This window comes from Molossus molossus, unplaced genomic scaffold (assembly GCF_014108415.1).
Source record: "Molossus molossus isolate mMolMol1 unplaced genomic scaffold, mMolMol1.p scaffold_m16_p_17, whole genome shotgun sequence".
Lineage (NCBI taxonomy): Eukaryota > Metazoa > Chordata > Mammalia > Chiroptera > Molossidae > Molossus > Molossus molossus.
The window spans coordinates 50172856-50428673 of record NW_023425352.1 but is presented as its reverse complement, the minus strand read 5'-3'; the positions used below and the strand labels follow the sequence as shown (position 1 = coordinate 50428673).

At 42.6% G+C, this 255818-nt stretch overlaps 4 protein-coding genes, 1 non-coding gene and 3 pseudogenes across 7 annotated transcripts; 4 read left to right on the top strand and 4 right to left on the bottom strand.

Moving 5' to 3' along the window:
* The first annotated feature begins 55913 nt into the window (after nt 1-55913).
* Nucleotides 55914-56048, top strand: LOC118632822. Its single transcript, XR_004960083.1, has one exon. It is a non-coding gene; the product is annotated as a small nucleolar RNA SNORA33 (small nucleolar RNA).
* Nucleotides 56049-57285: 1237 nt separating this feature from the next.
* LOC118632596 (kinesin family binding protein) lies at nt 57286-92692 on the bottom strand. The gene is made up of 7 exons (XM_036265834.1): nt 92223-92692; nt 83609-83707; nt 80238-80317; nt 79292-79475; nt 75312-75396; nt 62615-62730; nt 57286-58626 (listed from the first exon to the last, which is right to left on the bottom strand). The coding sequence occupies exons 1-7, from the start codon at nt 92646-92648 to the stop codon at nt 57751-57753; spliced, it is 1866 nt and encodes a 621-aa protein (XP_036121727.1). The 5' UTR covers nt 92649-92692; the 3' UTR covers nt 57286-57750.
* LOC118632597 lies at nt 88236-88952 on the top strand (annotated as a pseudogene).
* Nucleotides 92693-97336: 4644 nt separating the features above from the next.
* On the top strand, nt 97337-98205 carry LOC118632080 (annotated as a pseudogene).
* Nucleotides 98206-102226: 4021 nt separating this feature from the next.
* DDX21 (DExD-box helicase 21) lies at nt 102227-127623 on the bottom strand. Its single transcript, XM_036265652.1, has 15 exons — nt 127479-127623; nt 125120-125572; nt 123438-123513; nt 122585-122763; nt 119945-120062; nt 118892-119077; nt 117627-117772; nt 116790-116939; nt 116242-116403; nt 114124-114243; nt 113016-113089; nt 110420-110579; nt 109132-109266; nt 105268-105312; nt 102227-103807 (listed from the first exon to the last, which is right to left on the bottom strand). The coding sequence occupies exons 1-15, from the start codon at nt 127563-127565 to the stop codon at nt 103538-103540; spliced, it is 2361 nt and encodes a 786-aa protein (XP_036121545.1). The 5' UTR covers nt 127566-127623; the 3' UTR covers nt 102227-103537.
* Nucleotides 127624-138517: 10894 nt separating this feature from the next.
* Nucleotides 138518-172047, bottom strand: DDX50 (DExD-box helicase 50). Of its 3 annotated transcripts, XM_036265649.1 has the most exons (16): nt 171870-171964; nt 168224-168335; nt 167565-167858; nt 163389-163464; nt 162859-163037; nt 161101-161218; nt 160797-160982; nt 160188-160333; nt 156580-156729; nt 147578-147739; nt 146754-146873; nt 145921-145994; nt 145541-145700; nt 142578-142712; nt 140840-140884; nt 138563-139017 (listed from the first exon to the last, which is right to left on the bottom strand). In XM_036265649.1, exons 3-16 carry the CDS (start codon nt 167748-167750, stop codon nt 138739-138741), a joined length of 2016 nt encoding a protein of 671 aa, XP_036121542.1. In that variant the 5' UTR covers nt 167751-167858; nt 168224-168335; nt 171870-171964; the 3' UTR covers nt 138563-138738. The 3 variants fall into 3 exon arrangements, with proteins under 3 accessions (XP_036121541.1, XP_036121542.1, XP_036121543.1); XM_036265648.1 differs by lacking the exon at nt 168224-168335 and having other exon boundaries at nt 138518-139017; nt 171870-172047; XM_036265650.1 differs by lacking the exons at nt 167565-167858; nt 168224-168335; nt 171870-171964 and adding an exon at nt 165703-165774.
* Nucleotides 172048-187589: 15542 nt separating this feature from the next.
* STOX1 (storkhead box 1) lies at nt 187590-253261 on the bottom strand. The gene is made up of 4 exons (XM_036265654.1): nt 252952-253261; nt 197751-197903; nt 192594-194958; nt 187590-187766 (listed from the first exon to the last, which is right to left on the bottom strand). The coding sequence occupies exons 1-4, from the start codon at nt 253259-253261 to the stop codon at nt 187619-187621; spliced, it is 2976 nt and encodes a 991-aa protein (XP_036121547.1). The 3' UTR covers nt 187590-187618.
* On the top strand, nt 190541-191949 carry LOC118632654 (annotated as a pseudogene).
* Nucleotides 253262-255818: the final 2557 nt, after the last annotated feature.

Sequence of the window (255818 nt, the reverse complement as noted above, 5' to 3'; positions counted from 1 at the left end):
ACACCAGGTACAGGCTCCACATTGAAGTCACACGATAAACAGTCTATCACATGTTCTTGCCCTTGGAGCACATGCTCTTTTCTTACTTCCATCCAAGAGTCAACACGCTCCCTTTCAAGTCTGTCCCTGCCGCTCCCACTTGTCATTTCATCTTCGCGCTGGCCTGGCCTTTGACAGGAGGGAGGAGTTTCCCTTCTCTTGGCTTCGGCTTCCTGCTGATTCCTTTACCATTTCCTGCTAAGGACAGGCCTCAGAATCTAATCGCTGAGTGGCCGCCGTGCAAATCCACAAGTGTGTGCAGCAGACACACCTCTGAGTGCCGTCACCAACCCCATGCTCCCAAGCCCGGAGGATTTCCCACCACGGGAGACTGGTTTCAGCTTGAAATAACAGCCCTCATCTTTGGTCCCCTTTAATCCTACTCCCCAGTTTAAAACCCTGGCACCAGGACGATAATCCCTGTCAATAGCTTCAATTAATTCCCTGCCAAATGTCAGAGCTGATTAGAGCTTGTCCTTTAAATTGGTAATTTGGGGGTTTTTTCTATTTGAGTACTTCACTTTTTTTCTTCTTTGGGTTGTGGTGAATTTTTTTGGTTTTTAATTTTACAGCATTTGTAAGCATTTGCTCTTCTACCAGTACACCGACAACCAACAATTTCTGTTTTCAAATAGCCTTCCTCCAGTTTCACTCCCTTGGAGCTGTGGAGGAGCCGGGCACAGGGCCTGGGACCCGGGTCGGAGCTTGCCTCCCTCGCTGCCGCTGAGAGGCGCTGGGCCGACTGCGCTCACACTCCCATCGCCCAGTTTCCATAATTTCAAGACAAACTCTATTCCAGACTTCACCTTCATTTACCAGGAACCCCAGTGCACTTACCTTACTTCACACTCCGTTAATTTGCCTGTAAATGGGTGACTTTATTTCTTCACAATCACCCTGCAACAAGACACCAGTCAGTTCCTTGTATAAGAGAGAAACTTACCCCCTCCACCTGCAAGCAACGTCAGCATCACTTTTCACTAGTTATGGGATTCAGCCTGCAGACCAGAGAGTCCTGGGTTCAGTTCCTGCTAAGGGCATGTACCTCGGTTGCGGTTTGTCCCCGGCCCTGGTTGGGGTCGTGTGGGTGGCAACCAGTAAATGTGTCTCTCTCACATCAATGTTTCTCTTTCTCTCCCCCCCCCCTAAAAATAAATAAATAAATAAATAAACAAATAAATAAATAAATAAATAAATAAATAAAATCAATAAAGGGAAAAATTTTTTTTAATTAAAAAAAAGCCCTGGTTGGTTTGGCTTAGTGGTTGGAGCATCAGCCTGTGGACCAGAGACCGGGTTTGGTTCCCACTAGGGGCACATACCAAAAAAATAAATCGATGAGAGAGAAAATCGATTGGCTGCCTCCTGCATGCCCCCACTGGGGATTTGGCCCACAACCTGGGCATGTGCCCTGACCGGGAATCGAACTGGCAACCTGGGTCAATGCTCAACCACTGAGCCACATTGGCTGGGCAAGGGTATCTTTATCTTATTTGTAGTCCATAAAGATAAGGAAATACCTCCTAACTATAAAAGGGACCTTCCAGGGAATTTTTTTTTCTTTCCCCAAAAAGTGACTCCTTTATTCATGGGACTCGTCACTCATCTCCTGTGAGTTTCCCATTCTTTCAAATCTACTTTCATTCCCACTTCCTCCCCTTTAGTGAGTGGGGAGATGTGGCCAAGACAGAAGAGCATCTTTGACTCTTCTGACTCAGGAGAGCAGCTACCATTGTCTTGTCAGTGTCCTCAGAGTCTCGGTGGATGTGTGCCCGCAGGATCCGTGCCACGGGACAGGACACAGGCTCACGCGCAGCCCCAGCTCAGCCAGGGGCTCCTTCCCTGCCTCTTCCCTTCTTACAATTGTAGCCACATATCCAATTTCCCAAGGCAGGCTCCCCCTTGCTGAAGGTCTCCATGGCCCTAGTCCAGAAGCCCCCCAGCTGTTGCCAAGTACATAAAAATTTGGGAATGTCGGTGTTTGAATTTTGGACTAGGAATGGGGGAGAAGAGCTCCTGCCCCATAGTTTGAATCTACAATTTCACAAGAGGAGAAAGTAGGGGCAAGGGGTCTATAGGAAATCTCTGTATGTTTTGCTTAATTTTGCTATAAACCTAAAGCTACCCTACAAAGTAAATTATTTTTTAAAAGACATAAAGAATTATCAAATGCTACCTTAAGTCTAGTAGAATATGACATTCCAATTCCAAAATTATAGGACTTAAAAAAAAAAAAGTTGCAATGGAAGAGCCACAGACTGAATATTATTGATACAAATAACTGGGAACAGGGGGATGTGTTATTTCTCTTGGGAATATTTTCACAGGGATCAAAAATACTGGAAACAAATCTCTTGCGGGAAATTTTAGACATGAGAGAATAGGAGTGAACATGTGGGTTAGGGGGGATCAAACCCTTTAAAAATAAATCAAGAAAGAAAGTCCTTATTTGACTTAAGTTTTATTTTCCCCAAGACATACTATCTATCAATACTATTCTAAATTAGTTTTTATTTCTTTAGCAAGTTATATTTAAATTAAATTTTTTTTCAATTACAGTTTATATTTACTATTATTTTGTATTAGTTTCAGGTGTACAGCATAGTGTTTAGACAATCATATGCTTTACAAAATGTTCTCCCTGATATTTCCAGTAACTATATGTAATCATATATAGTTATTACAGTACTATTGACTATATATCCTATGCTGTATATATTTCTAACTTAAAAATTAATAATGCTTACTATTAAAAAAATGGCAAGGGAATGCAAATCATAAATGTAATAGAAGATTTTTATCAAAAATACATTTAAAAATTCTACAACATAATAAAAAATAAATTTAAAAAATGGCAAAAAGACAAATCCTTTATCACCTTCCATCCAGAGATTACCACGGCCACATCCTGCCTTTGGTGATTCAAAGTGGCACATACAGTTCACCAGCACTCTGGGTTCCCTCTAATCTCCTCTTGTTGCTTTTATTTTATACCTCACCCTGTGGCTCTGCCTGGCCCCACGGATGTCCTCAGAACTAACGTGGCTGTTGAATCCAGCCAATTCTGTAATGCAGCCATCAATTCACCGCCTCTGCAGATAAGCAAACTATCCAAGTTCCCAAACTCAGTGACAATATTTCTTTAAAAGAATTTTTAATTTATTGATTGATTGATTTTAGAGGAGAGGAAGGGAGAGCGAGAGAGAGAGAGAGAAACATCGATGAGAGAGAACATCCATTGGCTGCTTTCTGCATGTCTCCCACTGGGGATTGGGCCCACAACCTGGGCATGTGCCCTGACTGGGAATCAAACTGGTGATCTCTTGGTGCATGGGTAGATGCTCAACCACTGAGCCACAATGGCTGGGCTCAGTGACAATATTTCACAAGCTTCACAACCCAAGCTCATTCCTACTCCCAAGAACATATACTGCAATTCCACTCATATATTTGCAATTATATTTAAGGTTATGGTCACTAAAGAAGAGAAAAGTTCTTGTTCCTTAATTTTTAACCACAGAACATTAACCAGATTTCAACGGCTCATTTATTTCAATCCTCCAAGGCTGATCACGTTTACGAATTAAATTACTACACTTTAGTTGGTTCTTATTTTTGGCCCGACTCTAGGCTCTAGTTTTTAGTCTTGGTCACAAACATAAAAAATGAACAGAATTGGTTAGTAAAATGTTATTTAGAAGCTTAACCATTTGGTCACAATTATTACATTGAGATAGTAAAAAATTTTCTCATGGGGAATCTTAACTTTGTTGTTGTTAATACTCACCCAAGGATATTTTCCATTGATTTTTAGATAGAGTGGAAGGAAGGGAGGGGGAGAAAGAGACACATCGATTGGCTGCCTCCTGCACACAACCCTGACCAGGAATCAAACCTGAAACCCAGGTACGAGCCCTTGCCCAGAAATTAAACCCGCAACCCTTCGATCTGTGGGCCGACACTTTAACTGCTGAGCCAAACCATCCAGAGTGGGGAATCTTTGCTTTTAACCCCACCCTGACACCCCAAAGAATGAAAGAATCTGCCTATCCTCTATCCAAAACAATAGTGTCTACTGCTGGAATCAGTTGCTCTTCTGACTTGGATAATATGGTCTACATTTGATGACCTTTTTTTGATGATATCCCCAAATGGACTAAACTTCTAGATTAGTTTAGTATGTTTCTGTACATTCCCCCAAGGCAATGAATGAATGAATTCTGTATTGAACTTTTATTTTGTTGCATGTGCTAGTCTTATCTTCACATCTAGGTCATTCTGGAGGTATGCTTTTTAAAAAAACTCATCTTTATTGTTGAATGTATTACAGATGTTTCTCCCTTTTTTCCCCATTGACCCCCTCCTCCCCATTCCCGCCCCCTCCTGCCTTCCCCACACTATTGTCAGTGTCCATTGGTTATGCATATATGCATAGAAGTTCTTTGGTTTATCTCCTCCCACCCTCCCTCCTCCTTTCCCTTTGAGGTCTATCAGTCTAACAACCAATTTGTACTTCTTTATTCCTTCATCTTTTTCACCACCCTCTCCGCCCCCACCCATCTGGCATGCAACAAAAAATTCTCTGTATCTATGAGTCTGTTTCTGTTCTGCTTGCTCCTTTTTTATGGATTCAATGTTGATAGATATGTATTAATTGCCATTTCATTGTTCATATTTTTGTTCTTCTTCGCCTTCAAGAAGACTCTTCAACATTTCATATAATAGTGGTTTGGTGGTGATGAATTCCTTTAGCTTTTTCTTGTCTGGGAAACTCTTGATATGGCCATCGATTCTAAATGACAGCTTTGCAGGGTAGAGCAATCTTGATTGTAGAGATATAGTTTTGATTGGTATAGAATATAGGGGCTCAAATAATTGTTGGTTGCCAGAAGGTTAACAGTGGTCTTTTCTAGTCAGTAGGATGACAAATGTTTCTTCCATCCTTTCCAGATTATGCCAAATTTATAGAACAAAATTACATATATTAATAATCAAGAAAAAAAAACTAAAAAATACTGTGATTGTTGACAAAAATGTAACTTCAAAAAATATTAATGGAGAGCATCCTTTGGATCACTTCCCTTTGGGCAAAATGAGACGTAAGAAATTGGATCAGAGATCAGCACTCAGGAACTGTCTGATAAAAGTCATTTTTCTCAAGGCAATGTAGCTGGGAATACTATAGATCGGAAAAAAGTAGTAGTCAGGAAGACAGCAGGGGAAGAACATTTGTGGGTTAAGTAGATACTCCAATCTTATCACATGTGAAATAAGAGAAGAACTTCTTTTCACATCTTAGAGTATCCATGAGGTAATAATACTAGTGGCACATGGGTGTAAAAGAAGTCCCTTCCACTCTTCCCAAGAACTTGGAAATAGGGAAATGAGACCCCCTTCAAACAAATTGGAGGAAAGGTGTGAAAATTCACCCTAAAACAACAGAATGAGAAGAGGGAGCGATAAAGTGAGACACTCCTGTCCTCAAAATCAAGCCAGCCTTCTCTAAGGAACATTCTGCTTTAAAGACCAAACTGAAGTCTCCCTGAATAGGATCAAGGGCATCTCCCCAGAAGGACAGGGGTGGCCTCTCCTTCTTCTGGGCTGCTGGGGATCGATGAGCGGGACTAGCCTGAACATTCCTGCTTTAAGGGACTCCTCGTGTAGTTTTTAGATCTGGATTTTTTCGCCCAGGAACATGCGGACCTACGGTGCCCAGAATGCCGGTGTCTGCTCTCAGACTCATAGCTGCTGCCTTGAGTTAAGGAAGCTCCTGAGTGACTAGTGCTGAAAGGGCTCATCAACGGCTGGGACCATGTAGAATCAGCTCAGCAGGGCTTTCCTATCACTACTGGATTTTTTTTTTTTTTTTTTTAATCCTCATCCAAGGATATATTTACTGATTTTTTTTTTTCTTTTGAGAGAGGGGAAGGGAGAGGGAGAGGGAGAGAGAGAATTGATTGGTTGCCTCCCATCCATGCCCCAACCGGAGATCGAACCCATAACCCAGGTATGTGCCCTGACTGGGAATCGAACCTATGATGTTTCAGTGTATGGGATGATGCTCCAACCAACTGAGCCGCACCAGCCAGGTCTCACTACTGGCTTTTAAACAACATGACTTCACAGAGATTCCAAATAGAACCCAAAAAGGCATTCTGCTTCCCATCCTAATCTTTATCTCAACTGCCTTAGTCACAGTGGATACTCAATGACGTTATTACCCCAACATTTGCATCTTAATAGAGGATGATAATAATTAATAAACTGATTTCAGAATTTAATCTTCAAGACAAGCAGAGGTGGAGGATGAGGTTAGTAGGGAGGGAGGAAAAGACCGTTAGGGGCAAGCAAGCATTTACTCAATAGATCTCAGTTCAAAACCACACACTTGAACTTGAAGGGCTTGCATCAAGATGCTCCTTGTTCCGTCTGACCAGAAGACCCCATCTCAGAGCCTCTCTCATTATCATATAGTGACTGGGAGAGGGTCAGGACCCAGCCTGACCAGCCCACACAAGCTGAGACCCATCCTCCTGTCCTTTATAACTGCTGTTGCTCTTGAAATGCCATGAGTCTGGATTTAACGTTGCTCTACATATCATATACACATTGGATTTCAAAGATATAGAAGGGGAAAAAGAATGTCAAATCTCATGAACAACTTTTATATTGAATATGTTGAAGTGATAATATTTTATATATTTTGGGTCAAAACATATTATTAAAATTAATTTTACCTGTTTCATTTTACTTTCTAAATGTGGCTACTAGAAAATGTAGCTTACACCCATGGTCTGCTTTATGTTTCTACTGGGCAGTGTTGGCTTAGAAAATAATGGCTCCAATAAGATTGAGAAAAGCCTTGATTAGAATGAAGAGAGAAGCATGACTCGACGGTGTGGAAAGTGTGCTTGCACTGAAAGTTTCCTCTCAACAAGCAGCCCACGAGGAAAAACATTCGTCGTACATTGGTTGGGAAAAACCCATGTCAGCAAAGGCGAAGGCAAACACTGTGGACTGTTTTCCTGGGACATGGGTACCGTTCTAAAGGCTTCCTGTGTATTAATTCATTTTATTGTCACAACTGCCCTGTGAACTTTCACCCATTCTACAGATGAGGAAATGGAGGCACAGAGAGGTCAACGTGCAAGTGGGATTTGATGTTTTGGTAATCTGAATTTCGACTCTGACCTTTGCCAGTTCTGTGACCTGTCACATGAGCCTTCCTTTCTGGATAAACTTTCCTGGGTGTTTTTTCCACTGTTGTTAGTCCTGTTTCCCCAACAAGCCCATCCGACCTCCCTCCTGGCACTAGAAAAACCAAACACCCTGCCTGTAGAGAAAGCCCTTCCCTAGCATCACAGGACCCTGACCTCTGGGGTTTGAGCAAAACCAAGTGTCTAGCAATATGGTGCTTTCAAACCTCTCCGTTTAGCAACTCAGTGGGCTGTGAGAACACAGTTTTGTATTTCTGGCCCCAACAGCCTAAAGGCTTGGAGACTTTGCCAGGTTTTTTTGGTCAAAGGCTGTTTTTTTCTTCACCTTTTGCATAACACTTCCCAAACGTTCCTGACTGACGGTTGGCTGGCGAACGGACGACGTTCTGCAGCTCAGCTAAGGAAGAGGTGCGGGAGCAGGGGAGAGGCCCGGAGCGGCTCCCACGGGGGGAGACGTTAGGTGCTGCTGAGAGGAAGCCTTTGCCTCTCTCACCCACTTTTTCCTCCGGACCCGAGGCCATGCTCTTGCCTTTCTTTTCCTAGGAAACCACAGAAGTCAGGCTGCTTTACTTTTGATTTTTAAAAGTCTCAATAATAATAACAGATAAGTTATTCACCCTGGAAAGATACTTCCATTGCCATCTTATTTGTAACATTATTGTTATTAGCATTACATCCGTCATCACTACAACGTTACTACAAAGTGCACTCGGGTCTTGCAGGCAGGAGTCCAGAGGGCGGCCAGATGCCGGCTATCTTCTTTCACAGACGTGACCGCTGAGGCCCAAAGTAGCTTACTCAAGGCCTTATCTTAATTGTGAAAGAGCCTGGATCAGAGCTGATTTCTGTTAGCCCGGAGGTTTGGGCAGAGCTTGGTCTCCAGGATTGGGTCAATTACCCTACGGGGCGGCCACACAGTGCAATTAGCATGGGCATGCAAGCCCTCCCGCCCCTCCCGTCGGCCCCCTCAGGACTCCTTATCCGCAGCCCCTTCCTGATGTTTGTGTTGGATCTTGTTCCTTGGAGGCTTTAACTATTCCTGCCGCCTGAAACACTATTCCCAGATACTCAGATGGCTAAATCCCTCATCTATTTCAAGTCTTGACTCAAATCTGACCTTCTTAAGGAGGCCATGATCCCCATTCAATACTGCAGTCTACCCCGACACACCCTGTACCCCAGCCCCTTTTCTTTCCTTTTCCTTTCAGCTGTCTGCTCCCCCTTCCCCCCCAGACTGTAAGCTAGTTCCCTGTGGACCCAAGTGTGCAGAGGGATCCCTGGTGGTAGTAGATGCTCAGTAAATATAGGGGAATGAAAATGATTCAAAGCTGTTTCAGTGCTCACCAGCTCAGATTGTAAGAACCCCAGGGCGAGGATTACATCCCTACCATAGGTCCACACAGTGCCCAGAACATAGGCAGGCCCTGGGGTTCAAAGTCAGCTCTGATCTGCATAAAACATCAGGGGAGGAGTTCTTAGGGATAACTTGTTTTCCCTATTTCTTTACACTGTTATCTCATTTCTAAATGTTCTGGAATATGCAAATAAATTAAGCTAAAATAAAATTCTGAGTGGAGCAGAGGAGCCCAGCGTGGCTTGCTTTGGACCCTGTGTGTACTCGAGGTGTGACATTGTCCGGAGCATAACCAGTATGAGGAGAGGGCCTGGAAAACTGAACACTTTTCTCAGGCTGAGACAGGAAATCGGCCTGGTGGAAACGAGCCAAGCCCCTCTTGTTTCAGAGAACAGGCTCAGAGAGATTTGGGGAAATCATGAGACTCTTTCCAAGCATGTGAAAGAATGTGCTGATCGGCAGGGATCCATCGCGACAGGTGACAGAGCAGGAGAAAGTCTGCCTAGTTCTGAGTGCAGCAGACTTCGGTGAGATTTGGAAAGAATGAGATGAGCAACCAGCAGAATATCGCCAGGGGAAATTCGAGATGTCCAACTCTGGAGTAAAATACCTTTTGAGTTAAAAAAACACAAATGCATAAGCTCTGACGGTCACAGGATAAAGATTATGCTCCTTTTCCCAGTTCTTATGGATTCTAAACATAAGGGTCATACAGTGGTAAGAACATAAAGTGGCTGGGAGCTGAGACTCAGACTAAGGCTGCTTGGGTTCAAACCTGCCACTTCCTAGTTGTGGTGTCAGGCAAGTCATTTAACCACTTGTGCCTCAGTTTTTCTATCTTGCAAATGGGTGATAACCACACCAACCTTCTAGGAACACACAGACTCAGACAAGCACATCTGTGTGAAGACCTGGCCCATGGCAATAAAGAACAAAGCCAGGCACCGAGTCGGTACCTGGTAAGTAAGCACTCTTACGGTTCAGGTGTGGTCAAGTTAGAAGTCTTTAAAGGTATGGGTCATTTCCAAGAGGTGGAGAGCTGGAATAGGGACCAAAGGATAATCCTAGTTGAGACAGAAACTACAAGGAGACACAATAGATCTGGGAACTGGGAAGATGATAGTGAAGAGGGGACAATTGGAAAGTGAGAAAGAAAAATAAGCAGGAGCAAAACCTCCCTGAGAAATCTTAAACCCACTTTGTTTGACCTTGAGGGAGGAGGGGCCTGCTCTGTGCCAGGCAGGGTGTGGGTGAGAGGTTCACCAACCATCCCCAGCCCACAGGGAGAGTGGAGGGTCAGGCTCTCCGTACAGGGGAGGGAGCCAGGACGAACCCAGGTCTCTGTCCATCTCCAATCACTAGGCCAGGTGTAATTATAACAATCACCGCACTTTTCACACATTTACACGTTTAATCACTCACAGGCCACTGAGGGCTGTACTGCTGAGGAAGCTGGGGACAGAGCTGGATCAGCTGAGGCTGAGCTCCAGGGGTTCAGAACAAGGGGGAGCTTTCCAGTCCAAGGAGGGCTTCTCTCGGGAGAGTCCAGACTCAGGCCTGCCAATCCTGTCACCACGCAGCTGCCAGAGTCCGCTTGTAACAACAAAGACCCTCCAAAGGCAGAGTCATGAAGCCAAGCACAGTTTCTCTCTATTTAAGGCCCGTAATCCTGGCCTCAAAATCTTGGGAGGACCTCCTCTGATAGGATCCATCGGCAGCATCTTCTACTCTGCAGTGTGTATGTGAAGCAGAGATAGGGGAAACTTCACAATGGGTGTGTGAGTCAAGACCCCACTGAGGCCTTGGAGACACCTGACCTCTTGCTTCAGTCCCCCAAAGAAGATAATCGTTACCTCGGGGTAACCACAAAGGGTGAGGTGGTTAGGCTCCCGTCTGACGGCCCTTTGTAGGCAGGGGGAGACAGGAAGGAGGGCCTCTCCCTGCCTGGGCCCATTGTCCTCTGGATGTCCTACTGTCTGTCCCAACCCCTTCCCCACCCTGGCTCGCCTCCAGACCATCCTGGTGCAATGACGCCATCATGGGGGCTCCATGAGGGCAGGGACTGGGTCTGATCACCAGAGTAGCCGTGTGTGCCTGGCACACAGCAGGCTCTAGTACAGTTCTGTGGACCAGACACGGCTGGATCCAACACCTACCGTAGACAGCATGGGGTCAAGAGCACAACGGAGCCGAGCTGCCGGTGTTCGCATCCCTGCTCTGACTCCGCTGGTCCTCGGGGAGCTTCTATCCTTTCTGTACGGCAGTTTCTGCGCTTGTTAAAATGTGTAGAGTAGGGATATATCTACCTCCGGAGTTGTCGAGAAGATGGGAAGAGAATAGCAGGTGAGAGGGCTTAGTGCACAGCTTGGGAAACAGTCGGTAAGAAGCTGACCATTCACTGTGCTGTGTTCCATTCTTGCAGGGTCTTGCTGGTTGAGGGACCAACCGGCTGGATATATGAATTAACATTAGTAGTCCAGGTATACACTCTAGAAAAGACAGAAGTGCTCTGAGCCTCTCTTGCTAAGGACACATTATGACCAGCTCCCAGATACAATATCTCCCAGCTTCTTGCCATGGTTAATCTCCCCCAGAGCTGAGCCACCTGTGGTCCAGAGAGGCTCCCTTTCCAGATCTGTGCCTGAGCAGGAGCCTTCAACACCCTACTCTTGCCCTGACCAGGTAGGTCAGTTGGTTAGAGCTTCATCCCAATATGCTAAGATTGTGAGTTCGATCCCTGTTCAGGGCACATACAAGAATCAACCAATAAATGCATAAATAAGTGGAACAACAAATTGATGTTTCACTTTCTCTCCCTTCCTCTCTCTCTCTCAAATAAATTAAAACACACACACACACACACACTACCCTTAAGGAGGAACTTGCAGTGGTATTTCAGACACAGGGTATTAGTAAGGGAATATTTGGAGGCAGGATCTTTACCAGTTAGCAAATGCCAAACCAAACCCAAACAGCCCACTTGCTGCTTGTCCACAAGCCAAGTCCTTCCATATGCTGACATAAAGGCCCTGGTGAGGCTGGCAGAGTGGTGGACCTATGCACCAGGACCCCAGGAAGGGAAAGATGGCAGCAAATTCCCCTCCTCCCAGTTCCAAAGAGGCCCCCAGTTGGAGCAAGAAGGAGATGGACCTGCACCTGTTTTCTTGAGCTGTGAAAAATAATTCAGTGTTCACTGACTCAACGATGCCTGTGGCGCTCCAGCCAGGGCCTATGCTAAGAGCACCAGGGACCCAGGGGGAAACCAGGCAACCTTGGGCCTCATAAAGACAAAGGTCTTATCCGGCTGGTGTGGTTCAGTGGTTGAGCATTGACCCATGCACCAAGAGGTCGCCGGTTCAATTCCAGGTCAGGGTACATGCCCACAACCTGGGTGGGAGGCATGCAGGAGGCAACCAATCAGAACATCGGTGTTTCTATCTCTCTCTTCTTCTACCTTCCTCTCTCTCTAAAATCAATAAAGAGGGGGAAAAAAATTTTTTTTAACATAAAGGTCCCATTGGCCCTTAGGTTCCAAAGGACACCAGCAAACCATTTCAGTAAAATGAAAGGGCACCTTGGAAGTCATACAAAGTGAATCAGACTAAAAACCCCCAGCAAAAGGGACAGAAGTCTGAGGGGCCTCAAAAAATTCTACATTTTCAAAATGACTGAAGTAAAGTGTTTGAGGAAGACTCAAATCCCAAGCCTCAGTCACCAGCAGAGCTGAAACTACCTCCATGCAAAGTTGTATTTCTAAATGGCAACTCTTCTGATTTCATTGTCAACTGAGGGAAAACCCCTTGAAGAATGTACTCCCTAACCCTACTGAGCAGCCAGGAAATCCCAGACTCCCTTCCTGCGTGGGCGTCGGCTCAGGCCCGCGGCCAGCAGGGCAGTTACTGCAGGGCTGGCCTCCCTGGGCCTCTCCTCTCAGGGGCAGAAAGGAGCCAGGAGGGAAACCATGGCTTGGATTTCCTCACTAACTACATGTTCCCACTGCTTCCTTAGAAATACAAGAACGCACATTCACTCATTCTACTCCACCAAGACTGTCTCTCCCATAAACCCCATTCTCTCGTAAAAACCCCTACCCCGGCCCGGCCAGTGGGGCTCAGTGGTTGAGCGTCGACCCATGCACCGAGAGGTCGCCGGTTTGATTCCTGGTCAAGGCACATGCCCAGTTTGTGGGCCTGATCCCTAGTGGGGGGCATGCAGGGGGTGGCCAGTTGATGTTCTGGCTCATCGATGTTTCTATCCCTCTCCTTCCTCTCTCTCTCTAAAAATCAATAAAGGAAAAAAGTTTTGAAAAACAAAACAAGCCCTGGCCGGTTTGGCTCAGCGGTTAGAGCATCGGCCTGTGGTCCAGAGAGACCCGGGTTCGGTTCCCGCTAAGGGCATGTACCTCGGTTGCAGTTTGTCCCCGGCCCTGGTTGGTCGTGCGGGTGGCAGCCACTCAATGTGTCCCTTTCACGTTGATGTTTCTCTCTCTCTCTCTTCCTCTCTCTCCCTCCCACTCTATCTGTACAAAAGATGGAAAAATGTCCTCGGGTGAGGATAAAAAAAAACAAACCCAGAAAAACAAAACAAAACCCTACCCCAGCTGCCAGAAACGGATGTAGAAGAAAAACCAAAGGTACACAGCTCAGCTGGAAAGTCCAGGTCTCAGGCAGCCTAGGGCAAGTTGACGAGTTTGTGGGTTCTCCCTCTTCCTCTTGACTCTGAGGCCCCACAGGACCAGCTGTGTGCCCAGCAGTATGGGAAGAGGGATGGTTACTGATCAGATTTACCCTTCTGGAAGCTTCCATACAGAAGCTTTTTTATTTATCTTTATTGTTGAAAGTATTACAGATGTCTCCTTGTTTCCCCCCACTGGCTGCCCCCCACCGGCCTTCACCGCACTATTGTCTGTGTCCATGAGTTGTGCGTATATGCATATAAATTCTCTGGTTAAACTCTTCCCACCTCCCCCTTTCCCTCTGAGGTTTGTCAGTTTGTTCCATGCTTCTGTGTCACTGGATCTATTTTGTTCATCAGTTTATTTTGTTCGTCAGTTTATTTTGTTTACTAGAGTCCACATGTAAGTGAGAGCATGTGATACTTATCTTTCTCTAACTGGCTTATTTCACTTAGCATAATACTCTACAGGTTCCTTCATGCTTTCTCAAAGGATAAGTGATCTTTCTTTTTTATAGCTGCATAGTATTCCATTGTGTAAATGTACCATAGCTTTTTTATCCATTCAAGAGACATATGAAAAACGCTCAAAGTCACTAATCACACAGCAGAATTCTTTATTGTTTTCCTCTCCAGGGTTGGCTTTTCTTGGGGACTTGGCAGAGCATTTACCATATAGGACCATGCTATCTTGTGAAGAGCAATATACTTGCCCCTACAAAGCCTTGAGCTCTGTGGGCAGGCGCAGATCTCACAGTGACAACTTGATCAGTAACCTGGAATCAGTGAATCAGGAGCCCTCTCTGGAAGCTTCATCCCCTTCCTGTCTTTATTAGATAGAGGATCCAGGACAAGTGACACCCGGATTCAGTCGGGTCCTGGTGATGGGATGACAGCAGGGCCCTCTCCGCCAGTGGAGGGCTACATACGAAGTACACCAGGCTCTTTGGTCTGAATTTCTCTGACTTTAAAACATTTCAGAGAATAAAATCTCCCACTAGACACAGCTCAAGGGAGAAGGATTCCCAATGGTAGGTACACAGTAGGTGCTGAATAAATGCATGTCCATTTTCTTGGCAAACCTCAGGGGTGGGGATGAGGAGAATCTGCAGAGATTCTGAAAACCACAGCCAGAAACAGCCTATCAGAGAAGAAGCCCAGAAACATTAGCACCTGGTTCTTAAACTTGGCTGAATATTAGGGAACTAGAGCTTTAAGAACCCCTGATGTTGGTGGAATGGGTGATTCGAGCAGTCAATGGCCATGGCAGAACCTAGGAGATGAGTATTTGGCTGTTCACTGTAGAATTCTTTGAATTTTGCTGTACATTTGAACATTTTCATAATGCAGTGTTAGAAAGAAAATCCTGATGCCTGTCCCACCCACAGATGGGTTTAATTGGTACAGCCTGTGCAAAAAGAGTTGAAAGAGCCTTGGCCTGATAGCTCAGCTGATTAGAGCTTCGTCCAGATACACTAAGGGTGTGGGTTTGATCCCCGGTCAGGGCACATACAAGAATCAACCAATGAATAAACAAATAAGTGAAACAACAAATCAATCTTTCTCTCTCTCTCTCTCCCCTTCTGTCTTCTCTTTCTCCCCTCCTCTCTCTCTCTCTCTCTCTCTCTCTCTCTCTCAAATGAATAAATAAAAACTTAAAAAGAAAAAGAATTGAAAGAGCTCCAAAGTGATTTTACCATCCAGCCAAGGTTGAATCTCCTCACTCTGATGTGAGCCAAGTGTGTGGTCCAGAACAGCAAAATCAGCATCACCTGGGAACTTATTCGAAATGTGAATTCTGGGGCTCCGACCCAGATCTACAGAGTCAGAAATTCTGAGAGTAGACCCAACAATTGGTATTTAACAAACAAATACCTTCTGCTGCATGCTAGCTCAAGTTAGTGGTCTCCAAACTTAGCTAAGGAATTTTTTTTTTCTTTATTGATTTGAGAGTGAGAGGAAGGTAGAGAGAGAGAGATAGAAGCATCGATGAGAGAGAACATCAATTGGCTGCCTCCTGCATGTCCCCACTGGGGATCAGGCCTACAACCTGGGCATGTGCCCTGACTGGGAATCAAACCGGTGACCTCTTGGTGCATGGGTCAATGCTCAACTACTGAGCCACACCGGCCAGACATGGCTAAGGAATTGGGTGGGGTGGGGGTGAGGGAATAAACAAGATTCCAGAATCAGCCTCAGACCTTCTGAATTAGGCCCTAGGAGTCTGAATTATTTTTGTAAGTTCTTCAGTGATTCTGATATTAATCAAGATTTGGGTCCAGCCCTTCCTCATGCCAGTCTGGAGCTGAACCCAGGAAAAGAGCCCTGTCTTATTCAGGAGCAACCAAGGGCATGCACAGCCCTCAGAGAATCCAGCGGGACATGGGACACCAAGTACCAGGGGAAGGAGCTAACAGGGCAGTGGGGATCAGGGTACCCATCTCACAGATGAGAAACGCAAGGCCCTAAATGAAGCATCTTGCCCTAAGCCAGGCAGAGAAAGAGCCAGCTCCTTCTCCAAAGACCCGGCCCTTTAACTTCTAAGTGGCGAAGTTAAGATCGGACTCCAAGACAAGTGCTCTTTCCCAGTATTGGTTGTGGGATAACGCAGGAAGGTCCCCGGAACCGTGCCCAGCACTAGGAGGTGCTCAGTAAGGATTTCAGGAATGAATGAAGCACTTAAGAGGCAACTGCACTAGTTCAGACATAAAATAATGGTGGCTTGTGAAAGGATGGTGGCAGAGGAGACGGAGGCAAAGGGCAGGGAGAATTCTGGCATGTTAGGCAGAGCAAGTCTAGAGCTGGCTGTCCCCAGTCTCAAACCTGCGTGTCTCCTCCCTCCTTCTTGTCTTTCTATTTAGCATCAACACCTGAACTAGATCAGGGACCCCCCCCAAAAAAAAAACATTCATTTTTGAGACTATGCCCAGACCCCAAGTTCCCTACAAAATGTAAATAGCCCTGGTAGGGTGGCTCAGTTGGTTGGAGCATCGTCTCATACACCAAAGGGTTGTGGGCTCACTTCCTGGTCAGGGCACATACCTAGGTTGTGTTCACTTCCTGGTCAGGGCACATACCTAGGTTGTGGGTTCACTTCCTGGTCAGGGCACACACCTAGGTTGTGGGTTCACTTCCTGGTCAGGGCACATACCTAGGTTGCAGGTTCAATCCCCAGTTAGGTACATTCGGGAGGCAACTGATGTTTCACTCTCACATCATTGTTTCTCTTGCTCTCCCTTCCTCTCTCCAGAAGATCAATAAAAAAGCATATCCTCCAGTGAAGATTAAAAATAAAAAATAAATATAAATAAGTAGCCAATGTAAATTTATGCAGAACTTAGTATATTATTTTCACTTTCATTCTGTTGTTTGTTTGTTTTTTGAGATATCATTCACATACCATAATATCCACCCTTTTATTTTACTTTTATTTTTTTGCTATGAGGGGGAGGGAGATGAAGAAAGGGGTAGAGGGGGAGAGGGAGGAGTGGGAGAGGGAGGGAGGAAGGGAAGGAGAGGGAGAGGAGGGAGAGAGAGAGAGCAATATTCACCCTTTTAAAGCATACATTTCAGTGGGTATTTTTAGTGCATTCATAATCATCACCACTAGTATCTAATTCCAGAATATCTGGGTCACTCCAAAAAGAAACCTTGTACCCATTAGTAGTCACCCCAAGATACCTCACAATGGCACGTGAATTATTTCGATTGAAAATCACTTGAGCAGGAGCAGGAGCAGGAGCAGGAGGAGCTCTGCTTCTACTGGTCCAAGTGCAGGAAATGCATCTCCCTGTGAGAGGTGTCCGCCTGCTCCTGGGGCCAAGGGCAACTTTATCATAGAGGCATGAAACCCAGAGTCAAAAACGCCCGTATAAACAAACCTCGCCGCTCCTTTACAAATGTGCCACCCAAGCCCAAACTTTGCTTAGATTCCTTGCTAATGAGTACTAATTTTCTTTGGTCTGTCAACTTCTCACAAATTTATTGTTTGTCTAAAAAGAATTCAAAGGTGCCTCATTTGATCACTTCTTTGAGCCTGATTTTATGATCTGATTGTTATACTGTGATTCTCCTGTGTGCACATATTAAATCGATTTTTTTTTTCTAACATAGTCTAGTGTCAATTTTATTATTTTATAATTAGTCCAGCCATAAGAACTAAAGAAGGGTAGAGCGGGTAATTCTCCCTCTCCACACAACACCCCATCTCTCCCTCCACCCAGCCTTGGCAACCACTAATCTACTTTCTGCCTCCTTAGATTTGTCTGTTCTGGACATTTCATGTAAATGGAATCATACCATATGTGGTCTTTTGTGACTGACTTCTTTACTTAGCATAATGTTTTTCAGGCTTACTTGTGTTGAACATGTTATCACTACCTCGTTCCTTTTTGTGCCCAATGATATTTCATCATATGGATATACCTCACTTTGTTTATCCATTCATCAGCTGATGGGCATTTGGGTTGTTTTCACTTTTTGGCTATCATAGTACAGCTGCTATGGACATCCACGGACAAGTCTTTGTGTGAACATATATACTGCATTTTCAGCTCTCTTGGGTATACACCCAGGAGCATTGCTAAGTCACACAGTAATTGTATGTTGAAATTTGTGAGGAATTGCCAGAGTGTTTTCTAAAGTTTCGCCTCTGTTATCATCCTCATTTTGCTGATGAGGAAACCGAGGAGAGGAGGAAGTGAGGAGATTTGCTCACATTCGCCAGCTACTGAATGGCTGACCACGGAACGGACGGGGCTTGCTCACGAAAAGGAACCTCTGCTTCCCTCCAATGCAGTTTCCGTTTCTCAAACCTCCGAGTGACTTCTGTGTGCCAGTCACAAGTCTAGGTGCTAGAATCACCCTCGAGATTAGGATAGACATCCTCCTTGCCCTCTCGGATGGACACAGACTGTAAGCAAATGATCACAACTTTGATGAGGGTAATGGTTGTCTACAAGAGGACATGTGTAATTTACCTTGTCCTTTGTGTGGTAAGAGTGGACTGGGAGCCAGCCTGCCCAGGTTCAAATCCCTGCTCCCCATGTACTAGCCGGGGGGTCAACTGGGCAAGCTCCCTACCCCCCTGTGTCCTCGGTCCTCATATGGAAAACAGGCAGAGCAGCAGGACCTACCCTGAGGGACATAAGGTGGGTTCAGTGCATCAAAACCTGTAAAGCACTTAAAACCTGGCACAGGTGAAGCCCAAGTAAATACTAGCTGCTGAGTGCCGTTGCACTGCGTATGCCTTACCCACCTCCGGGGTGTACGCTGGTCCCGCCAACGTGCAGTTTCCACCGCGTTTCCCCACCGCCGGCCGGGCACACGGCTCTGGCCAGAGTTCACCAAACAGCACTCCGGTCCAGCCTCTGCCGCTCAGCTCTCGGTCTGACGCTCCAGTTAGAACCCCTGAATGCCAGGCTCCACTTTGTACAGAGAAGGAAATGCTTTTCATCTATTCACCTTTCTTCTTAACTAGATTGTGAGCTCCTTGAAGCCAGACTCTCTTTGTTACAGCGAAAAATAATAATAATAATAATTCGGTGACAAAAAACACATGGAGACAAAGTCATAGAGTAGGTGATAGGGTCGCAGGAGCACAGGCTCTGGAACCAGACAGACCTGGGTCTGAAGCCCCGCTCTGCCACCTGCAGCCACCTGACCTGGCAGGTGGCTGAGACCCTCCAAGCCGCCTTTCTCATCTGTGCAGTGGGGGCGGGGGCAGCGGCTCTGGGAGCCATGGCGGGGCACAGCTCGGTGCCTTGCTGGTGCAGGCAGACACGGAGAGGTGCTTGCCACCAGCTCCCCAGCAGTGCTACCGAGCAGCTGGGGTCCTGCTGGGCAGCACACCCGGCAGAGGCAGCCAAGCACAGGAAGTACACAAGGTCAAAAGGAAAACGAGCTCTCGGAGATGTCCTTTGATCACTATCATGTACATTGGGTCAAATGGAACAGAATTTGCTGTTTGGGCTTTTTCCTCTCCTAACCTCATAGATGCTTCCTTTGCTATTTTTATTAAATACAAACAGGAACCGAAAGTATTCACTTAGCTGTAGATCCAGTGAGTTGTTAAGAAGTGCAGAGATTGCATAATTCCCAAACTGCCATGCCTCGTCATTGGCCCACTAGCCCGAGAAATACTGTAGCTCCTAAACTACACTCTGTCCCTCAGCAGTTTCCTGGGTTGGCTTTAATATTAACTTAAGAGTTAGGACAGAGGGTATTAAAAAATTCCTCCCACTCAGTGATGCCCTGCAAAGGTGATCACACATTGGTAGTGCATGTCCCATATTCAATCTTCAGAAGTTTGAGGAATAACAACATGTTTGCCTTTGGCTTCATGAAGGATGCGCTTCCCATTTGTATCAAAAGCAGTCACAGCCCTGGCTCGGCTGGATCATTATGGGTTCAATTCCTGGTCACATACCTAGGATGCGGGTTTGAGTCCTCAAACTTTTTGTTTTTCTTGTTTTTTATCCTCACCCGAGGACATTTTTTTTTTTTTTTTGATATTTTGTTCAGAGAGAGAGAGAGAGAAACATTGACTCAAAAGGGACACATCGAGTGGCTGCCACCCACAAGACCTAATCAGGGCTGGGGACAAACTGCAACCGAGGCACGTGCCCTTAGCGGGAGCCGAACCTGGGTCTCTCCAGACCGCAGGCCAATGCTCTAACTGCTGAGTCAAACTGACCAGGGCTCAAACTTTTGAAGATTGAATATGAGACATGCATTACCAATGTGTGATCAACTTTGCAGGGCATAACTGAGTAAGAGGAATTTTTTAATACCCTCTGTTCATCTCAGATTGCAGAGCATACAAGAGGCAGCCAATTGATATTTCTCTATCACATTAATGTCTCTCTCTCTCTCTCTCTCCTCTCTCAATCTCTCCCTTCCTCTCTCTCTAAAAAAAAAAAAAAAAAAAAATCAGCCCTGGCCAGTTTGGCTCAGCGGTTAGAGCATCGGCCTGCAGTCCAGAGAGACCCGGGTTTGGTTCCTGCTAAGGGCATGTACCTCGGTTGCAGTTTGTCCCCGGCCCTGGTTGGGTCGTGCGGGTGGCAATCACTCGATGTGTCCCTTTCAAGTCGATGTTTCTCTCTCTCTCTCTCCCTCCCACTCAATCTGAACAAAAAATGGAAAAATGTCCTCGGATGAGGATAAAAAAAAAAAAATCAGTGAACATATCCTCAGGTGAGGATATATATATATATACCCTGGCCGGTTTGGCTAGAATGTTGGCCCGCGGACCAAAGAGTCACAGGTTCAATCCCAGTCAAGGGCGCATACCTCGGTAGGGGTTCGTCCCAGCCCTGGTCGAGGTCGTGCCAGAGGCAGCCAATCGATGTGTCTCTATTTCAATGTTTCTGTCCCCCCCCCCCCCACTGTATCTGAAGATATTTGAAAAAATGTCCCTGGGTGAGGATTTAAAAAAAAAAAAAAAAAGCAGTTACAGAATTTTTCTATTGCAACGAGCAAGAATCCAAAAATTGTGTGTGTGTATATATATATGGTGGCTTTTCCATGTGTGTGTGTTGCAGTTCTGAGAAGCAGCAGCTATGTGAGGAGGTTGTTGACCCTGCCAAGTCTCAGCATGGTAGCTAAGCTTACTGGGGTGCCACAAAGAGGCCATAGCAGCCCGTACTTCCTGTTCATTTTATATTCAGAGGCACTTATAAACTAGGACAATTTTGCACAAAAGGAGTCCCCAAATATAATTCTAAATTCAGAAAAATCTCACTCACTTTGGCAGGGGTGGAGCTGAAATTTATCCTTATTTAGGGTGAGTGAATTGTGCCAACAAGGTCAAGGGTGGAGTGTGGGGCTTTAATGATTTAAGAAAGTATAAGAAACAAACTCTGCTAAGACCCCAGTTTAGACAAGGGACATGCTAATTATAAACCATTTTTAGCTAGATTCCCTTTTTCAAGTATTCTGTAAGACACACTCTTAATCAATTAGTCTGTATTGTGCCCCAAATTTGTCAAACTTGATCGTGAAATCAAACACAGATTGAAGGCGTACAGCATAGGCAATATAGTCAATAATATTATAACTCTGTGTGGTACCAGGTGGGTGCTTGAAATATCGCGGGACCACTTGGTAAAGTATATGATTATCTAACCACTATGCTTTACCTGAAGCGAATACAAAATTCGAATGTAAACTGTAATTGACAAGTAAAATAAAAAAAATAGGTGGGAGGCAGGAAAAAGAAGTTGGGTTTCCTTTGGTGGTGGCTAAATTTGGGCGATGCAGAAGAAGAGGAGAAGAAGGAAGCGAGAAAACAGAAGAGGAATGAACTGGCCCATGCTGAACTAATATTAAACAGACACCGATCTGACCCTGGAGAGTGAAAGCTGGGGACAGAACTCCCATCCATGCCCTCCTACAGACACCACAGAGCCCTGCCCACAACAAGTTCCCCAGGGCTTTGCCCAGATTCTTTGTAACAACGAAGTTTCTGAATCGATAACCAGGACACACAACTGAAGGGAAATAGCGTATCTGAAATGAACACTGACTCAGAAAACCCAGGCCTCTGGGCATAGCTCTCTTGAACCCCAACCTCAGATACCTGCAGCCTGAACACCCTTAAGCCCTTTGGGGGGACCGGAGCACTAGAAGCACACTCTCCGCCCTTTTCTCCTTGTTTTCAGGTGGAGGCAGTTGGGAAAGTGTGGGTGCTCCTCTATTGACTTCCAGTAGGTTCCTTTAGTCACTGATGGCCCCTCCATCATTGCCAAGAGGTATCTGGGGAAAGAAGTCTGTCTGTCCTGAGCTGCTCAATTCATGCTGAAAAGATACTATTTCCAGGCAGCCCAGGCACGGAAGCCTTTGACCCACTTCCCTTTCAGATTTCAGCAGGTGGACACTGGGGGTTCACCATGGTTTGGTTCTTATTAAAATCCTGAAACCTTTCTCCACTTGAGGAGAGGGTCTTGGATACAGAAGAAGCTGGGAGACTTTTGTCACTTCCCCAGGTTATGCCTCAGGGAGAAAGCCTAGTGGTCTTTTGCAGGGGAATCAAGAATTCGGAGGGAGGGGGAGAACTGGGGAGGACTAGAGGCCTCTGCCACCTTTGGTACACGTGGTATTCTGTATTTCTACCGGTTAGTTTCCCCAGTCTAGTGTGGAGCCAGAAGTGTGGCCTACCCTCCAACCCACTTCCTCCTCTCCAGGGGAGATGCTGACAGCAGACTAAGCCAACAGGGACCTGTGGTCCTGGCCCTGCTTCCAGCTGTGCAGTGGGTCATGGGGAATTCATTCCACGTCTCTAGCTTTATTTCTTTGTCCTCCAGATACGGGGTTTCCACTCTTTGGGTGAGGGCCTCTGAAATGGGGTACAGTATTTATTTTTTCTTTATTGATTTTAGAGAGAGAGGAAGGGAGAGAGAGAGAGAAACATCGATGAGAGAGAGCATTGATCGGCCGCCTCCTGCATGCCCCGCACTGGGATCAGGCCCACAACCTGGGCATGTGCCCTGACCAGGAATCGAACCAGCGACCCCTTAGTGCATGGGCTGATGCTCAGCCACTGAGCCACATTGGCCCGGCAGGGTACAGTATTTAAATGATACAGGTGCAGTCTTTTGGGCAGAAGAGTTTGTGGCTTTCACCAGGGGCTGAGAGTCCCCGACCCCATGAGGATAAAGATCACGATGGAGAGCCCTGTTCTCAGACTGGGCAGCATGGCGCTGTCTCCTGGGCTTGTCATTTGACAGGGTTTTATGCAGGCTCTCACCTCAGTGACCTCCTACTTGCAGCTTAGACATCACCAGAGCTCCCCAATCCCCCTCCAGGACCTCTGCCACCCATGACCATGATTCTTTCTGTTTAACAAAGTTTTGTTTTGGCTGCTGAGCCAAAAGCTAAGTTCCCCATGGTGGTACTGTCACCTCTCTCTAACGCGTCACCAGGCACATGCCTTTCACAGGGCACATGTCCACGGGGGTGAGGGGGGACCCCGAGGACCCTGTTGTAAGCTGGGAAGCTAACACTCTAGCCTCTTCTCCATCCAAGACCTTCCTCCCCAAGCAGAGAAAAGGGTCAGGATCTCAACGAGAACCAAACCATGGTGATCCAGAATGTTCGCCCTCTGACAGGAAAGTAGGCCAAAGGCTTTTGCATCCAGGCTGCCTGGAAATGGTGTCTTCTCAGCATGAGCCAAGCAGCCCAGGAAGTGGCCCGGGCTCTTCCCCAGCTCTTTCCTGCACCTCTGCTTCTCGGCTCCTCTAAACGGCCACCGTGGGCACTGAGCAGCCTGACAGCCGGGAATGGGTGTGCGAGTGTGGCAGCAGCATTTGTAACGAACCCACTTGTTTCTGATTTGCTTCTTTTTTCAATCCTCACCCGAGGACATTTTTACATTTATCTTCAGACAGAGTGGGAGGGGGAAAGAGAGAAAGAGAGAGAGAGCGCGAGAAACATTGATGTGAGAGAGACACTGGTTGCCGCCTGCCTGACCCCAACCTGGGCGGGGAACGAACTGCAACCAAGGTACATGCCCTTGGCTGGAATCGAACCCGGGATTCCCTAGTCCACAGGCCAACGCTTTAACCACTGAGCAAACCTGCCAGGGCGGATTTGTTTTACATACCTACACTCGCCCTCAGCTCCGAGCCTTTATACTGTTTTAATCTCTTGCTACTCTGAGTTCTTTGTTCAGATTCCCTCACCAGGCTGTGAGTTCCCCAAGGGCAGCGCTGTGTCTGGCCCAGGCTCCAGTGTCCCTGTCTCTGCTCCACTGAAAAGGGCTGTGAAGCCCGGCTGGAGTGGCTCAGTGGTTGAGCATCAGCCCACGCACCAAGAGTCACCGGTTCGATTCCCGGTCAGGGCCCATGCCCACGTTGTGGGCCCGATCCCCAGTGGGGGGCATGCAGGAGGCGGCCAATCGATGTTCCTCTCATCGATGTTCCTATCTCTCTCTCCCTTTTCCTCTAAAATCAATAAATAAAAAAACATTTTTTTAAAAAAAGGAAAGAAAAGGGCAGTGAAGGAGCACAGCAGGAATGCACAGCGCCCCTCCCTGGGCCTGGGACACTAATGGGTGAGAGCCTGCATAAACCCTCCCTTCGCGGCAGGCAGAGTGGGGAGAAGGCAGCACCGAGCAGTGGTCCAGAGGCTTGGGGACTGCCCCCTCCTCCAGTCCAGGCTCTTGTTCGCTCACTCTCTGGGCTTCCCCCTCCCCAGGGGGCTGACACCAGCAGGAGGGCCTCCCCCAAGGCTGCCCCGGGGGATGATGGGACACTTTTGCCAAGAGATGGGAAATGGCCCTGACCGGTTTGGCTTAGCAGTTAGAGCGGTGACCCGTGGACCTGAACGTCCCGGGTTCGGTTCCGCTAAGGGCCCGTACCTAGGCTGCAGTTTATCTCTGGCCTTGGTTGGGTCGTGTGGATGGCAACCACTCGATGTGTCTCCCTCACATCGATGCTTCTCTCTCTCTCTTCCTCCCTCTCTCCCTCCCGCTGTATCTGAAGATAAATGCAAAAAAGATGTCCTCGGGTGAGGATAAAAAAAAAGAGAGAGAGATGGGAAATGGAGTGAGTGAACCCGGGCACCCAACCTAAAGGGGAGGTCAGAAGCCCTCGCCATGAATGATGTTACCTTTGCCCAAAGGCCACACAGAGCAAGAGAGCAAACCTCCTCTGAACATCTTCACTGGGTCAGGAACCCTTTGGCCATCTGGGGAAGCTTACAGATCCCTTCTCAGAATACTCTTTCAAAATACATACAGGAGCCCTGGCCAGTGTGGCTCGAATGAGCATCATCCCCGGCACCAAAGGGTCACCAGTTCAATTCCTGGTCAGGGCACATGCCCAGGTTGAGAGCTCAATGCAGGAGGCAGCCAATCGATGTTTCTCTTTCTCTTTTTCTCCCTCTCCAACCCCCCTCTCTAAAATCAATAAAAAACATTTAGAAAAAAATAAAATAAAAATAAAGTACATATAAGATACATAGAATTTCAATGGAAATAATCATATTTAATACCAGTAATAAAAATAGTTTAAAAAGTTTAACAGTGATATATGTACATCTTTGTGAACGCATTAAATAACAAAATCTAGCCCGGCTGGTGTGGCTCGGTGGTTGAGCATCGACCCACGCACCATGAGGTCACTGGTTCGAATCCCAGTCAGGGCACATGCCCAGGTTTTGGGCTTGACCCCCAGTGGGCAGCATGCAGGAGGCAGCCAATCGATGTCGATGCTTCTCTCATCCATGTTTCTCTCTCTCCCTCTCCCTTCCTCTGTCTAAAAAAATCAATAAAAACATTTTTAAAAATTTTAATAAATAAATAACAAAATCTAGAAGCAAATCTAATACCTTAATTTTGAGGTAAGGTTGAACTTAAATGATATTACAAGGTATGCCACAACAATCATAAAATTATATGAAAATGTCTGTGATTTCTGTGGATGACAAAGTCATCAGCACTACTATAGATTGATACCCACATTCATAATGAAAGAAAATGCTCAGTTTCAGTTGGAGGCTAGTAAAAATTAAGGTGGAATTTATTCCCACTCAAGTTCACAGACTCCTTTGAATTCTATTTGTGGGGCTGCAGGGTTAAGAATCCTTAACCTGGATTCTTCCACAGTCATGGGACAATGGCAGGACTTCTAGGACAGTGGTTCTGAAACTGGCTATACACAAGAACCCCCTGGTGAGGTGACACCGGGCCCACGCCTGACTGCCTGAAGGGCCCTGGCACCCAGTGTCTTTTTAAAGCTCCCAGGGACTGTAGAGTCTACCATGCAGACAGAGTGAAGGGCCAGCAGCTAGAGGAGCAGAATCAAGGGGGTAAGCCCCACTGTGTTAGAGGGCCGGGCACAAGAGCAAGCCTGAACTCTGCTCCTGAGACCGGAACCTGGGCATCACTACCCACTCGTCAAGCCTTCATCTACTTGGAGCTGGTCCCAGGTCGGGCCTTGTGCTAGGCACAAGGGTGGCCATTCTCCACCCACACTCCTTCTGGCCTTAGACTGGTGATGCACTTTCTTGGGTTGGACCCTCCAACAAGCTGTTACACTCTGCATGGTTGTACCTACTCTCTCTTCTGAGCCCCACACCATGGTCCATCCACAGCCTCTCCTGACCCACCCCACCCACAGGCGACTGCCTTGAAGAACTCCAGAAACTTCACTTACACTGTGCTCAATGAAAATGGTGGCCCCTGGAGTTGTGCAAGGAGGGGAGCCGCCCATCCCCAGGTAGAATGCAAACTCCCTGAAGGCAGCTCTGCATCCAGCTCTGCTCTGCTGCCTCTCTGCTGCTAGCGCCCACTCCGGCACACTCCGGGAGTACTCTAAAGAATTCCTTTCTGCCCTGGCCAGTTTGGCTCAGCGGTTAGAGCGTCAGCCCACGGTCCAGAGAGACCCGGGTTCGGTTCCTGCTAAGGGCATGTACTTCGGTTGCAGTTTGTCCCCGGCCCTGGTTGGGTCGTGTGGGTGGCAGCCACTCGATGTGTACCTTTCATGTCAATGTTTCTCTCTCTCTCTCCCCCTCCCACTCTATCTGAACAACAACAAAAAAAAGAATTCCTTTCTGCTCTCTGCATCACAGTTCCCTTATAGAGGCAGTGAAGGGGAGTAATCACTCTGGACTCTTCCATTTAAGAGTCTTCTTCACAACCTGTTCACTTGTTTAACCATTTCCATCTACAATATCTGAGTATCTACTATGTGCTAGGCACTGTTCTAGGTGCTTGAGCTGTATCAGTGAAGAAAAGGTACAAATCTCTGCCCTCATGGAGCTTACAATGAGGCAGGATGGGGCTGGCGTGGGGGAGACAGTGATACATCTCTTAGTGAAATCACACCGTGAGCAGGGGAAATGCATGGAGTAGAGACGTGGGGGGTTGGAAGTGAGAGGCACTCTTTTTAAGTAATGTGGTCAGGGCGCTCATCCGAGAAGGTGACATCTGGGTGAAGACCTGAAGGAGGGGAAGGAGTGAGCCAGGTGACGAGCTCCGCCGTGCAGGAGCTGGGGCACTTGGCTCCTTCCAGAAGGATCTAGCCTCAGGCCTGTCCCTGGGGAAAACCAGGAAGAAATGGAGGAAGGGGTTTTAGGAACTTGGACTTCAAAAGCAAGTAGCACAGAAACAAAAATTCAGCTCTTATTGTCTGGAAAGGACAATATGACAATGGCACTGGACTGCTCTTGTGAGAGCCAGGGAACAGCCTCCACCCAGCCGAACAATGGGGGAAGTGGGGCTGGAGGAAGTGAAACTCATGAACCAGAAGCCTTAGAAAGCCCTCCCCACCCAGGCCCAGCAGCTCTGGACGGAGGGCTGGATGCCCAGCCCCCAGCCCAGGCCTTCTCACTGCTCCATCCTGGCCCTGGCACCTTTGGTGGGCCGCCCGTGTCACCTGCCCTCTCGCTGTGTTCCTTAAACTCATCAAACACAGCCCTGTTTCAAGGGCTTTGCATTTGCTCTTGTCTCTGCCCTAGATCTCTGATATTTCTGCCACTCACTGTCACCTCATTCCTGTTCTCAAATGAAGACTCTGGGTGGTCTTCCCTGCCCATCCTATACTATAAAAATAGCCCACCAACTGTACCACCCTGGTCCTGTCTATCCCCTACCCTGACATCATATATATATCAATGTATGGGTGTGTCTTCCAGCAGCAGAAAGTGAGCTCCTTGAGGGTGAATTCAGTGTCATGCTCTTCGCTGCCTCCCGGAGTCTAGATACATACTAAGCATTCTGCTCCGCCCTTTCTTGGGTCAGGAGATGCTGAGGGAACTACCCAAGTGCTAACCAGATTCTCTGGAAGTACTTTTCTCACAAGATACTATATACTGGGTTGAAAAGTGTCCCCCAAAATTCATGTCCACTGGAACTGCAGAATGTGACCGTGCTTGAAAACAAGGTCTTTGCCGATGTAATCAGGTTACAATGAGGCCATCCTGGAGTAGGATGGGCCCTACTCCAGTTGTCCTTACAAGAAGAATGTGGACACAGAAGGAAGATGTGAGACAGAAGGAAAAGGCCATGTGGCCGTGGTGGCAGAGATCGGAGTGAGACAGCCACAAGCACGGGAAGGGAAAGGACACTCTCCTGCAGCCTTCAGAGGGATCATGGCCCAGCTGACACCGAATTTCTGACTTCTAGTCTCCAGAACTATGAGCACAAACATTTCTGCTTGAAGCCAGCCTGTTCGTGGACCCCGCTGGGGCAGCCCGAGGAGAGGGACGCCCAGTGTCATCTGGACCTCCCGTCTGGTAAGAGGCTGAAGACAGATAACTCCGTTTACTGGGTGCCATCCATGGTGCACCCCAGAAGCAGCTGACAGGGGTCTGCCCTCAGGAGCTAGTCGGGAAGGCACGGTTTACAGCTTGTTCTTGCTCTGATTTCCTTGCCCATTCTCGAAACTGCGTCTTCCAGAAAGAGGAAGTGATGGACCTGCAGTGAAGCAAGCTGACGCGAAGGCAAACCCGGCCGAGGGGAAGGAGCACCGAGTCCCTGCCAGCAGGATGTCATCACGGAGCAGCGCTGACCCATGCAGACGTTGTGCCAGTCACGTCTGTCATTTCAAATGTCCTCGTTACATTTTTTAAAAAGTAAAAAAAAAAATAGGTGAAATTAATTTTAAGAAAATATTTTATTTAACCCCAAATATCCAAGTTGCCTTTTAATATCTAATCAATATAAAAAAATCAGAGATATTTTTAGTCTTCTTTCATACTGAGTCTTCAAAATCCAGATGTGCGCAGCACATCTCCGTCCAGACCTGCCACATTCCCGGCTCCGCGGCCGCAGGGGGCTGGACGATGCCGCCCGGACACGCAGTCCTCAGGCGGCCCGACAGACCTGCTGTGCCCACCTGGGCCCGCGGGCCTCAAGGCCTCATCGGCGAGCTCTGGGAAGTCCATGAATTTCCCTGAGACTGTTGGTCAAAATTCAAGCCCATGTGCATTTTCCTTAGGAGAGGGTTGATGGTTTTGCTAGAGTTTCAAAGGCATCTGGGCCCTTTCAAAGGCCCCTGTGGTGCTTGCAGACTTACAGGCTGAGCAGGCCCATCTCCTTTCCTTGCAGTCCAGGGTCTGTGGACAGAGAAGACAGTACTTCATTCAAGGGAACATGTTGACTCGTGACAGGTTTGGACTGAAGGCCCGGTGCAGGACTCTGTTGGTTCCTCCCACGGCCCCAGCGGAGATTCTTGGTGTGACGTCAGCGGCGGGGAGGGTGTGGGAATGGGAACCGAAGTCAGCAAGCAACAGTTTCCACAGCGTCTTGCGCCCACATGTGTGACACAGTCTTCTGCACTCATCTTTGTTTTCACACAGGTTTCTCCGGAAAAGGACAACTTCCTCTTTTTTTTTGCTTTTGCCCTTTCTTTCTCATCAAGAGCCCAGCATCTATGAGTCTCACCCTGCCACTCAGAGGGAGGCTCCAGTAGAAACCCCTCACCCCTCACCCAGGGCAGATCTACAATGAAGGCCCTTGTATAATGAGAGTCCCCAAATCTGGCTGGTCATCAGAATCACCTGGTGAGGGTGGGGGGCGGTGCTGAGCCTCAGACCCATTACACCTGCATCTCTGGGGAAAGGGCCCAGGACTCCTCTACTGAAAGGTGATTCCATTTGTGTTTGCCTTTCGAATTATTTCTTTTTCCTAACGCATAAGAAATGACAGAGTGAGACCTGGGCTTTGCCATCCCCTGAATTTTGAAGCTGGCTTCCTGTCTACTTTCTAGCTCTGTGGCTTTGGGCAATTTTTGTTTTAACCTCTGAGTCTCCATTTTCTGACCTGCAGAATGGAGATAGCGTGAGATTAAGTCACCCACAGCTCTAATGGCTGTGCCAGGCCCTCACCTCTGCCCCGTCAACTCCCAGCCTCCCCCATCTAACTGGGAAGTTTCTTTCAAGAATGTGGTCTAGTGGCTTGAAGAAGAACCACATGTTTCAGACACCAGCATGTTTAGAGAAGACGTTTCCCCAAGTTGCACCCAAGATGCCAACATAAAAATAACCATAGTTATTTTCCCCCAAAGGATGGAAAAAGAATATTCCTGAAACCAGTTTCAAAGTCTAGAAAGATCCTAAGAAATACTACAGATTTCCCACCAAGTCAGTGGCTGGAATCCTACAATTTCCTTCAACAGAAATGTTAATGTTGACTCACCAGGGACAAACCGCAACTGAGGTACATGCCCTTGACAGGAATCGAACCCGGGACTCTTTGGTCCGCGGGCCGATGCTCTAACCATTGAGAAAACCTGCCAGGGTGAGATGATATAGTTTGAAAGTCCATGAACTCCCAAGTAAGAAACTGTTTCAGAAAGTCCCATATTGAATTACTCTCAAAGATCCCCTGAGAAGGTTGCCATGAGGAACAGCATGGGTTTCCCTGTCCCGAGTGCTGGGTGCATGATGGGGGAGCAGGGAGCAGCATCAGCAGCCTTGGCCTCCCAGAACACCCTGGCATCCATTTACCTCACTCCACCTCGGCCAGACTCCTCCTGGTGCCCGAACACCACTGAGTCCTCCTCATCTCATGCTTCAAGTCTCACCTCCTCCAAGAAATTTCCAGGACCCCAAGTTTGCAGACTCCTTCTTCTGAGTTCCCAAAGTTTTGGTTACCTGCACACCCTCCCTGACTGCTTTACTGGAAGCTAGAAGCCTGGGCAGTACCTAGTGCCGACACCTTGCACGAAAGAAGTATCAATGAAGTCTTACTGATTGCTGGATTTGATAAGCCCTCCAAGGGGTGGAAGTGGAAATTCAAATTAATTTAGGGCCTAGTCTAAATGATCTCAGTCTAAGAACTGGGCCTGCGTGACTCATGTTTAGGTCAAGTCCCACTGAACCTGAGATTGCATAAAAGAGGAAACAAGAGTTGCTACAAAACATTCTAACCACAGTGTGCACATATCTTGTTTGTTATCTGCAGTGACGATTTTGGTTCCAGACACATAGACCTATTACAAGATTAGTTTTCTAGCCCAGGAACTAGGTCTTCGTTATTAGATCAGCTGGAGACAGTGAGGGATGGGCCTCTACTCAGGGTTAGGACCTTTGTCACTCTCAGAAAAACTTTTTCATAAGTAGACTTTCCTTCAGCAAAAAGAATCACAAAGTCAAGGAGGAAGCACGTTGAGAAGGAAAAAAAAATACTGCCCAGGGTGTGTTTTTCCTGAGTCACTAGCTTATTTTATTTCATGGACACAGTGTTGAACTGTGTAACTAATCTAGTTCCCCTTTTCTCATGGGTTGCCAGGAAACTCAGAGTCAACCCTGTGACCCACCAAAGTGAGGATGTCAATTTCTATATTAGTCTCTTCACCTGGATCCATTTTATGTTCATATCCTCACTTTTTCTCTACTTTCATCATCAACCTGCTGAAATTTGTCTTAAGTTCTATTTAGAATAAGGAAGTGGGAAAGAGAAGGGGGAACATGGTTCTTGCCCTTGAGGAATCACAAATAAATAAGGAGATAAGTAACAATAATGAAAATAATATTATGAAAGTTAACATGTATTTAGCTCTTGCGTGAGGCAGTATGATATATATCATCTCACTAAATTCTCCCAACAGGCTCATTAAGTAAGTACAGAACTGGTTTTTCCCAAAATTAGTATTATATATATATATTTTTTTTGTTGTTGTTGTTGTTGTTCAGATAGAACGGGAGGAAGAGAGAGAGAGAGAAACATCGAAGTGAAAGGGACACATCTAGTGGCTGCCACCCGCACGACCCAACCAGGGCTGGGGACAAACTGCAACCGAAGTACATGCCCTTAGCAGGAACCGAACCCGGGCCTCTCTGGACTATAGGCCTACACTCTAACCACTGAGCCAAACTGGCCAGGGCACCAAAATTAGTATTATAGATAGAGAAAGGGAAGCTGAGAGAGGTCGTCATACGGCCAAGATTACACAGCTGCTGAATAGTGTCAACATGAGAAAATTCAAACCTAAAGAGAATTTTTGTGAGTGACAACAACTGCTGGGAAATAAAATCTCGATAGATTGAGAAAATGCTCCAGAGAATGGCAGTTTTACATGTTATTTTACACATTACAATCAAAAGAGAAGATGTCGGTGGGTTACTGGACATAAATTCATTGGTGAAAGATTAGGGAGGCAGGAGAAAGCAAAGAGAGGAAATGCCTATGGACTGAATAAGAAGTAAAATGATAGCTCCGTCCAGTGTGGTTCAGTTGGTTGGACATCATCTGATGCACCAAAGGGTCACCGGTCAGATTCTTGGTCAGGGCACATGCCCAGGTTGCAGGTTTAGTCCCCGGTCAAATTGTGTGTGGGAGGCAACCAATAGATGTCTCTCTCACATCAGTGTTTCTCCCGCCACACGCACACTTTTTTAAAAAAGTAAAATGATAGACACTTGCTTCTTTTACTTAGGTGGGTGCAGGATAGTTAACAGGCAACAATGAACTCAATAACAGTAACAATGAGAGAATTTGTGGTCTCCACCCCAATGCATTGGTTGTGCCCTGAAGGGTCTGGAAAAAGGATCCTTAGCTGACATTTCAAAGAGATGTTACCTTAGATGCAAAAAGACAATAGATAGGCTCAATTAAGGTGAAAATTGACCTTTGTCAAGGAAGATACCAGCTTAGGACATCACTACCCACCATACACTGCTTTTGGTTAAGTTTTAATTTCAGACCATCCTATGTGGCTACTTTAGGTCTCTTGAGTTTGTAAGGCTGTCACGCGGGCCTCCCAAGCTTGCCAGGTTTAGTAGGTGGCCCCTTTTCATCCACAATAGTATGGTTGGGACCCAAGCCCAAGTGTGGGCGATGCCAAAGCTTGAGCTCATAGGCACGTTATCTACAGAATCAAATGTTAGGGACAAAAAGTGAAGGTGCGTAAGTGGGTTTCATAGAGTCTGTGGAGTTAAATGTAACGTCAGGCCAGTCTGCTTAAAAAATGCCAATGTCTTTGACTCAAACAGAATATTATTACTTGGTTCATAGTATCTTGGTTGTAATAATCAATAACTAAGAAAGTAAAGAACATGAGGGTCCCAACACTACTGCTCCTAACTTCCACTCAAACCCAGGCTTCGGGGAGGACAAGGGGACTGTACGCCCCCTGAGTGTAAGGACTGTGGCTCATTGTTGACACTGTGCAGATGAAGACAGCTATACCCAAACCCACAGCACTAATACTGTATTCTGATCACATACATGACACACATTCAGATCCCACAGGTTTCTGTAGAGGCACCCACATTTTCCCTTATGATATTGCTCACAGAAATGGTGCACAGTTTTTTTAATTTCAATGAAAAGAAAAAACAATAGTAAGTTGGCCACTTTATATACAGAAATAACAAATTAAAAACAGGTCTGCTTCCAGAATAAGTAGAAGATCTGGGGGCCTTAGTAAGCAGTTCATACTTAGATGGCTAGGACATGATTTCTGCCAGTGCTGGTGTAGAATTGGTAATAATACCATTACCATAACCTGGTTATCATTTAACAGGAAAGGAGCAAAGGGAAGACCAGATAACACAGGCATGCCATTTACACAGATTTGCCAGAAAGCTGCAGGTAACACTCTCCAGGTCTATTTGCCGCAGATCGATTGGGAAGGGCCTGGAAAATGACAGTTTAGACTCATGCCCAGTAAGGTCTGAGTGATGTGGGAAGGTGCTTGCCTGTCAGTCACACCTGGGAACAAGTCACTGGCCACTGCAGGAGCGCGAAATCTGAGATACTTAACCCCCGAAGGAGGAATTTCCCTCTCTTGGCTCTCTGGCACACTGGGCTCCAGCTCTCCTGTTGCAGGGGCAGTGGTCCCCTACATTCACCCACGTGGCCAACAGCCATGTGGACTCCACACAATGGACTGATGGGCTGAATCTAGCCCAAGGCCTGATGCTCTGCCGAACTTAACTCCACCATGAAATGGTGGACACTGGCCCTACTTCCAGCTTTGCTGAATTCCCAGCTACCCCTCTTCCAGGACTGCACAAAGGGAACTGGGACTTTAAAACCCAAGGCATGTTTCTGGCCAGTGTGGCTCAGTGGTTGAGCATTGACCCATCACCAAGAGGTCGCCATTTTGGTTCCTGGTCAGGACGTATGCCCTGGTTGTGGGGCCAAATCCCTAGTGGGGGCATGCAGGAGGCAGCCAATCGATGTTCTCTCTTGTCGATGTTTCTATCTCTCTCTCCCTCTCACTTTCTCTCTCTCTAAAATCAATAAAGAGAAAATAAAAACAAATAAAAAACATCCCCAAGGAATGTAACTTTACACAAATAAAATTCACTCATTTTCCCATGCAAGTCTTAGAAAATTCATTTTCTCAAGATATAGCAAGAGCCCTGCTCCCAATAGTCTAAGAGAACTGCATTTCTCTGGTAACACACTCATATTGTGGAAGGTAATCTACTTCATTCAAAGTCTAATTTAAATATTAATCTTATCTGCAATGAACTGATTATTTGTGTCCTCCCAAAATTCATATGTTAAAACCCTAATTCTGTTACCACTGTAATTAGATAGTTATTAATAATAGAAAAGGAGCAAAGGGGCAGGCCAGACATTATAAGCATGGTCATTTGGGCAACTTCACCAGGAACCTGCAACTTCACACTCCCTAGGGAACCAGGGGCCCATTCCCTGCAAATCACTGGGGGAAGGGGTCCAACAAAGGGGGAGATGGACACATGCACAGTCAAGTCAGGGTGATGTAGGGAAGATGCCTGTCAGTCAAACCTGGAAACAGAAATCACTGGTCATAGAAGGTGAGGCCACTGCCACCCCATGAAAATTTGTAAATACATAATCCCCCAAACAAAGGAGCTTGTGCTCTTGCCTTTGCTGCTCTTAGCTCTTGGCTCTCTGGTTCTCTTGTTCGCCCATGTTCCCTCCATAGCCATGTGGCCATGCAGACCCCACAAGCAATGGACTGATGGGCTGCAAAGAGAAAAAAGAAAGGAAGAAAGGTGCCCTGGCCGGTTTGGCTCAGCAGTTAGAGTGTTGGCCTGAGGTCCACAGAGACCCGGGTTCAGTTCCCGCTAAGGGCATGTACCTCGGTTGCAGTTTGTCCCTGGCCCTGGTTGGGTTGTGCATGCAGGTGGCAGCCACTTGATGTGTCCCTTTTACATCGATGTTTTTTTCTCTCTCTCTCTTCCTCCTACTCTATCTGAACAAAAAAATGGGAAAATGTCCTCAGGTAAGGATTAAAAAAAAGGAAGGAAGGAAGGCAGACTTTGTTGAAATCATATGGACCTTAAAAATGTCTATTCCAGGTTTTGTAGAAAAATTATGGGGATGCTTGGCTGGTGTGGCTGTTGGTTGAGTGTCAGGGCACATGCCGGGGTTGTGGGCTCAATCCCCAGTAGGGGGCGTGCAGGAGGCAGCCAATTGACGCTTGTCTCTCATTAATGTTTCTATCTCTCTCTTTCTCTCCCTTCCTCTCTATCTAAAAAAAAAGATATCAATTAAAAAATATTTTTTTAAATCTTCACCCGAGGATATTTTACATTTATCTTCAGACAGAGTGGGAGGGAGACAGAGAGAGCCAGAAACATCGATGTGAGAGAGACATATCGATTGGCTGCCACACGCATGACCCCAACCAGGGCCGGGAATGAACTGCAATCAAGGTGTGTGCCTTTGGCGGCAAACAAACCCGTGATGCCTTGGACCGCAGGCCGACGCTCTAACCGCTGAGCCAAACCAGTCAGGGCAAAAAAAAAAACATTTTTAAAAGAAAAATTATGGGAACACATAGCTGCTGCCTCCAAGACAATGGCCTGAATGACATCCTGGGAAAGGAACACACTGGGCCAAGGGGAAGGTGAAGAGGGAGGGTCCCCATCCTGTGTGCTCCCTGCACATCCGGGCAGGACTGTTGACGGAGCGGAGACGTTGGAGTCCGTCCTGCAACTCCTCTCTATTCTTCTGAGGCAGTTAAGGACTAGAGTGCCAATGACCTTCTATTATACATTCCAACTTCCAAGAATCCCATGAAAACATACCTTCCCTCCCTCCCACAGCATGAAACGAGACGACTCAGGCGCAAAGTAACCTGTGTAAGTGGGTAAGTGAAGTAACACCTAAAGGACCTGAGTACAGCCAAGACCCCTCTGACCACTGTTTGTCCAGATCTTAAACCTATGTCCCAATTTAAAAAGTGGGTGTCTTTCAGTGCCCTGGGTGATCCCCCAGATCTGTCTCTTGCTTCAACAGTGTGTGGATAGGACAGACCCAGAGACAACCCTTTTTCCATCCTCTGACCACCCTCCAACATCTTTCAGTCATCACCTTCGGAACCACCTCAGCCATCCTCAGCCTCCGAGACCAGCCAGCACCGGTTTTTGTTTGTTTTGTTTTTCCTTTTATTGATTTTAGAGAGAGAGGAAGTGAGAGGGAGAGAGAGATAGAAACATCGATCAGAGAGAACATCAATTGGTTGCCTCCTGGGCATATGTCCCGAACAGGAATCGAACCGGTGACCTTTTGGTGCATGGGTCAATGCTCAACCACTGAGCCACACCAGCTGGACACCAGCACCATTTTTTACCTTAACTCCTTATTGCCAAACAACCATGAGCTCTCAAATTCATCAGAATTACTCCACCAAGGTGGAGGCTGCCGTCAACCACCTGGCCAACCCACATCTTCAGGCCTCTCTGGGCTTCTATTTCCATGGCAACGAGGTAGCACTGGAGGGCGTGGGCCACTTCTCCCGAGAATTGGGAAAGAAGAAGCTGGAGGGCGCTGAGCATCTCTTAAAGATGCAAAACCAGCACGATGGCCACATTCTCTTCCAAGACGTTCTGAAGCTGTCCCAAGATGAGTGGGGCAAAACTCAGGACGCCATGGAAGCCGCCAAGGCCTTGGAGAGGAACCTGAACCAGATTCTCATCTCTGTGACTCTTCCTGGAGAACCACTTCCTGGAGAACCACTTCCTGGAGAACCACTTCCTGGAGAACCACTTCCTGGAGAACCACTTCCTGGAGAACCACGTCCTGGGTGAGCAGGTGAAACTCATCAAGAAGATGGGCGACCACCTGACTTACCTCCGCAGGCTGGCCAGCCCCCAGGCTGGGCTGGGGTGTAGCTCTTCAAAAGGCTCACCTTCAAGTACAAGTAGGAGCCTTTGGAGCCCAGAGGCCTTTGAGGGCCCCTCTGCATTCCCCTGGTGCCTGGCTGTTGCCTGAGCCTCTCCCCGAAACCACTAGCCATTTTTTTAAACTACCCTGGAGCCCTCTCCCATGCACTGGACCGAATGGAAACAATAGAGCTTTTTGCAGCAAGCGTAATAAGTAAATAAATAAATAAACAGTGGGTGTCCCAAACAGCTTCAGGAAGGACCCCCCTATTCATCTCAGAGCAGTTGGCCCCAGAGCCATTCCTCCCCACAGCCCGGGAAGTCCTTCCCTCCCCTCATTCACTTCCACTTCCACTCCTGAGCAGTGCATTTCCCCCAGCGCATTCGACCACACCACAGACCTTACCTCGCCCGGCCTGTCCTCAGACCCGGGGCTCCGCAGCACTGTCCCCGCCCTCACGGAGCTGGCATTCTTGGCCTTTACACCTTCCATTTCCTCCTGTGAGTCTGCCGCTCACAAACCGCGCCTCCAGCTGGGACCTGACTCCAGGGCTCCAGCCCAGATGCTCCATCTGGGTGGCCCGTCATCAACTCAGATACACAGGACTCATTGACTTCTTACCAGCCTCCTGCACTTGACCCATTCCTGCCCGTGACTCCATTCCTGCCCGTGACTTCAGCCAGAAGTTCAGTGACAATAGAAATGGGAGACATCTACTGAATGCTGAATATGTTCCAGGCACATTGTTATCTAATTTAACCCTCACCACAAAGCTATGAGGTGAGCACCTTAGATGAGAAAAGGGAAGCTCAGAAAGGTTAATTACTTTGCCCAAGGTCACAGAGCTAGAAAGTTGCATAACCAGAACTCAAATTCAGGTCTATTTCCAATGCGCAGCAGGTTTTTTTCTGTTTGTCCAAAAACCCTTGGGGGTCTCTGAGACCTTTTCAGGGGTCTATGAGGTCAAAACTATTTTCACAATAAGATGTTATTTGCGCCTCTCCCCTGCCTTCCCTCCCACCCCTCCTGCACACATACCCCGATCTCTACCCACCCCCTCACCTGCTCCTCTCCTGCTCCCTACCTGCTTCTATACCTCCTACTCCCATCTCCTCCCCCTCCCCATTTTCCCTCCCACCCCTCATGCACACATACCCCGCTTTCTACCCACCCCTCACCTGCTCCCTACCTGCTTCTATACCTCCTACTCCCATCTCCTCCCCCTCCCCATCTTCCCTCCCACCCCTCATGCACACATACCCTGCTCTCTACCCACCACCTCGCCTGCTCCCTCTCCTGCTCCCTACCTGCTTCTATACCTCCTACTCCCATCTCCTCCCCCTCTCCATCTTCCCTCCCACCCCTCCTGCACACATACCCCGCTCTCTACCCACCCCTCACCTGCTCCTCTCCTGCTCCCTACCTGCTTCTATACCTCCTACTCCCATCTCCTCCCCCTCCCCATCTTCCCTCCCACCCCTCATGCACACATACCCCGCTCTCTACCCACCCCTCACCTGCTCCCTACCTGCTTCTATACCTCCTACTCCCATCTCCTCCCCCTCCCCATCTTCCCTCCCACCCCTCATGCACACATACCCCGCTCTCTACCCACCCCCTCGCCTGCTCCCTCTCTCCTCTCGCGCACACACACCCTCTGCACTTAACCCCTCACCCTCATCCCCCCATGTGCCCCCTGTCCTGGACTCTGCCATCTAAAAAGAAAAAAAAAAAAAAGATGTTATTTGCCTTTTTAACTCTCATTATCTTACATGAGTACCATGGGTTTTCGGAAGCTACATAATATATTGTGTCACAACAGACTGAATACAAAGACAGATGTAAGAACCCAGCAAGGGGTCTTTTTCACAACCTGACATCAAAGAGAAGGGAAGCTCAGAAAGGTTCATTAAAAGGTCACACACAAAAAAATGTAAAAATACCCAAAAACTTCTCACTAGGTTTTTACATTTCGGAATACATGGTTATTATCATAAAATATGCTAACATGTAATGGGTTCGTTGTTATTTAGATTTTTTTCTTAGTTTTAACATCTAATATGGTAAACATCAATGGATATACCCCATGGCAAGGAGATTCAGTAATTTAAAAAAGTATAAAGTGATCTTAAGATCAAAAAGCTTGAGAACCGCTGACTTAAATCTTTTGCTGACTTCCCTTTGCATTTCCTCCACATCTCACATCTAAATTTAAGAACCTCAGATGCTTTCCAACCTCCAGGTTGCCCTTGAGCCCCTCGTCCGGCAGCTGCTATTTGTGGATTTCTCTTGCTCTTTTCTACCCAACATTCCTTGCCTTTTTCAAATTTTAAATTATAATTATACATGACTTTCATTTTTAACATTTTAGGGCAAACAATTTAATAGGACATGCTCCCGTGTGTATTGTATATCACTTTAGTGATAATTCGTATCCCTTAAAAATCCCCAGTTAAATCTATCGGTTCAGGTGCACTCTCGCTCTGGGGAGCATGCCGTGCCATTCCCATCCCCTTGACCTTCCCCCACAGGCATCTTCTAAACTCTAAGGGACCTCAGGAGACTTGCAACGAGGGCAGCAACGGGCAGGGCAGCGGGAGCTCATCCTGAGCAAACCCCCTGAACCCGCCTCCAAGGCCCCCTTTTCTGTGACTTCCCAGTGAGCTAAGGCAGCCCAGCCTAGGTCTCCTGTTGCTTCTTCTGTGCTCAGTCCTTCCTTGTTTCACTGTCCCTAGCTTTGATAAACGTATCCTCATAGTAAAAGAAAATCTATATGTTCAAAGGGAATCACGTTTAAAATATTCAGGAGAACTACAAAAACAGAACCATTTTAAGACTGTGGTTCTCAGACTTGAGTTTGCTTCAGTGCCGGGGAGGGCTAGTTAAAACCGAGATTGCTGGCCCACCCCAGGGTTCGTGGGTCTGGGGCAGGGCCTAAGAGTGTGCACCTCCAACCAGTTTCCAACTGATGCTGCTGATCCAGGGACCACACTTTGAGAACCACTGTTCTAAGGAATTAACTCCCAACTTATGTTCTATTAAACTGAATTGCCATACACGTTTGCTTCATGAGAGCTTCATGTACATAATAGTATTACATCTTTTCATTCAAAAGGGGCACTGGGAACTGATTAGCTTAGCAAGAACTCACTGGGAGCATGAATTGGTTGGTGATTTTTATTTTTTATTTTTTTTGTAGATTGGTATCTTTCTCCTCAGGCATGGTGTGAGGAGCCCCCCCCCCCCTTTTGTTTTGGTACTCTTAATCACCAAACTACCAGGAGAGGGGACAGCAACTCAACTTGAGTTGACCTAAACAAAGAGGGAATTTATGGAGTGGGTCAGGGTTTCAGGCAGGCCTGAGTTCAGGCATCACAGTCATTATGAAGAATCTGTCTACATACATTTTGGGCTTTTTCTTCAAATCATGTCTGCTCTTAGGCGGGGTCTCTGCCAACATGGTGACATGGTGACCCCGCAGCTGCAAGCTAGGCTCAGACCAGCCTAGAAATCTCCATGGAAAGGCAAAGATCCTCTTTTCTAGCAGGTCTAGCGAAAGTCCAAGGGTTGACTGTGGCCTCAATTGATTTTGTGTGTGTGGTAAAATATACATCCCATAAAATTTACCTTTTTTTTTAATCCTCACTCGATATTTTTCCATTTACCTTCAGATAGAGTGGGAGGGAAGGAGAGAGGAAGAGAGAGAGACAAACAGCAACGTGAGAGGGACACGTGATTGGTTGCCTCCCACATGACCCCAACCGGGGCCGAGGACAAACTGCAACCGAGGTACGTGCCCTTGGCCGGATCGAACCTGGGATTCTTTGGTCTGCAGGCAGACGCTCTAACCGCTGAGCCAAACCGGCCAAGGCAAATTTACCATTTTAATAATTTTCCAGTATACAGCTCTGTGGTATTAAGTGCACTCACATGCTTGTGCAGTTGTTGCCACCAGCTCCTTTTGGGGTAGCAGTCTGCTGGTTTTCCTCTAAGACACCACCCATCCCCAACTCCATAGTCTGGTGGGCCTGCCTCTGTTTCAGCCCCAGGGGTGCGGAGGAAACTCGTGCCTGGCCAATGACAGTTGTCTCTCAGTCCACAGTGTTTGGTCCAGTAACAGCCCAAGACAGAAGCTGGGGCAGTGGGTGGCTTCTCATCACCCTAGGATATGTTGAAACTACTGGGAGAGGGGACTCTCCCCTGATGCTGTCCAGCTGGTAGGATGTCAGCCTGGTGTTCCCAGGGGCCACTCACAGAAGGAAACAGCCTACAAACCAAGAGAGGAAAGCAGACCCAGCCAGAGGTGAGGAGAGAAAGGCACTCAGTTATTTAAGGCAATATATTTCCTTCTATTTTTTAGTCCCAATTAATACAGTATGGTAGGCAGAGTACTGACCCCCTGCCCCCTGTGCCCCCACTCCCCTAGAGATGTCCATGTTCTGATCATCCTAACCCCTGGAACCTGGGGCTATGTTACATGGCAAAGGGCATTTAAGGTTGCAGATGGAATTAATGCTGCTAATCAGATGACCTTAAACCGGGACGCTCCTGGATTATCCAGGTGGGACGAATGTAATCACAGGAGTCCTTAAAAACGGAAGCGAGAGGCAGAAGAAAAGATCGGAGGGATGTGACGTGAGAAGGACGCGGATCGCCTCTGCTGGCTCTCAAGACAGCGGACGAGGCCACAGACCAAGGACGCTTTTAGAAGCTGGTAAAGGTAAGAGAACAGATTCTCATCTAGAGTCTCCAGAAAGGAACGGAGCCCCGCCAACACCTTAGTTTCAGCTCAGTGAGACCCACGTCAGACTTCTAACCTGTACAAATGTGGGATCATAAATTTGTGTAGTTTGAAGCCACCAACTTTTTGGTGATTTGTTATAGCAGCCACCAAGTGTGTGATGGTTTGTTACAGTTTAGTTTAGAAAATGAAAATGCCCCATATTTTGCCAGTTGCCTCCTAACAATGCCCCGTTAAATCCCAGCCACTGACCCCACCTGCCCAGTCAGGTCCTTCCAGGGCCACGCGGTCTGGCCTAAGCCTTTCTGTCCAGTCTCATGTCTCTGTAAGCGCTTCTTTCAGTATCTGCTTCCATCATGGTTATTCTCATTTTCCTCTCTGGGCCTTTGGTGTTAGAACTGACCCAATCCTAGCCCGGCCGGTGCGGCTCAGTGAATTGAGCGTTGTCCCAGGGACTGAGAGGTCCCGGTTCGATTCCTGGTCAGGGTTCATGCCCGGGTCATGGGCTCGATCCCCAGCGGGGGGGCATGCAGGAGACAGTCGATTGATGTATCTCTCTCACATTGACGATTCTCTCTCTCTCTCCCTCCCTCTCTCTCCAAAAAAAATAAACAAAAACATCTTTTTAAAAGTAAAGACCACTGACCCAACCCTCCTTTCCATCTCTTCCCCAGAGGTCATGCTAGGCTTTCCCTGCTGCCCACTGCACGCCCACCGTCCCTTCGGCTCCGTGTAGTCCCACCTCTAGATGACCTTCATCCTCAGCCTCCGCACAAGCACTTGTTTGAGCGTGGGCCTCTCCTGCCCGTGCCCTCGCTGTTCAGATGCAGGGGGACATTCGTGTTGGCCTGCTTTGGACTGCGGGTCCTCGAGGGCCTCCCTTCCTCCTTCCCAGGCTGTTGCCCCGAGGCCTCTTGACTTTCAGCCCACAGCTCTCTCCCCTTTCCCCCCCGGCCTCCAGGCCCTCGCTAGAGAGTTGTTGCTTGTTTCCTTGACCAGGCTGGATTACGTGCTACCTCCACAGCCAGCCCTCGCGCCCCCGCCCGGCCGGCCTGCATGCAACATGGCTCCCTTCCCTCACTGCCCCCAAACCCGAGCCAAGTCTGGTTTGTCTCCCGGGCCCAGCCCCCTAAAATAAGGCGGGTGCATCCTTTCTCTACTCTTCTTTACAGCTTGAGCGAGCTTCGCTAGGGAGCTTGACTCATTGTGGCTTGGCCTACGGCTCTTTGCTGAGCCCTTTGTACTAACCACAGAAGTAAAGCAGATGTTAAGTGACTCGGGTGAGGTCGGTGCTCTCTGAGCTTTGGTTTTCTTATCTGGAAATTCAGGAGTTTGTGCCATGACACTCAACCTCACTGGTTACTCAGAAAAATGCAAATTAAAATATCAGTGAGATGCCATTTTCACCCACCAGGTAAGCAGAAAGCTATATCTCATGTTGGAGAGCGTGTGGAGAAACACATTTGGCAGTTACTTGTGGGAATGTGAATTGCTACAACTCTTGGGGAGAATAATGTGGCAATATCTTAAAACGAAAATTGTGCGCACCGTTAGAGGTCAGAAGGAGGGTACTCTTGGGAGGGGCATATTGATCCAGAGTTCGAGGTGGCCTCGGGTGCTGGCAATGTTCTATTTCTCAATCTGGGTTTGGTCAACTTGTTTGTTCATGTTCTATTTTTGAGAACTCATTAAACTGTACATTTATGATGCATGCTCTTTTTGGTATGTATGTTATACTCTAATAGAAAGTTAAAATAGCCCGGCTGGTGTGGCTCAGTGGATTGCATCGTCCCATGGACTGAGACGTCCCCGTTTGATTCCCGGTCAGGGCACAAGCCTGGGTTGCAGGCTCGATCCCCAGTGCGGGGTGTGCAGGAGGCAGCCGATCAATGTTTCTCTGTCACATCAACGTTCTTATCTCTCTCTAAAAAAAAACACAATAAAAACATATTTAAAAAAGAAAGTTAATTATTTATGCATGTCCTTTGGTCCAGTAATTTCCCTTTTAGAAATCTATCCTGTAAAAATAATAGCATCAATATATAAGAATTTATTCACAAGTATGTTTATTGCTTTGTAGTACATGAAAATTGAAAATAACCTGACTGTTCATCATAAGAAACAGGTGAATAAATAGGATATATCCATGCTATAGACTCAGAAGCAGCTTACTAAAAAACGTTTTATCAGTCTGTGTTGAGCTGGAGGAAGGTTTATGATAAATTATTTAAGTGGGGTAAAAAGCTGCCAAGTAAGATGTAGCATAGGATTCCATTTTTGTAAAAGAACAAACCTGAAGGAACCAGTGTCCATGTCTGAATATATGTATCTGAGCACAGAGAAAGGTGAAGGGCACCCGCCATACTGTTCACTTAGGTGTCCTCAGGGGTGCAAGGCTGGAGAGGAAGGAGAGGAAATTTTTTTTTTTTTATCCTCACCCGAGGATATTTTTCCATTTTTTGTACAGATAGAGTGGGAGGGAGAGAGAGGAAGAGAGAGAGTGAGAAACATCGACGTGAAGGAACACATCGAGTGGCTGCCACCCGCATGACCAACCAGGGCCGGGGACAAACTGCAACCGAGGCACACGCCCTTAGCGGGAACCGAACCCGGGTCTCTCCGGACCGCAGGCCGACGCTCTAACCGCTGAGCCAAACCGGCCAGGGCGAGAGGAGATTTTTATGTGTCTCTATACTTGACTTGTCATAACAAGCATACATTTACTTGTTTAATTTAAAATATCAGTAACTCAAGAAAAAGGAAGCTAGGGGACCCAGGTAAGGGGGGCTCTCCCTGGGGAGAGCAGTGACGGGAAGCCCCAGGATGAGGGCTGAGCATCGGATCTGAGAACAGTCAGTGCAGAGGGAGCAGGGGGGAGGGGGCTCCTGGAGGGGGGTCTCTGGTAAAGGGTGAACAGATGATGGCAAATTGGACATCCAGAATCTAAAGGCAAACACTGGGGTGGGGGCAGTTAGAAACTCGAAGAACAAAAGTCTTTGCAAGGAAGGAATACAATCATAGTATATTTTACTTAATTCTGCAGTGGTGATATATACATAATCATTGTAAAGTAAATAGTTTATTCATTATAAAGCTTTAGAATCCTACAAAGAAACAAGGACTTGATTATGACAAAGTGAAATGTACACATAATAGAATGCAGATTTATCAACTACAGTGATACCTCGGTTCTCGAACATAATTCGTTCCAGGAGGACGGTCGAGAACCAAATTGTTCGAGAACCGAAGCAATGAAACCCAATAGGAAATAATGGAAACTGGATTAATTCGTTCCAAGCCCCAGAAAATGCCTATTTACTGGCCTAATTTGTATATAATATGTAGAAAAACATAAGTCTCAACAAGAAATAAAAGTGTACAGTATGTCTAAGGGTTCAATTCAGTGTAAAGCGTGACTCTCTCCACAAAGCGTGACTCTCTCTCTGCACTCACACTGATGACGCGAGCACGGCGCGCTGGGCCGAATGAACGCCATTCGGCTCAACTCGGCTCATCTCGGAAGTTCGAGTTCCAAATATTTGTTCGGATTCCAAGACAAAAGTTTCTCGAATCTCCTGGTCGAATACCGATTTGGTCGAAATCCGAGGCGTTCGAGAACCGAGGTATCACTGTATGCCAGTGTATGAATGAAAAGATGGATGCTTTGGAGGTAGAAGAAAGGAAAGGTCAAAGAAAACTAATAGCCCTATCTTAGTAAATGTTCAAGAAATAGAACGGTACACATGCATATGCATATATACTTACATATATATTTATTATATTTACATATGTATATACATACATATACACATTTATTACATATTATTATCTATATCATAGAGTGTAACCAAAAACAGTTAATGTTGGGAGCTATATTAAGAGGTGAGGAGTGGAAGTAGGTAATGGTGAGTGAGCTAAATCCTTTACTATCATTGGAAGAAGTCAACAGATAATGTTTTAAATTGATAACGTAAGAAATAGTGACATGAACATGTTATTACCATGTCCAGATAACCGCCAAGAGACAGTGAAACAGATTCCCTCCTGGGAGTGGTTGGGGGGTAAACAAGAAAGGACAGAACCCAGGGCTGCTACTTTTCATTTTTAATGCCTTGAAATTATTTTTTTTAAGAAAATAAATGCACCCAGCCGGTGTGGCTCAGTGGTTGAGCATCAACCCACGCACCAAGAGGTCAAGGGTTTGAGTCCTGGTCAGGGCACATGCCCAGGTTGTGGGCCTAATCCTCCGTGGGGGGCATGCAGGAGGCGGCCAATCAATGTTCTCTCTCACTGATGTTTCTATCTCTCTCTCCCTCTCTTTCTTAAATCAATAAAGAAAAAAAACAGTTTTTTTAAAGGAAATAAATGCAATTTTGTGTGTGAGTGTAACTAACATTCGACAAATTCTAATTTGGGAATAAGTGAACTAAAAAGGTTAAGAATTACATACTGCCCAGGCAGCGTGGTTCAGTGGATTGAGCATCGTCCCATGGACTGAAAGTCCCGGTTTGATTCCGGTTGCAGCACATGCCGGGGGTTGCAGGCTCCATCCCTAGAAGGGGGCGTGCAGTAGGCAGCCGATTGATGTTTCTCACATTGCTGTTTCTAGCTCTCTCTCTAAAAAAAAAGTTAATAAAAGCATATTTTTAAAAATTGCATATTGATAATAAGCAATATCTTTAAGAATGGATGACTTTGCCACCAGGAAACTGAAAAGACTAAGAACCTAGGTCAGAACCCTAAGGCTCATATTTAAGTGATCGATTTTAAAAGCTCTTAAGGGAAACACAAGAAGTGGCTGGCGCCCTGGCCGGTTTGGCTCAGCGGTTAGAGCGTGGACCTGCGGTCTAGAGAGACCCGGGTTCAGTTCCCGCTAAGGGCATGTACCTCGGTTGCAGTTTGTCCCCGGCCCTGGTTGGTCATGTGGGTGGCAGCCACTCGATGTGTCCCTTTCACATCGATGTTTCTCTCTCTCTCTCTCTCTCTCTCTCTCATCCTCTCTCTCCCTCCCACTCTATCTGAACAAAAAATGGAAAAATGTTCTCGGGTGAGGATTAAAAAAAAAAAAAAAAGAAGTGGCTGGCAAGGCAGAAGTGTGGGGAAAAAGTGCAGTGCTGTGGAAGGACGAGGAAAGAAGCTTCAAGGAGGGAGCCCCAGAAGGTCAAAGGCCATACTATCAAGAGCTCAGGAATGACGACTAAAAAGTTCCATTGGGTTGAGCAGTATGGAGGTTCCTGGACTTCTGGTCAATGGTAAGTCCACCATGTGCTGTATACACATCTCATGGTATACTGGACTGTGTGCTTTATGTGTGTGTGTATCTTAGGCTGCCTGGCTACAGAAATATGATGGGAGGGTTGCATTTTTCTCATTCAGAGGTCCAAGCTCTCATCCACCTGGCACGTGACTCCTGTCCCCTCCAAAAGTAGACGGTATTAAATGCAGGTCCAAGTTAGCAACACGTCTCTGTTGCAGTTCGGGGATTTCCCTGGGTGCTCTGTCTACAATAGAAGAAAGGATTGCATCCCCATAAGCAGGCGTTCAGTTTTCATTTTAATCAGATGTCACCAGAACACAGCCCTTCATGGGGTGTGAGAGCAGGGAATCTGAATATCTGCTCCACCCCAAGCGGGTCAGGCTCTCGAGAGAGGGTCCCAGCTCTTACACGCAGGATATTTAACGTCAGGCCACAGGGACAATCATCGGGGTATTTCCAGTCAAATCCAAGAATTGCTGCTTGTCCAGTCTGTATTCCTCGTCAACCTCTTTCCTTTTCATCCCCTCCCTTGAGGCATTCTAGAATATTCTGCAGGGGTCATTCGGGAGTCCTGGCTTTCATCTAGGAGGCTTCCCTGTGGGCCCCAGAGACCCAGTGCTGTGGCTACCAGTCTCAGGCCCCACTGGCTTGTACCCAGCAGAATTCTCCTAGTACAGGAAGTGCTTGGAGAGCCAGGAGAGACGTGCAGTCCTTGGCCATCTAAAGCTGCTGGGCACATTTGTTCTCTGTCCCCAGGCTGCGTTCTCCTCGGAAGCCAAAGGCACAAAATGACTTTCTGGTTCAGGATGCTTCTCCCTTTAAAAGCTGCTCCACCCCTGGCCGGTTTGGCTCAGAGGTTAGAGCGTCGACCTGTGGTCCAGAGAGGCCCGGGTTCGGTTCCCGCTAAGGGCATGTACCTCGGTTGCAGTTTGTCCCCGGCCCTGGATGGGTCCGTGTGGGTGGCAGACACTTGATGTGTCCCTTTCACGTTGATGTTTCTCTCTCTCTCTCTTCTCTCCCTCCCTCCCACTCTATCTGAACAAAATATGAAAAAATGTCCTCGGGTGAGGATTTAAAAAAAAAAAAAAAAAAAAGCTGTTCCAATACACTCCAGCTCTAGCCTCCTTCTTTTTTTTTTTTTTTTTTTTTTTGTACATGCCCCTACTGGGAACCGAACCCGGGACTTTCTGGTCCACAGGATGATGCTCCAACCACCAAGCCAAACCAGCCAGGGACCTTCTCTTAGTCTAAGAACAGAGGTTCTTGCACTTAATGTACATAAGAATCATGGGCCGTTCTACTAAAAGGTAGATTCCTGGACCCCAACCCAAGGGTTTCTGATTAGTTCTGGGCAAGATCCTGGGAGTCTGCATTTTAATTTTTTTTAAATTGATTTTAGAGAGAGGAAAGGGGACAGAGAGAGAGAGAAACATCAATTTGTTGTTCCACTTATTTATGCATTCATTCGTTGATATTTTTGTTGTTAATGCTCACCTGAGGATATTTTTCCATTGATTTATAGATAGAGTGGAAGGGAGGGAGGGAGGAAGAAAAGAACAGAGAGAGAGACAGACAGACAGACAGACATCAGTTGACTGCTTCCCACACAACCTCGACCAGGGCCAGGGCTCAAACCTGCAACCCAGGTATGTGCCCTTGATCAGAATCAAACCTGAGATTTTTTGGTCCATGAGCAAAATTAGCCAGGGCCATTGGTTGATTTTTGTATGTGCCCTGTGCAGTGATCAAACCCACAATGTTGGTGTATCAGGACGATGCTCTAACCAATTAAGCACCTGGCTAGGGCCTGGGAGTTTGTACTTTAACAAGTACCTCTACATCAGTGGTTCTCAACCTGTTTGAGCAACCTTTTCACAGGGGTCCTCTAAGACCATGGGAAAACACATATTTCTGATGGTCTTAGGAACCGAGACACGGCTCCTCTATCCGTCTCCAGGCGGGTCCGCCCACATGCAGATACGCCCACATACAACATGAGGAACTGTATTAAAGGGTCGTGGCATTAGGAAGGTTGAGAACCACTGCTCTACATTTCAAACCTATTATTGAAAATATGACCGTAAGTGTAATTATCCCAATTCTTCAATAGTCATCACTGATCATTAAATAATTATATAAAAGAATCCCTGTTGCCAACCTCGGAACAGCACAGTTGCCCCTGTGAGAAGCAGCTTAAATACTGAATTTGGAGCTCATATTTGAAACCTATTTGTTTCCTCTGTCTCTGGCAGCTTAGTACCATCTGCTGAACAGCAGTCACCCAAGTTTCATACCTTATTATCAGCTGCTCTTAGAAGGTGTCTGCTGTTCTGGCTGGCCAGTTCAGTTGATACACAAGGCTCTGGGTTCGATCCCAAGTCAGGGCACACCCAAGAATCAACCAATGAATGCATGAATAAGTGAAACAACAAACTGATCTCTTTCCTTCTCTCCCCCCTACCTTCTCCCCCCCCTTCTCTCCCCTCTGTCCCCCTCTTCCCCCGTCCCTCAAATCAAATACATTTTTTAAAAAGGTGTCTGCCTAGCTCTCTAAGCACCCCAAGGAATTTCATAGTGACTTCCATTTATACTGTGTAAGCACATGTCAAGTCGGATCATTCCAAACATATCTGTATCTGGTATACATGCTCTATCGATTTATGTGATAAGATATATTATTTTCAAATTTAGAAGATAAAAGCAGGTCCATGGACTTAAGTTACACCTTGGAATATCCTCAATGAGTGAAATTTAAGCTACTCTTTCAGAGGAGGTTGGGAATCATTTCTGCTTACTTTTAAGTGGAATGTAATTGGATTTTATGGGCTCTATAATAAATGAAGGATTAAATATTCCAAAGCAGGGTTCAAAACTATTGAGCCCAAAAGGACAATAAGTTCATAATAAAAAGCCATTCTGTAGTTTTGCATAATCAATAGAGCAGATTGAAGATTATTCTGTTTTCATTTTTACAATTTCTTACCTAACTAGTATCTAAGAAATAGCTTTTGGGGGGAAATTAAAAGCAAAAAAATCATCCAAGCAAGATTACAGGTGACTTGAGAGGGTGATGAATCTCCTGATAACAAAACCTGACTTAGGGTGGGACCAGGAAAGAGGAAGTGATCAGATAACCAGTGGAGGAAAAGTGAGTGAGATAATTCAGAAGGAAGGGGGTTGGGGAGAGCTCTGTGCTGACAGATGGGGTGTGGCTGGCTGCCAGCCGCAGGTCGTGACAGATTCAGAAACTCATGATCATCCAGCAGGTTCTCTGGTTTGTCTTTCTTAACTATTTTTTTTTTTTTTTTTTTTTTTTTTTTTTATCCTCACCTGAGGATATTTTTCCATTTTTTGTACAGATAGAGTGGGAGGGAGAGAGAGGAAGGGAGAGAGAGTGAGAAACATCGACGTGAAGGGACACATCGAGTGGCTGCTACCCGCACGACCAACCAGGGCCGTTGGTCCGGGGACAAACCGCAACCGAAGTACGTGCCCTTAGCGGGAACCGAACCCGGGTCTCTCCGGACCAAGGCCGACGCTCTAACCGCTGAGCCAAACTGGCCAGGGCTTTCTTAACTATTTTGAACCCTATTTTTACATAGAGCATTACAAGGCCTTCTTATCACTTCCTGTAGATGAAAATTTAATATTGGGTCATGACCTTCCTGAGAAAAAAGCTACTGAACGTCTGGTTGGATTACATAGGTTGAATGGGCCACATGGGTGAGATTTTGTGCGAGCAGTACTTTCTCTGGGATTTCTCCCTGATGTGACATTCCTGGCTGCTTTCTCAAAATTTTTTTCCCATTCTAGATTTTTTTCAAAATCCAATAATAAATGATAAACAATTTGAATGGTTATTGTGACCCCCCCATTTGATTTTTCCCCTAAAAGATGACATCTTTCTGAACTGTAAAATGACTACAAGGCCCATTTGTGTAGTGCCACTTACAACGTTAATGCATCCATACACAGTGAGCTACTTAAAAAATGTTGAGCCCTGGCCTGTGTCGTCCAATGGTTAGAGCGTTGGCCCATGAACCGAAGGGTCAAGGGTTTGATTCCCGGTCAAGGGCATAAAATACCTGGGTTGCAGATCTGATCCCTGGCCCCAGACAGGGTACATGCCAGAGGCAACCGATTCATGTGTCTCTCTCTAATATCGATGTTTCTCTGTTTCTCTCTCACCTCCCTTCTACTCTCACTAAAAAAAAAGAAAAAAGAAAAAAATATCCTCAGGTGAGGATTAACAAAAATAAAATGTTGACAATTAAATAAAAAATTTAAAAATATGTCATTGCCCTAACATATTTGAGTTTTCTTTCTTCATATCTCATGGCTAGTAACTTATTGTGATAATCCAAAATAAATTTGGAAATGTTGCAACAGGTACTTTGCTACAAAGTGGATAATTTTTAAACAATCTATGTATATCTATATAGTGATAGCCATAAGTGTGGCTTGGACAATATGTGACATTAAGTTAATCTTCTCACATTATAGCTTGTGCCTGGCAATTTTAAATCTTTTTTTTTTTTTTATCCTCACCCAAGGACATTTTTCCATTTTTTGTTCAGTTAGAGTGGGGAGGGGGGGAGAGAGAGAGAAACATTGATGTGAAAGGGACACATCGAGTGGTTGCCACCCACACGACCCAACCAGAGCCGGGGACAAACTGCAACTGAGGTATGTGCCTTTAGCGGGAACCAAACCCAGGTCTCTCTGGACCGCAGGCCGACGCCCTAACTGCTGAGCCAAACCAGCCAGGGCACTTATTGGCGATTTTACTTGAGCTCTCCCTTTAGGTGTAGTTGTCCCTTCTTATTATCCATTCAAACTACAACTGACAGAGCCAACTTGCTACTTTGTAGAAAGGTATTCATATGTGACCTTGGGCAAGTCACTGGAACTCCTGATAAGCCTCCGTTTCATATTCTGTAAAAGGAGGATTATAGTGTCCATGTAAAAGTTTTTGAGACAATTATATGAAATAATGCATATAAAATGCTTAGGAGAGGACCTGGAATAAATTAGCTAGTGCTCAATAATATTAGCTTTTATAACTACATTATATATAAGGTATAAAAAAACTCTAAAAGCAAACCAAAAAAAAAGCAAGAGTTGGCAAAACTATGTCTACAGGCCAAATCTGACCCACCGCCTATTTGCGTGAGTCAAGTTTTATTAGAACACAGCCACATTCATTCATTTACACGTTGCCTACACCTGCTTTCACAGCGGCAGTGAATAGCTGCAATACGGTGTGACCTGAAAAGCCTGAACTAGTTACCATCTGGCCCTTTAAACTCTGCCAACCCCTGAGGATAAGGAGAGATTTAATTGGCCAAAACTGATAGCACTTGACATGTGGACATGTGTATTTTCTAATCACAAACACAAAGGAGAATACACATCTGTTAAGCCCCTCCTCTCACGATTCAGGGAAAAGCTGAAAGCTCTGGTTCGAACTGGGATCTGAGGAACAGAGAGGAACAAGATGTCGATCATCTAGAACACCAGGATTCCCCCAGAAGATACGCCACAAGACCCTAAAATTCGTATACACATTTGATGTTTTTCCTAGACAAATGCTCAGGATTGACGGGTATCATGCAGTTTTCTGATAAGGAGGCACTCAATATAAACTTACTGAATAAGTGAATAAATGAATGAATGACGTCTAGCCATATTAGTTGTCTAAATCTAGCACGATGAAAAAACTGCAAAGGACATTTGTGTCAAAATCATTTTTTTTATTAGCTCAGTATGTGATCTCTTCCCTAATAATTGGTTTTAGGAGTCAGGAAAAGAAGAACACAAGGTTATTTGAAATCTGTGGCTGAGATAGGTCATTTACTGCAGCCCAAATTCTATCATGCTGCCAACACTTCTAAGGGTTCTGGGCATATGTATTTCATGTAAGAGTTTGCAAAATCAGCCCAGAATAATGACCAACTGTGTAGATAAGGGAGAGCCTCTACTTTAGTGACTCTATAGTAATAGGGGTAAAAAAAAATGACAGTTTTGTCAGAGTTCTAGCAGATAAAACTTAAAATAATCCAGTATTGCCAAGAAAGCCAATATGTTCTTTGATAAAATAACAATTAAAGCCATGACATCGCCCTGGCCGGTTTGGCTCAGCGGTTAGAGCGTCAGCCTGTGCTCCAGAGAGACCCGAGTTAGGTTCCCACTAAGGGCACGTACCTTGGTTGCAGTTTGTCCCCGGCCCTGGTTGGGTCGTCGGGAGGCAGCCACTCCATGTGTCCCTTTCATGTCGATGTTTCTCTCGCGCTCTCTCTCTCTATCTCTCCCTCCCACTCTATCTGAACAAAAAATGGAAAAATGTCCTCAGGTGAGGATAAAAAAAAAAGACATGACATTGCCATGATTCCACTGAACCAAAACCAGTATGTAGTAAATAATAGAGGGACTCAATTTCTCCTTTGGATCTGAGACCTAGACCAGCCACCCTGATTTCAGTTTCCTAAACCAATCTCAACAGCATCCACTCTGTCTGCACCACGCCCAACACAGAATAGGCTGGGGGGGCATCAGTTCTCAAAGGGTGCCAGGGAACCGGAGTCAGCAGGTGTAATCAGAAGACATTACCTTTTTCACCCTCTCTCACAAATGTAGTACAGTGGAGTTTCCCAAAGGCTACATGACACGTTATAGTATACCAGTCATGAAAATCAACCTGTTTCCTATTAACCCATCTATTAATTTGCAAAAATGTAAAATAAATATCTCTTGCCACCTTTTTTTTTTTTTTTTAATTTTAGAGAGAGGAAGGGAGAAGGAGAGACAGAATCATTGATGAGATAGAACAATGATGGGCTGCCTCCCACTGGGGATTTGGCACACAACCTGGGCATGTGTCCTGACCGGGAATCAAACCGGCAACCTCTTGGTGCATGAGTCACACCAGCCAGGCAAGGCATCCGCAATTTTAAGTGCACAGGAGCTTGAGACCAAAAAGCTTCACAACTACTAAAATCTAGAGCAGTGAAGTCTCTGGGGGCGGCTTCTTTGGGGAGCCATGCCCAGGGAAAGCAGTTTGTGGTGACAGGCTACGTGAGCAGAGGTCAAGGTTGCAAAGCAGCCACGAGATTTTTCTGCTGATAACGAAAGAAAAAGTCCTAAATTGTGAAAAGTCACTACAGACAGCAAATAACAAATAGCAGAGTATGTTGATGGGTATTAGGATAAAGACTGGTTTTAAGACCAGTGCCTGTTATACTTGAATTTATCTTTTGAACTCAACTTGAGTAACACTGTTGGGAAGAAGAAAAACTATCAAGATTTTAGAGGCTGTGACTCTCAGATAGTATTCTCAGAGCTTAGCACAATGACTAGCTCACAGCATTTGTTAACTGAATGAATGACCATATAAATGAAGTCATGAAGTTGAACGAGATTGGCAGCAAACTGGTTCTATCAGGAAAGGCTTATACTGACAGTAGCTGGGGGGCAGAGCCGTATCACTGCCCAAGAAATCACTGTCTCCTCTTAGCTTCCTAATGATCCTCTTCACTTTCCTTTTTTTAAAATCCTCACCATAGGATATTCTTCCATTGTTTTTTTTGAGGGGGCGGGGGTTAGAGAGAGAGAAACATCAATGTCAGAGAGACACATTGATTGGTTGCCTCTGACATGAACCCAAATGGAGCCACGGATTGAACCTGCAACCCAGGTAGGCACCCTTGACTGGAATGAACCTGAGACCCTTCAGTTCGCAGACTGAAGACCCTTCTAACCACTGAGCCAAACCGGCCAGGGCTTCACTTGTCATTTTGTCTCAAGCATCTAAACTCTGTATGACCTAACCAGAGCTCTTAATTTTTAACCCCACTTCTCCCTAATAAAAATAGCCTTCTCCTGCATATTTCAACTTACGGTTCTTGATTCTTTTCCCCTCATACTTTACATTTAATCCCTTAGCATGTCCTGTGATTCTACTTTCAAAGCGGAAAATGTATTTATCTACTTTCCTCCATCTCTAGTCTACCACCCTAGTCCACATCACTTGGATTAAAGTGTGTGTGTATTTATTTTAGAGAAAGAGAGGGGGAGAGAAACATTGATCGGCTGCCTCCCACATGCACCCCAACCGGGGATCGAACTGCAACCTGAGTATGTGCGCTGACCAGGAATTGAACCTGCAAACTTCTGGTATATGAGATGATGCTCCAACCAACTGAGCCACCTGGCAAGGGCTGGATTAATCTTAATCAAACTTAGCCTGTCTTCCTGATTCACCTCTAGTGCCACCCCCTTTGCTCTACAATTTATTCTCTAAGAGCCAAAGTGGTTTCCTAAAAATGCCAATCAGATCATGCCACCCCTCTCTTAAATATTTTTCCCCAAATAAGAGCCGTTTATTAGCAGGCCGGTGTCTGATTCCGAACACCCCTGTGACAGTCTTCGGAATCAGCCCCTCTCTTAAATATTCTGCAAAGCTTTCCATTGTACCTGGAATAAAATCCAAACTCCTCTCCCTCCCCTACCCCTGACCCACTCCCTCCCCTCTTCTGCACCAGCCACACTGGCCTTTCCCATCTTCTAAAATGCCCAAAGCCAAGCCAGCCAATGAGTCTGCTTACCTGAATGTGTCTCTGCAGAGATTTAGACAAAGCTAGCAAATAGTAAAGCCATGTTAGGAGCCTTAAAGACATTGAAGTCATTCATTAAGGTCTCTGAAAATGACTATAAGAAAAAATAATAAATAAAATGCTCAACGCCTTCCAAAGTTGTTCCCGCCTGAGGGCCTAGCACTGTCTGGAATACTCTACCAAAGAATCCTTATGTTGCTGCCTTTCCCCCCATCTAGTTCTCAGCTGTGTCAACTCCCATCTTTTCAGAGGCCTTCTCAGATCACTGCAGCTAGAGAAGCACCCTTCTCATTAAATGATACCGTGTATCACTTGGTTCCTTTCTGAATAGCACTCATAACCTGGGATCATCTTGCTTACTTGTATACTTCCCCCATGAGAGCAGGCCCTTGTTTATCTTGTTCATTACTATATCCTCTATACTTAGGAAAAGTAAGAACAGTGCCTGTCCCATGGTAGACATTTAATAAATACTAAATTTGCATGAATTACACATTGCTGTTACACTCAAGGTTTCTTTCCTGGCAGAATGATCTCAAAGGAAAAACAAGGGGTTTATCACACATATATAAATGTTACAGAATCTTCAAGGTGATCTAGCTAGTCCTAAGCTTTCTGAAACAAATGAATAGGCAAGCCAACATACAGAGCTACTCTCTGTATCAAATTTTATAACTTATCTTGATGTTTGCACAGGAAAGGGACTTATTTCAATTCTGTATTTCTTAAAATGACTAACATATTAACGATGTTATTATGAAGTACATAATCCTTTCCAACAGTGCTTAAAGGTTTGTAAAATATACCAGGATCCTCTGATGATAAACTGCAGCCAATTAAGATTTTTCTGGCATACACTAGCATCTCAATAAATATTTATTCAATAACTGAGATTTTTATGTGTTCTATCTGTACAATGTTGCTGAAGCAACATTCTTCTCTGGCTTCAAATAAGGCAATACCTTTGAAGTATCAAAAATTAAGTCTTACAAGAAAACAACAGTAAATGGAAGCTTTTATTAGTGAAACAAGTCAATTTATTACATTTCCAACAAGGTCTTTTTTTCCCCCTATAAATGAGACAAACTATTTTATAATACTTTATAACAACATAACTTAGTTTTTAATTTTTTTTTAAATGTTTTTATTGATTTTTTAGAGAGGAAGGGAGAGAGATAGAAACATCGATGTGAGAAACATGGATCAGCTGCCTCCTGCATGCCCCATACTGGGGATCGAGCCTGCAACCCCAGCATGTGCCCTGACCAGGAATTGAACCAGGACCTCTCAGTCCATGGGACGATGCTCAGTCCACTGAACTACAACAGCCAGGCAGTTAATTTTTTTTTTTTTTTTTAATTTCTTTGGGAATTTAGGAAAGTAAACATTTGGGAAAGAATAACTACAGGAAGTTACTTTTTCAATTTTAATATAATAACGGGTTTGTCCATCAGGTATATTACCCAGCATTTTTCCTCTTAAAGAATCCATCAAGTACTGGACACAAAGAATCTACCTTTAGAAAATGAGGCAGGAAAGGTTTATATTTAAATAGAAACATGCAATCTAGAATACCAATCACATGTTACTTTAATGAGGCAATTTACATAGTTAGGTATAAATTATTAATTACCTTTATGTTGATTAAGGTCCTAGTAAAGACTCAACTGGTCTGACTGTATCTCAAGTTCAAACGGCACTCATCTGGCTCTAAAGGTAAGTACCACAATGGAATTGGGCCTGTTTGCATAAGGGGAGAAAAATCTCAATATTGCACATTTTCTTTCATAAAAAATAAGGATTATTAAGTCAGGGCCATCTTGGTTCTTAATCTCTCCATTTTTGTTGGAAGAAGACTCACCATCTCTTTACTTAGTTCTAGCTCAATTTCTATTTCCTGGACAGCCTCAGGGTGCTTTTCACAGTAATCAACAATAAATTTGTAATGTTCCAATGACGTTGCCAAATTTTCTAACTCTTTCTTGGGATCTGAAGTGATGATTTTGCCATAGAGACGGGCAACTCGAAACTTAGCCAACATGGCAGGTCGAAGAACATCTTCCCCTATATGCTCAGGAAATACTTTATTTGGGTCTCTCAGGGAGTCTAAGAAGAGCTGATAGTACTTCAATGCTGATTTATTAAGATTATTTATTTTTTTTACAATGTGTGAATCCGGATCCCTCAGCTTGTCGGCAATGGCAACCTTCAAATCCATCATATCATAGTAAGCATGTGCAATTTCAAACTGAATCTGTCTGTTGACCAACAGATAATACTGTGGATTCAGGTCCACAATTAGGGGCTCTAGCATGGCTATTCTACGTTTATGCATCTTGCACCGTCTTTCCATGTCAGTTTCAAAGAACGCAAGCACCTTAAACAGAGCACTGTGGTCTTGGACAACTTCTATGTGGTCAGTGACATAACCATCAATCTGAAAGAACTCTTTTGCCTCAAAGACATAGTGCTGACCCAATAAGAAAAGTTCTCTGGCTTCTTCAAAATCCAAAGGTCTCAAATAGCTCACTTTCTCCTCTACTGCAGAGATGGCATCACAGAGTTCACCGGTTCCAAACTGCACAGCTTTTTTCCTAACATTTTCTTCCTCATCCAGTTCTTTTTTCCTTAAAGCTCTCAGTTCAGATTGTTTATCAAGATCAAGCTCTCCTATGTTGTCCTGAAAGAAAAAATAATTATGGTTAAGTAGGACACTGATCACCTGCTGCCAAATAATATTAAAGCAAATTGAAGGTAAAAAAGAGAAAACCCCCTTACTTCCTAGCTTGGTTAGGGAGATATTATAATCTTGAACATCCTTTAAAACTTCTTTCTCCAACTATATTCCAATTATATTAAAAATGCAAGAAATCAAGAAGAAGTATCTAAATAAACCACTTACATACTTTATTTATTTCTCTTTGGAAAACTCAAACTCATTTATAGCTACTCCTTTAGAAAAGATAAATACATACAAAAGAACTTTAAAAACTGGGAAACATTATATACATGTAGTATGTTATTATTAGCATTTTAACAGTTTAAAACTATAATATAAATCTTAAATCCATTCTTTTCTTCTTCTTCCATCTCTCCTGCCACCATCCTAAACCAAGCTACCTTCACATCTCATCTGACTGCTGTAGTGGTCTTCTAATTAATCTCCCTCATCCATCCCTGCTTTCCCTCAATTCACTGTCCATTCTACTACCAAAGTGATTGTTCCAAAAGCCCTTCAAAGCTTCCATTCCTTGAAGGCCCCGAATGCTCTGGCCCTTTCTAACTCTTACACTGTAATCTCTTCCAGCCTCACAGGCCTTCGTTCCATCCATTCTAACACCATGCTCCCTGTGCCTTAGAACTTTCAAACATGCTGCTTCAGCTCCTGGGATTGGTGCTCCCTCTTTTCTCCAGTCTAGGTAGTGCCTCCTTAGTCCCAGAGCTTCCTTCCAACATTACTTCCTCCTATTATGTCTTTTCATATCATGTGGCTCTTGGTGGAACTTATCAAAGCTGTACTTTATTTTTTTTATCCTCACACCAGAGGACATTCTTCCATTTTTTGTTCAGATAGAGGGGGGCGGGGGGGAGAGAGAGAGAAAGGAGAGAAAGAAACATCGATATGAAAGGGACACATCGAGTGGCTGCCACCTGCACGACCCAACCAGGGCCGGGGACAAACTGCAACCGAGGTCCGCGCCCTTAGCGGGAACCGAGCCTGGGTCTCTCTGGACCACAGGCCGATGCTCTAACAGCTGAGCCAAACCGGCCAGGGCAAAGCTGTACTTTTATTTACTTATTTTTTTGTTAATCCTTACCTGAGAATATTCTTTCACTGATAGAACAGGTCGGTCTCTCTCTCTCTCTCTCTCTCTCTCTCTCTCTCTCTCTCTCTCTCTCACTGGTTGCCTCCTGCCTGAGGCTGGGGATCGAACATGCAAACCAGGTATGTACCCTTGACTGGAATGGAACCCACAACCCTTCGGTCTGCAGGCTGACACTCTAACTACTGAGCCAAACCAGCCAGGGCTCAAAGTTGTACTTTTAAATTAAGTCACAGTACAATGACACATAGAACTGGCATAAATACTTAAATAAATTTGTGTATGTTCAAGTTTAATTGAAGAAGCCTTCTGAAATAAACAGATGATCAAAGGATGAATTTAAAACAACAAAAAAGGTCAGATTAAGAAAAATCTGAGTAATTTTATAGCATGGTAACTATTTGAGCTTAAAGTAGTTAGGAAATTCTAGTGCCCAGTCTGGAAACCATCAACTAACTGAAGGGTAACAGTTAAATTGTAGTGTATTTTGCTTGACATGATCACTTCAAATATAGGCCATAAGTCTCTAAATCTTGTTTATTTGCCTCTTGGCTGCTTATTGACTAGAAGAAAGCTGACAAGCTCTTCCCGGCTCCAACTTCTCTCAATACCATGTAAAACTCACTAGTTCTTTTGCTACTTTTCCACTTTATTTACCCTCCATCTCTAAAATGCTTTCCTCTTGAGCCCTGGCTGGTTTGGCTCAGCGGTTGGAACGTTGGCCTGTGGACCAGAGAGTCCCGGGTTCAGTTCCCACTAGGGTCACATACCAAAAAATATATATATATGAAAAAAAATGATAAAATGCTTTCCTCTTGTAAGACCTGTGCTTCTGGAGTTTTGTGGTTTCTTTGGTTTTGTTTAGTAGTTTTACAATGTTCTGTATGATTTACTAAAAAAGGATATTTATTGAGGACTTGGTATGTCTTGGGTACTTTTCTGAGCCACACACACACAATTAACTCTTATAACAACACTATTAAGTACATACTATTACCAGTGAGGAAATTGAGGCACAGAGCGATTAAGTAAATTGCCAAGAACACATAGCTACAAACTGGCAGGACTGTTTCCAGATATATTTATATTTATTTTTATAAAAACACATATTTATAGCCCTGGCCGGGGTAGAGTATCATCTTGGTACGCCAAGGTGGTGGGTTTGATCCCTGGTCAGGGCACATATAACGAACAACCAATGAATGTTTAAGTAAGTGGAACAACAAATTAATGTCTCTCTCTCTCTCTAAAAATCAATAAATAGCCCTGGCCGGTTTGGCTCGGTGGTTAGAGCATTGGCCAGCAGTCCCGAGAGACCTGGGTTTGGTTCCTGCTAAGGGCACGTATCTTGGTTGCAGTTTGTCCCCGGCCCTGGTTGGGTCGTGCGGGTGGCAACCACTCTATGTGTCCCTTTCACATCAATGTTTCTCTCTCTCTCCCTCCCTCCCTCCCACTCTATTTGAACAACATATCGAAAAATATCCTCAGGTGAGGATAAAAAATAAATAAATATCAATAAATAGCCCTGGCCGGTTTGGCTCGGTGGTTAGAGCGTCAGCCTGCGGTCCCGAGAGACCTGGGTTCGGTGTCCGCTAAGGGCGCGTACCTCGGCTGCAGTTTGTCCCCGGCCCTGGTTGGTTGTGCGGGTGGCAGCCACTCGATGTGTCCCTTTCACGTCAATGTTTCTCTCTCTCTCTCTCTCTCCCTCACACTCTGTCTGAACAAAAAAATGGAAGAATGTCCTCGAATGAGGATAAAAAAATCAATAAATAAAACCAAAAAAAGAAAAGTGTTTAAAAATATGTATTTACAGGGTGGGGCAAAGGTAGATTTACAGTTGTGAGTACACAAAACAGTCTATTCTTTTATTATTTATTAATTGTATTTTCCATATGAACTATAAACCTACTTTTGCCCCACCCGGTATATACTGCATAAAATACAAAAAGGTTAATAAGAGCCCAGCCAGTGTGGCCCAGTGGATTGAGCGCTGTCCCATGGCCTGAGAGGTTCCAGTTTGATTTCCAGTCAGGGCACATGCCCGGGTTGTAGGCTCAATCCCCAGTGAGGAGCGTGCAGGAGGCAGCCGATAGATATTTGTCTCTCTCCCTTCCTCTCTACAAAATCAATAAAAAATAAAAAAAGATTAGTGAGGATTGTTTCCTGCCCTCAACTTGCTTACAGTTTAAAAAGAAGTAAAGGAACATGAATAGCGATAATACAAAGGAGAATGTAAGTGCCCTGGCCAGTTTTGCTCAGCGGTTAGAGTGTTAGCCTATGGACCAAAGCGTTATGGGTCCGATTCCAGTCAAGGGCATGTACCAAGGTTGCAGGTTCCCGGCCCCGGTTGGGGTCATGGGAGAGGCAATCAATTACTGTGCCCCTCTCCCTCTTTCCCTCTCTCTCTCAAAAAAAAAAAAATCAATGGAAAAGTAGCCTCAGGTGAGAATTAACAACAACAAAAAAAGTAGAATTTAAGTGATTAGGAAGGAGTAAGAAAGTTCTATGGAGGTTAAAGGAAGGAGATGAAGGATTATGCATTTAATTATCATTTACTGAGGACCTATTATACCTGGAAATGGTGACATAATATAAATATTATGCAGAACCCAACTTCTCAGGGAATTATATTCTATCCAAAGGAGAGTCTTCAAGGAAGAAGTGGTATTTGAGATAGGCCTTGAATGATAGGATTTTAAAAAGTAGAAATGGAGTAAGAAATATTAGAGCATTCTGCATGTCTTGTATAATAAACATGCAATGAGTCCAATAAGCATAACACCCATTTTAAGCTACTGTGTCTTGCTCATTTAAGAAAGAAAAAGAAACTTCTGATTGCATTACCTGCATTGACTGTTGGGCATTCTGCATGAGAGTCAAACAGTATTTGATCCAGCATCTTGCTATTTCCCCTTTTCTTTGATGATGGAGCTCTGGCACATCTCCTTCTGCTTCAGTAGCTAAAATTACAAACATGATTTATCTAAGTTAATGGTCACAATTATAATGTTCACTGTATACTGCAATTTTTTTGTATCACTTTTCCTGATTATAAAAGTAACAGATCCTGTCCAGCCAGTGTGGCTCAGTGGACTGAGCATCATACCATGGACTGAGAGGTCCAGGTTCAATTCCTAGTCAGGGCACATGCCTGGGTTTCGGGCTCCATCCCCATTGGGGGTTATGCAGGAGGCAGCCAATCGATGTATCTCTCACACCGATGTTTCTCTCTCTCTCTCCCTTCCTCTCTCTCCAAATAATCAATAAAAACATTAAAAAAAAAAAAAAAGTAACAGATCCTCACTGAAGCACTGAGGAAAATAACCCATTCCAAATCCCTACCACCAGAAGCATTCACTAATTATTTTTGCATATTTCTTTGTAGTTTTTTCCTTATGTATTATCTATAGGTGAAACTAGGGTCCTGATATATATTCAGTTTTAAATATAGTTTTTTCTTCCAATATTATACCACTAATATCTTATCCATATCATTCTCAACTTTTTGACATCATTTTTAAGTATAGTATTATATACTAACATAGATGTTTCATACTTTATTCTTCTAATACTGAGCATTTGTTGTTTCCAGTTCTTCTATTACAACTCTAAACAAGATGTCCGTGCATAAATCTGTCTGGATTTGGGATTATTTCCTTAGGACAGATTCCTTGAAGTGGAATTTACTGGGTCTGAGTTTACACTATTTTAAATGTTCTTGATATATACTGTTGAAATTACTTTCAACAAATAATATTCTAACCAACAATATGTCAGGCTACTCAATGAAAGCATTAAAAAAAATTTTTTTTTCCATTATTAATTTTTTGAGAGAAAGAGAGCAAGTGAGAGGGAGAGAGATAGAAATATCGATGAGAGAGAACATCGACTGACTGCCTCCTGCATGCCCCACACTGGGGATCGGGCCCACAACTTGGGCATGTGTCCTGACCAGCAATCAAACCAGCAACCTCTTGGTGCATGGGTCGGCGCTCAACCACTGAGCCACACCGGCCGGATGAATGCATTTTTTTTTTAATTGTTTTTTTTTTAGATAAGAAGGAAGGGAGAGAGATAGAAACATCGATGTGACAGAGAAACATGGATTGACTGCCTCCTGCATGCCCCACACTGGGGATCAAGCCCACAACCTAGGCATGTGCCCTGACCAGGAATCAAACCGGGACCTCACAGTCCATGAGATGGTGCTCAATCCACTGAGCCACACTGGCCAGGCCAATGAAAGCATTTTGGAAACATTGGACATTATCATCTTTTTAGCTTTCTATTTTGAAGAGTAAAAACAATGGTATCTTACTGGTGGTTTAGCTTTTTATTAATTTTTGGGGGGACAAGTGCCTTTTAGATTTTAACCAGTCTACAATTAATTCAATGTAATAAATTAAGGGCGAAAAAACAACTAACAGTGAACCCTTGAACAACATGGGTTTGAACTTCACGGGTCAACTCATGTGGATTTTTTCAATGACTATATTGGAAAACTTTGTGAAGATCTGCAACAATGTGAAAAAAACTCAAACCACGTAGCCTAGAAATATAAAAAAAAATTAAGAAAAAGGTATGTCATGAATGCATAAAACATACACAAATCTATTATAAAAAGTTAAATTTTATCCATTTATGTACAAACATATGGTGCCACTTGCAGTTCAGGGAAATGTTGTAAAGATATGGTATTAATGTACCCCCATCTTTGTAGCAGCACTATTTACAATCGCTAAGATCTGGAAACAGCCCAAGTATCCATCAGTAGACGAATGGATCAAAAAGCTGTGGTACATATACACAATGGAGTACTACGCAGCGGTAAGAAAGAAAGATCTCTTATCCTTTGAGATGACATGGAGGGACCTTGAAAGTATCATCCTAAGTCAAACAAGCCAAACAGAGAAAGACAAGTTTCATATGATCTCACTTATTTGTGGAATATAATGAACATAACAGTTTGAGGAATGGGGTAGTCCCAGAGACACGGAAGCGGGGTACAGACTGACAATCCCCAAAAGAGGGGGGAGGTGGGGGAGGGATGAACCACAGAATTTATATGCATGTATGCATGAACAGTGGACATGGACAACAATCTGGGGAAGGGGCAGGGAGGGAGGGGGAGGGGGGAATCAGTGGGGGAAAAAGGAGAAACATCTGTAACAAAAATTAATCAGTAAAAAAAAGATATGGTATTAAATCATAACTATAAATTATGACTTTAACTGTAAATTAACTAATATATCCTATACTACTGTAATAATTTCATGGCCACCTCCTGTGGTACTGAGGTAAGCTCAAGTGTTGCAAGTATCTGCTTAAAATGCTATGCAAATGCTAATCATCTACTGAGCAGTCCGTCTCTCCGGTAAATTGTATATTGCAGTAAAAAGTGATCTCCACAGTTCTCGTATTTTTTCGTCGTATTGAGTGCACTACCATAACTCCATGGGACACACATGAGTGCCTCTAGTGATGCTGGAAGTGCTCCTAAGAAGCAGAGAAAAGTCACAGCATGACAAGAAAGAGTTGAATTGCTTGATATGTACCATAGACTGAGTTCTGCACTATAACTGCCTGCCATTTCAAGATAAATGAATCCAGTAAAAGGGTCATTGTAAAAAAAAACAAAAAAAAAAGCCCTGGCCAGTTTGGCTCAGCGGTTAGAGCGTCAGCCTGCGGTCCAGAGAGACCTGGGTTCAGTTCCTGCTAAGGGCACGTACCTCGGCTGCAGTTTGTCCCCAGCCCCGGTTGGGGTTGTGCAGGAGGCGGCCACTTGATGTGTCCCTTTCACGTCGATGTTTCTCTCGCTCGCTCTCTCCCCCTTCCACTCTATCTGAACAAAAATGGAAAAATATCCTTGGGTGAGGATTAAAAAAGAAGGAAAGCCCGGCTGGTGTGGCTCAGTGGTTGAGTTGTCAACCTATGCACAAAGAGGTCACTGGTTTGATTCCTGGTCAGGAAATGTGCCTGTGTTGCAGGCTCAGTCCCCAGTAAGGGGTGTGTAGGAGACAGCCAATTGATGTTGATGCTTCTCTCATTAATGTTTCTCTCCTTTCCTCTCTCTCTCAAAAAAAGAAAATTTGTGAAGCTGTCACTGTAACTACACCAGGCATGAGAACCCTGAACTTTTTGCAAAATACCTTTTTCTCATATTGAAAATGCAGCTTTTATGAGGGTGCAGGGTTGCTTAAGAAAGGCATACCTAATATGGTTCGAGAAAAAGTGAAGTCATATGACAATTTAAAGCAAATGGAAGGTAAAGGATCTAAAGCTAGAGAATTTAATGCCAGCAATGAATGATTTGATGTTTTTAGAAATAGGTTTGGCTTTAAAATATTAAGGTAACAGAAGCAGCAGCTTCTGTCGACCAAGAGGCAACAGACAAGTTCCCAGATGCCATTAAGCAAACCACTGTGGAAAAAAGATATCTGCCTGAACAGGTTTTTAATGCAGATGAAAGTGCCCTATTCTGGGGGGGGGGGGGGGTCACAAAGGACATTTAATATTAAGGAAGAGAAGCAAGCACCATGATTTAAGGTAGAAAGGGATAGCCTAACTCTACTATTTTGTGCAAATGCAGTCAGATTTATGATCAGGATTGCCCTCATCTATAAAGCCGCTAACCTTGATCCTTGAAAGGAAAAGATAAAAACCAGCCAGTATTTCGGTTGTACAAGAAAGCCTGGACAACAAGAATCCTTTTTCTCGATTGGCTCCACTGATGCTTTGTCCCTGAAGTCAGAAAGTAACTTGCATTTTAAAGTGCCTGTGATACTGAACAATGCCCCTGGCCACCCAGACCCCATGAATTCAACACCAAAGGCTTCTAAGTGATCTACTTGCTCCCAAACACACCTCTAATTTATATTACACATGATACTCTATGGAAAGGACTGTCACCCCCGACAGAAAGTCTAGAAGGATTACACCATTGAAGATGCCATCACTGTTATAGAAAAAGCCATCAAGCCCAAAACAATCAATTCCTGCTAGGAAAACTGTGTCCAGATGGTATGTATGACATCGCAGGATTTATGACAGAGCCAATCAAAGAAATCATAAGAGACTGTGGATACTGCCAAAAAAGGGGGTGGGGGGAGGATTTAAAGAATCTTGGAGAAATTCAAGAGCTAATAGACACCACACCAGAAGACAACATGATGAAGATGAGTGCATCCGAACCAGTGCCAGATAAGGAAGATGTAGAAGCAGTGCCAGAAAACATATTGGCATTTGTCAATCTGGCAGAAGCGTTCTGATTATTCAAGACTGCTTTTGACTTATTTTAGGACAAGAACCCTTCTACGATACAGACACAGTAAAGCAAATGGGGAAGGACTGGTACTGTATAAAAACATTTTTAGAAATGAAAAAACAGAAAAGTCAGTCAGAAATTAAGTGTATTTCTGTAAAATTAGAGTGGGCCTGCCTCTCCTGCTACCTCTTCTGTCACCTGAGACAGCAAGACCACCTCCACCCTCCCTCTTCTGTCACCTGAGACAGCAAGACCACCTCCACCCTCCTCAGCCTACTCAGTATGAAGACTTTTATGATGATCCACTTCCACTTAATGAATGGTAATCATCATCATGCTGTACAGCTAATGAACTTATCTGTTGTGTCCATTGTCCATGTGAGTGTCTTCTTGTGAAAATCTAATTAACTATGGCAAAGCTGTATGAGACATTCTTATCTTCACCTAAGTACTCAACATGTAAGCATATCATGTGCAAGACCTGTATTAAAATGGATACCTATACTTATAGGCATAAAGTACATGGTATTTAGTGTAAAGTTAATAACATTTTCCTTTTCTTACTGTTTCATAGAATCACATTACTATACAATATGCCTCTATTTCTCATAATTGGAGAAACTAGGTATCACTTTATCATCACAATTGAGTGGTTTTTAAAAAATGTAACAATGTTTCCACACTATATTATGACTACGATTGTAACACTATATGCTATGAAAATTTTGTAACGATTCATTCATTAATGTATAGGTTAGGCTAAAAGAATCATATTGATTAGACTGGGCTACCATAAAGCAATCAATATTGTTGCTTCATTATCAATGAATGAATCATACCTGTAAATAAATGTGAATTTCTTTTTTTACAGTATCTTTTCATTTTTGTTGTCTAATGTAATACATACAGTGTTTTGTATCATAAAAGACAATACTGATATAGGTACTGATAGATGATTGGTAAACTCATGGTACTGATAATGTATTTATAGTATTGTACTATGTTTATCTCTTCCTTATGATCTTAGTATTTTCATTTTTCGATCTTTAAGAATACAGTATATAATACACATAACAAAATACATATTAATCAGCTATTTATGTTATTGGTAAGACTGGGTCAAGCAGGCTATTAGCAGTTAAGTTTTTGTGGAGTCAGAAGTTATACACTAATTTTTTTACTGCATGGGGGATCAGAGCACGACTTCTGTGTTGTTCAAGGGTCACCTGTATTTAATTTGATAATGTACATTCCTCTAACTCTTCATAGCCTCTGTATGTATTCTTCTGATCCACATGATAAAATTGTTACCTTATTATAAAATCTGCTACATGATCAAATACACATTTTAAAATTGAGATATAATTGAGATGTAATATTATACTAGATTCAGGTGTACAACATATTCAAATATTTGTATATAGTGAAATTATCACAGTAAGTCTAGCGATCATGTCACCATAGTTACATTTTTCTTTTGATGAGAACTTTTAAGATCTATTTTCTTAGCAAATTTCAAATATGCAAGATAGTATTAACTCAGTCACCATGTTGTACATTACATCCCCTTAACTTATTTTATGTCGGGAAGTTTGTACCTTTTGACCCCTGCCTCTGGCAACTATCGAGCTGTTCTCTCTATCTCCGAGTTCAGCTTTATTTATTTATTTTTAGATTCCACATATAAGTGAGATCATGTAGTGTTTGTCTTTCTCTGTCTGACTCATTTCACTTAACATAATGATTTCAAAGTCCACCTTTTGTTTTTAAATAACCATTGTAATAACTAATATTTTTGCCCTGGACAGTGTGGTTGGAGTGTTGTCCCATATACCGAAAGGCTGCAGGTTTGATTCCTGGTCAGGGCACATACCTAGGTTTCAATCTCTCGTCAGGGAATGTATGGAAGGCAGCCAATCAATGTTCTCTCTCAGATGGATGTCTCGCTACCCAACCCCCCCCCCCCCAACAATCAACAGGCATATATATCCTCAGGTGAGGATTTTAAAAAAAGTCCTGGCCAATTTGGCTCAGCAGTTAGAGCGCTGGCCTGCGAACCAGAGAGTCCCGAGTTCGGTTCCCACTAAGGGCACGTACCTTGGTTGCAGTTTGTCCCCAGCCCTGTTGGGGTTGTGTGGGTGGCGACCAGTCGATGTGTCTCTCTCATATCGATGTTTCTCTCTCTCTCTTCCCCCCTCTCTCCCTTCCCCTCTATCTGAAGATAAATGCAAAAAATGTCCTCAAGTGAGGATAAAAAAAGTTTTTTTCGCTTTCTAAGGAACAATTTTCACCCTATTAAGAACGCATGCCTGCCCTGGTTTGGCTCAGCAGCTAGAGCATCGGCCTGCAGACCAAAGAGTCGTAGGTTCGATTCTGGTCAAGGGCACGTACCCTGGTTGCGGTTCGTCCCTGGCCCCGGTCGTGTGGGAGGCAACCAATCGATGTCTCTCTCATGTCGATGTTTCTCTCCATACCCCTTTCCATTCTATCTAAAGATGAATGAAAAAAAAATACCTTCAGGTGAGGATTAAAACAAAAAAAATGCATGTCTGAGGTATTTCAAGCGTCTTATTAGAAACAAATCCCTATTATCATGACCACAGACTTATTCCCAAACTTAATACTGTGAGTTAAAAAAATATTTTTAATCCTCACCTGAGAATCTTTTCATTGATTTTTATAGAGGAAAAAGGGGGAAGAGAGAGAGAAACATCTATCAGTTGCCTCCTGTACATGCCCCAATCGCGGCTGGGGATTGAACCAGCAACCTAGACCTGTGCCCTGACCAGGAATGTAACCCGAGACCTTTTGGTGTACAGGACACACTCCTACCAACTGAGACACACTGGCCAGGGCCTGTGAGTTTAAATTTCACCTTAGCCTTATTTCTACACCTTCCCAAGATTGCAGAGCCCCCCACTCCCTCCAAAGAGCAGCCTTTTCAACTCCAGCCAGTGGAGGAGGTTGGAGGGGCATGAGGTAGGGAAGGGTCACTTTAGTGGTCTTTTAGCTCAAGCAGTGGAGTTTCCAGCTTGGAACCATCTTGCTTGTGTCTAAATACCACCTCTCCCCCTTACTATCTGTGTGACACTGGGCAGTTGTTGGAGCTCTCTGTGCTTCGAAAAGTTTCTCTATCTGTAAAGTACAGAGTACCAGTGACTGTCTGACAGTGTTGCTATGAGGATTTAATGAGATGATACCCACAAAGAATGTAGGATAGAATCTAGTACATGTAGGTGCTCAACACCATTATTAATCAAATTGGACTAATAAAAGGATCATTCATACAGGTTTTAGAATATCTACTTTAATTAAAATATGAACTCTATATTTCCTGTCTATAAATGGATCCTTATGAGGTAGTAGAAAGCAGTTTCCTCTAACTGTTGTAAACATTTGCTGTTATCACCTTCTCTATGCTGCGGTCTCCGTAAATAAACGGTGCTAAACAAGTGAAGGTTAGCACAGCTCCTAATCCATCTATCGAAAACTCAAATTTAGTGGACTCCAAATTGAAATGAATTTCTCACAAATTAAAAGTAGTCCTGAGTGGAAAACGTCCCCCCAAAATAATGTCCAGAATGATGGCAGTGGTTTAATGAAGGTCCAATTCTTTTTTTTTTTTTTTGCATTTATCTTCAGATAGAGCAGGAAGAAGAGAGGGGGGAAGAGAGAGAGAGAAACATTGATGTGAGAGAGACACATCAACTGGTTGCCACCCACACAACCCCAATCAGGGCCAGGGCCAAAATGCAACTGAGGTACATGCCCTTAGCGGAAACCGAACCCAGCACTCTCTGGTCTGCAGACTGACACTCTAACCACTGAGCCAAACTGGCCAGGGCCAATTATTTCATTTTATAACATGAGTCACATGTCCAGTTTTACCAAAATATTACATTGTGGAAGAAGTTCCCTTTTGCATGGAAAATTTTATTTTAAAATTTTTCATGGTGTAAATTATTTTGGTTTTCACTAGTATTTTTTAAAAATCCTTTATAGCCCTGGCCAGTTTGGCTCAGCGGTTAGAGCGTCGGCCTGCGGTCTGGAGAGACCCGGGTTCGGTTCCCGCTAAGGGCACATACTTCGGTTGCAGTTTGTCCCCGGCCCTGGTTGGTCGTGCGGGTGGCAGCCACTCGATGTGTCCCTTCACGTCGATGTTTCTCTCTCTCTATCCCTTCCTCTCTCTCCCTCCCACTCTATCTGTACAAAAAATGGAAAAATGTCCTCGGGTGAGGATTAAAAAAAAAAAAAAAAAAAAAAATCCTTTATAACATGAAATATTTTCTGTCACCATGCTATATTTACTGTAGTAGAGCTATTAACCCATGTACTTTCCTCTGCACTCTTGTTTTCCATCAACAAAAGTGTGTGTTGCCCGGCCGGTATGGCTCAGTGGTTGAACATCAACCCATGCACCAAGAGGTCACCGGTTCAATTCCTGGTCAGGGCACATGCCCAGGTTGTGGGCCAAATCCCCAGTATGGGGCATGCAGGAGGCGGCCAATCAATGTTCTCTCTCAAAAATCAATAGAGAAAAAAAGGTTTTTGTTTTTGTTTTTTTTTTTAATTTTTTCAAAATCCTTACCCGAGAATATTTTTCCATTGATTTTCAGATGGAGTGGAAAGGAGGAAGGGGTGGGGGTAGAAACAGAGAGACAGAGAGAGAGAGAGAAACATTGATGTGAGAGAGACAAACTGATTGGTTGCCTCCCCCATGACCCCAACCAGGGCGGGGATCAAACTGCAACCGAGGTACATGCCCTTGACCATAACTGAACCCAAGACTCTTTGGTATACGGGCGATGCTCTAACCACTGAGCAAACTGGCCAGGGCAAAAAAAAATGTTTAAAAAACAAAACAAAAGTGTGTGCCACCAACACCAGTACAACATTAGCTTTGCTCAGTTCTATAGGGAGAGAAATCAACTCGCCCCCAAGCAACACAAAGCACAGCACTGATGTAAGTCATCAGTGGATTAAACTATTCCCTTCAGATGAACATTCATTTCAGTACATAAAGTGTGTTTTTTTGTTTTTTTGTGTTTTTGTTTTCATCCTCACCCGAGGACATTTTTGCATTTATCTTCAGATAGAGCGGGAGGGAGGGAGAGACACATTGACTGGATGCCACCCACACGACCCCAACTGGGGCTGGGGACAAATTGCAACCAAGGTACGTGCCCTTAGTAGGAACCAAACCTGGAACTCTCTGGTCCGCGGGCTGACGCTCTAACTGCTGAGGCAACCAGCAAGGGCCATAAAGTGGTTTTTATCCTAAAGAGTAAAACTTTCTACCTGAATTCTCTTATAAGGAAACAGTGTACAGTCGATTTTCATTGTTCATTTAATTATGTTCTATAATATTGCTATGAACATTGAATTAGCAAATGCTGAAACATTGCTCCTACGAGAAATACAGGGTTAGGTTGTTATGAGCTTCTGGCCACAACATTTTTGTCAACTGATCAATAAATCACCTTATTATATGTGTTTATTTAAAGACACCTTATTTAATATGCATTAACAATGACTCATTAACATTGAATTCATAGCCAACAGCACTATAAACTCATGCTGAAATGAAGCGTGTGTCACACTGTATTTTCTCTAAGACACATCACAGCCCTCATGTGCTTAGGAACTCTAGACAACACTTCAGCACTACACTTGGGGACCATTATAAATAATGAAATCACCAATAAAGAGCACAAAAAGGTCACACTAAATGGACCACAAAAAGCACTGTTGTTTTATAGTATGAGCTGAAACGAGAAGGCAGAACATCGCCTTGTTCAGCTTCAGCTGGGGAATGTGCACCTTGGGTGATTCAAATTCTTTCCTATTCTGCACATCTACAAATGACCACAAAAGTGCCTTGAGTACTGATTTGGGGGTTATAAATAAATTGTAGCAAGTAGGTGAATTCCCAAATATGAAATCCATGAGGATTGTCTGTACTTTGGAACCTGCAATTAGGTATGAAGTCCCTGATCTTTCCTTTTATGAAATGGCCGAAGGATCTGGGTTCTTGAGTTCCTTTAGGTTTGAAAGCAAAAGTTACTGGATTGATACCTTGCTAAATGTCCTCAGGGACCTGTGTAAGCATGTTACAGATTTTATAATAATGGAAAGTATTTTTTAAATTGAGGTATTATTGACATATAACATTATATGTTTCAGATGTACAACGTGATTCAATATTTGCCTATTGCGAAATTATAACCAAAATAAGTCTCGTTAACATCTGTCACCACAGTGTCACAAATTTTTTTGTGTGATGAAGACTTTTAAGACTTACTCTCTTAGCAACTGTCAAATGCAATACAGTTTCCATTACAACCTTAGAACTTATTTTATGAATGGAAGTTTGTATCTTCCTCTAAAAAAGATTTCCTTCTAAATAATATTCCATGATACATACACACACACACACACACACACACACACACACACACACACACATCCCGCATTTTCATTATCCCTTCATCCCCCAATGAATACTTAGGTGGTTTCCATTAGGCTATTGTTTTTTTGCATGTTTAAAAAATTTTTTTTTCCCCCTTTATTGATTTTTAAAGAGAGAGGAACTAAGAAGGAGAGACAGAAACATTGTTGAGAGAGAACATCAAGTGGTCACCTCCTGCATGCCCCCCCACTGGCGATCAGGTGCATAACCTGGGCATGTGTCGACCGGGAATCAAACCGGCAACCTCTTGGTGCATGGGTCGACGTTCAACCACTGAGCCACACTGGCTAGACTCCATTAGGCTATTATAAATAATGCTGCTGTGAACACGATATGCAGATATCTTTTCGGGTTTGTGTTTTCCTTTCCTTTAGATACATACTCAGAAGTGGAATTGCTGGTTCATAAGGTAGCTTTATTTTTATTTTACGAGGAACCTCCATACTGTTTTCCACAGTTGCTGTACCAATTTACATTCCCATCAAAAATGCACAAGGGTTCCCCTTTTTTTTTTTTTTTTAATCCTCACCTGAGGACATTTTTTGATAGTTTGTTCAGATAGAGTGGGAGGAAGAGAGAGAGAGAGAAACATCGGTGTGAAAGGGACACATCGAGTGGTTGCTACCCACATGACCCAACCAAGGCCGGGGACAAACTGCAACCAAGGTACGTGCCCTTAGCGGGAACCGAACCCGGGTCTCTCCAGACCGCAGGCCAATGCTCTGGCCAGGGCAAGGGTTCCCTTTTTTCCACATCCTCACCAACATTTACTTCTTGACTTTTTTGATACTAGCAAATCTAAGTATGAGGTGATATATCATTGTGGTCTTGATTTGCTCAAGTAACCCTTATTTTACTTGTATATGCAGGAAAAAAAAACAAAAAAACATAGTATATATAGGGTTTAATACTATCCACAGTTTCAGGCATGCACTAGGAGTCTTGGAACATATCCCCTGCAGGTAAGGGTGGACTACTGTAATCTGGATCTTAGCATACAAAAACATCAAAACACCAACTGATGAGAATTCTATAAAATGACTGGCCTGTATTTTTCAAAAACATCTACCTAATGAAAGAGAAAGAAGTTGAGCAACATTCCAGATTTAAAAAGACTTAAGGGGTATGACAATTAAATGAAATATGCAATTTGAGCTGGATATTCTGGTACTAGATAAGAATTGCTGTAAAGGACACTATGAGGACAATTAATAAAATAGAAACATGCATTATAGATAAAAGAATTATATAATTTCCTTTCCCTATGATTACATAAGAAAAATTAAAAAAAAAATAAAATAAAAAAATGTTATTTATTTATCCTCACCCGAGGACATTTTTTCCCATTTTTTGCACAGATAAAGTGGGAGGGAGAGAGAGGAAGAGAGAGAGAGAAACATCGACGTGAAAGGGACACATCGAGTGGCTGCCACCCGCACGACCAACCAGGGCCGGGGACAAACTGCAACCGAGGTACATGCCCTTAGCGGGAACCGAACCCAGGTCTCTCCGGACCGCAGGCCGATGCTCTAACCACTGAGCCAAACCGGCCAGGGCAAGAAAACATTCTTATTCTTAGGCAATATATACTGAAGTATTAAGGGGTAAAGGAGCCTAATGTATGCAATCTTCTCTAAATAGTTCAGAAAGAAAAATGAAATGTGACTGTAAATGAGGCAAATATGAAAAATCAGTGAATTTAGACGGTCATATGGTAGGTAGTTTTTTGTTTTGTTCTTGAATTCTCTAAAGTTTAAAAATAAAGTTTTTAAAAAGCCATATAATAAAACATGCACACATAAACTTACTGTCTTCTGTGGTTGGGTTCTTTCCAGTTTGACCAAAAATGACATTAGCAGCTGATAAACAGTGCCTGGCCTCCATAAAGCATAGCTGTTAAGGAAATAATCAAGAGTAAATGCAGCTGTCCCACAGCCTTATTTGCAATTGGTAACTGCATAAAGTCTTTTGATATGGGAAAGGCTATTAAAATCGGGTAAAAACCCGAGACCTTGTATAGTTGCCGAACATTAAGAAGGTATATAAGACATTATAGTATTATCAGGTTAGTAAGTGACCCCAAAGAGGTACAATGCCCCCAAACTCTTAATAATCCAAACTGGCTGGAAGAAAGCTGCTGACTGAGTTGGCTCTCCTCAGGTAATCAGTAAGTATACAATAGGTATCATTATCGACTCAAAGTGCCTCAGATAGTCTTTACGGTCCATCCAAACAGCCAAAGTTCCATGAATGATATCTTCTTGGACTATTTACATTCTGTCAGAGGACTTAAACATTTAATTTTTTTAGGCTTAGAGATCCCTTTTACATTCTACCATTCAAAGGCAAAAATAATAAATTTTGATAGGAAGAGATTTTCTTCTAAAACCTTTAGAATTTATAATGAGGCTTCCCACCAAGTTTTGAAGTCAAGGAATTTCCAAAGATAAACTTTATAAAACTGCTTTACCAATAACACTTGAAAACTTCATAATTCAAATCTTGGCATAGTAAACTTCTCTAACACTTGGAGACGATCTCTCTGTTAATGTACACACATTGCATTTACCATATAAGTCACATGAGCCCCCAGCAGAAGTACAAAGTTAAAGTCCAACTCTTAGTTTGGAACCCACCCTCATTAAATATAATGTTTACTTCATGTTAGATATATCTGATCTTGTTAAGAAGATTTTTAATGATTAACTATGACTTTAAAATCTCAGCATTAAATGTAGCCCTCCTTTATGGCAAATTCAGAAGTCATCTTGAGACTATTTGGGGATCGTGTGTAATATTAGTGCAGCAACATATACAGATTAAAGTGTTGGTGTTAAACCTCAAAAAAGCCAAAAGTTACAGTCTACATAAACAGCTTTAATTGTCCCTCCACAATCCCTTACCTATAATTATCACTTCAGCTTTCCCCAGATTGGTTCCCTGTGGGCAACCACTACTAGAACAGTGAGTGCCTGCCTTGTGCCCTCTAGGTGGCTGGTAAATGTGGGACTTTAGCACCTGCCAGGTGGGAACTCACCAAGTAGCAAAACCTCATCACTGGAAACAGATAAGGGTGATATAAATGACAACTGCTTTTTAAAAAATGTAGTTCAAATCTCTCTTCTTGAAATACAACTTAACTAGCTGTAGCAAAAACTTATAAAACATCTTGGTAAAAAATAAAAGCACAGCCCGGCCAGTGTGGCTCAGTGAGTGAGCATTGACCCATGCAACAAGAGGCCGCTGGTTTGATTCTTGGTCAGGGCACATGCCCAGGTTGTGGGCCCAGGCCCCAGTGTGGAGAATGCAGGAGACGGCCAATCGATGTTCTTTCTCTCTCTCCAAAAACCAATAAAGAAATACAAGCACAGGGCAGGAGAGGTACCCATGAACATTACTGCATGCTCCACATAAGCAATGTTTAACAACTTTAAATTTTAAATTAATATCTAGATATCCAAGTATTATCAATATCAATGCTGTTGTTTGTTTTGTTTTCTTATTTTACTTACCCGAGGACATTTTTGCATTTATCCTCAGATAGAGTGTGGCGGGGGGGAGAAGTATCGATGTGAGAGAAACACATCGAGTGGTCGCCACCCACAAGACCCCAACCGGGGCCAGGTACAAACTGCAACCAAGGTACATGCCCTTAGCAGAAACCCAACCTGGGACTCTGGTCTGAGGGCTGACGCTCCAACCGCTGAGCCAAACTGGCCAGGGCTCAATATCAATGTTGTTTTAAGTGTTAATTAAAAATCGCAGTGACTATGTCATTTTAAAGGCCACTAAACAGCCCGGCTGGTGTGGCTCAGTGGTTGAGCATCGACCCATGTACCAAGAGGTCACCAGTTCAATTCCCAGTCAGGGCACATGCCCAGGTGTGGGCCCAACCTCCAGTGGGGGGCGTGCAGGAGGCAGCCAGTCAATGTTCTCTCTCATCAATGTTTCTCTCTCTCTCTCACTCTCCCTTCCTCTCTCTCTAAAATCAATAAAGGAAAAAGCTGCTAAACAAAAATAAGGGGCCCCAAGAAGCGATAAAAATGGTGCCACAAGCAGAAGCACAAGATAACACCTTTGGATGATGGCTACAATGAAATGGATGCATGATTTCGATTTAACTGAATGCTCTGATATATGCAGTAGCATTCCTTACATGCTTGATCTTAGACCAAAGTCCTAGAAGCGATGCTGCAGTCACCACGGCCCTTTCTCTCGTTAATAGCTATTCTGAATGAATTCTGTGAGACAATAGTTTAAACATAGGATGCATTTACAGAACCAGCACTAACAAAAATCTTAGAAAGGATAAAGACCCAGAAAGGATACAACAGCAGGCACCAGAGGAGTCTAGAAAGGAACTCTGACAAACAAAACATTACCAAAACTTCAGAGAGAAATTGTGAATCAGAAATACTAATAAAAATAATTTCTACTGGAGATATCTGAGTGAGGATTAACAAAAAATATAGCTGGGAAAGTTGACTTAAAAGTGTTTTAGCATTAAAAACTTAAGAACTAGAGGAACAAATAATTAAGAGTATACTAACATGATTTTGAATAATTCTGATAAACTAAAAAGCTCAAATTTGACCCTGTGTAATACTCCAGAGAAGTATATCATAAAGACCTGAAACTCTTATTATAAAGAATTAATTCTAAAGAATAACTGAAATGCATCACATGCTTTTATCAAAGCCCACATTTAACAGTCAACTTCCTCAGACAAACTCTCATAGCTACCAGATTACCATTGCCTAAAGATAAAGTTATATCTACAACATGAAATCTTCAACTTAAGGTAACACTCACTAAAATAAATTGAGATAGCACACTTACATAAAGAAAAAACAAAACTGGTCTTAGGTAACATTTAATTTTAGGGGCCAGAAACATGTAAGAAAATAATAAAACTCCGCATTTTAAGATTCAATAGATTAATGCAACAAAAGCTCAAAATTTTAGTACATTGGCAAATTGGGCTGCATTTTTTTGTCTAGTTTACATCATAAAATATAAGCTACCTATTTTTTTCCCCAAGGTTAATTTATGATAAGTTCTTATTGTTGCTGAGACAATGATAGTAAGGGCTACTGGTTGGCTATTTTATATGCCATTTTCTGGTCAAAACCATCACAAAGGCCCATGCCATTCTAGTTGGATGTCATATGCTTAAAAAAAATTTTTTTTTTTCATTATTGATTTTAGAGAGAGAGGAAGGAAGAAGTAAGGAGAGACAGAAACATTGATGAGGGAGAACATCAACTGGCCACCTCCTACATGCCTCCCACTGGGGATCGGGCCCACAACCTGGGCATGTGCCCTGACTGGGAATCGAACCAGCGACCTCCTGGTGCACAGGTCAATGCTTAACCACTGAACCACACTGGCTGGGCTAAAAAATTTTTTTTAATTGTTGACTCTATATTATGGATGTCCCTAAGCTACCTATTTTTGTAATTCTTTTTTTTAAATTTTTTTTCTTAATGATTTTAGAGAGAGAGGAAGGGAGAAGGAGAGAGATGGCAATATCAGTGAGAGAGAACATCGATTGGCCGCCTCCCACATGCCCCCAACCAGGGATCTGGCCCACAACCCGGGCATGTGCCCTGACTGGGAATCAAACAGGTGACCTCCTGGTGCATGGGTCAATGCTCAACCATTGAGCCACACCAACCAGACCGTAAACTACCTATTTTTAAAAGATGATATTTTTAAGGTACTATTTGGTCTGTATTTCATATACTCTATCAGCAACTTTGTTAGATAACAACTTCAAGAAGCTTACCTTATTGATGTAAAATTGTGACAAGGTAGCAGCATTAATAGCCCACTCTATAGGTTGGTAGGCATTGTGCTCAAGCTGGCGTTTTAGGGTACTGTGGCAATAATGAGCAGCCCTCTCAAACACTTCCATATGCTGGTAGACTTGAGCCAGGTAATATAGGTTATGAGTATAAACCTTCTCAAATCTATGAAGGAAAAAAAAAAACAATATTTGCATAATGGTTTCCAATTTATTTTATTTATTTATTTTAGAGGAAGGAAGAGGGAGAGAGAGATAGAAACACTGATGAGAGAGAATATCGACTGGCTGCCTCCCGCAAGCCCCACACTGGGCATGTGCACTGACTGGGAACCGAACCGGCAACCTCTTGGTGCATGGGTCAACACTCCACCACTGAGCCACACCAGCCAGGTTGGTTTACAATTTATACAGAATCTCCAAATACATGTATCTCAAACCTCTCACCAACCCTTTGAATTAAGTATGGCTAATTTGACAGATAAGGAAATTGAGCCTTAGATTTGAATAGGGTCACATAGCTAGTAAGTGGCAAATGAAGGTTTTAATCTGTATCAGAATCCACATTCTAGAACTTTTACCAATGCATTAATAGAGAAAATGTGTGTTGTTTTTTTTTAAATCATCACCCGAGGATATTTTTCCATTTATCTTCAGAGGGAGTGGGAGGGAAAGGGAGAGGGAGAGAGAGAAACATTGATGTGAGAGAGACACATCAATTGGTTGCCTCCTAGACGACCCTGACCAGGGCCAGGGACCAAACCACAACTGAGATACATGCCCTTGACCAGAACTGAACCCGACTCTCTGGTCTGAGAGCTGATGCTCCAACTGCTGAACCAAACCAGCCAGGGCAGAAAACGTGTTTTCTAACAATCATCTACACTATGTGGAAATACCGCGAGGGCTGATTTCTATACCTACTCACCTTTTTGATCTCTCTTGTTCAGTAAGTTTCTCTTCTTCAGGAAGAAAATGCTCAGTAGGATCAAGAGGAGGACTCCCAATCTACAATGAAAGAAAAACAAAACTAAAATTTTACTGTAAACACCAAGTGCCCTCTTCTGGAGGAACTGGAGAAAACAAAATTTAAAAGCCCAATATATTTCATTTTTTACTAGTTGACTCATGTTATCCAAGAAGTAATTTTCTTAACCATAAAATCTGAAAGAGTCAAAGAAAAGATTTTATACAAACTCGCACTTGACAATTTTAACTGCTGTTTCAGGTGAACTTCAAATACACTAAAAACAAAAACTACTTTGGGGGGGCGGTTTAGGGAGGAGGATGTCTGGGAGGAAAAGGAGAAATACCTGTAACAAAAATAAATTAATTAAAACAACTATTTTTAGAGAAATAATTTTGAAAGTATTTTAAGTCTTTTTTTTTTTTTTCATCCTCACCCGAGGACATTGCCATATTTTGTTCAGACAGAGTGGGAGGGAGGGAGAGAGAGAGAGAAACATCGACGTGAAAGGGACACATTGAGTAGTTGCCACCCGCACGACCCATCCAGGGTCGGGGACAAACTGCAACCGAGGTACATGCCCTTAGCGGGAACTGAACCCGGGTCTCTCTGGACTGCAGGCCGCCGCTCTAACCGCTGAGCCAAACTGGCCAGGGCAGTATTTTAAGTCTTAATTCCGTCGTAATAAAAAGTTTTTTAAAAACCTACGTAAACATGACAAATAGAAAAAATGTATATACATCCTTAATTGGTCTAAACTGACCACTAATGAAAAATCGAAGTTTGTTTTTTAAAATATTTTCACTGAATTTTAGAGAGAGAAACATCAATGTGAGAGTAAAACATCGATAGATCAGGTGCCTTCTGCATGCATGCTACCAGGGATCGAGCCTGCCACCTGGGAATGTGCCCTGACTGGGAACTGAACCAGCACAATTTGGTGCAGAGGATGATGTCCAACCAACTAAGCCATACCAGCCAGGGCAAAAATCAAAGTTTTAAATACTTCTCCTCGAGGAAACAGGTATATAAATTACCCTTCTGCTGCTGCTTTTTTTTTTTTTTTTTTTAAATAAATTTGAGAGAGAGGAGAAACATCGATTTGTTGTTCCACTTATATATGCATTCACTGGTTGATTCTTGTATGTGCCCTGAAGGGAGATCAAACCTTGGTATGTTGGTATGACGTCCTAACCAACTGAGCTAGCTGGCCAGGGCAGATCATGCTCTTTCAATACAGAGACATTAAAACCAGTGATTCTGTTGTTTATTGCCCTTGTGCTTCTGCTTCCTCATCTATAAAATAAGGGTACCTATCTCAGCCCTGGCCAGTCTGGCTCAGCGGTTACAGTGTTGGCCAGTGGACCAGAGAGTCCCGGGTTCGGTTCCCGCTAAGGGCAAGTATTTGGTTGCAGTTTGTCCCCGGCCCTGGTTGGGGTTGTGTGAGTGGCAGCCAGTCGATGTGTCTCTCTCACATCGATGTTTCTCTCTCTTCCTCCCTCTTTCCCTCCCGCTCTATCTGAAAATAAATGCAAAAATGTCCTCAGGTGAGGATAAAAAAAAAAAAGAGTACCTACCTCATAAGGATGCTATGAGAATTCAATGAGTTACTGTAATTAATATGTGTAAGTAGTGACTTATAATTCCATCTCAAGTTTTCCAAAAGAACAGTCACTTAACCTCTGCCTAATTCTATTTGTTTGAGAACAGTCCCCTACAAGCCCACCCATGCTTTAAACTGAATTCACTAAACTCCAAAATAGCAACAATGCTTCCCATTTTAAAAAATGTCATCTTACATTCTGGATACAAATACTAAAAGTATAATGACTTGGGCTCCTGGAATTCACAGAGAGTAAAAATGGTTTAAGACAGGAAGCTAGGCCCAAGGCAAACACAACAGATAAGTAATTCTGCAGAGACCACCTCAACAATTTTAAGGACTGTTTAGTATGCTTGCTTGTCTTGATGAGGGGAATTAATGTATTATTTTATGTACATACTTCACTGTTATGACTATCACACTTTATGTGTAACATTAACAGTTAAATCAGTCTCTTAACTAAAGCAGAGGTATAAAAGTACACAATTTTGCTATGTGTTTTATGCTTCCTTATTAATACTAGTTTGTAATGAAATGATAGGTGTTTGGTATCTTCACATTTTAATTTAACAAGTTCATGTATTAAGAGAGAGAAACTAAAATCATAAAAGGAGACGAACATCTCAATTTGGTTTTGTGGTGCTCTGTTCTTAGTACTTTAGGAGAAAAGTTTTAACACCAAGGTAGAAGAGCCATGATTTTTTAAATTCTCCAATTTGGGGGATACATTCCTCAGGAAAAAAATGTGTTACAGGGCCTATAAACACATATTCTAAATGTACATTCTAAAATTCCTTGTGTAATTAACATGTTGATTTGCTCCAATCTTCATCCTCTAGGGGCAGCTAGTTATAGGTAGAGACAATATTTTATTCATATTTGATTCTCTACCATATTTGCATTGTACCTGGCACATAGTAAAAACAAATGTCTATTGAATTAAACTGATAAATAGGAATGTTCAGTCTGTGCATTCTGCTTACAGTGCATTCCTTCTATCTGCTATCATCATTTTAACACTATACAGCTCTTTTTTTTTTTTTTTAATCCTCACCCGAGGACATTTTTGCATTTATCTTCAGATAGAGCGGGAGGGAGAGAGGGAGGAAGAGAGAGAGAGAGAAGCATCTATGTGAGAGAGACACATCGAGTGGCTGCCACCCACATGACCCCAACCAAAGCCGGGGACAAACTGCAACTGAGGTACATGCCCTTAGTGGGAACCAAATCCGGGACTTTCAGGTCAGGGGGCCGATGCTCTAACCAATGAGCGAGACCGGCCAGTGCAACACTGTACCTCGTTCTTAAAGGAGCACCACACACTTGTGTTTTACACTAAGTCCAACTATTAAGTGAGGCAGCAGTCTGGTGATTAAAAGTATGGGTTCTGGAGTTAGATCATGTGGGTTGGAATCCCAGCTTCACCACTTACTAGTGTGTGGAGATAAGTCACTGAATCCCTTGTACTCTGTTTCCTCATCTCTAAAATAAGGACAAGAAAAGTATCCACCTTATAAATTGTCATGAGGATTAAATGAGTTAAAATTTGTAAATGACTTATAACAGTGTCTGCAAGTACAGCTATTAGGTGACCACCTAGTCCTAGACAGATCTGTAGAGAGGTCCCTAAGTACACTGAAGAGTCACATACTAATATTATGAGTAAGAAAATTTTAACATCAATTCTGGACTAGTTTCAAATTTTAAATTTATCTGGCATGCAACATACCTCTTTCATATACTGATTATATAGTGCTTCCGATGAGTGTAGGTAAGCTTGTGCTGTTTCAATTTCTTCTCTTTCAGACCACAAGATACCCAGATTATTCTAGAAAATAAAGAGAAATAATGACAATATAAATTTTCTATTTACAATAACTTTCACAGTTTCAAAATCAATCTTTAGCTTGGCCAGTGTTGCTCAGTGGATTGAGCGTCACCACATGGACTGAGAGGTCCCAATTTGATTCCTGGTCAGGGCACATGCTGAGGTTGCAGGCCCCATCCCTAGAAGGGGGCACACAGGAGGCAGCCGATTGATGTTTCTTTTTTAAAATATTTTTGTTTTTCTCTATTGATTTTTGAGAGAGAGAGAGAGAGAAACATCAATGAGAGAGAACATTGACTGGCTGCCTCCCACCTGCCCCTCAGTGGGGATTTGGCCCAGAACCTGGGCATGTGCCCTGACCAGGAATGGAACCGGCAACCTCTTGGTGCATAGGTCAATGCTCAACCAGTGAGCCACACTGGCCAGGCTCACATTGATGTTTCTATCTCTCCCTCCAAAAAAAAAAAAAAATCAATAAAAACACATATATATATCTTATCCTCACCCGAGGACATTTTTGCATTTATCTTCAGATAGAGCAAGAAGGAGAGAGGGAGAAAGGGAGAGAGAGAAACATCAATGTGAGAGAGACATATCGAGTGGTCACTACCCACACGACCCCAACCAGGGCCAGGGACAAACCGCAACCGAGGTACGTGCCCTTAGCGGGAACCGAACCCAGGACTCTCTGGTCTGTGGGCCGACGCTCTAACCGCTGAGCCAAACCGGCCAGGGCAAAACATAATTTTTAAAAAAATCAATATTTATCTATCAAACAGTACTGAAGTCTGATTAACAATAAATTATTCATAATAATATTGTCCATACATAGTGGTAAACAGCTGCTGATGGATCCCTAATAATACCTGCTCCCTGGTATTCATGAGCTTGTATAATCTCTTCCCCTTAAGTATGGGCTGGATTTCGTGCCTTGCTTCTAATAGACAGAATATGACAAAAGTGACAGAAGGTCTCTTCCAAGGTTAGGTTATAGAACACTGTGGTTCCATTCGGCGTGCTCCCTCTCTCATTCTCTCCAAGGAAAGTCAACTGCCATGTTGTGAGCCATCCTCTGCAGACTCATGTGGCAAGGAACTGAGAGAGCTCAACTGAAGCCCTCAGACCAACAGCCTGTAAGGGACTAAATCCTGCCAACAATCCCATGAGAGAGCTGACAAGATACTCCCTGAGTTGAGCCTTCAAGTGCAGCCCCAAAAGGCCAACAATCTGATGAGAGACCTTGAGCCAGAGGCAACCAGCTAAGCCATGCCTAGATTCCTGATATAATAAAAGTTTATTTTTCAAGATGCTGAATTTGGGGGTAAAATTTTATGTAGCAACAGATAATATACATACAGAAAAAGATGAGCCAGAAACATGTTTTCAAATATCTATAGTCTCCAGAGACCTCTTAAAAAGGAAACATTCTCAACAGTTATTGTTTGGTTCAAGCCTGAAGAAAGAAAGATGAGCTCTCAAATTCCAATTATTCAAATTATGTTATAAAAACTCTGAAGGTGCTATATACCTTTACTCATCAGTTAAGTCAGATTCCTAATGTTTACCACTTCAGAGAGTTCTTAAAATTATATAGCTTTGTAATTATATCCAGTCAACTAAAAATTCTTCATTTTTAGTGCCTTTCTTGTAATTGGTCACTTCTTTGTGATTTCCATAGCACCAACTTCCTTCTGCTACTATGAAGGTGCTAAGAAGAAATTAATTAGAATAGGGGTTATATGCTAAATAACATTTTAAAAAACTAAGCCAGTTTGTCTCTTTCCACATGACTTTTTATCAAGCTTTGTACAGAGAAAATCAGGCCTGTTTAGATGGTCAGAACTCAAGACTGGACGCCTAGCTCCCCTTTAGAAAATAGGATTAGACTGCATCCCACTCTTTGGGTTAGTTCTTTAGCCAAAAGAAAATTTCTGAGGCTGGGTTTCTATCATCTTTTGCTGACTTCCCCAGGGCAGGGAACAGGATAAAGAAACAGAGTTTTTAATGCAGATTCTTAACTTGGGGTCCATGGACCCACAAGGTACCCATCAATAGAATTTAGAGTCTATAAATGTGGATGAGAAAAACATTTCAATTTATTTTCACCATGTTCTACTAAAATTTAGTATTTCTTTTAATTATGAATGCAGAAAACAAAATGCAACAATATTATAGTAGCTGAGATTTTATTACTCACAGAAGTGAAAAATATCTTCATATAACAATTTGCTGATATCAAAGTATTTACATTATTACTTTAAAATTATAAACATTATGCCCGGCCAGTGTGGCTCACTGGTTGAGTGTTGACACATGCACCAAGAGGTCACCCGTTCGATTCCCGGTCAGGGCATATGCCCAGGTTGTGGGCCCAATCCCCACTGCAGGAGGCGGCCAATTGATATTTTCTCTCATCGATGTTTCTATCTCTCTCTCCCTCTCCCTTCCTCTCTCTCAAATCAATAAAGAAAAATAAAATATTTTAAAAAAAATAATGAACATTATTAGATACAATAGATCTTGCTGTTCAACATGTTAATAAAGAAGCACATATACTACTCGATCATACATCTGTTTTAAAAAATATTTTGAGCCCTGGCCAGATGGCTCTCATACACCAAAAGACTGTGGGTTCAATTCCCAGTCAGGGCACATACTTAGGTTGCAGGTTCGATCCCTAGTTGGGGTGTGTATTGATACATTTTTCTCTCTCTTTCCCTTCCTCTTTCTTTTCTTCTTCTTCTTCTTCTTTTTTTTTTTTTTGCATTTAACTGGAGATAGAGCAGGAGGAAGGGAGAAAGAGAGAGAGAGAAACATCACTGTAAGAGACACACATCAAGTGGTTGCCACCTACATGAACCCAACCAGGGCCAGGGCCAAACTGCAACCAAGGCGCGTGCCCTTAACGGGAACCAAATCGGGGACTCTCTGATCCGCAGGCCAATGCTCTAACTGCTGAGTGAAACCAGCCAGGGCTCCCTTCCTCTTTCTAAAATCAATAAAAACATCCTCAGGTGAGGCCTGGCCGATTTGGCTCAGCGGTTAGTGTTGGACTGCGGTCCAGAGAGACCCAGGTTCGGTTCCTGCTAAGGGCGCGTATTTCAGTTGTAGTTTGTCCTGGACCCTGGTTAGGTCATGTGGGTGGCAGCCATTCAATGTGTACCTTTCACATCGATGTTTCTCTCACTCTCTCTCTCCCTCCCACTCTATCTGAACAAAAAATGAAAAAATGTCCTCAGGTGAGGATTCGATAGATAGAGATAACTTCTATATTATTGGTTCCTTTTTGTAATCCTTTACATTTTATTTTATACATTTAAAATCATTATTCTGGCCCTGGCCGGTTTGGCTCAGCGGTTAGAGCGTCGGCCTGCGGTCCGGAGAGACCCGGGTTCGGTTCCCGCTAGGGGCATGTACCTCGGTTGCAGTTTGTCCCCGGCCCTGGTTGGTCGTGCGGGTGGCAGCCACTCGATGTGTCCCTTTCACATCGATGTTTCCCTCTCTCTTTCCTCTCTCTCCCTCCCACTCTATCTGTACAAAAAATGGAAAAAATGTCCTCGGGCGAGGATAAAAAATAAATAAATAAAAAATAAAGTGACTTGATTGGTCCTCAGTGCCTAGGACTGTAGATCACTGTGATAACATACTGAGATTGGGTAGTTTTCTCCTCTATATTACTTATGACTTCCTTTGCAGGACCCTTGGGAAGCTTGAAGGGCTCTGGCCCACTACTAACTTATAAATTATTTTGCCCACCCAGCCTCAAATATAATCTTCCCTAATATTCATTTCCTGATCTTAGAAATGGATCCACAAATCACCTTTTCTCACTCCCTAGTTCAATTTATTTTTCCTTGAGATACTCCATTTGGCCATGACACCAGTAGAGCCAACCCCAAGCACACTGTACTAGCCTGGGCAGTCTAGAAATTTACCTAGCACCAGGAACTGGTTAGCCACAACTGCTCTATTTTGATGAGTTGGTGATGCAGTTAGCCTCCTAGATCCAGGGCAGGCTGTGCCACAGAAAGCAACAACTCTGGTGTATGATAAATTTTAAACCAAGTAGAAACCGTACGGTGTGTCTACAAATAATTAAAATTTTTCTTTTGAACCATAACCTGTTGAGGTCTTGAAGGTAAGAACCATGCAACGGATTTAAAATTGATTTGATTTTTTTTTTTTTAATCCTCACCTGAGGACATTTTTCCATTTTCTGTTCAGATAGAGTGGGAGGGAGAGAGAGGAAGAAGAAGGAGAGAGAGAGAGAAACATCGACATGAAAGGGACACATCGAGTGGTTGCCACCTGCACGACCAACCAGGGCCGGGCACAAACTGCAACCGAGGTGCGTGTCCTTAGCGGGAACCGACCCTCGGTTTCTCTGGACCGCAGGCCGACGCTCTAACCGCTGAACCAAACCAGCCAGGGCTATATCAGTGATTTTCAACCTTTTTCATCTCATGGCACACATAAACTAATTACTGCTCTTTTCTGTGGCAACTCGGAGGCAGTCTGCTGCTTCAGGATGAAGCTGAACATTTCGTTCCCAGCCACTGGCTGCCAGAAACTCACTAAAGTGGACGATTAACGCAAACTTTGTACCTTTTATGAGAAGCGTATGGCCACATAAGTTGCTACTGAGGTCCTGGATGAAGAATGGAAGGGCTATGTGGTTCGAATAAGTGGTGGAAATGACAAACAAGGTTTCCCCACGAAGCAGGGCATCTCGACCCATGGCTGTGTCTGCCTGCTCCTGAGTAAGGGGCATTCCTATTACAGACCATGGAGGACTGGAGACAGAAAGCGCAAATCTGTTCAGGGTTGCACCGTGGATGCCAATCTCAGTGTTCTCAACTTGGTCATTGTAAAAAAAGGGGAGAAAGATATTCCTGGTCTCACTGATATGTGCCTCCTAGCCTCGGTCCCAAAAGGGCTAACAGAATCCGCAAACTTTTCAGTCTCTCTAAGGAAGATGATGCCCACCAATCTGTTGTGAGAAAGCCCCTCAACAAAGAAGGTAAGAAACCTAGGACCAAAGCACCCAAGATTCAGCGTCTTGTCACTCCACTTGTCTTGCAACACAAATGCTTGCGCATTGCTCTGAAGAAACAACGTACTAAGAAAAATAAAAGGCTGCAAAATATGCTAAACTTTTGGCTAAGAGAATGAAGGAGGCCAAAGAAAAACGCCAGGAACAGACTGGCAAGAGACAGGCTGTCCTCTGAGAGCTTCTACCTCTTAGGCTGGGTCTGGTCAAAAATTAGATTTTCTAAAAGTAACAAGTAAATAAGAACATTAAAAAACAAAAACAAAAAAAAACTAATTACTAAAATTTTGCAACACACACAAAAACTAATTCTATTTTTTGCCAATCTGACCCCCCAAAAAAGGAGTAATTTTGATTCATTCACACTGGACAGCTATTGTGTTGGATGTTGTCAGTGCTCCTGACTAAACAGTCAGATATTGCATGTTTTTTAAATTCTTATGGCTGTTCTATATGAATGTACCAGGATTTACTTAACCATATACCTACTAACTGATATTTATTTTAATATCTTCTTTTTTTTTTTATCCTCACCCCAGGACAGTTTTCCTTTTTTTTTGTTCAGGTAGAGTGGGAGGGAGAGAGAGGAAGAGAAACATCGATGTGAAAGGGACACATTGAGTGGCTGCCACCCGCACAACCAACCAGGGCGGGGACAAACTGCAACTGAGGTAAGTGCCCTTAGCGGGAACTGAACCTGGGTCTCTCTGGACCGCAAGCTGATGCTCTAACCACGGAGCAAAACTGGCCAGGGCTATTTATTACTTTTGTTTGTTTGTTTATCTTCACCCATGGATATTTTTTCCATTGATTTTTTTTTTTTTTTTTTTTTAGAAAGAGTACAAGGAGGGAGGGGGGTGGAGAGGGAGAGAGAGAGACACACATCAATTGGCTGGCACCTGCACACACCCTGGTCAGGACTGGGGCCAGGGCTGGGGCCAGGACCAAACCTGCAACCCAGGTGTGTGATCTTGACTGGGAATCGAACCCATGACCCTTCGATCTGCAGGCCAACACTCTAACCACTGTGCCAGGGCTCTCCTTTTTTTAAGTTAACAATACTATGATGAATATCCATGTTAACATACCTTTGCATACCAGTCTCAATATTATTTTAGAATATCGATGTGAAATTTTTAAGTCAGTCTTGATTCAAGAGTTTTGATACCTACTGATCTCCAGAAAAATTTTATGAATTTATATTTCCACTAGCAATAATGTAAATGACTAGTACCCACTTCCTCATAAAGTCTCTCAAACAGTGGAAAAAGTTTATGAATTTATACTTCCACTAGCAATAATACAAATGACTAATGCCCACTTCCTCATAAAGTCTCTCGAACAATGGATATAATCAATATCTTTAATAATCTCCCTCTTTTAGTTTGCTTTATTAGTGAGGTCATATCTCTCATCATATATAGCGAACATTAAATGTAATAAAATGCCATGGTGTGGTAATGCCACTGGAATAAACAGATCAACTAAACAGTAGAGTTCCGAAACAGACTAGAACGAATAGAATCTAATTAAATTACTACTGCTGTACTGTTTTAGTAACTGGTAAGCTAGTTCTAGTGCATCACTTTTCATATTTTTCTATTTACTTTTCTTAATTCTTTCAGATAAACGTATTCATTTTGTTAGGTTCCAAGAAAAAAACCTATTGTGATTTCAGCAGGAATTGCATCAGACCTATAAATGAATATCATGATAATATTTAATTTTGCCACCCAGGTACAAAGTATACCTCTCCTTTAAAATAATCAGTTCTATTACCCCTTAACACTGCTATTGTGAATGCAATTTCTAAAAAATACTTTTAACAAGTTATTGCTTATATACAGGAATACTACTGATATATGTTTACTTTACATCTTCCTGCTTTATCAGAAAGATAATTCTAATAATTTCTCAGGTGATGACTTATGGGTTTTTAGGTATACAAGGATCACATACACAAATGATTTTTATTTTTATTAATTATTTTACCTTTTCAAAATAAGTCTTACTTGCTTTCTATATTACTGCAATGGCCAGAACTTCTAATCAAGGTTTTGTTCCTGATTTAGTAAGGATAGTTCTAATCATTCACCCTTCAGAAAAAGTTGGCTATGTTTCATTGAAGGTATGACACAATTTATTTTATGTATTAAAAAGAAAACATTGCCAAGTAAATTATAATACAAATCAATCAGCTACAAATGCACACTGATTTCAGAGATATTAAAATATGAAAGAACATGCATATTAAAATTAATAGAATAAATAGTGGAGATTCTACACTATGCTAAGGAAGTTTTCAGTTTTGAAATACTGAAGTAATTTTGTTAATGTTTAAAATCTTAAGCAGCCATGTGGTTAAAGAAAATTTTAAATACCAGGTTTTGTTTGAATTCAATACCATATAGATTTCATTAGCTCATTCATTTACTCAACAAATTTTAGAATGACCTACAAGGTGCCAGGTACTGAGGTTATAAATAGTGAGCAAAAAGTGATATAGTTCCTGTTATTAGGTAACTTTTTTTTTGGTACGTGTCCCTAGTGGGAACCGAACCCAGAACTCTCAGGACCGGACCGCAGGCTGACACTCCAACAGCTGAGCCAAACCGGCCCGGGTTGTTATTAGGTAATCTTTAACTTTACTGGGCCATGATCATAAAATATGACCTATACTATTTCCTTTGTAATTTTGAGGACTACTCACTATAACATCAATTTTGGCAAATGTTCCCTGGATCACACGTATCAGGAACTGGGAACTACTGCAGGTAAGGATTTGTGAGCTTAAGCAGAAGCCTGGCACATATAAAGAGTTCATACGTATATTTGTATTTTAAGTGTTATGTTCCCCATGAGAATGTCAGATTTTTTAGTAAAACAAGTACCATATAAATGGGAAACAATAAGTAGTAAAATAACTCAAAGGTAGGAGGGAGAGGAGAGAACAATTCGGAACAAAACGATCCAAATAAGGTTACTAAAAATATGAGCTATGTCTTGAGACGGGTTTTGAAGAATGGGCAGGAATTCCCTAAGAACCAAGGGATGAATACGGCAAGAATAGAAACTGAAGATTTTAGATATTTTGTTTTAAATTAAGAATGTACTCCGGTCAGTCTTCATAACTCCCTTTAGACCTTAAATTAAGATTAAAATTACTTTGGGTTTTTTCCTGATAGAAGGAGCAGGATTAGGACTGGTGGAGAAGAATTGGAAGGGCATTTGCGATTGTAGGAGGGTCTCGGGAAATCAATGGCATTGACCACAACTAAAGCAGCAGCAAGTGATGCTGAAGTGGGAGATGAGCGTGGAGAGGGAGTTTGGAAGCCGCTTATCCCAAAACGTCAAAAACGTGGTTCAAAGTGTGCCTGATAGCATTTGCCTTGGCTTTGGCAAGAGTTGGGGCCCCTCCCAGCCCCTCGCGTCTGGCCGACCGCAGCAGGCCGGGCTCGCTCTCACCTGCGCCTGGATGTACAGGGAAACGCAGTCAGGCGACAGCCGGTACTTGCGCACCAGCCTCAGGCATTTCACCAGATGCTCCTCCCCCGCCGACAGCTCCTCCGTGTCGATGTGGTTCACCCCGAGATGGAACTCAATAACCGCCAGTCTCACTGCGCGCCGGGCGACGGGCCCCTCGACCTCCACCAGCTCAGCCGGCAGCTCCCGGGCGTGGTCCTCAGGGCCCAAGCCGTCCTCTGCCGGAGGCCGCTCATCTTCGTCCTCAAGCGCGGGGCCCAGCAGCGCTCTGACCTCTTCCAGCAGAACTCGGGCGCCGTATTTGGACTTGTACGGTTCCTTCTCGGGGTTTTTATGCAATTCTACCCGCGACAGGGCCAGCGCGGCCTGGAATTTCTCACAAATCTCGGCCCACCCGTCCTCCGCCATAGCAGCCTCCGCAGCCCAGGTTTTCTCAATGTTTCCAATCGGGACTCCCGCTTTCCTTCTGCTTTGCGACACTTCACTTACGGCCCGGATAGGCCCCGTGCCCTGTGTAACTGTAACCAATGAAGTCCGCCAAGGGAACCGCAATATACTCGGCAGTGACCAATGGGAAGGAGTAGTGATTACCGTAGCAACCATTGTCATGGAAATGAAGCGGTCACCGAGAGGGCCCGACCTCCAACCCCGCCCTCTGTAATGGAGAGGTGTATCTATATAAAACTACCGGCTGCCCTGGTAGGTGTTGCTCAGTTGTGAGAGCAACGTCCTGCACACCAAGAGGTGGTGGGTTTGATTCCCAGTCAGGGCACATGCCCAGGTTGTGGGCCAAATCCCCAATGGCATGCAGGAGGCAGCCAATTGAAGTTCTCTCTCATCAATGTTTTTATCTCTCTCCCCCTTCCTCTCTCTGTAAAATCAATAAAGAAAAAAATTATTTTTAAAAAATGTTAGTGTTCCTCAGGATTCCTTTCCAATTTTTGTTCTAGAGCTCTTATACATTTCTTGGGTTTCCATTACATGAGCTGCTCAATTCCAAAATTTGGTATCCAGGCCATGAATCGTTTTAAAGAAATGAGCGACAAGATCTGACTTGTAGGGTTATTCAGAAAACTGAAGGGGGAACAAGGGAAGAAGTGGGGAGACTGGTAAGAAAACTACTATAATAAACATAATAGATGCTCAGTATATATCCCTTCATGAATAGGAAAGTGACTGACACAGTTAATAATGGCAGCTAATTACTATGAGCTAGATAACATTCTATATATTAAAATAATCTAATCCTTAGAACAATTCTGTGAGATACTATTATTATTCCTATTCTGTAGATTAGGCATAGTGGTCTAGAGAGATAATTTACCAAAAGTCACATACAGTAAGTAGGCAGTTTTGCTCCAGAGCACATACTCCCTTTCTTTCTTTCTTTCTTTCTTTCTTTCTTTCTTTCTTTCTTTCTTTCTTTCTTTCTTTCTTTCTTTCTTCTTTCTTTCTTTCTTTCTTTCTTCTTTCTTTCTTTCTTCTTCCTTCTTTCTTTCTTTCCTTCTTTCTTTCTTCCTTCCTTCCTCCCTCCCTCCCTCCCTCCCTCCCTCCCTCCCTCTCTCCCTCCTCTCTCTCTCTCTTTCTTCTTCCTTTCTTCCTTTCTTCCTTTCTTTCTTTCTTTCTTTCTTTCTCTTTCTTTCTTCTTTCTTTCTTTCTTTCTTTCTTTCTTTCTCTTTCTTTTCTTTCTTTCTTCCCTCCCTTCCTTCCTTCCTTCCTTCCTTCCTTCCTTCCTTCCTTCCTTCCTTCCTTCCTTCCTTCTTTCCTTCCTTCCTCACCCAAGGACATTTTTTCCATTTTTTGTCCAGATAGAGTGGGAAGGAGAGAGAGAGAAAGAAATGTCGACGTGAAAGGGACACACCGAGTTGTTGCCACCCTCACGACCCAACCAGGGCCGGGGACAAACTGCAACTGAGGTACGCGGCCCTAGCGGGAACCAAACCCGGGTCTCTCTGGACAGCAGGCCGATGCTCTAACCACTGAGCAAAACGGCCAGGGCCAGAGCACATACTTTTAATCATTATGCTGTACTGTCTCATAGTAGCTCAATAAACCACCACGACATATGGTACTGACCTCTAAAGATCTAGCTGGAAGAAGAGCCAAATGAAGATTAAAATAAAGGTATTTGAATAATCCTTACACAGATACACCTAATAAAGACATCAGACTAGGAAACTTGAGATGGAAGAGTTCTAGCTGACATTTGGGGAACACATTTCCTCTATTGGCCTTCTTTTTATACCAGTATTTGGAGGGTTGAACACTCCCTGTGAGATATTGTAAAGCAGTCCCTGTGGTAGTTGTCCAGTGAGTGGCATAGAGTACAGATCAGTGCAGTGACCCGAGATCTAGTTCCTGGAAGATAGCAATGAGAAGAGACAGAAAAGTATAAGGCATGTTGTGATGAAAGGGAATTAACTTGTTTGGTCAGAGCACAGCTCATGTTTATCACTTATGTTCATTCCACTAATGAACATATATAACTATGTGCACTAATAAGTGCACTAATTTCTTTGTCTTTTACACCAGGGAGTTAACTTAGTGAAAAATTAATCAGAGCAGGGTGACTATCATCTGTAGTACATAACACTGATCTGAAAGTGCCGGAAAATGCAATTGGACATTCTTTTGAACAAAATAAGAGGTATAATGATTGGAAAGAAGATGGGAAAATTATCATTATTTACAGATGGTGTGATTATCTTCCTGGAAAAGCAAAGTAAAACAACTGAACACAGAAAGAGTAAAAGAGTTTAGTAAGTAGACCGGTCACAAATCAAGGTATAAAAATCAACAATATTTTACTGTAAACACTATGGTGTTTCCTCAAAAATTAAAAATTGAAGTGCCATTTGACCCAGTGATTCGACTTCTAGGAATATATCCTAAGAAGCCTGAAACACCAATCAGAAAAAAATATATACACCCCTATGTTCATAGCAGCGCTATTTACAATAGCTAAAAATAGCCCAAGTGTCCATCAGTAGATTAGTGGATAAAAAAGCTGTGATACATTTACACAGTGGAACACTATGCAGGTGTAAGAGAGATCTCTTACCCTTTGAGATGACGTGGAGGGAACTGCAAAGTATTATGCTAAGCGAAATAAGCCAATCAGAGAAAGACAAATATCACATGATTTCACTTATTTGTGGAATATGATGAACAAAATAGATGCAGAGACATGAAAGTAGGGAACAGACTGACAAACCTCACAGGGAAGGAGGGTCCAGGGGAGGCAGGAGGAGTTAAACTAAAGAATTTATATGCGCCATGGCTGGTTTGGCTCAGTGGTTAGAGCATTGGCCTGCGGACTGGAGAGACCCGGGTTCAGTTCCCGCTAAGGGCATGTACCTCGGTTGCAGTTTGTCCCCGGCCCTGGTTGGGTTGTGTGGGTGGCAACCACCTGATGTGTTCCTTTCACGTCGATGTTTCTCTCTCTCCCTCCCTCCCACTCTACCTGAATAAAATATCAAAAAATGTCCTCCGGTGAGGATAAAAAAAAAAGAAAAAATTTATATGCATAACCAATGGACACAGGCAACAGTACAATGAAGGGGGGGTGGGGGGTGGGGAGAGCAGGGAGGAGAAGGTCAAAGGGGGAAAAAGGGACATCTGTAATTAAAAAATTAATAAATTAGTATTAAAAATAATAATAAGTAAAATCAATGAAAATCATGTCCTTAGGTGAGGATTTAAAAAAATCTTTTCTTGGAGAAAAGATGCAATGGAGAAAAAGATCACTTTTTTAAAAAAAATATTACTTTATTGATTTTTTTAGAGAGAGAGGAAGGGAAAGAGAGAAACATCGATCGGCTGCCTCCTGCAAGCTCCGTACTGAGGAATCACACCCACAACCACGGCATGTGCCCTGACCAGGAATTGAACCAGGATCTCTCAGTCTATTAGAGGATGCTCAATCCAGAGCCACACCAGCCAACAAAAAAGATCACTTTCATAATAGCAACAACAAAAATCTAGCATAAACTTAAGCTATTTAATGAGCTAAATAAAAATAATAAGAATGTAAGACATAAAATAATTCTTATTTCCCAGACCATAGGCCCTAAACAGCATTATCTATTATAAGGAAACATGGTTTCTTTGAGCAAATGGTAATTCTGGTTCTGGGACAGGATGAAACTGGCTATTTTTTTTTTTTTTTCTATCCTCACCCGAGGATTTTCCCATTTTTTGTTCAGACAGAGTGGGGGTGGGGGAGGGAGGGAGAGAGAGAGAGAGAGAGAGAGAGAGAGAGAGAGAGAGAAACATCGACGTGAAAGGGACACATCGAGTAGCTGCCACCCGCACGACCCGACCAGGGCTGGGGACAAACTGCAACCCAGGTACATGCCCTTAGCGGAAACCGAACCCAGGTCTCTCTGGACTGCAGGCCGACGCTCTAACCGCTGAAACCAAACCAGCCAGGGCGAGACTGGCTATTTTATCACACCAGAAATCAAACTATCAAAGACGAGCCCTGGCCAGTTTGGCTTAGCAGTTAGAGCGTTGGACTTTGGACCAATGGGTCGTAGGTTCGATTCCCAGTCAAGGGCATGTACCTGGGTTGCAGGTTTGATCCCTGGCCCCAGTCGAGGTCATGTGGGAGGCAACCAATCAATGTGTCTCTTTCACATCAATGTTTCTTTCTCTGTCTCTCTCTCCCCCTCCCTCCCTCCCTTCCACTCAATCTTTAAAAAAAAAAATTGACTGCCCTGGCCGGTTTGGCTCAGCGGTTAGAGCGTCGGCCTGCGGTCCTGAGAGACCCGGGTTCGGTTTCCACTAAGGGCACGTACCTCGGTTGCAGTTTGTCCCCGGCCCTGGTCGGTTGTGCGGGTGGCAACCACTCGATGTGTCCCTTCACATCGATGTTTCTCTCTCTCTGTTCCTCTCTCTCCCTCCCACTCTACCTGAACAAATAATGGAAAAATGTCCTCAGGTGAGGATTAAAAAAAAAAAAAATTGACTAAAAGGGTCAGGTCAAAAGGACTGAGAAAGCAGGTCTTGGGCAGTGCTGCCAACACCCTTGCAGAGAAGCTGAGGTCATCTCTGGATTTGAAATATTTTAAAATAGATAGAAAACTGTTTCAGCAATGTAGACAATTAAGTTCATTGTTGTGGGTGATAGTGCCATTGGTAAAACATGTCTCCTACACAGCAAATTTCCATTTGAGTATGTACCGACAGTTTTTGACAACTATACAGTCAGTTATGATAGGTGGAGAGCCATATACTCTTGGACTTTTTGACACAGCTGGGCAAAGGGATTATACCGGATTATGACTGCTGAGTTATCCACAAACAGATGGATTTCTAGTCTTTTTCAGTGGTCTCTCCATTGTTTGAAAATGTGAAAGAAAAGTGGGTGCCTGAGATAACTTACCACTATCCAAAGACTCCTTTTTTAAAAAAATCCTCACCTGAGGATATTTTTTCATTTATCATCAGGTAGAGTGGGAAGGAGGGAGGGAGGGAGAGGAAAGATGGGAGAGAGAGAGAGGGAGAGAAACATTGATGTAAGAGAAACACATCAAATGGTTGCCTCCTGCACAACCCAACCAGGGCCGGGGATGAACCGCAACCAAGGTACATGCCCCTGACCAGAATCAAACCTGTAACTCATCAGTCCGTGGGCCGACGCTCTAACCACTGAGCAACTGGCCAGGGCCAAAGATTCCTTTCTTGCTTTTTAGGACTCAAATTAATCTCAAAGATGACCCCTCTACTATTGAGAAACTTGCCAAGAACAAACAGAAACCTGTAACTCCAGAGACTGCTGAAAAGCTGGCGAATGGTCTGAAGGATGTCAAGTATGTAGAATGTTCTGCACACACAGAAAGGCCTCAAGAATGTATGTGATGAAGCAATACTGGCTGTCCTGGAGCCTCCAGAATCAAAGAGCTGCAGGTGTGTGCTGCTATGTTCACAAAACCTCTCTCCAGAGTCCTTTCTGCACAGCTGATGCTGGCATCTTACTAAAAGCAACGTGTAAATCAAACTCAAGATTAAAAATTAAGACTCAGTTTTTGCAATTAAAAAAAAAGCTCTTGCTGTTCAGAGGGGACAATTTGAGCCTGAATAACTACAACAGGTTAAAGTATATAACGTATGTTAAAATCTACAAATAATCAACCATAACAATAAAGAAGAACATATGGCCTGGCTTCTTCAAAAACTAAATTGCAAGGAAATAATTCCCCTTCTAGAGGGGAATTTGTCAATACATACATAAAAAAAAAACTACATATGCACTTACCTTCTGACTAGGCCATCCCACTTCTAGGAATCTACCCTGAAGATGCACCTCCAACAGTATGAAATACATAGACACAAGGTTCCTCACTGCAGCATCGTTTGTAACTGTTAAATATAGGAAAATTACGTGCTCTTACATAAGAAATATGAAATGATTGAATAAGCTATGTGTGGCCACACAATGGAATATGATGCAGATGGAAGACAAATAAAAAAAGAGTAAGTTTTCTATGAATGAATGTGGATATTATGTTAAAAAAACAAAAAAACAAAATGCAAAGTAATTATCTATAGGATGATGCCCTTCATCTTTTTATTATTTATTTATTTTTTGGTATGTCCCTCTAGCAGGAACCAAACCCAGGACTCTCTGGTCCGCAGGCCGACGCTCCAACCGCTGAGCCAAATCGGCCAGGGCTCATCTTTTTATTTTTTAATATATTTTAATTGATTTTTTTAGAGAGAGAAAGGGACAAACAGAAACATCGATGTAACAGAAACATCAGTTGGCTGCCTTCCGCACGCCCCCTACTCAGTATCGAACCCATAACCCGGGCATGTGCCCTGACAGAATCGAACCGGGACCTCTCAGTACATGGGATGCCTCTCAATCCACTGAGCCACACCGGCCAGGCTCACTTTGTAAATTATATAAATGTCTAACCACTTTGCTGTACACCTAAAACTAATATGAAATAATACTGAATGTCAACTGTAATTGAAAAAATTTTAAGGCAAAAAAAGACTTGTCTCCAATTAAAATATATAGTAAAGATAGCATTTAAAAATCAATGAGAAAAAGATGAATTATTCAGTAAATGATGTGGAATTACTAGTCATCTGGCAAGGAGGGGAGAATAAAGCTAGATCCCTACTTGATCCTTCATGAAATCCCAGATGAATTAAAGACTGAAATATAATCAAGAGTTCTAGAAGAAAACATGAGTGAAATTTTTATCACTCTGGAAGTGGGGAATACTTTTCAAGCATAAAACAGCCAGAAATGATAAGAGATTAATAGTTAACAATTGCATTTAAACTTTCTTACATCAAAACATCCCAGCCCTGGCCGGTTCGGTTCAGCAGTTGGAGAGTCGGCCTGCGGACCAGAGAGTCCCAGGTTCGGTTCCCACTAGGGGCATGTACCGAAAAAAAAAAAATCCCACACAGTTAAAGGACAAAATAAATTTCAAAAAAGTATTTGCTATATGATACATTCACTACTAATAAAGAACTTAACAAGAGGCAGTTCCCAGTAGAAAAAAAGACAAATATATAGGGTAATTTTTTAATGCAAGTGGTGAATAAATGGGAGATATTATCTCTCATTCAATTAAAAGATGCAAATAAAAATGATACAAGCCCTGCCTGGCCAGTGTTGGACAGTGGTTGAGCACTGACCCATGCAGCAAGAGGTCACCGGCTCAATTCCTGGTCAAGGCACATGCCTAGGTTGTGGGCCCGATCCCCAACAGGGGGCATGCAGGAGGCAGCCAATTGATGTTCTCTCTTGTCGATGTTTCCATCTCTCCTTCTCCCTTCCTCTCTTTAAAAATAAATAAAGAAGAAAATAAGATACAAGCCCTGACCAGTGTGGCTCAGTGGTTGAGCGTCTTTCCAGGCACCAAGGGGTGGCCAGGTCGGATTCCTGGTCAGAGCACACTTCCCAGATGTAGGCTCCATCCCTGGTGGGGGGTATGCAGGAGGCAGCCAGCCAATTGATGTCTCATCGATGTTTTTCTCTCCCTCTACTTTTCTCTCTAATATATATATATATATATATATATATATATATATATATATTATAAATTTTAATTGATTTTTTTAGAGAGAGAAAGGGACAAACAGAAACATCAATGTAACAGAAACATCAGTTGGCTGCCTTCTGCACGCCCCCTACTCGGTATCGAACCCACAACCCAGGCATAAATATATATAGATTGTGTGTACGTATATGTATATATGTAAATACAATGTCATTTTGTACCTAACAAACTGACAAAAGCTAGCCAAAATCCAGGGCTCCATTGCTGTGGGGAAACAGGCTCTCTCATTCGTTGTAAGGTGGGACTGGAAACTGGTACTGCTTTGGCGACAACTTGCACCAAAATTGAATACACATTCACTTTGACCCTGAAATTCTTTTAGAAAACTTATCCTAAATAGACAAGACAAATAAGCAAAGATTTCTACAAGGACACTCATTGTAGGTTGTTTATAATAGTAAAAACTTACAAATAACCAACATGGCCATCTACAGAGTCCTGGTCAAATATACAGTGAGATACCAGTTATCAAAATGTCTAGGGCTACACTTACAGAAAAGTGTGCACAACGTGTTGAGGGGGGAACAGCAATTCACAAAACTGATATGGGGTGACTATTAGTTACTTTTTTCTCCTATGTTTGAATTTTTACACCCATCATCTATTTTCAAAATAAAATTTTCAAGCTATTTTCAATTTTAGGAAAAAAGTCACCAAAAACATAAAAAAGTACTAATACCTTTATTATGGCATAAAGTAGTACTTTATACATTAACTCAATTTTGTAGTAAAAACATTTTATGTACAATTGTAAAGAAACCACTGCACAGATAATTCTAATGTAAAAATGGGCTGTATTTTAAAGGTTCATTGATTTCATAAATTGGAAAATATTTTCTCCATAGAAAACGTAAAAATGACAACATTCCCCAGGCTAGCCCCATTTTAAGCAAGCAGTAGCTGAATTACACATTTATAAATATAATTTGAAATCTAGGATCCAGAAGAAACTTGAGCTTCATTTATTGAAACAGCCATAGCCATGCTTTCCTTAAAATTAAGTTGCATAAAGTGAAATATCCAATAATCATCCCCCTTACTCTTGATTTAGGCCTGATTATTTTCCTTTTAGGCTAATCCACTCAGGGTTTTAATAAAGGACAGGTACTGTGTCCTTTTAATCTGCTTGATAAAGTACCCATTTCTACCCAAACTGTGAAATGTTTTGGTTGTTATCAAAATATGCTGTTAGAGCAAAACCAGAATCGAATACATTGTAATCTACAAGGCACATGAGTTCTCTGTCATCAAACACCTTCCCCTACATCCGTGGCTTGACAGGAAGCCACGAGGAACAGGAGGAAATGTGGTGACACTGACGAGTGGATCAAGGAATAAAAGCCAAGAGAATTTCTGAGAACAGAGGACATCCAGTCGATTCATAGATGGAACTGATGCCCAAACAGATAAAGGGCATTGCCTCAAGAATCAGCTGAGTTGGCTATCTAAGCTCCTTACTGCAAGGGGGTCAGTTAAAAGGCAGTTACTATAAAGACTCGACTAAATCAGAGAAACCAGGTCCTAGAGTTTAATTATTCAAAATAATTAAATAAAAACAAGATAAGCAATGTAGTTGAACTTATCATCATAGTTTATTCCCTGAGATTCCCAGTCCAGAATTTCTAGGAATTAAGGGGAGAAGACAATGCCACTCTAAAATTCCTGGATCGTGCAGAGGTTTCTCAGGGAAGTAATATTTGAGAACTCAAGAGAGTTATCTGGCCAGCAACTATATCAATTTCTCCAGTTCCTTCAAAGCAATAACTTAAAATAACTACATAGTTTGTCTTTAAAAAATTTCCTAAGCACCCTGGCCAGTTTGGCTCAGCGGTAGAGCATTGGCCCGTGGACCAGAGTTGCGGGTTCGATTCCGGCCAAGGGAATGTACCTCAGTTGTGGTTTGTCCCTGGCTTGGTTGGGGTGGTGCGGGAGGAGGCAGGCAACCAGTCGATGTGTCCCTCATGTCGATGTTTCTCTATCTCTCCCTCCCGTCCTATCTGGAGATAAACAGAAAACTATCGTTGGCTAAAAATTAAAAAAAAAAAAAAAAAAGTTTCCTAAGCAGCTAAAACCTCCCAGCGGAGTAGCAGTCTAATAGAAAAAGATTCCTATACTGTGGCTATAGGAATAGGCCTTTGAGTAACTAAACCAGATCAATCTACCCAAAAATCCCAATTTGCCCATTAGACATTAACCTCCAGAAACATTAATGACCCATTAAATTTTCACCAATTAAATACTTTATCATGCATCTTTACTTGTTCTCTTTGCTCTCAACAGTCACTTCCTTCTCGCATACGAAATACATTTGCAGTGGTTTTGTTGTTGATTCTTCAGCAGTGTAAATCTCTGTCTGCTACTCCCTTAATTCCTTCTTGGTAAATAATGTTACCTTCCAATAGAAGTGGAATACATTATCATCAAGCCCCATTTATCCAGCCTCCTTACTTGTGAAGAAAGTTATGGAGACATCTTATACATTTAGAATTTTTTAAACACATTTGTTTTAAAATACTGTTATATATACATACAGATATATAGATGTATAGTGTGAAGAATTCACTGAAGCACAAATCACCTTATATTAGAAATAAAAATGCATCACAATGCACACAATGATGACTAATCTACATAATGTATCCTGTCAAATGTATCACCATTCTCCAAATCTAGAGCCGAGGCTGGCATAAACTTTATTACATCCAAGCTAAGTTTGAAATCTTGCTTCAAAACCCAGTATTAATTCTCAGAAGACATGTTATAGGACCCACACAAGGAATTGTTCGGCAGGTGGCTGAGAAATGCCAATTACAGAACAAAGTGCTTCTTCAGAAACTGTTGCATTTTGCATAGATATTTAGGAAAGAATGCTATTAAGAGATACTTTTAAGTATAAAAACAGGTCAACTTATTAAGTATAGGCAGATATCTGCTTGACTTTAACTTATAATCTATAAAAATGCATTAGAATAAAAATGCAATGAATTCATACACCTTTTCACAAGGAAAATCGGATACAGAAGTAGCAATAGTTATAAATGACAATCACCAGATGAAGTAATTTGGATGAAGCTTATCTCTCTGGAAGAGATGGGGCGAGGCAAGTGGTCAGGAAGGAAACACAATGTGCGTTTAACTTTGTATGAAAAAAAAAAGTTCAGTTCCATGTTGCCAAACATAGTTCTGTTTTGCCATATAAATCTTCTACTTCAATTACTGATCGAATGCTTTACTAAAACTCCGTTTCTGGCCTTTGTTTTGAAATCTGTTATTTCTGTTGCCACCTCCTGATCGTTGTCCTCTGAAGTTTCTGTTTCCGTCCCGCTGTCCCCTGAAGTTTCTGTTTCCCTCTCGCTGTCCCCTAAAACCTCGATTGCCTTCCCGCTGTCCCCTGAAGCTTCGGTATCCTTCCCGTGGTCCTTCCAGGTCCGGCTGCTCTGTGGCCACAGAGAGTTGCCAGCGCCGGGAATCGTGCCATTTTTCCTGTTGAGAGATGCTTTTGTTTTTACCTCTTTGATTTTTTTAATTGAATTTGGTTTAAAAAAGAATAAAAAGACAAGACTTTGCCCTTTCTCAAAGAGAAAAACCAGACTGATAACCTAAGTGCTTAAAAGGTCACTGGCCAAAAATACTGACCTTCACGGCCCAAAAGCCAGTCACTAAAATGGGGAAAAATAAGTTTCACTATTAAGAAGTACTCTCACCCTGCCCGTTTTGACTCAGTGGTTAAAGCGTTGGCCCGCAGACCAGAGGGTCCTGGGTTCGGTTTCCGCTAAGGGCATGTAACTCAGTTGCAGTTTGTCCCTGGCCCCTGTTGGGGGGTCGTGTGGGTGGTAATCACTCGAGGTGTCTCTTTCATGTCATTGGTTCTCTCTCTCTCTCTCCTTTCCTCTCTCCCTCCCGCTCTATCTAAAGATGAATGCAAAAATGTCCTCAGGAAAAAAAGTACTCTCATAGTGAATCATTATTACAGTATCATTTATTCAATTCAATTACTATAGGGCAGCCAAAGCTGTCAGGTAGAAAACATAAATATATCATGTACAAACATGTTTCTCACAGCAGTATGAATAAAGAAATAGCAACTAAATGTTTATGTAAACCCCACATAACGTCTATGGGGGGAAAAGCTGGATATGGTTCACAACTCTGTTGAAAGGAAAACAGAAAGGCTGAACAAGAAAAAATATCAGGCCTTGGCCGGTCTGGCTCAGCAGTTAGAGCATCAGCCCTCATACAGAAGGGTTATGGGTTCAATTTGGTCAAGGGCACATACCTCAGTTGCAATTTGGTCCCAGCCCTGGTTGGGGTTGTGCAGGAGGCAACTAATCGATGTTTCTCTCTCCCTCTTCTCTCTCTCTCTCCCTCCCCCCTTTCTCTCCCACTCTATCTGAAGAGAAATGGAAAAATATCTCCAAGTGAGGATTTAGATAAATAAATAAATAAATAAATAAATAAATAAATAAATAAATAAATACCAACTGAAAAAATATCCTAAGGTGCCCTGGCCGGTTTGGTTCAGCAGTTAGAGCATCGGCCTGCGGTCCAGAGAGACCTGGGTTCGGTTCCCGCTAAGGGCACGTACCGCGGTTGCAGTTTGTGCCCGGCCCTGGTTGGTTGTGCAGGTGGCAACCACTCGATGTGTTCCTTTCACGTTGATGTTCCTCTCTCTCTGTTCCTCTCTCCCTCCCACTCTACCTGAACAAAAAATGGAAAAATGTCCTCGGGTGAGGATCATAAAATATATATCTCCTAAGGTGAAGATTAACAACAACAACAAAATATATATGTAAGTATAAAATGTTAGCAGAAAAATACTAAAATTCTTAATTGTTTTTTAGTAAAGGGACTAGAGTTCTTTCCTTTCTATTATTCTATCTTTTCAATAATGAACATTTTGTAACTTAGATATGTTAACTTCAAAATCCAAGAGAAAAAAATACCTGTATTTCTGTTACTGCTGCAGTTCGGACATCAAAGCAAACACCCTAGAAATCAAAACAAATACATGTTAATCCAGCCTTTGACTAGAATTACAAAATGCACATTAAGTGATACTCCAAGTGACCAGGTATTATGCTTTTTCAAAAAAGGTATTAAAAATAAATATCACATTTAGCATTAAACTATTCCAAAATTGTATAATCAGCAAATGCTGTTTATAAATGGCTTCTAGTTTTTTTGCCATCAATAATTTACTCAAACACTTTGTGTCTTTCACTTCCATTTTCATTCTCTATAACTTCTCATATTCCTTATTAATAATGGGGAAAAAAAACTGTGGAAGGGATATTATGTACCTAGGTAAGAAATTTTAAATGAAAAATATGTTTTAATTCATAGGGTTTGAAGTGTATTAGACTTTTTTCTTGTAAGTGTCCATTAAAAAATGAACCCTGGGAAAGCAGTAAGTTTGTCATTATTGAGTTGATTAAAAAAAGGTCTCTGGCTGGTAAGGCCCCACAGCTGGTAAGAAGGGTAGGTTTTAAAATTCTGGTCATGCCCTGGCCGGTTTGGCTCAGCGGTTAGAGCGTCGGCCTGCAGTCCAGAGAGACCAGGGTTCGGTTCCCGCTAAGGGCATGTACCTCGGTTGCAGTTTGTCCCCGGCCCTGGTTGGTCGTGTGGGTTGCAACCACTCGATGTGTCCCTTTCACATAGATGTTTCCCTCTCTCCCCCTCCTCCTCCCCTCCCCCCTCCCCCCTCCCTCTCTATCTGAGTAAACGGAAAAATGTCCTCGGGTGAGAATAAAAAAAAAATTTAAAAATTCTGGTCAGCATGGCTCCAAAACCTATAGTCTAAAGCCTTTCATCAGAAAGAGTGTCCTGGTGCAGCCACTATGGAAAACAATGGAGTTTCCTCAAAATATTAAAAATTGAACTGCCATCTGACCCAGTGATCCCACTTCTAGGAATATATCCTAAGAAGCCTGAAACACCAATCAATAAGAATATATGTACCCCTATGTTCATAACAGCATTATTTACAATAGTTAAGATCTGGAAACAGCACAAGTGTCCCATCAGCAGATGCCCAACCAGTGTGGCTCAGTGGTTGAGCTTCGATACATGCACCAAGAGGTCGAGGACTCAATCCCCAGTGGAGGGCATGCAGGAGGCAGCCAACCAATGTTCTCTCTCATTGATGTTTCTATCTCTCTCCCCCTCTCCCTCCCTCTCTCTCTAAAATCAATAAAGAAAAAAAAAAAGCTAAAACAAAAAAAAGCTGTCGTAACACAATGGAATACTATGCAGCTGTAAGAAAGATCTCTCACCCTTTGAGACAGCATGGAGGGACCTAGAGAGTATTATGCTAAGAGAAATAAGCTAATCAGAGAAAGACAAATATCACATGATCTCACTTATTTGTGGAATATAATGAACAAAATAAGCTGATGAACAAAATAGACCCAGAGACACGGAAGTAGGGAACAGATTGACAAACCTCAGAAGGAGAGAGGGAGGGAGGGTGGGTGGGAAGAGATAAACCACACAACTTATATTCGCACAAGCAATGGACACAGACAAAAATACTGGAGGGGGTGGGGGTGGGGAATGGGAGAAAGGAGGTGGGTGTCAATGGGGGGAAAAGTAGAAAAATCTGTAACAAAATAAATTAATTAAAAAAAAAAAAAGAGTGTCAACTACTCAGAATGGCCTAACTAAAACCAGGAAAATAAATGATCTTCTATGGTTAATTTTCTAGTTTTTCATAATTCAGCCTCCTATGAAAAAGTTTTCTAAAAATTTAAATATAGGACACTATCACTGATAATAAGCAGAGATATCATCTCCAATTAAGGAAGTCCTTCTGTTTCTTGGCCTCCACAAATACCCTAATTCAAACTACCCCAGCAACTGACACAGGCACCCCTCCCTCCCGGCTGTCTGTAATTGCAAGGTTTTATGAGGAACACCGGTTCAACCCAGTACTTTCCCCAGTTATAACCAAAGGTACTGATGGATTTTGCCATTTGTGGGAATCTTCATTTACATGTTTACTAAGTATTCAATGCCAGGCACTTACTGGCTTATAGAGATAACTAGAAAATAGTCGTTAGCCCTGGCCGATTTGGCTCAGCGGTTGGAGCGTCAGCCTGCGGACCAGAGTCCCCGGTTCGGTTCCCGCTAGGGACATGTACCAAAAAAAAAAAAAAGAAAATAGTCTTTGTCCTCAAGTAGGTTATAGTGTTCTTGAGGCTCTCAGCAAGCACAGCAAGTAAAATATACCTGAATAAAGGTATGCCCTAAGAACTCTGCAGTACAGTCCTGGCCAACGTGGCTCAGTTGGTTGGAGTGTCATCCCGTACACTGCAACCCTTTAATAGAGTTCCTCATGTTGTGGTGACCCCCCCCAACCATAAAATTATTTTCGTTGCTACTTCATAACTGTAATTTTGCTACTGTTATGTCTTAGGTGACCCCTGTGAAAGGGTTGTTTGACCACCAAAGTGGTTGCGACCCACAGGTTGAGAACTGCTGCCGTACACCAAAAGGTGGCAGGTTCAATTCCCAGTCAGAGCACAAACCCAGGTTGCTAGTGTGATCCCCAGTTGGGGCACAAGCAGGAGGCAACCAATCTATGTTTCTAACATCGATATTTCTCTTTCTCTCTCTCCCTCCATCCTTTCCTCTCCCCCTCCCTCCTTTCCTCTCCATAAAATCAATAATTTAAAAAAATAAACCAGAACTCTGCAGTACAGATAAAGATGCCCCAACTCTGATGTATGGCCAGGGAAAGCTTCACAGGGAGACTTAGGGCTAAGCCAAGTCATACAGGACACCCTGAATGAAGAAACACTATAATCAGTGGGTTCAGCATGCACCTAGGATGAGAGAAATAAGGTGCACTTGGCATTGCTGGAGTGCAGGAGGGTGTTGGTGGTGAGGAGGCAGAGATGAAGTTGGTATGAGGGGCAGGAGCCAACTAATGAAGGATCTTATCCTTCATGGGAAAGCTGGGACTTTATTTTACATCATGTAGAGTTAAGGAGGTAACCAACATTTCAGACATGTAATGAGTTGAAAGAAAACTTGATTTGGTTCACCAGGCCAGTGGGTCTCCAAGTATAGTCCATGTACCCCTGGAACCCTGAGATCTTTTGGGGGTTCCACAAAGTCAAAATTATTTTCATAATACTAAAATGTTATGTCCTTTTCACTCTCATTCTTTCATAAGGGTACAGTGGAGTTTTCCAGACACTACATGACATGTGATGTTGCTCTGGTGACTAGTTGAAATGATATTCTTGTTTTAGAGTTCCAGTTTTAATTTCTAATATGGAAAATAGCAATAGACATAGCAATAGACATAACCCACATGAACAAAAGCTTCTTGATGTCCCCAACATTTGTTAAGAATGTAAAGGGGTCATGAGACCAAAATGTTTGAGAGCTGCTCTGCTGGTCCATACCATTAATTGAGAGCAGGACTCAGAAGAAAGAACACCAATTTTGGAAAGCAGTATTTAAAATTATGAATCTGAATTAAAGATTATTAATTCAACTTTGAATACTTGTTTTAAGTTGCTTAATAAGCCCCATCTTAGTGGAGATGTCAGGGAAGCAGCTGGAGCTTCAAGTCCAAGACTAGATACAGATGGTTCAGGCTGGAGATTCAGATGGAGTGGTTGTCAGTGACTGCATGGAACTGAGGTTCATGGTTGACAGTGCCAAGAGAAAATTATATAGAGAATGAAAAGATGTAGCATCCGGGCAGAACAGGGAGAAACCATCACACAGTGTTTTACTGCCCTCATAAAGCTACTGAACCAAAGCAAGGTCATAACAGAGGTCCCTGCCTTCCTTACCTGCTTTCCTTTGAGAAAGACCATTCCCTTCACTTTGGAATCAATATCTTCACCCAGTTGCTCTTTAAGTTCTTTCCAAGCATAACTAATGTTTGGCATTTCAATTGAGCACTTTAAGATCATGGTCACAAAGCCCTTTGGAAAAAAGGGGAACAAAATTAAAGTCTGAGAAACAAACCTAACTGATAAACACCTGCCCTCATGTTTCTAAAATATTTCTGGAAAAATCTTCCCTAAAAGGATATACTGCCCCCCACCCCCAAATAAGTACAAGTAAAACTGAGGAACACTGAATAAGATAGGTGGATCGTGCCAATGTCAGTAACCCTATTGTGGTATTCGAGTTTTGCAAACTGTTACCATGAAACTGGGGGAAGTGCACAGGGATCTCCCTACATCATCTCTTACAACATGTGAACCTAGAGTTATTTCAAAAATTTCAAAAAAGAAACCGAAAAGAATACACGGCTAAAGTTTCTAGGTATGCTGGACAAATGTATTTTATACATCTGTACGTGTGAGTATATTTTAGGATTTAAAAATGTTGAGATATAGTCCAAGTGGTTGAGCATCAACCCTTGCGCCAAAAGGTCACTGGTTTGATTCCCAATCAGGACACATGCCCAGGTTGTGGGCCAGATCCTCAGTGGGGAGCATGCAGGAGGCGGCCAATTGATGTTCTTTTTCATTGATGTTTCTATATCTCTACCCCCTCTCACTTCCTCTCTAAAAAAATCAATAAAGGAAAGAAAAATTTTTTTTGAGATATTATTCACATAACCACAAAATTCACCATTTTAAAGTATACCATACAGGGTTTTTTCATTTGTTCACAAAGTTTGCAACCATCAACACTATCTAAAATTTCAGAACATTTCATCCCCCTAAAAAGAATCCTGTCCATGCCCATTAGTAGTCACTGCCATTTCCTCCTTTTCCCAGGACACTGGCAACCCTAATCTACTTTACATCTCTATGGATTTGTTTATATACATCTACCTTCATGCAAAAGTTAAACCAATTGGGGTAGTCAAAATCATTGTATTAACTATGTATGGTGCCAGATGGGTACTGGGATTATCAAAGGGACCACTTCGTAGAGTGTGCGACCGTCTAACTGCTATGCTGCACACCTGAAACTAACAGAAAATGATGTTGAATGTAAGCTGTAATTGAAAAATAAAATAAATTTTAAGAGTTGGAACAACTGTGACATTTAAGTGGAATACTGTCAAATCCTGTTCATACTCCAAATTACAAAGCATCAGATATCTGACAGGGACCTTACCGCCTCCGAGTTGATCAAGGAGCGCTGGTCTACAGACGTGGCCCCTGAAATATGGGCTAGCGCCGCCGCCAGGGCTTCCACGGCTCCCTTCTCCTCGATCAGCTTCTCAGCCGACTGCTTAAAGTGACTAATAGCAGTGGGAGGAACAGAATCCAAAAACCTGTGGTTTGATTGAAAATATATTTGTTAGGAGGAGAGTAGAAGTGGACAAATTTCATTTCCAAGACAACATCTCAATATACATCAGTAACTTTCAAACAAGATTTTTCATATGTCTAACACATCATTTTGATGTAATTTATATAATTATCACATTTCTGTAGTAAATCTACTCCTTTGATTGTATATAATTCTAACTTACCACCAAACAATGTTTCATCCAAAGGAAATAATAAGATATTAAAATGTCCATCAATGTACAGTTTAAAAAGTGTACAGTTTTAAACTGCGCTGGTTCAATAAACCATGAAACAGACACAATGAAATGCCATGCTGCCATTAAACCTGATGTTAATAAATGCTGTACGTTGTTTATAATAAGCAAGTGTTACTTTTAGAATCAAAAAAATACTATAGCCATTTCCATTCTGAAATAAAAGAGAAAAAAAAAAAAAGACTCCCAAATTAGGTTAAAAATGATACAAGCCTTGCCCTGGCTGGTTTGGCTTAGCAGTTAGAGCTGCGGTCCAGAGAGACCTGGGTTTGGTTCCTGCTAAGGGCATGTGCCTTGGTTGTGGTTTGTCCCCGGCCCTGGTTGGGTCATGCGGGTGGCAGCCACTCGATGTGTCCCTTTCACGTCGATGTTTCTCTCTCTTCCTCTCTCTCCCTTCCACTCTATCTGAACAAAAAATGGAAAAATGTCCTTAAGTGAGGATTAAAAAAAAAAAAAATGAAAAAAAAATGATACAAGCCTTTATGAGACTATATATTTATTAGGGAGTCACTATTATCTCAGTGAATAATAAATGTCACATCTCAAACTTGAAGAGATCATCCAGGACAAGGATGAACAAGGCTGCAGGGGGCAGCCTCGTTTGACAGGCTTGCCCCTCAAGGCCACCTCCCACACACCACCACCAGCGTCTTTGTCTCTTTCCTTCTTCCTAGCCATCTCACCCCAAAATTTAACTGGTGTCATAGGAAACCCTGTTTGCAGGATGTTTAAAGAAAAGTACACTAAAATAAATTTGAAAAATGCTGAGTTAAAATTATTTTCCTTTGCAGAATATCCAGCATTTGTTTTGATCATGAACTCCCCTTGTCTATTTTTTTAAAAATTTATTTCAGAGATGGAAGGGATGAGAGAAACATGGATCAGTTGCTTCCCATACACACCTCAAACAGGGATCTAACCTATGACCTTTCAGTGTATGAGACAATACTCCTACCAATTGAGTCACACAGGCCAGGGTCCCCTGTCTATTTTTTAATAAGCATGTCACATAATTATATGTAATTGTGGAAAGCATTCTAAAAATGATGCTCAGAATCTGGCCTAAGCAGGGAACATCTAGAAAACAAGTCCTTTATGGTTTTCATGCCAACCCTACTCACCCCCAAGAATACACACTCAAGAATACACACTAAACAATTGGAATACCAAACAGCTAAATATTCTTCATTTTGTAGGACAAACCCACGCAATAAAAAAATTTATTTACTCTCCAATGACAAACCCTGTTAATTTAATCCTATGTAGATATTTACTAAAATTTAAATAATCAACTCTCATTCCTACCAGGAGGGTAAGTGGATTAATGAAGGCTGGGAATATTATCTGCGATCCAGTCTAATCAGTCTCCAGATGGAAAATACCTACACCATATATGAGATATAGTTTCTTAAACTGCCTCAGACAAACCAAACTATTAACAGTGGTTTCCAATAATGAACAGGATTAGGCAAGGATGCACAGAGATGAGGGATTTCTACTTTGCATCATTTTATTTCAGCACCATTTGTGTTTTTATAACAAGAGGATTATAAATTGTTAACAACTGCCCAGCCAGTATGGCTCAGTGATTAAGTGTCAACCCATGCACCAAGAGGTGGCTGATTCGATTCCTGGTCAGGGCACATGCCCAGGTTGCGGGCCAAATCCCCAGTGGGGGGCATGCAGGAGGCGGCCAATCGATGTTCTCTCTCATCGATGTTTCAATCGCTCTCTCCCTTTCTCTCTCTCTAAAATCAATATAGAAAAAAATAAAATAAAAATAAATTGTTAAAAATAATGAATAAAGAAAATACATTTTAGCCCTGGCCGGTTTGGCTCAGCGGTTAGAGTGTCAACCCATGGACTGGAAAGCCCCAGGTTCGGTTCCTGCTAAGGGTATATACCTCGGTTGCAGTTTGTCCCTGGCCCCGTCTGGGGTCGTGTGGGTGGTAACCACTCGTTGTGTCTCTCTCACATGGATGTCTCTCTCTCTCTCCCTCCCACTCTATCTGAAGATACATGTGAAAATGTCCTTGGGTGAGGATTAAAAAAAAAACAAGAGAAGAAAATACATTTTAAAAGGCCAAATCTCATTACTACTCAAAGATATGCTGTCAACAGAGCATATGCTGAAACAGACCACAGCACTGTTAGGAAACATACCTGATTGCATCTTTGCTGGAAGCTTTTATTATCTCTGTTGCAGAAGGAACACCTATTCGTTTAAACTTAATTCCCTACAAGAAAACGAACCATAGTTTAATACATAGTGTGGTCATTAACTGGCCCACTGAGATTAGTAGTCCTCTAACTTTTTATATTTACCAAACACATATTTATAAGATAAAATTTTTATTTAAGAATGGTTTTAGATTTACAGAGTTCCTATATACCATGCACCAAGTTTTCTTATTGTTACTAATACGGTACATTTGTCACAAGTAAGAAACCCAATTGCTACTTTAATATGAACTTCAGAGTTCATTCAAATTTCACCAGTTTTTCTAGTAAAAACCTCTCTGTTCCTATATCCTATCCAGGATATTATATTACGTCGAATCATCACATCATCTTAGTCTCCCCTGATCTGTGGGACCTGGACAGTTTTAAGGAGTACTGGTCAGGTATTTTGCAGACTGTCCCTCAATTAGGCTGTCTGATAGTTTTCATATGCTTAGATTGGGGTCATTGGATTTGGGGGAAGAAGACCACAGGTGAGTACCAACTCATCTCATTGTCCCAGGGCCACATGCTTATGACTCATGTCAACCATGATCACCTGGCCAGGCAGTGTTGCCCTGCTTCTAGCACTGTCAAATCTCTCCTGCCCCACCACTCCAACTCTATTCTTTGTGAGCAAGTCACTAAGTTCAGTCCACTCAAGGAAGGGAGATGAAGCTCCACCTTTTGGAGGAGGAAGCACCTATACAAATGTCCTTACAGAAGAATTTCTTTAACCGTCTAATCCATGTTTAAATATTTCTGTGTTCATGTTATCATTGTCTAAAAACTGACTAACATAAAACACTCCTTATAATTGTAAATATGAAAATAAAACCACTGCTTCCAAATGCAAAGTTATTTCAAAATGGGTTTTACATCGTAGAACAATGTATAAACATGTGTCTAACAACAAGCTATCACTCATGGTCACATGCTGGAAATAAAACTACTTTCAAGTTAATAAAAATCAAGTAAAGAAACCAAAGACAACCAAAGACTGACTTTAGTGTTCAACACACGCTGAATAAGGCTAAGAAAATAGTTTTACCGCTTTTTGCTCCACTTGTGCTAACTGATATTCCTCCTTGTACTGATAAAAGCAGATGCAAATCCCAGTTCTTCCAGCTCTTCCCGTTCGCCCAGAACGATGAATGTAGGACTCCACATCCTATCGAAGTAAAATACATGGATGACAAGAACAAAGAGAGACAAAAACATGAGCAATCTAAACAGATGCAAGAGTGTTGGTAATGTCAGGGGTATGAGGGAGGAGATTCCCTGGCCTTTCAATTTATATTAAAGTATTATCAAAATAAACTAACAAGCCCTTGGCCAATTTGGCTCAGCAGTTAGAGTATCAGCCCACAGACTGAAGAAGTGGATTTCCGGTCAAGGGCACATACCTCGGCTGCAGTTCGTCCCCAGCCCTGGTCAGGCCATGCGGGAGGCAACCAGTCAATGTGCCTCTCTCCCATTGATGTTTCTCTTGCTCTCTCCCTCCCTCTCAGTCTATCTGAAGATAAATGGAAAAATACCCTCAGGTGAGAATTTAAAAATAAAAAAAAATAATAAACTAACAAAATAGAAACAGACTCACGGATACAGAGAACAGACTGACAAACTGTCAGAGGGGTGGGGGTTAGGGGTTGGGTGGAAAAGGTGAAGGGCTTAAGGGAGGGAGTACAAAACTCAAAAAACAAAAAAGACAAAACCTCATAGACAACAGTATGGTGATGACCAGAGGGAAATGGGAGTGGGGGGAGGTCTGAGAGGGTAAAGTGATAATTGGTGATGGAAGGAAACTTGACTTGGGGTGGTGAACACACAATATATAGGTGGTATATTATGGAATTGTACCCCCTAAAACTTATATAATTTTATTAACCAATGTCATCCAATAAAGTAAATTTAAGAAAAAAAATTAAAACCCTGTCCAGGTAGCTCAGTTAGTTAGAGCACCGTCCCAGCACACCAAGGTTGTGGGTTTAATCCCCAGTCAGAGAACATACAAGAATCAACCAATGAATGCGTAAGTAAGTGGAACAACAAATCAATTTTTCTCTTTCCCTCTTCCTCTATCAAATCAATTTTTTAAAAAAAATTTAAGTATTGTGATAATTTTTCAAAACCTCTAGAACAATAGTCCTTAACCATGTGGGCAAATCTCCACAAAGCATCGTCTAAATAGTGCTGTCCAACAGAACCATATGTAATTTCAATCTGTAATTTTCTAGTAACCACACTAAAAAGTAAAACAAAAAGGTTAAATTAATTTTGATATTATTTTATTTAGCTCAATATGCCCAAAAGTTTTCTCACTTCAATATGTTATGTATTTAAAACAAGTTATCAAATGAGATATTTTGTATTCTTTTTTCATGTCTTCAAAACCAGTGTGTATAAAAGTTAAAAACAGAAAACATTCCAACTTGTTTTATACTTGTAGCACACGTCAATTCAGACTAGGTGCATTTCAAGTGTCCAACAGTCCCACCTGGCTGTGGCTGTCATGTCGGACAGCACAGATCTGCAGGCTCTTTTAAGCAATGTCTATGCCACACACTAACAGGACGACTTCCTTTATAAGAATTGATGACTTCACAGTAATCAGGTATTTTTTCCATAATTGTAAACAACCTTTAATCCTGATTTGCAAGTCTGGAGGGAAATGAAGTGATGTAAACAGGCTCCTTCCCACCAGCTTTTATTTATGTGAAGTACTGTCCACACCACATAAATTACGTTTCAGGGCCCTCCATGAGAGGTTCCCATTTCCCACAAAACTCAGCAGTTCAAACCACAGAGGCTGTTGACTACAATGCTCTTCTCTCCCTTCTCTATCTTCTAGCTCATAAGTTTATCCATCTTACCCCGACCCCATCTAAGTCTTACCTATGTTCGAAGTCCAGCTCAAATTTGCACTACCTCCGTGAAGCCTTCCAGGACTCACCCTCTATCCAGAAATTATGTTTTCAGCCTCTGGCCAGTGATCACACTTGCACTCAACTGTCAGTTCTGAGGGGAGGGCCTCACAGTAAATTTTAAAATCACCCTTACACTCAAGAAACAGCTATTATTAATCACATGAAAGTAAATAATACAACTTTCATTTTGTTCTAGTACCCAAAAGAAATAACAAAGTAAAACCAAAACATAAAACACTTACCTTTGGTGGAGAACACTGTATAACTAGATCAACCTCAGGGATATCTAACCCACGCGCAGCAACGTTGGTTGCAACCAAAACTCCAAAATCTCCATTTCTAAAACCTTTCAAGGTGATTTCCCTTTGCTTCTGTGGAATGTCTCCGTGTAATGACTGGGCATCCTGCCAAAGAAATAAACTAGCTTAAGAATACCGGATCCAACAATACGAGTACTTTTTAAATCACCTGTGAGGGTGTTGAAGAGATTCATATTCTAGTGATACCTCTGATGTATTATTTTATACAAAGGGAAAAGAAAATATGGACAAGCCTCAAAACCATTTCCAGTCTTGGTCATTAAATCACCTATACTTCACAAGGTACAGAACAGAACACCAGATAAGAGTGATGTGATCACATCTATTAGCTGGTGTAACCTTGGCTTAAGCCACACCTTTTCCTCATCTCTGAGATGAGACAGATAGATTAGGTGAGCTCTAACATGTATACCCTGACTCTTAGCTAAAAGACACTTCCTCCCTAAAGGCAAGGGAAAGGAAGGACCAACCTGCTTTATGGACACATTCTGAGACAACTCCTGGGCTTCCTTCTTGGTTTCACAGAAGACGATAGTGCGCCCATGAAAACCACTGTACACTCGGATCACATCCCCAATAACTGCTGCTCTCTGAGTCCAGTGGCACTTGATAGCCAGATGCTTAAAAGAGAGGGAAAAGAAAGATCAATTTCATAAACCCTGGCTGGAACCTGAAATCTCCTGCTCACCACGAAAGGCAGTAGAGCAGACTTATACCACCACTGTTGAGAGAAAAGGCTAAACCATGAAAGCAGAGAGCCCTTTCCCTTTCTCCAAAGAGCATCTGACTTCTTTATCTATTTTCTGATATAACCATGAAAACGTAGGAAAAGAAATAACGTTCAGGTTCTTTCGGGAAACCAAATAACTAACAAAAGAAATGTTTCTGTATGTGCTGTCCCTTCACCCACTTAAAAAATGCAATCAGTAGTCAGGTACTGTACACATCTATTCCTTGGGTGAAATGAATTCAGGTAGGTACTGGACCCTAAAATGAAAACTGCTTCAACACAAAGCACTGGATTTCTCCACCGCCTTCTAGTGTTTAAAGCCTAGAGGTAATTTCTGTTTAGAATATTCAGAAAGATTTAAGTTCCAAAAGATTCTGAAATCAGGCTCTTAATGAAATTTAGAAAACACAGACGCCAATACAACTCAAACAAATATGTTTACTTGGCTTTTCATATGGATTTGTATTAATCTAGAAAAAGAGTTTGTATTTGCCAGTCTTACAACTATCAGAATCAGACAAGGGAAAAAGTTATATACAATTTATTACTAATTCCAGCAACTAAACGAATCATTTACCTCCACAGTTATTGCAGCTTTCTGAGTCCTTTTACCAATCAGGTCCACCTGTTCATATGTAGATTTCATGTATTTCTTAGCAACATTATATACCCAATGAGGGCAAGTTGCAGAAAAAAGCAGTGTTTGGGGATTGTCTTCTGAATCTTTGGGGGGGAAAACAGTTAGTATGAATAACCCAAACAAGCCTACATAGTATTCGACCTCACCCAGTTCTTCCAGGGTCCATTAACACTCTACAGCAACCACTAGGCCAAGCTAGGCATTGAGGACACAAAAATGAAAGACACAGAGGTTACCAACAGGCAAAGACACATTGCCTAAATAATTTATGTAAAGGATCCTTGAAATAGCAAAAGCACTTTAAACTTCTTTTGCTTTCTGACCATTGGCCTTTATGACCCACAAGGGAAATCAGAACATTAAGACAAATCCTACCTAGTGAAAAACAGCAATTCACTTTCACATATTTCAAATGGCAGTACAAGCTGGTAGAACCCTTTCGGAGAGCAACTTGACAATGTATATTGGGGAGCATGAACTATTCATACCTTTCAACTCGGTAATTTCACTTCTAGAAAACTATCCTACAGAACTAATTCCAGCCCAGCCGCTGAGGCTCTGTAATTGAGGGTCGACCCAGGCACCAAGAGGTTGCCGATTCAATTCCCAGTCAGGGCACATGCCCAGGTTGTGGACCAAATCCCCAGTGGGGGCATGTAGGAGGCAGCCAATCAGTGTTCTCTCTCATCAATGTTTCTATCTCTCTCTTCCTCTCCCTTCCTCTCTCTCTCAAATCAGTAAAGAAAAAAAAATTTTTTTTTAAAAGAAATAATTCCAGATTCTGTGCTATGAAAGGAAGCTATCTGCACCAAAATGTTTGTAAGCAGAATTATTTACATTATCTAGAAATTAATACACATAGACAGAATTAAATCATGGCACAACTACTTCACAGACTATTATGCCAAATCTTTATATGTATAGTAAGGTTATATTAACATACACACACATACTTATACACAATAGCACAAAGTCAGGAAGAAATACAGCAAAAGTCAAGTACACCAAACTTGTAGATATGAAATTTCCTATTTCCTAAAAATTTTCCCATTTATAATAAATCATGAATTACACTTAATTCAAGTTTTCCTGAATAAAATTAGTCACTTCCCAATTTCCTAAAACTTCATTTAACTCTTAGAAAACTACATAATCACCACCCTTTTTATCCCTTTTATCAATTCCTTGAACTTTGAGTTTACCTTTCTTGTATGCCACACTTAAAATCTCTTCCACTTGATCGGCAAACCCCATATCCAACATCTGGTCAACTTCATCCAGGACAACGTGCTTAAGTTTGGTAAGATCTAGCTTGCCGTTCTGCAGGTGGTCCTTGATCCGACCTGGTGTCCCAACCAGGATGTCAATCCCATTCCGCATACGTTCAACTATAAAGAACATAATGATAAAGGCATACTGGGCTTGTAAGTCCTTTTATTAAGCTGGGGTACCAATTACAAATATTACTGACTACAAGTACAAGGTAATACGCTAAGTATCGAAGATAAAGATACCAAGACACTCCTTAATCTAGTGGGAAAAACATGAGACAGTCCAGTGTATTATGTGACATAACAGACAAGTGCACCAGTGGGGGATGGTAGCACCAGGAAAGAAACAACTTCCTTAGCTGGTGGGAAGTGTCAGGTTTCACAAAGTGAGAGTAGAATCTTAAAGAAATAGGAACATTTTATAAGGCTAAAGTTTAGGGAAGATGAGACAAGCTAAAAGGGCAAGTATTCCAAGAAGATACAGAGACATTCGGGAAAGCAGACTGGTATGAGATGGTACTAATGCAGCTTTTGACTGATTGGCTACTGCAATCTAGTGATACCAGGCACTCTGCATACATCACTCAATTCAATCCTCACAATACCACTGCAGGGTGATTTAGTAATGCTATTTTATACATGAGCAAACAAAAGTACAGGAAAATCAAGCAACTTGAACTTCTAGTATCACCCCAATAAATTCAATAAAAAGGTTTTAAAAAAAGAGTAATCTTGAATTCTGAGTTTCTAGTTCCAAGGGCCCAACTGGACTCTGCCCTTGTGTTCAGTAAGATACCTTTGCAGTCTTTAGATAAACATCGACAATACAAGTCCTAAGGAGACACACAGGATTTGATACATCATTATGTAAGACCATGTTACTGACTATCTTTAAACAATAACAACATGACGAGAGGAGGTAAAGCCAGATGTCAAGGTTGGATCCAATGGCATTTTCCTTCCTTCACTTTTAGATATACTTACTTTGACCTCCATAGGGAGTTCCACCATAAAAACAAGCCACAGCCAACTTTTTGGTGATGTCACTGAAGTCTCTGCTTACTTGATTTGCTAATTCCCTTGTGGGTGCAAGAACAAGTACCTAAAAAGATAAAACTAAATTGAATTCGTAGTATTATGCAGTATTGTTTCTCAACAAATCTGGAATTCATCAGAAGGTCCACCTCACCCTAACAAGTATTTTCAAAACATCTATTATGTGTTTGTAATGTGCTGCATGTGTGGAGGATCATAAAACATAGTTCCTGACAAACATACTCAGGCAAACAATTGTGACCTTACCAATCAGAAGAAAAGTAGGTATGCAAAGGTAGCTACTGCTCCAGGAGGGCTGCACGGAGCAGGCTGAAGGAACTGGGAACGTGTCATGGAGCTGCTAGTACTTAAAGAACAGCACGCCAGGAAAGGAACACCTGGAGCAGGAGTGACACTGCTGAGAACATCAGCTAATATTTGTGCTTTTACTGTTTCTCAGGCTCTACTAAATGTTTAATACGCATTACTCGCATTTAATTCTCACAAGGTATTCATCTATAATACCTACAATAATATACAAGAGATTTCTCAAACCAAAGGCTAAGAAGAGGCTAAGACTGGATTTAAATTCAGAGTCAGGCTCCAAAACCTGTGGCCCGAACCTCAACACCACAGTAAATTTGAAGAAGAATGGAAGTCGGACAAGTAAGGCAGGGCCAACATGATGAGGGGCTTTGAACTCTGGAGTAGTCTGAGTTTGATCCAGCAGGACACACAACAGAAACCACTGTAGATGCTCTAGCAGTGTAACAACCTGACACAAATATGAACTAATACATCCATCCAATAGATATTTACTGAATATCTACTATGTGCCAGGTGGTATTCCAGGTGCTAGAATATTTCCTTTTCTGCTGCATTTGTTAGCAGTAAACAAATAAACAAATGAGGCGGGAGCATGGACACAAGTTAAGGCCAGTAAACAAGTATGGTGGGGTCAGAAATTTGAGGTACAAGAAACTCTGGCCAATGTGATACACAGGCATTTCGGGGAGGTAAGGAGGCTTGGTCTCTTTACCTCTCTGAGTGCCTCTCCTCCTATTTATGCATTGCTACTAAAAAACCCTTGATTGTCCAGCCAGTGTGGCTCAGTGGTTGAGCATTGATCCATGCACCAAAGAGTTCCCCAGTTCGATTCCCAGTCAGGACACATGCCCAGGTTGTGGGCCCAATCCCCGGTGGGGGGCATGCAGAAGGCAGCCAACTGATGTTCTCTCTCACTGATGTTTCTATCTCTCTCTCCCTGTCCTTTCCCCTCTCTCTATAAAATAAAAAATCAATAAAGGAAAAAAACCAAAAACCCTTTTGCCCTGGCTGGGTAGATCAGTTGCTTAGAACATCTTCCCAATAAGCCAAGGTTTAGGTTGGATCCTGGGTCAGGGCACATACAAGAATCAGCCAATGAATGCATAAAAAATTGCAACAACAAATTAATGTTTCTCTATTTCTTTGCCTCTCTCCTTTTTTAAAAATATATATTTTTTCTTTTTTGATTTTAGAGAGTAGAAAGACAGAAACATCAATGAGAGAGAACATCTATTGGCTGCCTCCTGCATGTCCCTCACTGCAGAGTGGGCCCACAACCTGGGCATGTGCCCAGACCGGGAACCAAACTGGCAACCTCTTGGTGTATGGGACAACACTCAACCACTGAGCTACACTGGCCGGGCTCTCTCTTCCTCTCTCTAAAAAAAATCAATCAATAGAAAAAAATGATTCTGTCTTTACAAAATAAATAAATAATTAAAAACAAACACTTTCTCCACTTCAAGCAAAAAAGATAGACATGTGACCAAACCTGTGAGCCCCAGGGACATCTAAGAGTTTGAAAGAAACATTATGAACATTAAATAAATAATACAGGTGATCACAACCATGGGATGCATTACAATATTTAAATACAATGGATCTTTGGCCAATACTGGTTTTTAATTTTTTAAATTGATTTTAGAGAGAGAAAGAGAAAAGAAAGAGCGAGAGCGAAACATGTTTGCTGTTCCACTTATTTATGCATTCACTGGTTGCTTCTTGTATGTGCCCTGACTGGAGACCTAATCCACAACCTTGGTGTACTGGGATGATGCTCTAACCACCTGAGCTACCGGGCCAGAGCTCTGGCCAACACTTTGAAAAAGTTATCTTGGTTTACCTGCAGATATAGATCTACAGTAAATACCCAAAAAAGGCTTTAAGGAGAACCCAGTAAGAAACATTGTTTGGCCCTGGCTGGTTTGGCTCAGCGGTTAGAGCACCAGCCTGAGATCTGGAGAGACCTGGGTCTGGTTCCTGCTAAGAGCAAGTACCTCGGTTGCGGTTTGTCCCCGGCCCTGGATGGGTTGTGCGGGTGGCAGCCACTCGATGTGTCCCTTTCACATCGATGTTTCTCTCTCTCTCTCTCTCTCTCTCTCTCCCTCCTACTCTATCTGAACAAAAAATGGAAGAAATGTCCTCGGGTGAGGATGAAAAAAAAAAAAACAACAACATTGTTTGTAAACAATGCCCAAGAGATGTTTTTCCTGTGTGGATTTGGAGCCCCTGGGGTCTGTGTTAAAGCTATGACAGAGTTACCTGAGGGGCGCGGCCTCTCTTCCGGTCATGCATTTCTCCCAGGAGCTTCTCAATCAAAGGGATAGCAAAAGAGAATGTCTTCCCGGTTCCTGTCCGCGCCTGTGCAATTAAATCTTTTCCACTATACACATGGAAAAATGTCTTTGCTTGTATAGGAAAGAGGAAGGTCACCCCACGGCCTGTAAACAAATTAACCATGTTATCTAACAGTTCTTAAAATATCAGCCATACTAGAGAAGTTCTACCTTCTGCTCAACATTTTACAAAGTCAGGTTCAAATATATTTTGGTAGTGAAGAATCCACCTGACTAAAAAATATCAACAAACTTTATAAAGCACTGAATTACAGTAAATCTTTATTAAGAGATTAAGTCGCTTGTCATAAACTCTCACCCACTGGTCAGCATATGCCTGAAAATCAGGTGCTTTGCAGTCCAAGTTCAGACTGTGCCACACCTGGCTCAGAAAACACCTAGCTGAGCATCTGTGACCACCTCACTCATTCACAGGCACACTGCTAAGAGGGATTCTAAGCCAGGCTAGTATCATTAACCTAGAGATAACTCAAGTGGAAGAGGATAAAAAAAGAAAATATTAACATGACATCAAGTGTTTAATTGCAGCAGCACTATCAGCCATTATACTTCTGAATATACGTCTTGTACTGAATAAATGTTAACCACCTGTTCCAGAGTCAACAAAGGCCATCACTAGTGTAGTCCTTGGTTGAATATATTCACCTACTTCATTATATGGTTACATATAAGAACATGTCCTAGTCCATCTCAACAAAAACAGTGGGGTGATTCCAAACAGTATGTTCTAATTTATACAATATTTCTAAGAATATTACCTTTGAGAAGTTTAATAGTCTCTTCAGATATGGGGAAATTAGAGAAAGCGCCTTCTTTTTGTTCCACAGGTATTTCCTATTAAACAAAGGGCCACAGAAAGAAATAAAAAAATTTTGACCCTACAGGTTAATACAGAGAAATCTTATGGGAAAGTAACTAAAAGAAAACTATTTATTCTAAAATATCTCTTCTCAATCAACCAAAAATATACAAAAACCTTGGTAGGTAAATCAAGATCTAAAAAAGAAATAATCGCCCTGGCCATTTGGCTCAGAGGTTAGAGCATCGGCCCATGGACCAGAGAGTCCTGAGTTCGGTTCCCACTAAGGGCTTGTACCTCAGTTGCAGTTTGTCCCCGCCCCGGTTGGGGTCATGTGAGTGGCAACCACTCAATGGATGTGTCTCTCTTACATCGATGTTTCTCTCTCTCTCTTCCCCCCTTCTCTCCTGCTCTATCTGAAGACAAATGCAAAAATGTCCTCAGGTGAGGATAAAAAAAAGAAATAATCTGTAAAACTGTAAAAGAAAAATCTGCAGCAAACATATACTACACATACACTGTATATGGCTAGTGAGGGCAGAATCAGTCTCAACTAAGAACTATTCCATAGCCATTCCAAACGAGTATACTGTTGCACAGGTCATTAGCCCTATTCCACAGCAACATGTCTCATATACATCCATAGAAATAAGGAACAAATGGTGGCATTAACTGATAGTAAAAAATCTGAATGCCCAACCAAGAAATAATTATATGAATTTCTAAAAATTGATATGATGGATTATGTAACCATTAAGAAAATTTAATATTTTTATTGAACAATAAATAATTAAAATAAATAGCTCCACATAAAAAGTGCTTAATATACACTAATTACTGAATGCAAAAATTCTAGAGACTTAAAAATTTTTTTTTCTATATTTCCTAAATTCTCTACATCACATACTAGTTTTTTTATAATCAAAAACAATTCTTAAATGTTGATCACAACCTACATCGAACAGAAAATTATTTGTTAAATTAGGATTATTCGTCCTGGCCAGTTTGGCTCAGCAGTTAGAGCGCTGGCCTATGGACCAATGAGTCATGGGTTCAATTCTGGTCAAGGGCATGTACCTCAGTTCTTGGGCAGGAGGCAACCAGTTGATGTGTTCCTCTCACTTTGATGTTTCTCTCTCCCTCCCTCTCACTCTATCTAAAGATAAATAGAAAAATATCCTCGGATGAGGATTAAAAAAAAATACAATAAATAAATTAGAATTTTTCTTTCTTGACTAAGATTCTGAAAGCTAACAGAATAAGCTTCCAAATGGCCAGATTTATTTAATCATCCTGTTCAACTCAAGTTAGTTAATGGACTAAACAAAGAGACTTATGATCCTACTTAATCATGATTTATTTGGTGAAACCCCTCAGAGGGAAGCTAGGGCCATTTGCATGACTATATCCCTCCTACAGATTTCTGACTTGCAAATAAACTGACCAGATCTGGAGAGAAGATTTTCCCCAAATGTAAACAGATCAGCTTACTTGCAAAGGAAGCATTCTGACCCTGCTCAAAGGACCCCATGATGTGCTAACAAATCAAATTTCCCATTATTATATAACATGCAGAGATTACCTACTTATTTATATGAAATGACAACAATGAAAGACACATGCTAAGTATATAAACCTTACCTGCTCCAACTCGTTGTTACTTTCTTCACTAGCAGCTTCACTGGAGTTTGAGTCAAGTCCAGCATGAGAGAATCCATTTTTTAGTTTGGGGCTTTTCTCCCCAATTTCTCCATTCATTTCCTTTTCTTTCTTCATCTTCTTGGGCTTAGGAGCACTTAGTTCTTCTTCTTCAGAAGGCTCCTCATTTTTTTTCACTTTTTTGGTTTTTGAAGTAACAACTTCCTTTCCAGTGGGTTCCTTTGACTTTTTTACACTTTTGGTTTTAGGAGAAATCACATCATCTTGGGATGGCTCCTCTTTCTTTTTTGCCTTTTTGGTTTTAGGAGAATTCACTTCAACCTCAGAAGGCCCTGCTTTCTTTTTAACTTTTTTAGCTTTCGGGGAAACAGCTTCTTCCTTTTCTTCTGCTATCTCTTCAGTCTTATTAGATTTTGACTTCTCTTTTTTACCTTTCTAAAAAAAAAAGAAAGAAAGAGAATACGAACACTGAACAAAGATTCTGATACATTTGTATAACACATCAATTCCAGTTTACTTCAAGATCACACAACTACAAAGAACAAAATTTTGGAGGCAATTTTCAACATTTGTACTTCCACTTTGCAATAAGGCAAAAATCAAACAGTATGCTTTTTAAATACTATTTCTTAGATGTATGGAGATAAATATAAATCAATATTTCATTAGCTTGGAAGAGGATGCCTCTTAGTAACTACTCAAATCATGTTGGTCAAACAAGTTGTAAAATCAAAGTTCCACAGAGGATTTGGGGTGGTTCATGGGATGCTCCAACAGGCTCTAAACTAAGTATACTATAGCAAGTGATCAAGTACAGTTTAATTCTGATCAAAGTAATAAGGCCATATATATCCACAAATGGAAGATGTTAAACAGACTTTCCTTTCCTAAAATTCCTGTACAGGTAAAACAAGGATTCATAACATCTGCCTTGCCTATATTCATACATGCAAATGAATTTACAGAGACATTTCATGAACCAAAAAGCTATAAAAACTCACAATCTATCACCTCGTGTGTAAAAAAGATGAACCTAATTTAAAGAAGGGGAAGGGCCACAAGTTACAGGGACATGGAATGAATGAAACCTCAAAACCAAACCAGACTATGGCTCCTACCCGAAATGTCTGACCATCTCCAACTTTCTGTATTACTGAAGACAGACAGGTGTGGCCTGTTAAAACCTCTCTGACAGCCCCAGCACCATCCCAGAAGTAGAAGAGTATTGTATTGAGCTGAAATCTGCCTCCCTAAGACTTCAGGCCTGGCCTCTGCTCTCAAATCATGGATGAAGGTAACCTCTCCCACCTGACGTCCTTCAGATGTCTGAAAAATAACCTGGTTCCCCCTCCCCACCTCCCATGACTTCAGTTCTTTCATCCCAGATGGTCTCCTTTGGAATATAATGGAGTTTGGCCATGTCCCTCCTAATTTGAGCATCCGACACCTCTCAACACGTTCACTGATGCAGTCAGTGAAGGTAAACGTCCTCCCCACCTGTGAAGGCAAGTCTGTGCTCCCTGGCTTTCTACAAGGCCAAAATACTGCTGTTGGTAAACAGCAAGGAAAGAAAATTCTAAGTCGTGTACAACACAAGTTCAGGGAAATTCTGACCTTATCTCAGAACACTCAGTCACAGTTCAATCACTATCTAAGGAAACAAGAGCAAAGAGGCAGACAGCTGTCAAAGTAGAGGACTGCACTCTGCTGACCTGTCTCAAAAATATGGTGTACAGTTAACACCGAAATCTGCTTTACATTTCAACGGGTAACCTGGGCAATACACATTAGGAGGAACTGAACTACTTTATTTTCTAAGAACTACTTACCGGAAAACTAGACCTCCCTTAATAGGATGAAGATGTCCCCACTGACAGCGCCCACGTGTGCGAGCGGGTTAGCCTCCCCAGTCTAGTCTAGAGCGTCAGTCCCTACCTTGACTTGACTAACAATTCCCCTCGCGCACGCACTCGCTGGAGTCAGAGCTGAGCTTGAGCCAAAACGTGGGCCCTAACCGTGAACGTCCAACTCTGTGCACCGGCTGCGGGACACCCAGCGCCCCGGACCACGTGAGACACCTGGCCCTCCCTCCAGTTCCGATCGGTCCAGGTCTCGGCCAGAGATTCCGGAGCGCGGTCGCGCTTCCACCGCCGGCCGAACACACTACCCCCGGACGGCCTGGGCGGGACCCACGCGGGTCTCGGGACAAACCGGGTAGGCGACGCGCTACGAACGCTCCCAGCCGGCGCACCCTCCCCTCCGGTCCCCCGCGGCCCTGCTCCTCTCAGCGCCCCGGCCTCTCGCCCTGCCTTGCCCCAGATCCCTCCGCCCTCGGTGGCACCTTCTCATTTTGCTTTCGCGGTTTCTCCACTTTTCCCATGGCTGCGTCTGATTCCAAATCTGCGTCACTAAGGAGTTTCCCCGGCATCGCTCGGCACGAGCTGTAGAGGCCTGCGGATCTCGTCCACCGCGTGGAGAGGAAGAGACAGCTTTACCCCTCGGGCCCACCCAGCGTTCGTCACTTCCTGTAGCAAAGCCTTGCCCCCGGAAGGAGAAAGCCCGGGGGAGGCCGAGTCCCACGTGGTAGTTCCTGAGCACCAGCTGCTCGCGGGGCGTGTTCCTGGTGCGCAGACTGCTCACGGCGCCTAAACTAGAGGGTCCCTACAGTAGGGTAGAACTGGATGGAACCCCGAGGTTGGCTTCGTGTTCTTGTTCAAGACTCGCCAGATTCTTGCTGACCCCGACCTGCTAAAGACAGACTTGAGTGGCGCCTCTTCAGTGCTTTAGGTTCTTCGGGTTTGCAAAGCCCTTTCAAGAACAGACCCTGAGACGTGCATCTTTTTTTTTTTTTTTTAATTGATTTGAGAAACACTGATAGGTCACCTCCCGCAGGCGCCCCATCGCACGCAACCCGGGTATGTGCCCTGACGGGGAAAGGAACCCGCCACATTCTGGTGTAAGCGAGGACTCTGGTGTAACCAGCTGAGCCGCACGGGCCAGGGTGAAACGTGTGTTCTTGATCATCTTGTCCACTCTGAAAGGAAGCGCCAGATTCAGAAGCCTAGTTTAGAACTAGAATTCAGTAGGGCCTGGTCATTTACTCGGGCACTCAACAAACTTCCTCCGAAGAACTAGTGATCCAAAGAATTGGGAGCCAATTAATCAAAATAGTTTTTAAAAATGGGTTGAAATCAGGGCAGGCTTTGAAAACCTGCACTATTTGCTCAGTGATTTTGGACACATTACCCGAGTTTCTCACTGGTGAAATGAGGACAATAAAACCTACCTCATCAGTTTTGAAAATTAAGTAAGATATTGAAAAGGGTTTAGCAGTGCCTAGCACATACAGCACAATAAATGCAAATTATTAAAACTCATAGGTGTGTGTGCCAAGGTGTTTAAAAAATTATAAATGTGCCCTGGCGGTTTGGCTCAGCTGTTGGGGGGGGGGGGGACGGAGAGGAGCGGTTTGGGTGAACGGCACTATCTGGTTGGGATTCCTCCTGGCCCTGGTAGGGGTCCTGTGGGAGGCAATCAGTGGATGTGATTGATGTTTCTCTCTCTCCCCCTTTCTCCCACTTTATCTAAAGATAAATAGAAAAATGTCCTCAGGTGAGAATTAAAAAATAAAGAAAATTCAAAATATAATCATTTAGTGACAAAGGAAAATGCTGGAAGTTTTATTGCTATATTTCATAATATTACTTTAATTGCACATTTTTAAAATGACAGTTTAAAGGAAAAAATTAATATTTCACAAATTATTGTTTGATGTTTCAGAGTCTCAATTTTTTAACAGATAAATTTAGTAACTTATACTCTGATATCCTTGAACCAGGAGCCTTGATTTATGCATCTTTGTATCCTTAAGATTTCAGACAGTGCCTGGCACATAGTAACCTGTCACTAAATGTTGATTGATCATTAAAATGAAATTGTTGGGTGAGGGGAGGAACTTCTTGAAATAAATTTTAGCTATATGCCCGGGCAGGTAAGTAATTCAGTCATCCTGGTATTAGGTGTGAAGAAAGGGGGAGCAAACATGAGTGCAATCAACCAACTAACAAAATGCTTAACATCTGGGATGTCAGCATTGTAGTGCAGACTTTAGAGTACATAAGTGAGGGACCATTCCCTACATCAAGTTGATAAACCACAGTCTGTTGATAAACCACAAAACTATGGGATACTGCTATTCTTGATACTGCTATAACTAGTATAAGGGCATTTTTATTTCCAACAGATGTTCAGAAAGTATGTATACATACACATGCGCGCACACACAGTGAATTCAAAAGTCTACACAACAAAATGTTTGCAATAATTAACTCAGTGATGTGATTATGAGTGGTTTTTATTTTCTCCATTTTTCAAATTTTCAACAATGGACATTTATTACTAATATTTTTTAAAATATATGGTTTTTAAAACTTATTAAGTACTACCCTAAAATATATGAAACAAAAACAATGTGAAAGGAGGCTCTCAGACATTCACATCTGAATGTGAATTCATTATAGGAGGTAATAAGTGGTGATGGAAGGAGACTGGATGGTGCACACTCAATACTATATACAGATGATGTATTATAGAAATATACACCTGAAACATAACTTTATTAACCAGTCACCTCAATAAATTTAATACAAATTAAAATAAATGTGAATTTGTTATGTAAATGTCTAATGCTGAAGGTAATAAAACATTATTTACTAATTCAAGAACTGAAGATCAGGGCAATTGATTCAAGTTCAAATAGCTGGGCATAGAGTACCAGACTGGAGGCTCTGAATGGCTGTGAGATGCTGGGCTCTATGAGGAAGGAGCACAGAACAGGTAAGTGGCTGAATGTAGCCCAAAGCTGAGAATTTGGTGAGGAATTTGCCCTGCCTCCTCCTTCCAGAAGTTATGGGAAGCTGTTATTTAATCTTTTTAGCATCTGCCTCACTTTCCTTGTTAATAGGGAAGCCAACCTTTAGCAAGTGGACACCTTAAATCCATCTCCACCCTGCTGGCATTCACCTACATACTTATCTTTTTTCTTTTTAACCCTCACCCGAGGATATTTTTCCATTTATTTTCAGACAGAATGGGAGTGGGAGAGAGAGAGAGAAACATCAGTGATTGGTTGCCTCCCGAACGACCCTGACCAGGGCCAGCAACCAAGGCACATGCCCTTGACTGGAATCAAACCCTCGACTCCTTGGTCCTCGGGCCAACGCTCCAACCGCTGAGCCATACCGGCCAGGGCTATATACTTATCTTTTTCACTCTCTCCTGAAACACTTCAGTGGCCAAAACAAGGCCTATGAAGCATTCCAAGATATGATTCTTGTTGTGTTTTCACCACCGTTTTTCTCATAGTGAAGATCCTAGCAACACGAGTTACTTATCATTCACCATATTTATACCTTGTTGTTTTATTAGCTATTCTATGTCTTTGCATGGATGCTCATTCCCATTTCCCTGTTCCTTTTACCTGACTTAATTCATGTGCAATCATCATGTACAAAATCTTTTTGTGGGGCTAGGTGCCCTTGTGCAGAGCTCTCAAATCGTTCCATTTAGACATTGCCATGGACCTAAGTTTATGTGTCCAACTATGTCACTAGATTCTCAGCTCAAGAGCAAAGACTCAGCCTGCCTCATTCACTAATGTACCCCAAACATAGTGCCTGGGACATTTTACATTCATGACATATTCTGACTGAAGTACTAGTACTCATGCACCTAGAAACTGAGATCCTATTTCATCTTGGGTATAAATTCAGAGCTCACAATTACTTGAATCAGAGCCAACTGAAATTTTTGCCCCTAGTCATAGTTATCTGGAGCCCTGTTCCCCATAATCAAAACTTTCTCCTTTCTCAGTCCAGCAGAGAGTCTTTCCCTGCTCCCAGGCTTAATTGTAATCTGTCTCTTTCTGAAAAATTCTCCACCCTGCAGCTTTCACACATATATGTTGCTCATTCCCTTACATTCCATGTACCCTGCCTGGTGCCAGTGTCCTCTTTTCCTCAAAGCCATTTGCAAACTATTACTCCTTCACTTTCATGTAAATACACTTGTCTCTGTGAAGATATGTGGAATTATCACACTATACCCCCCCTAATTCAGGTAATTTAACAATCTCCACTATTCATTATATTTGGGCACCTGGCTTAGTCTTCTCCCCTCCTCACTCCTGGTTTGTCTTCGTTCTAGGAGATGTCATTGCACATGAAAGCTACCCATATAACATGACTTCTCAGTTCATTGACTATCTCAACTGAAATAACCTTCGCCTCTCAACAGGCCTACTATCACACCCTGTACCCATCTTCCCAACTGCTCCACTCAAATTCAGACATTCCTTACTGACGTTCAGTCCTTTGGCCCTTTTATACTCTCCTTTAGCAACCCATCTTCACTTCAATCCCTAGGCAGTCTAGACTCTATGGACCATTCATCCAATCACTTTTGCTGAGTCCTATTTTCACCTTGTCATCCTTTCATCTCAGAGCAAAACCCCAATCAACTATCTCCCATCTCTATTCCTACAACAGAATGCTGAGTGTTGCTATAGGAAGTCGTTTGATCACTAACTGCTGCCACTACAAATTCTGTCTCTTATCTCAATTAGACCCTCAAAGCCACCTGTGACCCTCAGTTTGCCTGGTGAGTTCTCTATCTTGTTCTATAGTTAATATCAGCATTTCTCACTTTCCTCAAACCTCCTGGCCTAGTACTTCCCTCTTCACATTCAGTAGATAATGTAAGAAAAAAAAATAGAAGACATGAGGCAAGCACTCTGTCAATTTTACCTTAACACCTTAAAACTTACCTACATAATAATCACTTTCTTCCTGACAAAATCTTGCAGATGTGATTCTACCATCTAAGGCTAAAATCTGGTGTGTGCTTGATCTCATCCCTCTGGGTCTGCATAGGGATTTTCTTCTTCCTCCCTTTCTGGCTCCTTCCCATGTTAACATTTCAATATGCATAAACTCTCTCATCCCCTCCAACACCAAGACACCATTCTCACTGTGATCTCATGTCCTTTCTTCTACATCCAGCTTTAGCTTATTCTTCCCTATTCACAGCCAAATCTCTGAAAGACATTCATATTCGTTGTCCTTAATTCTTTATTCCCCATTTACTGCTGAATCCAGAGCTAAATGGATATTCTCAACAGTATATTAATATGGTTGTTCTTCATGTCAAATGTCTTTTTTTTTGCCAAGTCCAATGGCCATTTCAGGCTCATCTATTGGTTCCTTTGAAATCCTCACACTTCTGGGCTTTTTGCCCTCTTCAGCTTATCCCTTCTTAACAAGATCCCCTTTCCTCTGCTGTCCAGTAATATATTGGTGTGCCTCTTGAGTTCCCTTCCAGTCCTCTTTTCTTACTATACTTTCCCTGGATAACCTCATCTCCTACCTTAACTACAATTACCATTTTTTGTTTATTATTCCCAAATCTCTTTTTTCCTTTATTGATTTTAGAGAGAGAGGAAGTGAGAGGGAGAGATAGATACATCAGTGAGAGAGAACATCGATTGGCTGTCTTCTGCATGCCCCTCACTGGGGATCAGGCCCACAACCTGGGCATGTGCCCTGAACGGGAATCCAACTGGCAACTTCTTGGTGCATGGGTCAATGCTCAACCACTGAGCCACACTGGTTGGACTATTCCCAAATCTTTTTTCTTTGATTTTTATTTATTTTTTAGTATTTTTATTTTATTTTATTTTTTGCATTTATCTTCAGATAGAGCAGGAGGGAGAGAAGGGGGAAGAGAGAGAGAGAAACATCGATGTGAGAGAAACATTGACTGGTTGCCACCCACACAACCTGAACTGGGGCCTGGGACAAACTGCAACAGAGGTATGTGCCCTTAGCGGGACCCGAACCCAGGACTCTCTGGTGTAACCACTCTAACCGCTGAGCCAAACCGGCCAGGGCTTTCCATTGATTTTTAGATAGAGTGGAAGGGAGGGAGAGAAACATGATGTGAGAGAGACATATCAATTGGTTGCCTCCTGCACCACCCTGACTGGGGCCAGGGGTCAATCTTGCAACCCAGGTACATGCCCTTGACTGGGAATCAAACTCAAGACCCTTTAGTCCATGGGCTGTGCTCTAACCCCTGAGCCAAACAGGCCAGGGCTATTATTCCCTAATCTTCAGAACAGATCTCTCTCCTGCTTCATACCCATAAATCCAAGTGCCTACGGTTTATCTCCTCTTACATATTTCATGGGCTATTCAATATTAAAATATTATCTAATCCTGAACTAATCATATTCCCACTCCCTCCCCAAATAGCTTTTCTTGCTTTGTCCCAGTAGTTTACCTTAGTGATGAAAACCTAGGTTTCCTTCTGTTGCCTCTCATCTTCCAATTCAAAGCACTAAGTCCTAACTATTTACTTCCTAAAAATCTGATATCTATCCGTTTCCCAGTCTCCACTGCCACTACTTAGCAGAGTGGTTAAGAGTACTGGTTCAGCCCTGGCTGTTGTGGCTCAGTTGGTTGAGCATCGTCCCATACACCGAAAAGTGACAAGTTCGATTCCAAGTCAGGGCACATCCCCAGGTTGCAGGTTTGGTCCAGTCAGGGCGCGTGTGGGAGGCAGCCAGTCCATGTTTCTCTCCCTCCGTTCCTTCCTCTAAGATCAATATTAATTAATTAAAAAGTGCTGGTTTAGTCCGGCTGGTGTGGCTGAGAGGTTGAGCAGCGACCCATGCACCAAGAGGTCACTGGTTCGATGAAACATGCCCGGTCAGGACACATGCCCAGTCCCCAGTGAGGGGCATGCAGGAGGCCACCAATCGATATTTCTATCTCTCTCTCCCTTTCACTTCCTCTCTCTCTAAAATCAATAAAGGAAAAAATATAAAACTAAAATAAAAAATGCTGGTTCAGAAGCTAGACTTACATTGGTTCAAATCCTTACTACACTATGTATTATCCAGCTATGTGGTTCTGGACAATGAAAAGCCTCTCAAGTGCCTCAGTTCTCATCACTCAAAATGTTACCTTATCATTAGTGCAGACCACTATCACCTCTGTCTTGGATTACTCCAACACAGTGATTTTCAACCTTTTTCATCTCATGGCACACATAAACTAATTATTAAAATTCTGCAGCACATCAAAAAATATATTTTTCCCAATCTAACAAAATAAGTATAATTTTGATTGATTTACTACTAATAATAATAGTAATTACCTACCTTTTTTTGCTTCAAAGTAACTTTTTAGCCCTGGCCGGTTTGGCTCAGCGGTTGGAGCGTCAGCCTGCGGTCCACAGAGACCCGGGTTCAGTTCCCGCTAAGGGCATGTACCTTGGCTGCAGTTTGTCCCTGGCCCTGGTTGGGTCATGTGGGTGGTGGCCACTCGATGTGTCCCTTTCACATCGATGTTTCTCTCTTTTCCTCTCTCTCCTTCCCACTCTATCTGAGCAAAAAATGGAAAAATGTCCTCAGGCAAGGATTAAAAAAAAGTAACTTTTTAAAAAATCAGGTGCCTGTACTTGTATATAAGGATTTCTAGTATGAAGAATTAGTCAGCCGTGGCTGGGTGGCTCAGTTGGTTAGTGTTGTCAGATACGCCAAGGTTGTGGATTCGATCCCATCAGAGCACATACAAGAAGCAACCGATGAATGTATAAATAAGTGGAACAACAATAATCAATGTTTCGCCCTGGCCGGTGTGGCTCAGTTGGAACACTGTCCTATACACCAAAAGGTGGTAGGTTCGATTCCCAGTCAGGGCACATTACCAGGGTTGCAGGTTCAATGCCCAGTTAGAGCACAAGGCAATCGATCAATGCTTCTTTCTCCCTTCTCCCTTCCCCTTTCTAGGATCAATAAAAACTTTTTTTTTTTGGTACGTGACCCTAGTGAGAACCAAACCCGGGACACTCTGGTCCGCAGGCCGACGCTCCAACCGCTGAGCCAAACTGGCCAGGATGTAAAAACATATTTTTTAAAAATTAAAGTAAAAAAAAAAAATCAATAAAAATAAAAGTGTTTATCTTCCTCTCTAAAAAATTAACCAATCATACACAATCATATTATACAATGTGACCAATCAGATGCAACTCTTATCATATGACCTATATTTATAGTTCAACACAAGGCATTTATACCAGAAGGCTATTGTGTTGGCTGTTGTAATTTTTTTTAGAGAAACATGGGTGAAAGAGAAATATCAACATCCATTGGCTGCCTCCTGCATGCCCCCTGCTGGGGATCAAGGCCACAATCGGGCATTTGTTGTTTTTTTTAAAAAATTTTTCTTTATTGATTTGAGAGAGAGGGAGAGAGAGATAGAAACATCGATGAGAAAGAACATCGATTGGTAGCCTCCTGCATGCCCCTCACTAGGGATCAGGCCCACAACCTGGGCAGGTGTCCTGACCAAGAATCGAACCAGCGACCTCTTGGTGCATGGGTCACTGTGCAACCACTGAGCTACACCAGCCGGACCAATTCGGGCATTTTCTTTAAAAAATGTTTTCTGCCCCGGCCTGTTTGACTCAGTGGTTAGAGTGTTGGCCCTTGGACCAATGAGTTGCAGGTTCGATTCCGGTCAAGGGCACGTACCTCGGTTGTGATTCGTCCCCGGCCCTGCGTGGGGTCGTGCAGGAGGGAGTTATTCGATGTGTCCCTTTCTTTTTTTTTTATCCTCACCCGAGGATATTTTTCCATTTTTTTGTACAGATAGAGTGGGAGGGAGAGAGAGAGAGAAACACCGACGTGAAGGGATACATCGAGTGGCTGCCACCCGCACGACCAACCGGGCCGGGGACAAACTGCAACCAAAGTACGTGCCCTTAGCGGGAACCGAACCCGGGTCCCTCCGGACCGCAGGCCAACGCTCTAACCGCTGAGCCAAACTGGCCAGGGCCGATGTGTCCCTTTCACGCTGATGTTTTTCTCTCTCTGTTCCTCTCTCCCCCTCCCCCTCTATCTGAACAAAAATGGAAACATGTCCTTGGGTGAGGATAAAACATAAAAAATATGTTATTGATATTTTTTTGGAGATAGGAAGGGAGAGATAGAAACATCAATGTGAGAGATACATCAATCAACTGCCTCCTACATGCCCCCTACTGGGGATAGAGCCCACAACCTGGGCATATGCCCTGACCAGGAATCAAACTGGGACCTCTTATTCCATGGGACAATGTTCAATCCCACTCAGGCCAGGCACATTTTAAAAAATGTATTTATTTTTTATCCTCACCTGAGGACATCTTTGCATTTATCTTCAGATAGAGTGGGAGGGAGAGAGGGAGGAAGAGAACGAAACATTGATACGAGACAGACACATCGAGTGTTTGGCACCCAAACAACCCCAACCGGGGCTGGGGACAAACTGCAACCGAGGTACGTGCCCTTAGTGGGAACCAAACCCGGGAGTCTCCAGTCCACATCAGCCAGGGCAAATTTACTAATTTGAAAGAGAGGGGAAGGGAGGAAGAGAGAGAAACATTGATTTGTTGTTCCACTTATACATTGATTGCTTTTTGTATCTGCCCTGACTTGGGGAACAAACCCACAACCCTGACATATTGGACGATGCTTTGACCAACTGAGCTATCAGGTCCCGGGCCTGTTGTCATGTTTTTGACAATCTAAGGGAAACAAGGTCAGTGCTCCTGACTAGACAGTCAGGTACTGCATGTTTTAAAAATTCTTGCAGCACTACGGTGCTGAAAATTGCTTCTCTAATAGTATTTTAAGAGGTCTCCTGTCCTCCAGTCTGGCCCTTCTGCAATCCAGCCTTCTCAGTGTAGCCCATACTCTTTCTAAAACACAAATCTCATCATGTTAATTCTTACTTAGATCCTTTAATGGTTCCCACTATCTTCTAGGGAATGTTTGAACTTCTTAACAATGCAAACAGGCTTTTAAAATCTGGTCCTTGTTAAGTATTAGTTTCTTCTTCTATTCTTGTCTTCTGCTCATCACATATAAACCTGAACTAATTGTAGGTCCTCAGACTTACCATGCTGTTCTTTTTTTAAGATATTTTTTCTTTATTGATTTTTTTCTTTTAGGGAAAAGGAGAGATAGAAACATTGATAAGAAAGAACATCAATTGGCCACCTCCTACATGCCGCACACTAGGGATTGGGCCCACAACCTGGGCATTGTGCCCTGACAGGGAATTGAACTGGCGACCTCTTGGTGAATAGGTCAACTGTCAACCACTGAGCCACACCGGCCTGCTTACCATACTATTCTTTTCCTCTGGGTTTCTGCATATGTTGTTCTGTTTGCAAACCCTCTCCCTTCTAAACTCCTCTTCCTACCGTAAGCATATACCTGGCTGGATCAACTGATACTTTTTCTTTATTTGTCCTTTTGGGCATCACTTCTTTTAAAGTCTTCCTAACTTCTGCCCCGGCCAGTTTGGCTCAGCGGTAGAGCGTAGGCCCGTTGCCCAATGAGTCCTGGGTTCGATTCCAGCCAAGGGCATGTACCTAGGTTACAGTTCGTCCCTGGCCCTGGTTGGGGTCATGTAGGAGGCAACTAGTCAATGTGTCCCTCTCATGTCGATGTTTCTCTCCCTTTCTCTCGACCCGAAAATAAAATGGAAAAATATCCTCAGGTGAGGATAAAAATAAATAAATAAATCCATAAATAAAAAATAATAGTCTTCCTAACTCCTAAGACTGGTTAGTAGGTGTACCCCAACCAGGTCCTTAGCCTTCCTCCCTACCTTCATCTTAGGAATTAGGTGTTAATCTCATTCATAATGGCTTGTCTTCAGATTTTAAGTTCCTTGAGGACAGTGACCATGCCTTGTTTACCACTATGTCCCTAATGATTAGTATAGTGATGGGCACAAGGTAGACAGTCCGACATCTGCTGTATAAATTATCGAATATGCACTCCTTGCACACCCTTTTAATTAACTACACCTAGAATTTAAAATGCTACACCTAACTAATCATGTCACCAGTTTAAACAGCCCTTTAATGTAGAAGGGATTTCTTATTTTCTACAACATGTTCTATAGAAAGAATAATCTGAATATAGATATACCACATTTTGTAAAATGCAAGTAAGCTTAAGTAAGATTAACTCAACTGCCATGTCTTTTTTTTTTTATCCTCACCCAAGGACATTTCTGCATTTATCTTGAGATGCAGCGGGAGGGAGAGAGGGAGGGAGGAAGAGAGAGACACACATCAAATGGTTGCCACCCACACGACCCCAACCTGGGCCGGGGACAAACTGCAACCGAGGTACATGCCCTTAGCGGGAACTGAACTGGGGCCTCTCTGGTCCTTGGGCTGCTGCTCTAACCACTGAGCCAAACCAGCCAGGGCAATAACTGCCATGTTTTAGAAAAAAAAAATTAAATTCTTAACACATAGTGAAAAGAGACAATAAAAGTTTTTTTTTTATTCAAAGGTGTAACTGGATAAGTCGATTTGTTTACATCCATTCTTGTGAAATACTTTTTAAAAAAATACGACCAACTTCTTTGCAAATAGCAGACACATACCTCAACTACGATGACCTAGTTTTTGGTGGATAATGTACATGATTAGGCAGAAATAGGTAAGCTCACACTGGTAGATTAACTATCAAATTCTCAGTCAAAGCTTCGTTTGTGGCCCCCGCTTCTTGATCGATTTCTATTCCCACTTCGTCTTCTACCATCTTGTCGACTTCCTGACCGACTCCCCTGTCGACTCTGTCTACCTGACCGGCCACCGGATCGACCACCTGACCGACCTGACCGGCCTGAACGGCCACCTGACCAGCCACTCCTCTGTCTGGAATTAGAAGATGTGTTTCCATCATAATATTCTTCAATTTCGGGTAACTTGGCTGACACTGAGAGTATCCAGTCTGAATCATGCCACTCTGCCTGTTGGGGGAATTCACAGGATTAATATAAATGCAAAATAAAAACCATAAGCAAGCACATGAATATAGGACATTCTTTTTTCATACCTATTATCTATTAGCTAAAGGCCATTAAATTCAAAGTATATGGAACAAAATTAAAAACCAAGGGAAAAAGAACCACATTAAAAGCACATTCACTAAAGTTCCTAAGTTTTAGTCTCAGGAGAAACTTTCAGGCCCATTTGAGACTCAATTTATACATTCTAAGAGAGCACTGATTTTTCTGCATAAAACAAACATGCCATTAATAAACAGTGCATTGCTTTCAGAAGGTATATTTATAGAAGCGAGGAGTGAGAACTGATGATGGAGATTAAAAACCTATAAACACCATCTGGAGACTAAAAAAATGTAGGCAGTGGTAACAGTTTGGTATCAGAATAAACAATATACACAAATCAGCAGCTCATAAGAGCATCAATGTCATATTTTGCTACATTAACTGTTTTTCATTGTGATCATAAGTTGCCAAGGAAAAATAATATTAAAATACCTGTTGGTAAGAGTGAGCAGACACCCATATACACCATCGGTGGCAATATATGACCAAAGCCTTAAAAATGTGCAATTTGGCCAAGCAGTCATCTTTAAAAATTCATCTTAAAATAGATAAACATGGCAATGTATAAAGAGTTAGCTGAATGTTCAGGGCTGATCTGTTTATAATATAATATAATATAAGATAAGATAATCTAAAGGTCAGAAAATATGACATTAAGAAAAGTTGGACACCCACATGACCAAATACCAGGAGCCATTAAAAATAAATAACTGTATAGTTGACAGAGAAATGTATTCACAATATGTTCTGAATTTTTAAAAAGTTTTATAAAACAGAACAATACCCTCTTGTTTCAAATTATGTATATAAATATGCACAAGGATGCAACAGACAAATTCTACACTGTAGGAATCTAGTGGACAATCTCTTTCTTCAAAAGATAAAATACAAGGAAGTATTTTTAAAAAGAGAAAGAGGAAGAACCTATAAATTAAAAGAGACTTAAGAAATATCAAATTACAATGTATGAACCTTACAGACCTTATATTAAAAACTATTTAGGAAGACAATAGGGGAAATTCAAACACAAATTGGGTAATATCATGGAATTATTATTTTGGGGGGTTAATTAAGGTATTATGATTATGTTTTTAAAAAGTGTCCTTATTATTTAAGTATATGGAAATATTTGTGGTTGAAATGATAGAATACCTAGAATTTGTTTCAAAAGTGTAATGGAAAGTGGGAAAGTGGACAGAAGTAGACATGAAACAAAATTGGCCATGAGTTGATAGTTGCTGAAGCTGAGTAATGGGTACATGAAGATTTTTTTTTTATCCTCACCCGAGGACATTTTTCCACTTTTTGTTCGGATAGAGTGGGGGGGGGGGAGGGGCGGGGAGAGAGAGAGAGAGAGAGAGAACCATCACGTGAAAGGGACATATTGAGTGGTCGCCACACGGCCAACCAGGGCCGGGGACAAACTGCAACTGAGGTACGTGCCCTTAGCGGGAACCGAACCCGGGTCTCTCTGGACCATAGGCCGACACTCTACCCGCTGAGCCAAACCATCCAGGGCGTACATGAAGATTTTTATGCAATTCTATTTTTTATGTGTTTGAATTTAGTTATAAAAAATGTTTTATGATACTAATAGATATTTCATGTTAAGGAATTGTTAACTGACTTAGGCATGATAATGATATTGTGACTATGTTCTTAATCCCTATCTTATAGAGAAACATACTCAACTATTTAATGGATAAAAAATTTTAAATACCTGTAACCTTTCTGACTCAGTTGTGGGAACATCAAAGCAAACACCCTAAAGGCAAAATGAAAACATTTTTATTTAGATGCATGTGAGTTGATTTTTTTTACTAATATGCTAATACTTTTAGTAATCTTTATATTCACTAAAAAAAGATTAGGTGTGTCCCATGATTGCTTATAGGATTAAAACAGCTAATACATAATAATGCATGACAGAGAGTGACTGCTTACTGTATTTTCTAAATCTGAAAAATAACTAAACAAAATATCTAATAAGAAATCTACTCTTCTAAGAATCTAGAGCATTCTCTAGAAAAGTTTTTGTAGACATAATAATGTTGTTCCATATCCTTTATAAAATGATCTGTCTAATAAAGTCATTTAAAATTTTAGTGCCAGAAAGTTTCTCTCCTGAAGAGCTGTGATGTTTATCAGATAATGAGAATGATATAACCCAAGATGCTTCCTCCTTCCTCTTGGTTGGCAGTTAAGTTGAAAGTTAACTTAATACTCAAATATAGTAACTAGTTTAGCCTAAGGATCTTATATTTTTCCTCTCCTCCACATTTTTTTCTGAATGTGTATATTTGTCTAATACTTGCCACAAATATTTTTTGAATGTAAGTAGTATTAAACTCTGATAATTATTTCCAATAAACAATCAAGCTAATAAATTCTAGGCTAAAATGAATCTCTGTCCTGGCTGGTGTGGCTTAGTGGTTGGGCATTGACCCATGCACCAAGAGGTTACTAGTTGGATTCCTGGTCAGGGCACATGCCCAGGTTCTGGGCCAAACCCCCAGTGGGGGTCATAAAGGAGGCGGTCAATCGATGTTCTCTCTCATAGATGTTTCTCTCTCTCCCTCTCCCTTCCTCCCTCTATAAAATCAATAAAGGCAGGAAAGAGCGAGGAAGAGCCATTTTTTTTTTTTAAATCCTCACCCAAGGACATTTTTTGTATTCATCTTCAGATAGAGTGGGAGGGAAAGAGGAGGGAAGAGAGAGAGAGAAACATCGATATGAGAGAGACACATCGACTGGTTGCCACCCACACAACCCCGGCTGGGGAACAAACTGCAACCAAGGCACATGCCCTTAGCGGGAACTGAACCCAGGACTCTCCAGTCTGTGGGCTGATGCTCTAACCACTGAACCAAACCAGCCAAGGCTGAAGAGCCATTCTTTAAAAATAAATAAATAAATAAAAATCAATAAAGAAAAATTATAAAAAACAAAAAAAATGAACCTCTGTTGTAAAATTAGATGAACAAATAACATCTTTTCTCAAAACCATTAGAAAAAATCAGTCACTAAGATTACAGATGGTTTTAACTTCGCTATTTCATAAATGTATTAAAATATTTAATTAACTTCATTATCCTCATTAACAACCAATAGCAGCCACTCAAAATCAATATTGTGTATTCCCTAAATAACAGAGTTGTTTAGCTGTTGCAATCATAAGTTAGTTAGTCTTACAGAATAAACACACACACCACACATTAAGTATATATGGGCAGAAACTTAACTTGGATATTAGATGGTCAAACTAAGAATAACTTATGTTTTCTAGAGTAATGGATTATTTAAGTAACTCTCCAAAAATTTACAACTAGAAACAAGTAACACATGGAGAAAACATTATTCATCCCATCAGGCTCCAAATAAAGAAAGAAGGAACAAAACCTACTAGTCTTTATAACCATTTGTGGTAGATGATTTTATAGTTGTCTAGGAAAGCCTACCATATTTCCTTTCAGGAGGCACATTCTGGTAATTTGGGACACAGCATTACTACTCAGTTTTCTGTTAAGTTCTTTCCAAGCACAGGTGACATCCTGTATTTCTTCTGGGCTTTCCAGAGTCATAGTCACAAACCCCTTAAGGAATAAAAAGTCACATTATGTTTAGGGAGAAAAGCAGCAGCAGCAATAAAGTTCTAATTCAATGAAGTTCATGACTTAAAACATGCCAACTTACAAGCCAAGACTATAACATAACTGCTAAAAAAATAACTCCTTTGAAACTGTATTTCCAAGTACCATTCTTTTATGCACTGACTGCTATAGACTAAATTTAATTCTAAAGATCATGCTTTAAGCGATAAACTAGAGCATCAGAAAAAAGATAGGAAGTGCAGAATTCAGGAAGTAATTCTGGAAAGAGTGCAAGTTAGTCTGGAGTGGAAAAACAAGAGGACAGAAACATCTTTAAACTTTTTAGGGACTACTACATAAGCAAAATTTACTTGTTCTGTAAAACTTCACTCTACAAGAAAAGAATCAACATGAAGAATATATATGGAGGCATTCATTTAATAAATATTTCAGTGCCCTCTGTGTATGTTCCAGAAACTCTACTAAGTGCTAGAGTTTCAGCAATAAATAGTCTTTCCTCTCATGGAGGTTTACAGACTAGTAGATGGGGGAGGGGGTGGGAAGATGATGAACTAGGATAGACAGTAAACAAATACAAAAATATATAGAATGTCAGATAGTAATAAGCATCATGAAGAAAAGTAAAGCAGCCCTGGCCAGTATGGCTCCGCGGTTAGAGCACTGACCCACAGGCCAGAGAGTTCCGGGTTCAGTTCCCGCTAAGGGCATGTACCTCGGTTGCAGTTTGTCCTCGGCCCCATTTGGGGTCATGTGGGTGGCAGCTAGTCGATGTGTCTCTCATATGGATGTTTCTCTCTCTCTTTTCCTCCCTCTCACTCTATATAAAGGTGAATGCAAGAGTGTCCTCGGGTAAGGATAAAAAAAAAAAAAATACTTAAAAAAATAAATAAATAAAATAAAGAAGCTATGTTACTTTAAAAAAAAGTAAAGCAGAGCAAGGGAATAGAGAGCAAATCAAGGGATAAGCTATTTTAGGGTGATCAAGAAAGACCTCTCTGATATGTTGATATTTGAGGAGAGACCAGAATGAAGAGAAGGAGGAAGCCATGTGGTTATTAAAAGGAAAGATCATTTGAGACAGTGCAAGTACAATGGCCTTCTGTAGGAGGTTTATGTTTGAGTAACAGCAAGTAAATCAGGATAGCTGAAACAAACAAGGGGAGAATAATAAGAGATGAGACCAAAGAGAAGACATTTGTGGTAAAGATTTTGGATTTTGGATTTCGGTTTTTGGTTAGAGTGTTGGCCTGTGGTCCAGAGAGGCCCAGGTTTGGTTCCCGCTAGGGGCATGTGTCTCGGTTGCGGTTTGTCCCCGGCCCTGGTTGGGTCGTGTGGGTGGCAACCACTTGATGTGTCGCTTTCACATCGATGTTTCTCTCTCTCTCTCTCTCTCTCTCTCTCTCCCTCTCTCTCTCTCCCTCCCACTCTATCTGAACAAAAAATGAAAATATGTCCTCGGGTGAGGATTAAAAAAAAAAGAGCCCTGGCCAATTTGGCTCAGCGGTTAAAGCATCAGCCTGTGGTCCAGAGACCCAGGTTTAGTTCCCGCTAAGGGTGCGTACCTCGGTTTGTTTGTCCCCAGCCCTTGTTGGTCGTGCAGGTGGCACCCACTCGATGTGTCCCTTTCACATCAATGTTTCTCTCTCTCTCTCTTCCTCTCTCCCTCCCACTCTGTCTGAACAAAAAATGGAAAAATGTCCTCAGGTGAGGATAAAAAAAAAATTTTGGATTTGGTTTAACCCATAAAGAAATTTCAAACTACTAACACCCTGTTTTTAAGATATTCTAGACTCTTATCTAGACAACTGATCTACTCTTCAAAAAAAATCAATAAAAAAGATAGGCAAACAGTCCCAAATTAAGAGAGACATAATAACCAAATATAACATACAAACTTTAATTGGAACCTAATTTTTTTTTTCTTTTTATTGATTTTAAGAGAGAGAGAGGAAGGGAGAGGGGGAGAGAGAACATCAACTAGCTGCCTCCTGCATGCCCCCCACTGGGGATTTGGCCCACAACCTGGGCATGTGCCCTGACCGAGAATCAAACCAGCAACCTCTTGGTGCATGGGTCGACGCTCAACCACTGAGCACACCGGCCGGGCTGGAACCTAATTTTTTAAAAAGATATATATGGGGGAGAGGAAGAAAGAGGAAAAGGGAGGAATATAGTTGGACAATTAAGTCACTCTCAGCAAAATGACTTTTGGCTAAAGCATTAACACCTATCAAATGGAAAACATCACATAACCCAACTGTATTCATTTATGCTACATACCAAATAAGTCACATGCATAGTTTACCTCCCCTGCTCCCTTTGTTCCCCTCTCCCACCAACTCTCTCATAATCTCTCTCTGTCTCTCTCCCCACCCAGACATCAGAGAACTATTTTTTGATGGGTCTCCTCACCCAGGGACTCCACTCACTTACACCACAGTGAGTAATAAATCTTTTAACTACTTGCGACCAATGGTCTGGTGTGGTTTGTTTTGACATCTGATAACAATATAGCAGGAGGCTAGGTCAGATGATGTTACATACATACATACATACATACACACACACACACACACCCTCCACATATACATGCAATCCTTACTTTGCATGGTACTATGTTAACTTCACAGACTATTTCTCAATTTGCATGGTTCCATGGCAACTTAAAAAAGAATAGGTTTTAGTATGTAAGTTTCAGTTAACACAGTGCTGTGCAAGGTGAAGGTTTCCTGTATTTCTAGATAGATAAATATCTATGGTTCAATTTTAGTATCTCTTCAAGCACATACAATTTTCTTACAGATGTCTACCTTATCAGAGGTGATCAAAGATCGTGGTTCAAAACTTGATGCACCGGAGATATGGGCTAATGCTGCAGCCAATGCATCCACTGCCCCTTTCTCTTCTATCAGTCTCTGAGCTGATGGTCGGAAAAAGTCAAGAGCAGCATAAGAAACGGAAGCCAGAGACCTGTGGTTTAAAAATAGCAAAATTTCTTGGTCAAGGCAAAGGGAAAAAATTAAAGATAAAAGAATGAATTGGAAAAGAGCAACGTTTTTGTATTTTTAATATAACTAGTGTCTGCTGGTAAAACTGGTGATTAAATTTTCTGATATTTGAACTAGGAGAGCTTAAAGATGAGTAGCCTAATACAAAAGAAAAAATTATTCAGCAAGGTCAGAAAGCATACCTGATGGCATCCATGCTTTTAGATTTAACTAAATCCATTGTAGAAGGAACACCTACACGTTTAAAAGTAATTCCCTGAAAATGAAAGAATTACATTAAAGAAAAATGGAAGTCTTTACAATTAATTTCTAAATTAATATAGTTTGTTGAATTTCCAATTCTTGGATTCAGAGAATTCCAAGCCCTAGCAGATCAAAAGATCTGCTTTTTCTAATAAATCACCAATTATAAAATCTAGAAAGAGAAAAGAGATTTTTTTGAATTGCCCCTTAGTTACAAACATGAAATTTCACTTGCAAAATAAAGCTGATTCAAAAAAAGGAAAAAGATGCTGTTTATAACTATCAGTTTTTTCCTTATTACCCTGTCTCATTTTACAAAGTACATATCATGTATAAAAACACATCATAAAAATAAAAAATGTGAAATATCACAAAAAATCCAGACCATAAAAAAGTATCATTTCTTACAGAAATTGGATATTGCACCATTACGCAATATAATGTTAACTATTAAACCAAGACAATGTCACAGTCACCATTACAATGCTGAACACTAATAGGTACTGAAATCACAATGCACTTCTGATTTTAGTATCAAGGGAGAAATTCAAGGAAAAAATGAGTAAGTCAGCTCTTCTGTCTTCACAATAAAAGCTGTATTAAAACAAAGTCTTGCAGCTAATATAAATTTAGCTCTCCACATGCTTCACATCCAAATGCAACTTAAACTGAGAAAAGTTACAAATATCTATTTGTGAGAACAAGTATAAAAAGAACTCTTTTCTAAGACACCATTTAGATAATAAGTCTGAAATAATTTAACTCTACTTACTGCTTTTTGTTCCACATATCTTAGTTGACCTCTTTCTCTTGGTTGATAAAAACATATGCAAATCCCTGTCCGGCCAGCTCTACCTGTGCGCCCGGAGCGATGAATATAAGACTCAACATCCTGGTAATAAAAGAGGTAGTACTTTTAAAAAATGTAGCAAGTTACACAGTCATTCCAGCATCCAAATAATAATGTTAATAACAAAACTACTATAACCAATAATTTTATTTCTATTTCAATCCTGTTGATTTTTTCAGCATCCCCAAAAATTTTAATGCAGAATTTTGGGACAAAGGGGATATGACTTAAAACCTTATTGACCTCATCTCAAGACTTTTTTTTTTAAATCCTCACCCGAGGATATTTTTCTATTTTATCTTCAGATAGAGTAGGAGGGTGGGAGGGAGAAAGAGAGGGAGAGAAACATTGATGTGAGAGGGACATAAACTGGTTGCCTCTAGCATGACCCCGACCAGGGCCGAGGACGAATCGCAACCAAGGTACATGCCCTTGGCCAGAATCAAACCCGTGACTCATTGGTCCACAGGCTAACACTCCAACTGCTGAGACAAACTGGGCAGGGTCTAAGACTCTTTATATGGCAACTTTTTATAATTCCCTTGCATGAATCCATGCTTCAAATCCAAATAATGAAGTTAGCAATTTGCAAAGGTATCAGATTCTGATCAGTTTAACACCACAGTGACAAAAAATGGCTAAGAGCAAAAAAAAATTTACATTTTTCATATCCAAAGCAATATATTGTTTTAAAAATGCCAATTTATACAGTTGTTTTTTCCCCCAAATCCAATCTCATTTCCTACCTGTGGAGGAGAACTCTGAATAACCAGGTCAACCTCGGGAATGTCCAAACCACGGGCAGCCACATTGGTTGCCACCAAAACTTTAAAACTACCTTCTCTGAAGCCTTTCAGTGTAATTTCTCTTTGTGACTGTGCAATGTCCCCATGTAAACACTGGGCATTCTATTGGAAAAAAGAGGAAAAGTAAGTGTATAGCTCATGTTTACAATTGATAGCACCCGAACACCATTCTGTGCTCTATTTTGTTGTTTCTTAATCTCATTTTCTGATAATTATCATGTACATTTGTTGTTAAAAAAAAAAAAATCAAACATTACATAACAGCTTCCCTTAAAGTCATCCTCCTATTAATTCACTGCTAGCAGTTTGGGGAATATTCTTTGAGATTCCTTTTTTCTTTTTTATTCCTCGCCAGAGGATATTTTTCTATTTCATTACATAGAGGGGGAGGAAGGAAGAGAGAGACAGAGAGAAACATCGATGTGATAGAAACACATCAACTGGTTGCCTCCCGCACGCCCCAACCAGGGCCAGGGATGAAACCACAACTGAGATACGTGCTCCTGACTGGAATCGAACCCATGACTCATTGGTCCACGAGCCCACTGCTGAGCCAAGCTGGCCAGGGCAGATTTTTTTTTAAATAATTTTTCTTTATTGATACTTTTTTTAGAGAGAGAAGAAGGGAGAGGGAGAGAGAGGTAGAAACATCAATGAGAGGGAACATCAATTGGCTGCCTCCTGCATGTCCCCCAATGGGGATTGGGCCCACAACCTGGGCATGTGCCCTGACCAGGAATAGAACTAGTAACCTCCGAGTACATGGGTCGACACTCAACCACTGAGCCACCCCAGCCAGGCCAAGATTTTTTTTTTTGGTACGTGCCCCTAGCAGGAACCGAACCCGGGACTCTTTGGTCCATAGGCCAACACTCCAACCGATGAGCCAAACCGGCCTGGTCTCAAGATTTTTTTTTAAACACACATATCTCTCACATATACTAGCATATACTATCATTTTATGTATTACTTTTAAATAAGGTATCATACTGTTTATGTTTATATGTACTGTTTTGTAACCTGCTTTATAAATTATCTTAGCCATTTCCCCACATCTATAATGTAACCTTACTTAAGTTTTTAAAACTGTATATATGATTTATTCATATGGATGCAGTATCATTTATTTTAGCAACACATCCTACTGATGAACATTTGGGACATATCCAAATCTTCATCTTCAGAAACAATACTAGAGTAAACATTGTACTTACACCTCTAGACACCTCATTATATGTATATTTCAGTAGGATACATATCTAAAAGCTGAATTTCTAGGTCAAAATTTATGAACATTTTGCCCTGGCCAGTTTGGTTCAGCAGTTAAGAGCATCAGCCCATGGACCCAAGACTCATGGGTTCGATTCTGGTCGAGGGCACATACCTTGGTGGCAGTTCGGTCCCTGGCCCTGGTTGGGGTCATGCGGGAGGCAACCAGTTGATGTCTCTCTCTCACATTGATGTTTCTCTCTCTCTCTCTCTCCCCCTCACACTCTGTCTGAAGATAAATAGAAAAGTATCCTCAGGTGAGGATTAAAAAAAAAAAAATGTGAACATTTAACAAAAGAGGTTGTACCCATTTACTTTTCAACATTCTGAGTATTTATTTCCTCATCTCCTACCTACCCTATATATTATGAATCATTATAATTCTTGTGAATATAATAGGCAAAAATGATTTCCCAATGTTATTTCAATTTTCATTTCTGTAACCTTTACTGAGGTCAAACCTATTTATACTATTTATATATTTATCTAACACTTGTGCTGAAAATAATTTTCTTAGCACTATAAATTTCCTAGTATTCCTAGCCACTATTAAAATGTCAGTTTATGGACTTCTGGTCAAGATGGCGGCGTAGGTAAACGCGGTATCCCGTCCTGCCACAACCACATCAAAGTTACAACTAAACTACAGAACAACCATTATTCAAAACCGCCTGAAATCGAACTGAATGGAAGTCCTATAACTACGGAATTAAAGCAGCAGCCACATCGAGACTGGTAGGAGGGGCAGAGGCAGACGGCTGGTCCCACACCCACATGTGGCAGATAAAAATCAGGAGGATACCTCAGCTGGGAAGGTCCTTCCTGAGGACTGAGGGGTCCCCGTCCCACACCAGATGCCCCGCTCAGGGTTCCAGTGCCAGGAAGAGAAGTCCCCATAATTTCTGGCTGGAAAAACCAGCGGGAACTGAGGCTCAAGGAAGCTGATGTGACTGGAGCCCCAGGCAACTCCTCTTAAAGGGCCTGCCCATGGACCTGTCAGACTCTCTCCCTCTAAGCTTGGAGGGGAGGCAGCTCGAGAGGTGCCAGAGACATACAGGAAGGACTGAGCTGTTTGGCATTGGAGCGAGGGCTGGAGAGGGGGCTTTCTCTGGGACAGACCTGCCATCAGAGGCCTTTGTTCCTTTGCTGAGCCCTTCCCTGGGGTGGCAGACAGTCACCATATCTGACACTCCAGCAACCTGGCTCACACTGGTTGCCCCGCCCTGGTGATTCCCTGAGGCCCCGCCCCACCCAACTTTCAGGCCCACCCAAGATGTTGCCAGTTGCTTTACCATAGGATTGGCCTGTCTTGGATCCTGCTTCAGGTGTTCCTAAATTCTTGCAAACAAGCAGCATCTGGTCTCAGATAGCCCTCTCCTTAAGTAATACACAGAAACAAACACAGGGAGGTGGCCAAAATGAGGAGACAAAGAAACAGGTCCCAAATGAAAGAACAGAACAAAACCCCAGGAAAAGAAATAAGCAAAATGGAGATAAGAAACCTAACAGATGCTGAGTTCAAAATACTGCTTATAAGGATGCTCAATGAACCTAGTGAGGGCCTCAAGAGCATAAAAAAGGACCACTCAGAAATGATGGATGCACAGTTAGAAACGAAGGAGGCTTTAACTGAAATAAAAAATAATTTACACAGATTCAATAGTAGAGTATGTAAATCCAAGAAGCAAACCATCAATTTGGAATATAAGGAAGCAAAAAACACCCAATCGGAACAGCAAAAAGGAAAAGGAATCCAACAAAATGAGGATAGTGTAAGGAGCCTCTGGGACAACTTCAAGCGTGCCAACATTCGCATCTTGGGGGTGCCAGAAGGAGAAGAGAGAGAACAAAAAATCGAAAACCTATTTGAAACAATAATGGCAGAAAAATTCCCTAACTTGGTGAAGGAAATAGACATACAAGTCCAGGAAACACAAAGAGTCCCAAACAAGATGAACCCCAAGAGGCCCACACCAAGACACATCATCATCAAAATGCAAAATATTCAAGACAGAGAGAATCTTAAAAGCAGCGAGGGAAAAGCAGTTGGTTACCTACAAGGGAGTTCCCACAAGACTGTCAGCTTATTTCTCAAAAGAAACTTTGCAGGCCAGAAGGGAGTGGCAAGAAATATTCAGAATGATGAAAAGCAAGAACCTACAACCAAGATTACTCTATCGTGCAAAGCTGTCATTTAGAATCAATGGCCATAGTTTCCCAGACAAGAAAATCTAAAGGAGTTCATCACCACCAAACCATTATTATATGAAATGATGAAGGGTCTTTTTGAAGAAAAAGATAAAATATATGAACAAACAAAATGGCAATGAATACATATCTATTGACAATGGAATCTACAAACAAAATGAACAGGCCGAACAGAAACATTCTCATAGATACAGAGAACATTTTGTTGGTTGCCAGATGGGAGGAGGGTTGGGGGAATGGGTGAAAAAAGTGAAGTGATTAAGAAGTACAAATTCGTTGCTAGACTGACAAACTTCAAAGGGAAAGGGGTTGGGGGGTGGGAAGAAATAAACCAAAGAACTTGTATGCATAACCAATGGACACAGTCAACAGTGTGGGAAAAGGCGGGAGGGGGGTGGGAGGGGGGCGTGAGTGGGGATGAGGGGGTCAAGGGGGAAAAATGAGGAACATCTGTAATACATTCAACAATAAAGATTAAAAAAGAAATTAACAAGGGTTAAAAAAAGGTCAAGGCAAAAGCTAGGGAGACCCAGGTACCAGGCTATTGTGAAAAATTCAAGACAGATATCAGTGGCCTCACCAAGGCAGTGACAGTGACCATCTACTCATTCAGTAAATATTTAGTAATATACATGTTGGGCCCTGGGAGTACAATGGCAAACAAAAATAAGACTGTCTTGGTCCTCATGGTCTTTATATTCTGCTTGGGAACATTAATCAAATAATTAGGCACTCAAATAAATTTATAAATTTAGCCAGCAAGTGTAATGGGTGATGCACAGATCAAGGAGGCAAAGACTATATATAATAGGATTTGGGCATAAGAATAAAGTCCCTGAAAAGTGGTGCTCTGAATTGATATCTGAAGGAGAGTAGGACCTGCTATGCAAAGTAGACTATAAGTTCAAGAGCCCTGTGGTGACATGGCATATACGGAGAGAATGCAGAAATGAGGGGGAAATGTAATAAGATGAGGCTAGAAAGGTAACTAGGTCATAAATGAATTCAAGAACTATTAGTACCTAAAACTAGGAGGACTTGGTGAAGGGAGTGGAAATTAGTATAAGGGAAGCAAACATATTACACATGACTCCCAGATTTTGAGTTTCTGGAATAATAATAGGAGATAGAATCCAAAAACACTTTGTAGCTAACTAGATGGCAAATGGTAAGGAATAAAAGTCAAGTGTGATAGTACATTTCTGGCTTAGGCTATGGGTAGATATGTCACTCAAGAATAGGGAATGTTGGAGAGAATGGGTATAGGAGTACAGAAAAGAATGAATTCAATTTTAGGTACATAATGGATTGAGGTGTCTGTAATCAGTAGAATAAACACAGGTCTAGATTTGGAGAGAGAACCAACCTGGATAAAGATCTGGACATTATTAGCATATAGACAATATTACAGGAGTAATTAGATATATACACCTATATACATAACTATACTTCTGTATTTCTCTACTTATTGACTGCTTGCTATAAGAAAGTGGCTCAGTGGTTAAGCATCAACCTATGCACCAAGAGGTTGCCAGTTCTATTTCCCAGCCAGGGCATATGCCCAGGTTGTGGGCCAAATCCCCAGTGGGGGTCATACAGGAGGTGGCCAATTGATATTTCTATCTCTCTCCCTCTCTCTCTAAAATCAATAAAGAAAAAAAAAAAGCACTGTGCTAAATGCCTTAAATAAATTATTTAAATCTTTAAAGTGTAAAAAGTTTATTTTGAATAGCAGTTTATTTTGAGTTTTTGCACATTCCAGGGTGTTGGTGAGGAGCCAGAGGTAAGGTCTGAAAAAGGCTGGAGCAGCCTGGACCCTATAAGGACTTTCAAAACAAACAAGTCAATGCTTCTTTACCAGGACAAAGGCCCCCAAATCACCTCCCAACACAGGAGAAACTGCTGGACCTAGAATTCAAACTGAGGATGCCAGGGATCATAGAAGCAAAAAAAAAGAGAGAAAAATCCAGATAAAAGTGAGGGAAAAGACAGCGAGAGCTGAGAAAGTGGAAGACGTTTGTTTTTTTTGAAACACCTTTATTGTAATATAATTTACAGACTTAAATCTTTTTTTTTTTTCCCACTTTTTTTTGGTACATGCCCCTAGCGGGAACTGAACCCAGAACGCTCTGGTCCGCAGGCTGATGCTCCAATCGCTGAGCCAAACCGGCCAGGGCCAGACTGAATTCTTAAACACTAACAAAAGTAACAGAAGTAGCTCTAGAGCTGTGAAGTAGAAAACAAAAATTATTCTGACCCTTGCCTCCCCATCTAAAATTCAAAAAGATTAATTTCATCTAGCCCTGGCCGGTTTTGCTCAGTGGTTAGAGCGTCCGCCTGCGGTCCGGAGAGACCCGGGTTCGGTTCCCGCTAAGGGCATGTACCTTGGTTGCAGTTTGTCCCCGGCCCTGGTTGGTCGTGCAGATGGCAGCCACTTAATGTGTCCCTTTCACATCGATGTTTCCCTCTCTCTCTCTTCTTCTCTCTCCCTCCTACTCTGTCTGTACAAAAAATGGAAAAATGTCCTCGGATGAGGATTAAAAAAAAAAGATTAATTTCATCTAAAAATGAACATCAGTAAAGATCATAGTTAAATCAGAATAAAGAATAAGCAGAATAGTACCCCACAAATAATGAAAGACCTCAAGAAAGGCATGCACATGAAAGAGATGAAACGTATAGCATATTTCTGAATTAGCAAAAAGAAAATTTTAAATTATATATCAAAGAATAAGAAATATCAAAATAAGAAAAATTAAGAACTGAGATAAAATGATTCAAGAAAAAAAAGTAGAAATAAAAGATAAGATTTTTGTCCTGGCTGGGTGGCTCAGTCAGTTGGAGCATCATCCCATACACTAAAAAGGTTTGAGTTCAATTCCCAGACAGGGCACAAACCTAAGTTTCAAGTTCAATCCCTGGTCAGGGCATGTACAGGAGGCAACCAATCCATATTTCTTTCTCACATCGATGCTTCTCTCTCTCTGTCTCACCCTCTTCCTCTCTCTAAACATATCCTCGGGTGAGGATTTATTTATTTATTTATTTATTTATTTTTTTTTCCCTCATCTGAGGACATTTTTCCTTTTTTGTTCTGGTAGAGTGGGAGGGAGAGACAGGAACAGAGAGAGAGAGAGAGAGAGAAACATCGATGTGAAAGGGACACATCAAGTGGCTGCCACCCACACGACCAACCAGGGCCCGGGACAAACTGCAACCGAGGTACGCGCCCTTAGCGGGAACCGAACTCGGGTCTCTCGGGACCGCAGGCCAATGCTCTAACCGCTGAGCCAAACTGGCCAGGGCTCGGGTGAGGATTTTAAAAAAAGAAAGATAAAGACTTTTCACAGCCCTGGCCAGTTTGGCTCAGCAGTTAGAGCGTCGGCCTGCGGTCCTGAGAGACCCGGGTTCGGTTCCCGCTAAGGGCACGTACCTCGGTTGCAGTTTGTCCCCGGCCCTGGTCGGTTGTGCGGGTGGCAACCACTCGATGTGTCCCTTCACATCGATGTTTCTCTCTCTCTGTTCCTCTCTCTCTCCCACTCTACCTGAACAGAAAATGAAAAAATGTCCTTGGGTGAGGATAAAAAAAAAAAAAAAAGACTTTTCACAGCCCTGGCCGGTTTGGCTCAGTGGTTAGAGCGTTGGGCTGCGGTCCAGAGAGATCCGGGTTCGGTTCCCGCTAAGGGCACATACCTCGGTTGCAGTTTGTCCCCGGGCCTGGTTGGGTCGTGTGGGTGGCAACCATTCGATGTGTCCCTTTCACGTCAATGTTTCTCTCTCTCTCTCTCTTCCTCTCTCTCCCTCCCATTCTGTCTGAACAAAAAATGAAAAAATGTCCTCAAGTGAGGATAAAAAAAAAAATCAGACTGGCATCTGACTTTTTCTAGTATGCTTTATTCCAAAAACAATAAAAAAAATATTTAAGATACTAAAGGAATGGACATAGACAACAAAGCTGGGGATGCTCCAGGGGAATGGGGAGGAGGGTGTCAATGGGGGAAAAAGGAGAAACATCTGTAACAAAAACAAATTAATAAAAATTAAAATAGCCCTGGCCGGTTTGGCTCAGCGGTTAGTGCGTCAACCTGTGGTCCTGAGAGACCCGGGTTTGGTTCCCGCTAAGGGCATGTACCTCGGTTGCAGTTTGTCCCCGGCCCTGGTCGGTCGTGCGGGTGGCAGCCACTCGATGTGTCCCTTTCACGTCGATGTTTCTCTCTCTCTCTCTCTGTTCCTCTCTCTCCCTCCCACTCTACCTGAACAAAAAAATGGGAAAATGTCCTCGGGTGAGGATTAAAAAAAAAAAAAAAATTAAAATAAAAAAAAAAGATACTGAAGGAAATAAAATGTGAACCAGTAACTTTATATTCAGCCAAAATGATTTCCAGGTACAAAGTTATAAACAAGCTATTATCAATAGGCAATACTGTCTCCATGAGTCTTTCCTCAGGTATCTACTAGATAAGTCACACAAAAAATGACTAAAGAGATCATGACATAGGATTGATGGCATTATTATCAATGGATGTTAATATTACAAAAAGATAAAGAACTAGGCATTATACACTTCCTGACAGAAGTATACCACCTATGAAATAGTTTCAACAAATCTGAGTTCTCAGGAAATACAGAAGACAAAGGAACATGTTTAATGATAACACATGGAAGCAATACTCTAGATTATGGAAACTTGGTTTCATTAACAATAAAAAAATACATGAAAAATTAAGAGAAATCTATATATTAAAGAGATTTAATGAAATCACACATGTAAGAATCTTATTTGGATCTAAATTCAAGAAAAAACTATAAAAGGAAAAGCAAAGCATTTAATGAGGCAATTGAGAATCTGAATACTAATTGATATTTCAAGGTATTAATTACTGTTAATTTTAAAATAACAGCATTGAGTTTTTTTAAATAATCATTTTCTTTTAGACATATCCAATATTTATGGACATATGTTATCTATGGTTTGCATCAAAATAATTTAGGAGCAGGAAGTGAGTAGAATTTGGATGAAATAAGATAATTGTTACAGCTGGAGAATGAGTACATTAGGTATTAATTACACTGTCCACTTTTGTATGTTTGAAATTTTCCATAATAAAAAGTTAAAAGAAAAAAAGACATGGACTTAGTATTCTGATTCATTCATTCCATAAGTATTTGTAATTCATTTTACAACACAATTCTATAATATTACCCGTTCTTACCCATAGAAATTCACTATGTTTCTACCTCTGTATCTTCAAGCTCACCTTTGCAAAATCTTTAAAAACCTGATGAAAATGGGCAGAATTCTATCCTGACTTAACAGATCATGAGAGGCTGGCTACAACTTCTTTCTGAATTAGACTCAATTCTAAAAATGACTATTAAACCTGGGCCATAAAAGACAATATGATTTTTTGTTGAGTGATTCATTCCTGTAATCTCAATTAGGGAAACCATGAAAAAACCCTTACCTGTTTTATGTGCGGATTCATGGCCATTTCAGTTACATTCTTTTTGGTCTCACAGAAAATAATAGCCCTCCCTTCAGACCCACTGTAGACTTGAAGGACATCTCCAATAACTGCTGGCCTCTGAGACCAATGGCATTGGATGGCCAAATGCTTTAAGGAAAGAAAATAACAAATATGTTTCATTAAAATTAGTAAAAAAGATTTCTCTTAAACATTTTTTCTATCTGTTCAAGAACTGGTCTTCCTGGGAGACAATAAGACAATGACTCTCCTCAATCCCACTTAAAAACAATATACAGATGGCCATCAATAAGTGAAAGGATAAACAAATTATAGTATATTTATATAATGGAGTACTGTTCTGTAATTAAAAGAAACCAACTAAAAGAGAGAGAGAGAAAAACCAACTACTGACACATGCAATATTATGGATGAATCTCAAAACATATACTGGGTGAATGAAGCCTTATAGAAAAAAGGAGTATACATAGTATGATTCCATTTATATGCCGTTCTAAAACAGGCAAAACTAATCTATGGTAGAAAAAAATCAGAATAAGTGGTTGCCTAAGTATGAGGGATTGACTGGACAGAAGCATGGGGAACTTTCTGGGATGGTAACACTCTATATTATTGATAGGGGTTTAGGTTACACAAATGTATGAACTGGTTAAAACTAAGCAAATGTATGTTTAAATTTTTTGTAAAAAACTGCAAATATTATTTGCATGAACCTCAGAAATATTATGCTAAGTGACAGAAGCTAAACACAAAAAGTCACATATTATATTATATTTATATGAAATATCCAGAATAGGTAAATCTGGAGACAAAAAGCAGGTTACTGGTTGTCAGTAGAAGGAGACAGTAACTACTAAATGGTTATGGGTTTCATTTTGAGATGATGAAGTATTTTTGAAATAGATAGACGCAATGGTTGTGCAACAGTGTTAATGTACTAAATGACATTGAATTGTACACTTTACAAGGTTAAATTTAGTTATTAGAATTTTACCTTAATAAAAAATTGTAAATATTGACATGCATGTGAAAATACTTATAGGGAGGTGTACTGATTTCTGCAATTCGAAATGCATCAAAAAATAAAATGGATATAGGAATGGGTAGATACATGACAAAGCAAATATAGCTGGCAAGTATATGGGTGTTAACTGTAAAATTAAACTTTTTGTTGTATTTGAAAATGTTCATGTTAAAAAACTTATACTGTCTACACATTTTAAATCTGTGCATTTTAACATATATCTCAATAAAATTGTTTTAAAAATATGACATGTATGAATTATAGAACACCTGGACAACAGAGAATACCACACAGAAGAAAACTAAGAATCATTTATACCATGTATAAGAGAGTCTTGCTTCCCCCACTCTCAAAAAAAACCCCACAAATGAAAAAAACCTGAATCTGCTCAAGCCTCACAATCTAACCATTAACTCACAGGAAAATGAAGGCAGAGAAGCATGTTAAATAATACCACAGGGTTGCAAATCAGCATAACTGAGATTGTGGGAAACTTGTAAGACAACTGATCAGTACTTTTCAAAATGTTGCAAGAACAAAAGGGACCGAGGAAATCTACAGATTATAAAAGACATTAAGACATACAAACCAGTGCAATGTAAGGATCTTATCTGGATCCAGATTCAAATAAACTATTTAAAATAAAAAAAAGGGCCCGACCAGTGTGGCTCAGTGGTTGAGCATCAACCCATGCACCAAGAGGTCACCGGTTCGGTACCCAGGTTATGAGCCAAATCCCAGTGGGGGGCATGCAGGAGGCGGCCAATCGATGTTCTCTCTCATCGATGTTTCTCTCTCTAAAATTAATAAAGAAAAAAAGACAAGTAGGGTAATATGGACACTGGATATTTAATGATATTAAAGAATTAGTGTCTTCTTCTACTGTGATAATACTCTGGGGTTTTTGTTTTGTTTTTTTAAAGAACCATTATCCTTTTAAAAAATGTATTAAACTATACTAAGATGAAATGATAACTAGATTGCTTCAAATGTAGGGATGAGCCCTGGCTGGTTTGGCTCAGCAGTTAGAGCGGCCCACGAACCAGAGAGTCCCAGGTTCGGTTCCCACTAAGGGCAAGTACCTCACTTGCAGTTTGTTTCCGGCCCTGGTTGGGGTCATGTGGGTGGCGACCACTTGATGTGTCTCTCTCACATGGATGTTTCTCTCTCTCTCTTCCTCCTTCTCTCCCTCCCACTCTCTCTGAAGATAAGTGTAAAAGTGTCCTCAGGTGCAGATTAAAAAAAATGCAGAGATGAAGAAGACTTTATTGGGGTATAGAAAAGATCATTCTTAAAACCTGGTGATAGGTACATCAAATCCCTTATACTATTCACTTTTTGAATATGTTTGAAAATATCCTTAATAAATTTTTTTCAGCCACTTACAAGATACACAAAGCTTCCTCTGACCATCCCATACTATAAAAATCCTCTCTCCTAGAAGTAATCATTATTAACTTGATGTTTATCCTTCCAACCTATCTTTGTACATTTACATAAGAATCAAGCATTTTTGTATGTTTTTTTAAAATAGTATGAATCTGCACATACCATTTTGCAATTTGGTTTGTATCTCTCAAATTCATTCTTTTTAACCATAACATTGTATTTACAGATTATACTATTGTTCATTTAGCCTATTTTTATCTACATCCACATATATGTACATCTACTAAATGGAAAAGTTATATATATGGTATATACCTGCCTATAATAAACCATGCAAATATTACCTTAAATTCTTTTTAAAAGAAACATACTATTGGTTTAAATTTTCATGGTCATAATTATCAGCCTTTATCTTTATGATATGTTCTTCTGACTTTATATTTAGGAAAGCCTTCCTTTTCCTGAAATCAAATAACTGTTCATCTACATGTGCTTTAAATGATTTTATGCCTTAATTTTTAAAAAATTTTTTTCTTTCTTTCTTTTTTTTAATCCTCACCTGAGGACATCCTTCCATTTTTTGTTCAGATAGAGTGGGAGGGAGAGAGAGGAAGAAAGAGAGAGAGAGAAACATCGACATGAAAAGGGACACAGCAAGTAGCTGCCACCTGCACAACCCAACCAGGGCCGGGGACAAACTGCAACCAAAGTACGTGCCCTTAGCAGGAACCGAACCTGGGTCCCTTTGGACCGCAGGCCACCGCTCGAACCACTGAGCCAAACAGGCCAGAGCTTTAAAAATCTTTTGGAAATTTTTTTGGTATAGAATATGAGATGAGGATCTAGCTCTTTTTTTTCACCTAAGCATTAACAAACTATCCCAGTTCCATACTTTTTGAATTGATATGAATCGCCGCCTCTGTCACATTCTACATATTAACTGTCTCAATGGCTGCTTACTTATCGCCTGGAATTTGCCTGTTCATACCTTTTCCCCCTATTTATTCTATTCTGCACCTCAGTCACAGACCACAGAATTACATAAGTATCTTGCTGACTAAGGGCAAAAAAGAGAGATTTGGCCTGAAGTGGTACCCAAAACTTAAGTTTAGCTTCAACAAATTTCAAAATACCAACTAAAAGTTAAAGTCTATCATGCTGGAAAGCTACTTACTTCCACAGTAGTTGCAGCCTTTTGAGTCATTTTTCCAACAAGGTCAACCTGTTCATATCTGGATTTCATGTATTTTTTTGCAACTTTGTATACCCACTGTGGGCAAGTTGCAGAAAAAAGTAAAGTTTGAGGATTGTCTTCAGAATCTTAAACAAAAAGAATTCAAATGCTTTCTTAATATCCCATGATGCAGTCACCTCTTAAAAATCCCCCCAAACTTCAAAGAAATAGTGAAAAATTCAAACCCTGGGATGAATTCTGAACATACAAACGTCAATGCAATTATTAAAACTTTCAAAACGGGGGTAAAAATATGAAGAAAACTGAACCCAGGAGGAAAGTGAGAATTTAAGAAGAATGAGCAAAGATATCAATAAAATGAATTAGTAAATCTAACTACTGACTTAAAAAAAATAATAAATGGAAGAAAGCATAGAAAGCTAAGAAAATAGTTAAAGTATGCTATTGTATATTCCTGTTCAGGAAGAGAACAGATACCACATAACTTGAATTTTGTTAGAACACTGGGAAAAATGTAACAAAAATTACTAAATAAAAAATTTATAAGTTTTAGAATTGCTAATGTGCTTATTTTGAATTAGTATGTACCAGTTTTGTAGGATTCATGGATGATATCTTCAACTTGTTCAGCAAAACCTAAATCTAACATTTGATCCACTTCATCAAGCACAACATGGCGCAGTTTAGAAAGATCTAATCGGCCGCTCTGCAGATGGTCTTTGATACGACCAGGGGTTCCAACCAAGATGTCAATACCATTTCGAATATGATTAACTGTGAGAGGAGAGAAATATCAGCAATATGTAAATCAAATATATATTTTCCCTCTATTTCTGAAGATTTTTAAAGTAGCAAATAGATTTTTGCACTATTATCATACATATTTACTCACTTTGGCTTTGATATGACGTTCCGCCATAAAAACATGCTACACTGAGTTTCCTAGTTATATCTTTGAAGTCTTTGGCTACTTGATTTGCCAGTTCCCTTGTAGGAGCCAAAACAAGTACCTGAGCAAGAGGTTTAAAAAAACAAAAAAGATACTTTTCTAAAGATGTCTAAATTCAATCTGAGAAGACATTTTTAAGGTGCATTTAGAACCAGGAATCTCAACATTAATATGGTACTTAAAGGCAGCACAAATAACTATAAGAACAATAAGTTATATTTACTATATCCTCCCTTACCTCCTTCAGGTCTTTTTTCAAAACTCACTTTCTCAATGAGCTTCGTTACTCTTTCATATCCCCTTGACTGTTTCTCGTTAGCATTTATACCATATAAGATATTCATATTTTACTTATTCCCTTATTGTCTGTCTCACCCACTAAAATGCAAGCTCTAAGAAGGCAAGGATTTATGTTCATTAGAATTACTGTATTCCTTGTACTTCAAACAGTACCTGGCACAGAAGAGATACTCAAATAATACTTGTTGAATGAATAAATGCTCACCATGTGCTCACCAGTGCTTATAAATTATCTAATTTGATTCTCACAAAAACTCTGTGGGGTGGATTATTCCAATTGAACAAATGAGAAATCTGAGCTTAGAGAAGTTAAGAATCTTGCCCAAGATCAAACAGCTAAAAGTGGTAGACCTGGAATTTCCAGTAACATCCTTTTAGCATAAAAGCTTTTTAAGGCAGTCCTGGGACTGGGTCCTATTTCTATTACTTGCAATCTTTCTGAATTTCACCTAAGAAGCAGAACTCCCTGAAAAAAATGTGTCCTTTTGGCCAATCTCATCCAAGACCATTACAACTTAATTATACTCATAGAAGTGATACTTTCACAATACAATATCATTTAATGGTCTCAAAGAACAAACTACTTTTAGTCACATACCTTTTCAAATTATGATGGTGATTTTTTCTTCTTCACTTTTATGAACCTTAAAGTGAACACAGTTCTAAAAAGGTCAAATTTTAAGCTAAAATTTCAGTAGGTCCAGGTCTCCAGTACCCCAATAACAGGGATCAACAATATCATTTTTATAATCTTTTCTTAAAGTCAATCAATGAAATAAATACTGATAATTTGGTGAATGACCAAATAAATGAATACCTCTGTAGCAAATTTATTATTTAAAAGCAAAGATCATGCCTGGCCAGTGGATTGAGCATTATCACATGAACTGTTAGGTCCCAGTTCGATTCCTGGTCAGGGCACATGCCCAGGTTGCCAGCTCAATCCTCAGTGGGGGGCATGCAGGAGGTAGCTGATAGAGGTTTCTCTCTCACATCAATGTTTCTCTCTCTCCCTTGCTCTCTCTCTAAAAAAAAAACAATAAACATATTTAAAAATAAAAATAAAAGCAAAACTCATGACTAAAAAAAGAGAATGTCACTAAATATACTAACTGTAAATAATTCTAACATTAGATATGCTGGCTTCAAAATAAGAGATGTCTATGAATCCATACACATTAACTTCATAAGCAATAACTACTTCACTTTAGCTTCACTTGAGATTTTTTTATGTTTAAAAAAAAAAAAAAAATCAACATATTTTTGCTTTAGGACCCAAATTTTCACTGTATGCCACAGGGCTAACTTTTCTATCCTGGAGGTACTTGAACTTAAAACCAGGACACTCTTTCCCTTTTCATTAGAATAATGTTTAAACCTTTTACTCCCTATAATGGTTACCTTTGGTGACCGGCTTTTTTTAATTGTCTCTTGATTTCTTTGGAGCCTTTCAATCAAGGGAATGGCAAAAGAGAATGTCTTTCCTGTTCCTGTCCGTGCTTGAGCAATTAAATCTTTTCCTTCATATACAGGATCAAAGGTCTTAACTTGAATAGGAAAGAGATATGTTACCCCTCGACCTGTAAAATGAGATTTCATTGAAATATTTATTTAAGATTAGCATTAGGAAAAAATATATTTCTTTGAAAATGATAATCCTGACTCCTCAACATCTGCCTAAGGATATACCACCTGGTGACATTTACAGTTATTCCTACCCCAAAGAGGAATTATTTTTTAAACGATCTAACTTTTGACAATTACATATAATTCTTTAGAGTTAAAAACAGATCAGAATACCAAAACAGATGATGCAGAAATAACTGCAATTAAAGAAGAGCTATTTATGCTTTCTATATTCTCCTTTTGGTCAGAAAATATAGTTTTTAGATTTAGATTTTCAATTGCATATCCATCGAAATTCAGAGTACCTTTCAGAAGCTTTATAGTCTCTTCAGAAATAGGAAAATTGGAGAAGGCTCCTTCTTTCTGTTCACGTGTTAGGGTCTGTCAAAATGAAATCAAAGTTCTAACTAATATAGTTCATATTTGACATTAAATGTACTAGTCGATGTGTACATAGAAGGTATGCAAAATCTTTTACTCATTTACTGGTTTTAATTTTACTAAATAAACCAACAAAACTTTAGTTAGTACACTTGCAAAAACTGCATAGATTAGCTTAGGAGATAAACTAGTGGGAAATTATTTAAATTTCAAAAGTATCCCTTTCAGTAGCAAGCTTTCTTAATATATTTTCCCATAATACACTTAAAAATAATTAATTCAGCCCTGGCCGGTTTGGCTCAGCGGTTGGAGCGTCCGCCTGCAGTCCGGAGAGACCTGGGTTTGGTTCCCGCTAAGGGCATGTACCTCGGTTGCAGTTTGTCCCCGACCCTGGTTGGTCGTGCGGGTGGCAGCCACTCGATGTTTCCCTTTCACATCGATGTTTCCCTCTCTCTCTCTCTTCCTCTCTCTCCCTCCCACTCTATCTGTACAAAAAAATGGAAAAATGTCCTCGGGTGAGGATAAAAAAAAAAAAAATTTAATTCAGCCAGGGCCTGTTTAGCTCAGCGATTTGAGCCTCGTCTGGCCGACCAACGAGTCACAGGTTCGATCTTGGTCAAGGGCATGTGCCTCAGTTGCAGTTTGTCCCCAGCCCTGGTCGGGCTGTGCAGAAGGCAACCAGTCAATGTAGCTCTATCACATCAATGTTTCTCTTTGTCTCTCTCTCTCCCTCCCTCCCATTCTATCTGATAATAAGTAGAAAAATATACTCAGATGAGGAATTTAAAAAATAATTAATCCACACATTAAACTCCCTTTAGAAATACATATACTACATGAGTCAAAATACATTTCCATTTAACTAAGATATTACAAAGGAGCTATTTAATAAACAAAATCATATTCATAGATATATTATGAGGATTAACACCAGCCAATAAAACAGCTCTAAAAGAAATAACACATGAAGAAAGTAAATTGTTTCCAAAAATAAAAGTTAAAAGTTGTTCTATAGCTCTAAAAAGTATTTTTTAGGTCACTAATACAAAGAAAAGATACTGTAAGCTTGAAGATTTGTTTAACATATATCAGGTTAGGATAACATTATCATTTAACATTTATTAAATGTACTAGTCAATATGTATATAGAACAAAGACAATATATCTACCCATAAACTTTATTATTGGTGTGTTTAAAAAAGTAGTTCCAGCCCTGGCCAGTTTGGCTCAGCAGTTAGAGCATCAGCCTGCGGCCCAGAGAGACCCAGGTTCAGTTCCTGCTAAGGGCACGTATCTCGGTTGCAGTTTGTCCCCGGCCCTGGTTGGTCGTGCAGGTGGCAGCCACTCAATGTGTCCCTTTCACATCGATGTTTCTCTCTCTCTCTTTCTGTTCCTCTCTCTCCCTCCCACTCTACCTGAACAAAAACATGGAAAAATGTCCTCGGGGAGGATTCAAAAAAAAAAAAAGTAGTTCCAGAACTACACACAATAGCAATTTTCAAATAGGGAACCAGAAAAAAGACATAATATCAAATTTAAATTATAAGGCACTGAGCAAACCTCAATGTTGTCATTTTTTTAAGATTAAAAGAAAAAATATTACAAAAGTAATACATTTTCATTGTAGAAATTTTAGAAACCAAACATAAACAGAAAGAAATTAAAAAATTATATATAATCTGGTCAGCTAAAGCCACATTTGAAATAGATTCTCCCTCAAATCTCACTCTGTACACATAAAAATTTTTAAAGAAAAAATAAGACAATACTGTTTTACACTGTTTTGTAATCTGTTTGGTTTTTTTTTTTCTCCATTTAATAAGAGACACTGAATGCCTTTCTAACATTCTTCTATGACCTTTAGCATAGATGTATGCTACTGTATACGTACAGCATATTTTATTATGCCAATTGCCTACCACTAGACATTTAGGATGTTTAAATTTTTGGCTATTATTAACAATGTCATTGTGATAATAGTACTTATTCAAACATTTCTTGCACATCTCATGATTATTTCCTTAGGCAGAATTCCTGAGCTGTAACATGATCTAAACAAAAATTATAAAGTGAAGCCTATTATAATACAGAGCACTGTACCACGCAAAACCCCAACAGAGCAAGAGCAACCTATACAGTCCACTAGTAGCCATTCAGATTTGTAGGGCCTTATTTAGATCAACGCTCTAACATATGTGCTTCCTAACCAATAGCAAATTCACAAACAAAAATACCCACCATATTGTAGAACAATGAGTCAACATCTTTTCCCAAAGCTCTCCAAAGATCACACATTAAATTAAGCTCAAATATACTTAAATTATCAGCAACTATCAAATTAAAAAATATAAAGAATTATTAATTACCAAGAATTATTAAGAATATCAAAGTTGCCTGGGCAGCTGTGGCTCAGTTGGTTGAGCATCATCCTGTATACCAAAAGGTTGCCAGTTTGATTCCCAGTAAGGGCACATATGCAGGTTATGGGCTTAATCCCCTATACAGGAGGCAGCCAATCAATGTTTTTCTCTTTACATCCATGATGTTTTTCTCTCTTTCTCTCTCTCTCTTTCTAAAAGCCTATATATATATATATATATATATATATATATTTTAAAGAATATCAAAGTTGTTTCTTTCTAAGAGCCTAAGTCATTTACTGACAATTAAAAAAAATTTTTTTTTAAAAATCCTCACCCAAGGATATTTTTTCATTTATCTTCAGATAGAGTGGAAGAGAGAGAAAAGTATCGATGTGAGAGAGATGTATAAATTGGTTGCCTCCCTCACAACCCCGACCAGGACCAGGGACTGAACTGCAATCAAGGTATATGCCCAACCAGAATTGAACCTGAGACTCTTTGGTCTGAGGGTCGATGTTCTAACTGCTGAGCCAAACTGGCCAGGGCAATTTACTGACAATTTGTAATACCTAGAAAAGTCTATGAACTCTGCTACAGGGAAAGTGCAAAAACAATTTGAACAAATTCTGTGCAAGAAAATATCTACTCTTGCCCTGGCCAGTGTGGCTCAGTTGGTTGAGCGTAGTCCCATGCACTGAAAGGTTGCTGGTTCGATTCCTGTGAGGGCACGTACCCCAGGTTTCAGGTTTAATCCCTGGTCACCCTGGTAGGGGTGCATACAGGAGGCAACGATTGATGTTTCTCCCTCTCCCTTCCTCTATCTCTAAAATAAATTTAAAAAAAATTTTTTTACACACACATACATACACACACTAACAGGAACTGAGCAGAAGTAATAAAAATTCTATACTAATATGTTTCTTATACTTCCCCCAAAATACTCAAGAAAACAGATTTATTCAGATCATTTTTATATGTTTCATTTCTTTTTAAAAAATGCAGCTTTAAGATTGAATTACAAAGAATTAAAGATCATTTAAAGTTGCTATTGTTAAGGAAGCAGAAAAAGCAAAAGGCAAAATATACAAAGTCAAGAGGGCGTATGTACCTTGTTTCAGGAAGTCAGAAATCAATTCATGAGTACTGGTAGGGACCGAAATACCCATAAGAAATGCAAGTGCGTTGCCCTGGCCGGTTTGGCTCAGCAGTTAGAGCGTCCGCCTGTGGTCCGGAGAGACCCGGGTTTGGTTCCCGCTAAGGGCATGTACCTCGGTTGCAGTTTGTCCCCGGCCCTGGTTGGTCGTGCGGGTGGCAGCCACTCGATGTGTCCCTTTCACATCGATGTTTCCCTCTCTCTCTCTTCCTCTCTCTCCCTCCTACTCTATCTGTACAAAAAATGGAAAAATGTCCTCGGATGAGGATTAAAAAAAAAAAAAAAGGAGAAATGCAAGTGCGTGACTATCAATAAGCAATTTGGAAAAACCGTTTAAGAACCCAAATGTACAGGAAAGGTTTAAATCTGACCTTCCCCTATATTCATCCCCAAAGAAAAGGCAATACCTTAAAAGAAACAAGGAACAAAGGAAAAAGGGCTCAAGTTTCAGCTGCAGAGACTCCTGGTTCCAACTGAGTACTGAATACTAAACAGAAAATACTACAAAATCAATTCTAATTAGTCTAAACAATCAAATTAGCCTGCATTTCAAGGGTAATGTCAAATGCAAAAAGTATCCATACCTCCTCTAGTTTATCACTTGACTTATGAGTAGAACTATCTAAGGATGACACTCGCTTTGATTTTTTTTCATATTCATCAATATCTCCATTTGTCAGATCTTTTTTTCTTGACTTATGAGATTTAGAAAATTCATTTGAAAGTCTATTACGTCCTTCTTCAGTGTCTCCATTTAACTTCTCTTTCATTTTAGTTTTTTTGGACTTGGGAGCATCCAGGTCATCTGCAACACCATTTTCTCTTGTTTCTGATTTCTCATCTGAGTCATAATGGTGCTTTGACTTCCTTCTATCACTCTGTGAAAAAAAATAAAGAAGCAGTGACAAGAGAATCACAGGCTCTCCTCTAAGTGAAGTTAGAGCATGACTCCTCAACCAGCAAAGCTCAACCTATTCGTTATCTTGAAAAGTAACCTGGTAGAAATCCAGATTGGTTTCTAATGCCAAGCCTTGGCTTCATCTATTGCTTTCTTTCTCATCTCTTACATTTTCAAAACTTGATCTCTAGCCCCTCTCTAATCCCATCATTTGATTTAAAGGAAATTAAAATAACTCCTTTTCAGAAAAAGAATGAGAACCCGAGACTTATAAATTAAAAAAAACAAACAAAAACTTCTAATATCTCCAAAAGAAAAAAATATTAATACTTATTTAGTACCTACCCAGCATTGTGTAATGTGTTTTCGGCTTATCTTGTTTAAATCTTCATAACAACCCTATAAGGGAAGTACAGGTCCATAATCCCTTATCCGAAATTCCGATATCCATAAAGCTCTGAAAACCGAAAGTTTTTTTGTAACTTATTTGGAGACAAAACCTTACCTGACCTGAACTCATTTGGTGGCAAAATTTGACTTGAATGAATGTGAGGCTACTTATAATCCTTATTAATTATACTTAGTATGAATATTTACATTTTATATTAAGGTGTTTGATTATAGGCTGGGGGCCCCAACACCCTCCCGGGGTGTTACCATTCCAAAAATTCCCAGAATTCTGAATTCCAAATACATCTAGTCCCAGGGATTTTGGATAAGGGATGGCGAACCTGTATTACCTTTGCCATTTTACAGATTAGGAAACAGAAGTTCTTAGAGGTAAATAACTTGCCAAAGACCCACATATGGAATTTCCTACAAGTAGAAGAGCTAGAAATCAAGACCCATCTGACTTGAAAGCCCATGGACTTCTAAAGCCTATGATCTGCCCAGTCAGTGTGGCTCAGCAGACTGAATGTCATGCCATGGACTGAGAGGTCCTGGTTCCATTCCAGGTCAGGGCACATACTCGGCTTTTGGTCTTGATCCTCAGTAGGGGGCGTGCAGGAGGCAGCCTATAGATGTATGTATCTCTCTCACATTGATGCTTTTTTTCCCACATGGATGCTTTTTTTTTTAAGTGATTGCCAGGTGTTTTAAATGCTTTTAATTTATTTATTTTTCCTTTATTGATTTTAGAGAGAAAGAAAGGGAGAGGGAACGAGAGATAGAAACATCAATGAGAGAGAACATCGACTGGCCGCCTCCTGCATGCCCCCCACTGGGGATTTGGCCCACAACTTGGGCATGTGACCTGACCAGGAATCAAACCGGCAACCCCTTGGTGCATGGGTCAACGCTCAACCACTGAGCTATACCGGCCGGGCTCTCACATCGATGTTTCTATCTCTCTCTCCCTTCCTCTCTCTCTAAAAAAATCAATAAAAACATAAAAAAGTAGTAATAAAAAATAAAGCCCATGATCTTTTTACTTATGCTTCCTCTCTGAACTTTGATTAAAAACAGTTTAAAGAAAAAAACAAACCAAATAAAACTATACAATTCATGCAAAACTCCAACTGTTCTACTCCCATGGAAGGACAAGTATATTAGTAATCCCAGAAAGTTTTTAAAAGTCTTCTAAATTTAGTTAATAGAATTGTTTTTTTAAAGGACTATTCTGCAACTTTAGTTTTAAAACACTGTTTTAATATCTGCAGATAGCAAGAAATTATTTGAAAATTTAGCACTTCAGAATTACTTGGTCAAATGTTCAAAATAAATTAGTAGTGATTAGTGACAGTAAAAGCTACTACCACCAAAAATTTCACCATAATTTACACAATTTTTACAGAGTATTTTCACATACAATTTTCTCACCCATAAAACAGGAGTTGCAGTGAAAACTGAATAACATAATATGTGAAAATGCTTTGTAAACAGTAGCCCTTTAAATTAACATAAGTTATAGTTATGTTAACATCGTTTGATCTTTAGTTAATTGAACTATCCCACATCTCCCCAAATAAATAGGTTCTATAAAAATACAGGGTTGCCCTGGCCGTTTTGGCTCAGCGGTTAGAGCATCAGCCTGCGGTCCTGAGAGACCCGGGTTCGGTTTCCGTGAAGTGCGCCTACCTCGGTTGCAGTTTGTATCTGGCCCTGGTCGGTTGTGCGGGTGGCAGCCACTCGATGTATTCCTTTCACATCGATGTTTTTCTCTCTCTCTCTGTTCCTCTCTCTCCCTCCCACACTCTCCACTTTCTTGGCTTCCACAACACTCTATATTCCCTCTTTATCCTCTTACCTCTACCTTCAATGATTCTTCTTCCTCCTCTTTCTGTGGATGCTCCTTAAGTCTCTTGTCTATGTACACTTCCATACCCTTTTTGTGGCTTCAACATACACTGTCAGGCTTCCTTCCTCACCTGCACTCCAATTCTGAGAACCTAAGGCCCAGCTCTATAGCTCAACATACCCAAAACCAAAGTTATCTTCAACTCTACTTCTATTAGTTAGTACTCTAGTCTGTTTCCAAATCGTATAGCCCTAGACAGCAATACTTTATCACCTTATGTCTTTATCACCAAGGTAAACTTGCCGTTACAGCCAGTTTTTTTTTTTTTAAATTGTACTAAAATATACACAACATAAAATTTACCATTTTAACTACAGTTTTGCAGCAAGTACTTCTGGATGTGGAAGTCATCAATTCACAAGAATACAGTGAAATGCAACGGACAAACATATGGTCATTTCCCTCAAGAATCTTCGGGAAATCTTTGAGAAAGGTATACACAAGAAAAATAATAAATGTCAATAGAATGATAAAGATAGCACTGGAACAAGACTTCAAAGGGGAATGGGATCACACATATACACTGAGTGGTTAGAACATAACTAAACCTTTACAGATGGACAGGATTTGAATGCAAAAAGAGAAACAAGTATTTCAGGAGGAGCCAAAATTAAAATAACTGCTAGATGATTCCACTCACATGAGGTATCAGAGGCTGATGAGAGGAAGCAAAGGGTAGTTGCTGTCTAATGGGCACAGAGTTTCAGTTTAGAAGGATGAAAAAATCCTGGAAATGAATGTTGGTGATGGCTGCAGAACAATATGAATGTGCTTAATGCGGCAAATCTGTACAGTTTAAAATAGTTAAAATGGTAAATTTTATGTTGCGTATATTTTAGTACAATTTTTAAAAAATGCTTGGCTGGAATGGCAAGTTTACCTCGGTGATAAGATTGGAAGGTGATAAGGTTCTGCTCTCTGAGCTATACAGAAATATGTTCATTCTTTCGTCAAATGGTCAGCCTTCAAATACCACTTCCTTACCCTCCTCAGCTGTTTTCTCCGGGTCTCATTCTTCGGAGGGGGTGGAGGGGGAAGACTATACAAAACTCTACAGGTTCCTTGAGAGCAGGGGCTTGATTTAAACTTCTTGATGCCTAGCACAGAAGTCTGGCACAAATTAGGCTCAATAAATACGTGTGAACTGAATGAAAATACCAACAGTAAAGGCTATTAATGAAACAGCCCACACGATCTCCATTACAGCCCAATCTTGGCAATGTTGGCTGTATACTTTTCCCTCCGGCTCTGCAGGTTTGTAAACCTAAGGCTGTTCTCGCCAAGATTCTCGCACACGGGTGAGGGTGAGGGTGACGGAGAAGTAACTCACATCCGAGGCAATCGGTTTTCTTAATTATTGTCTAAGACAGCCAACAAGAACCAAATGACAGGCCTCGCTGCTTAAGGAAGAAGAGGAAAGAAAGAACAGGTTCCGCGTCGATGGGAGCTTGAGTTGGCCCATCTCGTAGGCGCCACCAGGAAGGGCTGAGGAACCAAAGCCCAGTGCCGCCCTTCTCCAAACTGGGGGTGTGGAGGTAGGAATGGTCCTGGAGCGACCTCGGAGGAACGAGGACTGCGCGAGTGGGAGCCCACTGATGTCATGACCCGGTTGTGACAGGCTCTCAGGGACAGCTCCCCTCCCCGCCCAAGCCGGCGCAGCCCAAAAGGAGGCGCGGCCCATCGTCAGCGCACCTTTTGCCTCTCCTTCTTCTGGCTCTCGGTCTCCTCCAAGGGTGCCTCCAGCTCCATAATGTCCCCCCAGAGTAGTTTCCCAGGCATCATTGGTCACCGCCGCCTTCCTCTGGGTACGGTGGCCACAACCACCTACCGCTAGCGACAGCGTGAAAGGAAGCGGGGGCAGGGCGGCCGCGGGCCAAAGCTACGCGTCACTTCCGGGACACGCACCGCACAACGGGGGAGGGGGGAAGTAATCCCGGATACTCTCGGTTTAAACTCTTCCCTTGCATCGCAATCTCCAACCAATGAGTGCGAAAGGCCTCCACTGACCCACCCTTATTCTCAAGTGATTGGTTTTTAAAAGTAAAACCCTGGCCAATCCCCATAAAGGATGCGCGACTAATTAGCATTAAATGGCTGGGGGGGTGAGAGGGGTTTCCTCTCTCCCCCTCCCCCACCCCGAACATTTCTCTGCACCTCGGAGACGCTTCGGGGCTTCCCAGCATGCAATGCGGGGACTAGGAAATCCCTCAACCGCGGCGGAGAGGGTTCCCCGCGCGTGGCGGGCTAGATCTTGGACAGCCCGGTGCAGAACAGATGTGGACCGTCACGTGCCGCCCCGCCATTCGCCACCGGAAACTGCAGACCTGGGCCCCGCCTATTGCGGGGTGAAGCGTTAACGTCCAACAGCTTCGCGCGAGGCTTGCAGTCGGCATTGGTGGGCAGGGGCTGGGTGGGCTTGAGGTGCAGACGAGAGCGGGACAATTGTTGCGCAGGTCTTAAGTTTTTGTTATGAGGTGGGCCCTTGGTTCATTTTAGACCCTCCCCACATTCCCTGTTTGGGACAGAAGCTAAACCCCTAGAAAGGGATTTGCTCTCAGGTCACACAGTGGCCGTCATGACTCAAGAACTCCTCTCCGGAATCCGAGGCCAGTGCCTTTTCTGCCGCACCGACCTGAAGGCTTTCTGAGTTTCTTTGCGAAGCGTTTTGGGGAAGATTGCTTTCATGAAACATAGAATAAGTAATAAGTGGGGAAAACCGGGAGAAACTTAGAAAACAAGCCTAAATGTCTTGACACGTATTTGCAGTGAATAAAAGGGTGTTTATTTTACTGATGGGGACTAACTGCCCCAGAATTACATACTACCTTATACAAAACTGGAAACCTTTTGAAAACACAAAGGGTTAATTCCTTAGCATATACCTTGCATCACCTCTGCTAGCTGGTTGGCTTTCTTTTCAGAGCCCTTTCTTTATCTCTTCAGAATCTCTGCAGTCCAGCTACTCTTGAAGAACAAGAAACCAAATTGAGATGTAGGTGCAGGAGCACTTCACAGGCCACTTGACAATGGCTAGCAGCCTTGTAACCTGAGCATCAAACTTCTGCCTTGGAAAAATTACAAATTGCTACATGTCATAGAGTTTGGGGATTGGTCCCGAGTAGCTGAAATCATACTGTTAAGTCTGATTGCCTCAGGCCTTCTGCATAATTATGAATGGCCGAATGGCCCTGAAGTAAAGGACTATAAGTTATGTTACCTTATGGATTCAATACTGTGAACAAAAGGAGTGTTCAGCTAATGATTGTGGGAAAATGAATCCTTCTCTACATTATGAGAATAGCTATGCATCTCTAAATCTGTGCTTTTTTCTAAATCCATTTGTCCCATTCTCTCACACCCACCCCCAACTCCACCATGGTAAAGTTCATAGCCCTACAACACGGTACAGTGTGCATAAGAACATGGAGTGGATGTGGTTAAGAATGTCACACATAAAAATTGGGATAAAAGGAACAGATGTTAACGTGATTGAAGAACAAACACAAATGAAGCAAAGTTTTTTAGGTCCTTAAGACAATTTTTGGCATTCATCTTTGTCAGAGGTCATACAACAGAAATATAAAAGGAAATGACTAGACTTCTATTCTCCATATGCAAGAGACTTAGTGTTTTTCAGAATGACCTGTGACTTAGGACACTCTACAAACCCTGACTTTCATTGAATCAAATCTCTGGCTGCTGCTTTGTGTCAGATGGAAAGGGCAAATGTGACCAAGCTGTGACTTAGCTAAAAAAAAAAAATTTGGTCCCACCAGTGTGACTCAGTGGTTGAGCATCAACCCATGCACCAAGAGGTTGCCGGTTCGATTCCGGGTCAGGGCATATGCCCAGGTTGTGGGCCAAATCCCCAGTAGGGGGCATGCAGGAGGCGACCAATCAATGTTCTCTCTCATCGATGTTTCTCTCTTTCTTTATCCCTTCCTCTCCCTCTAAAAATAATAAAGAAAAAAAATTAAAAAGAAAACTAAATTAAAAAAAAATTTTGGATACTACTTCATATGTGTTCTCAGTGGGTATCAACTAGAAAACTTGGGAATGGGGCCCTGGCTGGTTTGGCTCAGCAGTTAGTGTCAGCCCGCGGTCCAGAGAGACCCGGGTTCGGTTCCCGCTAAGGGCATGTACCTTGGTTGCAGTTTGTCCCCACCCTGGTTGGGGTTGTGCAGGAGGCAGCCACTCGATGTGTCCCTTTCACGTCGATGTTTCTCTCTTTCCCCCTCCCACTCCATCTGAACAAAATAGGAAAAATGTCCTCGGGTGAGGATAAAAAAACAACAACTTGGGAATAGGGATGAGGGAATGGAGATTTTTTTTTTTTTTCATATTTGTTCTGTCTATAAATCTCAAGAGATTTGTATCTGACAAAATTTGGGGGGTATGAAAGGGTAGCGTAATTAAAATGCACAAGAAATTCAAAGTATAATCCTATTAGAACATCTTTATTTTTCACATATCTTACCAGTCATTGATATTTCTTTCTTAAAATTTAAGAAAAATTGCTGTGTCCCAAGGTTCTATAAAGACTTCCCTTGCCTTTGACTTCAGCTTATTAAACTGTATGACCTTAAGATATAAACAAGATGACTATAGCTCTGGCCAGGTTTGGCTCAGCAGTTGGAACGTCAGCCTGCAGACCAGGAAGTCCCAGGTTCAGTTCCCACTAGGGGCACATACCAAAAAAATACATATATATAAAAAAGATGACTATAAATTTGCCTGCCTCTGGTCATTCTCAAACTTACAGGGCTAGATTTTTACTCCATATTTAGAAAATAGAAGGCCAAAAGAGCCATCATTTTGGTTCTGCATGTCTCAAATTTACAGGGCTACATTTTGCATCTGCATCTGGAATTTTATGTGACCAGAGGACTTGAACTACCAGTTTTAAATGTTTTGACATTGAAAATTGTTTAAGGGCAAGTTATAAATTGATCAACAGACGGAGTAAGAGTGTGTTCAGAGTACTAAGTCACGAGAACTCTTCCCAAAAGCAGCCAGCAGTGACATCTGAAAATGGTTCACTCCTCACTTGACCCAGAAAACCCACAAAATCATGCAAATCCAGAGGTTCAAATATTCGTGTTCACTTTAAAAACACTTGTGAAACTGCCCAGGCTATCAAGGATATGCATATTCAAAAAGCCAACAAGTATCAGAAGGATGTCACTTTCAATGTGTGCCATTCTGTCGCTACAATAGTGGACTTGGTAGTTGTGCTCAGGCCAAGCAGTGAGGCTGGATACAGGGTAGCTGGCCCAAAAAGAGTGCTGAATTTTTGTTTCATATGCTTAAAAATGCAGAGAGTGATGCTAAACTGAAGGGTTTAGATGTAGATTCTCTATTCATTGAGCACAGCCAGGTGAACAAAGCTCCCAAGATGCGGCATAAAATTTATAGAGCTCATGGGCAGATTAACCCATATATGAGCCCTCCCCGCCAAATGGGGATGATTCTACTGAAAAAGAGCAGGTCGTTCCTAAACCAGAAGAGGTGGCTGCACAAAAGAAAAAGATATCCCAGACTGGCCAGTGTGGCTCAGGGGTTGAGCATCAACCCATGAACCAAGAGGTCACCAGTTCGATTCCCAGTCAGGGCACATGCCCAAGTTGTGGGCCGATCCCCTGTGGGGGTTGTACAGGAGGCAACCAACAGATGTTCTCTCTCATCGATTTTTTCTCTCTCTCCCTCTCCCTTCCCCTCTCTCTAAAATCAATAAAGAAAAATATTATAAAGAAAAAGATATCCTAAAAGAAACTGAAGGAACAAAAACTTATGGTCTGGGAGGAAATTCAACATAAAAATAAATACTAATAAAAGTTAAAAAAAAAAAAAAAAGTAAGGAGAAAGAGGGAACAGGTGGGGTATTTCTGCCATTGCTAGCATCATGGTCTTGGCCAACTCAACTCTAAAACCTGTTCTTCAGTAGTAATGTGAGGACAAAAATGCCTTCCCTGCTGACAGCACAGGGGACTTGGAAGGAAAAGATGATGTAACAGTACTACATAGATGATGTTTCCATTTATACCTTTAGCTTGAGGTTTTGACAGTTTTGAAAGCATTGGAGCTTTTCGGCCATAACCACCATCTTCCAATAATTTGCCAAAATGACTAACACAAAGAGAAAGGAGAGGTACCTCTATGTGTTCTCTATGCCTTTTAGAAAATATGGAGTTGTTCCTTTGGCCACATACATGAGAATCTACAAGAAAGGTGATATTGTAGACATCAAGGGAATGGGCACTGTTCCAAAAGGAATGTCCCACAAATGTTACCATGGCAAACCTAGAAAAGTCTAAAGTGTCACCCAGCATGTGGCAGGCATTGTTGTGTATAAAAAAGTTAAGGGCAAGATTCTTACCGTTAGAATTAATGTAGGTATTGAGTATATTAAGTACTCTTAAGAGCTGAGATAGCTTCCTGAAACGTGTGAAGGAAAATGATCAGAAAAAGAAGGAGGCCAAAGAGAAAGATACATAGGTTCAACTGAAGCTTCAACCTGTTTGTGAGAACCAATGGAAAGGAACTTGAGCTGTTGGAACCCATGCATGGGTTAATTCATGGCATGATAAGTGTTTAAAAACAAAAACTTCTGTACTGATTTTTTTTAAAGCATTGAAGAGAGCTTTGAACATATTTAGCACATGTACACTTATACATGTATCTAGCTCCTAATTCAAACTAGTTGAAAAGATTTTTTAATGTGTTTAACCTTTGTAGAGAGGTCTCACTATTTCTTTACTCACTTTATATACATTTTGAATTAAGTGGTGGGAGGGAGTAGTCACATCATTTACCCCAGAAGAGGGCACCATTCCCAAGAAATGGAAGCTTCTACTGATAAAGAGGAAACATGATTCTAAGGTTTCCAATGGAAGGATTTGTAATGGTTAGCAAAGTGGTCATTGGATTTTGTTTTTTTTTATCCTCACCCGAGGATATTTTTCCATTTTTTTGTACAGATAGAGTGGGAGGGAGAGAGAGGAAGGGAGAGAGCGAGAGAAACATCGACGTGAAGGGACACATCGAATGGCTGCCACCCGCACGACCAACCAGGGCCGGGGACAAACTGCAACCGAAGTACGTGCCCTTAGTGGGAACCGAACCCAGGTCTCTCCGGACCGCAGGCCGACGCTGTAACCGCTGAGCCAAACTGGCCAGGGCTGTTTGTTTGTTTTTATCTTTATTGTTGAATGTATTACAGATGTCCCTCATTTTTCCCCCATTGACCCCCTCCTCCCCACTCCCACCCCACTTCCGCCTTTTCCCACACTGTTGTCTGTGTACATTGGTTATGCATATATGCATATAAGTTCTTTGGTTTATTTCTTCCCACCCCCTAAACCCCTTCTCTTTGAGGTTTGTCAGTCTAGCAACCAATTTGTTCTTCTTAATCCCTTCACCTTTTTCACCCATTCCCCCAACCCCCCTCCCATCTGGCAACCAAAAAAAATGTTCTCTATCTATGAGAATGTTTCTGTTCTGCCTGTTCATTTTGTTTGTGGATTCCATTGCCGATAGATATGTGTTCATTGCCATTTTGTTTGTTCATATATTTTATCTTTTTCTTCAAAAAGACCCTTCAACATTTCATATAATAACGGTTTGGTGGTGATGAACTCCTTTACCTTTTTCTTGTCTGGAAAACTCTTTATATGGCCATCGATTCTAAATGACAGCTTTGCAGGATAGACTAATCTTGGTTGTAAGTTCTTGCTTTTCATCACTCTGAATATTTCTTGCCACTCCCTTCTGGCCTGCAAAGTTTCTTTTGAGAATTCACCTAACAGTCTAATGGGAACTCCCTTGTAGGTGACTAACTCCTTTTCTCTTGCTGCTTTTAAGATTCTCTCTTTGTTTTGAACCTTTTACATTTTGATGATGATGTGTCTTTGTGTGGGCCTCTTGGGGTTCATCTTGTTTGGGACTCTCTGTGCTTCCTGGACTTGTATGTCTGTTTCCTTCACCACGTTAGGAAAGTTTTCTGCCATTATTGTTTCAAACAGGTTTTCGATTTCTTGTTCTCTCTCTTCTCCTTTTGGCACCCCCAAGATGCGAATGTTAGCATGCTTGAAGTTGTCCCAGAGGCTCCTTACACTATCCTCATTTTTTTGGATTCATTTTTCTTTTTGCTGTTCTGATTGGGTGTTTTTTGCTTCCTTATATTTCAAGTCGATGGTTTGCTTCTTGGCTTCACCTACTGTATTATCGAATCTGTGTACATTATTCTTTATTTCAGTTAGTGCCTCCTTCATTTCTGCATCCATCATTTCTGAGTGGTCCTTTTTTATGCTCTTGAGGCCCTCACTAAGTTCATTGAGCATCCTTATAAGCAGTATTTTGAACTCAGCATCTGTTAGGTTGCTTATCTCCATTTCGCTTAGTTCTTTTCCTGGGGTTTTGTTCTGTTCTTTCATTTGGGACCTGTTTCTTTGTCTCCTCATTTTGGCTGTTTCCCTGTGTTTGTTTCTATGTATTACTTAACAAGAGGTATGGGGCTAGCTGAGACCAGATGCTGCTTGTTTGCAAGAATTTAGGAAAACCTGAAGCAGGATCCAAGACAGGCCGATCCTATGGTTAAGCAATGGCAACATCTTGGGTGGGCCTCAAAGTTGGGTGGGGCGGGGCCTCAGGGAATCACCAGGGCGGGGCAACCAGTGTGAGCCAGGTTGCTGGAGTCCCAGATATGGTGGCTGTCTGCCACCCCAGGGAAGGGCTCACCAAAGGAACAAAGGCCTCTAACAGCACGTTTGTCTGGGAGAAAGCCCACTCTCCAGCCCTTGCTCCAATGCCAAACAGCTCAGTTCTTCCCTGTATGTCTCTGGCGCCCCTCGAGCTGCCTCCCCTCCAAGCTTAGAGGGAGAGAGTCTGGTAAGTCCGTGCGCGGGCCCTTTAAGAGAAGCTGCCTGGGGCTCCAGCCACCTCAGCCTCCCTGAGCCTCAGTTCCTGCTAGTTTTTCCAGCCAGAAGTTATGGGGACTTCTCTTCCTGGCACTGGACCCCTGAGCAGGGTGCCTGGTGTGGGACTGGGACCCCTCAGTCCTCAGGGAGGACCTTCCCAGCCGAGGTATCTTCCTGATATTTATCCACCACACGTGGGTGTGGGACCAACCCCTCCACCTCCGCCCCTCCTACCAGTCTGGATGCAGTTGCTTCTTTATTTCCGTAGTTGTAGGACTTCCATTCAGCTGGATTTCAGGTGGCTTTGAGTGCTGGTTGTTCTGTAGTTTAGTTGTAACTTTGATGTGGTTATGGGAGGATGCGATACCGCGTTTACCTACGCCACCATCTTGACACCCCCATTACTGTTTCATGACTCTCATGTCTGTCTTCCTTACTCCCTTTAGGCACTAGTCTGTCTTCCCCATTCCCAAAAAGTAGTGGTTCCCGTCTTGGCCAGTTTGGCTTAGCAGTTAGAGCGTGACCATCATCCCACAGACCAAAGAGTCACAGGTTTGATTCCAGCCAAAGGCATGTACCTCAGTTGTGATTCATCCCTGGCCCCAACTGGGGTTGTGCAGGTGGCAACCAATCGATGTGTTTCTCACACATTGATGTTTCTCTTCCTCCCTCCATCCCTCCTGCTCTATTTGAAGATAAATGGAAAAATATCCTTGGGTGAGGGTTTAAAAAAAAAGTAGTTCCCAATCTTTTTACTACTACAGCTCTTTCCATTGTTTTTATCTCTTGGATCTGACATTTTGAAACACTTTGTCTGCTAGAGTTAATTTAGTAACAATTGATTTATAATAATTTTTCTAATATAAATAAAATACAAATGCAATTTTATAATGTCATACCAGCATATGAGTGTTATATTATTGAGCTGGTATCATTTCAGCCACTGGCAAATTTTAACATTTTAGTTAGCAAGGAGTTAGGCAAAGGAAATATACAATTTTTATTAGGATTTTTGAAATACTGAAAATAGCTTATACTACAGATTTGTAGTTATGAAATAGTCACGGGGATGTAATATACAGCATAGGGAATATAGTAAATAATATTGTAATAACTATGTATGGTGCCAGGTGACTACTGGAAATATCAGGGGAAACACTTTGTAAAGTATATGATTGTCTAACCACTGTGCTGTACACCTGAAACGAATACAGATAATATTGACTGTAAACTGTAATTTAAAAATAAATTTAAAAATAAAATAGTTGCCCTGGTTGGTTTGGCCCAGCGATTAGAGTATCAGGCTGCAGACGAGGAGTCTCGGGTTTGATTCCAGCCAAGGGCACATACCTTAGTTGCTGTTCGTCCCCAGCCCCAGTTGGGGTCATGCAGGCGGCAACCAATCAATGTGTCTCGCTCACATAGATGTTTCTCTCTCTCCCTCTCCCCCCACCCCCCACTCTGCTTGAACATAAATGTAAAAATATCCTTAGGTGAAGATTTAAAAAAAAAGAGCCCTGGCTGGTTTGGCTCAGTGGTTAAAGCATCAGCAAGTGGACCAGAGAGACCTGGGTTCGATTCCCACTAAGGGCATATACCTTGGTTGCTGTTTGTCCCCAGCCCCAGTTGGAGTCATGTGGGTGGCAGCCAGTCGATGTGTCTCTCTCACATCGATGTTTCTCTCACTTCCGCCATCTCTCCCTCCCACTCTATCTGAAGATAAATGCAGAAATGTCCTTGGGTGAGGATAAAAACAAAAGAAGAAAAAAAAAAAATAGCGCCCTGTCCAGGTGGCTCAATTGGTTGAAACATCATCCCATACCACCAAAAAGTGACAGGTTTGATTCCCAGTCAGGGCACATACCTAGGTTGCAGTTAAATTCCTGATTGGGGCATATATGGGCAACAACTGATTGACATTTCTCTCTCAAATTGATGTTTCTCTCTCCTCCTCCTTTCCTCTCTCTAAAAAGCAATAACAGCCCAGCTGGTGTGGCTCAGTGGTTGAGCAGCAACCCATGCACCATGAGGTCACCGGTTCAATTCCTGATCAGGGCACATGCCTGGGTTGTGAGCCCAATCCCTAGTGGGGGGCCTGCAGAAGGCGGCAAATCGATGTTCTCTCTCATTAATGTTTCTCTCTCTCTCTCAAATCAATAAAGAAAATATAAACATTAAAAAGCAATAAAAAACATTTTTAAAAAAGAACATAGTGGGTCAAGATTGTGGTGTACGTGAATGCAATATCACGTCCTCCTACAACCACATCAAAGTTACAACTAAACTACAGAATAACCATCATTGAAAACCACCAGAAATCAAGCTGAATGAAAGTCCACAACTACGAAATTAAAGCAGAAGCTACATGGGTAGCTGCTGGTCCCACAGCAGCTGGTAGGAGGGGCAGAGGTGGACGGGCTGGTCCCACAACCACGTGTGGTGGAAAAAAATTAGAAGGATATCTCTCATGGGAAGGTCCTCCCTGAGGACTGAGGGGTCCCCATCCCACACCAGGCGCCCTGCTCAGGGTTCCAGTGCCAGGAAGAGAAGTCCCCATAAATTCTGTCTGGAAAAACCAGCAGGAACGGAGGCTGAGGGAGGCTGAGGTGGCTGGAGCCTCAGTCAGCTCCTCTTAAAGGACCCAAATGCACTGCCCTGGCCGGTTTGGCTCAGTGGTTAGAGCATTGGCCTGTGGATCAGAGTCCCGGGTTTGGTTCCCACTGGGGGCACGTACCTCGGTTGCAGTTTGCCTGGACTGCTAGCCTCCAGGCAAAAAGCTAGAGGATAACAGTGCCTTTCCTGGGCTAGCAACTTTAACCAGGAAAGTAAGACTTGACAGTGGTGTTTAACGTGGGTTCTCCCTCACTCATCTAAACCCAGGAGAGGGAGCCACAAACAACAGAACACCAACAACCACAGGGAAAACTTGACAGACTCCAAAGCCCACTGTGATAGCCAAAATGGTGAAACACAGAAACAGAAGCCAAATGAAAGAACAAGGGACCTCCACTGAAAATGAGATCAATGTGGAGCAGTTAGGCAAGTTAACAGAGCTAGAATTCAGAGCCATGATCTTGAGGACGCTCAACAGCATGAGTAAGGACATACAGATGCTGAAAATAAACCAACTGGAAATGAAAAACCACCAAGAAGAGATCAAAAATGACATATCAGAAATGAAAAGCACATTGGAAGGTCTAAAAAGCAGAGTAGAGGAAGCTGAGGACAGGATCAGTGAATTAGAAGACAGGGTAGAAAAAATCAACCAATCAGAAAACCAAAAGGAAAAAACAATTAAAAAACAGGAAGACAACTTAAGAGAACTGTGAGACAACTAGAAACGTAATAATATTCACATATAGAGGAGTCCCTGAAGAAGAAGAAAATGAGCAAGGATTAGAGAATATATTCAAAGAAATAGTGACAGAAAACTTCCCTAATTTGGTGAAGGAAGGAGGCATTCAAGTTCAAGAAGCACAGACAGCCCCAAGTAAGAAGAACCCAAACAGGCCCACACCAAGACACATAGTAATTAAAATACCAAAAATTAAAGACAAAGAGAGAATACTAAAAGCAGCAAGAGATAAGCAACAGGTTACCTGCAAAGGAAACCCCATAAGGCTCTCAGCTGACTTCTCACAAGAAACACTACAGGCCAGAAGGGAGTGGCATGAAGTAATCAAGGTCATGAAAAACAAGGATCTGAATCCAAGACTACTTTACCCAGCAAGGCTATCACTCAAAATAGAAGGTCAAATAAAGAGCTTCCCAGACAAAAATAGGCTAAGGGAATACATTAGCACCAAACCAGCACTGCAAGAAATGCTCAAAGGACTACTGTAATTAGTAGAAGCAACAGGAAAAAAAATATAACCACACTAAACAAATATGGCAATAAACAAGTACATATCAGTAATCACCTTAAATGTAAATGGACTGAATGCTCCGATAAAAAGACACAGAGTAGCTGATTGGATAAGAAAGCATGACTCATCTATATGTTGTTTACAAGAGACCCACCTCACAACAAAAGACTCACATAGGTTGAAAGTGAAGGGATGGAAAAAAATCTTCCAAGCAAAAAAAAGCTGGGGTAGCAATACTCATATCTGATAAAATAGATTTCAAAGTGAAGTCCATAACTAGAGACAAAGAAGGCCACTACATAATATTGAAAGGATCTATCCAATAGGAAGATTTAACCTTGATAAACATATATGCACCCAATATAGGAACACCAAAATATATTAAAAATCTTCTGGAGGACTTCCAAGGAGAAATCGACAGCAATACAATCATAGCAGGGGACTTCAACACCCCGTTGACACCACTGGATAGATCCTCTAGACAAAAAATTAGCAAGGAAACAGAGACTCTAAATGAAGCACTAGATCGAATGGATTTAATAGATATCTACAAAGAATTACACCCCAAAACTACAAAATTCACATTCTTCTCAAGTGCACATGGGACATTCTCAAAGATAGACCACACGATAGGACACAAATCTCTACAAGTTCAAGAAGATTGAAATCATATCAAGCATCTTCTAACATCACAATGGCATGAAACTAGAAATCAATTGCAATAGGAACATGCAAAGACATTGGAACATATGGAGGCTAAATAGCATGTTATTAAACAATGAATGGGTTACCAAGGAAATCAAGGAAGAAATTAAAAACTTCCTGGAAACCAATGAAAATGAAGACACAACAACACAAAATCTATGGGATGCAGCAAAAGCAGTTCTGAGAGGGAAGTTCATAGCACTACAGGCCTACCTCAAGAAGCAAGACAGATTTCTAATTGACTGTCTAACCTCACAACTTAAAGAATTAGAAAGCAAACAAAAAGAAAACCCCAGAGCAAGTAGAAGGAAGGAAATAGTAAAGATCAGAGCAGAAATAAATGACATAGAGACCAAAAAAACAATTCAAAGGATCAATGAAACAAAGAGCTGGTTTTTCGAAAAGATAAACAAGATTGATGGACCCTTAGCTAGACTCACCAAGAAACAAAGAGAGAGAACCCAAATACACAAAATCAGAAATGAAAGAGGAGGAGTAACAACCGACACCACAGAAATACAAAAGATCGTTAACAGCTACTATAAACAACTATATGGCAACAAATTCAACAATCTAAGCGAAATGGACAAATTTCTAGAAACACACAGTCTCCTAAAACTGGATGGGGAAGAGATAGAAAACTTGAACAGACCAATAACAACTAAGGAAATTGAAGAGGTAATCAAGACTCTCCCAGCAAACAGAAGCCCAGGCCCAGATGGCTTCACGGGGAGTTTTACCGAACATTCAAAAAAGAACTAACACCCATTCTCCTCAAAATATTTCAAAAAACGCAAGAAGAAGGAAGAATTCCAAACTCGTTCTATGAGGCCAGCATAATTCTAATTCCAAAACCAGAAAAAGGCACTACAAAGAAGGAAAACTACAGGCCAATATCCCTGATGAACATAGATGCCAAAATCCTGAACAAAATACTAGCTAATCGGATCAAGTAATACATCAAAAAAATTATTCACCATGACCAAGTCCTTTGAAACTACATAGAGGGACCTGGAAAGTATCATCCTAAGTGAAACAAGCCAAACAGAATAAGACAAGTATCATATGATCTCACTTATTTGTGGAATATAATGAACATAACAGTCTGAGGAATGGCGTAGTCCCAAAGACGTGGAAGTGGGGTACAGACTGACAATCCCCAGAAGAGGGGGTGGTGGGGGAGAGATAAACCACAGAACTTATATGCATGTATGCATGAACAGTGCATATGGACAACAAAGCTGGGGACAGGGTGGGAAGGGAGGGGGAGGGAGGAATCAGTGTGGGGGGGGAGAAACATCTGTAACAAAAATTAATAAAAAAAAAATAATAAAATAAAATAAAATAATAAAGAAAATGTCAACTCTCTGAGGATTCCTAAGGAACTGAGTTCCCAGATCCAGAGGGCAAACAGGATCTCACATTGTATAAACGTCTACAATAAGCCCCGGTTTGCATATTTTATTCCTATTGATAGCATAAAATATTAAAACTTGCTAGCCAAAAGCATAATACCATCCTCAGGCATATCTAGATTTTGAGTGACTATACTTTCTACAATCTTCACTTAAATTGAATCTCTAACTGAAGGAACTTCATACAACCTGGCAAAAACAGGGAACCTGTATAGTAGGCGATGCATTTACCTATCAGACAAGTTTTGTGAATATATAGAATTATACACACATAGATTTAAAGCAATATTAGGTGCCTGCTGTATTGTACACTATCATTAGATCATCTTCAAATCTTACAACAATCTGAAACATTGGTATCATTACTACCTTCCTTTTACAGAAGAGAAAACAGAAAAGTTTGGTAACTCTCTCCATTACACAGCTACCAAGTATAGGAATTGAGAAAAAAAACTTGTCTTTCTCCTAAGCTCAAGTCATTATGCTGCCTCAAGAGACCAGTTTTCTCATTAGAGAACAGACTGCAATGGGGAAGACAAAGCAAGAAAGAACTAAAATTACTACATACCAAAATTAATATTGGGGAAAATCAAGTCACTTATTTTAGAGAATAATGTCCCAAAGAACAATTTAATAACACACATACCCATCTTTAATATCTGTAGTCATATGTTGTGTTTAATAGAAGGAAAGTTTATTGGCTTCATAACAGGCTTCATTTAATACATTTAGAGTGTCAAAATGCATCTAGTGGCAAAATTAGATGGCTTTTATTGATCCCCAGGTGTGGTTAGAGCCACAAAAGATTTTGGATTCCTCACTTTAAGAAACTTATCCATGTCCAAAATCAGAGATAGAACAAAGTTGTTGCTCCTTTTTCCAAAGATTGCAGGGATTGGTACAGAAATGGAGAACTGAAAGCAATACGCAGGCATCTTACATGAGTTCAGTATTTTGCAGGATCCTCACTGAATCTTTTTTTTTTTTTTTTTTAAGATATATTTGACATATAACCCCCACTGAAGTGCAAAACCTTACCATCGAAAGGGATCTTCGAAACAGTCTAATTCAGCCATACTTTCATAATGTATCAGTCAAGGGATCACAAAGCCTCTACAAGAATGCCCTAAATAATGGGAAATTCATTCATTTACAATGCTGCCTTTTTCATCTACCAATAGTTTTGACTAATGAACGTTCATACTGAGCTGAATCTTTCTCCTAACTTCCATCCACTGATGCTAATTCCAAGCTATAAGACCGCCTAAAACAATACCTCCCCACAAAGTTTTTCTACCCAGATTACCCTTCTTGGTACTTTGTCTAGGGTTTCAAATGTCCTGTGACTACTGCTAATCGCGGATAGGTTGGTCAGGGCCACTGAAAACCAATAATCAGGACTGAGTGGTCCAACCACTGCAAAATAGAGCAGCGTATCTGACTTCCCCTCCTGGGCACTCCCACCGGGCCTGGGGGCAGCTCTCCACAGTGCTGAGCTTCATCTGGGCTTCACTGGTCCCAGGCCAGTGAGAGTTGGAAAGAGGCACTCTCCAATTACTCAATTATCCTTGAGATCTAAGGCCTTGACAACCTTCAGAAACCTCTTAAAGAAACATCCTTAACCATAAGTCAGCATTAGCAACTACATAAAACCTGTCTTGACTGCTCCACGTTCCCCAAACCCAAAAGAACTGACTGTTCCACTGCTTGATTTTAGAAAGCCTTCCAGAAAAAATTCTGGCAAAGCTACGTAGGTCTCACCATGAGTGGAAATTAATCAAATGGTTTCTCTTCTCTAAATCTCTCAGTACCTCCGTTTTACTCACAAGCCATTTGCAACCATTCTGCTTCCCTTCTATCTCCACACTGTCTGAGAACATCCTGACTTCTCACTGCCATGCTATAGAGAAAGCCTCAACTGTGGGGAGGAGCCAGAGAAATAACCGAGCCAGAAGATTATTGCCACAAGTATTTTGGACATTGCCAGTCACAATGTGGAGCTATTCATGTTCAAGCCGGTCACAGAGGATGAAATGAATTCTTGTTACAAAGTACCCATTTATGTAAATTCTTTCTGAAAACAATAAAAGATTTTAGTTGTAAACAAAGTATTTTCGCAACTCTAACCACTACATTCTGGATTTTTATGTTGAAACTGGTGAGATCCACTTAATATAAGAACTCAGTGTTAGTGTGGGTAGAGAAATTCACACTGGGTAGTAAGTTAGCATCCTATGTATTTAAGAAATAATGAAAATTCAAAATAATTACATTTAACTGGAAGAGGACAAAGGAGTCCATGTTTTTTTTAATTACAAACAAACTGTGTATTCCCAATAAATTCATAGTAAAATAAGCTTTAAAAAAAGCTTTAAAATGTCAAAAAAGGAAAAAAGCCAGTAACTAGGACAAAATATTAATGAAATTAATAATATATACACTTGGCTTTAGAGAATTCTTACATACTCAGTTGATTAAAACATCCTATATGATTCTGTACAATTTTTACCCAAAAATAGTTTCCAAAAGAAAAATTAAAATTAAACATTTATGACTGGAGTTAGTTGTAGCAAGGAATTGGATGTCAGTGTTTGACTGCTCTTTGCACCTTCAAAGTTCTGCAGAAAATTCTGTCTTCTTTTTAGACCATCCAGAATGACTGAATTACTAGATGCCAGGCTCTGTGTCCTAAAAATATTAAAAAGAGAATTATTACCTTCAAAAGGGCCTGAATTTCTAATCGAGGCATTATACTTTCATTTGTTTTTTTGTAGCAGTATAACATTTACTAACACTAAGGTGAACTTATCAAATAAGTTAACTTTTAAAACTCTAAAGTATTCTTTACATTTTTATTTTTTGGTACGTGCCCAGGAACCGAAACCGGGACTCTCTGGTCCGCAAGCCACGCTCCAACTGCTGAGCCAAACCGGCCAGGGCTGTACTCTTCACATTTTAAATGCTTCACAACAGCACCTCAATTATTTGACAGCTGCTTTATAAGTTCATATTTCCTGAACATCATCTATTCTCAGATCTAATATCAAGTATATTCTAGTCAGAAATAAGTTCCTGAAAAACTCTTCTATACAACTGAAGTAACCAATATCATCTTGTGTAATTTAAATTTTGAGAAGTCATATGAAAGGGAAGAGCTAACTGCAATAAATAGTTTTCATATTGACAACGTTCCCTTCCTCGGAGCTGTAAGCTATGTTAGTCCCTTGTCTAACACATCTGCCTTGCTTCAGCCACATTACTGTTTGGGCATTTTGCTTTTAACGTTCCCCTTTTTCCACCTTTCCTCCTCTACATTATATGTCTATTACATTAAGATATGTCCCAAAAATATGTCCTCCAATAAGTCTCTCATACAGAGCATCACTTTTCTTTTTTTTAATCCTCACCCAAGAATACTTTTCTATTTATCTTCAGATAGAGTGGGAGGGAGAGAGAGAGAAACATTGACATGAGAGGAAAACATCCACTGGCTGCCTCCTGCATGACCCAACCAGGGCCAGAGAAGAACACAAAAGAGGTACTGCCCTTGACCAGAATCGAACCTGCGACTTTTTGATCCACAGGCCGACGCTCTAAACGCTGAGCCAAACTGGCCAGGGCCAGCACATCACTCTTTTTTTTTTTTATCCTCAACCGAGGACATTTTTTTCACTTTTTGTTCAGATAGATCAGGAGGGAGGGAGAGGGAGAGAGAGAGAAACATCAACGTGAAAGGTACACATCAAGTGGTTGCCACCCAGGCCAACCAGGGCCAGGGACAAACTGCAACCGAGGTACATGCCCTTAGCAGGAACCGATCCCGGGTCTCTCTGGACCACAGGCTGACGCTCTAACCTCTGAGTCAAACTGGCCAGGGCCACTCTTTTTTAAAAAAATTTATTGATTGGTCTTAGAGAGAGAGGAAGGGAGAAGGGGAGAGAGATAGAAACATCAATGAGAGAGAATATCGACTGGCCGCCTCCTGCATGCCCCACAATGAGGATCAGGCCTACAGCCTGGGCATGTGCCCTGTCAGGAATCAAACTGGTGACCTCTTGGTGCATGGGTCGACGCTCAACCACTGAGCAACACCAGCTAGGCAAGCATATCACTCTTAATTCCATTTCTCTTTGGCAGTTATGAAGAATTTATGCTTTGTTCTTGAGTTCAATTTGTCTGTCTGTTGTTTGTTGCTCTCCTCAACTATATTAAATTGTAAGCCTCCTATAGGTAGCAACAATATCTTGCTCATCTCTGTCCCCCCAGTCCTTACAACAATATGGCACATACTGTACTTGATGTTCAAATGTTATCTTCCCACCCGGCTAGTGTGGCTCATTGAATTGAGCATCATCCCATGGACTGAGAAGTCCTGGTTCCATTCCCAGTCAGGGCACATGCCCGGGTTGCAGGCTCAATCTCCAGTGTGTGTGTGTGTGTGGGGGGGGGGGGTGTGCAGAAGGCAGCCAATTGATGTTTCTTTCTCACATCATTTCTATTTCTCTCTCCCTTCCTCTCCCTCTAAAAAATCAATAAAAACATATTTTTAAAATGAATAAATTAGAAAAAATGCTATTTTCCTCCCTTTTTCCCTACATGTCTTTAAGGATTATAGTTATAAGTTTGGGTATTTTTAAAAATCATAAGCAATTTTTAAGAAATTAAATTTCTCAAGATTTCACAAATTTCAATTCTCCATTGCATGCCAAAGAGTAATTTCCTTTATCTGTTTTGGGTTTGTTTTTCTTTAGCTTTTTGCCAGAGAGAAAGACAGGGAACTCACAGCTTGTTTATTAACACCACCACTGTCTGCTTTGGAGACATGTTTCAATAATTTAAAATGAATCAAACTATGTTTCCAGCAGAAAAGATCTGCTCCCCAATAAAGAAGTAGATACTTTAAAAATGCAGACTTCCAGATATTTAGCCTGTTATATAAATAATCAGAAATGTCTGCAAATATTTATATGAAAAAACATTCACGGCATATTTATTACAGCCAAAAAAAAAGGGGGAATCTAATGTCAAAGGAAGGAAAATAATGGTTATATACATAATGGAGTCCTCATAGTGGAATACTAAGCAGCCATCAAAAATAATTAGTTGGGTCTATATATATTGATTGTAGGATAGCCATGATAAGTTAGGTGAAAAAAGAAAACCATAGCTCTATATGATTTATTGTTAACAATAATTATATTTACAAATGCATAGGAAAAAGTCTAAAAGAATATATACCAAACTTAATATTTAGGTCACCTATGAAATGGGAAAAGAAAAAGTTGAGGAATGGAGACTTCCAGTTTTAAATTTCTGTCTTACTTTCCTCTTTCAAAAAGAGGTACACAATAATTTTATATAATGAAAATACAAAGATATATGTCAAATTTTAATATGACCTTTTAGAAAACTATTAACATGGGAGAAATGTTCGTGATATGCTATTAACTGAAAAAGGCAACATGCAAAATAGTAACTACAATGTGAGTCCAATAGACAAAACATAGAGATTAATATATTCAGACTAAAGTATTATAAAAATACTAAATTTAAAAGGACTTTTTAAAGTATCTAGATGATTGGATGGTTATAGGTATTTTTAAAAATACTTTTCAGTACTTATTAAATATTCTATTTTGACCATATTACTTTTATAATCTGAACAGTGTTACTCCAATCGGCCTGGAAGATATCAGTGTAAAGTAGCTACCTATTTTTCTCAACTTCTGTAGAACCAGGAATATAAGTGAAAACTTGCAACCTTCCGTTCAGGCAGTGATTGGTTTACGGCAGTTCTTCCCTATTTTTAGAAATAAATCCAGATTTAGTCGTAGTGGCACAGTACAATTTTGGCTCACATTGAAAAGGAACTAAATTTTCCCCGCCCGTCCCTCTATCCCCTTCGCTAGAGGGATGCAGAGGGGAGAGGGGTGGGAGGAGTAGATCTTGGGGCGCTCCTCTCCGGACGTGGACCATCTGCTCTTTCCAGCCGCAGAGCCCCACTTCCCGCCGCGGGAGCGCAAGGGCAGCGGGACCTTCAAAGATAATTACGGCTCAACCAGAGAAAACACCAATACATCAGGTATTACACGAATACGTGAATTACATGAAGACCAAGAACACCCCGGTGTATGAATGTGATAGATCCGATGTGCAAATACACATGCCCACTTTCCCCCTCAGAGTAACCACTGGTGACATAACCTGCACAGGTGAGGGTGCAAGGAAGAAGCTGGCGAGGCACAGGGCTGCAGAGACTGCCATAAACATTCTGAAGCCAACGCAAGTGTTCGCTTTGCAGCTCCCGACCCCCTATGCCTGACCCTTCCAAGCAACCAAAGAACCAGCTGAATCCTACTGGTTCAGTACAGGAATTGGCTATTCACCATGGCTGGCGACTTCCTGCATAAACCCTTTCCCCGGAGGAAGGACCTGCTCATAAGAGAATATACCACAATTTGCAAGGTAGAGTCATTTATGGACACTGGAAAGAGAGCATAAAAGTAAAAATAAAAAAAGCCAAGACAAAGCTGCTAAGAAATTTCTTGCCAAATTCAGTAATATTTCTCCAGAGAAACACATTTCTTTAACAAAGGTAGTAGGACATTCCACCTACTGAAAATAAGCCTCCTCAGTATTCCAAATACAGATTACATCCAACTGCTTAGTGAAATCGCCAAGGAACAAGGTTTTAATATAGTATATTTGGATATAGAAGAACTGAGTGCCAATGGGCAGTATCAGTGTCTCACTGAACTGTCCACCAATCCCATCACTGTCTGTCATGGCTCTGGGATCTCCTGTGGCAATGCAGAGTGCTGCCACGCACAATGCTTTGCAGTATTTAAAGATAATAGCAGAAAGAAAGTAAACTTGGAGCAACTTAGAAAACGCTTCAACAGTGCATAAAAAGTTCTTCTTTCACCCCCCTGCCAGAGTGGCTCCGCTGGATGGAGTGTCCTCCCGTACACCAAAAGGTTGCTGGTTCGATTCAGGTCAGAACACACACCTGGGTTTCATATTCAATCTCCGGTGGGGTCAGGGCACTTACAGAAGGCAACCATCAATGTTTCTCTCTCCTCTTTCACATCGATGTTCCTCCCTCCCTCCCTCTCTCTCTCACACACTTTCTCTCTCTGAGCATGCCCTCGGGTGAAGATTTAAAAAAAAAAAAGTTACTCTTTCACCCCTTCCCAGTAATTACATTACTGTAATGTTTGAGTATGTGTGTTGCTTCTAAATTTCCTTCATAGATTCCATCAACACTCCAGATTTAATTATCTCCTAGTGGTTATTAAATTCTTTTTAATGGCTTCCAAAAAAATGAACTATATTCTATTATGTAAGAGATTTCAGTGTAACTTTATATAATTTTTTTTTTCAGTTAAATAAAGGCCGGCAGAATTGTATCATTATAAATAGTCTACTCAGGAGTTTCCCAGTAGGTAACTCAATATGCCCTTAGTTTTAATAATTCCTGTGGGATAGTGAATAATCACTTTTATGTGCACTTACCGTGGAGAGTCTATTCCACTATCTCCTGCCATGCTATGGTTTTCTGTTCCTTCCAAGTGACTGTGTTCATGTTGGCTATCCTGAGTCATCACTGGCTTATGCGAAGTGTTGAAAAGTTCTAACTTTTGTGTGAACTGGTTTCTCATTTCCTGATTCTGAGCACTCTGAGTCCAGCTAGCTGGTTTCTTTCCTGTGTCACCAACAGAGACTTGTGGGGTTCCAGCCTCAGAGGTGGCTTTCCTTGTGCTACAGTAATCAAGTATACTTCCATCAGCAGGTGCTGAGGCCTGCACACAGTTAGCAACACTGGGTTCCTCTTCACCGTTAAAACTGGACTGGGTCCCTGAATTGAGGCCACAGCTTTCATCGGAGAGGTTGGGTTTTTGGCTTTCACCTGGCTTAGTAAGCAGCTCAGAGAGTTTGTAACATTCATTTCCTTTAAGCACCTGAAGCTCAAACCTCTGTATTTTGCTGTTGTACTCAATCAGAGATCTTTCAGTTACCTTTTGTTTTCCTAAATGATTCCATTTGCTTTCCCCAGTAAAGGAATATTGAATGGGGCCAGGCAGCATTTGACCCAAATCATCATTCTCAGAAAAGTCATCTTCATCTAGATATAATGAGCTGCAGGCACCATCATCATCTTCCACTTTATTGTGATTCAGGGCTTGGTCATCGTCAGAAAGCACTTCATTTTCTAGACTCATAGTCTCTGCTTCCTGCACAAATGCCTTTCTCATTAGTGTTTCCTCTAAGTCTCCGTCTTGTTGCTCAGGTTGTCTCAAATTGTTCACACCAAGAGGATAATCCAAAAGACCAAGATTTTGGAACTGGTGTGTTGTTTTATCAACTGATCTACAAGCAGAGGATGCTTGGTCTAAAGAGGAGGAACCTGGTGATGGAAGGACACTCTGTGTCTCTTTTGCCTCCCCTAATGTGTCAAAGTGAGAATAACTTTTCCTCAAGACTTCAGGGATCACTTTGTTTTCTCTACCATACACATCACATGTCAACATGCATTCCCGAAAGGAACAGCATTGACTATCATTTTGCAAAACACTACACTGAGAGTAATTTAAGAGGTGATCATTAAATTCATCACTGATAGGTTTGACAGTAGAATTATTATAAATGGATTCTGCCCTCAGTTTATCATTACATTGTTCTGCATATGGCCGTTTGGCCTCCTTCTCCAAGATTCGTGAGGAATCTAAAGACCTTGACCTTTGGAAAGGCTTTCCCTTTGGTCTAATCTGACTGGGTTTCAGATCACTGGTGTTCTGAATGTTGTGCCCTTTGGTCATTGGGCTCCTCCGATGAGACAAACCCTGGAAAGGATTACTGATTTGCTTTTTATAAATTAAATGGGAACCTAGCTCTGATGGGTTCTCACCAAGTGGTTTCTGAACTACTGCGTCCTGTGGGCTTTTAATTCTGGGGGTGGGCTGTGTAGCAGGGAGCTTGGGGTGTTTCTCCAGTCCAATGCTCCCTGGCTGAGGCTCACTTCCCTGACTCCTGGCTTTGTGTCTCTCCCTATGAGAATGGCCTCTCCTTCGAAGCTTTGCAGACCGGCCCTGCCTTTTCTTAACTCCCTCTCTTGGAGGATATTTATGCCCGACTGTCAGCATATCAGTGGAAGTGCCCTGGCTATTATATTTTTTCTGTTCTTCGTATTTTTGCATTAGGACGGTATGTCTGATTAAGTTGTCAACAGTCAGAATGGGATTAATTCGTTTAATTATCTCATGTTCAATGTCTCGAGGGATATTGTCCAAGTTATCTTCATCTCGGACAGGCCATTCTTCAGGTGGGAATTGGGCGGAGAAACTGCTGTGCTCTGTTCTGGACTTCTCCTTTCTGGATATACTGCGCCAAAAGAGGCTAAAGCCAAACTTCTTGCCTTTTTCTCTGTCTTTTGTGTACGGTAAAGGTTTGGTATTCTCAGAGACAGGATTCTCCTCAGACACTGAAACTGCTTGATTCTGTACCAAAGATTTGGATTCCCCAAGACCTTTCTGGCCTTTTCTAGTCACTTCTGCTGCAGCTGCAGGTTCCTGGAGATCCTGAGAGCACACATCAGGGAAGCACTGGCAAGACTGACAATGGGAAATGGGGGCAGCATTTTCTTTGGCTAACTGTGCAAGCTCTGCAGAGCTCTCCATGCTCACCAGGTACGTGATGCGAGCTGGTATCACGTGACTCTCATTTGCGTGGACTCTCTTACTATCTTGGGGGGTTGTATTTGTGATGAAGTAAGTCTGAGGAGTAACTATGAAGTATCCTTCTCCAGTGTGATAAATCTTCCTTTCTTTAATCAGAGTTCCCAGAGTGGTATAGAGAATATCTTGAGATGGAATTGCAATGCCTGAAACAAGAGCATTTTACACTGATAAATTCTGAACAAAAAACATTTTAATGAGTGAAATCAGTAACACAGAAATGACCACACATTTGCTTGATGAACCTAGACCTATTATAACACAATTGATATATGTAATTGCTAAAAAAAAAAAAACATTAACAGTAATCAGTTGTTGTTGTTGTTTAATTTTTATAAGTATCTTTGAGCCAAACTGATGGCATATGCAGGGGAGCAAGATCTCAGATGCTCCCAACAGTAATCATATTTTAACTGAATAACAGGAATATCATTTGGTCCACACAAAGACATATGGCTAGGCTAATCATTAAGTAGAGGAAAATAATCTGAGTTCACTCAAATACGAACTCTAAATTATACAACCCTATTATAAATTTAAATTTTGCCTAAGGAAAGTATTCTTTTTGCTGTTGTTGTTAATCCTTACCTGAGGATATTTTTTCCATTGATTTTTAGAGAGCGTGGAAGGGAGGGAGAAAGAGAGAGAAACATAGATGTGAGAGAGACAACAGATCAGCTGCCTCCCAAATGCACCCCAATGGGGACTGGGAATCAAACCTGCAACCCAGGTACATGCTCTTGACCAGGAATCAAACCTGAGACCCTTCAGTGCTCAGGCCGACACTCTAACCACTGAACAACAGCTGTCAGGGCAGAAAGTATTTTTAAGAGCAAACATGGGAGGTTTTTTTAAAAATATATTTTTATTGATTTTTTAGAGAGAGAGAGAGACATCAATGTGAGAGAGAAACATTGATCGGCTGCCTCCTACATGCCCCACCCCCCACACACTGGGGATTGAGCCTGCAACTTGGGCATGTACCCTGACTGGGAACGAACTGGGAATCAGTCCATGGGACGACACTCAATCCACTGAGCCTCACCAGCCGGGCAAACATGTTGTTTTTGAAAACCAGTCTCATAGTTTAAATCTTAAGCATCTAAAGAGAAAAATGAAAATCAGATCATGTTTGGGTGAGGGCAAACTAAGATCTGGATTATGGTGGGAAGATAGCTAATAATTTTAAAAGAAATTTCCTTTTCCAAATAGCAGGGTTCAAAATTATATTTTCAAAACAATGTTCAAAATGTTTGTGGAAGTATAACACTGGAAGACTCTTCCCAAAAGCAGCCAGAAGTGACCTCTGAAAATGTTTCACTATTCACTTGACCCAGAAAACCCCACAAAATCATGCAAAGCAAGAGGTTCAAATCTTCACGTTCATCTCAAGAACACTCATGAAATTGTACAGGCCATGAGGATATGCATATTCAAAAAGCCACCAAGTATCTGAAGGATGTCATGTTAAATGTGTGCCATCCCATCGTTACAATAGTGGACTTGGTAGTTGTGCCCAGGCTAAGCAACAGTTGCTGGCCCCAAACGAGTGCTGAATCTTTGCTGCACGTGCTTAAACATGCAGAGAGCGATGCTGAACTGAGGGGTTTAGACATCGATTCTCTGGTCATTGAGCACAGCCAGGTGAACAAAGCTCCCAAGGTGCAGAGTAGAACTTACAGAGCTCATGGGCGGATGAACCCACATGTGAGCCCTCCTGCCACACGGAGAGGATCCTGCTGAGAAAGAGCAGATTGTTCCTAAACCAGAAGAGGAGGTTGCACAAAAGAAAAAGATATTACAGATGACAGTGAAGAAATAAAAAACTTATGGCCCAGGAATAAATTCAGCATAAAATAAATACTAATTCAAGGGGGGGAAAGGTGTAACACAAAGAAAATACATCAGTATGTTAACTTTGGTTTCTTTTGGGTGGCCTACTATAAGTGGTTACTTTTCTATATTTTCTACAATATACATATTTGTTTTATAATGAAAAAAATAAAAAAATACTCTCATACATTCACACACTGGGATATCATGCAGCTATGAAAAAAGTGAGATCAATATATGCTGATACAGGCCCTGGCCAGTTTGGCTCAGCGGTAGAGCGTCAGCCTGCAGACCAATGAGTCCCGGGTTCAATTCCAACCAAAGGCACATACCTCGGTTGCAGTTTGTCCCTGGCCCTGGTTGGGGTCGTGTGGGAGGCAACCAGTCGATGTGTCCCTCTCATGTTTGATGTTTTTCCCTCTCCCTTTCTCTCCCTTCCACTTTATCTGAAGATAAACAGAAAAATATCCTCGGGTGAGGATTAAACTATATACATACATAAAAATATATACTGATACAGAAAGAAATGATCACCTCTGGGAAGTAGCAACATAAAAATAAGAGGTAGGGGGAGAAGATCAACTTTTCCTTTTTTCCTTTCTACAGAGTTTGATTTATTTATTGCCATTAGCATTGTTTTTTAAAAAGTTGATTGGGCCCTGGCCGGTTTGGCTCAGCGGTTAGAGCGTCAGCCTGCGGTCCTGAGAGATCCGGGTTCGGTTCCCGCTGAGGGCACGTACCTCGGTTGCAGTTTGTCCCCGGCCCTGGTTGGTTGTGCGGGTGGCAGCCACTCGATGTGTTCCTTTCACATCGATGTTTCTCTCTCTCTCTCTGTTCCTCTCTCTCCCTCCCACTCTACCTGAACAAAAAAATGGAAAAATGTCCTCGAGTGAGGATAAAAAAAAAAAAGTTGATTGGAACATAAAAGAAATACCCTTATCAAATTTGTTAATACAGGCCTTTTCCTGGCAGGGCTCTAATATAAGATTCTATAATAGAAAAAAAAAATTGGATATTATCTGGTTTATTTATGTCTAAGATGATTTATAAATAGAAAACCACAAATACATGCAATGAACTAATAGAGAATAACTTGTTACCGTACCTGGATAATGTTTCATCAAATGCTCCAACAGTGATTCCTGTGTTACTACAGTCTGAGCAGCGTTCATGTCAGATATAGCACCACAAAGAACTTCAGCCAATGGTATAAACTGCGATTGGGCTATTGGATTCATTTGCACTGGAAAGACATCACCTACATTGGAGATTTTTTAAAAAGAGAAAAAGAAAAAGGTGATAAATCTGATAGTGTAATATATCTAGAATTAGTGAATCAAGAATATAAAACCTAGCCCGGCCAGTGTGGCTCAGTGGTTGAGCGTCGACCCGTGCACTAAGAGGTCACTAGTCAGGGCACATGCCAGGTTGTGGGCCTGATCCCCAGTGGAGGGCATGCAGGAGGCAGCCAGTCATTGTTCTCTCTCATTGATGTTTCCATCTCTCTCTCCCTCTCCCTTCCTCTGTCTCTCTAATATATCAGTAAAGGGGAAAAAAAGAATATGAAGCCTAAACAGCAGGTGAAATTGCTCTTCTTTCATCAGTTCATTATCAGAATCTACTAACATGACATGTGCAAGAATAGAAAATGTAGAAGAAAACAGTTTACATCACAGTCCTTACTTTTAGGAAGGTTATAGTATTATTCAGTACAAGAGAAAGTTTCCATACAAAAGTTACAAAGGGCTTTCATAGTTCAGGTCAGAAAATGCTTATATGACAATTCACATATTGCAAAGCATTTTTCATATTAATTATCTGAGGCAGGCAGGGATGGGATTATTATTTATTTATTTAAAATATACAAAGCTCAAGTAATTGTCCTAAGGTCTAAAAGCAAGTAAAGTGACAGAAATAGGTCTTCTGACACCTAATCAAGTATTTTCATCATTCCACACTACCCTGACTGGAATGATTAAGAAGATTTGAACTCTCTTTGCCACATCTACTGTGAGGATGAAGACCATTCTCAGCAATCAGATTGCTGACGTTCCAGAAAACGTCGACATCACCCTGAAGGTACGCACAGTTACTATGAAGGGCCCCAGAGGCACCCTGCAGAGGAACTTCAACCACATCAATGTAGAACTCTGTCTCCTGAGAAAGAAAAAGAAGCAGCTCCCGGTTGACAAATGGTGGGGAAACAGAAAGGAACTGGCCATGGTTCACACTATCTGAAGTCATGTACAGAAACATGATCAGGGGTGTTACACTGGACTTCCGTTACGACGTTGTTATTCGGGAGAATGGTTCTCTAGTTGAAATCAGAAATTTCCTGGATGGCAAATACATCTACAGGGTCCGGATGAGGTCAGGTGTTGCTTGTTCAGTATCTCAAGCCCAGAAAGATGAAATAATTCTTGAAGAAAATGGCACTGAACTTGTATCAAATTCAGCTGCTTTGATTCAGTAAGCTGCAACAGTTTTAAAAAAGGATATCAGAAAATGTTTGAGTGGTATTTATGTTTCTGAAAGCGGAACAGTTCAGCAGGCTGATGAATAAGATCTAAGGTGTCCAGCTATAGAAACAGCAAGATGCTGGATGATTCCTCAGACTTATTTGTGATACTTTAAAGACGCAATAAAAGCAACATATTGATTTGGGGGGAAAAAAAAAAGACCAGAAGACTTTAAAAAGGAAAGGGCAGAAGTGTTTTCCAACTAGCAAGAAGACATGGAGCAAAACCATGGAATGAGGAGAGCACAAGGTATGCAAGAGCATGAGTAGAGTTATCCTTGGATGGACACAGTTTAAGAGAAAAGAGTGGACAGTAAGGCTGGAAATGTAAACTAGACCACATTGTCTTTCCTCCTGACAACTTATTGTATGTTCTTGCCATTACTCGGGTTGAGTTTTCAGTTCTGCTGGACATCCAAGAGAACCCCCCAATTAATTGGAAATGAAAGTCTGGGACTCAGGAAAGAGATTTGGGAATCAACTAATAGAGATGAAATCTGAAGCTAAGGATCTTTAAAATATCAGAATAAATTATTTAGTAGAAGAGTAAAGAAGAGAGCCAAGGAACACTTAACTAAGGGACTAATCTACATTTAAGAGATGGCAGAAATAGTAACCCACAAGAAAGAGAAAGCACAGTAATGATGGAGGGAGAGAACCAAAAATATGAGGGAGAAAAAAACTGGTTCAAAATGAATAACAAATCAACAGTATCACATGTTTGAAAGAGATCAAAATGGTTGAGGAAGAAAAGAGCTACTAGATTTATTTATTATTGATTTTAGAGAGAGGAAGGGGGAGAGAGAGAGAGAAACTTTAATGTGAGAGAGAACACATGAGTTGGTTGCCTTCTGTACGTGCCATGACAGGATCAAATCCGCAACCTGGGTATGGCCCTGACCTAGAAGTGAAGTCGCCACCTTTTAGTGTATCGAACGACACTCCAACCAACTGAGCCACACCGGCTAGGGCGCCACTGGATTTCTTGATTAAAAGATTACCAACGGGGCCATGGCTGGATAGCTCAGTTGGTTAGAGTGTCGTGCTGATATATGAAGGTTGCAGTTCAACACCCAGTCAGGGCACATACCAGCGTAAACCAATGAGTGCATAAATCGGTGGAACAACAAAAAAGTCAAAGTTTTTCTCTCCCTCTCCCTTGCCCTCTCAAATCAATAAGTAAGCCCAGCCGGTGTGGCTCAGTGGTTGAGCATTGACCCATGCACCAAGAGGTCACTGTTTGATTCCTGGTCAGGGCACATGCCCAGGTTGTGGGCCAAATCCCCAGTGGGGGGCATGCAGGAGGCGGCCAATCAATGTTCTCTCTCATTGATGTTTCTAACTCTCTCCCTCTCCCTTCCTTTCTCTCTCTGATATCAATAAAAAAAATTTTTTTAAATCAATAAATAAAAATTAAAAAGAAAGATGACCAATGGACTTTCAGGGGAACTGTTTCTATAGAAAAGAACACAAATTCATGTTGAAGGGAAGGGACTTGGTGAGAAAAAAGTGAAAAACACTTTTTTGGATTTCTAGATTCTAGGGCAGGGTTTCTGGATATTTTGGGCCAGATACGGGGTGACCAACCATCCCAGGATGCCCAGGATTGAGAGATTTCCTGGGACATAGAACTTTCAGTGCTACACCTGAGAAAGTTGAAGGCAAACAGGCCACCTTAGCCAGATAAGGACTGTGTTGTGTGGGGTTGTCCTGTGTGTTGAGGATGTTTAGCAGCACCCTTGGCCTCTAACCCACTAGAGACCAGTAGTATCTCCCACATTGACAGCAACCAGAAATGTCTCCATCGCCAAATGTCCAGGGGATAAAAGACATGGGTAGAAGAGCTAGCTTAGAAATGAGGACGGGACTTCCGGTCAAGATGGCGGGTAGGTAAACGCAGTAACGCGTCCTCCCACAACCACATCAAAGTTACAACTAAACTACAGAAGAACCATCATTCAAAACTGCCTGAAATCAAGCTGAATGGACGTCCTACAACTACGGAATTAAAGCAGTAGCCACATCCAGACTGGTAGAAGGGGTGGAGGCGGAGGGGCTGGTCCCACACCCACGTGTGGCAGATAAAAATCAGGAGGACACCTCGGCTGGGAAGCTCCTCCCTGAGGACTGAGGGGTCCCCTTCCCACACCAGCCACCCCGCTCAGGGTTCCAGTGCCAGGAAGAGAAGTCCCCATAGCTTCTGGCTGGAAAAACCAGCAGGAACTGAGGCTCAGGGAAGCTGAAGCGGCTGGAGCCCCAGGCAGCTCCTTAAAGGGCCCGCACACAGACTTATCGGACTCTCTCCCTCTGAGCTTGGAGGGGAGGCAGCTCGAGGTGCGCCACAGACATACAGGGAAGAACTGAGCTGTTTGGCATTGGAGCGAGGGCTGAAGAGGGGGCTTTCTCCTGGACAAATGTGCTGTCAGAGGCCTTTGTTCCTTTGGTGAGCCCTTCCCTGGGGCGGCAGACAGCCGCCATATCTGGGACTCCAGCAACCTGGCTCACACTGGTAGCCCCGCCCTGGTGATTCCCTGAGGCCCCGCCCCACCCAACTTTCAGGTCCACCTAAGCTGTTGCCAGTTGCTTTACCATAGGATTGGCCTGTCTTGGATCCTGCTTCAGGTTTTCCTAAATTCTTGCAAACAAGCAACATCTGGTCTCAGCCCCATACCTCTCCTTAAGTAATACACAGAAACAAACATAGGGAGGCAGCCAAAATAAGGAGACAAAGAAACAGGTCCCAAATGAAAGAACAGAACAAAACCCCAATAAAAGAACTAAGCAAAACGGAGATAAGCAACCTAACAGATGATGAGTTCAAAATACTGCTTATAAGGATGCTCAATGAACTTAGTGAGGGCCTCAAGAGCATCAAAAAAGAACAGTCAGAAATGAAGGATGCACAGTCAGAAATGAAGGAGGCACTAACTGAAATAAAGAATAATTTACACAGATTCGATGGTAGAGTAGGCAAAGCCAAGAAGCAAACCATCAATTTGGAATCTAAGGAAGCAAAAAGCATCCAATCAGAACAGCAAAAAGAAAAAAGAATCCAAAAAAATAAGGATGGTGTAAGGAGCCTCTGGGACAACTTCAAGCATGCTAACATTCGCATCTTGGGGGTGCCAAAAGGAGAAGAGAGAGAACAAGAAATCGAAAACCTGTTTGAAACAATAATGGCAGAAAACTTCCCTAACTTGGCGAAGGAAACACACATATAAGTCCAGGAAGCACAGAGAGTCCCAAACAAGATGAACTCCAAGAGGCCCACACCAAGACACATCATCATCAAAATGCAAAAGGTTCCAGACAAAGAGAGAATCTTAAAAGCAGCAAGAGAAAAGCAGTTAGTTACCTACAGAGAGTTCCCATAAGGCTGTTAGCTGACTTCTCAAAAGAAACTTTGCAGGCCAGAAGTGGGTGGCAAGAAATATTCAGAATGATGAAAAGCAAGAACCTACAACCAAGATTACTCTATCCTGCAAAGCTGTCATTTAGAATCGATGGCCATACAGAGTTTCCCAGACAAGAAAAAGTTAAAGGAGTTCATCACCACCAAACCATTATTATATGAAATGATGAAGGGTCTTTTTGAAGAAAAAGATAAAATATATGAACAAACAAAACGGCAATGAATACATATCTATCGACAATGGAATCTACAAACAAAATGAACAGGCAGAACAGAAACATTCTCATAGATACAGAGAACATTTTGTTGGAGCCAGATGGGAGGGAGGTTGGGGGAATGGGTGAAAAAGGTGAAGGGATTAAGAAGTATAAATTGGTTGTTAGACTAACAAACTTCAAAGGGAAGGGGATTGGGGAGTGGGAAGAAATAAACCAAAGAACTTATATGCATAACCAATGGAGACAGACAACAGTGTGGGAAAAGGCAGAAGGGGGGTGGGAGTGGGGAGGAGGGGGTCAGTGGGGGGAAAATGAGGAACATCTGTAATACATTCAACAATAAAGATTAAAAAAAGTAAAGACAAAAAGAAATGAGGAAGGTATTACTTCATCTGAAACTTGAGGCGAAAGCCGAGGGTGGCAGAAGCCTGGAAATATTTGGAGGGATAGAAGGAAAAAAAACACCAGCACGGCAAGGTTATTTGATCTCGGTAAAGTTAGACAGGGAAAGAATGGATAGGAATGGGAGGTGCAAAAAAAAAAAAAAATGGAAACGAGATGAAGGGTGGAAAGGGGGGTTTGAGGAGCTATTCTTGGAATGTATTAAGAAATTTTAAAAAACCAAATGAAGGTTAAGCAGAATCCCTGAGTCTCGAGGTGATTTAAGTATGGTTTCTGATAGATGAAGTGGCAAGAAGGCTGAGAGGCAGAGAGGCCAGCAGTGCTTCTAAACCTTGAATGGGCATTTGAGACCCAGCGAGGGGCTGTGCCAATGTGAGATTCTGATCCAGAACCTGTGATTCTGCACTTCTAACAACCTCCCAGGTGATGTCCCCTCCTTAGAGCAGTAGGGGTTGGGGTGTTAATGGTAATAATGTTAAAGTAGCTAACCATTCAGCAAATAAACACGGCCTTCATAGGGGAGCCAAGGGGAGCCAAGTGTAGCCAGAAGGAAGCCAATGCACTGAGAAAACTTGGCCATACATATATCCTGCAGTGACAGTTCAGAAGCTGGTACATGGCACTGGTTGTTGTGGGGCAAGGAAGGTGGTGAGGATCGAGGAGGTGGAAAGGGTTGCAGCCAATGCTGGTGAGGCCCATAATGCCTGGGGTATCTGCAATGAATCAGCAGTTTGCTGTTATACCTCACATTGGTCTGTTTTCTTTACTTAAGCTTCTCTATCTATCTGGCAGGCTGGGCCACTTTTGCCTTGGGAGGTCACAACATGGCACAATTGCTGTTTCAGCAGCTTAGGGAAGGCTCTCTTGGTGTGTTATGGCTTTCTCATTGGATTCTGAGAAGCTAGGATGAATGGCTAGTTATGAATTAGCATTTCCTCTTGGCCTTTCTTTTTTCCCCTCCACACCTGAAATTTACTTTCTTCTTTTTCACCTCCCTCCTCAATCAGACAAAACATAAAAAATTAAAGTATAATTTTAAATATCTGTATATTTCTTTAGCATAACTATGTGCTTATTTAAAATAAGTGACTTTAAACTTTTATATATTTCTCTTCCTCATCTCCTAAAACGCTGTGACTTTTTTCTTGTATATGATCGTAAATTGATTACCTACACCCACTCCATGTGGACTAGAAATCCTTACTTGAAAGAGGAGGGGGAAAGGTCTCCTCTCCTAGAAAGATATGGGCTAAAGTATTGGAGCAGAGGGCAAAACCCAAGAACACCTTCTAGCTCAATCACACAGTACACTTTCAAGCCTGACCCCACCCTTACCCTAAACCTAGTCACTTTGAACTTTGAGATGGGGTGAGGGGATACCCGTGGCCGTTCATTTCTGTACAAATGAAACGAGAAAGTTATTACTGGGGTGCATTATTTGGGTCTCTACTATGCCCTTGGGCTAGACCTGAAGCCAGTTTTCTAGTTCAATCCTTAAATTCTTTTCCTCTTCTCATAGGAAAACTTATAGTCAAATAGATTTTTCATGGGGCTGGGGGAGAGGGCCATGGTACGTTCCTATACATTTCTTTGCAAACTCCTATATATAATTATTTCAAAATAAAAGTTAAAAAAATAGATGTTTCAGAAAACACTGCTTTTGGTTAACAAGCAGAAATGTATGAGAAACAGGACTTTTTTCTACCATTTGTAAAATCCTAACTTTTTTTTTTATCCTCGCCCCAGGACACTTTTCCATATTTTGTTCAGATAGAGTGGGAGGGAGAGAGAGGAAGAGAGAGAGTGAGAAACATCGATGTGAAAGGGACACATCGAGTGGTTGCCACCCGCACAACCCAACCAGGGCCAGGGACAAACTGCAACCGAGGTACGTGTTCGTAGCAGGAACCAAACCCGGGTCTCTCTGGACCGCAGGCCGACACTCTAACCGCTGAGCCAAACTGGCCAGTGCTATAATCCCAACATTTTAAAATATATTTTTATTGATTTTTGAGAGAGAGGAAGGCAGAGAGGGAAAGAGAGAGAAACATCAATCGGCTGCCTCCTATATGCACCCTGACCAGGGACCGAACCTGAAACCTGGGCTTGTGCGTTGATCGAGAATCGAACCAGTGATCTTTGGGCACATGGAATGATGCTCAACCAGCTGAGACACACCTGCCAGGGCTAAAATCCCAACTTTTTAAAAAGAATGCTTGCCTGGCTGGTGTGGCTCAGTGATTGAGCATCGACCCATGCATTAAGAGGTCGCTGGTTTGATTCCCGGTCAGGACACATGCCCAGGTTGTGGGCCAAACCCCCAGTGGGGGCATGCAGGAGATAGCCAATCAATGTTCTCTCTCATTGATGTTTCTATCTCTCTTCCCCTCTCTAAAAATCAATAAAGAAAAAAAGTTTTTTTAATAAATAAGGCCTGGCCGGTTTGGCTCGTGCGGGTGGCAACTACTCAGTGGTTAGAGCGTCGGCCTGCGGTCCAGAGAGACCCAAGCTTGGTTCCCACTAAGGGCACATACCTCAGTTGCAGTTTGTCCCCGGCCCTGATTGGGTCGTGTGGGTGGCAGCCACTTCATGTGTCCCTTTCACGTCGATGTTTATGTTTCTTTCTCTCTCTCTCTCCCTCCCGCTCTATCTGAATAAAAAATGGAAAAATGTCCTCGGGTGAAGATAAAAAATAAATAAATAAAATAAAAAGAATGCTATTACTGCTTGCCAAATCCAAAGACACTCTTAGAAATTGTATTCATAATTCCTACCAGTGTGGGGAATGTGTATTTTACTTTTAACACTGTATGCATTTTTAAAAATTTATTTTTAATTATAGTTGACATTCAATATTAGTTTCAGGTGTACAGCATAGGGATTCAACATTTATATACCTTATGAAGTGATCACCACAAGAATAAACAAATCTACTACCAACAAAGAAGACAACTTATTTTTTTTTCTCATTAAAATTAATACAACCGTCCTGGCCGGTTTGGCTCAGCGGTTAGAGCGTCGGCCCGCGGTACAGAGAGACCCGGGTTCGGTTCCCGCTAAGGGCACGTACCTGGTTGTAGTTTGTCCCCGGCCCTGGTTGGTCGTGCAGGTGGCAACCACTCAATGTGTCTCTTTCACATCGATGTTTCTCTCTCTCTCTCTTCCTCTCTCTCCCTCCCGCTCTCTCCCTCCCGCTCTGTCTGAACAAAAAAATGCAAAAATGTCCTCGGGTGAGGATAAAAAAAAAAAATTAATACAACCATAAGTCAGCTGCATTTTAGAGAACATGCTAAATCACATTTAACCTCTGCTTTGGGGCTCCCTTCTAGACAAAGCTTAGAAGTCTCTCAGTACATTTCCTTCACAGCAGTTGCTAAGATACGTCTGCAGGGGCATAGATCATCAAGAGTTTCTTGTGCAGGAAAGCAGAGGGAACATCTGGGACGGATGCAGGAATCATTTTCTAGCTATAGCCACAGTTTATTTTGGTTACTTTTGCATTTCTTGGGTTTTGGGAATACAATAACTAAAGTACAAAAATTAACTTTCTTGCCTGGCCAGTGTGGCTCAGGGGTTGAGCGTCGACCCATGTACCAAGGGGTCACCGGTTCGATTCCCGGTCAGGGCATATGCCCAGGTTGTGGGCCCAATCTCCAGTGAGGGGCGTGCAGGAGGCGGCCAGTCGATGTTCTCTCTCTCTCTCCTTTCCTCTCTCTAAAATCAATAAAGAAAAAATTTTATTAAAAAAAATTAACTTTCTGTGTAGTCTTTCAGATTTCACAATAAGAGAAGGCCAGCCCCTTGGCTTTATACTCAACCACTATCAAAGAGCATCCAGCCTTCTGTGGACCTCTGACCCTTGAGAAGGAGCAGGGATCAGAAGGCTAGGAGAGGCTGCGGGGCAGAGTAAACAGTTCACAACAATGCTCTCTGTTTACACAGTCGTGTATTCTTGGGTACTAAAGAAATGGGGGAAGTGTTTAGGCTGAAAGACTGGTTTCACAAACTATCAACAAGGCAGAACCACACAGATTTGTGCCTGCTACACTTAATGCCACCTTTTCTGCAAAGAACACTTTTAAGTTATTGATACCTTGCTGCACTTCCAAATAATTTAGTTGGTATATACAATTTTTTTTTTAATTTCTAAGTTGTGATAAGGCAAGTTATGAGTTTTAAAACAATTACTTTTTGTAAGTCTACTTTTGGGCAGAAAAAATAGGGCAAGCACATAGATGCTCAATCAGTAAGGGAAAAGATAGAACTCTTAACAATCAAAACTGATGGCATCTGGTAAAGTCCAGGGCTGGTCTCTTATAACTTGGGATCTTAAAACCATGGCTAGAGTCAGCCTCCTGTGTGAAGGACATAAATTCATGTAACCCCAGGCAATCAATCCCTGCTTACTGGTGCCTCATGACAGTCTACAAAACCCACAGTCAATAGGAGCAGAACCCTGGAAAATGTGGCTTGCTCCTGGAGTTGGTGACAACACCTTGATAATAATCCGGTGCAGTCAAAGACATTATCAAAATTCTGAGGAAATGGAATGGTTTCTTTTTTTCTTTTTATATATTTATTTTTAATCCTCCCTCAAGGACACTTTCATTGACTTTTAGAGAGAGGGGGAGGGAGGGAGAGAGAGAGAAAGAAACATCCATCAGTCGCCTCTCTCAAGTGCCCCAGTCAGAGATCAAACCTGCAATCCAGGTATGTGCCCTGACCAGGAATCCAACCCAAGACATTTCAGTATACAGAATGATGCTCCAACCAACTGAGCCACTTGGCCAGGGTGAAAGGGGGTGGTTTCTTTTTTCCATTTCTTTTTTAAATTTTAATTTATTGATTGATTTGAGAGAAAAAGAGAGGAAGGAGGAGACAGAGAGAGAGAAACATCAATTTTGTTCCACTTATTTATGCATTCATTGGTTGATGGGGGGATTTCTTTTTTTTTTTTTTTAATCCTCACCCGAGGACATTTTTCCATTTTTTGTTCAGGTAGAGTGGGAGGGAGAGAGAGGAACAGAGAGAGAGAGAGAGAGAGAAACATCGATGTGAAAGGAACACATCGAGTGGCTGCCACCCGCACGACCGACAAGGGCCAGGGACAAACTGCAACCAAGGTACGTGCCCTTAGCGGGAACCGAACCCGGGTCTCTCAGGACCGCAGGCCGATGCTCTAACCGCTGAGCCAAACTGGCCAGGGCGATGGGGGGATTTCTTTATGTCAGGACACAAAGGCCCCTTCATATGCCTCAGGTGGAAGGCTTCTAGACGAATACCCTATCCTGGCTGTTTCTAACAGCAAAGAAAACTGGCTGAAAGAGCCATTTCCTGGCCAGTTCATGAGGTGTGAATACTCGTGCTCCAATGTAAAATAGCAAGAGGTACATTCATGCCAAATGTGGATACAGCAAGAGTGCCTTTCACTAGACTCAGAGAAAGCAGCTGAAACAGACCAAGCAAACCCTCAGGAGCTGCAGTACTGGAGAAGTCTTCAACCAGAGACACTGGACCCCTCTCTGCCGGTTACAGATCATCCGCTAGAAGCTCTAGCAAAATTAAAGCAATCTAAACTTTTCACTCTCCGAATGGAGCACTGGTGTCAGCACAAGCGGCTTGTCCAGCCAGGTTGCTTTCCCCAGGGTGGGTGAGGAGCATGAGCCAACAGGAGTGTGGAGCAAGCCCGAGGTTCCAACAGCATCTTCACTCCACGTCTTAAGGGCGATTATCAACTAGTTAAAGGCAAGGTTTTGTATCGTGACCATTAAAAACATTTTTTAAATTGATTTTAGAGAGATGAGAAAGAGGGAAACATCGATTTGTTGTTTCATTTACTTATGCATTCATTGGTCAATTCTTGCATATGCCCTGACCAGGGATCCAACCCGAAACCTTGGTGTATCGGGATGATGCTCCAACCAGCTGAGCTACCCAGCCAGGGCCTTGTATCATGACCATCTTAGAGGAAACGACCAGATGCAAAGAAGTGTGATCTCAGGTCTCCAAGTGAAAAAGGCTGAACCAAAATCAACTTACAGTCAGCCTGGCCCAATGCTGTGAAAACCCTTGATGCAAAATCATCTTTATAAAAATTGAGTGCGTTTCTTTTGTTTTTGTTCAAATAACATAGACACAAGGCTATCAATTGCAGCATTCTGCCATGACAGCAAAAGACTAATGGAAAAAAGAAAACATCCATTTATAAAGAGGAGACTGGTGACATGAACAACGGCGAACACAGTGGTGCGCTGTGCAGGTATAAAAACTGATGAGAAAGATCTCTGGACGATGTCCGGCATCTGGCTACTTCAGGTCGCCCTCTAGTCCTCCCAAGTAAAATATTTTTATGTACAGCTTTTCTGTCTGCTGGAGTACTGGTTCAACTGTAAGATGGAAGTGGAAGTTTTGGTTCTTGCCAGTACATCTTTGGGACACATTCCTGAGATAGATTTCTTTTTAGTTGTTATAATTAAGTTTGATAACTTGATTAATATTTGTCTCTTCCCTGAACTGTAAATTCCACATAAACGAAGACCTTTTTTCACCCTCTCTCAATACTCTTTCCAGTATTAGGCACAAAGTTGGCACTGAGTAAATATTTGCTGTGAAACATTAAAAGAATGAGATTTTTATTAGATGGGCAGTTAGGTATCAACAAACAAGAAGGGAGAAAATGACCTAAGCCTGATTAAGTCGGGAAACGACAGCTTCGCAGACACCACAGGGAACAGCCCGAATCACTCCACCCAATAATCCCAGGAGGCAGAAAAGACTGGCTTCTGCATCACCCCGGGGGACAACTGAAGGGAACATGCTCAAGCGGGAAGTTCCTTACTAAGCACTTACACAGTGCACAAATGATGAAGCAGAACTAGGAGGCATGTGCAGGAGGAGCCAGAAAGGGGAGGTGACCAGCCTGGGAAAATCTGGCGAAAAGATGTGTGGGAAAGGGCACAACACCCCAGAAGATCCAGGGAAGGGATTGGACAAGGGGAGGGCACTAGCACAGCTCCAGAAAAGCCAGGACAGAGATTGGATAGTTCAAAAGAAAGCTTGCCCCTTCCCAAACCCAAGGTAATATAATTAAAGCTAAACAAAGGCCCATCCTCCCAGGTGGCATCCTGGCCTGGGTGCTATTGAGCCTTGGCGGCAGATGTGAAGATGGGGAAGTGAGGCACAGAAAAGGTAAGTAACTCGCCCAAGGTCACACAGCTAAGAATTTTTTATGCCAGCGGGGAACAGAGACTGAGCGGCTGAACTGGACTACTGGAGCCTCAGATGCCAGGGGTGATGACATCACAGCTCTGGGCCCTGACCTCCTGGGCCTGGTGGTCACGAGTGCGGGCCTGCAGCCCAGGAAGCTGCACTTTTTCCGCAGCGAGAGGGAGCTGAACCACCTGGTTGTGGATGAAACATCAGCACAGTGGTGAATCGGGCCATACTTGTGTGCTCTAATCTTGCCACTATCACTCAAATCCCCTTCACGAGTGTTCCTGAAATGCTCTTCCCATGACACCACAAGAACCTATTTCCAGATAACAGTTTTGTTATAGTAGAAAGTATAAGAAAAAGAGTTGTTATATTTTTGTATCCAGCTTATCACAAATAACTTTTTATTGATTTCAGAGAGAGGAAGGGAGAGAGAGAGAGAGAGAGACATAGAAACATGGATGAGAGAGAAACATTGATGGGCTGCCTCCAGCATGCCCCCTACTGGGTATTGATCCCAAGACCTGAGCATGTGCCCTGACCAGGAATTGGACCTGCAGTCTGCTGGTGCATGGGATGATGCTCAACTGAGCCACACTGGCCAGGCTCACAAATATTTTTAAAAAAAATTTTTTTCTTTATTGATTTTAGAGAGAGAGGAAGGGAGAAAGAGAGAGAGAGATAGAAACATTGATGAGAGAACATCGACTGGCCTCCTCCTGCATGCCCCCCACTGGGGATTTGGCCCACAACATGGACATGTGCCCTGACAGGGAATCGACCGGTGACCTCTTGGTACACGGGTCTACGCTCAACAACTGAGCCACACTGGCCAGGCTCACAAGTAATTTTTATATTACCAGTAAAGAAGTCATAGTTTTATGTTTTACATTTCAGTCTATGGTTAAATGATTTAAATTTTGTAAAAGCTGAATGGTAAAAGATGAGTTTATTTTTCTGCAAATACTGTCTATTTGTAAGCAGCATCATTCGTTGACAGATTCTCCTTTTGTCATTTAATTGCTTTGGCACTCTAGAATTTCTTGCCCTATCCACCACCTTAGAAGGGGCAGACCTTCTTGGACTGCTGCTCATCATGGGAGCTGCACCAGATTCTGCATCCTGGGCTCCGGCAAAGGGAGGGTGGCGCAGGTAGAGCGGCTCAGGAGAGACAGGAGTCTGTGGCTCTGGGAGAGAACTGGAGGGACAGCTGCCAGGATCTCTGGGCTGCGCTCTCCACATGGTCTTCCAGTGCTCCCTTTGATATCTGACACTTCTGTTAAGTTCAGGGACATGATTAGTTTTATAAAAACTTTATCTTTAGGGGAAAGGTAATATTTACATTTATCTTTTTTTTTCAATTTTTGTTACAGATGTTTCTCCTTTTGTCCCCCTAGACACCCTTTTCCCCATTCCATTTATCTTTTTTTTAAGTAAAAATTTTTTATCCTCATCCAAGGATATGTTTATTGATTTTAGAGAGGAAGGAAGAGGGAGGGAGGGAGGGAGGGAGAGAGGAAGGGACGGAGGGAGGGAGAGAGAGAATGAGAGAGAGAGAGAGAGAGAGAGAGAGAGAGAGAGAGAGAGAGAGAAATATGGATGTGAGAAAGAAGCACTAGCCCTGGCCAGTTTGGCTCAGCAGTTAGAGCATTGGCCTGTGATCCAGAGAGACCCGGGTTCGGTTCCCACTAAGGGCACGTACCTCGGTTGCGGTTTGTCCCCGGCCAGCACGGGTGGCAACCACTCAATGTGTCCCTTTCACGTCAACGTTTCTCTCTCTCTCTCTCTCCCTCCCACTCTATCTAAACAAAAAATGGGAAAAATGTCCTTGGGTGAGGATAAAATAAAAAGAAACATTCATCAGCTGCCTCCCATACGCCCCCCAACGAGGAATCAAACCCACAACCTGGTATGTGCCCTGACTGGCAATCAAACCTGCCACCTTTTGGTGTATGGGACAACATTCCAACTAACTGAGTCACCCAGACAGAGCCATTTATCTTACATTTTAAAGCACCTAAACAAATTCCAAGAGGGCCTCCTCATGGAAACTAAATTCTGACATTTTAATTTGGAGTGCTTGCATTTGATTTAAAGGTCCACAAGACACCGTGCTACCAAATACGCGAAACTCAGGAAAGAGTTCTTTGGGAATTTAGAAAGCATTCGCATCAGAACTTTTTTGTGTCGTGCTAAAAGATGAATTTGCCATAAAACTAAATTTTAGGCAACACTAATCCTAACATTACTTGTTTCATATTCACAAGATTTTCTCTAGTATAAAAAGTTTAGTCCTCATCAAGTGTGTTTGTGAACTCTGCTAGGCAGTCTGCCAGAAACTCATGCATTATTGACCTTCAAACGGTTAAACTGAGCCACTCAAACTCTGCTAATTACCCGAACACATGAAATCTGAGACCATCTTTTTGGGCGCCTGTATTGAATCACACTGTGGGAAAGGTATCTTCTACGTGCATTGGAGATGACAATAGAGCAAGAATAAAACAGCCTGCAGATACACTCAAGTTTAATAAAAAAGGATGTTTTGTTCTAAGTAACCCAAGAAGCTTCCCTGATTCTAAACTGTACTTTTATCCAATACCGAATTTCCAAATTTCTTTAACATTAAAATTAATCCTGACCTTTTAAAAATGAAAGTATTTTGTAACAACGTGCATCTCATCAGAGATAAGATGCTGTGCAAAAATTTCTATGGCTTTAAATAGGTTCAGAAAATCAAACAAAATGGGAACAAAAAGAAGAAAGGTTTCAGGCCAGAAAAACCAAGCCCCTCTCCATGTCGCCCTTTTATTTTAGTAAAATAAAAGAATGCAAACACTTTCCTCCGCATTTAGAAACAAAAGAGCACCAAGACTCAGAAACTGGCTGTAGTCTAAGGGTAGCCGGTTTATCTACCATGGCAGCTGGAATTCTTTCTCGAGCACGGTGATGTTTATTTTGGACTCCTAGGCAAATGGCTCCCCTTCTGGGAAATCCCTCTTGAAAAGCTCAAGGCTTCCCTCAGAAGGCTGGGCTGTTCAACAGCAGGAGTCTTTAGTGCTAACTTCTTTAATAACCACCCTTCAACCTGCCAGGATTAGTAAATTGGCATTCTTTTCCAGTGAGACATCCACTAATATCCACTATTCGCTGAGTCGCAGAGGCCTTGGGCCACTTATGAGGGAAACCCCACAGTTTGGTTGTCAGACACAGGGTGGCCCTACACCAGGGAGTCCTCTGAGCCTCTAGCAGCTTTCCCCCCGTGATCACCATCCTCACTGTGGGTGGAGATACAGGGACTCCGGACTGGGAGGGAAGGATGTGAATGACTGAACCCCCCCACCCCCACACACACACCCTTGGATTTTTAAAAACACTAAAACTCATTCACACTCGGCCCCAAAGCCCTTCAAGCCCTGTGGTGCCCTTTCCTAACCTCTCTTCCCTTCGAGGCTTCCACTTGGGATCTGTTAATGACTTTACCCAAGTGTGTTAGTTTTCTGAGGCTGTCAAAATAAATTATCATAAACTTAGTGGCTTAAAACACCACAAATTCGTTATCTCACTGTCCACAGGTCGGAAGTCCAGTGGGCCCTTCTGCTCTGGGCCTGAGCTGTTACGGGAGGCTCTGGGGAAGGCGCTGCTTCCATGCTCATCTAGATTTTTGGCAGAATTCAGTTCCTTGTGGTCAGAGGATGGAGGACTGAGGTCCCCGACCCCTTGATGGCTGTCAGAGGGGAGCCTCTTCTCAGCAACTTAAAGCCACATGCATTTCTTGTCAGGCCGCCCCTTTGTCTTCAAAGGCAGGTCTTACCATCTTCACACTCAGGTTAGCTCGTCCACTGCGTTGCTTCTGCTTTCAGCCAGAGCAAGTTCTGTGCTTTTAAGGGCTCATGTGCTGAGACTGAGCTGACCCAGATAAGCTATCTCCCTAGAGCCTATAAACTAATTACATCTGCAAAGTCTCTTTTGCCACCTAAGGTAACATATTCACAGGTTCCAGGGATTCAGATGTGGACATTTTGGGGGGGCCCCCTCTGCCTACTACACCAGGTATAAAGGTTGGGGGCAAGGAACAGCTGAGGAGAGAGGCACAAATTGTCAACAGCTGCAGTCCCTGCAACTCCCTAAAAATGGCTGCGCAGAAGAACATCCTTTCTTTGCCCTCCAGGCAAACCTGGGACAGATTTAATACATTTTTAAAAAAATAATTTAATTTTTAAATTGATTTGAGAGAGAGAGAGAGAGAGAGAGAGAAACATTGATTGGTTGTCTCCTGCATGTGCCCTAACTGAAAATCAAACCCCCAACCTGGGTGTGTGCCCTGACCAGGAATCAAACCTGCCAACTTTTGCTGTACAGGACACTGCTCCAACCAACTGAGCCACAGTCCAGAACCTGGGACTGATTTAAGATGAACCTTCTTCCCAAGTTTCTGGAGGCTGCACAGGCAGTGGCAGTGACTGGTAGTTCTCATCTCGGCTTAGAGTCAGGGCGGCGGATATAAATAACACCATACAGCTCTTCCCGTGAGATGACCTCTGAAAATGGTTCAATAGCCCTGGCCAGTTTGGCTCAGCGGTTAGAGCGTCGGCCTGCGGTCCGGAGAGACCCGGGTTCGGTTCCCGCTAAGGGCACGTACTTTGGTTGCAGTTTGTCCCCGGCCCTGGTTGGTCGTGCGGGTGGCAGCCACTTGATGTGTCCCTTCACGTTGATGTTTCTCTCTCTCTCTCCCTTCCTCTCTCTCCCTCCCACTCTACCTGAACAAAAAATGGAAAAATGTCCTCGGGTGAGGATAAAAAAAAAAAAAAAAAAAAAAAGAAAATGGTTCAATATTCACTTGACCCAGAAAACCCCACAAAATCATGCAAATCAAGAGGTTCGAATCTTCACGTTCACTTTAAGAACACTCATGAAACTGCCCAGGCTATCAAGGGTCTGCATATCCAAAAAGCCACCAAGTTATCTGAAGGATGTCACTTTACAGAAGCAACGTGTGCCATTCCATCATTACAATAGTGGGCTTGGTAGGTGAGCCCAGGCCAAACAGTGGGACCGGGCACAGGGCCAGAAGCCCAGAAAGAGTGCTGAATCTTCGCTGCACACTCTTAAACATGCAGAGAGCGATGCTGAACTGGAGGGTTTAGATGTAGATTCTCTGGTCATTGAGCACAGCCAGGTGAACACAGCTCCCAAGGCACAGAGTACAACCTGTAGAGCTCATGGGCGGATGAACCCACATGTGAGCCTTCCCGCCACATGGAGAGGGTCCTGCTGAGAACGAGCAGATTGTTCCTACACCAGAAGACGGTGTGCACTGAAGAAAAAGATGTCCCAGAGGGAACTAGAGAAACAAAAATGTATAGCCTGGGAGTAAATTCAGCATAAAATAAATACTAATGAAAGTTTAAAACAAAAAACGGGGAAATTTAGCCCAAGGTTGTTAGAATAAAGATAAAAGTCCCCTGTAATGAAGGGGTTGTCCTTTACATACACATAGGCTCACACTGCAAAGGAGCATCACGCTGGAGGTCAGGCAATCTGATAGGGGTTCTAATCCAGAGCTATGGGCTCTGAGTAAGTCACCTCTCTGGGTCCCAGTTTCGTTGTCTGTAAATGTGGGGCTGCTAGATCAGCACTTCGCAAAACGAGTTCTGTGGAAAATGCATTCTATGAAATGCTCTGTAAGAAAAAGGTCCCAAGGTCGAATGTTTGAGAAATGCTGCTTGGAGTCACAGTAAATGGCACTGCTAAAGGCTCTGGGGACTGTAATGGACAACCTAGTTTAACCCAGTGTTTCCCAATCATATTTGGCAACATTCCCTTTTCTGCAATACCTATTATTACCCTTCAGCTGTGACTTTTCTCCATTTAAACTGGTCTCTCCCTGAGTACTCTGTTCTTTCTCATCTCGGCAACTGTGTCCTTATTTCCTCCACCTAAAGCGCTCTTTTTTTTTTTTTTAATCCTCACCCGAGGACATTTTTCCATATTTTGTTCAGATAGAGTGGGAGGGAGAGAGAGAGAGAAACATCAACGTGAAAGGGACACATCGAGTGCCGCCACCCACACAACCCAACCAGGGCCGGGGACAAACTGCAACCGAGGTACATGCCTTTAGTAGGAACCAATCCCGGGTCCCTCTGTACCGCAGGCCGACGCTCTAACCGCTGAGCCAAACCGGCCAGGGCTAAAGCGCTCTTTCCCACACCTGAGTGTTTAACAGTCCTGTCATGAAGACGGGCTCAAATGCTAATGGGCTCTCCCATGAATTGTTCTCTGATCCCATGAGATGGAGATATATTCTCCTTCCTACATGGGTTAATTAAGAAAAATTTAATGAGTGGCTACCATAATGTAGCATTAGGTAAACAAAAAACACTGATAGTAATAGCAGCCCTTCATTCCTTACCCAGCCAATATTTATTGAGTACCTACTATATGCCAGTTACTGGGGCTACAACAGTGAACAGGACGCAGCCCTTGCCCTCGAGGGGCTCAGTCCCATTGGAAGAGCGTGGTTGACGGCAATGATAACCCAGCATGAGGGCTGTAACTGGTAAGACTGGGACTCCGCATTCCCGGGTCCCCTCCAGAAGAGTGTGGCTGCTTGGGCAGGATTATCATAAAGAAGAGCAGACTTGTCTCTGTGAGACCTTGGGGTACCTAAGGCAGCAGAGGATAATAAGGGGAGCCCTGGAATTGGTCAGGTAGGCCTGGACTCCTATTCTGCACTTCCGCTTACAGACCGTGAGCCCTCCTCAAGTTGTCATTAATGGACCATAACTGTGCAATACGACTAACAGTATCTGCCTCAAAGGTTACAGTGGGAAAACATCCAAAAGTACCTGGAGTCAGATTCGACACATATCAGTTCTTCTGTCAATTAGCAGCACTCTTTAATTGTTCTTCCCAAAACAGGGATATCAAACTTGATCATCCCTTGTTCCATGTCATCATTAGCACTTCAAGTTTTTCTTATAAGGCACTGGTTCTGCCCATGGATGGATTTCTCAGCCAATCCTGACTCTCTTTTCCCAACTCTCATAGCCTAATTGACCAGACACCAGTCCTAACTAACCACAATCTGCAGAAAATTTGGGAAAAGACAACTGATGGTAAAGCCTACTGCCAGTTCTGCTTTGTTCTCTTGGGTCATATGTTACTGTGACCCTTGTGGCATATATTGCGGGACTGGCACATTTAACACACATTCCCAATCACCTTTTTCCTTGTCTTCCTCTAGTGTGTAGGCAGGAGAGCATGTTACCTGACTTCCCAGCCTCACTTTAAACTAGTAGCCATCACTGTGGTCAATGAGATAAAGGCAGCTGGCTGGCATTGCCAGGAGAGGCCTCTCAAGGAAAAGGCTCTTCCTGTATCTTTCACCCTTTCATTCTCGATTCTTTCTTCCAGCCTCAATCCATTTGAGGATGCAGCCATTTTATGACCATGAGGGGACAAGCATGATGTCAAAAAACCACCCACTAAGAAAGGCAAAGCAGGCAGGCAGGCAGGCAGGCAGGCAGGAAGGAAGGCAGGAAGGAAGGGAGGAAGGGAGGAAGGGAGGAAGGGAGGAAGGGAGGAAGGGAGGAAGGGAGAGAGGGAGGGAGGGAGGAAGGAAGGAAGGAAGGAGGGAGGAGGAAGGAAGGAAAAGGAAGGAAGGAAGGAGAAGGAAGGAGGAAGGAAGGAAGGAGGGAGGAGGGAGGGAGGGAGGAGGGAGGGAGGGAGGGAGGGAGGAAGAAAGAAAGAAAGAAAGAAAGAAAGAAAGAAAGAAAGAAAGAAAGAAAGAAAGAAAGAAAGAAAGAAAGCCTGCCAGCCTAGGTGTCTGGAAGCCTTGCTGAGCCACCTCCAAACTTGTTATGAGACAAATTTAGCCCTCACTTTTTCATGCTGCAACCAAACACATCTCACACAAATACTTAATCAAAGACATCTGACATTTATTTCCTCCTCATGTTTTCTGCTGTGGGCAAAATCTTTGTCTTAATGAGGCTTAATGAAAGCTTCTGGATTTTATACCAGCTAATGCATTTATTTTAGCCCCTTAACTGCTGTGATGCCAGAATGACATGCTGATGGGTATTTATGGAAAAGATGCCCGGCTCCTGCTGCCTGACCCACATCATGTCAAGTCTGGGACACGCTCTGAGAAGAAGGAGCTATAGGAGCATTAGCTAATATTGCTCATTTTTAACTCCTCAGGGAAATGTACGCTAAAAAGGCTACAGTAGGCACTCTTCTCTTGGTGAGGGTCCTTATTGCATGCAAAAATCACAGAGGCAAAGATGAGCACTGTCACCGATGCGCGACCTGCTCTCAAAGTGGGTATCTACAGTTACAGCCCTGAGGTGGGGATGAGATGCCTTTCAACCTCTCCCAAAAGCAAGTCTTGTGAAATGGAGCCAAAAGTCAGTATCGCTGTTAACATCGATGTAAGATCAACTCAGGATTTAAAGAGACGGATAATGAATAACTGTGCTTACATTTCAGGGGCGGGGAATCCCTGCCATTTGTAGAAGAAAGGGGCGTTTGGTCCTGAAAGAGCCTGGATCCATTCAAACCTGGGTCTCTGTGGCCGGGTCTGTGTGGTGGTGGATCTGGCCCAGCAGAGGCCTCCTGCGCCAGTGATGGGAGGGTTCTGTGGTGACGGGAGCTGGAGGAAGTTCTACTTTATAACATCATGAGATCAACGCACTTAATCCTGCCTTTTAGCCCAGACTCTACAGACACTACATACATACTTTACCTAAAGCAACAATAAAACTGCAGCGCTGCAGGTGGGGGCTAGTGACCCAGAACAATGAACAGGATCCTCCCCAGAATCCATGCCAGAGGCGCCCCTCCGTCGGCCATGCGCTCTCCCACTCCTGAAAGCTCTTGCCCCAGTCTGGAAAGCATCATTGAGTTTCTGCATCAATGGTCCCTTTCACTTCTCCCAGACTGTCTGCTACGCTCCAGCTGCTTTCAAGTTGATTACAGGGTCTTCTGGCCTCCTGAAATATTAACTTTTAAAAGATAAAAGCCACTCTGGGGATACAATTCACATAAATGTAGTTTTGCTGAGAAGTACTTCTAGGCTGTGAGAATGTTTAAACACATAAACTTTTTGATTTTAAGATTGTGAATTCCCTTTTCTTCAGCACAGAGGGCTTCATGTTAAGTCTGGGCAGATGTGACTGTGCCTCAGCAGGACTTGAGCATATTTTCACAAGGTCACCATCTCAGAAACAAAATGTAATGTTTGCCACCCTGAAAAATCGTAAAAGAGGCTGGATAGGTCTTGCTTAATATCAGTGGCTCTGATCTCTACATGTGAGGGTCATCTGATCATTGCTTCTAGGAGCCGGCCACCTACTTACTTCACACTAAGCCATGCATTACCGTACCTCTGACCTAAGACAGCCAGACATTTTCTCAGATTGCATGCAGGTAGAAAGGGTGTGGGTTTGTGCACATCATGTGTGTCCAGGCAGAAACCATGAGGGTCCATCTGTCGAGGTCGTCTGACCTCTCCCTTTACCTTCCACACAGACACGGCTCTCCAACCCCACTCAAAAAACAAAGCACATACTCTGTTCCTCACACTCTTGGTTTTCAACCCAGAAAAGGGGCTCCAACATATCTAATTTTTAAAAGATTTTTTTATTGATTTTGAGAGAGAAAGGAAGGGAGAGGGAGAGAGAAAGAAATAGTGATGTGATCGGCTGCCTCCTGCATGCCCCTACCTGGCATAGAGCTGCAACCTGCGCATGTGCCCTGACCAGGAACTGACCCAGCAACCTTCCAGTGCACAGAATGGCGCCCAGCCAACTAAGCCACACCGGCCAGGGCATCCAGCATATCTTTTAAATACACTTGCTGCCCTGGCCGGTGTGGCTCAGTTGGTTGAGTATCGTCCTGTGCACCAAAAGGGCGCCAGTTCAATTCCCAGTCAGGGCACACGCCCGGGTTGCAGGTTCAGTCCACAGTCAGAGTTACAGGAGGCAACCAATTGGTGTTTCTCTCTCTCCCTCTCTCTTCCTTTCTCTCTCAAATCAATTTTTAAAATGCACTTACTTTCTGCTCTATCGCTTCTCTAGCATCCTTTTTTTTTGGACATTCTCCCTTTTCTCATGCAATATCCCCTCTCCCAAGTGCTGCACACCCAGTACTCCAGCGACAAACATGCTGAAGATGTTCTCAACTCCTGCTCACTTCACCAACCCTCTCGCCCGAGCCACCATCTCCCCTTCCCACTGCCACCTCTAAGCCCGGCAGCCCAGGGCATGGTGCCTCAACTCAGGTGCAGGAGAGCAAAGCCAATTCCCGCGGAACTGCCGGGAGCAGCACAGACGCCGCGCCACGAAGCCATGCCATTCTGCTTGCAACGTGGCCCAGCGGAGCAAACTGGTAGCAGGAGGAGCAGAACGTTTGACTTTGAAGAGTTAGGGCTTTCTGATCAATGTTGCTGAAATCTCGGGATCCTCAGCTAAGTTAATTTGCAACCATGCCATGTGAAAAATAATATAAAAGGAGCCGCTTTAAAAATGGAGTCAGAGCTGCCATCCCAGAGGAACTGCCTCGTGCGTCTTATACCTCAAACCTCTGAATGTTAAAACAGGGCAAAATAATCTTTGGACTAGTCCTAAACAACATTGTGTCCCAAAGAACAGTATACAAAGACAACAGGAAAGCAAATATTATACTGTACTGTTGAATTGATAACCACGAACTGAAAATTAAAAACAAGCGTCACTCTATTCGTTTATCTGCACCTTCTCATTGGAACACTATTTGGACTTCTACCTGAGTCAGTGCTTCTTGAATTACTATTCTCTTTTCATCTCAAATAAATGCTGTTGCCTCTCACTTTGGCCTTTTATTTTTAGGTTAACAACAGTGAGAAAACTCTAGAGAGAATTACCTAATTGAAGGTGTGTTTATATTTCAAGGTGATGTCGAGGCTCATGGGGAGGCTAAGAGAGGGTTCTTGTGTCCATGCAAGAAAGAATTCGAGATTGAGGCAGAAAGAGTCAGTAAAGCACAAAGATTTTATTAAGGTGGAAGTTCACACTCAGATACGAGTGCCAGGAAAGGCTTCAGGGACTAGGATTATATTTTGGGCTAGTGGAAAGGAAGTCAGGAAGGGGTGGATCTGGGCAGAGTGGAGGTAGAGTGGGCGAGTCGCTGCCTTCCCAAGGGGAGGGGGAATTTTTGTCCTTATTTGGTCCTTTCCAGAATTGTCATGGCATCAGGCATGATGCCTACTGGTCTCCCTGCAACATTAATGATATTATAATGGCATTATAATTAGCTGCAGGTCACCTTTTGGTCAAGGTGCCTGGCTTAGATGAACAAAAATGGTTCTTTTATTTTTTTTCCTTTTTTCAATATGCTTTTATTGATTTCAGAGAGAGGGCGGGAGAGGGAAGAGAGAGATAGGAACATTGATGCTGAGGGAAACATTGACTGGCTGCCTCCTGCACGCCTTCCACAGGGGGATTAAGCTCGAAACCCAGGCACATGCCCTGACCAGGAATTGAACTGGGACTTCCTGGTGCACAGGTTGATGCTCAACCCTGAGCCACACTAGTGGGGCTAGAACTGGTTCTTGTTTGTCTCTGCAGCTTCCTTAGCCTGTTTCCATGCAAAGGGAAAGGGAGGAGGGGCCCAATACCACTATTTAGCTATCCTGCCTCAAAGGGAAAATGGGGCCCAAACCTTGGAGATAGCTCTAGGTCAGCAATTTTCAACCAGTGTCCCACAAAAATTTTATTTATTATTTTTTAAATTTTTTTTTCTTTATTGATTAGAGAGAGAGAGAAAGGGAGGGGGAGAGAGAGATGGAAACATCGATGAGAGAGAACATAGAATGGCTGCCTCCTGCACGCCCCCCACTGGGGATTGAGCCCACAACCTGGGCATGTGCTCTGACCAGGAATCGAACCAGTGACCTCTTGGTGCGTGGGTTGATGCTCAACCACTGAGCAACATCGGCCGGGCGCCACAAGAATTTTTAAAACATGCAATACCTGACTAGTCAGAGGCACTGACCCCTCCTCCCTTAGATTGTCAAATTAAAAAATGACAACAGCTAACACAACAATAGCTGTCTGGTATGAATGAATCAAAATCATACCTATTTTTTTTTTTGTCAGATTGGAAAAAAAAAAATTTGTTTTCGTGTGCCACAAAATATTAGTAATTCGTTTATGTGTGCCGTGAGATGAAAAAGGTTGAAAACTGATGCTCTATCATAAAACCTGGAGCCACCAGGGTTGCTCTGGCTCCTGCAGAGATGTATTTATATTCCAAAGGTTACAGGGAGAACCCAGGATTGTTTCCATCCTGTCTCCAAGCAACAAAGGTTTTTCTCCCTCCTCTGGGAGAGAAGAAAGCAGCTGACTCTTTCTCTTCTATAAAAGCAAAGAAAATCCATTTTTCTCCATCCCTAACCTATGCAGTATCTGACCACGAATGACGAAGATTTTTCCATCTGGCTTTCATCACACAGCCTTTAGCACTGGGCAAGGCGTACCGATGCAGTTACAATTATTTACATAATAATTTATTTATTATTGTGTGATTAGTAACTAATCTGTCTCTGATCTAGAACACCTCATGCATTCAAAATAAAATGAACAAAGATGAATATTAAAAGCCCAACAGTCATGGCAGCAAGAATGAGGGGGATCCTGTTAGTGGCACCTTTCCTGGGAGAGAGAGAAGAAAGCCTGAGGCTGGTGGCAGGATTGGAAGAATATCCATGAGATGGAACCTGCAACGGGTCTGTTTAAAGGCCCGGGAAGTTTGTTAGCCAGGTATCAGGAGACATGCTTGGAAAATGCAGCCCGAATGGCACTTTTGGATTCTGCTCTCTCCTACAGGCGGACCTAGAAATTCTTGCAGGTGGGCTGTAGGTGGGACAAGAGAAACTTATGTCGTCCTTGCCTACATGTGAAGGAGAGGGAGTTAATAAGCTCCCACAGCCAGAGCAAGCTCCTCAATGCCACAGGGCGGTGTCTAGGTTGCTAATCTTGGGGACATTTCTCTGCTCCCTTCTGATCCTTAGTTCCATGTCTATCCCAGCTGATCTTCCTGTTTCAGGAGACGCTCCATCAGTCCGCTAGTTCCACAGGTGGAAACAGGGGAGTCGGTGAGAGATTCTGAATGCTGATCACTCTGCTGGATACTAGAGAGAGGACATGGGGTGGATGGAGACACCAAGGAAGGTCCAGCGAAACATCCGTGAGCGAGCAGAAAGAGTTCTGGAGCCTTCTCACAGAAGCCAAAGGGGGGAGAAGGAAAAAGAAGAGGGCTGTTCCAAAATGCCACCCTGCAGCCTGCATTCTGCCTCACGCACTCCCCACTTGGGTGGTATGTGAGAACATGGGCCCCTTCCCAAGCTCCAGCTCCCCCTCCCACCCTGTGGGAATATGGTGAAGGCCATCTGTTAGCGGATTGTAAGACCTTGGGAGCCTGGCCAGCTCCTCAACAAGGGAGAAACTGCTTCTGAATGTAAGCCCGGACTGTAAACAACTGCAGAGAAACAGCCTGCATTTACATTTCACACAGCCACCCTGCAGCCCGGTGTGCCTGTTTTCTGTGCTCTATAATGCCCCATACTGGGAAAGTTTGGAGTGCAGAAACTTCACCAGTCTCCTCCCCGCTCTCGGCATCTTTCACAGCCAGTCCTCTAGGTTATTTCTTTGGAATTGGCAAGCAAGACACTGAGGTCTTCTTGGACCTTGGCACTTTGCATAACACCACTAAAAGGAGCATGTGCAAAACGTTTGCAGTAGGGAAAAAAGAGGAGTTTTAAAATGGCTTTGTATTGTTTTCTGTGCTACTGCATCAGAATGTACAGCAGAAATTAATTTGGATGTTAGATGGTTGTCACAAGTGCTCGAGAGGGCTGTCTTGATCAGGAAGATCTGCAAAAAAAAGTGTTACCGGGCCTCCCTTACTTTTGCCACCTGTGGGTAAAACAGATGCCACTTAACCCTAAGGGTCTGGCAAACAGGAGAAAACTGTTCGCTTCATGCCATCAAATTGAAAGTCTGAAATCTTCCTGGACTTGAGGCGTGGGAGACAGTGCAAGATGCTTGCCATGACGTCTGCTTTAGGAACGGCAGTGTGCCAAGAGAGCATGAGAAGGGATGCAGTTTCCAGATTAAGGTACAATTTAGGCATTTTTGACATGGGTACTAGATAGGTGCCTTTTGTAAGAGCAACCTTTTAAGCTTGCTGATGAGTTCTTGTGGAAATCGCATGTGCCCATTTGTGGAATGGATCAATTCAACTCTATGACTGACAGGTAGAAACTGATTTGGAAAGGAGCTTTAAAGAATAAATCCTTGCCCTAGCCCATGTGGCTCAGGGGTTAGAGTGTTGGCCCTCAAACCGAAGGGTTTGATTCCAGGTCAAGGACACGTACCTGGGTTGCAGATTTGATCCCTGGCCCCAGCTGGGGCATGCATGGGAGGCAACTAATAGACGTGTCTCTTTCACGTCGCCGTTTCTCTCTCGCTGGTTTGACTCAGCGGTTAGAGCGTTGGCCTGCGGACCAATGGTCTCGGGTTTGGTTCCGCCTAAAGCACGGACCTCAGCTGCAATTCGTCCCCAGCCCTCACTTGCAGTGTGGCTGGCTTGGCTCACCCAAGCCTGTGTGGTTTTCAGCTTTGCTAAACTGAAGACAGGTGTGGTCTCCCTGCTGTGTCAACAGAACGTCAGAATTCCACCCTGACCATTCTCCTACACGTGCCGTATCTCTCCCCCCTGAACAATAATCCCAGACTGGCTTGCCTGAAAAAGGTTTTAGGAGATTTAGATGCAATTAAGTCTGTTTGAATGTGTGAAAATGTTCTGTGAAGAGGCATTTTGTCTCCCTTGCACCCAACCCTTCTGGAAGAAAGATCTGAGTGAAAGGAGAGCATGATGGAGACTCACTGATTTATAACATGGAGGGAAAGCAAAGAGCAAGGCCCCAGGGAAGGAAAAATGTTAGGCCCAAGGAGAGAGAGGGGAAGGTGTGTGTTTTGGGGGGGGAGGGGGGGACTAATGATCTTTGTTCCTCAGAACCTGCTCCTGGGGCCCTCCTCCCGAAAGGAGAATGCTGCCATGCTGCCCTCCCCACTGCTGTCCTGTGCCCCTTGTCCTAACTGCCCTCCTTGCTGACCCCGAGCATGCTCTCGCAGCCTGACAGCTGACCACAGGCAGGAGGGGACGATCCCAGCTCCTGCATTTTCCATTTGGAACAGCTCCCGGTGTTGTCCACACCTCGGGAACAGATGAACTGGTGTCATAAGTAAGACTGCTTGAAACTGACTGCCTACAGGCAGTCCCTCTGAAAACCAGGACTGAACTGACCTGAATTACTTAGCCTGAAGGGAAGCCCCCAAACTATCAGCGGGTGGGAGGTGGGAGGCCACATTAGGGGTTCTGTCCACTTGTGCTGCCTAACTGACATATAGTCCCACTGGGGACCCAGCAATCGTAAACTTTGTTCCCGAGGGTCCATGTGTGGCTATTGGAGCTGTGTTTATGGAAGGGGGCATTAACTTATCTGTGGTGAAAATACTGACTTCCACCTAGAGGCATGATCAGAAAGTTTAGGGAAACATGGAGACCAAGTAGCCCTCAGACATGAACTCTGTGAGCAGCTTATCTGCAATGTGAGTTATTCCATTAGAAAGTGGGGGGAAATTGCCCTGGCCAGTTTGGCTCAGCGGTTAGAGCGTCGGCCTGCGGTCCGGAGAGACCCGGGTTCGGTTCCCGCTAAGGGCACGTACTTCGGTTGCAGTTTGTCCCCGGCCCTGGTTGGTCGTGCGGGTGGCAGCCACTCGATGTGTCCCTTCACATCGATGTTTCTCTCTCTCTCTCCCTTCCTCTCTCTCCCTCCCACGCTATCTGTACAAAAAATATCCTCGGGTGAGGATAAAAAAAAAAAAAAAAAAAAAAAAAAAAAGAAAGTGGGGGGAAATTTATTCCTCACTTTAGCTGAAGTGATGTGACCCTGCCTCAGCCTCAAAGGCATTCAGTCAGCTTCCACTCATAAGGGTAAAGTATGGACAACAGAATTTGCCATAGATTCCTCTATTGCAGGTCATGGCAAAGTCTCTGCAAAGTATTAATATATCCAGCTGGATCAGGGTATATGCCTTGGGCCAGAGAGGCAAAGTTAACACAGAAACCTGAGGAAGTCACCAGGCATCCTAAGGTTAGATCTTTATGGTCAATGAAATTTATTCAACTAACTAAAACCAGGAGGAGCCTTGGAGGCCAAGACTAAGACTGATACAGTGGGACTGACCTCATCCTGCCCTTGGAGTCCTGCTGGCAATAGCTGGGTAAGTGCAGCTTGGAACACCAATGGATTTGGTCCTAACTCCTGATGATCAGATGGAAACAAAATGACCAATGGTGTGGCATATTATGGAAAATTTTACCAGTAGACAACTATGGAGAAATATAAGAGGTGGAATCATGGGGTAGAGAGAAAATAGTTTTGTGTTCCTGCACAGTTGGGGTTTCCAAATTTGTTGAAAACTTATGATCCTGCGTTAAGAGCGAGCCTTGGGAAAGTAACTTGCAACTGTACAGATAGAGCAGAGTTACCCAACTCTAAAGGTATATGTTTATATTTCAAGGGAAAATGAGGCCCAGGACCTCGGGTACATCTCTAGGTCAAAAAGCTGGAGCTTATCTGACCCCTGGGGAGATGTGTTTATACTGCAAAAGGTTAGAAAACTCAGAATGCTTTCCATCCTGTGTCCAAGTAGCAAAGGTGTTTCTCCTTTCTGGAACAGGAGAGACGATTTCCTTTCTCCTGTGCATAAGCAGAAAAAAAAAATGCATCTCTCTGAGTTGCATGCTTCTGGAATATTCGGCCACTTTGTGTGGGCGGTTTTTCCAACTGCTTCTTTTGGCATCACCTCAGGACTGACTGGCTGTTACATAAGTAATAACTAATCTGGTTCCACTTCAGGATGTCAGTGTGAGAAACTCTGTGGACCACTTCCTAGCAAAACAAAGCTGGAGGGTACTATAAAAAAACAACCATCCATTCAAAGACTGCAAATTGTTCTAAGGGCATACACCAAATGAGGAAACATTAATTCAAGAAAATCTAGTTAGCCCTGGCCGGTTTGGCTCGGCAGTTAAAGCGACTGGGTGGCGGCAAAACAATAGCACCAGCCAGTTGCCCTGGGTGCAGCCCGTCCACAGGCCGGATGGGACTCAGGGGGACAGTGTCACCAGTGGCAGCTGGTGCAGTGGAACCTTCACCGGTCGGCTGCCACCAGTGTCCTATAAAAAACCCATGTGTTCATAGCCAGTCCTCTGGGTTATTTCTTTGGAATCCACAAACAATACACTGAGGTTTTCTGGGACCTCAGCACATTGCATAACAAGAGGCTACATTTAAAGTCCTGGGAAATGTGGCACAGAAACTGGGGGTTCCCTTTCTCTACCCAGTCCTTACAAACCTAGTCCTGGCTCTACCCCAGGAGCAGCAGGCCAAGAATACTGGATCTCTACTGCCTGCACCCCAGCTCACTCACAGGCCGTAGGTTCCACCTTGGTAGAGCAAGCTGAGAGGACCACAGGCTACCACCAGAGCCATGGCTGTGTGCCCAGAGGAAGTGGCGGTTCATAAGAAAGAGTTCCAGAATGCTCCCCAAAGGAGCTGACTTTATTTGAAAAAATGTGCAGGAAGGTCAAGCCTACGAGCACCCCTGAAAAAAAGAACTCCTCTTAAGAACAATGAGTTAAACTACAGACCAGTTCCTGCACCAGAAAGAACCAGAAAAAGAAACAGCTAAGAAGAGCACTCCTGGGGTCAGACAAAACCTCAGAGACTGACCTCTAAAATGATCCCGGCCAGAATTTAATGGAATCAGACTGCCGAGCTAATTTGTCCCAGAGCGCTGTTGAAAACAATAGAACTCTCAGCTAGTAATTAATTTAGAGCCTCACAGAGTGGCATCATACCAAATGAGCAGACATTTTCTCCAGGAGTCAAAGAAGGACCCCTGCTAAAAACCAGGGTGACTGTGTGTGAAACCAAGGCTGCATTCTCTGAGGAAAAACACCAAAGGCTTGATGCTGCTGGGGAAACAGACTTCACTGAAGTAGCCTAGTCAAGTTACAAAAGCAAACAAATACAAGTCCCAGAGAGGAGAGAGAAATCTGTATGCAGAGTTGCTATAATATATATTACCTAAAAGGCCCAGTTTTCAACATCACAGGACATGCAGGGGGAAAGGTAGGTAACAGAAACCACCTATGCAAGGGACAAGACACCAGATTTAAAGACCTCAAGGTAGCCATTATATCTTCTAAGAACTAAAGAAAACCATGCTTTAAAAAGTACAGGAGCGCCCTGGCTGATTTGGCTCAGCGGTTGGAGCATTGGCCTGTGGACCAGAGAGTCCCGGGTTCAGTTCCCGCTAGGGGCACATACCAAAAAAAAAAGTACAGGAGCCGTGGCTGGTGTGGCTCAGTTGGTTGGGCGTCATCCCATGCACCGAAAGGTTGCCCGTTTGATTCCCAGTCAGGGCACATGCCCAGGTTGTGGGCTTCATCATCAGTCAGGGTCCGTGCAGGAGGCAGCCTACTGAGGTTTCTCTCTCAAATCAAAGTTTCTCTCCCTCCCTCCCTCGCTCTAAAAAATCAGTAACACTTTTTTTTTTAATACAGGAAAGTACAAAGACAACCTCTCACCAAATAAATATATCAATAAAAAAAAACTATGAAAATTCTGAAGTTGAAAAGTACAATAACCAAAATTAAAAATTCATTAGAAGGTTTCAATGTAGGTTTGAATTGTCAGAAGAATCAGTGAACCTAAGATAGATCAACAGAGATTACATGAGCAACCCAAAGAACAAAGAAAACAGAATGAAGAAAATAAACAGTCTCAGAGAAATGCAAAACTCCTGTAAGTGCACCAGTCTATGTGTGAGGAGGAATACCAGAAGGACAGGAGAAGACGGGGGCAGACAAAAAATACTTTAATAAATTTTAGTAAAATCTTCCCAAAGTTGCTGAAAAACTATACATCTACAAAGCTCAAAGAACTTCTAAGTATGAGAATGTTACACACAAACACATCAGAGAATGAAAACACTGAAAGCCAAAGACACACACACACAAAATCTTAAAAGCTGTAAGAGAAAAACAACTCAACAATACAAAGAAGTCCCACATAGATAACAGCTGACATCTCACCAAAAACAACAGAGGCCAGAAAGCAGTGTGGTAACATATTTAAAGTGATGAAAAAATGATGTCTCTAGCCTTGGCCGGTTTGGCTCAGCGGTTGTAGCATTGGCCTGTGGTCCAGAGAGACCCGGGTTCAGATCCCGCTAAGGGCATGTACCTCGGTTGCAGTTCGTCCCCGGCCCTGGTTGGGTCATGCGAGTGGCAGCCACTCGATGTGTCCCTTTCACATAGATGTTTCTCCTTCTCTCTCTCTTCCTCTCTCTCCCTCCCACTCTATCTGAACAAAAAATAGAAAAATGTCCTCAGGTGAGGATTAAATAAATAAATAAATAAACAGTCTCTATGCAGTGGATCTCAACCTTCCTAATGCCACAACCCTTTAATACAGTTCCTCATGTTGTGATGACCCCCCAACCATAAAATTATTTTCGTTGCTACTTCATAACTGTAATTTTGCTACTGTTATATCTTAGGCGACCCCTGTGAAAGGGTCGAGTTGAGAACTGCTGCTCTGTTGAAAACACCTTATGTGTGCACTCCAGATAAAATTAATAAAGATGAATACCACAACTCAACAATGCTCTAATTAAAATAAAACAAAAAAATGTTAATCCTCATCCGAGGATATTTTTCCATTTATCTTCAGATAGAGTGGGAGGGAGGGAGGGAGAAAGAGAAACATCAGTGTGAAAGAGACACATCAATTGATTGCTCCTGCATGACCCCAACCAGGGCCAGGGACCAGCCGCAACCAAGGTACGAGCCATGCCCTTGGCTGGAAACGAACCTGCGACTCTTTGGTCCATGGGCCCATGCTCTAACTGCTGAGCCAAACCAGCCAGGGCTAAAAGATTTTTTAATTTAATGACTTTTCACTGACACAGCTGGAGGATGATTATATTAAAAACTGAGTTAAAACGCACATGATTCTTTAATTATGGAGCATTCAAACTTCCTATAATATTGATGCTCCCTCTTCTTCCCATTCTTTTTGCAAGATGGAGTTGTGTTTGACTTCATGTGGAGACTTGTTTCCCCTTATCAAGTCATGTAAAGATATGTGTTCTTTGTCCCCAGTTCCTAAAACCCTTGGAATTTCCTGAGTGACTAGTGTGATTGGGGAGCCCCTAGACAGCCTCAGGATGGACGCTGGTTGCCAGAAGACCAAGCCTTGATTGGAAGCTTGCAACATTCAGCCCCACTTCCTAACTTCTGGGGATGGGTGAGGGATTGGAGAGTGCATTGATCACCAATGGCCAATAATTTAATAAATCATGTCATTGTAATGAAACCTCCATAAAAACTAAACAATGAAGTTGGGTGAGCTTCCGGGTTGGTGAACACATCAAGGTACTGGAGAGAGCATGGAAGGTCTGGACCCTTCCCCCCTTTACCTCACCCTATGCATCTCTTCCAGTTGTCGCTCCTGAGTTGTATCCTTTATAATAAACTGGTAACAGTAAGTAAAGCACTTTCCTGAGTTCCCTAAGTTGTTCTAGCAAATTACTGAATTTGAGGAGGATGGTTGTGGGAATTCCTGACTTTGTAGCCAAGCTGCAAAGAAGTGTCAGTAACCTGAGGACACAAAACATTCAACTGGAGTCTGAAGTAGAGACAGTCTTCTGGGACTCTTACACCTGTAGGTTTAATGCTAACTCCACGAAGCTGGTGTTAGAATTGAATTGTAGGACACCTAGTTGGCATCTGCAGAGAAGCAGAGAATTCACAGGTAAATTAGAGAATTCACCCTTCCCGCTTTCCCCTCATTCTCTATGCCTCCGCTCCGTGTAATTAAAGCTGGTGGTCCCAGTCAGTAATGTCCCTGTAGCCACAGCCTCCATACTCCAAGAGGCCTGGGAAACCCACACACAAGTCTAATTATAAATAAACAAAATGTTGTCCGGCCTGTGTGACTCAGTGGTTGAGTGTCGATCCATGCACCAAGAGGTCGCTGGCTCAATTCCTGGTCAGGGCACAAACCAAGTTATGGGCTTGATTCCCGGGGGGGAGGGGGGCATGCAGGAGGTGGCCAAGCAATGTTCTCTCTCATCGATGTTTCTCTCTCTCTCCCCCCTTCCTCTCGCTCTAAAATCAATAAAGAAAAAAAATATTTTTAAAATAAATAAAATAAACAAAATGTTATGGAATCTCAGCTACTGACAAAGTGTCAACTTCAAAGTGAGTATGTCATGCAGTATTCATCTCCATGGAAACTTCTGCAACACAAACACCCCAAGAGGTTTCCTTATAGTTGAGGAAAGTTGAGAAGTTAGTGTCTTAGAAACCCTAGTCCATTGTTTCCTAAACATCAATCATTTGGGTCACCTTTGGGATTTAGGACCTATCCATATATACCTTTATCTTTAAATCAATTGTATTAAAATAATTACTAAGGAAACTTTATGTCCCTACCTTAAGTGGAAAATCAGTACCATTTGCTATAATAAAAGGTATATCTTAGCCCGTTTTTAAAAAATATTTTTTTCTTTATTGATTTGAGAGAGAGAGAAAGGGATAGGGAGAGATAGATAGAAACATCAATGAGAACATTGATTGGCCACCTCCTGCACGCCCCCCCCGCTGGGTACTGGGCCCACAACCTGGGCATGTGTCCTGACCGGAAATCGAATCGGTGACCTCTTGGTGCATGGGTCGAAATTCAACCACTAAGCCACACCGGATGGGCACCTTAGCCCATTTTTTAAAAAATTAATGTTTAGCCCTGGCCAGTTTGGCTCAGCGGTTAGAGTGTCGAGTCCTGGCCAGTTTGGCTCAGCATCAGGTTAGAGCATCGGCCTGCGGTCCAGAGAAACCCAGGTTCGGTTCCTGCTAGGAGAGCGTACCTCAGTTGCAGTTTGTTCCCAGCCCTGGTTGGGTTGTGTGGGTGGCAACCACTCAATGTGTCCCTTTCACGTCGATGTTTCTCTCTCTCTCTCTCTCCCCCTCCCACTCTATCTGAACAAAATATCAAAAAATGTTCTCGGGTAAGGATAAAAAAAAAATTAATGTTTAAATGAATACCTAAATCAACTTGTGTACCATCACCAATGCTATACATAGAACACTTTGGGAAATAACATCCAACTCCATTGTGTGGGATCAAAGAGTAAGAACAGAAATAGAGGCACTGTCTTCGTGAAGTGCCCTGGGTTTGAGAACCAGGCTGTCTTCAACTTTCTTTGTTTCTAAAGGCACATCAAGTAACCGCTAACATCCACAGTGCTTTGACTCCGTTAGAACACTAAAAAAAAAAAAGTTATTTTTATTACCTGGACTTTCAACCAGCACATCTAACTCTGAGCAACTGCAGGGCTAGACAATTCAGCTCAGTTGAAAAATACACATAAGCCTGGACTTTCTGAAAAGCACCATCATTGGATGCTATTGCTGTCCATAAACAGCCCATTTTATGTGACCCAGAATTGCCATTTAAAGGGTACACCATTCCTGTATTCCCTTTCTAGGGCTGTGGCGAGTCGGGTGATGAGAAGCTTAAGAGAAACAGATTCTGGCAAAGGCTAGAATAAAAAAAACAAAAAACAAAAACAAAGTAAACATCAAAACTGCTCCACAGAGGTAATTTTTTTTTTTTACCTGTATTCCAATAAGAATCAAAATTAGGAAGAAGGATGAAAGAACGATCACTAAAGGAATCTGAGGGGCAAACACGCATACTTGTCCTGCCAAGCTCCCGCCCTTACTAGCTTTCTGCTTCTGTGCACGGCTTGCCCCAGTCAGATGGCAGAGGCCTCCCACAGAAGACAAGGCCGTGAGTGCCCTGGTTCTCTTCGGTCTGATCCAGAGATGAACTTCCTCTGGTGAGGACTCCTTCCACGGCTCCCAGAGGCTGAGAGTGCCTCTACTGGGGGGAGAATGGGTAGAAATCACACAATTTTCAATATTTCAAAATATAATTTTTAATCACTCTAAGTTACAAATAATGTGGACCATTCCATATTTTTATTTTTATTTATTTTTTTATCCTCACCCAAAGTCATTTTTCTATTTTTTTGTTCAGATAGAGTAGGAGGGAGAGAGAGGAAGAGAGAGAGAGAAAAAAAAACATCGACGTGAAAGGGACACGTGAACTGGCTGCCACCCACATAACCCAACCAGGGCCCATTCTATATTTTTAGAAAATAGTGATTTATAAATTAAATGATAGGAAGAGGCAGGAAACACTAGCCTATGAGAATCATTGAGTGTTTCAATAGGATGAGAATAGTACATTACTATATGAAAAACATCCACAAACTGAAGGTAAAGTCCAGAGATAGGGACTGGCACATAGGGAAGGAGTTAAGACTGGAACCCAAATCTCGTAAACTTCTGGGGCAATAATGCCTGGTTGAACATGAAAGAGCAAAGCCTGGGCCACACTGATAGTTTTATTTATTTATTTATTGTTTATTGATTTGAGAGAGGGAGGAAAGGAGAGGGAGAGAGGAGACAGAAACATTGATGAGAAAGAACATCAATCGGCCGCCTCTGCATGCCCCCCACTGGGGATCTGGCCTACAACCTGGGCACGTGCCCTGACCGGGAACCGAACCAGTGACTTCTTGGTACATGGGTCAATGCTCAACCACCGAGCCACACCAGTTGGGCTGATACAGTCTTAATAAAGATAAAAGCTGTTTCATCCAGCCGGTGTGGCTCAGTGGTTGAGTGTCGACCCACGCACCAACAGGTCACCGGTTCGATTCCTAGTCAGGGCATGTGCCCAGGTTGTGGGCCTGATCCCCAGTGGGGGGTATGCAGGAGGCGGCCGATTGATGTTCTCACTCATCCATGTTCTATCTCTCCCTTTCACTTCCTTTCTCTCTAAAATCAATAAAGAAAACAAAAAAAAATTTTTTAAGATAAAAATTGTTTCTATGTCTGTTTTAACACTGTAGCGATTTTTCAGCACATGAAGTCAGGACTTCCAAAGTACACACTCTAGAGCACCGGTTCTCAACCTGTGGGTCACGACCACTTTGGGGGTCAAATGACCCTTTCACGGGGGTCGCCTAAGACCATCGGAAAACACATATTTCCGATGGCGATTCATAACAGTAGCAAAATTATAGTTATGAAGTAGCAACGAAAATAATTTTATGGTTGGGGGTCACCACAACATGAGGAACTGTATTAAAGGGTCGCGGCATTAGGAAGGTTGAGAACCACTGCTCTAGAGTGATAGAATGAGGTCTCCAGGGCAGTCTGAGGTGTCAGACTGGGTACTGTGCCTGGCCTGGCACTCTGTGAGGTCCACAACACTGAAGAGTTCACTATTGCGGGGCACTCTTTTAAGTGCTTTTCACCTGTATATTTCACATAACCCTCCAGCAACTCAATGTAGCCTTATTATCTAAGTTTTACAGAGAGGAAGCAGAGGCATCAAGAGTTCAATCAGCCCTGGCCAGTTTGGCTCAGCGGTTAGAGCATTGGCCCTCGGACCAGAGAGGCCCAGGTTCGGTTTCCGCTAAGGGAACGTACCTCGGTTGTAGTTTGTCCCCGGCCCCTTTTAGGGTCATGTGAGTGGCAGCTGGTCGATGTGTCTCTCTCACGTCAATATTTCTCTCTCTCTCGTCCCCCTTCTCTCCCTCTCGCTGTATCTGAAGATAAATGCAAAAATGTCCTTGGGTGAGGATTAAAAAAAAAAAGAGTTAAACCAACTGCCCACAGCCTCAGTTAGTAGCCTTAATAGGATTTGAAGCCAGGCAGCCTAGCTCCGAGAGCTGGTGCTCTGGACCATGGATATTTATTGAGCACTATACTCTGAAATCCCTCCTCCCCCTTCTTTTTTAAAATTTTATTTTATTTTTGAGAGGCCAGAAGAGAAGGGATAGAGGAGAGAGAGAGAGAGAGACAGAGAACATTGATGTGAGAGAGAAACCTCCATTGGCTGTGACCTTTTGGTGCATGGGACAATGCCCAACCGACTGAGCCACACCAGCCAGGCCACCTCCTCCCCCTTCTTAAATATCAGCCCTGAACAGTGGCACCAGAGTCCCCTGAACAACCCAAACAGAGGCTGGGTGAAAGGCCCTGAGGACCACTTAAGCTTAGATGGAAGGTAGAGCCAGTGAAGCCGGGTTGGGCCTGACCTGGCTGAGGTCTAGCCAGAATGATCACCTTTCAGTTATGGTCAGTTATCAGGGACTAGAGGCAGGCTTCTTGCCTCTGCCCTGCTGGAGGTAAGAGAAGAAACATGACAGGTATGTTTTCCAGTGTGAGGGAAATACCCCTCGGCCTATGCCAATGGGGCAGAAGACCCAGATCCCTCACTGTGCCCTGCCTGGCACCCAGGTCAGTGCTGGCCTAGTATGGTCCTTGATCAACAACAACTAAAAAGGCCATGATCAATTCCAGGCAGGGTGCAGACAGGAGAGGATGAACCTTGGAAATACTTCTACTTCCAATCTCTAAGCCCACACCCAATCTGACAAAACAAACTCAACAACCCAAGCCACCACCATAAGCATGTATCTGCCGATGCTCTTAAAACTTAAACCTGGGGTCATCTTTTGTTGCCTTTCAAAATATTTTCCCCTCAGTTGATATGGATTTTCTAATTCTTTCCAAGGGATTTGTTCCTTTTTGATCCTTTGTGTCCCTGTGCCTCTTGAGAATTTAAATGGATCTTCTGAGAATTCCCTTTTCTCTGCTTCCTCATGCACCTGCATTGCTCACTGCCCGTATCTGGAAGGCATCTGGTTCCACAGAAGGCTTTCAAAGACTGCAGAAGTCAAAGGTCAAAATTTACATTTGTAACACACAGTAAGAAACAAAGATTTAATAGATCTATTGTGTACCTACATCAGAAGACTTAATATTGTTAAGATGTGAAGTCTCCTGCAATTGATCTATAGATTTAACACAATCCTAATAAAAATCTTAGCAGGATTATTTTCCTGTGGAAATTAACAAACTGATTCTAAAGTTTATAAGGAAAAGCAAAGGACCTATAGTCACCAAAACAAAAAGAAACAAAGTTGGAGGTCTTACAATACCGGATTTCAAGCTTTTCTCTACGGTTACAGAATCCGAGACAGTATATATAGCATTGGTGAAAGGACAGGTATATAGATCAGAGGAACAGAACAGAGTCCAGAAATAGACCAGCACATACACAGCCAATTGATATTTGACATAGGACCAATGTTACTCAATGAAGACAGGCAGTCTCTTCAACAAATGGTTCTTAAAAAATTGGACAGCTCGGCTGGTGTGGCTCAGTGGTTGAGCGTTGACCCATGCACCAAGAAGAGGTCGCCAGTTTGATTCCTGGTCAGGACACATGTCCAGGTTGTGGGCCAAATCCCCAGTGGGGGGCATGCAGGAGGCAGCCAATCAATGTTCTCTCTCATCGATGTTTCTATCTCTCTCTTCCTTTCCCTCTCTCTCTAAAATCAATAAAGAAAAAAACAATTAAAAAAAATTGTGGTGGTACTGACACTACTGTTTACAATTGTCAAAACTCAGACCTGTGTACCCAAAAAAAATAAAATTTTCTGTATGAAAATTATACCTCACTAAACCCTCCCCCCAAAAAGCCAAATATTTCATTTAAAAATATAATTTATAAGTAACTGCATTTTTGTAAAGACTAATTAGCCATGGAACAATCTGTTTCGACACCCTTACGTCAAATGAATACAATCACAACTGATGATTTCAGACTGGGGAGACAAAAGCTGTTTTGATTTAAAAAGAATTTTACAAGGGACTTCTAATCCATAATTAACTGCTTAAGAAATGGTGCAGAGCTTTGCATCAACAAGAAGGGGATCTTTTGCACATATTCCACCCTCCCCCCCCAACTCATATATTTTTAAGTCAATTATCATGTAATGAGCTTAATATTACAAATGATCTTGTGCAAGCACTTTCTGTTTCCTCAAATGTAAAAAGTTAGCTGATCTGCAAAGTTCTCTGCATTGTAAAACCTCACTTCCCTACTAGCACAATTTAGATGAACCTGCAGGGGGGTCTCTGAAAGCCCTCTGATCTATGAAACCTGTGAATTCAAAGGAAATCATACTGGACCCCTTCCTGAGGCCTCCAGGGTGTGCAGAGTGCTCACTCACGCAGGAGCAGCAAGCATGGCAACTGTTCAGAAGGAGAGGACTGCAGGATCAGTGCTGGGAAAACTGCCTCAGGTCACATGATCAATACTCTTCAAACAGCCCAGACTCTGTCCACTGCTCCCCATAGCCCAGCCCCACCCTCCATCTTCCAACACACTCACCTCTCTGGGGGAGGGGAGCACAAGTTTTAACTTGTTCTCTCTCCGTCCCACCATCACAGCTGCTCTGAGATTGTGGCCCTCTGTAGGGAAGCCCTCTGGGTCAGCTCTATGACCGAATCAATTCCTTCCAATGGAAGATGCTCCATAGGAACCCAGACTTTCCCAAGAATGCCTCCAATATCTCCCCCAGAAGGAGTTGGGCAACAGGGGTTTCCATGGTAGAATAAGCTTGAAGCACTGGATTTTTCTTCCACCTCCTGGATGTAGACAATCAGCATACCAAGGTCTCCCAGACGTCTTATCAGTAATGAAACTCACTTGGCCAGGAAACTCTATTTCATGTAATACCTATTTACATGCCATGGAACTAGTGTTTCTGCACACACTCGGATCTGTGCTATTAACTGCCTTGCATTTATATTTTCCCTTTAAAAAAATTTTTTTTCTTTATTGATTTTAGAGAGAGGGGAAGGGAGAGGGAGAGAGAGATGGAAACATCGATGAGAGAGAACATCAATTGGCCGCCTCCTCCATGCCCCTCACTGAGGATTTGGCCCACAACCTGGGCATGTGCCCTGACTGGGAATCAAACTGGTAACCTCTTGCTGCATGGGTCAATGCTCAACCACTGAGGCACACCGGCTGGGCTATTTTTCCTTTTTTATGACCTTTTTAGAAACTTTTGTTTCCAGGAAAAAAAGATTAATATAATATGCTAGCATGTATATAAAAATGGGGGTGAACATTTCTATACATATTGCTTGTAGATGTATAAACTATCTCTGGAAGGATTTAGGAAACTAACAGGCTACTTGCAGCTGTTTCTAGAGAAGAAAAAGAGTGGCTGGGGCAGAGGAAAGAGAGATTTTTTACTGTGTACCCTTTTGTACCATGTGAATACATTATCTAGCAATCCATTCAATTAAAATAACAGGTACTAAAAAAAAGTAATACTTTAAAAAGTATGGAAACGTTCACAAGTGCATGAGCGCACGCACACACACATAAATCACCCCAGCCATAATCAACACCAGAGATAACATAACCACTGTTAATATTTGGCATTTGTACTTTAGTCTCATTTGTCTGTTTATGCTTTCGTTGCCTGTGCCTTTGGTATCATACTCAAGAAATCATTGCCAAGACCTATGCCATTTTTTCTTCTGTTTTTTAAAAAGTTTTACAGTTTCAGGTCTTCCATTAAGCCTTTAATCCATTTTGAGTTGATTTCTGTATATGGTTTTGCATATTGATATTCAGTTTTGTTGAAATTATCTTTTTCCTGTAATGTATTCTTGATACTCTTATTAAAAGTCAGTTGACTCTATCTGTGGGTTTATTTCTGGGCTTTCTATTCTGTTGCCTTGGTGTATATGTCTGTCTTTATGCCAGTACCATACTGTTTTAATTACTATAGCATTGTAACATATTAAAATCAGAAAGTGCAATGCCTCCAACTTTATTATTCTTGCTCAAGATTGTTTTGGCTATTTGGGTTCTTTTGTGATCCCATATAAATTTTGTTGTTTTTTCTGTTTTGTAAAAAAAAAATGCCATTGAGCCTAGCTGGTGTGGCTCAGTGGTTGAGCGTCATCTGTGCACCAAGAGGTCTTCAGTTCGATTCCCGGTCACAGCGTCTGGGCACATACTTGGGCTGTGAGCTCGATCCCCAGTAGGGGACATGAAGGAGGCAGCCAACTGATGTTTCTCTCTCATGGATGTTTCTGTCTCTAAAAATCAATAGGAACATACTTTTAAAAAAAAGTCACTGAGATTTCGATAGGGATTGCATTGAATCTATAGATCACTTTGGGTAGCATGAACATCTAAAAAATATCAAGTCTTGCCATGGCCGGTTTGGCTCAGCGGTTAGAATGTTGGCCTGCAGACCAAAGGGTCATGGGTTCAATTCCTAGTTAAGGGTGCATATCTGTGTTGCAGGTTCAATCCTCGACCCCAGTCTGGGTTGAGTGGGAGACAACCAATTAATGCATCTCTCTCACGTTGATGTTTCCCTCTCCCTCCCTCTTTCCCTTCCATTCTCTCTAAAAATCAATGAAAAAATCCTCAGGTGAGGATTAACAAAACAAAACAAAATCATGTCTTTGAATCCATATACAGAATAAAATTACCTTACACTAACCTTAATTAAATTAACATAATAGCCCTGGCCAGTTTGGCTCAGCGGTTAGAGCATCAGCCTGCAGTCCAGAGAGACCCGGGTTTGGTTCCCACGGGGGGCGTGTGCCTTGGTTGGGGTTTGTCCCCGGCCCTGGTTGGGTTGTGTGGGTGGCAGCCACTCGATGTGTCCCTTTCACGTCCATGTTTCTCTTTCTCTCTCTCTTCATCTCTCTCCCTCCCACTCTATCTGAACAGAAAATGGAAAAGTGTCCTCAGGTGAGGATACAAAAAAATTAACATAATAAAGGCCATATATGAAAAGCCCACAGCTAACATAATAATCAATGGGGTAAAACTGAAAGCTTTTCCTTTAATATCCAGAATAAGACAAGGATGCCCATTCACACCACTTTATTCAACATAGTCCTGGAAGTTCTAGCCAGAGCAATTAGGCAAGAAAAAGAAATAAAAGACATCCAAACTGGAAAAGAAGAAGTAAAACTGTCTATTTGCAGATGACATGACCGTGTATGTAGAAAACCCTAAAGACCACAAAAAAACTATTACAACTAATCAACAAATTCTGTTAAGTTGCAAGATACAAAATCATCATACAAAAATCAGTTGTACTGCTATATACTAACAAGAAACTATATGAAAAGGAAATTTTTTTTAAAAATCTCATTTGCAATAGCATCAAAAAGAATGAAATCCTTAATAAGTTTAACTAAGGAAATGAAAGACTTGTACACTGAAAACTATAAAACACTAATGAAAGATAAAGAAGATAATAAATAAATGGATAGACACCTTTGTGCTTGTACTTTGTACTTTTCAAAGCGTTTTCACAGACAGCATCTCATCTGAGTCTGATGCCAACTCTGTGAAGTAGAAAGGGCAGGCAGAAGACTCACCAAAAGACAAGGAAATCAAGGCCCCAATTGGTCTTGATGAGAAGCCGGTCACTCAGTGGATCAGTGATAGCCGGTTAGATCTGCACAGCCTTTGGGCTCTTTCTATGGTGCTCTCAGATGACCCACCACCATTTAACAAGCACCAATGGCATAAACTGCAGTAGGTCCACAGGGCTTACATAACCCTGCAGACACCCCACTGAGGCGACAATCTCGGTGGAAGATAATACATGCACATAAATAAGGCTGGGAAATGTAGGGTGGGGCAAAAGGAGGTTTTCAGTTGTTAGTATGAAAAATAATAAGGATAAACTGTGTTTCATGTACTCACAACTGTATTTTTTTCTTTTTTTTTTTTTTATCCTCACCCGAGAACATTTTTCCATTTTTTGTTCAGACAGAGTGGGAGGGAGAGAGAGGAAGAGAGAGAGAGAGAAACATTGATGTGAAAGGGACACATCGAGTGGCTGCCACCCGCACAATCAACCAGGGGACAAACTGCAACTGAGGTACATGCCCTTAGTGGGAACTGAACCCAGATCTCTCTGGACCACAGGCCGACGCTCTAACTGCTGAGCCAAACCAGCCAGGGCTGTACTCACAACTGTAAACCTACTTTTGCCCCACCCTGTGTTTACCATGTATCATGTTAAACAGGATTATAAATGTAATCACATGTGTGTGCTCTACTACTCAATACACTTCAGTGGCCTCAGGCTCAGGTCCACACCCTCCATGGAGCAGTCAGGCCTGTCCCTTCATGCCACTGCCAACCTTCCACTCCATGCATTGGCTGTGCTCAGCTGCTTATGGTTCCCCACCTGGGCCATGCCCTGGGACACAGAGCCTCCCCCTCTGTTTTAAATGTATTTCTCACCCTGGCCGGGTGTCTCAGTTGGTTGGTGTGTCATCCCATACACCAAAAGGTGGCAGCTTCAATTCCCAGCCAGGGCACTTACCTAGGTTGCAGGTTTGATCCTCAGTCAGGGTGTGTATGGGACGCAACCAATCAATGTTTCTCTCTTCTCTCTCTTTCTCTCTTTCCCTCCCCTCCATCCCTCCCTTCCACTCTTTGAAATCAATGAAAGCATGTCTTCAGAAAGATTTTTTTAAAATGTACTTCTGGGGCGGGGGGCAGGATTGGGAGGAGGGTGTTATGGGGGGGGGAATATATGTAACAAAAAAAATTAACTTAAAAAAATGTATTTCTCATCAAGCTAACATCTACTCATTCTTAGTTCAGGCATCACTTCCCCCAGGAAGTCTTCCCTGAAAACAGGTGTGTGTGTACACATGCACACACGCAACTCCTGGTCAGCTGTGCTTCTATTGCTCCCTCCGACTCTGCATCACTTATTCGTCCACCTGACCCCTAGACTATGAGCTCCTTGAGGTCAGCACATGAGCCCTTTGCCCCTCTGCATTGACCAGTGCAGGACCAGCCACACAGGAGACGCTCAATGCACACCTAACAAATGCGAGAGCAAGGGAGGCCCAGGATGGTGTGATTGCTCCAACAGCTGCAATACTTCAGATGCTTCGAAATGGTGGAACAGTATTAGAGAATCGAGGTTCTGGGCAGGACTGAGGGGAAGGTGCAACTTTCCTGACTGTGGAAATACCTTAAGCAACTTCAATGTGAGCTTTTGTCTATTCTTCCCTGGACCTCCTGACACAGGTGATTAGGAGGCTGATCCAGCCACAGGCTACTGCCAAACCAGCAGCAGGGAAGCCTCAACCATTCAACAGAGCCAAAGTGAGTAGTGAGCTGGTCACAGCTAAAGACCCAGAGGTCCAGAGAAGGGAGGTGAGTGACCTGAGGCTCCCAGAAACTTAGCAACATAGTTAGTTCCACACTTCGGCACTTCAATCCCAGTTCAGGGCTCTTTCTGCAGCACCAGGCACCGTTTGGGATCTGAGCTAAGGCACAGGACAACAAAGGGCTGTGTACCTGACCAGCACCAAGGAGTCTGGGATATAACAGGAAGGACAGCACAAGAGGACAGGCAGAGATCCTGAAAATAAACATGTGCCTGACTAGCAATAATTAGCACAAGCCCCAGTGGAGATGGGCGACAGAGAACAAGAACTCAGCCCAGGTGGTGTGGCTCGGTGGCTGAGTGTCGACCCATGCACCAAGAGGTCACTGGTTCAATTCTCGGCTGGGGCACATGCCCAGGTTACAGGCTTGATCCTGGTAGGGGGCATGCAGGAGAATAGATGTTGATGCTTCTCTCTCTCACAGATGTTTCTATCTCTCTCTCCCTCTCCCTTCCTCTCTCTGAAATCAATAAAAACATACTTAAAAAAAACCAAAAAAAACAATTTTGCATTGGAATTCTTCAGTAGTAATGCATGTGAGATTCACAAGAATATTTCAAAGGTTCAATGCATGGTGCAGTGAAAGAAGAAAGATGACCATGTATAAAAACATACAGCCTGGCCCTGGCCGGTTTGGCTCAGCAGTTAGAGCGTTGGCCTGCGGTCCAGAGAGACCCGGGTTCGGTTTCCGTTAAGGGCATGTACCTCGGTTGCAGTTGTCCCTGGCCCTGGTTGGGTCGTGTGGGTGGCAGCCACTCAATGTGTCCCTTTCACATCAGTGTTTCTCTCTCTCTTTTCCTCTCACTCCCTCCCACTCTGTCTGAACAAAAAAATGGAAAGGAAAAGTGTCCTCATGTGAGGATTAAAAAAAAAACAAAAAACATACAGCCTGGAGCTGACCAACAAACGTGCTGAGACATTCACCTCTCAGCAGTAGAGGAAAGAATGAAAATGTCTAAAACTTAGGAATGACTCAATAGTTTGCTTTTCCTTGAAGACCCACAGACATTTAAGTACACCAGTGACAGGAGACTCTACTCATGGCAAGCATGAGGGAAGCCAAGGGGCACCGAACTCAGACACCCAGCAGAGAGAACAGCATGCAAGAACAGTTATGTGAGAGCCCAGCTCGTTAAGAGGAGAGCACCCATGTCTGCAGCTAACCAACAAACTTGCTAAAGGGAAGTCTGATGGTCAGTCTTATATGTCATCCTGAATATGCTACAACTTCGTTTTTCAAACACTAACCCAGGCATTGCTGCAACACTATCTTATAAATGTGATTAGCAAGAGAGATTATCCTACAAAATCTAGTTTTCAATCAACTTAAAGGCCTTAAGAGCAGAACTGAAGAAATCCCACCTACACATAGCAGCTTTGGCCTGGGCCTGAGATTTCCAGCCTGCCACCATGATGGCCAGACCTACAGATTTTGGATTTGCCCTGCCAGCCCCCACCGTCACACAGAGTCAATTTCTTGTATCTGTCTCATACTGCTTCTGTTTCTCTGATTGAACCCTGACTGATACAGGAAGGCAGGCGCCTTTCTGAAGGGGAAGAAAGAGGAGGCTTAGGGTGGAATTGGATTAGAGAGCCTTCCTTGCAGGGCATGTTAAAGGCTCTGGACTTTTCCTGAAAAGCTCAGGGAAGCAGCAGATGGGATCTGACATTGTAGAAGAGGAGAACAGAATCAGATCTGCATTTTAGATTGTCTTGAGGCTGTCTACCTGCAGGATGGAGAATGAACTGAGTGTACAGGGCCACACAGGACATGATACTGCAAAAAGGGAGGAAGTTGGAGCCCTAATTCCTGTGGGAAATGGTGAGATCTTGGGTGTACAAAACCCCAGCAGTGGAAACGGAGAGGAAGAGATGGATTTGAGAGACCCGGAGGAGTTGAGCCTCAGGGAACTTGGTGACTCACTGGCCTGGGGCAGGAGAAAAAGGGTGGAGGAATCTAAGTTGATTTTTAGGTTAATGATCCTTTTCATCCCACTGGACCCTGATACTACATGGCAGCAACTAGAGGTGTCTTCCCCTACTCACCAGTTGCTTAATCAAAACATGGAGCCAGAGATACTCATTAACTGCCCAGATGCTACATATACATCACCCAACTTGATAACAACAATGTGCCTACAAGACACCCTGTTGTGAGCCCTTTGGCTCTTTCAAACTGAACCCTTCAACTGCCCCTGCACAGAATAAGGTAAAAGGCAACATCTGGCAGAACAAAGCCAGACAGATATGGCTGGAAAGATCATGGGTGGGAAGGGGGAGGTGAGAGCAGGGGCATGGTCAGAGCAGCTGTTTCTGCCATTTTCTGGGCTTTGGACTGGACCAAAGGCCTGGCAGCAATCTGAGAGCCTCTTGGGAGTGTGAGCGCTGGTGGAAACAGCAGGGCCTTTCGCAGTGACCCTGGAGGACCGGCGGGGAATCCAAGGACGGCAAGAAACCCAAGCAACACCAGTCAAATCACAGCCTTTATTCTGTATCCTATCTGCAAAATGGGCAGAATTATTCCAGCATACCACCTAACAGAAGAACAGGGATAATCAAGCTAGAAAAGATGGGGCGGAAACCAAGATCTGTCTGGGGGAAGGAAGAGATGGAACAGAGGCATTTGTTCTTGGTGACAGTCTAAATGATCTTGTCATGACTATTAGGTTTTTTTAAGGTCTAGACATTGGTCATCAACAGAATGACATTGTAGAAGAGGAGAAAAGACAGGAATTAAAAACATTCATTCCTGGGGGGGGGGGGGGTGTTGTTTTTTGTTTTATCCTCACCTGAGGACATTTTTCCTTTTTTTTTTTATCCTTACCCGAGGACATTTTTCCTTTTTTTTTTTTTTTTTCAGGTAGAGTGGGATGGGGGAGAGAGAGAGAGAAACATCTATGTGAAAGGACACATCGAGTGGTTGCCGCCCACACGACCCAATCAGGGCCGGGGACAAACTGCAATCGAGGTATGCGCCCTTCGCGGGAACCGAACCTGGGTCTCTCTGGACTGCAAACCGACACTCTAACCGCTGAGCCAAACTGGCCAGGGCCATTCCTGGGGTTTTACTTCCAATAATGGTGAAGGAGATCCTATTAGACCAACCCTCTTGCCAACAACAACTATAACTTTAGACAAACTATAAACACCTTTACCTGAAGGTACTGAAAAGCAATCAAAACCAGGTAGGAACTGGAGAGGAGGTCCTCTTGGAAGAAATGGCATTGGATGTTTCCCATTTTTTACAGCTCTTCACCTAAAGACAGGCCCCATCAGGAGCTAGGCCAGGAGGCTCAAACTTTAAGTCTTACTGACTTAAAGAATCTAAGGACACAGTATGGAGTGGCCACAATAGCAGGAAAGTGATATTGGAAAAGACTGAGTTACAGAGATGAAACCCCATATTTTTCATATAAACTCAGCCTGACTTTATGGCTGAAAGATGAACTACACATGCACGGGTCACAAGAGGCCCACCATAGAGATTTACCTGCCATTTACTGCAAGGGAGATAGAGTTCAAAGTTTTGAGTCCAGCTAAATGAATTTCCTGACAAAATAAACCAAAAAATCAACACTGTACAGAGAAACATAATATTCCATGTCATTCATAATGTCAGAGATGCAATCCGCAATATAGACAATATAGAAATAGGAAAATATGCCTGACCAGTATGGCTCAGTGGTTGATGATCGATCCATGCAGCAAGAGGTCGCTGGTTTGATTATTGGTCAGGTCACATGCCCAGGTTTCCGGCTTGATCCCCAGTAGGGGGTTTGCAGGAGGCAGCCAATCAATGTTTCTCTCTCACATCAACGTTTCTATCTCTCTCTCCCTCTTCCTTCCTCTCTCTCTAAAATCAGTAAAAATATATATTTTTTAAAGAAATAGGAAAATGTGATCTACTCAAAGAACAGGCAACCAATGAGACTGACCAACTCACCCTGAGATGACTGAGATGTTAGAAGTATAAGAATTTTAAAGAAGCTGATATGACTATGCTGAAAGATAAAATAAAATATATGCTGGTAATGAACAAACAAACTAGAAACCTCATCAGAGAAACAAAGTATTTTAAGATAACCACATGGGCCCTGGCCAGTTGCTCAGTGGTTAGAGCACTGGCCCGCAGACCAGAGAGTCCCAGGTTTGGTTCCCGCTAAGGGCACGTACCTCAGTTGCAGTTTGTCCCCGGCCCTGGTTGGGGTCATGTGGGTGGCAACCAGTCGATGTGTCTCTCTCACATTGATGTTTCTCTCTCTCTCTCTTCCTGAGGTACATGCCCTTTGCAGGAACCGAACCTGGGTCTCTCTGGACCACAGGCCGACGCTCTAACCGCTGATCCAAACTGGCCAGGGATCATCAATGTTTTTCTCTCTCTCTCTCCCTCTTCTTTCCTCTCCCTCTAAAGATCAATAAAGAAAGAGAAAGAAAGAAAGAAAGAAAGAAAGAAAGAAAGAAAGAAAGAAAGAAAGAAAGAAAGAAAGAAAGAAAGAAAGGGACAAGCTGATTGTAAAATGTCTATGGACAAAGAATTTAGAGTAACCAAAACAATCTTTAGAAATAACAAAGTTGGAAGACTCACAATATCTGATTTCAAGTCTTACTATAAAGTACAATAAGACAGTGTGGTATTGGTAGAAGGATAGACTGAAGATCAATAGAAACAGACCCTGACAAAGTCAAGTGGTTTTCAACCAAGTTGCAAAGGCAATTCAGCGAGAAAGGCTAGTCTTTTTAGCAAACTGTCCTTGAACAATTAGACACGCATATGCAAAAAAAAAAAAAAAAAAAAGAGCCTCAACCTATTCCTCATATTATTCATAAACATTAACTCAAAATGGACCACAGACCTATACGTAGTCATAAGACTTCTAGAAGAAAACATGGGGGAAAAAATCACTGGGTTAGGCAAAATTTCTTTACACGAGGAAAAAAGTACAATCAGTAAAGGAGAAAATAGATAGATTGCACAATCAAAATTGAGAACTTCTTTCCAAAAGGTACCACTGTAAAACTGAATAGGCAAGCCACAGGCTAGACTGTAGTCACAACGCATATCTCTAACAAAGGACTGGTATTTAGAATATATAGAGAATTCCTACAACTCAACATTAATAAAATAAAAAATAATAGTAAAAAGACAAATAATCCCATAAAAAAGCAAAAGATTTGGACAGACATTTCATAGTGGAAATTGATAAGTACATGAAAAAGTGTGTTCAGCCCTGGCAGGATAGCTCAGTTCGTTAGAGCATTGTCCTAATAGGCCAAGGTTACAGGTTCAATCCCTAGTGGGGGCACATACAAGACTCAACCAGTGAATGCATAAATAAGTGGAAAAACAAATCAATGTTTCTCTCTTTCTCTCTCTCTCACCCTTCCTCCCTCCCTCTCTCTCTCTAAAATCAATTAAGAACAAAAACTACAAGATACCACTAGAATAGCTAAAGTTATAAAGATTGAAAACATCAAATTTTGGCAAAGGTGTGCAGCCACCAGGACTGTCAGCTTTGTTGGTAGGAATGTAAAATGGTACAACCACTTTGGGAGAAGATTTCATAAAACTAAACATAACTTACTCAGTGAGTTAGCAATTCCTCTCCTAGGTGAGAACTCAGAAAAGCAGAAGCATAAGAGAAAAAAAACAAAACAAAAAAAACTTGTACATAAATATTCACAGAGGCTTCATTCATAATACCATAAACTGGAAATATCCCAGGTGTCCATCTAAGGGAAAATGAATAAACTGTGGTATAGTCATAAAATGGAATTCTACTCAGTGATAAAAAGGAACAAACTAGTAACACAAGAGAGATGAATCTCAGGAACATGAAGTCGAATGAAAAGAATCCTCACACAAAAGAGTACATACTAATAATTCCATTCACATGAAATTCTTGAACAGGCAAATTTTATAGTTTAAAAAAATCAGAAGAGCCCAGCTGGTGTGGCTCAGTGGATCGAGCATCATCCCATGCACCAAAAAGTCACCAGTTTGATTCTGGTCAGGGAACATGCCCAGGTTGTAGGCTTGACCCCCAGCAGAGTGCGTGCAGGAAGCAGCTGATCCATGTTTCTATCTCCCTCTCTCTCTAAAATCAATTTAAAAAAATTTTTTTAAATCATTATACTGGTTACTTCTGAGGGTGGGAACAGAGGTGCCTGGGAAGAGCAAGAGGGAACTTTCTGGGGTATGATAATGTTCTAAATCCTGTTAGGAGTTTGAGTTACACTCACTTATGTATTTGAAAAATGAATCAAATGTTACACTTACGATTTGTACATTTCATTAAATGTAAATTTCACTGGCTACTAAAACCTACAAGATGCCCTACTGCCATTCAAGGCAGGACCTCAGAAACAAGACAGAATAGGAGCTGGATCACTCCCTCTCCTCATCACCCCTACACACTCCTCTGTGCCATTCCCTAATCACAGAATAAGTCAGACAGCATTTCAGATGTTTGCCCAACTCTTGTACAACCAGGCACCCATACCCTTGAGCTGTTCCTCTCCCATACCAGATCCCAGAAGAGAGTCTGAAATCAGTCATTTACTCCTAGCATAAATTCTAGTCTTCCAGGGCACTTGTAATTTTGCCTTGATTAACTCTCTATGCTCAGAGATGTTTCAGGAAGCAGGTGGGAGGAGGGTCATGAGGAGAGGTAGGAAGATTCTCACATTAGCTCCCCTTCACGAGCCTGACCTGCCTGATCTGTAGGACCCTCTCCCCGTCACCAAAGCACATACCAGGGAATGTTGGTCCAACTAAATCAGAGGCAGAACCTGCTCACACGTATCACAGTGGGATGGAGAAGACTGTGAAGCTAGCCCCCCACTCAACTATCCCCTCTTGAACTGAATAGGGGGGAAACAAACTGACTCCATTTTCTTCTTGAGGACATGCAACTCTGAATGAACAATCCATTAAACACAGAAACACCTAGAACAGTACCTGGCACATTAATGAAGGAATGAAGCAAATACTTTAAAAGAGCCACAGGCATTCTTATTCGATGAAAAAAGATGGAAGGCCATGATGGGGATGAAAGAGTCGATACCTCAGCTATTTCATGAGAAGGGAACAAACTTGTTTGGCCAAATGGCCTTTCCTCCCTTACCTCAGGGTAATCTCTCTCACCTACCTAGTAGGTGTGGACCCAGAGTAGCAGTTGATTCACCCAAATAAATACAGGTGTCCTCCACCCCTACCACCTGCAGTGGCTCAGCTAGGTAAACAGATGTCTCCCTCCAGTTTCCAGAGCACACCCCTTTCATCTGCTAATGTAATTTGCTAATTTAAAAGAAAGACAAGAAAAAAGAAAACACTTGAGTACTAGAGCACAAAGGGAGATTAGCGCCAGTTATCATCTTAAAGAGCCTACCCTGTACACCTGAAACTAATAAAGACCCTACATCCCTCTGTCTAGGGAAATAGCCTGGGAAACATTTTCTCACCAGAGGGAAGCTGAAGTAGAGAAAGTGAAGGGGGAAAGAAAAGGCACAAAACATGAATAAAAACTTCTACAGGGCCCAGCCGGTGTGGCTCAGTGGTTGAGCATCGACCCAAGCACCAAGAGGTCATCAGTTTGATGGTTTGATTCCTGGGCAGGGCACATGGCCCGGTTGTGGGCCAAATCCCTAGTGGGGGGCATGCAGGTGGCAGCCAATCAATGTTCTCTCTCGATGTTTCTATCTCTCTCTCCCTCTCCCTTCCTTTCTCTCTAAAAATCAATAAAGAAAAAAAAAATTTTTTTAAACAAACTTCTACAGGTCTGTATCTGCAGAATTCAGGTCTGCATCTGGGGCTCAGATCACTTCTGTCCACTTGGCCAAGGCACTCAATCATCATATCATATGAGGCCCCATAAGCCCCAGGAGGACTCAGGGGAGCACAGTGGGTTTTTTAAACTCATGGCCATACCTCTTTCCCTGCCAGCATTTTGTGTCAGCTGGCTGGCTGGCAATATTCCCTATGCCTTTTTAAAAAAAAAAAAAAAAAACTACAGCAAAAACACCAAACTCGTCTATCCAAATCGACCCTTTGTGTCTTCTAGCATTCTGCTGGTTCCCACAAAGTAACAAGAATGGTGCGAAACCTGCAATAATGCACAGCTGCTCTTCCCTTGCCTCCCTGGAAGCCCATTTCAGCTTCTGGAAGTCAATGCTGCCAGATTCAGGAAAGCAAGCAGACTGAAACTCCCAATTCCTTTGGGGCAAGCCAGCCCCTCCAGCCTTCACCACCTTCTGGGACTCTGAGATGGCCCAAGGGCTGCCTTGCTGACTCCTCCCCTCTGACCTGACCAAAGGACCACACCTCGGACTAGTAGTTAGCCGTTCTATTCAAAACAACCTCCCTCCATATGAATCCACTGACCTGCATCAAATAAGATCTTTCCCCATTTTGCTCCTCAAAATATCCCAATAGATGATTTTGTAGAAATTCCAGCTAAATGTCTTAATTTTTATCAGTACTCTGTTAAAAACCTCAAAAGAATTTCAGCCAAGAGACCCAAGTCAGGGTGATGACCCAGCGTAAAGACCACTATGTTGCACACTCCATAGAACACAGTGTCAACTGCATTCTGAGTTATGCAATGAGATAGCATTACCTAGTGGTGGAGAATCAGAGCACCTGGTGATGCGTTCACTTTGTCTACTGCATCTTTCAGACAGTAGCAAACCGGGCCAACCCAGGAACCAGCATTCACCACTGCTCGCTGGACCCCAGGTAGTGGCATCATGGCTGCCTCTGGCTTAGCACAAGCCCTCTCTATTTCACCCTCAGGTCTAGACCCTTACTCCACCCACCCCCTTTCTGCAATACACTCTATGCTCACCCTTCGAAAGGGGGCGGGGGAACCAGAGAATGCAACCGCTAATTCAAACCAGAAAAACCCAGGACACAGAACTGAAAAGAGTTTTTCATCCAGCCTGTCTGAAAGACCCCTTCCCCTGTGAGAATTTTGGCTTTCAGAGCCAAAAACCTATTTTCTTCACTCACTCCTGCAAGTAAAAGGAGATGAAATGCATTTATGTGGCTTTGCAAATGAGCTCTTTTTTGCTCTTAAGGGAAGAAAAAGGGTGTGTGTGTTGGGGGGGTGGAGGTGGGGGGTGGAATACCAGACAGAATGGTAATGCATGGAGGTGACAAGTTAAGGTTTAACCTGAGATGTAGAGACACCATCTCTGAGCAGGTGATGCACAACATCCAGTGCCTTTTGCTATCCCCTGTTTCTTTTCCCCTGGGGGCTAAAACAAATGTTTTTTATTTGCTGCTCCTCCTCTGAGGAGGAGGATTTATGGACTGAGACAGAGCGGGGTTCCTTGGTAGGAGTCAAAATTCAGGGCTGGAACAACTGGTGACTTGTCAACAGCACAGCATCAAATTGTCGTCACAACCCCACATAAACGCAGACAGACAGAACCAGGCTGTTAGAGGGAGCTGACAGCCCCAGCCCACCTGAGTTTAGTGGCGGGTGCCAGAGAACACTCACTCAGTGGTGCAGTGGTTTAGTTTCTCAAATGAGAAGCTATTTCACACAGGCAAAAGCTGCTGTCTGACTTCAGACAAATGGGTCTCTGAAAAGACTGGAACGGAGGAATTCTATGTAGTCGATGCGATGTGTCCAGAGCGCCATTTGTCATGTCTTTTACCCAAGCAGTTAACGACCCCAAAACTTCCGCTAGGCCCTGATCCAAGACCACCACACCACCCAATATAGCAGAATATGAAACCACAGACTTTGCTCCAAGTCTGTAGTTAAAAAAAAAAAAAAAAAAAAAAGCAGCAGCCACTTAAGTACAGGTAGATTCTGGCCAACTCCTAGTGCCCCCATGGAGCAGAGACAGAGGCCCCTATCTCCTGACCAAACCTCTGGCTCCCAGAGCACAAAGCCTTTCTCCTCAAAGCATCACTTTTCTAAGTAGAAAGTTCCTTCGGCCAGGAACCGGTGCGGTGCGCTCCACTGGCTGAAAGATTTGAGGAACGGGGGCCTCCTGGAGTTGGCCCAGGACAGCGGCCAGGCTTATCTTGGGGGCCGGAGCGTCAGCGTCCCCGCTGGAGGGAAGGCCGTCGGAGGACAGCCCTTCTCCAGCCACCCAGCCTGTTTTCTGATCCCCTCAATCACCCCCCCCATTCCCGCCCCCTCAGGGTTAAGCCAGGGGTTGCCTGCACCCCAGTAACCAGGACTCGGTCTCCGCAGGCCGCGCGGGGCGCCCCCTCCCTCCGGCCCGCACTCACCCACCGCCCTGATGCGGAAGCCGCGGGGAGGGCGCAGCGCCCGGCGGCCCCAGGCGTCGCGCAGCACCTGCAGGCTGGCGGGGGGCGCGTGCACCAGCAGCACCCCTCGGCGCAGCCAGCCCTGGAAGGCCAGCCGCGAGGCGGCGCGCGCCAGCCGCGAGTTCCAGAAGCAGCGCGCGTTGGCGCGACGAAAGGCACGGAAAACCGCGTGCCCACCGGGTTCCTCCGCGACCCCCGCCGCCTTCGGCGCCTCCAGCCTGCTTAGCACCAGTGCCAGCGAGCCCGGCGCCAGCTGCACGGGCCGGGCCATGCTGTGCGGGCGGCCGCGGCCCGCAGCCTAACGCACCGGTGGGCGCGGCGGGCTCGCAGCACTGGCGGCCGGGGTGCCGCACACAGGACGGCGGCGATCGGCTCACTGCGCGCGGCGCCGGCTGTCCGGGGAACCGGACTCCAGGGGGCGGGGTCAGCCGTGCTCGGCGGGCCGGGGGTGGGGCGGGCGGTAAGGCCCTGGAGCCGGCCGCGGTTCTCACCCGCGGGGCTCCCCGTAAGGGTTTCCAAGTGCCCAGTTACCAGGTCACTCCCCACACTCCAGCCGGGGCTCTGCCCTCCCCGCCCTGGGCGACTCCTTTTACTTCCCAGCCCCGCAGCAGCCCGAAGCTCCCCTTGCTCCCGTGGGCCCGCCCTGGGATTTTTCCAAGCCCCAGGGGAGCCCTGCAGCCCCCAGAGAACCGAGCTGCCCTCGACCGCGGCGCTAACGGCATGGCCAGGGGTCCGCAAAACCGTGAGGATCTATCTGGGTGGCTGCCGTCTCCCTGGCTTTGTAGTCGCTCCCAGTGAGAGAGGCCACGAGGGACAGACAGCCGGGAGATGCCGGGAACCTCTCTCGGTTCGGGAGTCAGAAACCCAAGTTTGCGTCTCCATCGGCTACCTGTTGAAGCATTTTACTTCCCCCCTCTGAGCTTCAGCTCACTGTTCTGTAAAACAGAGTTGGGAATAGAGTTAGGACCTTTCCATCATGGCATTCTGAGGTTCTAGGATCTGGTCCTGCCCCTGGAACAGTGAAATGATAAGGGAAGTAAAGTGTTCCAGAAGTGCCACCCCAGTTGCGAGGCACAGTGATGAAACCCGTGGGATTCAGCCCTGCGTTAGTTCTGGAGATACGAACAGACAGACACCGACTTGCCCCAAGAGTAAAAGGAGAAGGAACTTGTGATCTGTCACAACATTGTAGCAAGTGGCTCGGAGCAATGAGGGACAATTCAGATGCTGAGGGACAGAGGCACTGGGTGAGAGCCCCTCCAGAAGGAATGGGAAAAGGAGAGAAAGGGCATTACTACTACTAGAAATAGGCCGTATAAGAGGAAACAGAGGTGCTTGGCAAGACCTCATTTCAGACTCCCCACTCCCTCACTTCACCCATCGTCAGAAACAACTATATTAAGCTGGGATCATCTATACCCTGTCCCTAGTAAGTCATTATCACAATAAATAATAGATGATGTTATTAAATAGCAATCCCTAACACTTATTGAACACTGTATACTGGGGCATTAATGTCATAACTCTGCATTAACTACCATTAGCATGTATGTTTTACAGATGAGGAAACTGCAGCTAGGTTAGATTAAGATGTGTTTCCCAGTCATGGAGATAGTAACGAATGGAATCAGACAACTGCCAAGTCAGGGGGGTTCCCTGTGACAAATAAATATGACAAAATGTTCAGTTTGAATAAGCGTGCAAGCTTGAGACAACACTATCACATCTGAATTCTGACTCTGAGATAGATGGATGGATAAATACAGCAGAGCCCAAATGAACTAAACTCCTATGCCTGCATAATCCACAGGAGAAAGCGCCTCAGAGATCTGTCTCATCATGAGGAACTACAGCTTGAAACTCCATGCATCTAGCATCCAGTACAGTGTCTTTTCCATAATAATAACGATAATGATTATTCCCATTTACTCTCAGCTTACTCTGTGTCTAGAACTGTACAAAGGATTTTACATGTGTGATCTAATTTTATTCTCAAAATTAACTCTCTGAAAGGGGTAATTTTTTTTTTTTTTTATCCTCACCCGAGGACACCCTTTGATATTTTGTTCAGATAGAGTGGGAGGGAGAGAGAGAGAAACATCTACATGAAAGGGACACATCGAGTGGTTGCCACCCACACGACCCAACCAGGGCCAGGAACAAACTGCAACCAAGGCATGCACCCCCAGCGGGAACCAAACCTGAGTCTCTCTGGACCACAGGCTGACGCTCTAACCGCTGAGCCAAACAGGCCAGGGCTTGCTTTTTTTTTTTGGAGAGAGAGAAACATCAGTCAGCTGCCTCATGCATGTCCCCCGTTGGGAATCAGGCTCGCAAACCAGGGATGTGCCCTGACCAGGAATCAAACCTGGACCTCCCAGTCCATGGGACGACACTCAGTCCACTGAGCCAGCCCAGCCAGGCAAAAGGGGTAATATTATTAAGTCCCCCTCTTCCACAAGAAAAACAAAAGTTTAAAAAGTTGAAGCAGCTTGTTCCCGAGGACAAAGCTAATAGATAGTGAAGCAGAGATACCAATATCTCCTTGCCCATACACCTGGCTAGAGGGGGAGGCCAGAAGACCATCATCCTGAATCATTGGATCTGCATCTGGTGTGAAAAATTGTCCTGAGCTTGAGTCTCTCTTCAAAGAATTTTAAATAAAAAAACAGAGACAACCAGGCCCTTATTAGCAGAGTCTGTAGCTGTTAGGATGCCCCAAGGTAGACCCAGCTATGAAGTTTCGTGGCCTGATATTATGAGACAGAATTGTCTTAAACTGAGGAAACTTTCATTCAGGTGTGCAAAATTCCCCTTATTTTATTTAA

What these genes read in the sequence shown, in the direction of transcription:
- DDX50 (XM_036265648.1), bottom strand. Translation starts at nt 171,959, where the DNA reads ATGATGCCTGGGAAACTACTCTGGGGGGACATTATGGAGCTGGAGGCA. An exon ending in AGGCTGCAACTACTGTGGAA is followed by an intron (nt 156,730 to 160,187) that starts GTAAGTAGCTTT and finishes CTTTCCTTAAAG; the next exon opens with CATTTGGCCATCCAATGCCA. An exon ending in AAAAGCATGGATGCCATCAG is followed by an intron (nt 145,701 to 145,920) that starts GTATGCTTTCTG and finishes TTTAAACCACAG; the next exon opens with GTCTCTGGCTTCCGTTTCTT.
- STOX1 (XM_036265654.1), bottom strand. Translation starts at nt 253,261, where the DNA reads ATGGCCCGGCCCGTGCAGCTGGCGCCGGGCTCGCTGGCACTGGTGCTA. An exon ending in CTTCCGCATCAGGGCGGTGG is followed by an intron (nt 197,904 to 252,951) that starts GTGAGTGCGGGC and finishes TCTCCAATGTAG; the next exon opens with GTGATGTCTTTCCAGTGCAA. An exon ending in TTTGATGAAACATTATCCAG is followed by an intron (nt 194,959 to 197,750) that starts GTACGGTAACAA and finishes CTCTTGTTTCAG; the next exon opens with GCATTGCAATTCCATCTCAA.
- LOC118632596 (XM_036265834.1), bottom strand. Translation starts at nt 92,648, where the DNA reads ATGGCGGAGGACGGGTGGGCCGAGATTTGTGAGAAATTCCAGGCCGCG. An exon ending in CCCTGTACATCCAGGCGCAG is followed by an intron (nt 83,708 to 92,222) that starts GTGAGAGCGAGC and finishes TTTATTTTCTAG; the next exon opens with AATAATCTGGGTATCTTGTG. An exon ending in ATAATCAGTATATGAAAGAG is followed by an intron (nt 80,318 to 83,608) that starts GTATGTTGCATG and finishes CTTTCATTGTAG; the next exon opens with ATTGGGAGTCCTCCTCTTGA.
- DDX21 (XM_036265652.1), bottom strand. Translation starts at nt 127,565, where the DNA reads ATGCCGGGGAAACTCCTTAGTGACGCAGATTTGGAATCAGACGCAGCC. An exon ending in AAGCTGCAATAACTGTGGAG is followed by an intron (nt 116,940 to 117,626) that starts GTAAATGATTCG and finishes CTCTCTTTTAAG; the next exon opens with CATCTGGCTATCAAGTGCCA. An exon ending in TCCAGCAAAGATGCAATCAG is followed by an intron (nt 110,580 to 113,015) that starts GTATGTTTCCTA and finishes ATCAAACCACAG; the next exon opens with GTTTTTGGATTCTGTTCCTC.